Below are 288,358 nucleotides of genomic sequence, written 5' to 3'. Positions count from 1 at the left end.
TCAAAAATCATTATATTTTCAAAAAAAATCTTCTTTTATCAGAGTTTAACTTGAAATTATCTTAAAATATATATCAATGGCCATAGTCAGGATATATTGAGAGTTAATTTTATTTCAAACTCTATAAGGGCACCAAAATGTGTTTTATTCTTCATATGAACTTAAATACAAATTATTTTATAATACATTTTATGACCATAATCACGAATATATTGTATCTTCAATCTTATTTCAATTCACTTAAAGAATGAAATATGTTTTTTAAAAAGCCCAATTTTAAAATTCTTTTAATGCATTCATCATTTAGGATAGAACTGCATCATTATTTCAAATTTTCTTCAAAAACCATTTTTCTTCAAATATCTTCTTTATTTCCCAAATCAATTCCTATCTGTAAATTCTAATTCATCTTATTCAAACTTCAATCTCCCAAATTCAAGGTTCAATTTAAAACTTTGGAATTTTCAGATTCATTTCCAAGATTCAAAGTCCAAATTTTAAAATCAATTCAAATCGAATTTCAAAGTTCAGTTCAACTTTGAATTTCATCTCCTGATTTCGAAAATCAAGTTTTCTAGTCTTCACTTCAAATTCCCAAATTCTTTTTGAAATCTTCTGAGTTTTGATCTTTAAATCACCTTGAAATTAAGGATTAAAGTTCTAAAATTGGTTCTAAATTCAAGTCCATTTTTTTAGTTCAATCAGGATTTCTCAAATCCAACTCCATATTTTTCAAATCCCACTAGGATTTCTCAAATCCACTTCTAAAATCAAATTCAATTTGGATTCTCAAATCCAAATCCATCTTCAAGATCTATTCGGATTTCAAAAATCCAATTCCATATTGGATTCCATATTTCGAATCCAATTCCATCTTGGATTCCAGTTTTTCAAATCCAATTCCATCTTGGATTCTAGATTTCGGATCCAATTCCATCTTGGATTCCAGATTTCGGATCCAATTCCATCTAGGATTCTAGATTTCAAATCTGATTCCATCTAGGATTCAGATTTTCAAATCCAGTTCCATTTTCCAAGTCGATTTCCAATTTCAAACTCAATTTCTTTTTTAAATCTCATCTGGATTTCAAGATTCCAATTTCAAATTCTATTTTTCAAAACCACTTTCAAATGTATTTCTCTAAGTCTAAATTCAATTTCCAAATCAAAAATTCCTATTTCAAGTCCTAAATTCAAAACTCAAGACCAAAGATCCCTTTTCAAAACTGATTCTTGAAAATCGATCCAAATTCAAAGTTCATCTTGACTTTGAAATTTTATTCTTACTTCAAGAATTCTAATTTCAAATTTCAATTCTCCTTTTCTCTTCATCCAAGATTTATTTTCCAAACTCTGATTATTCCAAAACTTAGAAATTCAAGTCTCTTCTTCCAGATCCATTTTCAAGTTCTAAGTTAGATTCAAAATCTAAACTTTTTCAAACCAGTTTCAACCCTTTGAAGCATTTCTTCAAGTATCTTCAAATTATTTCAAAATCACTTGGAAAATCCCAAAACTTATAAATTATTCTTTTTCAAAGCATACATCTCTGCATTTGCAATTCCCAAGCATGATTCTTTGTGCATTTTTAGACTTAGAATAAATTTTGAGATAATATTTTGGCAAAGCAAAAGGCATAAGTTCGATTACTCCTGGTAAAGGCGCCAGGAACGGTCGAACCTCGTATCGACGAGCGAATCCCGTCTCTCCATCTTTTCATGCAAATTTTCAAAAATGGAGGTGAGTAATTTCAAAATATTTTCAAAATTAAGGTCAAGTGAGACCTTTGCAAAAGAGTTTCGCTCTCTTTCTTCTTTTCTTTTCTCTCTTCTTTTCTATCTTTTATTTTCCCTTCAAAAAGGGAATATAGGTTAGAAAGGCAAAGAGAAAGAAAAGAGGAAACCAGAGGAAAAAATTTGCAATGTTCATAGGGTGTTAATGGGTCGAGTTTAGTTCAAAACCAACTAGAACTAGACCCAAACCTGATTTAAGATGATGGTACCGGGTTCAGACCCGGGTCTAATTGATCCTGTCATAAGAGAATTCATACTTGGATCCTGTAAGGATTACATAAACTATCACTACAAGAAAATACATATTTACTGGCATGTCCTACATAGTGCATAAGGTTGTCATTAATAAGTATGGACAACTCATAGGGCGAGAGGCACAATACTTTAGCAACTTCATAGGAATCACCACACGAGATCCTTGCCAAACACCTTTACATTTTTTTAGTTGGCATTCATTACCACATTCTTACATAAAGGATGCTTGAGCTTCAATTTTGGCATGTATATTCCAAATATAGATATTTTGTAATTAATTTGATCTTTAGCATTTATTCCTTTAAAAATATATAAGATACATATATTGTTAATACAGAAAAGTATAAAATTTTCCAGATCATGAAAGGATGGGTACTGAAGGAATAAGATCAAGCTTGAAGAAACTTCAAGTTCGAGCTTAGGAGGATTTACAAACATTATAGTACTCTTGAGGAGTGCCTCGCTGCACGTCCACCTTACATCTCTGACCATCAGTGATAACATTTGATGCATCATTTTTCATTATATGTTAATTTTGTATACATTCATTATATTATATTCTAATAATGTATATATATATATATATATATAACTTACATAAAATTATAGGCACCAAGTACAAAGAACATAGTCAATCATGCCCAACAAAATTTTTGCACTACGGGTACAAAGAGTTTTGTATGATATCGAGAAGAGAATGTATGTATCATATTTTTTAATAATTGTCATTCATGTATAAAACTTTACACTTCTTAATCATATTTCATTTATTCGTAGGATGGTGATGATGGGGCAGAGCCTTTTCGAGCTTAGATATTTTGTATGACTTGTACCAGCAAAAAACCTAGAGTTATAAGTGAGAAAAAAGAACAAGAGATGGTAAGGCCTATTTGCTTTATTAGGGTTCATTGTTATTCATAAAAGAATTATATATGAAAATAAAAAATATATAATTCTTATTGAATTAATATGTCATGTTGCAAACGAAGATCAGAGACAAGATAACTCAATTGTTTCAGATGTTAGATGCATCAGTGGACGGCTGTGAACACCCCAAATTTTTCAAAATGTTGTAAATATTTCCCTTTTTGCCCCTGACCCCGTTTTTCGAGAAAATTGAGTCGATTTCAATATGAATTTCAGTTATTCTTCAGATCTTTATCTATCTGACTCGATTTTGGATCAATATCCATTGCCAAATTCCAAATTTGAGCCTCATTGTCCAATTTTCAAATTAAAATTATAAAAATACCAAAAATAGTTTTAAATGGCTCGGACAGCCCATTCAGCATCCGTTTGGATTCACCGCTCTATATTTCTCGGTTCGAGGTTCAAAACTCGAAAATTTTCTCAAATTCTGAATCCAAAAACCCGTTTTTTGAAGAATTTTTCAGAGAATAGCCTTGAATTCTCGAAAAACCTTTCTTTTGTAAATATTTTCAACTTTTACAAAAATATGTCAAAAATCCTTTATTTTCTCGAAAATTTTAGAGTTTTATTTCAAAAAATACAAAAAAACATATATATATACAGAAAATACGAAGGAAAACAACAAAAAAAATCCAAAAAAAAAAACGAAAATATGCAAAAAAATAAGTAGTTTAAAACTCTTTGAAGCTTGTTTTGCTAAAAACCCATTTTTTGAAAAGTGTTTTATGAAAAACCAGTTTTTTTAGGAACCCTCTTTTTGAAAAAGGGAAAAGGCTGCAACGGCTTCTCTCCTGTTCACAAGCATCGCCTCCCTCTTCCATTTCTCTCTCGCTCAATCCACCTTGTGATCAATGATCGCCTCATCTCGGCCATCGACGCTCAATCGTCTCCCCTGCCATCCAGAACCCTCCTCTTCCTCTTTAAAAGGGGAGCACGCATGGGCCTATGATCATCGGTCTTCACCATCGCACCTCCCATCCAGGATCCCTCTCTTCTCCAGTGCTCTCCCTCTACGAAAGAAGATCCCTCCTTCCTCCCTCTGGTGTTTCCCCTCTCTGCTGGAGAAGTCTCGCCTCTCTCCTTCAGGACCCCCATAGAAATACTTTATAGAGTGAAACAAGCCAATATTTCTCTCTTCCTGGTTGATCAAAGGAGCCTCTCGTCTATAACGTCCAAGCAGATCATCCGATCGGCCGAAGTCATCAGGTCCCTCTGCATAATTCCTGCAACACAAGGCAATCCGGTAGAGAACCTCTGTGATTTCCCTCTTCCTTTTTTTTCTTCTTTCTTTCTTCTTTTCTTTCTCTTTTTTTTTTCTATTTTTGTTTGTTTTCCCTTTTTTTGTAATTTCTTTGTTCTCTCGTTCTTGTGCCATTGAAGCATTCAGAGTAGAGTTTGCTTTGCCTATAGAAAAACAACTTACCTCAATGCAACAATAACAGAATCTACAGGTTCCGACATATTCTAGTCTTTGTAGAGTTGGGTTTTCTCCAATTTGCTTAGTATTTAGTACTTCCCTTTCATTGGGATTGCTTTCTATGAATTCTGATTCCTCGTTTATGTCATAATCCACGCGCTTGGGGTCATTACATTCTGAATTTTGTGATATTGTGATTTCTGCCATTTTGGTTGTCTGGTTAATGTAGTTTATTGATTCATTTTGCTCCATCGATTCTGTGCAAATTTGTCGCCTTGTGTATCGCAATACCAATCCGATTTTCTGTTTGCATTTTATCATCTGATTTTTTATTTCTGGTTTTCATTTTAATTGTATTTTGCATTTGATTTCCTCTCTTGACAACAGTTGATTGTATCCTGTTTTCCATTTTCTTCACTGTATTTTGTTCATTTTATGGCATGGTGCTTCATTATATTTGCTTCTCCATAGCATTTTCGATTGTCATGATCATTTTCATGGTTTATCTCTTGTTCCAGTACATCATCTTGATTTATCTACCACACGTGTTTCGATTTCCTCGAATCCATATTTCCCACATTTCTGAGTTATATTCTGTATCATGTATTTCTCGTTCATCATGTCAATTAGCATTAGATATCTCATATCATGAACTGAATCAATTCATCAAATTCAGTCATTCAGTAAGAATCGATTTGAATCATCGTTTGTCTCATTGGATGCATCATGAAATCAGATCTGAAGTCTTTTGTTCAAATTTGCAGAGAAATCTATTCCACATCCTACCTGAATCAGGATATATGATAAAATCTGAGTGAATTCACCTTATGAGATGCCCTGTTATACTTTGTTGTGGTTTACTAAATTCACCATGTGTTTTCATTATACAACGTGACATTGGGTCTGATATATTTTTTTTTTTTTAAGAATCATATTCACATGATCACCTTCACAATATCCACCTTATATCATTTTACCTGCATTTTGTTTATTCACGGTTTGATTCCACAGTATGTTTTATCTTCACTGATTCATTTGTTGTTTATTTAATTCACTAATTCGATTGATGTTTCACTGATTCATTTTCTATCAAATTAGTAAGAACCCACCATATATTCTGTTGAGCTATGAGCATCATGGCATATGACTCATGGGTGGCTACTGTGGCACATGATAAGGATCAACTCCGTTGAAAATATATAGACATGAGTTGTTGGAGGGCCATGCATAAATTTGTTCATAATGAATCAGAGGTAAGCTTAAATTTCTCTGAATTCCTTCAATATGTCTTAAAGCTTAGCAACAGATCCATATGTTAAATCATGCTCCCAAGTGAAATAGAAGATGAGGATTTACTCTGTGTGGATGAAAGACGTCATGAGCTTAGAGCCTTCCATCTAAATTCGCAGCGTGGATATAGAGTGACAAGCCAGGGTCTTCATGATACCATCAGGAGGCTTAATTGGCTTCATGACATTATGGTTACACTAAAATACAAGTCATCTTTTGCCCCCAGCACTGCAAAATGCATCGTTTTCTGTCCCTACAGGAAATCAGGTCAGGTTTGTGGAAGAGATGGGTGTTGATAAACATAGCATGCCGAATGCTCTATTTTGTCTTGATTCCAGTTACGTGGAGTTTGGGAAGTGACCGGTGACTCTCGACAAGGTAGAAATTTGGTGCTCAGCCATGATATCCTATTGCCACCGTTGGTTCATCTGAATGAGCTCACCAAATTTTTCTGTTCAAGGAACATTACCTAGGCCCTATTAAGCATCTACAGGGGCGAGCTTCAACCACAGTTTGATCACATAAAATTTGCACATTACTTATATATTGTTTGCATGCTGACCAGCATTTTGTGGTCCTTTCCCTGCACATTATGTTCATCCTGTATATCTGCATATGTGTTGCATATTAGTTAGTTGCATTTCATCTGCATATAATATACTAGTGTATTATAGGTTCAGCACTCCATTCTGCAAATATCCCATTGCACTTACCTGCACATCCCATTGTCCATTCTCTAACTTGATATGTTTACTGTATATCATATGAGCCCTCATTGTATATTTGTTCATACTTATACACTTATAGCATATCAACTGATGAGCTTTCAATATATTTGTCAACATGCTCATAACATAGTATGTTTATAACGTATCATCTGATATGCCATAACATATCAGCTGATATGTTTGCAAAATATCGTTTCTGCTGATAATTACATTAGGTGCACAGGTAGGGTCTGATTTTCATAATAGGATATCACAACAGTCACCTGCCACTTCAAGTCATTGTTGTAGCTACTATGTGCCTATAAAGTGCCACGCATTACGGTGGCTCTCTTTTGACACCTACAACATACACACACATTCACTCTTGCCACCTTAGGCACCCCATCCCACTATAACACCAATTTGCTGCTGCTATGTTCCAACATCCATCCTACCACTGCATCTTCACCTTCCCACACCATGTAGCTGCAATTCACTCACAATAACACAATACTCATCCCACTGTCTATGCATTCACCCTATTCTTTGCACAAATATTATATCTTCACGATAGAGGTGCATTAGTTACTTGGAGTAGGCAGAATCATGTGCATTTCATTGCCAATTTTCCCTCATATACTGTATTCTTGTGCTACTCTAGTTTTGCAGGAAAATGTTAGTTTCCTTTCTTAAGTTAGAGATTTCTCATCTTTTCAAGGTTGTAATAGCTAGATACTAATGAGAATCTTTATATTTACAGCTTTTAGATAGAATGAATGAGCATTATAAATATCATAAAATTCTTGTTTTCATGTCATTTTTTTCTCTTTCTTGGCAAAATGTCACAAATGGGAACACGAATCGCACGTGCACCATTCTAATAAAAGGTGATTAAATCCTAAGTTGATGATTTGCATCATTGGCCATAGTCAGGGTATGAACAAAACTTAGGATTTTCATCTTTTATGGAATAACTTTGGATCCACAGTGGATCCTTTTCAAAAATCATCATATTTTCAAAATATTTTTCTTCCTTTATCAGAGCTTAACTTAAAATTAACTCAAGATATATATCAATGGCCATAGTCAGGATATATTGAGAGTTAATTTCATTTTAAACTCTATAAAGACACCAAAAATGTATTTTATTCTTCACCTGAATTTAAATGTGATTATTATATACTACATTCAATGACCATAGTCAGGAATGTATTATATCCTCAATCTTATTTCAATTCATTTAAAGAATAAAATATAATTTTCAAATTCAATTTTAAATTCTTTTTCATTCATCATTTAGGATAGAATTGCATCATATTTTCAAAATTCTTTTTTTCAAAATCCAAGTGATCTTGAATATCTTTCTTTAATTTCTATTTCAATTCATCAATTCTATCTCATTTTCAAAAACCGATTTCGAAGTCTGATTTGACTTTGAAATTTCAAAATTCATTTTATATTCAAAACTCCAATCAAATTTCAAAGTTCAACTTAACTTTGAAATTCCAAGTTTATTTTCAGGATTCAATTTCAGATTCAATTCAACATCTCAATTTCAAAGTTCAATCTAAAACTCTGAAATTTCCAATTCATCTTCTGATTCCAAATTCAAACTTCAAATTCAAAGTCCAATTTTGACTTTGAAATTCATTTGTATATTCAAAATTCAATTTCTAACTCTAAGCAAATTTCAAAGTTCAAATCAACTTTGAAATTCCAACTCCATTTCCAGGATTCAAATTCAAATTCAAGATCAAAATTCAAAGTTCAATTTAAAAATTCGTGATTCATCTTCTGATTTCAAAAACTCAAGATTTAAAGCAAATTTTATCCTTTATTGAGTCTTGATCCTCAAATTCAAATCAAAGTTTTGAGATTGATTCTGAATCTCAAAATTCGATTTCTCCTAAGTTTTAAATTTAATCTGGGTTTTCAAAAATCAGATCCATCTGCAAGAGTTCCATTTAGACTTTCAAAATCCAATTCTAAATTTTGAATCCAACTCCATCTTATATCTCAGGCTTCGGATCCAGGTTCCATTTAAGATTCCGGATTTAGGATTCAATTCCACCTTGGATTTTAGATTTCAGGATCTAAATTCATTTAGGATTCTAGGTTTCAGATCAAATTTTATTCCAGATTTCAAATCTAATTCCATTTTCAATTCTCATTTCCATAGCTAATTTTAAATCTATTTCTCAAAATCTAAATCCAAATTCAAAATTCTTGTTTTAAGTCTTGAACTCAAAATTTCTTTTAATCAATTCTTGAAAACTGATCCAAATTCAAGGTCCATTCTGACTTTGAAAATTCATTCTTGTTTCAGAAATTTCAATCCTTTTTCTCTTCATCTGAAGATTTATCTTTCCAAAATTCTGATCATTTTGAGACTTAGAATTTCAAAGCCTCTTCTTCTAGATCCATTTCAAATCCTAAGTTAGATTCAAAAACTAACTTTTTCAAATCAAGTTCAAATCTTTTTTTTATCCCTTCATTCCATTATCACATTTTTTTTAGAATCACTTGAAATTTCCAAAAAGTGTTTTCTTAAAAAAAAAAAACATACATCCTTGCATTCACACAAGCATGATTCTTTGTGCGTTTTAGACTTAGGATAAATTCTTAGATGATATTTTAGCAAAGCAAAAAAGGCATAAATTCGATCTTTGGTTCGATTACCCCTGGTAAAGGTGCCAGGAACGGTCAAACCTCGTACCGACGAGCGAATCCCGTCTCTCCATTTTCCCGTAAATTTTTAAAACGGAGGCGAGTGATTTTTAAAAAAACATTTTCAAAATTTTGGTCAGATGAGACCTTGCAAAAGAGTTCCTCTCTCTTCTTCCTTTTCTCATTCTCTCTTATTTTCTATCTTTTATTCTCCTTCAAAAAGGGAATAGAGGCTAGAAAGGCAAAGGGAATGAAAAAGAAGAACGAGAGGAAAATATTTGCATGATCACAGGAGTTGGTGACCGTGATGGAACCCGTCTTCCTCCGGTCGAATTTGTGCCTTTTGCCTTGCGTTGATATTATCTAAGTCTTTATTCTACAAATGTCAGTTTCATTTCCATGCAGACCTTAGGAGCCTAGACTCTGTCCTAGCTGACATCATTGCATATATGATTTAAGTATGGTTTGGTAGGACCATATTGAGGAGATTATTCCATGTTCACATTAAACTTAGGTCTAAAATACAACTCTCCTCAATTCTAGGGATTGAATGCAAACAATGTATGCAAGTGTATGCTTCTTTTCATTTAAATTTTATCTCTTTAGGACTTGCATTAGAGCTTTCTGGTTTTGTTTGCATGTTGAACATGTTTTCAAAAAATCCTTACCTATATTGTCCCGATCTTCACATTGCTGGGATGTCTCACTGAACCATAGTTTGGGAGAGAGCCTAACAACTGGAATACTTATTTGGGTTAGCGCCCCCCTACCACGTACCTAAGGGCTATAGTCCGAGGTATATCGGTAGGTGCTCAAGGATGTTGGGAAGCCATTACCTTAGAACTGGAGAGATATTTCTATGCCACGTACTTCGAGCTTCGGCTTGAGTATATCGGCGTACCTTGATTGGAATCAGATGATCTGAGCCATAGAGTTACTTTAGGGAGTATTGTATGTGCATCCTTGTTTATGCAACTTTGGTTATGCGATGTTTCTCGAGTTTTCTTATATATATATATATATCAAACCTTTTCAAAACCCTGGGTGTATTATTCAAAAATTTTCCTTTACTTTGAAAAACCCCAGGTATATATTTTTCCTTTACCTACATTCTTTTCTCTTTTAGATCAAAATTTTCTTTAAAAAACCTGGAAAATTCCTTTAAAATTTTTTTTCAATTTTTCAAAAATTTCCAGGATCTGTATCTATTCTTCTCTTATTCAAGAGTCTATCCATAAGTCCTGCATTCTATCTAATTCTCATCATTCTTCTTTACTCCAGTATCATTTCGATGGCATCCAACTCCCTCGATGTTGTCTTTCCCAGAGATTATGCCTTCTATCAAATAAAGGATGGATCCTCGAATCATCAGGTTATCCAGACTCATTCCTTCTTCCCGCGGTGGTATTATTCTTGGTTCACCACCTTATCGCGTATGTTCTCAGACCACTTGGATGACTGTGGATTGGAAATGGCATCGGCAGTGGGCAAGCGAACCATCAACGACAGTCTGATTCAAGCTATGGGAGAACGGTGAAATCCATGAACCTGCACATTTTGGTTTCCATGAAGAGAGATGACTCTGCTGATAGATGAATTCAATGACATTATGGGATTGCCAGAACCAGCAGCTGGTCAGCCAGATGATCCAATCGAGCAACAATTCCTGATCAATGTCAAGGGGATAGACGTTCGAGAAGCATTAGTCAGAGCAACAAGGAGTAGATCTTGGCCTCTCACTGAGATCAATGGAAGTCAGTTCATCGACATGTTCAGACTCTATCGCAAGTATGGAACCTACGAGGAAGTTGACACCTTTTCTCGAGCAGCGAAAGAAAGAATCCAGCATGCCATAGTCCTATGCACAGTGGGATTGGCATTCTTCCAGGACAGTCAAAATTTCATCAATGTCAGAGTCGCTCAACTGTTTCGAAGATGGGAAAGCAAGCAGACCCATCAACTTTCAGTGTTCATGGTATCTTTAGCCTTTCTTTACCGAGGCTTAGCTCGTTTCGCCCTTGGAGAGGCCATTCTGGTGAAAGGATGCACGTATGCTTTGCAGTCTTGGTTCTTGTGGCATGTGCCATCGAAGGCCAATTCCTTCAGGTTCAGCAGTAAGAAGCCGAAGACAGCCATTCAATATCGAGCTTTGATCGAGAGTCTGCATCAGGAAGAGATCCTTTGGGATTACTTTGACAGGCAAGAATCAGTTTCTCGCTACACTTATGCTCATAGCAAGCGCTACAGATTGCTTGGTCCTTTCTTCTGTGTTGACTATCAGTCAGAAAGGTGTCTCAGACAGTTCTCGCAGTGGCAGGTTTGTGTCAACACTCGCTTCCCAGCGGGCCACATGCCAAAATTCGATCTGCAGTCGGATCAGTGGTCTGGGGCATACCATGTAACCAAATACACTTGGGACTCCTTCATTCTTTTGACTGTATTTCCTGGACTCAATGTATCTTTTGAATATCGAGAATGGTGGCAAACTGTTTGCCCACTTTCTCTTTGTCTTTGAATTTATCATCAATAAAGTTCAACTTTCGTTCTACTAAAAAACTTTTTAGGCCAAAATTTTATTCTTTTATTTTATGGCACAAATGGTCACGATTCTCATGACGACCTCATCCCTAGTGATGGGACATTCCTTCTATTCTTCTTCAAAAAATCTCTTATTATGATGGACGACCTCGCCTAAGTAACAAAGCGCATTTTCCGTTATCACAAAAATGGTAACGCAATTATCACAAGTTTTGTGGTGACTCGATCCTTGGTGATGGGATAACCTGTCCAATTGTCTATCAATTCCTTTGTTCTCATCTTTTCTCAAAAAGTTATGTTTCAAGAAAAAGCCTCTTCCTCGCTCTAACCATTCCTCTTATTCTACAGAAAGCATTGGCATTGTAAGAATGGTTCAAACAAGAGCTGGGAAAGAAACGGTCCCTCAGCACAGTGATAGTGAGAACGAAGAAATGGACTCCCCCAAATCAGTCAGAGGACAGGGTCAGAACAAGGGAGATGATATCGATCCCGCCATGTATGGACTATTCCAGAAAACGATGACAAGGATGATGTCAGAACAAGCTGAGGCCAGTCTGAAGAAGGTCATTCCTAAGAGCAAATTGAAGAAGAAGGTTGTGAAAAAGTAGGTTCAGATTGTCGAAAAAAAGGTCCAGCCTGACACTACTTCTGAGGAATCAAAATCAGCAAAGGAAGAGTCGAAACAAGAAGAGCAGTTTGTCTACAGTCAGAATCTTTTGTGGCAGTTTGTAAAGATCACCGCAGAGCCCGAATTTGTGAATAAACCTGCTCCAGTTGAGGATCTAATTCATGAGCAAAGAGAAATGACTCGAGCAATCAAGGACATCTAGGCCAAGAGCAAAGGCAAGCAGACCTATTTTGGCGAAGATTTCTACAGCAACCTAGACGGGGATGACAATCTGGAGAATCTCCCTCAAAAATTCTTCAAATTTGATGGAACAGGCAATCCAAAGGCTCATCTTGCCATGTTCTATGCAGAGTGCGACCGTTTCAGGAAAGACAACAAAGCTCTGTTTATTTGCTTTCCTCGCAGCCTAGAAGGTACAATGGCCACGTGATACGCGGACCACATCAACCCTATCAAACTACGAGAGTTTGATAAAGTGGTAAATCTTTTCATCGAGCGCTTCATGTTTAATGTTGAAGCCTCACCAACTCTCAATCATTTATACAATCTTAAACAAAATGAGAATGAAAGAGCTGGCGAATTCATCCACAGGTGGAGGAGCACCTGTAACAGAATGAAGGTTCCCATCCCAGAGGAACATGCACTGCAAATTATTCTGAATAACTTTGCCCAGCCTCTAAGGAATCTCATTTCCACATCTCTTGCAAAATCATTCATTAAGCTGATTGAGAGAGCTGAATGGCTCGAAACAGGATTGGACAACGGTCTGTATGAAGGTTACCCTTTCATCTGAGGTAACCCTAAGCAGAAGAAGAAAGCATGCGTTGCTTATACTACAGAATTTTCAGGCCACAACAGCAGTTCTGGCAGCAAGAAGAACAAGAAAAATCGCAACAAGAATTCAGGACACTCCAGGGTTGAAAGAACGAACTCTGCAGCCCAGAAAGGGAAATTCGTTAAGCCACAGCCCGTCCAGCAAGTACAGCAGCCTGAAGCAAGGCAGCTAGAGAAACTGAAGCATGATGGATGAAGTTATGATCAGGAATTCACTGCTTTGGAACAATCCTGGGAAGATATCCTCGAGTATATGTTATCAAAGGGGATGGTCAAACTCCCTAAGGTGGCAAATCTTCCAGTTGTTATGGAAAAATGGATGGATAAATTCTGCAAATTTCATCAGACTGTCGGACATGACACAGAGCATTGTTTTGTCCTCAAGAACATCATCCAGGACTGTATCGACAAGAATTTGTTGATCGAGGACGAGGACGAACAACAACCTGAGATTTTGTCCAAGCCTTTCTCCAAGCATTCAGCTTCAGTGATTTCAGAGCAGACAAACTTTCTTAAGAACGGCATTCAGCCATGCTCCAGCCAGGACATACAGGATCAACATCAGGTCCTAGTCCTACGTCAGGCACAGTCTTCCACCAAGAGGGTGGATATTACTTCACTTTTTAGCAACAAAAGGTCACTAAATAAACCAGCAAAGGTGACAGCAGAGGTTGCCAAGCGAACTCCCAGGATTCCAAAATGCTTCATCAAGACAGCTACAAAGAAAGGTGAGGCATTAGAATCGGTTCAAAAACCGATCACGGCATTGTCAAACATCTCTATCCTGGATCCGACCCATGCTTCACCAGAGCATCAACAAATGTTAGATGATCTACTAAGGAAGATCAAAGTCAAACCGAGCACAACTCCGCAGGACATGGCTCAGATCGTCAACCAAGGAATGACGAATGCACCAATTATATTTTTTGATGAAGATTTGTCAAAGCCTCATTCGTTCCACAATAATGCCCTCTATATAGTGGTGCGGACCAGGGGCATGATTGTCCCTCATGTGCTTATGGACGGAGGCAGCAACCTCAACATCTGTCTAGAAATGATAGTCAGGGCCTTGGGCCTGAAAGAAGAAGAATATACCCCAGATTCGATAACGATCTATGGTTTTGATAACCATAGGCAGACAACCAGGGGGAAGATCTTCCTTAAAATTGTCATCAACTATTCAGTGCATACCGTCTTATTTCACATGGTGAACATGCCACCCACATACAACCTTCTGTTGGGGCGTACCTGGATTCACAATGCCAACGTCATTCCTTCAACCCTTCACCAATGCATCAAATGGTCGAAGGGAGGCATGATTACCACCGTTCTGGGAGAAGATCCGAAAGAGAGACTCCCACAACCAATGATTCCCCATCCTACTTTCACTGCCGACATCTCGAGCATCCGGGAAGTTAATGAAATTAATCTTAGTGAAAGCCTGGATATGCTCAAACTGAAAGAAGTCCAGCCAACAGAGAATGTCACCGCAGTGGTACAGTGGCAGGGACCTCGTTTCTTTAAGCTGGGCGGGCGCCTTAATTGCACTTCTTTCAAGGATCATCCTCTTTTTCCTCAGTTCTCGAAAACCAAGAAGGGATTTGATTTACTGATGAAGCATGGCTACCAGCCCTTCAGAGGCCTTGGCAAGAACAAGGACGGCATGGTGGAGCCAATCGTCCCCGCTCGGCATGTTGATGGTGCAAGCTTGGGTTTCACCGGTCAGTCGTCAGGCAGAAGAACCACCTTCATAAAGGAGCAAAGTGAAGACAATGCCATTGTTTTCTGCTTTCTTTTCTCGTCATCTGTAGGGACAACTCAGTCTCAGTTTGTCTTGATCAAAATCTTTTGTAAATAATGAACTGATGTTCTCAAACTTTATTGAATCAATGAAATGTTGATCTTTCTTTGTATCTTGGCATATATCATTCTCTCTTTGTATTTTGTCTACATCAACATTCTATGTTTCTATACAAAAGGCTATTTTTGAATCTGTCACCTTTTTCTAAAAAAAAAACTTCTTTGCGCTTTCAGGATTGCCGGAATCATGGCTCCTAAATCTCTCAAAAGGCTCGTTATCAATTCCAATTTTTCTCAAAACAACTCCAACCCGGCTAGAATCTGCAAGGCAATGGCAGGGGCAGGAGTCAGTAAGATGGCAGAGCAGACTGAAGAATTGGCAGAATTTGACTCAGCGATTCAAGATTTGTCAAAATTTGTTAGTATTCAGAAACAGGATGAATCGTGGTCGTTGGTTCAAGATCCGACAGAGGATGTCAATATTGGTTCAGAAGATGACCCAAAAATCCTCAAAATTGGCTCCAGCTTAAGTTCAGATGAGAAGAAAATGCTCATCTATTTCCTCAAACAGCATCAAGAAGTCTTTGCTTGGACTTATGAAGATATGTCAGGTTTGGATCCAAAGTTGGTCGAGCATCGTCTCGTGTTGAAGACAGACTGCAAGCCAATCAAGCAAAAATTGAGGAAGATGGATCCCCGAGTAGCATCGCAAGTTAAAGAAGGACTTGAGAAGTTGTTAAAAGCAGGATTCATCCGGACCATTGATTATCCAGACTGGTTGGTGAACATCGTAACAATTCTCAAAAAGAATGGCAAAGTCCGAATTTGTATTGATTTCAGGGATCTCAACAAGGCCACCCCAAAGGATGATTATCCACTCCCCAACATCGATCTTTTGATCGATAGTATGGCGGGTCATGCCATGTTTTTCTTTATGGATAGATACTCAGGCTACAATCAGATCAAACTGGTTGCTCGTGACCACTCAAAAACTTTTTTTACCACGCCTTGGGGTACATTTTGCTACACAGTCATGCTGTTTGGGCTCAAGAATGCTAGGGCAACCTATCAGAGAGCAATGGCAGTTATTTTTCATGACCAGATGCATAAAAACATGGATGCCTATGTGGATGACATCCTGTTCAAATCCAAAGAAGGAGAGGATCATCTCGATGCTCTCGGCCAAATTTTTGAAAGACTTATCCTCTACAAATTGAGACTCAACCCACAAAAGTGTGTCTTCGGAGTAGAGTCAGGCAAACTGCTTGAATTTATGATCAGCAAGAAAGGCATAGAGGTGGATCCTGCCAAGGCAAAGGCAATCATTGACATGCCGCCTCCCACCAATCTAAGAGAACTGCGAAGCCTTCAAGGTCGCATTCAGTCGATTCGGCGCTTCATCTCCAATTTAGCCATGAGATGCAAGCCCTTCAATCATTTGTTGAGAAAAGAAGTGAAATTTGAGTGGGGACCAGAATGTCAGCTCTCATTCGAGCGCATCAAGCAGTATATTCTCAATCCACCAGTTCTGAAGCCACCAGAACTTGGAAAACCACTTCTCTTATACATTTCTGTCAACCAAAATGCTTGTGGCGGATTTCTTGCACAGTATGAGGAAGGCAGCCGGATAGAGCACGTCATCTATTACGTAAGCAAGACTTTTATCGACTATGAGAAAAGATACTCTCAGATGGAAAAGACATGTCTAGCCTTAGTGTGGATGTGTCAGAAGCTGAGACATTATCTGTTGGCCTCAGAAATCAAAATTCTGTCAAGGCTCAATCCTCTCAAGTACATCCTTTAGCAGCCTTTTCTTACTGGACGGATTGCAAAATGAAAAGTCCTCTTGATGCAGTACGACTTGGAGTATGTATCTCAGAAGTCAGTCAAAGGCCAGTCTATCGCAGATCAGTTGGCAGATTTTCCGTTGACAGAAGAGATCAAGGCGGAAGATGATTTTCCTGATGATCGCATCTATAGCATTCAAGAATCTCTAGTCTGGACCTTGTTCTTTGATGGAGCCAGAAATATGTTCGGTATAGGGATTGGGATCTTGTTGATCACTCCCGAAAAGGAGATGATCCCTTATTCCCTCAAGTTTAGCTTCCAATGTACTCATAACATGGTCGAGTACGAAGCTCTAATACAAGGCCTCAAGATTCTGCAAGACTTTAATGTCAAGAGAGTACATGCTTTCGGCGACTCATTGTTTGTTGTCAGTCAAGTTAATACTGAATGGCAAGTGAAAGATTCAAAATTGATTCCCTATCAGAAGATTGCTTTAGCCCTCATAGGCAACTTTGAAGAATTTCAGCTCAATCATGTCAAGAGGGAATACAACCATATAGCAGATGGTTTGGCCTGTCTGGGCTCTATTTTGTCGTTCAAAGTCAGTGAATCCTGTTGTTCCTTCGAGATTGGCAGACTTAATCAACCTGCCTTCATTCCAGCTAAGCAAATCAACCAAGCCGCTCAGAAAGAGAAGCCTTGGTATCAAGACATCAAAGACTTTATCGAAACCGGTGAATTTCCATCGAAAATGCCAAGAAAGGAGCAACGTGCGATCCAACGCATGTTGGCCTGTTATTTCATCATCGTCGATACTCTCTACTGTCGTGGGTTCAGTTCTGAGGACGCCAGATGCTTAGACAAAGATGAAGCCATGGAAGTTGTCCAAGAGGCACACGAGGGAATTTGTGGTGGTCACGTCGGCTACCAAACACTCGTCAAGCAAATCATTCAGGCAGGATATTACTGGAAAACCATGCAGCAGGATTGCCATCAATTTGTGAGAAAGTGCGTCAAATGTCAAATGCACACACCTTCCATTTATGCGCCAGCCACATATTTGCAATCCGTGATTTCTCATTGGCCTTTTTTGATGTGGGCCTTCGACGTGGTGGGTCCAATCACTCATTATGCATCTAATGGCCACAGATACTTCCTCGCAACTACAAAATACTTCACCAAATGGGTCGAGGTTGTAACTCTGTGAATAGTAGAAGGTCAACATGTGGTTTCTTTTATTCATAAGAACTTTCTTTGTCGTTTCGGCGTGTCGCACGATATTGTGTCAGACAACGGCAGTCATTTCAAGAATGAGAGGATGAAGACCTTCTGCTCGAAGTTCAGGATTCATCACCACTTCTCAACTCCTTATTATCCTCAAGGGAATGGCCAGACAGAGGCCACCAACAAGATTTTGATCCGCATTCTAGAAAGAACTGTGGAAACAGACCGTGATTGGCACGAGAAGATGCATGATGCACTTTGGGCGTACCAAACCACCATTCAGACTCCAACTAATGCTACACCCTCGGAGCTTGTTTACGAGACTGAGGTGGTACTACCTTTTCACGTTCAGAAGCCTGCACTCAGGTTTGCATCACTCATTGAACTCCCACTTGATCAGTATCAGCAGCAGAGATTGGTACAGCTCGACCTGCTAGACGAGAGAAGGCTCAAAGCGGCAGAACACGCTCAAGCTTATCACCAGAGGATAGCTAGGCACTATGCCAAATCCGTCATTGAGAGAAGATTTCGAGTTAATGATTTGGTACTCAGATCGACAGCTCATCTCAAACATCGGCCACGGGGCAAGTGGTCACCCAATTGGGAAGGCCCTTATATGGTTAAAGAAGCACTGCCTCGCAATTCATACTGTCTGATCAACGCAGATGGCGTGGAACTGCCAGATCCTATCAATGCTCTGCATCTGAAGAAGTTCTATGCTTAAAATATTCATTCTAGCCTTTGTACTCTTCAAAGAGCCTTTTTCAATAAAGCAATGATCTTCTATCAAATTCTCATATTCTTCTCCGTGATACTGGGGCATTTTATTTTGATCTATACTTGCTTTCCTTCATCATGTGCAGACAGGATTAGACAAACTCTTTTTCTAAAAATCTTATCAATTTTTTTAGTTAATCCTGTTATCTTTTTTAATTGCATTCATTTCATTTTCTAATTTAATCAAATTTTCATCAATTTATTTTATCAATTTTTGTCAAGTTTTATCAAATTTTCACCAATTTTATTAAATTTTATCAATCTTTTCTTGAACCCTTTCAGGTTAAGGGATAAACCTGATGCCTCTTTTCAATAAGGTATTCCTTTATTCGTTTTTCCCTTTCAGGTTAAGGGATAAACCTGAACCTCGTCCTGCGAGGTCCTTTTTTCTTTCAGGACAAGCGATAATCCTGAAATCTTCTATCATCGATTTTTCCTCAAATTTCTGTCGAATTCTACCAATCCTTCTCAAATTTTATTATCAATTCCATCAGCTTTATAGATTCTTTCCTTTAGTCAATTCCTTTTGTACTCTACCAATCTCTATCAATTTTTTATCAATCTTGTCAAATTTTATTCTTCTTTAGGATAAGGAATAATCCTGGAAACCATCATAAATAAAATTCAAATCTTAGGTCACCTTGGGTCAAGGATCTTGAATCACTTTCTCATCTTTGTCATAAACCTCGGAATCTATTCATGCCTTTTGTCAATCCTTCCAAAATCTGACTCCCGGGTTGAAGTTATTTCCTTTCCGTCTGAGTTCCGACTCAGGTTTTTGTTTTCTTTTTATTTTTCTTTTAAAAGGGCTGAGTTCTGACTCGGGTCTCATATATATTTCTATTTCCAAAGTTTCGAGTTTCGACTCGGGCTTCCTTTTGGATCCTATGTTCGCATTGAACCAATTGTTACGTCGAGAATTCGAGTTCTCAAACTCGATTTTCTGATTCATTCTTTTATTTTTGAAAAAATGGGTTCTGACTCGAGTTTTCCCTTTTGTATATATTCTTATTTCCGGAGTTTCGAGTTCTGACTCGAGCTTCCTTTTGGATCCTATATTCGCATTGGACCAATTGTTACGTCGAGAATTCGAGTTCTCAAACTCGATTTTCTTATTCATTCTTTTATTTTTGAAAAATCGGGTTCCGACTCGGGTTTTCCATTTTGTATATATTCTTATTTTCGGAGTTTTGAGTTCCAACTTGGGCTTCCTTTTGGATTCGATGTTCGCATTGGACTAATTGTTACGTCGAGAATTCGAGTTCTCAAACTCGATTTTCTCATTCATTCTTTTATTTTTTAAAAACCGGGTTTCAACTCGGGTTTTCCCTTTTGTATATATTCTTATTTCCGGAGTTTTAAGTTTCGACTCGGGCTTCCCTTTGGATCCTATGTTCGCATTGGACCAATTCTTACGTCGAGAATTCGAGTTCTCAAACTCAATTTTCTCATTCATTTTTTTATTTTGAAAAACCAGGATCTGACTCGGGTTTTCCTTTTTGTATATATTCTTATTTTCGGAGTTGCGAGTTCTGACTCGGGCTTCCTTTTGGATCTGATGTTCGCATTGGACCAATTGTTACGTCGAGAATTCAAGTTCTCAAACTCGATTTTCTCATTCATTCTTTTATTTTTGAAAAACCGGGTTCCGACTCGGGTTTTCCCTTTTGTATATATTCTTATTTCCGGAGTTTCGAGTTCCAACTCGGGCTTTCTTTTGGATCCGATGTTCGCATTGGACCAATTGTTACGTCGAGAATTCGAGTTCTCAAACTCGATTTTCTCATTCATTCTTTTATTTTTGAAAAACTGGGTTCCGACTCGGGTTTTCCCTTTTGTATATATTCTTATTTTCGAAGTTTCGAGTTCTGACTTGGGCTTCCTTTTGGATCCGATGTTCGCATTGGACCAATTGTTACATCGAGAATTTGAGTTCTCAAACTCGATTTTCTCATTCATTCTTTTATTTTTTTTGAAAAACTGGGTTCAAACTCGGGTTTTCCCCTTTTGTATATATTCTTATTTTCGGAGTTTTGAGTTCCTACTCGGGCTTCCTTTTGGATCCTATGTTCGCATTGGACCAATTCTTGCATTGAGAAATTAAGTTCTCAAACTCAATTTTTTCATTCATTCTTTTATTTTGAAAAACCAGGTTCTGACTCGTGTTTTCCCCTTATGTATATATTCTTATTTTCGAAGTTGCGAGTTCCGACTTAGACTTCCTATCGGATTCAATGCTCGTGTTGGAACCGATCGTTCCTTTGAAAATTTGAGTTTTCAAAAACTCGATTTTCTCTTTTATCTTTCATTTTAAAGATACAGGTTCCGACTTGGGTTTTTTCCGCTATCGTCCATTTCTGCAACTTCGAGTTTTGACTCATATTCGCCCCTTTCATGTTAAGGGACAAACCTAAACTTCTCCTTCAAGATAAGGGATAATCCTGAAACACTGGCAATCATTCATGCTTCAATTTCTAAATATCTTAGAAGTGCTGGTCTCTTCTTCAAAATTCAGTGCTCGTACTGGTGCATTTTTTAAAAACTCGGTGCTCGTACTAGTATATTTTTAAAATCCAATGCTCGTACTGGTGCTTTTCCAAAATCCAGTGCTCGTACTGGTATGTTTTCCAAAACCCAGTGCCCGTACTGGTGTGTCTTTCAAAATCCAGTGCTCATACTGGTATATGTTCAAAATCTAGTGCTTGTACTTGTGCATTTTCAAAATCCAGTGCTCGTACTGGTATGTTTTTCAAAACCTAGTGCTCATACTGGTGTGTCTTTCAAAATCCAGTGCTCGCACTGGTACATTTTCAAAATCCAATGTTTGCACTGGTGTGCATTTTTGAAAATCCAGTGTTTGTACTGGTGCATTTTCAAAACCCAGTACTCGTACTGGTGTGCACTTTCGAAAACCCAACGCTCGTACTGGTACATTTTTGAAATCCAGTGCTCGTACTGGTGTGTGTTTTTTTTTCAAAACCCAGTGCTCGTACTGGCACATCTAGCGCTTGTGCTAGTGTTTTGCTGATTGATCAGTTATCCCTCCAGGTTCAGTCTTTGTACTAACCAATCATCAACAATTCAGGCTCTAAAATCTCGATTTCAACCTTCAGGTTATCATTTTGTCAAAATCAATCTTTTTTCTCTTGCGAAGGACCCTCTTCTAGGGAGAGTTCGAGGGAGCTCGTTCCTTTCGCATGCAACCATCTTTCGTTCGCAAGAACCTTTTTTCCAGGGAGAGTTTGAAGGGACTCATTTTCTTTGTGAACTGTTTGCAAAACAATAACCAACTTTACACAAAGGATCCCTTTTTTTTGGAGAGCTTGGACGGAAGCCCATTTCCTTGTGTGGCCCCCGGTATTTTCTCATCTTTGGCCAACCCCTTCATAGAGGACCCTCTTCTAGGGAGAGTGTGATGGACTCATTCATCTGTGATACTTTCTCAAACTTTGTTTTCAGCCGCCTTTCCATAAGAGAAGAAGATGGGGAGTTTTGACAAAAACTTAATTTCTCTTCGAAAGTTCTGTTTTGCAAACACCTCTTGTTCAGGGAAGAGAGGAGTATTTCCAACTTCCCATTTAGGTAAGGGCTAAGTCTGAGTCTCTCTTTTGGGGAAAAAGAGAGGAGAATTTTGTCACTGACGTGTCGATTCGATATCAAGCAATTTCTTTCATTAGTGATTTCTAGAATACTTTGCCGATTTGCTATAAAAAACCATTGTTGATCTCAAAGCTTCATCGCATAAAGAATTACCTTAAACTAGCTTCAGTATTATTTTTAAAAGGACAAGACCTTTGCGGAAAAAGAGCAGAATTCAAGCTTTTTCTGTTGGTTAACCAAGAGGATGAAGAAAAATCTTTGATATGATCGGCAAAGGAAACATTCAATGATGTTGAAAAGCCATAAGCGAATTGATATTGACCATAGCTATGGCACATTCTTAAAGATCATTCTTTTGACAGTAAGACAGTGGAAATATCCTGGGCAGTAAAAAGAACCTACCCAATCCATATCTCCTCAGTCATTTGAGCTGCAATCAAATATCTGCAAAAGGGATCTCTCAATTGTCGTCAAGATGAAGACGAATATGCGAGATAGATCTCTGGGGCCAAAGAAGATTTGGATCATCTCCGAGATGAAGGAGTTTGTGACGGATCCTTCTAGGAAACGTTCAGATCACCGCCAAGATGAAGGCGACTACGAAGAACCTCTCGACAAACCCTAAAAGATACTTGATTTCTGCTATTATCTAGAGAGTTTTGACCAATGAGCCAATATCATCAGTATAATGCCTGAGAAAAAGAAGGATCGGAGCATCTCCAAGATGAAGAAGTTTGTGACGTATCCTTCCCCGAAAAAAAAAAGAAAGAGAGAAAAGTCAGGACATCTCCAAAATGATGGATGATGTAATAAGCTCCTCCCAAAAACCCAAAAAAGCACCATGACTCAAAAGAGTGCAAAAAGATCATCATGGGAAAAGCCTCAGGATATCAAACTGTCTGAAACTGCCAGGAATCATTTTTATCTATGTGAAATGCTTTTATCAATATTTTTTTACCCAATTGCTTTTATGAAGCTAAGAATGTTTCCTCTCTTTTCATATCTAGGAAATTGATGTCTTCCTTGAAGAAACTCAACAGCAACAAATTTGAATTTGATTCTTGATTCTACAGAGTTAACCCAATTGTAGTTAATACTCTAGGTAGAAAGAGGTTATATTTTCACACATATATGTACAATTCAATCACTCTGAATCAACTACAATTTTTGGCATCTTATTGACAATATTTTCTTGTTATCCCAACATGAAGTAAGAACTTGATGTTCGTTTAAGAACTTGATGTTTGTTTTGACGTATCCTGACGTCATCCCTCACTAGGACTGGAAAGTCCTTTCCTTCCATCTAATCTGAGCGCTCTCAGATCTGCACATTTCCCTGTGTTCCCCACTGTCTCGCCATAGACAATTCCCGCTCAGGATAAGGGTTAAACCTGAACTTTCTGCAAAAGCTCTGTTATTGTCAAAAGCTATTTCAGTCTCAGCAATGAGGCACCCCTTTATCAACCCCTTTTCAAGCTTTAAGGACCCCCCATTTTCATCCTTTTGCAAAACTCCTCTTGGACTTATTGTGTAAAGACTAGAGGTCCCATCACAGTTTCCTCACTCCTCGAAGATTCTGTATCCATTTAGGCTAAGGATTAAACCTGTTACCTCACTGTGAACAACTCAAATTTTTTAAAATTCTATAAATATTCCCTTTTTGCCCCTGGCCTCCAATTTATCAATAAATTGAGTCAATTTCAATCAAAATTCCAATTATTTCTCAGATTTTACCGGAATTAAATTCATTTTCCCTATCTGACTCGATCTCGGATCCGGATCCAGTGTTAAAATCCAAATCTGAGCCTCACTATCCGATTTTCATATTAAATTTTACAAAAATACCAAAAATAAATTCTAAAATGCTCAAATAGTTGATCCGGTGTTCATTTGGATTCAAGACTCTATATTCCTCGATTCGAGGTTAAGAACTTGAACATTTCCTCAAAACTCGGATCTAAACCCATTTTCTGAAGAAAATAAACCATGAATTCTCAGAAAACCTTTCTTTTGTAAATATTTGAAAAAATTAGTTTAAAAATCTCTTAGTTTTAGAATTATATATATATATATATAGAAATTACAAAGGAAAAGAATAAAATAATAAATAAAAAATTAAAAAATAGAAAAGGAAATTCAAAAAAAGATAGTTTGAAATCCTCTTTTTGAAAATATCCTTTTGCTAAAAATCCCTTTTAGAAAACTTTGTAAAGGAGCCCCTTTTGAAAATTTTGAAAATTTTGAAAACCTGAAGGGACCCATCTTGAAAATTTTCTAACGGTTTTGCTTTATAAAAACGACCATCGGGGCTCCTTCTCCAGCATCCATTTTCCACCCCCTCCCTTTCACACATCTTCTTCTTCTCCTTCTTCTTTCTTCTCTAGATTCCCATGGTTTCTTCTTCCGATCATCTGAAGGAGGCCGACCATCCTACAACGCCTAGGCTAAGGTGAGCAATAGTCCCCTTCCTTTTTCTTTTTCTTGTTCTGTTCTCTTATTTCATCTTGTTTTCTGGTTTTTTTTTCTTTTTTCTTTTTTCTTTTTTCTTTTTTCTTTTTTCTTTTTTCTTTTTTCTTTTTTCTTTTTTCTTCTTTTTTCTTTTTTCTTTTTTCTTTTTTCTTCTTTTTTCTTTTTTCTTTTTTCTTTTTTCTTTTTTCTTTTTTCTTTTTTCTTTTTTCTTTTTTCTTTTTTCTTTTTTCTTTTTTTTTCTTTCCTTTTATTCGAAGCACCCATGTAGGGTTGATTTACCAGTAGCAAGATCGGCCCACACATGTGCGATATAAATGGAACAATGGATTCCAACACTCATTTTTTGTTTTGCAACTTATTTTGTTATATTTTCTTGAGTTTATATAAGTGTATGTATCGATCTATACTATTTCAGATTCAATAATCCTTTTGTAGTTCATCGCATCATTTTCTTTATTTTCCATTTTCATGTCTTACATTTCAGTATGTCGTCCTACTTTCATTTCAGTTTTAGCATCATTCATCTTACATCAACCGTATGGATTTAGAGATGATCTCTCTGTAACATCTGATCTGATCCAGTATCAGATCAGGTTTACTCTGTTGTGATCTCTCATTTAATCCCATACTTAGCTTATAATTCTGTTAGATTTCCCCTGTACTCATATCTTGTTTCAGTTTCCCACTTTGATTGACCATTTACCTTTAATGTTTGCATCAGATTGTTTGTTTTGCATTTAATCTCCAATTTCAGCAACATTTGACTGCATTTCGATCCACTTGGTTAAACGAACTCTTAATGGCATTTTATTTCTTGACATTTAGTGGTTTGTGGCATCTAACGTTGCCTTCCAGTTTAATTTACCATTTCTGGTTGATTAGAATTACATGTTCTTTCTTTTGTTACTCTGTATCATCACTTTATGACTCCTGATCATTATTTTTTTTTATTAGATTACATTGTATAGTTTGTATCTCTTGTTCAGTATAGCATAGGCATCAACTTGTATGCCCATCTGGTGAGGTAAGAGTCTGCATTACCTTATTTAATAGGCCGGAATTGGAGCATTTCAGATTGTTGCTGCAATCTAACCTCAGATTTTGGTAAAATCTATTACAGTCTTGTGTTTATTACCCCTTTGGAATGTTACACTAGTCTTCATCATAGAGGCATCCGAATGCCATCATCGTTGTTTCACTTATACCTGCTTCGCCTGTCTCCCCATCTCTTGTCTCCGTAGCTCACAGCCCCTATGGCTTTTGGTTTAAAAACAATACTGAAGACAGCAACCAGTTCAGATGTTAGTGACCCCTTTTGCATTAGAGTATTTTCGAACCTCTTGTCCGCCAGGAGTACACCCTGCTTCACCCTCTCAGCAAGGTTTGTCCTTCATTTCTGGTTCTAGACCATACTCACCCCATGTCAGGTGGTAAACCACGGTCATCCTTAGCCAACAAGGCAGATCCCTCGTGGGCGTGTCTCTTGATGTTCTTCTCATTGAAGTCATGTGTGTCATATACCATCATTGCGTGACAAATCCAAGAGAAATTATCTCCTTGGCTGTCATAGTTCATAACTTAATTCCTTAATAAGATTCCAGAGAATCTGATCCATCAAAGTGCATATTGCGTAAGGTATTTTTAGTAAGATTGAAGACAAGTCGGTCCCCTGTCAGATGCAGTCATTATCTGTTTTGCAGGAGCCATTTGGACCATTTCTTATTTATTTATTTTTTTGTTGAGATTGGATCCTGCAGGAATGTGGCATGTATTAATTGGCCTATTGATTGATTCAAAATCTGATAGATTTTGGCTGAAGCACAAGAATCATTCAGCATCGTCAATGGTTTGCTAAAGCTATTGAAGATCATATTGAATCATACATGTGTTCGTCTTCATTAATGTTACTGCAAATACATTTTTTCTGTTCCGAAAACTGTATATGTTGCTTGTCTATCATTCTCAAAAACCGAAGAGAAGGAAATTTAGTTTGATTACTTGGCCTGAGTAGATCGCATCAGTCCATTGCCACCTGTGTGATTTGGTTCAGCAGGCTTAGAAGCTGCTGGACCTTTATTTTTACAAGAATGTGTGCGCCTGCGTTTGGGGAAGAACCGATGATCATAGTCACATTTGAGCATTGGTGATGTTTACTACAAATTCAAACCTCCTGTAGCCCATCCGTTGTCTGGGAAGTTCAATTTCCACCTTCTTCTGATATGTGGATTGCTATTTGATAATTTGTTCATGTGTTATGACAGTTGTCTTTGTATGATAAGGAAAATGGGTTGTATGTTATCACTATTCATAAAAAAAATAAAAAAAATTGACCTTAAGACGTGCCCTCAAGCAGGTCAGATTACCACATTTTTAAGCATGTCAAGATGTTTTGGTTGACTTCAGATAACCAGATGCTTGAATTATGGTTGCATCATGTAAGGCTTTCTCTCGTTTGAAGGTGTATCTATTTACTTTGTTGCTACTTTCAATACTTATTTCAAAAAGATTGTGTTTTAAATGCCCGTCTCATTTTCTTTTGTCTAGCCCCTTGACGAATTTTGAGGAATTTCAGCAACAATGCCTGCTGGTGCATCTCAACCCTCTTTACAACCTTTACTGTATTCATTTCTTGTGCTACCTACATAGTGTTTTCCACTATATATTGCCACTTCCATCAACACCCCATTCCCTACATCATCCACCTGCCAATTTCCACCTATTGCACAGCAACCCTCACATTGGTTGTGCCTATCCACCCATTCATTGTATCTATTATAGCATATTTTCTGCTGATCATGTTCATATATTCACTAGTTCACTTGGTTATGGCAACCCCTTTTGATATTCCATTCACAAAACTCCTCATCTACTCCTTGATGCATTCACATGTATTTTCCTGCATCATATCCTTATCAGATATGGTAACAGTAGCAGCATATCAGCTTCAATATCAACGGCTCATCCAGTCCTTTGGTAAGTCAATTTTAGCATGTATTACATCATCAGCATCAACTCCTTATTTCCTGTCACCCCTCATAAACCATGCCTTCTTCATAATCTCTAAATACACTCGTTGTAGCCACACTACAGACTCTTTATTACCTCACTTACAGCAGCCCACCACATGCATTATGCCCTCAGCATGATATCAGCTCCGGTCATTCACATTGTCTCCATAGTTCAGCCTAACATTCACCTGCTAAATACACTATTCCACCACCATATTGCCCACTTGATCATCAACCCCAACAGCACCCATTCCACCACACCTTCACTGCAGCCTCAGTACTGCCATCTACACCTCCTCTATCGCACAAGCTATCATCCATCTATGTTGCGCATATGTCATATGTGATATATATATATATATATATATATATATATATATATATATATATATATATATATATATATATATATATATATATGCATGTACATATACGTATGTATATATGTATATATCTTCTCATACCTTGGATCATAAATAACGTGGCATATGAGCATCTCACCATCTGCATTTTGAAATCAATGTGATATGTGCATTTCTCTTCTACTTTCGTACTAACCAAGTGTTTTGCAGGAGATATAGGGAAATTATTGTTTTCTTTCCTAGAATTAGAAACCCTTGTAATTTTCAAATTAATTTCTATGATGTAATAGTCAGATAATAAAGAGAATTTTACATTACTTGTGCTAGATTAGAATGTGAGCATATATATATCTTAGAAATTGTTTGTTTTCATATCATTTTTTTTTCTCTTCTCACAAATCCACAAATGGTGAAACACGAATGGCACGTACACCATTCTAATAAGAGGTGATTAAAATCCTAAGTTGATGATTTGCATCAATGGCCATAGTCAGAATGTGAACAAAACTTAAGATTTTTCATCTTTTATGGAATAACATTGGATCCACATTGGGTCCCTTTTCAAAAATTATCATATTTTTTAAATATTTTCTTCTTTTATTAAAGTTTAACTTAAAATTAATTCGAAATGCATATATCAATGGCCATAGTCAGGATATATCGAGAGTTAATTTCATTTTAAACTCTATAAAGGCACCAAAATATGTTTTATTCTTTACGTGAATTTAAATATAGATTATTATATAATACACTCAATGACCATAGTCAGGGATGTATTATATCTTAAATCTTATTTTAATTCACTTAAAGAATGAAATATGTTTTTTCAAATCCAATTTCAAAGTTCTTTAAATTCATCTATCATTTAGGATAGAATTGCATCATATTTTCAAAATTCAATTTTTCAAAATCCAAGTGATCTTGAATATCTTTCTTCAAATTCTATTTTTAATTCATCAATTCTATCTCATTTCAAGATTTAAAATTCAATTTCAAAGTCCAGTTTGACTTTGAAATTTCAAATCCATTTTTATATTCAAAATTTCATCTCCAATTCAAATCAAATTTTAAAGTTCAATTCAACTTCGAAATTCCAAATTCATTTTTTAGGATTTAATTTCAAATTTCATCTCAAAATTCAAATTCAAAGTTCAATTTAACTCTGAAATTTTGGATTCATCTTCTGATTTCAAAACTCAAGCTTTAAATCAGGTTCATCCTTCATTCTTCAGTTGAGTCTTGATTCTCAAATCAAAATCAAAGTTTTGAGATTGATTCTGAATCTCAAAATTCGATTTTTTCTAAGTTTAAAACCCACTTTTAAAATTCAAACCTGGGTTTTCAAAACCCAGATCCATCTCCAAAATTCCCATTTGGACTTTCAAAAATCCAATTCTAAAATTATAACCTAATTCCACTTTGGATCCATATTTCCAAATCCAATCTTCATTTTGGATCCCAGACTTCGAATCTAATTCCATTTAGGATCCTAGATTTCGGATTCAACTCCATTTTTGGATTCCAGACTTCGGATCCAATTCCATTTAGGATTCAGAATTCAACTTCATTTTGGATTCCAGATTTTGAGTCCAATTTTATTTAGGATTTCAGATCCCGGATTCAATTCAAATTTTAGATTCCAGACTTTGGATCCAATTCCATTTAGGATTCCAGATCCCGGATTCAATTCAATTTTGGATTCCAGACTTCAAAAACCAAATCCATCTTGGATCTTAGACTTCGAATCCAAATTCATTTAGGATCCCAGACTTCGGATTCAATTCCATTTAGGATTCCAGATTTCAGATCCAGTTCCACTCCCAATTCCATATTTCAAAACCAATCCTATTTTCGGATCCCATCTGGATTTCTTAAATCCAATTCTATTTTCAAAATTCCATTTGGATTTCTTAAATCTAAAATTCTATCTTGATTTCGAATTTTAAAATCTAAAATTCAATTCCATTTCAAATTTCATCTCTATTCAAAATTCAAATTCAAAGTCCATTTCTGACTTTGAAACTTCATTCCTTTTTCTTTTATCTCAGCTTCAAATCATTCTTTTCAAATTCAAGATTTATTTTCCCAACTCTGATTATTTTAAAACTTGGAACTTCAAATATCATTTCAGATCCATCTCTAGTTCTAAGTCAGAGTTAACTTTTAAAAACCATTTCTTCACTCCATTATCAAGTTTATCTCAGAAACACTTGGAAATTTCCAAATCATTTTCTCAAAAGAACATACATATTGGCATTCAAACAAGCATGATTCTTTGTGCATTTTAGAATTAGAATAAATTCTTAGATAATATTTAGACAAAGCAAAAAGGCATAAATTCGATCCTTGGTTCGATTACCTCTGGTAAAGGCGTCAGGAACAGTCAAACCTCGTACCAACGAGCGAATCCCGTCTCTCAATTTTCCCACAAATATTATCAAAACGGAGGCAAGTAATTTTTCAAAATATTTTTAAAATTAAGGTCAAGTGAGACCTTCGCAAAAGAATTTTTCTCTCTCTTCTTTTCTTTTCTCATTCTCTCTTCTTTTTCTGTCTTTTATTTTCCCCTTTAAAAAGGGAAAATAGAGGTTAGAAAAGAAAAGAAAAGGAAGAGAAGGAAACAAAAGCAAAAAAATTTTGCAATGATCACACTCGCTCCTCGAGGTATCACCCAAACCTTCTGCGAGAGGTCGTCTATTTTTAAAAGTTGATTTCAGTCTCAGCAATGAGGCGCCCAAGATCATCCCTTTTACAAGCTTTAGGGAACCCCATTTTCTCTTCTCGTAAACTCCTTTCGGATTTGTTCGTCTAGACTCCGAAGGTCCCATCACGGTTTCTTCGTTCAAGAATTTTGTATGGTCGCCCCTTTCAGGTTAAGGGTTAAGCCTGAACCTCGCCCCTCGAGGTATCTTCTTTTTTCAGGTTTGGGTAAAACCTGAGCCTCGTCCTGTTGAGGTTTCTCGTTTCAACGAAGTGTTTCCCCCCCAGTCCCATCGTGGTTTTCCCCACAAAGGAAATTCATAACTTTCATATCCATCTAGGAAAAGATTATACTCAAGCTTCACCTCACGAGGCATTTTCCTCAAAATGTCCCATCAAGGTCCGCTTATATTCATTTCCTCATTCAAGTTATCTTGAGGTATCTTCGTCCCATCCAGGTTAAGGGCCAAACCTGAGTCATTCCAAAAGTTTGATCTTGTCTCACCTATGAGACTTGATCAAAATTCTTATCTTTCATCATTTTGGGATCTTCACCCAAAGTCCCATCATGATTTTCTCACTTATGTTAACTAGTCATATCATTTTTCAAGGATTGTGTCTCCCCAAAACCATTCAGGATAAGGTTTTTAAGCCTAAGAAACCCTGTTTTTCCAAAAATAAATTCCTCTGCACCCAGTTCAGGTTTGCTAACGGGGGCATTTTTCAAAATTTGGAGTATTTTCTTTGCCACAAAGCTCGGCTTTCAACCAGCTTAGTAGCAAAGAGGGGCATTTGTGAAGACCCCAAATTTTTCAAAATATTGTAAATATTTCACTTTTTGCCGTTGACCCCATTTTTCAAGAAAATTAAGTCAATTTTAATATGAATTTCAGTTATTCTTCGGATCTTTATCCATCTAACTCGATTTTGGATCTGAATCCATTGCCAAATTCCAAATTTGAGCCTCATTGACCAATTTTCAAATTAAAATTACAAAAATACTAAAAATAGTTTTGAATGGCTCGGACAGCCCATTCGGCATCCGTTTGGATTCGCCGCTCTATATTTCTCGGTTCGAAGTTCAAAACTCGAAAATTTTCTCAAATTTTGAATCCAAAAGCCCGTTTTCTGAAGAATTTTTTAGAGAATAGCCTTGAATTCTCGAAAAAACTTTCTTTTGTAAATATTTTCAACTTTTACAAAAATATGTCAAAAATCCTTTGTTTTCTCGAAAATTTTAGAGTTTTATTTCAAAAAATACAAAATATATATATATATATATATATACAGAAAATGCGAAGGAAAACAATAAAAAAATCCAAAAAAAATAAAAAATATGCAAAAAAATAAGTAGTTTAAAACTCTTTGAAGCTTGTTTTGCTAAAAACCCATTTTTTGAAAACCGTTTTATGAAAAAACAGTTTTTTTAGGAACCCTCTTTTTGAAAAAGGGAAAAGGTTGCAACGTCTTCTCTCTCGTTCACAAGCATCGCCTCCCTCTTCCATTCCTCTCTCGCTCAATCCACCTTGTGATCAATGATCGCCTCATCTCGGCCATCGACGCTCAACCGTCTCCCCTGCCTTCCAGAACCCTCCTCTTCCTCTTTAAAAGGGGAGCACGCATGGGCCTATGATCATCGGTCTTCACCATCGCACCTCCCATCCAGGATCCCTCTCCCGTTCAGTGCTCTCCCTCTACAAAAGAAGATCCCTCCTTTCTCCCTCTGGTGTTTCCCCTCTCTGCTGGAGAAGTCTCGCCTCTCTCCTTCAGGACCCCCATAGAAATACTCTATAGAGTGAAACGAGCCAATATTTCTCTCTTCCTGGTTGATCGAAGGAGCCTCTCGTCTATAACGTCCAAGCAGATTGGCCGAAGTCATCAGGTTCCTTTGCATAATTCCTGCAATACAAGGAATTCTGGTAGAGACCCTCTGTCATTCTCCTCTGCGATTTCCCTCTTCCTTTTTCTTTCTTCTTTCTATCTTCTTTTCTTTCTCTTTTTTTTTGTTTTTGTTTGTTTTCTTTTTCTTTCTTTTTTTCTCTGTTCTCCCGTTCTTGTGCCATTGAAGCATCCAAAGTAGAGTTTGCTTTGCCTATAGCAAAACAACTTACCTCAATGCAACAATAACGGAATCTACAGGTTCCGACATATTCTTGTCTTTGTATAGTTGGGTTTTCTCCAATTTGCTTAGTATTTAGTACTTTCCTTTAATTGGGATTGCTTTCTATGAATTTTGATTCCTCATTTATGTCATAATCCATGCGCTTGGGGTCATTACATTATGAATTTCGTGATATTGTGATTTATGCCATTTTGGTCCTCTGGTTAATGTAGTTTATTGCTTCATTTTGCTACATCGATTCTGTGCAAATTTCTCGCCCTGTCTATCGCAATACCAATCCGATTTCCTGTTTGCATTTTATCATCTGATTTTTGATTTCTAGTTTTCATTTTAATTGTATTTTGCATTTGATTTCCTCTCTTGACAACAGTTGATTGTATCCTATTTTCCCTTTTTTCACTGTATTTTGTTCATTTTATGGCATGGTGCTTCATTATATTTGCTTCTCCACAGCATTTTTTATTGTCATGATCATTTTCATGGTTTATCTCTTGTTCCAGTACGTCATCTTGATTTATCTACCACACGTGTTTCGATTTCCTCGAATCCATATTTTCCACATTTCTGAGTTATATTCTGCATCATGTATTTCTCGTTCATCATGTCAATTAGCATTAGATATCTCATATCATGAACTGAATCGATTCATCAAATTCATTCATTCAGTAAGAATCGATTTGAATCATCGTCTGTCTCACTGGATGCATCATGAAATCAGATCTGAAGTCTTTTGTTCAAATTTGCAGAGAAATCTATTCCACATTCGACCTGAATCAGGATATATGATAAAATCTAAGTGAATTCACCTTATGAGATGCCCTGTTATACTTTGTTGTGGTTTACTAAATTCACCATGTGTTTTCATTATACAGCGTGACATTGGGTCTGATATTTTTTTTTTTTTAAGAATCATATTCACATGATCACCTTCACAATATCCACCTCATATCATTTTACCTGCATTTTGTTTATTCACGATTTGATTCCACAGTATTTTTTATCTCCACTGATTCATCTATTGTCTATTTAATTCACTGATTCGATGTTGTTTTCACTGATTTCACTGATTCATTTTCTATCAAATCAGTAAGAACCCACCATATATTCTGTTGAGCTATGAGCATCATGGCATATGACTCATGGGTGGCTACTGTGGCACATGATAAGGATCAACTCCGTTGAAAATATATAGACGTGAGTTGTTGGAGGGCCATGTATAAATTTGTTCATAATGAATCAGAGGTAAGCCTAAATTTCTCTGAATTCCTTCAATATGTCTTAAAGCTTAGCAGCAGATCCATATGTTAAATCATGCTCCCAAGTGAAATAGAAGATGAGGATTTGCTCTGTGTGGATGAAAGACATCATGAGCTTAGAGCCTTCCATCTAAATTCGCAGCGTGGATATAGAGTGACAAGCCAGGGTCTTTGTGATACCATCCAGGAGGCTTAATTGGCTTCATGACATTATGGTTACACTAAACTACAAGTCATCTTTTGCCCCAAGCACTGCAAAATGCATCGTTTTCTATCCCTATAGGAAATCAGGTCAGGTTTGTGGAAGAGATGGGTGTTGATAAACATAGCATGCCGAATGCTCTATTTTGTCTTGATTCCAGTTACGTGGAATTTGGGAAGTGACCGGTGACTCTCGACAAGGTAGAAATTTGGTGCTCAGCCATGATATCCTATTGCCACCGTTGGTTCATCTGAATGAGCTCACCAAATTTTTTTGTTCAAGGAACATTACCTGGGCCCTATTAAGCATCTTCAGGGGCGAGCTTCAACCACAGTTTGATCACATAAAATTTGCACATTACTTATATATTGTTTGTGTGCTGACCAGCATTTTGTGGTCCTTTCCCTGCACATTATGTTCATTCTGTATATCTGCATATGTGTTGCATATTAGTTAGTTGCATTTCATCTGCATATAATACTAGTGTATTATAGGTTCAGCACTCCATTCTGCAAATATCCCATTGCACTTACCTGCACATTCCATTGTCCATCCTCTAACCTAATATGTTCATTGTATATCATATGAGCCCTCATTGTATATTTGTTCATACTTATACACTTATAGCATATCAAGTGATGAGCTTTCAATATATCAGTCAACATGCCCATAACATAGTATGTTTATAACATATCATCTGATATGCCATAACATATCAGCTAATATGTTTGCAAAATATCGTTTCTGCTGATAATTACATTAGGTGCACAGGTAGGGTCCGATTTTCATAATAGGATATCACAATAGTCACCTGCCACTTCAAGTCATTGTTGTAGCTACTATGTGCCTATAAAGTGCCACGCATTACGGTGGCTCTCTTTTGACACCTGCAACATACACACACATTCACTTTTGCCACCTTAGGCACCCCATCTCACTATAACACCCATTTGTTGCTGCTATGTTCCAACATCCAGCCTACCACTGCATCTTCACCTTCCCATACCATGTAGCTGCAATTCACTCACAATAACACAATACTCATCCCACTGTGTATGCATTCACCCTATTCTTTGCACAAATATTATATCTTCATGATAGAGGTGCATTAGTTACTTGGAGTAGGCAAAATCATGTGCATTTCATTGCCAATTTCTCCTCATATATTGTATTCTTTTGGTAATCCAGTTTTGCAATAAAATGTTAGTTTCCTTTCTTAAGTTAGAGATTTCTCATCTTTTCAAGGTTGTAATAGCTAGATACTAATGAGAATCTTTATATTTCCAGCTTTTAGACAGAATGAATGAGCATTATAAATATCATGAAATTCTTGTTTTCGTGTCATTTTTTTTCTTTCTTGGCAAAATGTCACAAATGGGAACACGAATGGCACGTGCACCATTCTAATAAAAGGTGATTAAATCCTAAGTTGATGATTTGCATCAATGGCCATAGTCAGAGTGTGAACAAAACTTAGGATTTTCATCTTTTATGGAATAACATTGGATCCACACTGGATCCTTTTCAAAAATCATCATATTTTCAAAATATTTTCCTTTCTTTATCATAGCTTAACTTAAAATTAACTCAAGATATATATCAATGGTCATAGTCAGGATATATTGAGAGTTAATTTCATTTTTAACTCTATAAAGACACAAAAAATGTTTTTTATTCGTCACTTGAATTTGAATGTGATTATTATATAAAACATTCAATGACCATAGTCAGGAATGTATTATATCATCAATCTTATTTCAATTCATTTAAAGAATGAAATATGATTTTCAAATCCAATTTTAAATTCTTTTTCATTCATCATTTAGGATAGAATTGCATCATATTTTCAAAATTCTTTTTTTCCAAATCCAAGTGATCTTGAATATCTTTCTTCAATTTCTATTTCAATTCATCAATTCTATCTCATTTTCAAAAACTGATTTCAAAGTCCGATTTGACTTTGAAATTTCAAAATTCATTTTATATTCAAAACTCCAATCAAATTTCAAAGTTCAACTTAACTTTGAAATTCCAAGTTCATTTCCAAGATTCAATTTCAGATTCAATTCTACATCTTAATTTCAAAGTTCAATCTAAAACTCCGAAATTTCCAATTCATCTTCTGATTCCAAATTCAAACTTCAAATTCAAAGTCCAATTTTGACTTTGAAATTCATTTGTATATTCAAAATTCAATTTCTAACTCTAAGCAAATTTCAAAGTTCAAATCAACTTTGAAATTCCAAGTCCATTTCCAAGATTCAAATTCAAATTCAAGATCAAAATTCAAAGTTCAATTTAAAAATTCCTGATTCATCTTCTGATTTCAAAAACTCAAGCTTTAAATCAAGTTTTATCCTTTATTGAGTCTTGATTCTCAAATTCAAATCAAAGTTTTGAGATTGATTCTGAATCTCAAAATTTGATTTCTCCTAAGTTTTAAATTTAATCTGGGTTTTCAAAAACCAGATTCATCTGCAAGAGTTCCATTTGGACTTTCAAAATCCAATTCTAAATTTTGAATCCAACTCCATCTTGGATCTCAGACTTCAGATCCAGGTTCCATTTAGGATTCCGGATTTAGGATTCCAGATTTAGGATTCAATTCCACCTTGGATTCCAGATTTTAGGATCTAAATTCATTTAGGATTCCAGGTTTCAGATCAAATTCTATTCCAGATTTCAAATCTAATTCCATTTTCAATTCTCATTTCCACAGCTAATTTTAAATCTATTTCTTAAAATCTGAATCCAAATTCAAAATTCTTGTTTTAAGTCATGAACTCAAAATTTCTTTTAATCAATTCTTGAAAACTGATCCAAATTCAAGGTCTATTCTGACTTTGAAAATTCATTCTTGTTTCAGAAATTTCAATCCCCTTTCTCTTTATCTGAAGATTTATCTTTCTAAAATTCTGATCATTTTGAGACTTAGAATTTCAAAGTCGCTTCTTCTAGATCCATTTCAAATCCTAAGTTAGATTCAAAAACTAACTTTTTCAAATCAAGTTCAAATCTTTTTTTCATCCCTTCACTCCATTATCATATTTATTTTAGAATCACTTGGAATTTCCAAAAAGTGTTTTCTCAAAAAAAAAAGAGGCATACATCCTTGCATTCACACAAGCATGACTCTTTGTGCATTTTAGACATAGGATAAATTCTTAGATGATATTTTAGCAAAGCAAAAAGTCATAAATTCAATCCTTGGTTCAATTACCCTTGGTAAAGGCGCCAAGAACGGTCGAACCTCGTACCGACGAGCGAATCCCGTCTCTCCATTTTCCCGCAAATTTTCAAAAACGGAGGCGAGTGATTTTTAAAAAAACATTTTCAAAATTTTGGTCAGATGAAACCTTGCAAAAAAGTTTCTCTATTTTCTTCCTTTTCTCATTCTCTCTTATTTTCTATCTTTTATTCCCCTTCAAAAAGAGAATAGAGGCTAGAAAGGCGAAGGGAATGAAAAAGAAGAATAAGAAGAAAAATTTTACATGATCACAATAGCCCATCGCAAGAGGATCTCCTCATTCAGGTTTTAGTACTAGACAAATATGAACATATACAAACGTTTAACATGAGAGTGTCCGGTAAGGATGTATTCAGTATAGGTCTAAGCCAAGTAGAACTATTGTGTCAAAACATTGTGTATCGTGAGAAGATAAATGTAATCTAAGAGCGGCTCACCGGTTTTCAAACTGAACTCGTAAGGTTGAATGAGTTATTATTGAGAACGATGAACAATAATCAATCAATATCTTCACAAGCTCCTTAGATAAGCTAAAATAACTAAAGATTCTAATAATGTACATGAATTTATATATGGTTATATATATATATATATATATATATATATATATATATATATATATATATATATATATATATATATATGTGTGTGTGTGTGTGTGTGTGTGTGTGTGTATGTGTGTGTAAGACCCACAATTTTTTAGTATCTTTCTGAAGAAATTCATGAGGCATTTTCAAGTAAAAATAGCATCTGAATCCGAAATATGAATCGCATTGATTTATACAAGCCAAATATACTTAGGATATTCGTATCTTCGTGAATATATGCCCAAACACTCTAGAAGTTATGTACTTGAACAAAATTAAGAGATTTTCACGAGCCAACCTTCTTAGTTACATCAATATGAAGGGAATGGTGTACTCAGAATTTTTCAGAAAAAAATCATCGAAAACCCAAAATTTTTGTAGGACCCATAGAAATGTTGGTGCGACCCACAGAAATATTCCTCAGAAAATATCTGGTGGGACCCACAAAATATCCCATGGAAATATCTAGTGGGACCCACAGGATATTCCATGGAATATTCCATTTGAATAAGCTCAGTGAGTCATCCAGATAAGTATGACATGGAATTTTCAGAAAAGCCAAGCGCAAAAAGGAAATACTAAAACTTGGGGCTCAAGTTTCAGAATCTATAAATAGAGGAGCCCTGCCTTTTGAAATTATCGTCTAGCCCTCTCTCTCTCCTCCTTTTCCAAACCTCCCCTACCTACCCTAGCCCATTTGAGCCTGCCTGACCTAGTCTGAGCCTGCTTGATCTGGTTCTAGCCTGCCTGACCTGTTCCTAGCTCACCTGACCTGATCCAAACCCAGTTGACTTGACTTGAACCTAGTTGGGTTTGAAGTCAAAGTTAAGGTCCTTTTTGGTCTCATATTCTGGTTTGATTTTTCTGAACCTAGACCTAGTTTGACCTCTTGAAGGAAGGAACGAACTCTGTTTGAAGCAGTTGGAGTTGTTTCTTCCACAATTTGAAGTAAGTTTGCTTCGTTGATCCATCTCTCTCAAGTATTTACTTATTTGCATATAGCATATACTTTCTGAAGTAGCATCTAATCTTAGTTCTTGCTTGAGCCTTCTAGGACACTTCGGTGTTCATGCGCTCACCTCGTAACTATTGTTAGATATATATGTTTGAATACGCAGTATATGCATTCCTAAAAATGGCATCTCACCCTAGTTTCTGGTTGAGCCCTCTAAGACACTTCAGTGTTCACTCGCTCGCCTTATAACTATCGTTGGATACGGATCTTGGTGTATATCGTCTGGAAATGGGTTGTCGCATCTTATATCGCCAAGGCTGTGTAATTTACCATTCATCATCGCGTCATATGATGCCAAGGTTCCCTGCCTTCTGCAATTTCTGATTAATGCACTTCTGATTATGTATTTACTTACATCATAGCGTTGAATGACACCAAGGCTTCTGCTTTCTGCAAATATATATGTAGAATATTTCATTCGGTTACACACCCCGAACAATAAGTATATGCATTTCATTTACGCCACCGCCATATAAATCACAAGCTTCTACTTCTATTATATATATAGTGCGTAAATGAGCATTCAAATGGAAATCAACTCCAAATCGCCGATGAAATTTCATTATCACTCCTCAATCAAGATTTTGCTTAACGAATGAAGCTTCTATTGGAAAGGCTTCGCTTTTGCACAAAATTGTATTTTCGTAAAGATTGTCATTTGCGTATGGTCTGGCTATGGCCCAAGGTTCCAATCAACCTTGATGGATGCAAAGTATGCACAACGATGTGCATCTATCATCAAGTTAAGCGTGGCAATTTCCCCGCCAAAGAGGGATGATGCCGCTGAAATGGTTAAAAGAAATACACGCTTTCTCCATTAAAGAGAGGAAGTAATACTAGAATTTTTGAAGAAGCTAGAAATAGCTCAGAAAGAATATAGCAGGTTACTCCGTCATACAAAGAAGTTGCTACCCAGTTCATTGAACACTTTCTACAACGTAGAAAGGATCGTCGCACTCCTGCCGATGGAGTAGGGGAAGTGCTAACGAAATGGTTGGTAGAAAAGCTATCAGAACCGGTTAAATGGCACAACGATGCCCGTTGTTGGAACGATGCCAGAATGGCTCATCTCCCTGATACCTGTAAGGTCACCTTACTCATAAGAGCCATCGCGTCAGAGTAGTGGTTGCACCTTGACTAGGTTATGAGCTCGTTGCATAAAAATATACCGAGCAATCGATCTATTGTGATCGTGTCATATGCATGCTCATTGAGAGACTGATATACAACTAGACTCGTAAGGGCCTTAGAGCCAGAGTACGTTGTCCACTCGAAAGAGGTGAGATGCTCGTGATGGCCGCAGTGCCAAGAGCAGAGTCAAGCATGCATATGAACAAAATGAAAAGACCCCATCGTTGATGACCGTGTTAGGGGCATACTGAATGGGGTCGGGTACATACTCATCAACGGCCGCCCTATAGGCATGCATTAAGTAGCTTGTCAGACCGGCAGACCCCTTCAGAATTTCTCACCAAGGAAGATGGTGATGGTGCAGCCTTGAGTGACTTATATTACCCTCGAACCTGATAGAGTTCATGATGGACTCCGTCACTGAGAGGTATGGATGTCGTGGTTATCCTAAAATTCTAAGGATTGAACCCAACTACTGCAGTAGCAGAATACATTCGAATACCTAGTAGGGACTTCTTCTGGTATGATTATACTGTCCTACTAGGAGGATGGGGTCAACAAGCCTCTAGGGTATCTAAAAATACATAGAATAATCAACCCTCAGATCATCGCGTTGATGCTCAGATATACCTCCCTTAAGCCTAGGGGGAGGGGTTAATTATCGAAACAAAGTATTAGCTTAGGTTCAACGATGCTTGAATGTATGAGTGGATGGACATTGTTGAGTCAGTTCTGCATAACCTTTGTGAAGGTGTCATGATCGGTATACGACTGGACCGACCGGGCAAAACCCTGTGTTGTATCCACACGACTAAGCGAAGCTCGAGGAGCTGTCCTTAGATACGTGGAATATGGATGTATCATGTATGAAGAATTGAGCATGGTATTCAGCCCGAGAGAGGCTTGCGCTAAATCATGAAGACATGAGTGGATGTTCAACTCATAGCTCTGAGGGTGCTCTTGCGATATACGCTAAGTCATGGAGACTTGAGCATCATTATTTGCAAATTACGACCCTGAGTGGTCAACATATGTACTTGAGTTGAATGGATGCATGATTGCTTGCTTACCAAACCATCAGTGGTTCTGACCCCATTTATGGGGATTTCAAGTGTTAAACCTGTGTTGCGATATGCCGAGCAAGATGGCATCAAGTTTCAGGGTTTCTCTAGAGAGAGTTGTACTGCTTCCTTTTATTGAACCTATACTATTTTTTTCAAGCAGTGATGTTGTAATAAACATGTGGTTTTTTATAAAATGGAACACTTTGGTGGTCAATAAGTTGCTTGGCCACATACCTGTAATGTGCTTGGAGTTTTCTAAAACTGACGACTCATTATCATTTGATTCCGCTGCTAAAAGCTTTTCTAAGTTCCACTGCAAAGAAAAAAAAATCATGAAAATTTTAACTTAGCTTTGTTTTGGAAATCCGAGGATTTACAATATGTGTATAATGATTTTATATATATTTATTTGCAGGCCCCATATACAAGTGTGGTGCACCTTTGGTTCTAAGACTATATTCACTTCATATAATTCACTAACTTTCAAACTGTATGTATGTATTTTAAACAAAACCTTTTTTTTTTGTTATCTAGCATGGTTTATATGTATAAGTTTTTTCATAATGATTTGAATATATGCATAAACTTTCAAACTATCTCCTCTTTATACAAGAAATTTTTCTATAGTGACTTGAATATATGCATGATGGAGTTTTGGTGGGTTGAAGAAATAAATATATCTATAGTTGTATTTGTGTGTATGCTTTAAATGTGTTTCTTGTAGGGCTTCAAATGTGAATGTTGGAGTAATAGAGGTTAAATATGAATATTGGAGTTATAAAGGTTGGAGTTATGGAGGGTTAAATTAAGAAATATATATAGTTCTGGTGTATGTATGCTTTAAGTGTGTTTCGTGGCTTCAAATATAAATGTTAGAGTTATGGAGTTTAGAGTTATGAAGGGTTAAAAGAAAAAATATATATAGTTGTGTATATATGTATGATTTATATATTATATTTCTTATAGGATTTCAAATGTGAATGTTGTAGTTCTAAAGGTTCATTATGGAGATTGGAGTTATGGAGGGTTGAATGAAGAAATATATATAGTTCTGGAGTATGTATGCTTTAAATGTGTTTATTGGCTTTAAATATGAATGTTAGAGGTATGGAGTTTAGAGTTATGGAGGGTTAAAAGAAGAAATATATATAGTTGTGTATATATGTATGCTTTAAATGTTGTGTTTTTTATAGGATTTTAAATATGAATATTATAGTTATAAAGGTTCATTATGAAGATTGGAGTTATGAAGGGTTGAAGGAAGAAATAAGTAGTTGTGTATGTATATATGGTTTAAATGTTATGTTTCTTGCAATGCTTCAAATGTGAATGTTGAAGTTATGGAGGTTAGAGTTATGGAGGGTTCAAAGAAGAAATATATATACATGTGTATACGTTTTAAATGTTGTGTTTCTTGTAAGACTTCAAATATAAATAAGCATGTCCATTTCAAATAAATGAAATGAATGAATGCATGAACTAGTTTATTTTTAAATGAATGAATGAATAACTACACCTATAAGTATATTTATTTTATATTTAATGATAAAATGTATATATGAAGAGGTTTATTTTTTAATAAATGAATGAATATATATATATATATATATATATATGTGAGCATTCCCATTTTTTAATGAATGTACATATAAGCATGTTCATTTAGTAATGAGTGAACAAATGAATGAATGAATGATTTTAAGAATTGGTTCATATTTAATGAAAAAAATGAACATATGTAAGAGTAGTTTCATTTATGATTGAATGAAATGAATAAGCAGGTTCATTTTGAATGAATGAAATAAATGAATGTATGAACTGGTTCAGTTTTAAATGAATGAATAAATGAATATATGTATGAGTATATTCATTTTTTAAATTAGTGATTGAATGTATATATAAGCAGGTTTATTTTTAATTAAATGAATGAATGTATAAGCGGGTTCATTTTGAATGAATGAATGTATGAACTGATTCATTTTTAAATGAATGAATAAATGAATGTACGTATCAGTATATTCATTTTTCAATTAATGATTGAATGTATGTATGAGCAAGTTCATTTTTTAATAAATAAATAATTGGACGTATGAGCAAGTTTATTTTTATTGAATATATGTATAAGTCAAGCAGAACTCTTGCATCAAAACATTGTATATCATGAGAAGATAGATATATGCAAGAGTAATTCACTGTTTTTTAATCTAAGCTTGTAAGGATGAATGAACTATTATTGAGAATGGTAAACAATAATCAATCAAGTTCTTCACAAGCTTCTTAGGTAAGTTGATATAACTAAAGAATCTAATCATATACATGAATTTATATTTGGTTTATATATATATATATATATATATATATATATATATATATATATATATATATATATATATGTGTGTGTGTGTGTGTGTGTGTGTGTGTGTGTGTGTAATTATTTTATCTTTGTTTATTTACATGTCTCATATACAATTATCGTGTAACTCCAGTTCTAAGATTGTATCTACTTCATATGATTCATGAACTTTAAAACTATATGTATATATTATAAACAAATTTTTTTTTTTGTTATCTGGCGTTGTTTATATGTATGATTTTTTTTATATTGGTTTGAATATATGCATGAACTTTTAAGCGCTCTTCTTTATGTATGAATTTTTTTATATCGAGTTGAATATATTTATGATGGAGTTATAGAGAGTTGAAGGAAGAAATATATATAGTTATGTATGTATGTATGCTTTAAATTATTTCTTCCAGGGCTTCAAATGTGAATGTTGGAGTTATGGAGGTTAAATATGAATATTTGAGTTATGAAGGGTTGAAAGATGAAATATATATAGTTGTGTGTGTATGTATGATTTAAATATTGTGTTTCTCGTAGGACTTCATACGTGAATGTTAGAGTTATAGAGTCTAGAGTTATGAAGGGTAATATATATATATAGTTGTTTATATATATATATATATTGTTTAAATATTGTATTTCTTATAGGATTTCAAATGTGAATGTTGGAGTTATGCAAGTTCATTATAAAGATTGGAGTTATGGAGGGTTAAAGGAAGAAATAAGTAGTTGTGTGTGCGTGTATGATTTAAATGTTATGTTTCTTGCAGTGCTTCAAATGTGAATGTTGAAGTTATGAAGGCTAGAGTTATGGAGAATTGAAGAAATATATATATATATATATAGTTGTGTATATATGTATGTTTTAAATGTTGTATTTCTTGTAGAACTACAAATATGATTGAGCATGTTCATTTTAAATGAATAAATGCATGAACTAGTTTATTTTTAAATAAAAAAATGCATGTATAAGTATATTTATTTTTAATTAATGATAAAATATATGTATAAATAAGTCTTTTTTAATAAATAAATGAATATATATGAGCATGCTCATTTCTTAATAAATGTATATATAAATATATTCATTTGATGATGAGTGAATGAATAAATAATTATAAGAATTGATTCATATTTAATACAAAAATTGAATATTTCTATGAGTAGGTTCATTTATGATTAAATGAAATGAATGAGCAGGTTCATTTTGAATGAATAAAATAAATAAATATATGAACTGGTTCATTTTTAAATGAATGAATGAATATACGTATGGTTGTATTCATTTTTTTAATTAGTGATTGAATTTATGTATAGAGAGGTTTATTTTTTAAATAAATAAATGAATGTATGTATGAAGATGTTCATTTCTAATGAATAAAATGAATGAATGTATGAACTGGTTCATTTTTAAATGAATAAATGTATGTATGTATCAGTATATTTATTTTTTAATTAATGATTGAATGTATGTATGTATCAGTATATTTGTTTTTTAATTAATGATTAAATGTATGTACGAGCATGATCATTTTTTAATAAATGAATGAATGTACATTTGAGTAAATTCATTTTTATTGAATGTATGTATAGGCTAAGCAGAACTCTTGCATAAAAACATTTTGTATCATGAGAATATATATAATGCAAGAGAAATTCATTGGTTTCAATCTGAGCTCATAAGGATGAATGAGTTATTATTGAGAATGGTGAACAACAATCAATCAACTTTTTTACAAGCTCCTTTAGGCAAATTGATATAACTAAAGATTCTAATCATATATATATATATATATATTTGTGTATGTATGTGTGTAATTATTTCATCTGTGTTTATTTGCAAGCCTCATATACAAGTGTCATGCAACTCCTGTTCTAAGACTTATCCACTTCATATAATTCATTAACGTTTAAACTGTATGTATATATTTTAAGCAAAACTTACTTTCTTTGTTATTTAAAATTATTTATATGTATGAATTTTTTTGTATTGATTTAAATATATGCATGAACTTTCAAACTATCTCTTCTTTATGCATGAATTTTTCTATAGCGAGTTGAATATATGAATGACGAAGTTAAGGAGGGTTGAAGGAAGAAATATAAATAATTGTGTGTGTATGTATGCTTTAAATGTATTTAGTACAGTACTTCGAATGTGAATGTTGGAGTTATAGATGTTAAATATGAATATTGAAGTTATGAAGGGTTGAAAAAAGAAATATATATATATATATATATATATATATATATATATATATATATATATATAATTGTTTATATATGTATGCTTTAAATGTTGTGTTTCTTGCGGGGCTTGAAATGTAAATTTTAGAGTTATAGAGTTTAGAGTTATGGAGGGTTATATATATATATATATATATATATATATATAGTTGTGTATATATGTATACTTTAAGTATTGTGGTTAATTATAGGATTTCAAATGTGAATATTGCAGTTATGATGGTTTATTATGGAGATTGGAGTTATATAGGTTTGAAGAAAGAAATGTTTACTTATGTGTGTATGTATGCTTTAAATGTTATATTTTTTGCAATGCTTCAAATATGAATGTTGAAGTTATGGAGGGTTGAACAAAGAAATATATGTAGTTGTTTGTGCATGTATCTTTTAAATGTTGTGTTTCTTGTAGAACTTTAAATATGATTGAGCATGTTAATTTTAAATGCACGGACTAGTTTATTTTGAAATAAATGAATGCACATATAAGTATATTTATTTTTTAATTAATGATAATATATATATATATGAACATGTTTATTTTTTAATAAATAAATACATATATATATGAGTATGCTCAATTTTTTAATGAATGTATGTATAAACATGTTCATTTGGTAATAAGTTAATGAATGAATGAATGATTATAAAAATTAGTTCATATTTAATACAAAAAATGAATATATATATATATATATAGAGAGAGAGAGAGAGAGAGAGAGAGAGAGTAGGTTCATTTATGATTAAATAAAATGAATGAGCTGGTTCATTTTGAATGAATAAAATAAATTAATGTATGAACTGGCTTATTTTTAAACAAATGAATGAATATACGTGTGATTATATTCTTTTTTTAAGTAATTGAATGTATGTCTGAGCATACTTATTTTTTAAATAAATGAATTAATGTATGTATGAGCAGGTTCATTTTGAATAAATGAAATGAATGAATATATGAACTAATTGTTTTTTAAATAAATAAATAAATGAATATACATAGTTGTGTATGTGTATGTGTATGTGTATGTTTTAAATGCATTTCTTGTAGTGCTTCAAATGTGAATATTGGAGTTGTGAAGGTTAAATGTGAATATTAGAGTTATGGAGGGTTGAAAGAAGAAATATCTATAGTTGTGTATGTATGTATGTTTTAAATGTTGTGTTTCTTGCAGAGATTCAAATAAGAATGTTAGAATAATAAAATTTAGAGTTATAAAGTGTTAATATATATGTGTGTGTGTGTGTGTGTGTGTGTGTGTTTACTTTAAGTGTTGTGGTTCTTATAGGATTTCAAATGTTAATGTTTTAGTTAATGAAGGTTCATTATGAAGATTGGAGTTATGGAGCGTTAAAGGAAGAAATATCTAGTTGTATATGTATGTATCCTTTAAATATTATGTTTCTTGCATTGCTTCAATTATAAATGTTGAACTTATGAAGGTTGGAGTTATGGAGGATCGAAGGAAGAAATATATATAGTTGTATATGTGTATATGTTTTAAATGTTGTGTTTCTTGCAGAACTTTATGTTACGACAATGAAGCCATACATGATACTTCAAGTACAAGGTTTTGATGATGAGCAAGTGGAATCAACTGCATTTCAGCTAAGGCTATGAAGAAATTGAAGAATTCAGTGAAGAATCTTTGAAGACTAGTGTGCAAATGTTTAATTCATTAAAAGTCTTAGATTCTTGTAAGAGCCTTACTTAGAGTGCATATTTAGGTTGCATTTCACCTTAAAAGTCTTTAGAAAAACTTTTCTAAAAAGAACCCTCATGAAAATCTTTTTAGAAAACTTTTTTCTTAAATTTTCATGTTTATTAGTCGACCAATAGACTTACCAATCGACTAATCCTTTCGCGCCATATTTTCTAAAAAGTCATTTTTGTCAAATTAGTCGATCGAAGGTTTTATCAGTCGACTGGACAGAATGTCTGTTTTCTGGAAAATTAGCAGCAGTCGACTAATGGTTTTATCAGTCGACTGAACAGAACATGTGTTTTCTGAAAATTTAGCAGCAGTCGACTAATGCTTTTTATCAGTCGACCGAACAGAATGTTTGTTTTTCATAAGATTTTAGCAGCAGTCGACTAAAAGGTTTTTCAGTCTACTGATGATATTATCAGTCGACTAACTTTTCTCAAGTCGACTAAGTTTCAAAAGTTCAGATTTTCAAACGGCTCGATTAATAGATCTGTCGACCGACGATAACTGTCAGTCTACTAATAACTAACTATTAGTCGACTAACTGATGTTTCAGTCGACTAATTTTGTCGTTTTCCTGAAACTTCAAAAAGGCGTGTCTTTTCATTTTTCAAACGTTTTGATCGTTCGAAATGGACAGTTTTGATACCCTTTCATACCCTCAACGTATGGAAAACTTTAACTATAAATATGAGTGCATTGTACACTCAAAAACAACAAGAATTCAATCGATTTGAATCATTTACTTATTGCTTTTCACTCCTATTCATTCAAGTATTTGTTTTCTCACTCACGTGATATTTTCACATCAGTTTTTCACTTAAATCACTTTGAGAGATAGTGAATTCGTGAGTAAGAGTATTTCAACAACCTCAAAAGCCGATAGCATCTCATTTGCATTCAAAAGGAAGGCTCATAGGTTGTTTTGTAAGTTGTTACTTATTTTCTGTAAAAAGGACTCTGTGGTGTAAAAGAGTTGTTTGCTTTCAGTAGGGTTGTTACTGAAAGTGGGACCAGTTATGGTCTGTGTGATCTTGTAGTTTACAAGGTTGATAGTGAATATCTCAAGCGGGTTTTGCTTGGGGACTGGATGTAGGTCGGGTTAGACCGAACCAGGATAAAATCTTGTGTTCTTTGTGTGTTTGCTTTGAGATTTGCAAAATCATTAAATATTCCGCAGACAATTTTTTAAAAGCACTATTCACCCCCCCCTCTAGTGCTCGTTGCCTAGATCCTAGTGCATTTTCATTTGGTATCAGAGCACAGGTTTGCTATTACTTTGATTTGACCATCATCTAGCATGGCAACTACAACATCTCAGCACAAAGAAGGAAGCTCCTTTGTTCGTCCTCCTCTCTTCGACGGAACAAACTATGGATACTGGAAAATAAGAATGACAATATTCTTGCAATCCATGGATCTCGATATCTGGAGAGTTGTTTCAGAAAAGTACCAAACTCCATCAACTGATTTCAGCCGATGGACCAATGATGAAAAGAAGACTGCTTCACTGAATGCCAAAGCCATGAATGCATTATATTGTGGCGTTGACAAGGTAGAATTCAATCGCATCTCTCAATGCTCTACAGCAAATGAAATTTGGCATACTTTTCTAGTAACTCACGAAGGTAGGTCAAAGGTAAAGAAATCTAAAATTGCTTCTTTAGTTCATAAATTTGAATTGTTCAAAATGAAGCAAAATGAATCTATATCGGACATGGTAACTAGAATGACCGATATAACTAACACTTTGAAATCCCTTGAAAAAGAATATTCACAAGTGGATTTAGTCAGAAAGATTTTAAGGTGTTTAACTCCTGAATGGGAGAGAAAAACCACTGCTATTGAAGAAGCAAATGATCTCAATACTCTCACTCTTGAAGACTTAGTTGGTAACCTAATGGCATATGAGGTCCAACTTCAAGACAGACAAGAAGAAGTGCCTAAGAAGAAATCTCTTGCTTTTAAGGCTACTTCTGACTCAGAAAATTCAGAAGAAGATGAAGATGAAGATATTGCCCTCATCACAAGGCAATTCAGAAGATTCATCAAAAAGGAAAGATTTCAAAGAAAGGTAAAGAAAGCAGATTCTTCCATTCCCAATGAAGTAAAGTGCTTTAACTGCAAAAAGGCAGAACATATCAAGAAAGATTGTCCTCTTCTCAAAATCAAACCCAAGGACCAATTCAAGAAGAAAAAGGCATTTCAAGCATGTTGGGATGATAGTGAGTCTTCTTCCGATGAAGAATCAAATGAAGAAGTCGCCAACATGTGTTTTGTAGCACAAGAAGATTCGGTAAGTCAATTTGACTATGATGAGTTATTTGAAGCATTTAATGATTTATATGCTAAATTTAAGAGTCTTAGTTCTAAAAATAAAGAGTTAAAAACTGAAAATTTAACTCTTGACTCTCAAAATAAAGTGTTACTTCAAGAAATAGAAGATCTCAAGAAGGAAAATTCTTGCCAAGCACTTGAGATAAAAGAAATTGGAGTTAGAACCAATCTCTTACAAAAAGAAATATCTAGTCTTAAAGAAAAGTTAAATTATTTTCTTTCTATAGCGACCAAATTCACAAATGGTCAAGAGAATCTAGAAAAACTTCTTGGTTCTCAAAGATGCTCGGTTAATAAAACCGGATTGGGATATAGCTTCTTTGATACTCAAAATAGACCAAACTATGTGGTGAAAAATCAAAGACATTATTCTCAACCTTTTGTTCATAAAACTAAACTTTCTAGTTCTAATAGAAATGCATTTAGATATGATTATTCTAGACATGTTTATTCTAAATCCTTTTATAGAAAGAATATTTATTATCAAAGGAAACCAAAATCCAAATGGATATGGGTTCCTAAGACTAACTCTCATGGACCCGAAAATTGAAAGGGGTCAAATGCTCTGTTTTCTGATTTTGTTGTAGGTACACAACATAAGGAGCAAATGGATATTGGACAGCGGCTGTTTCAAACATATGACTGGAAGGCCGGAGTTATTTTCCACCCTCCAAAATAAGGATGAAGGAACTGTCACTTTTGGTGACAATAACAAGGGAAAAGTGATAGCTATGCAAGAAGAGTTTGAAATGAGCTTGATGGGCGAATTAAACTACTTCCTTGGACTTCAAATAAAGCAAACTAAAGAAGGAATCTTCATCAATCAGGCTAAGTATACAAAAGAACTTCTCAAGAGATTTGGGATGGACTCATCGAAATCAAAAAGGAATCCTATGAGTACAACTACTTCTCTTGATAAAGATGAAAATGGTAAAAGTGTAGATACTAAGCTCTACAGAGGTATGATCGGATCTCTATTATACTTAACTGCTAGTCGACCTGATATTATGTTTAGTGTTTGTATGTGTGCAAGATTTCAAGCTAATCCAAAGGAATCTCATTTAACTACAGTAAAACAAATTCTTCGTTATTTGAAAGATACTTCAGATTTCGGTTTGTTTTACCCAAAATCATCTTCCTTTGATTTAGTTTCATATAGTGATGCAGATTTTGCAGGAAGTAAATCTGATCGCAAGAGTACTAGTGGAACTTGTCATTTCTTAGGAAATTCCTTAGTCTCTTGGTTTAGTAAAAAGCAAAATTCAGTATCACTCTCAACAACTGAAGCAGAATATATAGCGGCTAGTTTAGCATGTTCACAAGTACTTTGGATGAAACAGGCCTTAAAAGATTTTGGTTTGAATTACTCCACAACAACTATTTATTGTGATAATACTAGTGCAATAAATCTTTCGAAAAATCCTATTCAGCACTCAAGAACTAAGCATATTGAAGTTAGACATCATTTTTTAAGAGATCATGTGTTAAAAGGAGATATTTCGTTAAATTTTATTTCTACTAAAGAACAACATGCCGATATCTTCAATAAACCTCTTAAAAATGAAGATTTTATGAGAATTAGGCGAGAACTAGGTATTTGCTCATTTTTTGATTTATAAAAATGCTGAGTTTTGAACAAAATCTCAAAATCGCACTATATTAGTCGACTGGTGTTTTAAATTTTGGAATGTATCGCACCATATTAGTCGACCGATATATTTCTAGTCGACTGATGATATTTTTAGAATGAGTCGCACATTCTTAGTCGACCAATAAAGATTTAGTCGACTAAAATTTTTTAAAATTTTTAAATGAAGGGACTCGATACCCCTTGGATTTTTAAAACACCCGTTCTTTTTAAAATAAGCATCATTTCACTTTGTTTTCGTATCTTTTCATTTTTCTTAAAAACAAAACCCTTAAAAACGAAAACCCCTTTTGGTCTCTTTCCTCTCTCTCTTCCGAAAAACCCTCGGAGTGTCGTTTGATCCCATTTTTGCTGGGATTTTCTTACCGTAACAAGGAGACGCCGGAGTCTTCTGGTTGTGATCTTGAAACGTCGGAATCCTCCTGCAGTAACTGGCGCATCTTCAAAACACGCCGGAACCCTCTTGTGTGACAGTGCATTGCCGGAATCCCCTTGTGGCCGACTTCTCACTCGCCGTCAGCCATTGTATCCTCCTCTGGTTCTATTTCACATCGCCGGACAGCGTTCTACTTCTGCCGGAAATCATTTGGAAGTCGTCATTGTTTTTGGTAACTCTATTTTTTTTAACCATGCCTCGTACGAAGTCTGCATCTGCAAAAGGTTTAGGTTCTCCTCCTCCTACACCTTCTTCAAGACATGGTTTTTCACTAAGATTACTTCGCAATCCTCTTCTCTATGATACTTTTGGATCAATTTCTGCACTACCTATTTTACCAGGCCGAAATGTTCTATTTCACTTGTTTTCTCGTTACAAAATAAGAGAATTATTTCCTGGTATTTCACATATTTTTGATGCTTGTGCAGATACCCTTCACTATCAGTTTCTTATTCACTTGTTTTACACGAATTTACAAATGGATCATGAAACTGGAGTTTTGTCGTCTCTTGTTCGTGATGTTGAAATCGAGTTTGATTCGAAATTACTTAGAAAAATTCTTGAAATTCCACCTTTAGACACTCTTTTCAACACTATTGAATTAAATGATGAAAGAGTTTTTGAACAAATTCTTCTTCCAGGAGCACCTCACTGCCCTCCTTTCAAAAATACTAATCTTCAAACTCGTGCACGCATTGCTGGACGAATCCTTGCCCACAATGTTCTACCCAAAACTGGTTCTTTTGATTATTATTCCACAGATCTATCTACGGCTCTTTATGTTTTATTTGGAAATATTTCTGTCAACTGGGCCAATGTGTATTTTACAAATTTGTGGAAGCAAAAACCATTTCTTCCTTATGGTTGTCTTTTAAATCGTATTTTTAGACATTTCAAAGTTCCTTTAACAAATGAAAAGTACATTGAGCAAAAAGAGTTCTTTGATCAAACAATTTTTAAAAGAATGAAAATTAAATATCTGCCTCCTTTAAATGTTGATCAAACTGAACCATCTGATCCTAATGAACCATCAATTTCTGAACCTTCACCTTATGCGACACCTTCATCTCATGCAAAAAGAAAGAAATTTTCGACAAGTCAAGACCATGATGAAGTTATGCAGAGACTGGAAACTTTAGAGCTGCATCAACATACTTTTCGTGAAGATGTGACTCAACAACTATCTTCGATTCAGAAAGAGATTACTTCAATCAAGGATTTGCTCAACTCACTTTTCTAATCTTTGTTGTCTGAACTTTCATACTTTATGGGTTGTAATATTTTAAACTTGTATCTCTATTTTGCTTATGCTATTTTTGCCCTTACTCTTTTTGATTCTGACAAAGGGGGAGAAAAAGATGATAGCAATTACATTGAAATTGCAGGAGATCTTGCATGAGAAATGCAAAATTAAGAGAAAAAGAAAGCTTTGAATGAATGTATTTCTAAATGCATGAAGAAATGATGAATGGAAATGCAAACCAATCAATATGTGATATATGTGCTTTAAATGTGCTAACTTTTAATGTTTTGCAGCATATTGATAGGGGGAGTAAAATCTCCATCTATGCATCTAAATGCTTCATCTTTGATTAAGTTTGTCATCATCAAAAAGGGGGAGATTGTTACGACAATGAAGCCATACATGATACTTCAAGTACAAGGTTTTGATGATGAGCAAGTGGAATCAACTGCATTTTAGCTAAGGCTATGAAGAAATTGAAGAATTCAGTGAAGAATCTTTGAAGACTAGTGTGAAAATGTTTAATTCATTAAAAGTCTTAGATTCTTGTAAGAGCCTTACTTAGAGTGCATATTTAGGTTGCATTTCACCTTAAAAGTCTTTAGAAAAACTTTTCTAAAAAGAACCCTCATGAAAATCTTTTTAGAAAACTCTTTTCTTAAATTTTCATGTTTATTAGTCGACCAATAGACTTACCAGTCGACTAATCCTTTCGAGCCATATTTTCTTAAAAGTCATTTTTGTCAAATTAGTCGACCGAAGGTTTTATCAGTCGATTGGACAGAATGTCTGTTTTCTGAAAAATTAGCAGCAGTCGACTAATGGTTAGATCAGTCGACTGAACAGAACATGTGTTTTCTGAAAATTTAGCAGTAGTCGACTAATGCTTTTTATCAGTCGACCGAACAGAATGTTTGTTTTTCATAAGATTTTAGCAGCAGTCGACTAAAAGGTTTTTCAGTCTACTGATGATATTATCAATCGACTAACTTTTTTCAAGTCGACTAAGTTTCAAAAGTTCAGATTTTCAAACGGCTCGATTAACAGATCAGTCGACCGACTATAAATGTCAATCTACTAATAACTAACTATTAGTCGACTAACTGATGTTTCAGTTGACTAATTTTGCCGTTTTCCTGAAACTTCAAAAAGGCGTGTCTTTTCATTTTTCAAATGTTTTGATCGTTCAAAATGGACAGTTTTGATACCCTTTCATACCCTCAACGTATGAAAAACTTTAACTATAAATATGAGTGCATTGTACACTCAAAAACAACAAGAATTCAATTGATTTGAATCATTTACTTATTGCTTTTCACTCCTATTCATTCAAGTATTTGTTTTCTCACTCACGTGATATTTTCACTTCAGTTTTTCACTCAAATCACTTTGAGAGATAGTGAATTCTTGAGTAAGAGTATTTCAACAACCTCAAAAGCCAATAGCATCTCATTTGCATTCAAAAGGAAGGCTCATAGGTTGTTTTGTAAGTTGTTACTTATTTTCTGTAAAAAGGACTCCTTGGTGTAAAGGAGTTGTTTGCTTTCAGTAGGGTTGTTACTGAAAGTGGGACCAATTATGGTTTGTGTGATCTTGTAGTTTACAAGGTTGATAGTGAATATCTCAAGCGGGTTTTGCTTGGGGACTGGATGTAGGTCGGGTTAGACCGAACCAGGATAAAATCTTGTGTTCTTTGTGTGTTTGCTTTGAGATTTGCAAAATCATTAAATATTCCGCAGACAATTTTTTAAAAGCACTACTCACCCCCCCTCTAGTGCTCGTTGCCTAGATCCTAGTGCACTTTCACTTTAAATATGAATGTGCATGTTTGTTTCAAATGAATGAAATGAATGAGTGCATGAACTGATTCCTTTTTAAATGAATGAATGCACATATAAGTATATTTATTTTTGAATTAATGATAAAATATATGTATGAACAGATTCAGTTTTTAATAAATGAATGAATGAATATATATATATATATATGAGCATACTCATTTTTTAATGAATATATGTATAAGTATATTCATTTGGTGATGAGTGAATGAATGAATAAATAAATGATTGTAGGAATTAGTTCATATTTAATGCAAAAAATGAATGTATGTATGAGTAGGTTCATTTATGATTGAATGAAATGAATGAGCAGGTTTATTTTGAATGAATGAAATAAATAAATGTATGAACTGGTTCATTTTTAAATGAATGAATATATGTATGAGTATATTCATTTTTTAAATTAGTGATTGAGTGTATGTATGAGCAGGTTTATTTTTTAAATAAATGAACGAATGTATATATAAGCAGGTTTATTTTGAATGAATGAATGCATAAACATATTCATTTTTAAATGAATGAATGTACGTATTAGTATATTCATTTTTGAATTAATGATTGAATCTATTATGAGCAGATTCATTTTTTAATAAATAAATGAATGTACATATAAACAACTTTATTTTTATAGAATATATGTATAAGTCAAGCAGAACTCTTGCATCAAAACATTGTGTATTGTGAGAATATAGATGTATGCAAGAGCAATTCATTGGTTTTCAATCTGAGCTCATAAGGATGAATGAACTATTATTCAGAATGGTGAACAATAATCAATCAAATTCGTCACAAGCTCCTTAGGTAAGTTAATATAACTAAAGATTTTAATCATGTACATGAATTTAAATTTGGTTATATATATATATATATATATATACATTGTGTATGTATGTGTGTAATTATTTCATCTATGTTTATTTACAAGCCTCATATACAAGTGTTGTGCTACTTCAGTTCTAAAACTATATTCACTTCATATAATTCATGAACATTCAAATTGTATGTATATGTAAAAAAAACTTTTTTTTTATCTGACATTGTTTATATGCATGATTTTTTTATATTGGTTTGAATATATGCATGGACTTTCAAACTATCTCCTCTTTATGAATGAATTTTTCTATAGCGAGTTTAATATATGCATGATGGAGTTATGGAGGGTTGAAAGAAAAAATATGTGTAGTTGTGTGTGTATGTATACTTTAAATGTGCTTCTTGCAGGGCTTCAAATTTGAATGTTGAAGTTGTAGAGGTTAAATATGAATATTTGAGTTATAGAGGGTTGAAAGTATAAATATATATAGTTGTGTGTGTATGTATGCTTTAAATGTTATGTTTATTGTAGGGCTTTAAATGTGAATGCTAAAATTATGTAGTTTAAAGTTATAGAGGGTTATATATATATATATATATATATATATATATATATATATATATATATATATTAAATATTGTGTTTTTATAGAAGTTCAAATATAATGTTTGAGTTATGAAGATTAAAGTTATGGAGGGTTAAAGGAAGAAATATATAGTTGTGTATATATGTATGCTTTAAATGTTATGTTTCTTACAGTGCTTCAAATGAGAATGTTAGAGTTGTGAAGGTTAGAGTTACTGAGGGTTGAAGGAAGAAATATATATAGTTGTATGTGAATATATGTTTTAAATATGTTTCTTATAGAACTTCAAATATGAATGAACATGTTCATTTTAAATGAATAAAATGAATGAATGCATGAACTTGTTCACTTTTTAATGAATGAATGAATGAATTTACATGAGTATATTCATTTTTGAACTAATGATTGAATGCATATATGAATAGATTCATTTTTGAATAAATGAATGAATGTATATTTGGGCATGCTCTTTATGTATGTTGATATTACTAAAGATTTTAATCATGTACATGAATTTATATTTAGTTATATATATATATATATATATATATGTGTGTGTATATGTATATATGGGTGTAATTATTATATCTATATTTATTCATAGGCCTCGTATACAAGCATGGTGCAATTACGATTCTAAAAGTGTATCCACTTCATGTAATTCATAAACTCTCAATCTGTATATATATATTTAAAACAAGACTTGTTTTTTGTTATCTCGCATTGTTTATATGTATGAATTTTTTCATATTTGTTTGAATATATGTGTAAACTTTCAAACCAACTTTTTTTTATGCATGAATGTTTCTATAGTGGGTTGAATATTTGCATGATAAAGTTATGGAGGGTATTGAGGCCAAAACATCCTTTGCAACAGAGCATTGGTTTTTTGCCCTATCTGCAGGACTGTTCCCACCCACGATTTTGTTAGTTTTAAATATCCAATACATATTAATCAAATATAATTGAGAAAAATTTAGGTGAAAGAAAATAGTATAAGAAGATCCTATAAAAAGGGTTTTGTAAAACAATTTTTTTGTAGGCCTGAAGAAATTCTCCAAACCGGGATAAATTTTTGTAGATGATAGGATCTGGTTTATATTTTTCTTGAATAGGGTTTAGTCTATAAATTTTTGTGATTTTTGTACAATGAATTTTTAGGTTCTGTTTCTTGGACTATTTTCATAAGGTATGAGGCATTATCAGTAAAATTGGGAGAGTGTAATTATGTTTCTCAAATTTTCATTGGGTTTTATAAAAACGGGTTAACAAGGACCCGAATTTACACATGAGAACATGTATGAATTCTTAAATGTATTTTACATTATGCAGCATGGTTATGAATGTTTATCTTGAAATTTAAACTGATATGCATGCAAACTGAATGTATTCTATGTTATTTTTTATTTATAACCATTCGTATGACATGCATGCTAATGAACATTAAATCTCATAAGGCATGATCAATGTAAAGTGAATTGTTACACATGTTGTTGCTTGTTTAAGCATAATCATGAATTGCATGTGGTTGTAGCCTTTATGTATGCATGTGAGCATATGACATAGTAATAATGATGTGTGATATAAGCATGTGTGTGTGGCTTTGTGTCAGTAAAGGTTCGGAAGAACCTATGAGTGCCTATGGTGCCTCAGAGATAGAAAAGATACCCATACACATAATCATATAATTGCCTCGTGGAGGCCGGGCTCACAGTGTTAACTGTGAGATCTGGATGGGTCAACAACAGACTTGTTTATGGAATTTTCATTGGGAGATAGGGCTAGTGATCCTGGGTGTATGTACTGTGTGCACATGTAATTTAATTTATGAGCCTAATAATTAAGTAACACCCATGATCCATTCAAAATAGGTCCTTTGGACTAGAGCCCAATTTAGAGAAAGTGAGGGTACATACATCCGAGTGACTGTTGTTTTTTTTTTTTGGAGAGCGACGGTGTCTCCTAGTCCCCTGTCTATGGTCGTAGGGGGCCTGGACTACCATGTGTCCTAGGTGGTAGGTCCAAAATCTTTGTAGTGTAAAAATTAATTTCGTGTAGGACTACTAGGAGTTCTCTCAGTTACGAACCACTCCAGTAAGACCTCGAGGTAATGTTGCAAGTTCTTTTAGTTCAATAAGGTTAATTAAATACATGACATAATATACCCCATATTGGATTAGATGAATCAAAGTTAGGAACTCGAGAGTATACCTTTAGGCATAAGGAAAAGTGGCACATAAGAAATTAGAATGAATTCATTTTAATATTTTAGTTTGTGCATAAATTGTTATATCATTGGCATGATACTTTGTAACATGTTTATCCTGTAATATGAATGCAAGCATGATTAGTTATGTAACTGTGATTTATGCTTAATTCTGATATTGTGATGTTATCTAAAAGAATGTCATTGTTTATTTTATGCGATTAGAATATTTGTGTTCATGTGTTTTGGTGATTACATACTGAGGCTGTAGACTTATGCCTTTACTTATAATATTTTAGTTAATGAGTAGGCCAATGAGTGATGATGGTAGGCTCGAGGTGGCTCCAAGAGAGTTAGTTTGTTACGGCTTCGAGGGGACTTAATATTTTTATATTGGTTTATTTGATTAAATCCTATTAACTCTAATAAAGTTTGAGACTAGTATTTGATTTATTAAATGCATGGTTTGATTTAATTATTCTAGTTTCATACGTGTGTGTTGTGTTTGTAACCCGCCCAAGGCTTGAACTGTCTTTAAAAAGAGTTTCTGTTGTGTTTTTTTGAAAAAGTAATAATTTAAAGATTTTGTTGTTTGGATACTTTAATTTTGAACTTGGTTCTACGGAGCTAATTAAATATCGATGCATGAGCAGGTTGACTCCCAGAGCTTAATTCAGTTAAGGCAAGGCCAATGATGAAATAATGGATTTAATAATTTCTTATATGTAATAGTTCAATCAAATTCTTTGATGGTGGTTATGTACTAGAACTGGTACTAGAAGGCTAAGACACACTCGTGCTCAGGTGGTTGGAATGAGTTCATTGATGAAACAGTTGCATTATTACCTTAAAAGAAAAAAAAATCCTAAATTCTTCAATTTCAAAAATTAGGACGTTACAGTCATGGTATCAGAGCTAAGTTAAAGAATTTATGACTCTTGGCTTGTCGAGCATTTAATAATCACTGTAAATTTGGTTTGATTTAAAAATTTTATTGTTTGATATATGTTGTTGAAACTGTGTAGTGTAATGTGAGAACCTAGAAACATGCTAGGTACCTCACATGACAAACCTAACTCTAGGTCTTGATACTTAAATAAACATTTATTTTTTTGAGAGGATAAGTATTAATAATTATGGGTAAATATTTTATCAGAGTGCACAGTGAAAGCACCAAGAACTATATTTCTTTAAGGGGGGTAGAATGTAACACCTGCGATTTTGATGTAGTTTAACTTTTAAATTCAAGTTAAATTTAGGTTAAAATCAGGTCAAATTTAGGCAAAACTCAAGTGTTTAAGTTAAACTAGGACTCTAGTTAGATTCGTTATGAACTGTAGATCTCGTAGGAGATCTGATTAAGTGATTTTAGATTTTGATTGGTTTAAAAAATACAATTTCTTGGTTTTCTTGAATTTCTTGATTTTCTTGATTTTCTTGATTTTGAATTATTATGAAATTAAGTCTCAAGTTATGAAGAACATTGCAAGCTTAATTGTAAAAATTAAAATATATAGATTAAACAATAAAGTAAATGATTTATATATGTTTAGATTATGAATATTGGATTTGGATCTAAATCTTAACTTTCGAATTTAGATTGAATATGAATTTGGACCTTAAATTAGATAGTGAATTTAACTAATACTATTTGGATTCAACCCAATTAAGTTGGATATAATCCATGACATTTGGATCTAATTAGAGAATAATTGGGTTAGACATAACTTAGATTTTTTGAATCCAATCTCATTGGATTGGACCTATAGTATTGGACGCTCTGAACAATGTCATTATTGTTTAAAAAAAAATGGGTGGATTGGTAACTCACATATATTTCTTATTTCAAGGACATCAAAATTGACTATCTACACACACAAATTAGTGTTGATTTGAACATTTTATCAGTGACCAAAGTTCATACTTAATTATAGGTCAAAAATTAATGTTTTTTTATATTGACTAAATTTGATTACTGATCCATATGCATATGATTAAATATAAGACCACAATGACGATCTACATTTTGAGGGATATTGAATCGACTATTTAAACATCAAATTCTGATAAGTATTTGGGTCTATAGGCCTCTTAGAAGGTTAATATATCACTAGAGCCCAAGCCAAGGTAAGAAGTTCTCACTTTTCTTTTATAGTTTAAGTAATTTTGAAATCTAATGAATTAAAACCTATAATTTATTTACTTGTTTTATTAATAAATAAAATTAATACATATTAACCTCTTATATTAGAGATGAGACTCTTGTCTAAGCCCATCTATAAATAGAAGCCCTTATGATGAGGATTTACAAAGTTAGTTTTCTCCCTCTCTTATTTTCAATAGAGTTCTCTAATCTCTCTTTCTCTTCCATCTTCTTCTTTCTTCTTCTTTTTTTCTTAGAGCTTTTTCAGCTGCCATTGACGCTCCTCTAAGGTTTGAAGATGGGAGACGAAGGACGATCTATGTTTGAGAACCTGATTAAGGTAGGTACATTAATCGTGTAGACATCAATTTTTCTAAACTCATTGAATATGCATAGGACGATTTTCAGATCTTAACCAATGATAGATCAGACCTTAAAACACATCTCTAAGGTTGATTTTCAATATAGAGAATATGTTTTTATAGATCTATGTTACCAAAGAACCAAAAAGAAAAGCGATTTTTAAAACAAGACGATTTACGAGCTTGTAAAAAAAATGATTTGGGAAAAGTTTTTTTAATATTTTTTATTAGATCTTACTATTTCAGCATGATTAATATGTTAATATTAGTTTATATTGATGAAATATAGGTTTTATATAATCTGAAAATTTGCTATATGCTTGAATTCATGTTCTTGTATGTAAAAGATTATTTTAATGAAGGTTTTGGCAAAAATATTTTTAGAGCTTTGTTATTTTTTATAAAGAAAGATGATCTGGTCATGTATGATGGATTATTTCATATTTAGCATGATTAAACAACATATTAATGTATAAAGAATCCATGTTTTCATTATGGGTTAAGGTTTATTATGGATCTTTCATAGATATAATCTTATTCGAGTTAGGTGTTGATAGTTTTACGATTCTTGGATGTTTCATGTTAGTTTTTTAGCAAGATAATCATAGATCTGAGTAAATAAATATTGTATGAAGATGTAAACATGGTTAGAGTATCAAAATCATGATATGTATGGATCTTTACCTTGAATCTTGTTCTTTTTTGATGAATTTTGCATGAGTTTGAATTTTGGTTTTCTGCCCTCATTTTTTATCGCAGTCTATTTTATAAAAAAATCAGTAACTCCTTGAATACAAAGTCAATAAATTAAAATAAAACTACTGGAGTGTTTTATACACACAAGGATTGAACTTAGACTCTTGAATTACTTAGTTTGGAGCAGTATTGAGGCCAAAACATCCTTTGCAACAGATTACTGGTTTTCTACCCTATTTGCAGAACTGTTTCCACCCAAGATTTTATTAGTATTAAATATCCAATACATATTGATTAAAATAAATTAAGAAAAAATTGATCGAAAGAAAATAGTTATAAGAAGATCCTGTAAAAAGGGTTTTGTAAAAAGATTTTTTTGTAGACCTAAAGAAATTCCTCAATCTGGGATAAATTTCTGCAGATGACAAGATCTGGTTTATATTTTTCCCAAATAGGGTTTAGTCTAGGATTTTTCATGATTTTTGTACAATAACTTTTTAGGTTCTATTTCCTAGACTATTTTTATAAGACATAAGGGCATTATAAGTAGAATTGACAAAGTGTAATTCAGTTCCTGAAATTTTTGGTACGTTTTACAAAAATGAGTTAATAGGGACCCGAATTTGCACATGAGGACATATATGAATTCTTAAATGTATTTTACATTATGCAGCATGATTATGAATGTTTATCTTAATGTATTCTAATATGCATGCAAACTAAATGTATTCTATGTTATTTTTTATTTATAATCATTCATATGACATGCATGTTAATGAACATTAAATCTCATAAGACATGATCAGTGTAAAGTAAATTGTTACACATGTTGTTGCTTATTTAAGAATGATCATGAATTGCATGTGGTTGCAGCTTTTATGTATGCATGTAAGCATATGACATGTTGATAATGATGTGTGATATAAGCATGTGTATGTGACTTGGTGTGAGCCAAAGTTCGGTGGAACCTATGGGTGCTTGTGGTGCACTAGAGACAGAAAATATATCTATACACATAATCATATAAATGCCTCATGGAGGTTGGGCTCACAGTATTAACTGTGAGATCTAGATGGGTCAAAAATAGACTTGCTTATAGAATCTCTGGTAGGAGATTGGGCTGGTGAGACCGGGTGTGTGTGCGGTGTGCACATGTAATTTAATTTATGAGCCTAATAATTAAATAACACCCATGACCCATTCAAAACAGGTCCTTTAGATTGTGGCTCACTTTGGAGAAAGTGGGGCTATACACAATCGGGTGACCATTGTTTTTGTTTTTTACAGTGACGACATCTCCTATTCCCCTATATTCGATCGTAGGGGGTCTGAACTACCATGTATCCTAGGTGGTAGGTATAAAATCTTTGCAGATTCAGAATCAATTCTTCATAGAACCACAAGGAATCCTTTTAGTTACAGACAGCTCTAGTGAGACCTCGAGGTTAAGTTGCAGGTTCTTTTAGTTCATTAAGGTTAATAAAATACATGACATAATATACCCTTCATTGGATTGGATAAATCAAAGTTAGGAACCTGAGAGTGTACCTTCAGACATGATGAAAAGTAGCACATAAAAAATTATAATTGAATTATTGTAATATTTCAGTTTGTGTATAAATTGTTATGTTGTTGGCATGATGCTTTGTAGCATGTTTATCCTGTAATATGAATGCAAGCATGATTAGTTATGTAACTATGATTTATGCTTAATTCTGATATTGTGATGTTATCTGAAAGAGTGTCAATGTTTATTTTATGTGATTGAAATATTTGTATTCACGTGTTTTGGTGATTACCTACTGAGGCTGTGAACTTATGCCTCTACTTATAATATTTCAAGTAATGAGTAGGCCGATGGGTGATGACGGTAGGCTCAGGGTGACACCAAGAGGGTCACAGTTCTTTACAACTTCGAGGAGACTTAATATTTTGATATTGGTTTATTTGATTAAGTCTCGTTAACTCTAATAAAGTTTAAAACTATTATTTGATTTATTAAATGAATGGTTTGATTTAATTATTCTAGTTTCATATGTGTGTGTTGTGTTTGTAACCCGTCCAAGTCTTGAACAGTCTTTAAAAAGAGTTTTTACTGTGTTTTTTAAAAAAATAATAATTTAAAGATTTTATCATTTAGATGCTTTAATTTTGAACTTGGTTCTACGGAGCTATTAAACACCGGTGCTTGCACATGCTGACTCCCTAGAGCTTAATTCGATTAAGGCAAGGCCAATGATAAAATACTAGATTTAATAATTTTTTATATATAATGGTTCAATCAGATTCTTTGATGGTGGTTTTGTATTGGACCTGGTACTAGGAGGCTAAGACACACTTGCGCTTGCATTTAGGCAAGCCATCTAGTACTTGGTACGGTTGAAATGAGTTTGTTGTTGAGACTGTTGCATTATTACATTAAAAGAAAAAAAATCCTAAATTTTTTTATTTCAAAAATTGGGGCATTACATTAAATGTAAATGTTGGAGTTATGGAGGGTTGAAGGAAGATATAAAATTGTGTGTGTGTGCATGTTTTACATGTGTTTCTTGCGACACTTCAAATATGAATGAGCATGTTCATGTCAAATGAATGAAACAAATAAACTGGTTCATTTTTAAATGAATGAATAATTAAATGAATGCATGTATGAGTATATTTATTTTTAAACTAATGATTGAATGTATGTATGAATATATTTATTTTTAAATAAATAAATGTATATATAAGCATGCCTATTTTTTAATAAATGTATGTATAAGCATGTTCCATTGGCAATGAGTGGATAAATGAATGAATGATTATAAGAATTGGTTCATATTTAATGCAAAACATGAATGTATGTATGAGCAAGTTCATTTATGAATGAATAAAATGAACGAGCAAATTCATTTCGAATGAATGTATGAACTGATTTATTTTTAAATGAATGAATGTACGTATCAATATATTTATTTTTGAATTAATAATTGAATGTATGTATGTGGTTTATTAATGAATGAATGTATAAGCAAGTTACATGAGAAAAAATAAATTAGCTAAAAGAAAAATATTTTTTGTGTTAAAAACACAAAAAAGAGGAGTTTTTTTACGTTAAAAAGCCACTAGAACATAGGAATTTTTTGATAATAATTTAGCATAAAAAATGCCTTAATTAGCAAAAGAAACACCTTTTCTGGTACTAAAAAAACACCAGAAAATAGGCTTTATTGGCACTAAAATAACACCAAAAAAGAGTTTTTCTCATGCTGAAAAACCTAGAAAAAGGGCTTTTTTTTACACTATTTTAGTGCCATAAAAGGAATTTTTTTCTATCGCTATTTTAGCTCAAGAAAAAGTCCTTTTTTAGTGCTGCACAAGTGCACTAGTAAATGCTTTACTGGCAACACCAACTATTGGCGTTACACTAGCGCTAGTAAAAGTCTTTACTGGCACTAATGACACCTTTATTAGTACTAATTTAGTGCTAGTAAAAGTTTGAATTCTTGTAGTGCAGACATGGACCATACCTAGTAAAATAATATTTTTTATAATTTTTACATTGAAAATTTTGTTTATCTTAATTGGAAGTTAGGTCACCCCGAGTCTAGTATGAAAGTACATAAGCCATACCCCGCTCCATATATTAAATGGACCCTTCAAGTAAGACTCGGGTTCTAATCGGGCCTTCTTATTTATCACCAAAACCCTGACCCTATAGGGTTTCGTATGGGTCAAGTTCACGTCAACCCAACCCATTGACACCCCTACCTAAGTCATTCTCATAAGTTGCACTAGAAATTTCACCACAAAGCAATGACAGTTGTTTCAAAAACTTTATGAATTTTTTTTTCGATAGGCAAGTTGGGTACCCTACCAGTGTATTGACAAAACTGATCTATGCATCTATACAATCAAAATCATATATAAGGCATAGCCAATCTGGGGACTTCTCACTGTGGCGGTTAACATCCCCTAAAATTGTCAGTGCTAAGGCTTTGGCAAGGGAGTTCTAAAACTTGGGGACTGTGTGCACCTTAACCTGATGCAAAATGTAATATCACGTATTTTTTCATGATTTTTAAATTAAAAAAATATATATATAATTTATATATATACTATTAAAATGATAAAATTGTGAGAAAACATGTTATTTTATAGGTGATGTTACCTGGGTCTGGGCATCGCCTATAGCCCACTGTCATGACCTAGTTGAGCCAATTATAGTTTAAGAAATTTTTTGTTTTTAACCATTAAATTTGAGCGAAATTCAGGTTAAATTTAAGCAAATTTCAGAGACAAAAAGCAGGTATGTACATCGTTAGATACGCCTCAGAATATTGATCATGTTGGCAGCCTGTTTTTTTGAATTTGGATTACAGTTGGCCTAAAAATCATATTTTTCAAAAATAGCTTGCCTCTATTTTTTATTTTTCTGGATTGGTTCGGACTGGATCTACGTCATTTGATCCAAGTTAATATGGATCTAGACCCAGTGTAGGATCCATATTGACTAGGATCTGGTCCAGGTAGGATCCATATGGATTTGGATCTTGGATCCAGATCTGGATCCGATCTCTATACATGGCCAATTTAAAACTTTAAAATCAACTTTAAATTAAAAGAGGATGATACCCCACCAGAGGAGGGCAACACCCTCTAGAATATTCTTTAGAATATTATATTAAATAAAATAATAAATAAAATAATTAAATAAATTAGATAATGTAGAGTTTTACATGAAGTAGAACTCTACTTAATTAACGCCTTATTTAGAGGGGATGTCACCCTCTAGATTAATCCAAATTAAAAAAAAAATAAAAAAGAATATAAAATATTAAAGAAATAATATAAAATGGCTTGGTCTCTCCCTCTCTCTAGAACTCGTGTTCTAGAGAGAGAGAATTAGAGAGAGTGAGATAGAGAAAATAGGAGAGAACCAAAATATTGTGAGGAGAGAGAGAGAAAAAGAAAGAGGAAAAAGAGAAGGAAGAAAGAAAGAAAAAGAAAAGAAAATTTTGGTTTTTCATATATCCATCGATTCTTTTTCGATCTTTTTCCACGCTATGATCATGGTACAGGTATCTCTCTAAGTTCTTATGGGAAAAAATAGGTATAAATCTGATTTATGTATACATATTAGAGGAAGAAAAAAATATGATTTTGTATATATATATATATATATATGTGCAGATTTATTCTTTTATAAAGGACAATTTTCATTATGTATCAAAATTTTGAGTTATACATGTCGATTTATTGAATTCGTGTATTTGAACATGCATATGCTATTTCTTGTTCAAATTTGATGAAGTTTCATCAAGAATAAGCATGTCAATTTTCTGTTTATTTGTATATGCATAGCAAAAATATACATGATGCATATAAATAGATTTTTAGTTATTTTTATTGTTTATGCCATTGATTATATTGTGAATATGTACATGTTCAGATTTATGGTCATGCAAAGAGGCACATGCATTTAGGTGTATGGGTTTTATTTGATTCGCATATAAATATATGCATAAAATTTTAGATTGTCGATTTTGGATATGCATGTAGCTAGATATACATGTTGACAATTTTTCTCTTTAATGGTCATACATGTTGAATATATATATATATATATATATTAGCCATATCGACCTTATTATGTGATTTTTAGCATGTTCTAAAAATACTTCTAGGATCAAATTTTTATATATGTGCAAATCTAATCAAACTTGTTGAGTTTTATTAGTCAGCAAATCTGATCAAACTTACCGAGTGTCATGTGTGTGCAAATCTGATCAGACTTGTTGAGCTTCATTAGTCGGCAAATCTGATCAGACTTGTCAAGTTGTGTAGGTGTGCAAATCTGATTAGACTTGCTAAATTTCATCCATGTGCAAATCTGATCAGATCTGCCAAGCTTTTATACAAGCAAATCTGATCTGGTTTGCTGAATTTTTGTTTGGGTGCAAATCTGATCAGACTTGTTGATTTTTATATATGTGCAAATCTGATCAAACTTGCCGATTTTTTTTTATGCAAATCTTATTAGGCTTGCAATGTTTCATCTGTATGCAAATTTGGTCAAACTTGCCTAGTTTTTTGTGTGTGCAAATTTGATCAGAATTTGCTTAATTTCATTAGTCAGCAAATTTGATCAGACTTGTCGAGTTGCACTTATGTGCAAATTTGATCAAAATTTATTGAGTTTTACTAGTCAGCAAATCTGATCAGACTTGCCGAGTTACATCTACGTACAAATCTGATAAAAAATTATTGAGTTTCATTAGTCAGCAAATCTGATCAGACTTGCTGAGTTGCACAAGTGTGTAAATATGATCAGACTTGCTGAGTTTCAGCACTCAGGAAATCTGATCAGACTTACGAGTTTCGCATGGGTGCAAATCTGATCAGCCTTGCCGATTTTTATGTGTGCAATCTTATCAGACTTGTCAATTTTTTTTTTGTGCAAAACTAATCAGACTTACTGTGCTTCATCTGTATGCAAATTTGATCAGACTTGCCTAGTTTCATGTGTATGCAAATCTAATTCAGATTTGCCGAGTTCCATAGGTATATAATCTAATTAGTTTCGCCAAGTTTAGGTGAACTATTATGGATAAGATCTGCTGAGTGTATGCATTAGGCAAATATAGTTTAGATTTACCAAATAGATGATTGTTTGAATTGTGAATTAAGATATGCCTCGTTGTTGGCTCGATAAGAAAATTCTACATAATTGAATTAGTACATGAATTTGATCATGTTTAACATTGATGTATGCATTTTTCTGAAATGATACATAACCATGATTTTGATTTGATTGATTTGCAGTTGTGTATATCATACGCATGAATCTGAAATTTGTTTGATATTTACATAAATATGATTATATGTATGTTAAGTTGTTTATACTAGAATTAATCATTTTAATATGTTTTATGAGCATCAATTGGCATGCGTATGTGTCTGGTTTCATATGCATTCATTTGTGTGTTTGAATGTGCATTGTGAGCACATTTTGAAATAATGAGTGTTGAATATTCACTGAAATTTTGCAAAGATGCATAAATCACTTTTGAGATGTGTGGGTGGTCAGATGTGAACCACTGCAGGTCGTGTAGGCCAGAGGCATGTGTTACTCTACTTATTGTTGATTTTATTTATGTATGACAAAATTTATTTCTAAAAATTTAATGGTATTTCAAAATGAATTGCACTGTTAAAATTGTACGGGTCAGAGCCCAAACTTGATTTTGCATGTTAATTTGCGAAAAAGCTCTTGTGTAAAGAACTTAAAATTATTTGAAAAGGTAAAAGAGACCAAACAATATAATTAATCTCTTCCTAATGTTCCTTCCACAATATGAGAATCTTAGATGGTGGTCTTAAGGGGGCGTGAGGATACTAAAACTTTGTGTGCAATTGTGCTCCTGAACCGAATATGATGGTTCACCTCCCAGCCACGGTTTTAAGAAGATTCAACCACTTTTTCTGAGGGTAGTGTTGTTGACTCAGTCGTAGTTATTGGCATACCAAGAAAGTTGCGTTAGTGGATGTTGATTTTCCTGATGTTTCAATATTATATATTGATTTCCAATATTCTGATGGATGGTGTTGATTCTTGATATCGGTCGAAAAACGAGTGTGAAACTCAGTAATAAATATAAATTGTGTGTTAAGTTACAACTGAAAACCTAACTTGAATTTCAAAAAATTATACCCGTTTTGAGTATCTGCAGGTTTAAAGAAAAGTGAAAATCAAAATTGTGTGCATTTAATAAGGATATGTATGCAAAAGCAACTCTGATAAATAACTTAATAAGTTATTTATGCATATGCATTGAAGCATGCATATTTACTGTTCAACATTAGTTCATGCATTATGCATATTTGACTTTGCATAATATTTGATTCTGCATGATATTTTGTTGAATGATAAGTTGATTATGGTAATTTGTTGTTTGTGATATTCTTCTAAAATTTATGTATGAATCTGTTTATGTTATTACACTACTATTTGAATTTTTAGAAGAATTTGTACAAAGAACTTTGGTTCTTATTCATCTTCTTAAAACTATTTTGCAGGCACAAATGCTCAGTGATGTCTTGACTAACTGGTTGAAACTACAAGTTGAATGACTGAATTATGCTTCATGAGAGAGTGACGATTTTGGTATCTTAGCCTATTTAACATTCTCATGAAATTAATAAAATTTGATTTATTCTTCATTTAATTCAATACGCAGTTTGGGTTTGTGGTTTGATATATTAAATTTGTGAAGCCCCAAATCCTTGGGTTAATTTTCGCAATTGTTTAAAGAAAAATTCCACGACTTTTATGAGGGTCAGTTGGAGTCGTTATACAAAAAAAGTAAGCACTTGGGATGGCTTGCTGTCAGTCTCTCCCTTCCACCTGTTCCAATAATGTTCTCCCAATGTCAGGTCTTAAGACCTCGAAAAATACCTTGCCATTACAGGGAATTCTGCTCAAGATTTCTTACCAGACGTAAAAACTTATTATGACAAACAAAAATGAATCAGCCCCTATTTTCAAAGGATTGAGCCATCACGTCACCTTTCTGATAGCTCAACAAGCCTTGGGCACCCAGACATGGATATAGATTTCACTGCCTAACACAAGGGAAATCTAACAAAGCAACATGAACAAGTAGCTTGTGTTTGTATTTCAGATCCAAGTAGGATCCATTTTTTACTTCAGTCATGTTAAGACACTATAGGTCAGTGAAAACAGATGGTAACAAGTGCCTGATTTTACGAGACAAAAATGCCAACGAGGTATTACGTAAGAACCATGTTTGCCCAAGCCAACAGCCAGCTGCACTTGGTAAGAGAGAGAGAGAGAGATTAATAATCAAGTGCCTTGAAAGTCTGAGGCTCCAACACTTAACGCGTTTATGGAAAAGTAGTACCACTCTGTCGTCCATGAAGCATGCTGAATTGACTTCACCATATCCACCCATAACAATAGCAAGATGCACCAAGTTGATATATATCTTTGGACTCCGACTGATACCATCAAACATAAAACTCTGTAACAAAATAGCCTAAGTCCTTGCTTAATGATTCCCATAAGGGCCATAAGATTTGAAGTGCAAATACCAGACACACCACATCAAACAATCAGATGCACGCAGTCTCATCAAAGATTCAAAGAACCCTGCAACAGATTCAGATCAAATGATGAACAGAACAACCGTATGATCATCATAATTATTATATATAGAATGTGAACTATCTTATCATCAAAACAAAGCTTAGAAACTGATTCCATGCAGAAAACAAAACAAACTGGCTGAAGTCTAAAAATAAAAGCAATCTACAAGCACCCCAACAATGCAGCCACTTGAACAATCCAAAGAACATTATCAAACACCAAGAAACTGCATTAAGACCTTCGTAGGATCTCACTGTAGCCACCAAAGGAGGAGCACTTCAATGAGTGATGCACCTTTCCAGTATCTCATGCACCTTCCCTTTTTCAACCTTGCAAACCTCTTCAATATGCAGGTGGAACAAGCTCTCTTGCCCACTATGCCAGTTAAGTTGCAGCTTCAATGAAATTCAGAAGATGAGAAAGTCACTTTCTGAGTAGATGCATCAATTTAAGAGCGTGACTTTCAGATATGTACCTGAAAACTGGATTCTCAGTAAGAGTTATGAGCAGGGCTTTCCTCATGAATATCCATCGATGAATCATTTGAGTTAAAAAAATGGGCCTCCCCGTTTTGAATGGTATGAAGTTGGCAGACCTGAATGGAATGATTTGCGCTACCAATGTCATGATTTTGTGATGAACCATGTAATCCATTAAAAACGCCAGGATGATCTGCATCAAAGGAGCCAGTCCTCCGTCCTCCATTTCCACCCTGTAATGCACTGTTTGAGAAGTACCCAGCCTGAGCTAATTGAAACGGCTGAAGGCTCCACCTTACCGGACTAGACAACGCATTTGAAAAAACAGAATTCTTTTGCTGGTCAGGATGACCATGTCGTGCGCCCTGAGCCAAAGTCTGCCCAATTGCACCAGGATACGCTAAGGAACCTGAATTCGAACAAATCATCTGAGGCTGAGAATCCTGGTGATAGATTTGAGATCCTGGGGATGTTGATGTTTCTTCTCCACCATAGTCTAGCTCGTTCTGCAACAAATGAAACAGTAACACTAAAGGCATATTGTGAAAGTATGCTTGAATATAGTTAGATTAACCCTTTTTCCCTACACACACAATTTGAAACCTTTAATTAGACATGTAGACATGGGGACTATTAACAATCAGCCCACCATGCAGGTCAGTAGCCTGATAGACTCAAAAATCTCACTTCCCTTGAACATGTAAGCTAAATTGAACTTTGAATATGGATGATGACACATTAATTTTAGTAGGTTTTAACTGACATTCACTTCTTGAACACTCAAACTGAATCATTGCTTTGATGATGAATAATGAACACTGAATCATAATTTGAATATGGCAACGATACAGTAATTTAATACGTTGCAACTTGGATTTTATTCCACATAGATATGGTGGAAATCATCACCAGATAAGGTGACTGCAATCCGAGAGTGCGTCCTCAGGTAACCAAGACCTTCAACATAGATAAACTGCATCGATGACATTAGGTTGATCCTAGCCACCTCCAGTTGTCTTTGCGTCACTTTATAGAATCATAATATGCAGTTGTATTCTCACTAATTTCTTTCAGAGCACGACTGGAAAAGGAAAGGGTGATGTCCAGCATGGATAAAATTTTGACCTCAATCTAATCACCAATCAATTAACAAGAATTGCATGAGGACCAAACCATCCTAATCAAATGATCGTGAAAAAGGACGGAAAAAGCAGGATATCCGTTAAAAAAAAATCCATTAGGTAACCAAGAATGCAATTTTTGATAGCACTGTAAACAAGATGGATATAGTCAGATCCAAGTGGATCTACATCCAAGATTATTAACATATATTCAGATCCGTATCAATTGAATCAGATCAAGTTCTGATTTGGATCCAAGTCAGCTATTCATGCCAGATCTGAAAAACAGGCTTTCCCAGGACTGTGGGCCTAGAATTCATGACCAAACTCATCTAAAACAGATCCATTCTCCAGAAACTAAGATCTAAATCACCCTTTACGTCAACCCAAGATACCCTGCAGCCTTTAGTTGGCTTATATCAATGTGTCCCACAATTTTTCGATAGTCTTTCTATTCTTTGAAATGCAGGTATTTCCAAAGATATTTCTGCCCTCTGCACCACCTTGTTATAACAAATATATGGTCTTTTGAGCCACATTTGCAAGTTCATAAGAATAATTAAGCTAAGCTCTTTGCTTGGGCATCTGTTTCAAGTGTGGGTTTCAAGCACAGCTTAATGGTCATTTTGTAGTTTTGCCATTATGCCAAAACATGAGGTACTGAGTCTACATACCTTATGTACATGGACAGCATGCAGACCCTTAGTCGCATTTCTGTATTGCAGGAGGTTCTTCCTTCCACAGGGTAGGGAAATCATTCTGATAAAAGTGGGCCAGTGTTTGAATCGGGGTAGCTGCCCTTGAGGAAGTTGCCCCCATGTATGTTTTGTGCATGTGGACCTGTGGAAATGCACTCTTTCCATGACATGCAAGTGCCTCCTTAAGAATGGGATACAGATGAAGAACAGGGTTTTTAAGAGCCCTGTTAGCTTGCATGCCATGATCAAAATTGTTAATGAACCATTGCTAATTTTGATTTGCAAAGCAACCAAATATGGAACTGATGAGAGCTTGATGATCATGATTTACAAGTAAAAACAACAAATAGATGAGGTGCAAGAAAAGAACTCCTTTGTAGTTCAGGAGAGCATCCAATAGGAATTCCAAACTGGATGAAGGTTAAGCCAACTGAACCAACAACTTTTGATTTGGTCATGAGAGAAAACCTCATCATAGAGTTAAGTTGTCAATGGTGCAAGGGAGGCAGTGGTCAAACTATAACTTTGTGCTTTGATTTCGTGCAATATCCTATAGAGATGGGATTTTTCATTTCTGGTCGGCGTGAACCCTGTGACCATATTAGCATGACCAAATAGAATGTCATTATTTTTGTTTTTACTAAAGAATGAAGAACGAGGATTCATTTCATCCTAATTATTTTTGTAAAATTCTAAGTATTAAAAGAGAGATTATCTCGAAGTGTGAATTAGGAATATATAAGCTTTCATCATAGCATGAACATAGACATATTCCATCTTCTAACATTGAAAAGTACATTTTACAAAAATAAAAAGAAGACATCTAGGATAGTTAGAAATTTAAGCTTAACTAGATATTCATGATTCCCATAACATCTATTAATTGACAGCCATGCTGTAAGGCCTTCAGATGATCAGACAAAACATTGGTTCAGACGATATATCACAAATTGAAGCATCCTTAGGATGTGCCATGGAGGACCCTAGTTCAAAGTCACCAGAGCTTAGAAAAAAGAAAACAGCAGCAGCAACAACAACAACACGTGGGCCAACCTCGTGAAATGCATTGAATGGAAAACTTTTATTCAAACTATTTATTACATGCCCATAACTTTCTCTATATGAATAAAAGCAGCCAACAATTTGGAAGGATAAATCTATACATAAACTATATGAAGGATGCATTGTTCTCAGTAAAATGCTCTGCATGCCTTGTGCTCAATAAAATGCTCTTCTATGAAAATGATACACACAAGAAAAAAAATCGTACGAAGGACATCAGAGGAGAAAATACTGCATTCATTGTGTCATTTAATCAAAAGCTAGGTGGATGACAAAATGTTCATGGTCATATCAGTGGAAAATACCCCTTCCCCATTTTTGTATATTGTATGCACATTCAAATACATTGTTCAATGAGCAAAAATAAGATCTATGGTTTTCCACTTCTTCAAATTGCATAGGCATATTTAGCAGTAATGCTCACAGCACATTCATGTGACAAATTTCAAACATTTTGCGGAGTATAAAAATGAGAAAAAACATAATTAGCCACATGAAGCAGCAAGAAAGAAGTGTAAAAGAAAACTAGCTGAATACCAGTTATCATAGAGAACTGCCAGACTCTCCAAATAAGACAACTAAATGATAAAGATCCACGAAGTAAACCAAGGTAATCACCTTATAAATCACTTTAAACAACACAACAGTTCAAGCAAAACTAGTCAATTATCATGTCTACTGATAACTTGAGCATGCTTGGAAAGAATAAAATTGAGCAGCAAATGCCTGAGCCTAATTTATAAAAAAAAAAAATCTACGCCACATGGATATGGATGCATGAATGGGGCACAACGCCGATAAGCTTGGTATGAAAAGTAAGACACAGGGAACAACAATATACACACACACACAAACACAGATGAAAGCGATAAATCATAAATATCATCTCAAGTGCAGCTCCTAAAGAATAATTCTAAATTATTACACTTAAAAACATCAAATAATAACACTAAGTTGAAATTGAAATGTAATGTAATTGATAATAAAAGAAAAAGAACACAAATAAGTAATGAAGACAATGAAAGGAAACAGATAAAGCTAATGAGACAATGTTGACTGTCCGACACTGGTTTGACTATGTCCATGACATGTCCTGGTTTGTCCGAGTGTCATATCATGTCGACATGTGATACACATGCTAAGCGAAGTGTCTGTGTGACATAATTAACAGAAAAATGTTAATGAAAAATTCATGAAAAAATAGCACCATAACACCTGTTATTCACAAGCTGATATTTTCCTTGAAGTGAAAAGGAGTCGTCATTCATGACTGGGTTTGGATCTCGGATCCAGACCCAACTCGAGTTTATTTAGTCACATGTTAATTAATTGCCTATTGTAATTTTGCTTGTTGTGTAATGGGTATTTTCGTACCCTAATATTTGTACCAGCCTATATATAATGACAAGCCAGATACCGCATACCCTAATTGGGGTTTGCTGCAGCCACCACGTTCTCTCTATTCTTTATTCGTTCTTGTGATTAAATGACTAAACCCATGATTTCTAACATGGTATCAGAGTAGAAGATCCAATCTTGAAGATCGTGTCCTTATAAGCCTCAAGCCGAGTTTCTCTGTCTCTTTCTAAGGTATCTCTCAGTCCGATTTCATTTATTCTCCATTTTATTCGCTTGTTCTTAAACCCAATCTTAAATCTATTCAAGTTAAAGTGTTTCCTTTCTTCTAAAATCCGAGTTTTGGATTTGTTCACGTCGACTTTTCTTTTCATCTATTTCTTTTCTCTGTTTTTCTGTTCTTCTTTTCTCATTGCTAAACACGATCTTCCCCAATAGCAGTTTCGATAATCACGCAAGATCACATTTGATCTTTGCGTGATTTCAAGAGTTGAAATCACGTCAATCTTGTTTTCTCATCGTTTTTAAATTAACGTAAGATCTGAACGTGAACTCAGATCTGTTTTTAATTGATTGATATTATCTTTGAATCTTTTTTCAGATCAGATTCACCCTTTGGAACTTCTATCTCTTTCCTTGCCATTTTGAAAACGAAAACACGTTATTTTCAATAACGTGCCTCTAATTGGTTAAGTTCATTTAGAGCAGATTTTACTGCATCGCCTGATTTTTTGCCCCAGATCTGCAGATTGTTATTAAAAAAAAAAGGGCAAATCGCTACGCGATTTAAGGTGTTTCTTCAGCAAATTGCTATGCGATTTACGGTGTTCTTCAGCAAATTGCTATGCGATTTACGGTGTTCTTCAGCAAATCGCTACGCAATTTGCGGTGTCCAACAAATCGCGTAGCTATTTGCGGTGTTCTTTAGCAAATCGCTATGCGATTTTGACTCTTTCTTCCTTTTAGTTTTCTCTTGTTTCTTGTTTTCGTCTTCAATCAACTATAGATTCATTTTCCTCTTCTCAATCCGGTCTTTCTTCCAACTTTCTTAGTCAGCTTGTATCTGAGAAACTGAACAATTCTAATTTTCTAACCTGGAAGAGACAAATCATCCCATTCATAAGAAGTCAGGATCTTTTTGGACATCTGGATGACTCTGTTCCTGTTCCTCCAAAGTTCGTATCACAAGAAGGAAAGAATGAAAAGGGTGACACTTCTATTACCTTTGTTAGAAATCCAGAATACATATCCTGGATGAAGCGAGATCAGGCTTTGGTTACCTACATCACTTTCACTCTGTCACGGGAGGTGCTTGTGGCAATCCCAGATGACTGCTCAGCCATGCACTTATGGCACCGACTTGTTCAGACCTATGTCACACGGACTTGGCTAGGGAGGCCGCACCCGAGTCGACACGCCCCGACACAAGTGCGGCTTCGGACTCGGCTTGGACTCGGTCAACGATTCGAGGCCAAGTCCGTCAACATTTTGGACTCGATCAACTTTGACCGAGTCCAAAAATGTCTATTTTTAGGACAAAAAAAATCAATTTTTATATATCTTTTTTTTTTTAAATATATAACCAGACTGTGCAATGCAGTTGCACAATCACAGACTGTGCAACTGCAACTGCACAGTCACTGCATTGCATAGTATGTGACTGTGCACAGTCACAGACTGCATTGCACAGACTGCATTGCACAGTCTATGCAATTGTTAACGTATAAAGTACATTTGAATGTCAAAACTGAACAGATCACAAAGATGTGAATGCTATAGTAAAGGGGTCATTTCAAAAATTGGACCAGTACAGATTATAGACCATTTCACAAGGTCATAGTTTCAAGTTTTTTTCCTTTAACCATGGCCCATAGATGTGTTTACCTTAATTTTAATTGTTTACTAGAATTATTGTTATATATATATATAGCCGAGTCCCCATGTCCAAAATTTTTGAAATTGTGCCGCACCAGTGTCGCACCCGCACCCATGTGACATAGGTTCAGACATATTCTCAAGTTTCTCAGGCCAGAGTTCTATTTTTAAAGAAAGAGTTTCAAATGCTGAAAAAGGATTCCATGACTATCATGGAGTACTTCAACAAAATGAAGACTATCACAGATCAGTTGGACATCGTGGGTTGTGCGGTTAGTGATAAAGATATGGTGCAACAAACTTTGAGTGGGCTGGGACCCGATTATCATATGATGGTTACTTCCTTATTGTGTTTACCAGACTTACCTGCTTTTGAAGATCTTCGTGCTAAACTCTTACAGTATGAGATGACTTTGAAGGGATTCTCTGAAGATACCCACACCCACATTGGAGCACAAGACGTTCTTGCCACAGGAGTTACTTATGGTCGAGAACGTGGCAGGTATGAATCTCAGGAAAGAGGCGGTCAAGAGAGAGAACATGGTATCAAAGCGCAGGTTAGTTTCAAGATACTGTGTTTTCATTGGCCTAAATCTTGTCTTGTGGAGCAGTAGGAAACAGAAGGTCATTGCCAGGTCCAGCACAAAAGCTGAATATAGATCAATGGCAGCTGGTACAGCCAAAGTAACATGGATTAGACACCTGTTGACAGAAGTAGGAGAATTCATATCTAGATATATTCTCTTATGTGACAATCAAAGTGCCATCAATATGTCGTTTAATCCTGTCTACTAAAGTCGTGCTAAGCATATTGAAATTGATCAACATTTTGTAAAACAAAAGGTCGAAGAAAGGAAATTGAACCCGAATTCGTTTGGATTGTTGATCAAGTTGTTGACTTGTTTACAAAAAAACTTATCAATGACCGATTTTGGATGTTAAAAGGCAAGTTGTTCATGGTTCAAAACCATATACAACTTGAGGGAGGATGAAAATGAGTCATCATTCATGACTGGGTTTGGATATCGGATTCAGACCCAACTCGAGTTTATTTAGTCACATGTTCATTAATGGCCTATTGTAATTTTGCTTGTTGTGTAATGGGTATTTTTGTACCCTAATATTTGTACCAGCCTATATATAATGATAATCCAGATACCGCAGACCCTAATTGGGGTTTTTTGCAGCCACCACATTCTCTCTCTCTATTCTTTATTCGTTCTTGTAATTGAATGATAGAACCCATGATTTCTAACATGAAGAACTCCAATCTTTGATCTCAAGGGAGTTTTCTCCTTTTATATTTGTCACACATGCCTGGATGAAATAATAAGAACAAAGCCTAATGAAAGAAAATATTGTGGGTGTCTTGAATTCTGGATCGCACTCCAATCCATGGCCCGATCCAAAAATACTTTGGAGATGGTACAATAGAAATTTTCATTCAAGTTTGTGATGGTAGCGGAGGGTATGAACTTGCCCTATCTTGTAATTTTCCCTTATATACCAGCTAGGGTTTTGTTCTCTTTTCATATATATAGCCAGCTCCTTTTGGAGTTGGGGTATGAGAAATACGGGCGTATTGGGCCTTGGGATTTCTTTGAGAGCTCTTTGCACTGAGTTTCATTCCTCCATCAATTTAGTGTTTTCTGCTCCTCATTCACCCATGGGCGTAGGCTTGAGCGACGAACCATGTAACTCTTACATCTTCTTTCTTATCTTATCTTGTGGTCTGTTTTGTTCTATTTTGTGGTTTTCATAACAGAGACGAGTTACAATTGATGGGTAGGCAACAAGTAGACCTTCCCCCCAGCCGTCAAAAGTGTTTAGCCCCAAGCACCCTGATAAAAAGCAGGCAACAACCCACATAATCTGCAACAAACCTGGAAAAGAAAGGCACCTCCACCAGATACCCATGAACACAAACATTTACATGATTAACATCTCTGTAGCCTGAAGTCTTGTTCCCTTAAAGGCCCATAAATCCATTAGTTCCTGAAACGTAATATAAGTATCTTCATGGATAAGAAATCTAAACACTCTGTTTACACTTCTAATATTGAGAATAGTTCTCAACACGACAGACTATAGGAAGGCCACCACTGTAATGATTGACAATAGTTGCAGCTAGAAAGCTCTTGTCCCTACAACAACCTTGAAACCCATCTCCTTAATCTCATCTGATTAAGACATCGTCATCTCCCTCCAAGATATGGGCATTTTAACAATTGATTCTTCTGATGAGCATGTCTGTAGCAAAACAAGTGAAACTACTATTGACAGTAGATGTATCTATTTTTTTAAATATGGGCAAGAGTTGCAGCTAGAAAACTCTTGTCCCTACAACAACCTTGAAACCCATCCCCTTAATCTCATCTGATTAAGACATCGTCATCTCCCTCCAAGATATGGGTATTTTAACAATTAATTCTTCTGATGAACATGTCTAGCAAAACAAGTGAAAATACCATTGACAGTAGATGTAACTGTAATGATTCAAGAGCCTCTAACCACGAACAAAGTGTCCACCAAGAGACAAAATGGACAAGCACAAATGTGGCGTCTAAGGGCACACTCACAAAACCCACAATGGGCAATCACAAGAGAGGCCCACAATATAAAAATAATATTTAATTAATAATCTCAAAGTATGCAAGAAGCATACTTGAACAAAGGGGTTAACCTTATTTATATACAAGAGAGGGAGAGAGGAATGAGAGAATAAAGAGAGAAGAGACAGACCTCTCTAGCCGTTGGACTAGGTCCAATGGCTAGTTTGACTAGCTGGTGGACCTAGTCCAATGGCTAGTTTGACTAGCCGGTGGACCTAGTCCAACGGCTAGAATGACTAGCCGTTAGACTAGCTTCTAATGGCTAGTCCTAGTCAACTAAGGTTGACTAAAATAAATAAAACAAATAAATAAATATGTATATTATATATTATATATTATATATATACTTATAAACTTATAATATAATACATATACACAATATATATATATATATGTACAATATTTACATATTTTAACAGTAGCACCATTTATCTATTCTTTGTAAATCAAGCAAATAAAAACTCCTATTTATAGTTTCAAGGACATTCTATATTACCTTTTACAACAATGTAAGATATTCACGCTTAACCAATATGCATACAAGACTTACATAACTAACGGAAAAAACACACGACATGAAGAAAAGAGCTAACAGTGCCATGTACGAATCCAACTAAGATGCCCAAGTCCAGGAACAAAATATTTCTCAATAAAAAAAAGCTACTGTCAATAATAACACCATGAATCGACAAAAGCTCATTCAATTGAAGAACTAAGGTAGGTGCAATATATACAATTAAGGAAAATATGGAAATGGACAACTAAGAACATAAACAAATAACATGCAGTGAGTTATAGACCTGCAAATAAGCAACAATATCTGCTCCAGTCACCCTTGACCCTTCTTCATGTTGCTTCAATATCCACTGGTATAGTTTCTCCTGATGGAAAAGTAACAAACATAAGCTTGAGATATGTGAAATCAAACATCTAATTAACAACAGCCACAACGTAACAAAGCCTTTCCATTGCAGAGATCAGCCAATAACCATCTATTTTTAACAGTTTTTAAGATTATTCGTTGAATTTCTTCATTATCGCTTCACTTGCATGCGAAGATGAAGATCCTTTTCTATGAAATGATGTTCTTTTCTACATTGGCACTCAGTGAAAAATAATCAGATTGATTCGAGCTTCCATTATGTGAACTTAAGTAATTTTGATTTCTCGGAAAGGCAGGCCTGCAAATCAAATTTGACTCTATACCAGATAATCCGGGCTATCTAATCTAACTTAACTAGTACTTGAAATCCAATACCCAGAAGTTTGACCCTTGAACAACTTGGTTTATGTTTATGGAGCCTATGCAACATACGATATTAACTATTGATTCCTTTAAATGCACACTTTGAACATATCAATCAAAATCAGAAAAATTAAGTATTCATCAGAGTGACCATTTCCCATCTCCATTGGTTCCACCATTAGGACAGAAATATATCAAAGAAATCAATCAACAATCTGGAACTCCAACCTATATGCCTTCAGATAAGCACAAAAATCAAGAATTTCAAATACCCACAATCCAGAAACGAGAAATACAACACAGAAAAGCAGCATAACAACAATAACATCCAAACGGACAAACGAAACAGCATATCATCTCTTCTATCAAAACTCTCAAGAAAATGCGAATTTTCTGCGAGGAACAATCCAAAAAAATAAAAAACACTCAACGTTGAAGCGCCCAAATGAATCGAAGAGAAACCCAACAGATTGAATTCCATGATAAAACCGAATCCGGATTCTCACCATCCCGTGCCGCTCGCCCGCCTGGAATGCGAGTTTCTGCTGGTTCTGCGCCTGCGTGTACAGCAGCGAGAGCGAGTTCGCCGCGCTGCAGAAGGTGGTGTACATGGTTCTGTCGACCTCGTCCAATCCGGTGACCTCCGATTTCCTCTTCTTCGCCATGTTTTCAGAGACCCCACAGAGCGAAAAGGGAGAGAGAAAGCAGAGAGATAAGGGGAAGAACGCTAGAATTGCTCAGGGGATTGTACCCAAAATTCCATCTTTTAATGGTCTCAGGAATCCATCTTCAATTGGTGGGGTGAGATTGAGAGCAACTGCAGGAGATGGAAGAAAGGGGAAGGGAAAAGTAGAGGGAAAGGAGAAAGAGAAACCCCCGCGTGATGGCTCAAGAAAAGGAGGAGAAAGCCCTCACTATATATACAAGAATACGGGGCGTTGCGTTGGGAGAAAAACCATTTGCTTCTCTCTCTCTCTCTCTCTCTCTCTCTCTCTCATGATGCATGGTAGTGTGACTATATGTGGATATGGTGAGGCCGGAATGGGTCGGACCCAGAAGACCAGGGTCCTGAACACGAAAATGTTAAGGATCCATATGACCAGAATCCAATTAAGGATAGGTTTATGAATGAACAAATATCGGTCTGAGCCACATTGAGGCTATTAGGGATGGAAATGGATCAGATACAATTGGATAACTGATCCAAATTCAACATGTAAATTCTAGATTCAGTCCATTAACGTAAAGACCCTGATATGCATTTAGATCAGATTCAGATTCAGATTCAGAATTGTTAAATCACATTATCTTCAGTTTCGGACCAGTGTTTCACGTCGAATCTAGTCTTGGATTTGTTTGATTGCTTTTTTTTGCTTGTAAGGCGCTTGTTTTCAAATGTTGTTTACTATCATCCAGTTTCAGATTCGCCAATAAAAAACAAAAAAAGAGATTCAGATTCATATATATCATTTGAATTTGGAATTTGAGTTGGATCTAGTAAGATCCAGCCCATACCCAAACCATTTCATCCCTAATCACTATGGTAGTTTGAAGTTTGAACCCCAAATCTAAGGATCGGTTTTGCATGAGATCCACACCAAAGTACCGTTTATGCAAATGAGGATCCTTGGGAGATGGGCATTGGAGACTTGGAGTGGATTCGTGGAAACCCCAATGCCTATGGTCCTATGGACGTTTGGGAGCCAAGAAATGGCAACATAGTGGAAATGGGAAGGGATTTGGTAGCTCCAAATCCATTTCATTTCCGGATTTGACCGCTCATCAATCATCATGAATAGGTAGTATTTGTTACCGAATCCAAAAATAGATTCTCCCCTCAGATCTTTAATTAACTGGCAATGTTTTTTTTCTTTTCCGGTGAACCTTGTTGAAGGATCTTGGTGGAGGCTTAAAGAATCCCAATAAACAATTTTCACATTTCAAAAAAACTTAGGTGGTGGAGGTAGGGATGCAAATACTCAGAACAGCTAACTACATGGCGATTTGGATCAAAATCCATCCAAAACAGACAAAAATATCAAAAACTCTATCCAAGATCCGACCCATTTGCATCGGCTACATAAAACTGTTTCACGGGCTGACCTAGTGACCTGTACCATGTTAGCATTCGCAATTACCGGGTTCTTGATTGGACTCATGGCCGACACAAAAACTCACCAACACTTGCTAATTTGATCTTGCTTTGTCAGCATGTCTCTGTTTGGTTCTTTCATTCGCTGTTCTCAAATTGTTTCTGTAGCAAAACAATATTCACATTTATCTAAAAATAAAGGCAAATTTGTTGGCTCTTGTGTTTCACTTAATTTTTGTTCGTCCATTATCTCTTGATCGCGAGCTAATAAGTATGCAATTCGTATTATTTGTTACTTGGATATTATGTTACATTACTAATTGAATTTCCACGATTTTATCATGAGAAATTGAATTGGTTGTGGAAATTGTTGATACGACCATGAGAAATTATGAACACGGGTAAAGGCAAATTCCCAAGCACGATTGTTGATGAGAAATTGAATTTATTTTGCTTATAAATTTTTTTCACGGACAATGACTGTATTGTAAGTAAAAAAATGATGTGTTTTTTTTAAATTTGCTTCAAGATTTTACAAATTTTCGATTATAAAAGAACCTTTTTACCTTTGGTACAAGTGAATTTCCTTGAGTTATATGAACTTACCTCCAAATATCTAAATATGTACGAATTTTTTTTAAAAGCTTTAGCGACGCTTTTGAAGCATCATTAAAGACTTTAGCAATTTAGTAGACGCTAAAGTTTTTTACCTTTAGCGATATTTTTGCAAATACTAATCATTAGACCATTATACATTCACAACCATGAGTTGCAAAGGTTTCCAAAATATGCAAGCCTCCTTTTAATAAAATCACCTAAAGAGTGCAGGTAGGAGGACATGGGCAAATGTGTGAGAAGAAATTTATATATTTAGAAAAAAATTGCATATTTGGGATATTTGGAAAGAAATTGTCCTATCCCAAGGAAATTGGCTTGTGCAAAAGGTAGTGGACATCAGGCATATTTCAAAAATTGTAAGGCATTTGGAGAAACACATACATTCATTTTCTGAAATTTTTTTACCATTCTCTCAAAGCAAAAAATTATTTATTCTCAAATTTTTTTCTTATCTAGAAAATCTGTAGAGTGAGATTTGCAAGTAGACGTCAAGTAGCGACTGCATTTCCAACCCTCCATCAAGTTTGATAATGAACGACAATGCATGTGGTGTTCATGGCCACCTCCACAGACAACGTCTCAGGCCGAGTCCTTGCCAGGAACCAAAGCTGGCTTCTTCTTGCCCAAAAATGCACCGGCATCCGGCAAAACATTCATATCCACATCAATATTCATCGTCCCAAGAATGTTTGAAATGAGCCAAGACTGGATATGGCATCTCTCGATACACACGTCTGTCACCACCCTTGTAAGATCTCGTGTTTTCAGATCTTAGTCGCTTCATGAAAACTTTGAAATTTGGCTAAGTCTGGTAAGAAAATCGTTTGAGGCTCCAGTTTTAGACCAAGGTCCTAGAGTTTGGGTTTGACCCAAGTCTCATCATCAGGGTCTAGACAAGCCAATCGATGTGTGGCAAAGAGTTTCAAATTCAACCTTTAAATTCAAGCGAAATTCAAGCGAAGTTTGGGTTATTTTCGGGCGAAATTCAGAAGTTGATATTCATGTAATATATCATTGGATGCGTCTCGAAATTATGAGCGCAATGGTATTTTACTTTTTCAAATCCGAGTTCTGGTTGGCCCAGAAATCACGTTTTTCTAAAATTTTAGCAGTTTGTTGAAACGGATCAGAAATTGGATCGGATTGAATCCAAGGTATAGGATCCAAATTTTTATGGATTTGGGTCCTAGTTAGGTCCTATAAAAATCTGAAGTTGATACAAGTCCTAATCCAAATTTTGTATGAGTATGAGTTTGGATCTTGGATCTTGGATCCAGATCCGATCTAAAATCCAAGCTTAACATTTTTATGACTTTAAATTCAGTTGGGAGCTTTAAATTGGGGTTATTAGCATAAAAAAAGTCTCCATGGTCAACATGACTAATTTTGGAAACTTTTGAATACCTATTAATAATTAAATTCAAAAAAATAAATTTATTAATTTAAAGATTTTTATTAATTTCGGAATTTGGGTTAAGAGGGTTTAGGGTTAACCCTCTTCCCTAATTAAAAGGGGTTTAGAGGTTTCCATACCTTTTTAGTAAGGTAGGTCAAAAAGTCAACAAAAATTTTATTAGTAAAGGAGTCCAAAAATCTGAAAACTCCCTAATGTGGGAGACCCAAATCTGGAAACTTACTAAAGAGTTTCCAGCTACTAATAGGAGAAGGAAGGGGGGGGGCAGCCCTTTCTCTTTCTTTTGGCTGGAGAAAAAAAAACAGGAAAAAGAGGGGAGAGAAGAAGAGAGAGAGAGAGAGAGGAGAAAGAAAGGAGGAGTGCACGAGGTAGAAGAAGAAGGTGGGAGGCATCGGAGCTCAGCCCAAATGCCCTCCACAGCCTCTATTCTCTTTTTTCCAAAAAGGTACAGGTACTCCTTCTTGAAACGAGTGAAAAATAAGGTAAAGATTGGATTTTCCATGCATCTTTTGATGGAAATCCATAGAGGAACAATGGACCCTCGATTTCCACCGTTATCCCTTTTCGCATATGCTGTATTTTTGTTGTTTCAGAAAATATATATATATATATATATGATATACTAGGGGGCAGTTTTGCAAAATCGGTGGTATGCTGTTGTTTTTTACAGCATACACAGGTCCAAACAGGACCTGTGTACATGCTTTTGGACCCAGCCGACAGGGTCGGCTGGGCTGGGTATTCTCTTTTCAAAAAAAAAAAGGTATATGAATATATAAAAATCAATTCATGTTGTTGTTTTTTACAGCCTACACAGGTCCAAACTGGACCTGTGTACATGCTGTTGGACCCAGCCGACAGGGTCGGCTGGGCTGGGTATCTTCTTTAAAAAAAAAATCAGTTTTTCGTAATCTGTTTTGCTGTCGTTTTTGACAGCCTACACAGGTCCAAACTAGACCTGTGTGTATGCTTTTGGACCCAGCCGACAGGGTCGGCTGGGCTGGGTGTTTTCCCCTTTACAAAAAAAAAAACACATAATATCATTTGCAGGCAGTTTTCCGTAAATGAATTTTTATGCTGTTGTTGTTGACAGCATACACAGGCCCACACTGGGCCTGTGTATATGCTGTTAAGTCCAACCAACATGGTCGGCTGGGCTGGGCAGGGTTGTAACAAAATATATATATATATATATATATATATATATATATATATATATATATATATATATATATATATATATATATGTATATATATATATATATATATATATATATATGCAAAATCTGTTTCATGTTGGGTTTCGGCTGTTGGTTGGCTGGCTGGCAGCCAGCCGAGTGGCACTCGGTTGACTGCCAGCTGCTGGCCGAGCCGACAGGCCCAGCCAAGTGATTGGCTGGGTGCGGTCCTAGTTTTGGCAGGACCAGGGCAGGCCCTGTCGACCCAGTCGATTGGGTGCTGACTTGGAGCCTTGGGCATTGAAAAACAAAAAAAATGTTATATATGTATTTTCTGCATAGGCGGGGGTTACTTGACAGCTTACACAGGCCCAACTGGACCTGTGAATGTGCTGTCAGACCCAGCCGACAGGGTCGGCTGGGCTGGGTTTAATCTTTTCACATACATATATATATAGGTCTGTATATATATATATATATATATATATATATATATATATATGTAAACATGGATGTTAGCATATGGCTTCCCTTTTGTGATACGTTTCCGGACAGCATACACAGTCCCTGTTTTGGGGCTGTGTATATGCTGTCACACACAGCCGATAGGGTCGGCTGGGCTGTGCTGTTAATTACAAAACTTCTCTTATGCTGGGAATCATGCCATGTTAGTAACATAGGTTGTTAGCATATGAAAACAGGGCCAGGTGATGTGATTGGTAAAGTTAAAATTCTAATCTTTTGATGCATGTTAAATCTTGAGCATGAATTATGTACCTACAGTTTTACTTCTCTTTACGTTAGGAGTTGAGGTGGTTTTCATGACTGTTGGAACATGCTTACACATTGATGAACTTGACGTGTGTTGTTGCATATACATAAATACATGAATGCTCTTTTGTTCATCTCAATACAATTCATGATTAGAACCATATGTGGTGATAATTGCATAAAGATGCATGCATGCGCATACCATGCATATGAACGGGAAAAAGGGTATAACATGGGTAGTTTAATTTGCATATGGGAATGTCATATTTCATGTTCATTATCAATGGATTAATTTGATACATATATGACTATACCTTGCAGGCATGTTAATACCACTGCATACATTACATATGATTGTGATTCTTGCATTAGTGCTCCGATGATCAAAATGAATCATCTAGGGTTTGGTAAACCCGAGCTGTTGGAATGTTTCCCTTACTCATTTCAATGCATTGCAAAGATCCTGCTTTATTAATATTTCAGCTTTATTGCATTGTTCTATATGTTTCCACAAGCCGGAGTCCTGTGATGGCTCTCGCGAGGTAGATGCGAGCTTTTATCTTTATTTTTGCATATGATGTTGCAAAACTTAAGAAAATTGATTTTTAATAAAAAGTAATAATAAAGCACAGTGTAATACACCTTCTGGGATCACCCATCTGGAGAATGGGGATCTTGAAAATCCGGTCTTTGGGAGACTGTGAGGATATAAAACTCTGTGTGCTTAACTTTGGTCCCCTGAACCCGATATTGAGGTTCTTTCTCCTGGCCACGGTTTTAGGGAGAGTCCGCCACCTTACCCGGGAGTGGTGTGTTTGACACACCTGTTGTTTTTGGTACCAAGGAAGTGGCACTTGTGGGCGTGGGGTGTCCCTTGTGTCTCCGACATTAGATGTGGAGGTCTAATGTTCTGAAGGTGATTCGGTCGAGGGCTAAGTTTGGAACCCAGTAATAAAATACAAATTGTGTGCTAAGCTACCCTGGGAACCTAACTTGACCTCGGGGTTTGTACCTATTTGGTGTATTCGCGGGCAACGGTAATTAAAAAGAGAAACTTAAAGTTGTATGCATTTAATAGGGCATGCATAAGGAAACAAAAGACTTAATGGAAGATAATAAAATGATTCATGCATTTTCCTGTTATGCATTAGAGCATGCATACTTTAATGATTCCTTAATCATTACATGATGGTAAGTGTTGAATGTTTATTTCGTGTTGCATGCTGAAGTCTTAGTACATGCTACTGCTTTACTGTCTTTGCATGTTTAGCATTTGCGATTGTTGCATGAATAGTTTCCCAAATGATATAAAACTGTCTTGTCTGTATTTTCCCTCAATTGTTGCATGATATCTCATCTTAACTCTTAGTCTCACTTGTTTCATTAAGAAGTAGCTGTGCTCAGGATTTCGATTCTGACACCCTACTTCACTGGTTTTTCGCAGGAACAGGTGATCAGTGAAGTCCACAGCTACTGCGAGGGCATGGAAGTCACAATGAGTTTTGACAGTCTTTTTTGTGGACAGAGTGGCTCTTTATTTTGGTTTTTCAGTCTAGTGTTCTTGTTATTTGCTTATTGTCATTAGGGCTTACGTTACTTTCTGTTGAGTCAAACACTTTATTTTGAGATTAGTTCTTAATTCATGAATAAAGGTATTGGTTTGATTATGGATGTTAATTGCAAGTCCTTTTGTGGTTTGTGGCTATCCAGTTGGAATTGAAACTGTGAGGACCCCGGGTTTCTGAGAAGTTTTCTGCACTGTTTAAAAAAAAAAAAATCCGCATTTTCAAAGGGGATGAGTTGGGGTCGTTACAGGTTTGGTATCAGAGCCACCACAATTACTTGCAATTTTATCGTCTTTGAGTGTTTAATTTTTATTATTGGTATGTGAGCCCTGTCCTAAAGCGTCAACAAGTTGTGACTCGTCCTCCAGAGCAGTCTTCTTCACTGGTATGGTTGTTTAATACTTTTACTTAAATTATATAAGTTTTATGTGATTATGGTAATTGTAGTTAAATGTTCTTTGGTGTAATTTCGGGAACGATTATAGTTCGTGCTCAACCCTAAGGAGGTAGTATCAATAGTAGTCTAATTTATAAAAGGATGTGCATTGTAGATGTCGCATTATACCCGTAGAGGTGCTTCGTCTTCTACTGCTGCTCCCACGAACTGGCAGGAGCAAAGAAATTTCATGATGGAGGTCATCCATACCTTGACGGAGACTATGACGGCTCAGGCGACGCAGACAGCGCAGGCGCTGCAGACAGCGCAGGCGTTGCAAGCGACCCATCACCTTCAGGCGGCACAGGCTGCACAGGCAGCTGCGCAGGCAGCGGCTCGTGACCCTCCGGTCAATATTGTTCCAAACGCAGGCGGCGTTTTTTTCGAGCGATTTCTGATGTTGGACCCGCCTTCCTTTTCAGGAAAGATAGACCCAGAGGCTGCTGAGAGCTGGGTCGAGGAGATTGAGAGGGTGTTTGACGTCTTACTTGTCCCAGAGGAGAGAAAGACACCCTTTGGCACGTACTGCTTGAAGGGCGATGCCAAGAACTGGTGGGACACCCTACGAAGGGTGAAATTTGCTGATTGGGATGAGATTCCTTGGGAGACGTTCTGGGAGGAGTTTCTGGACACCTACTTTCCCCCTTACGCCGAGGAGCAGATGCAACAAAAGTTGCTCGATTTGACTCAGGGAACCATGAGTCTCGTGGAGTACACTACCAGGTTTCGGAGCCTTGAGAAGTATAGCCCAAACCTCTTCAAGAATGAGAAGGCAAGGGCGGCTAGATTCGTGCGTGGACTGAAGGATGGGTTACGGACTCGGGTGCTCGGGGGTCGTCCTTCTACCCTAGCCGAGGCGATCGAGTCAGCCACCGTACTGACCGAGGGCTGGGAACGATCCAAAGGTGGTTTTCAGAAGAAGGGTGGCAACAGAGGGGGTTCTTCAGGCGGGACCAGGAAGAATCCTCCAACAGGAGGGGGGGTGCAGAACGGGAAGAAGCAGCGTACCCGTGACGGGCGACAGCAGGGCGCGCAACAGGGCCGACCTCAGCCGCGGAGACAACAGGGGAAGGCCCAACTGGCATGTCGCAGATGCGGCAAGAATCATCCATTAGGTTTTTGCCCATCGTTCAAGGGGGTTTGCTATCAGTGCCAGCAGCCAGAGCACATCGCCCCCTTCTGTCCGAACAAGCCTGCGGTTCCGAGTGGACAGCAGCAGCAACCGCAGCAGTAGAGGCCTCAACAGCAGCAGGGTCAGCGCAAGACCAATGGACGGGTCTATGCGGCGACAGCAACCTCCCAGGATGATCAGGCTGATCTGATCGAAGGTATATTCTTAGTTACCGAACACTTTGCATGTGTTATGTTTGATTCGGGTGCAACACACAGCTTTATTTCCTCTTCGTTTGCAAAGTTGCTTGATTTGGTTCCATCTAGCCTCGAAAAGGCTCTTGATGTGATGTCACCTATGAGTGCATCCTCTTCCTGCGGGAAGTATTTTCCATCCGTATGCGTGGTGATAGAAGGCCATGAGTTGTCCGCCGATTTGGTCATTTTGGATATGACATTTTATGATGTCATCTTGGGTATGGACTGGTTGTCCAAGCATAATGCGACCCTCCAGTGTCGGAGCAAGAAGGTAATCTTGGAGCACCCCAAATTGTCTGCATTGCTGTGTCATTCGACGAGACCGACCGATGGGGCGAGGATCGTGTCAGCTTTGAAGGTCTCCAAGTACCATAAGAAGGGTTGCATGGTATTCTTGGCTAGTGTTTCTACTCAAGACAGTCAGGCGACGCCCTTGGATCAGTTAGATGTTGTCCGCGAATTTCTAGATGTTTTTCCCGAAGATTTGCTGGGTTTGCCTCCGCATCGAGAAATTGAGTTCTCGATCGAGCTAGTGCCTGGTACGACACCAGTTTCTCGCACTCCGTATCACATGGCACCTGCTGAGTTAGGGGAATTGAAAAAGCAGTTGAAGGAGCTTCTTGACAAAGGATTTATTAGACCGAGTGTGTCCCCTTGGGGTGCCCCGGTCCTCTTTGTTAAGAAGAAGGATGGTTCAATGCGACTTTGTATTGAGTACCGCATGTTGAATCAAGTAACGGTGAAGGACAAGTACCCTTTGCGTAGGATCGATGATTTGTTTGATCAGTTGAGAAGGGCCAAGGTGTTCTCGAAAATCGATCTTCGTTCGGGATATCATCAGCTGAGGATTAAAACCGAAGATATTCCTAAGACAGCGTTCAGGTCCAGATATGGGCATTATGAATTTCTAGTGATGTCCTTTGGACTTACAAATGCCCCTGCGGCATTTATGAATCTGATGAACCGGGTTTTCAGGTTGTGGCTGGATTCTTTTGTCATCGTGTTCATAGATGACATCTTGATATATTCAGAGAGTGTGGAAGATCACCGAGAGCATTTGCGACTCGTGCTGCAGACACTGAGAGAACATCAACTTTACGCTAAATTCTCAAAGTGTGAGTTTTGGATCGATAGGGTGATGTTTCTTGGTCACGTGATATCCGAGAGAGGTGTAGAGGTGGATCCAGCCAAGGTGGAAGCCGTTTTGTCATGGGAACAACCGAAGACGGTGACAGACATTATAAGTTTCTTGGGATTAGCGGGTTATTATCGTCGATTCATTCAAGATTTCTCGCGTATAGCGGCTCCGATGACTCGGTTGTTGCAGAAGGGAATGAAGTTCGAGTGTTCCTCTCGCTGCGAAGACAGTTTTCAAGAGTTAAAGAAGAGGTTGACCACAACGTCGATTTTGACATTGCCTTCCGGTACGGGCGGTTTTGTGGTATACAGTGATGCGTCGGGGACTGGACTGGCTTGTGTTCTTATGCAGCATGGAAATGTCATAGCATACGCTTCCCGACAGCTAAATGTGCATGAGAAGAATTATCCCACACATGACTTGGAGTTAGCGGCAGTAGTTTATGCGTTGAAGATTTGGCACCACTACCTTTATGGGGAAACGTTTGAGGTCATGTCCGATCACAAGAGCCTCAAATATATCTTCACCCAGAGGGACTTGAATTTGAGGCAACGTAGGTGGTTGGAATTCCTAAAGGATTATGACTTCTCCATCGCTTACCATCCGGGTAAGGCGAATGTGGTGGCTGATGCACTTAGTAGAAAGGCGTCAGTCACAGCAGCTAGCTTGCTTGGACGCAGTTGGAATCTGGTCGAGGAGTTCGTACGATGGCAACCTGTTTCTGACGACTCCGAGCGCATCCTTTGTGCCGGGATGCAGGCACGACCAGAGATCATAGATCGAATCGAGGAACTCCAATCAGAAGATCCAGACTTTGAAAAGTTGTGCGAAAGTGCTCAGAAGCCAGAAGCGCAGTTTCGCCGTGAGGAGGGCGGAACCATTATGTTCGGGGACCGATGGTGGGTTCCAAAAGCGTTACGAGAAGAGTTGATGAGTGAAGCTCACAGGTCAAAATATTCTGTTCACCCTGGTTCCACCAAGATGTTCAAAGATCTTCAGAGGACGTACTGGTGGAATGGGATGAAACGGGACATCGCAGAGTTCGTATCTCGGTGTCTTACTTGCCAGAAAGTGAAGATTGAACACCAAAGACCAGGTGGTCTTTTGCAGCCTCTTGAGATTCTAGAATGGAAGTGGAATGATATCTCAATGGACTTCATCGTAGGGCTGCCTAAGACCCGACGACAACGAGATGCCATATGGGTGATTGTGGATCAGTTGACAAAGAGTGCTCATTTTCTTCCGATCAGGATTAGTCAAAGCTTGGAAAGTTTGGCCGATCTCTACGTAGAGGAGATTGTTAGGCTTCACGGAGTGCCTCGTTCGATAGTGTCAGATCGGGATCCGAGGTTCACATCTCGATTTTGGCGCCAGCTTCAGAAAGCCCTTGGCACTACCTTGAAGTTTAGTACTGCTTTCCATCCGCAGACAGATGGGCAGTCAGAACGAATGATTCAAACGCTCGAGGATATGTTAAGAGCGTGCGCTTTGGATTGGGCAGGTGATTGGGACAAACATGTGAAGCTTGCAGAGTTTTCTTATAACAATAGCTTTCATGCTAGTATTGGTATGGCTCCGTATGAAGCACTGTATGGCCGACCGTGTAGATCTCTGGTTTGTTGGGATGAGGTTGGAGTGAGAGCAATGGAGTCTCCAGAAATCATCCAGCACTATGCGGATCAGGTGTGTTTAATTCGGCAAAGGTTGATTGCAGCTCAGAGTAGGCAAAAGAGTTATGCCGATCAGCGGCGTAGAGAGCTCAGTTTTGAGGTAGGCGATCACGTGTTTGTTCGAATCTCGCCTACGAAAAGTATCTTCCGGTTTGGAAAGAAAGGAAAGTTGAGTCCTAGGTACGTCAGACCTTTCGAAGTCCTTGGACGTGTCGGAGAGACTGCATATCGGGTAGCACTTACTCAGTTTTCGCAGATTCACGATGTTTTTCATGTTTCGATGTTGAGAAAGTACGTACCTGACCCCTCACACGTAATCCATTATGAGGCGATCGAGGTACAACCTGACTTAACTACGGACGAGAAGCCGATAGAGATTGTAGGACGCCAGGAAAGGGTACTACGCAGTAGGACGATTCCGTTCGTAAAGGTGCATTGGCAGCATCATGGGCTAGATGAATGCACTTGTGAGCCTGAGGCAGATATGCGTCAACACTATCCTATTCTATTTGGTACGTTCTAATTTTGAGGACGAAATTCTTTTAAGGGGGTAGGGATGTAAGATCTCGTGTTTTCAGATCTTAGTCGCTTCATGAAAACTTTGAAATTTGGCTAAGTCTGGTAAGAAAATCGTTTCAGGCTCGAGTTTTAGACCAAGGTCTTAGAGTTTGGGTTTGACTCAAGTCTCATCATCAGGGTCTAGACAAGCCAATCGATGTGTGGCAAAGAGTTTCAAATTCAACCTTTAAATTCAAGCGAAGTTTGGGTTATTTTCGGGCGAAATTCAGAAGTTGATATTCATGTAATATATCATTGGATGCGTCTCGAAATTATGAGCGCAATGGTATTTTACTTTTTCAAATCCGAGTTTCGGTTGGCCCAGAAATCACGTTTTTCTAAAATTTTAGCAGTTTGTTGAAACAGATCCAAAATTGGATCGGATTGAATCCAAGGTATAGGATCCAAATTTTTATGGATTTGGGTCCTAGTTAGGTCCTATAAAAATCTGAAGTTGATACAAGTCCTAATCCAAATTTTGTATGAGTATGAGTTTGGATCTTGGATCTTGGATCTTGGATCTAGATCCGATCCAAAATCCAAGCTTAACATTTTTATGACTTTAAATTCAGTTGGGAGCTTTAAATTGGGGTTATTAGCATAAAAAAAGTCTCCATGGTCAACATGACTAATTTTGGAAACTTTTGAATACCTATTAATAATTAAATTCAAAAAAATAAATTTATTAATTTAAAGATTTTTATTAATTTCAGAATTTGGGTTAAGAGGGTTTAGGGTTAACCCTCTTCCCTAATTAAAAGGGGTTTAGAGGTTTCCATACCTTTTTAGTAAGGTAGGTCAAAAAGTCAACAAAAATTTTATTAGTAAAGGAGTCCAAAAAACTGGAAACTCCCTAATGTGGGAGACCCAAATCTGGAAACTCACTAAAGAGTTTCCAGCTACTAATAGGAGAAGGAAGGGGGGGGGGGCAGCCCTTTCTCTTTCTTTTGACTGGAGAAAAAAAAAACAGGAAAAAGAGGGGAGAGAAGAAGAAGAGAGAGAGAGAGAGAGAGGAGAAAGAAAGGAGGAGTGCAGGAGGTAGAAGAAGAAGGTGGGAGGCATCGGAGCTCAGCCCAAACGCCCTCCACAACCTCTATTCTCTTTTTTCCAAAAAGGTACGGGTACTCCTTCTTGAAACGAGTGAGAAATAGGGTAAAGATTAGATTTTCCATGCATCTTTTGATGGAAATCCATAGAGGAACAGTGGACCCTCGATTTCCACCGTTATCCCTTTTCGCATATGCTGTATTTTTGTTGTTTTAGAATATATATATATATATATATATATATATATATATATATATATATATATATATATATATATATATATATATATATATATATATATATATATATATATATATATGATCTACTAGGGGGCAGTTTTGCAAAATCGGTGGTATGCTATTGTTTTTTACAGCATACACAGGTCCAAACTGGACCTGTGTACATGCTTTTGGACCCAGCCGACAGGGTCGGCTGGGATGGGTATTCTCTTTAAAAAAAAAAAAAGGTATATGAATTAATAAAAATCAGTTCTTTGAAATCTGTAGTGCTGTTGTTTTTGACAGCCTACACAGGTCCAAACTGGACCTGTGTACATGCTATTGGACCCAGCCGACAGGGTCGGCTGGGCTGGGTATCTTCTTTAAAAAAAAAATCAGTTTTTCGTAATCTGTTTTGCTGTCGTTTTTGACAGCCTACATAGGTCCAAACTGGACCTGTGTGTATGCTTTTGGACCCAGCCGACAGGGTCGGCTGGGCTGGGTGTTTTCCCCTTTACAAAAAAAAAACACATAATATCATTTGTAGGCAGTTTTGCGTAAATGAATTTTTATGCTGTTGTTGTTGACAACATACACAGGCCCACACTGGGCATGTGTATATGCTGTTAAGCCCAGCCAACAGGGTCGGCTGGGCTGGGCAGGGTTGTAACAAATATATATATATATATATATATATATATATATATATATATATATATATATATATATATATATATATATATATATATATATATGCGAAATCTGTTTCATGTTGGGTTTTGGCTGTTGGTTGGCTGGCTCGCAGCCAGCCGTGTGGCACTCGACTGACTGCCAGCTGCTGGCCGAGCCGACAGGCCCAACCAAGTGATTGGCTGGGTGCGGTCCTAGTTTTGGCAGGACCAGGGCAGGCCCTGTCGACCCAGTCGATTGGGTGCTGACTTGGAGCCTTGGGCATTGAAAAACAAAAAAAATGTTATATATGTATTTTCTGCATAGGCGGGGTTACTTGACAGCTTACACAGGCCCAACTGAGCCTGTGAATGTGCTGTGAGACCCAGCCGACAGGGTCGGCTGGGCTGGGTTTAATCTTTTCACATACATATATATATATATATATATATATATATATATACATATATATGTATATATGTAAACAGGGATGTTAGCATATGGCTTCCCTTTTGTGATACATTTCCGGACAGCATACACAGTCCCTGTTTTGGGGCTGTGTATATGCTGTCACACCCAGCCGATAGGGTCGGCTGGGCTGTGCTGTTAATTACAAAACTTCTCTTATGCTGGGAATCATGCCATGTTAGTAACATAGGTTGTTAGCATATGAAAACAGGGCCTGGTGATGTGATTGGTAAAGTTAAAATTCTAATCTTTTGATGCTTGATAAATCTTGAGCATGAATTATGTACCTACAGTTTTACTTCTCTTTACGTTAGGAGTTGAGGTGGTTTTCATGACTGTTGGAACATGCTTACACATTGATGAACTTGACGTGTGTTGTTGCATATACATAAATACATGAATGCTCTTTTGTTCATCTCAATACAATTCATGGTTAGAACCATATGTGGTGATAATTGCATAAAGATGCATGCATGCGCTTACCATGCATATGAACGGGAAAAAGGGTATAACATGGGCAGTTTAATTTGCATATGGGAATGTCATATTTCATGTTAATTATCAATGGATTAATTTGGTACATATATGACTATACCTTGCAGGCATGTTAATACCACTGCATACATTACATATGATTGTGATTCTTGCATTAGTACTCCGATGATCAAAATGAATCATCGAGGGTTTGGTAAACCCGAGCTGTGGAAATGTTTCCCTTAATCATTTCAATGCATTGCAAAGATCCTGCTTTATTAATATTTCAGCTTTACTGCACTGTTCTATATGTTTCCACAGGCCGGAGTCCTGTGATGGCTCTCGCGAGGTAGATGCGAGCTTTTATCTTTATTTTTGCATATGATGTTGCAAAACTTAAGAAAATTGATTTTTAATAAAAAGTAATAATAAAGCACAGTGTAATACACCTTCTGGGATCACCCATCTGGAGAATGGGGATCTTGGAAATCCGGTCTTTGGGAGACTGTGAGGATATAAAACTCTGTGTGCTTAACTTTGGTCCCCTGAACCCGATATTGAGGTTCTTTCTCCTGGCCACGGTTTTAGGGAGAGTCCGCCACCTTACCCGGGAGTGGTGTGTTTGACACACCTGTTGTTTTTGGTACCAAGGAAGTGGCACTTGTGGGCGTGGGGTGTCCCTTGTGTCCCCAACCTTAGATGTGGAGGTCTAATGTTCTGAAGGTGATTCGGTCGAGGGCTAAGTTTGGAACCCAGTAATAAAATACAAATTGTGTGCTAAGCTACCCTGGGAACCTAACTTGACCTCGGGGTTTGTACCCGTTTGGTGTATCCGCGGGCAACGGTAATTAAAAAGAGAAACTTAAAGCTGTATGCATTTAATAGGGCATGAATAAGGAAACAAAAGACTTAATGGAAGATAATAAAATGATTCATGCATTGCACAAAAGACATGCATTTTCCTGTTATGCATTAGAGCATGCATACTTTAATGATTCCTTAATCATTACATGATGGTAAGTGTTGAATGTTTATTTCGTGTTGCATGCTGAAGTCTTAGTACATGCTACTGCTTTACTGTCTTTTCATGTTTAACATTTACGATTGTTGCATGAATAGTTTCCCAAATGATATAAAACTGTCTTGTATGTATTTTCCCTCAATTGTTGCATGATATCTCATCTTAACTCTTTATCTCACTTGTTTCATTAAGAAGTAGTTGTGCTCAGGATTTTGATTCTGACACCCTACTTCATTGGTTTTTCGCAGAAACAGGTGATCAGTGAAGTCGACAGCTACTGCGAGGGCGCGGAAGTCACAATGAGTTTTTACAGAATTCTTTGTGGACAGAGTGGCTCTTTATTTCGGTTTTTCAGTCTAGTGTTCTTGTTATTTGCTTATTGTCATTAGGGGTTACGTTACTTTCTGTTGAGTCAAACACTTTATTTTGAGATTAGTTCTTAATTCATGAATAAAGGTATTGGTTTGATTATGGATGTTAATTGCAAGTCCTTTTGTGGTTTGTGGCTATCCAGTTGGAATTGGAACTGTGAGGACCCCGGGTTTCTGGGAAGTTTTACGCACTGTTTTTAAAAAAAAAAATCTGCATTTTCAAAGGGGATGAGTTGGGGTGGTTACAACCGTCACGCAGATCGTCTCTGGCCTGCTCATGCCCGAAAATGCTCACCGGATGCCATGGGTGTTGTCTCCTCTAAATCTTTGATTTATAACCTTATGAAAACTCATCCGACACTAAGACCTGGTTGCGCTGGCTCAGCATACCTACAATTATCGTGTCCTCTGTGTAAAACTCTGAAGCTAGGACCCTGGCTACCAGGGCCTGTGTGGATCTGGCTCCAATATTCCTTCAAATTAAATTCCGCATCAATTCTCTCTTTAGAAAAATATTTTTATTAAGTAATCCTTTGCCATACTGGCAACATCATGAGGTTCACAAAACCTAGGATTCTTTTAGGGAGAGGGTGGTGTATGTTCGCCCCAGATGATTCACTGAATCCCACGTCTGTGTTCGGGGCTTTGAATGAGCACCACGTATACAAACACATGGGGCTCGTATTCTCGTGTATGTTGACATAACTTTGCATCAGACTCTGGTGCTGTTGCAAAGACTTAAGTACCCTTTCTTGCTATTCTTCTCATAAAGTGATGGTTTGAGAAAATGACAAAAATGTCCTTCATTCAAAAAAGAAAAAATAAACCGTTCAAAAAAAGGACAAACATGTCCTCCATCCAGAAAGTCGAGGATGATGTTGACTATTCAAAGTCTTCTTCTTCTTTCTCTGTTCAAAAAAAGGACAAACATGTCCTCCATCCAGAAAGTCGAGGATGATGTTGACTCTTCAAAGTCTTTTTCTTCTTTCTCGGTTCAAAAAAAGGACAAACATGTCCTTCATCAAGAAAGTTGAGGATGATGTTGACTCTTTAAAGTCTTCTTCTTCTTTCTCCGTAAAACACTGTAAAACCCTCTCTCTCTCTAGAGAAGAAATCAAGGGAGGCAAAGAGTTCTTCCTGGAGAAGGCCATGAACATCAACCCTCTCACTCGCTCTCCCTTCTCTCTTTACTTCTGTGCACATCCAACAGACGATCCTACATTGCTCCATCGCCATCTTCTTCTTCTTCCTTCTTCGTAAAACACTGTAAAACCCTCTCTCTAGAGAAGAAATCAAGGGAGGTAAAGAGTTTCCCCTGGAGAAGACCATGAACACCAACCCTCTCACTCTCTCTCCCTTCTCTCTCTACTTATGTGCCTGATTTAGAGTTTTTGCCCTTACAGGAGGGGGGTCTGGGGGCTCCCCTCCGGTGCGGATCCCGGCGCAGAATTTTTTTGGGCCATCCAACAATGATTTGTAGTATTATCAGGCTTTCCTACAACAATTTGTAGTATTTTCGAGTCTCCAACGAAACACATTAGTGATTTGCGGAAGACACTACAAATCGCTATAGCGATTTGCGGAAGACACTACAAATCGCAAATCGCTATAGCGATTTGTAGTGTCTTCCGTAAATCGCTATAGCGATTTGTAGTGTCTTCTGCAAATCGCTATAGCGATTTGTAGTGTCTTCCGCAAATCGCTATAGCGATTTGTAGTATCTTCTGCAAATCGCTATAACGATTTGTAGTGTCTTCCGCAAATCGCTATAGCGATTTGTAGTGTTATTCAGTAAGCAAATCGCTACCCGAATTAGGACCAACTTGTCTGGGCCATATCTCCCTAACCGGAGGTCATATTCCAAATCCGTAAATAGTGGTGTCTTCGTTATTGAGTCTAGTTTATTTCTTTAAATTTTCAGTGATTTCTATTGTCATTTCATTCCTCATTTTATCTAAACACCAGACCTCTATTATTTTGTGTTATTTGAGTTGCACAACACCATTCTCGCTTGACATCCACATCTTGATTCTGGCATGCTCCTTGTTGGATTTTTCATTGATTTCTTCCAACCTTGCTTGGAACAAAAAGATGTCTTTCTCACCACGATACCCTGTGCATTTTTTGACCACGACACCCGGGACCCGTGCCTGGGGGAGCCCCTGGACCCCTCTCCTGTAAGGGCAAAAATTCTAAATCAGGCTCCACAACGAATCAAGTTGAACGATGCTACCCACGCTGGAAGGAGCCCCCAAACCCTCCTCCTATAAGGGCAAAAACTCTAAATCAAGCTCCATAATGAATCAAGTTGAACGATGCTATCCACGCTGGGAGGAGCCCCCAAACCCTCCTCCTATAAGGGCAAAAACTCTGAATCAGACTCCACAACTCATCAAGTTGAATGATGCTACCCACGCTGGGAGGAGCCCTCAGACCCCCCTTTCTGTAAGGGTAAAAACTCTGAATCAGGCTCTACAACTCTTCAAGTTGAATGATGCTACCCACGTTGGGAGGAGCCCCCAGACCCCTCTTCTGTAAAGGCAAAAACTCTGAATCAGGCTCCACAACGAATCAAGTTGAATGATGCTACCCACGCTGGGAGGAGCCTCCAAACCCTCCTCCTGTAAGGGTAAAAACTCTGAATCAGGATCTACAACTAATTTAGTTGAATGATGCTACCCACGCTGGGAGGAACCCTCAAACCCTCCTCCTGTAAGGGTAAAATCTCTGAATCAGGCTCCACAACAGTCAATGTGCAGGTTAGCCGGTGCTTGATGGAGCAATGTAAGTTCTTCTATTGGATGTGCATAGAAGCAGAAAGAGAAAGGAGAGAGACATTGTGAGAGGGTTGATGTTCATGGCCTCCTCCAGGGGAGATTTCTTTCTCAGATAATCCTGCAGTGTAGAGACTGGGTCTTAAATAATCATCTTTGGGGCACTTAAGTCTTTACAACCACTCCTTTTCAAGAATCGTCATTTTTTTTGCACCAATGGAGGAGAGGGTACTTAAGTCTTTGCAATCGCATCAAACTCCAATGCTAATTAATGTTGACAAACATGGGGATACGAGACGCACATGCTTACATACGTGGTGCTCTTTGGGATCCCCGAACATGAGATGTAGCTAACTGCCCTGTTCGGGCAGGGGGAACATATAACCTGCTTTGTAAAAAGCGTAACAATTCTCTTGAATCCATTCACAGATTGACTTTTGCTTCCACAAGTTCTTTTGAATTTGGAGAAGATCTTGTCGATCACTCTTTAGTTGCTATTGTTTATCCAACATTCACCCTTGTTCAATAGCTAATTGAACATGAAATAGTTAAAGGGCTTCAAATTTTTGAAATTTTTATATTTAAATTCTCGGATTCTCTTAAGAATGCCATCCCACTTACTGCTTTGTTCCAGCGTTCTTTAAAAAATTGTATGACATCCCTAATGCTAATACCACATTTTTATTAAAATTGAGAGGAGGAAATCAATCTCAAACCAGTATTAGTACATACCAAAAATGCATTACGGTCCAAAATCAACTTTCACAGAACTTCTATATGAGAAGGGTACAAAGGCAACTGGGGCTTCGCTTGTCTGGTAGGAGAAACTAGTGCAAGTCACCATGTGTTGGGACATTGCAAGTTCAAATCCGAATGGTGTCGTTGTATAACTGGTAGGGGTTTGTCTTGAATTGGGACGTTTCAAGTTCGAATCACAATGGTATTGTTGCATAACTTGTATTGCCTATAAAAAAACAAAACAAAAATGAAAAAAATGATCGTACTGTACAAGAAAAATGACATGTTTCTAAAAATGCCCCACAATTTACCAAATCCACAGAATGGACAATCTCATAGGTTCTTAATTATTTTTTTATACTTGTACCCCTTGCAGGTGTGAATTTTTTATTTTTGCATGTCATAACGCTCTATAATACACCTATGAAACTCATCAACAAAATCGTATATGAGGTTGCAATATTCCAAAAAAGATTGTGACATTTCACACAATTTGTTAAACTCGTCAGGAGTTTCAAACAATCACCTACAAAAACCATAAAATTCATGGAAGTCTGATAATTATGAAATTGCAGAAGAGTATTGCATGAAGTATTGCAAAATTCCAGAATATTTTCAAAAGTCTATAGGAGCATAGTATAAAAGCAAAGATAGGGTTTCACATAAACTAGGTTTTTGTGGTCTCTAACCAATGAGAAATTATGGTTAGTGATTTTAAACCAACACTAGAGGGTGATGAATAGTGATTTTAAACTTTGTATTTAAAATTTGAAAGATTTTGAATTCTACAAAGCAATCACACACAAAAAACACAAAGATTTTATCCTGGTTCGGTCCTCCAGACCTACATCCAATCCTCAAGCAAAACTCGTTTGAGATTTTCACTATCAAACTTGTGTCACCACAAGATCAAGCAGACCAAAACTGGTCCAACTTTCAACAACAACCCTGCTGAAAGAAAACTTCTCCTTTAAACAAAAGAGACTCTGTTGTTGTATAGAAAAAAATTAAAATAAGCAACTTACAATCAGCCTATGAACATTTCTTATGAATGCGAAGGAAGTGAAATAGGTTTGCAGAGGCTTCTAAGGCTTCAAAAATATTCAACTCATAATTTCAATGATTCACAAAAGAAATTAAAGTGAAGAACTTGAATGAAAAGACTGAGTGAGAAAACGAATGCTTGAAAGAATAGGAGTGGAATACACAAAATTCGATATTTCAATTCATTTATTTTGAGTGTAGATCTCACTCTTATTTATAGCTGAAGAATTTCAGACGTTGGAGGTACGAAGGAGTGTCAAACTGACAATTTTGAAGAGTCAAAATGTTTGAAAAATGAAAGAATGCAACTTCTGAAAAGTTTGAAAAATGACTATATTAGTCAACTAAAAAAGTTATCAGTCGACTGAAATCAAATATTAGCAGACTGATTATTAAATCAGTCGACTACTGTGCCTACCCGAAAAGATTTAAATTTGGGATTTTAAAAATTAGTCGACTAAAGAAAAATTAGTCGACTGATGAAAATCATCAGTAGACTGAAAAAAGCTTTCAGTCGACTTCTGTTAAATTTTTCAAAAATTGAACATTCGAGTTGGTCGACTAAGAGTAGATTAGTCGACTGATTAGAAAATAGACATTTGGCTTTGAAAAAGGTACAAGAAAATCGGTTGATTGATAAGACTTTTGGTCGACCGATAAAACTAAAAATATAGGTAAAGGGATTTCTAAAATGATTTTTGCAAAGGATTCTTTTTAGGAAAGTTTTTCTAAGTATTTTAGGTGTAATGCAAGTGATATATACAATCAAAGTAAGGCTCTTACAAGAATTTAAAGAGATTTACACTTGCACGAAATCTTCAATCAATTCTTCAATGTAGAACTTGTAAACTTCTTCAATTCTTTTCTTCTTTCTTTATTGTCATAGCTGAAATCCAGTTGTTCTAGTTATTCATCATCAAAATATCATACTTGAATTATCGTGTACAACTTTCTTGTCTTAACAATCTCCCTTTTTTTTATGATGACAAACTAGTCACAAATAGAGCATTGATAAACAAATAGAATAACTTACTCCCCCTATCAATATGCTGTCAAAACATAAGAAGTTAGCATATCAAATAACATATATCACACATGCATATTGTTCTCCATATATCACACATTGCTCACATGCATATTGTTCTCCATATATCATATATTGTTCACATGCATATTGTTCTCCCCTTTTGTCATGATCAAAAGGAGTAGGTGGAGTCATAGTATCAAAAAGATACATGCAAATACAAGTTCAAAAATATTACAAACCAAAAATTTATCATAACAATCAAAGTTCCAGAAAAATGTTAGTCTTAAAAATTTTAAAGTAAAACAAAAATTTCAAAAAAAAAAATATTATAAGTCCAATAATGAGCAAATACCAAGTTCTCTTCTAATTCTCATAAAACTTCATTTTTAAGTGGTTTAGTAAAAATGTCGGCATGTTATGCATTTATGGGTTTAAAATTCAAAGAAATATCACCTTTTAAAACATGATCTCGTAAAAAAATAATGTCTCGCCTCAATATGCTTAGTTCGTGAGTGCTGAACAAGATTTTTTAAAACATTTATAGCACTAGTGTTATCATAATAAATAGTTGTGGAGTAATTCAAACCAAAATCTCTTAAGGTTTGCTTCATTCATAGTACTTGTGTACATGCTAAACTAGCAACTATATATTCTGCTTCAGTTGTTGAGAGTGATACCAAATTTTGTTTTTTACTAAACCAAGAGACTAAAGAATGTTCTAAGAAGTGACAAGTTTCACTAGTACTCTTGCGATCAGATTTGCTTGCAGCAAAATCTGCATCATTATATGAAACTAAATCGAAGGAAGATGACTTCGGGTAAAACAATCCAAAGTTTGAAGTATCTTTTATGTATCAAAGAATTTGTTTTACAACAATTAAGTGTGATTCCTTCAGATTAGCTTGAAATCTAGCACATATATATACACTAAACATTATATCAAGTCGACTAGCAGTTAAATATAATAGAGATCCGATCATACCTCTGTAGAACTTAGTATCTATAGTTTTACCATTTTCATCTTTGTCAAGAGAGGTAGTTGTGCTCATAGGATTTCTTCTTGATTTAGATGAGTCCATGTCAAATCTTTTAAGAAGTTCTTATGTATACTTGGGTTGGTTGATGAAGATTCCTTCTTCAGTTTGCTTTATTTAAAGTCCAAGGAAGTAGTTCAATTCACCTATCAAGCTCATTTCAAACTCTTCATGCATAGTTTTAGCAAAATCTTTATAAAGAGAATCATTAGTAGAACCAAATATTATATCATTAATATAAATTTACACAATAAAAATATCTGAATTTAGACTTTCAATAAATAGAGTGGAGTGTACCCGACCGATGAAAAAACTAGATAGTTCTAGAAAACTTTGTAGTCTTTCATACCATGCTCTTGGTGCTTGTTTGAGTCCGTACAAAACTCTTTTTAATTTGTAGACTCTTTCTGAATATTTCTTATCTTCAAAGCTTGGTAGTTGTTCTACATAAACTTCTTCATTGGTGTATCCATTCAAAAATGCACTCTTAACATCAATTTGGTATAACTTAAAATTCATGTAGCTAGCAAAAGCAAGCATTATTCAAAATGACTCCAATCGAGCCACGAGAGCAAAGGTTTCAACAAAATTCATGTCTTCCGCTTAGTTATAGCCGTGTTCTACTAGCCTTGTTTTGTTTTGAATGACTTCACCGTTCTCGTCCAGCTTGTTCCAGAAGACCCATCTCGTTCCAATTATCGGATGATCCTGTGGTCTATCAACTAGATCTCATACATCATTCTGAGTGAACTGGTTAAGTTCTTCAAACATGGTCAAAAACCAAAATTCATCATCACAAGCTTCATTGATATTCTTTGGTTCTAATTTTGATATGAAAGCAATATTTGTAATATATTCTTCTAACTGACTTCTAGTTTGGACACCACTCTTTATTTCTCCAATAATCTACTCATGTGGATGATTACAAAGTTCTTTCCAAACCGGTGGAAGATTCTAAGAAATGTTTTCTTGTGAAGTGCTTTCTATCTAAGGTTCTCCTTGAGGTATGACTTTTTCTCCTTCGCTTAGAGGTATAACTTGCTCACCATTCTCATTAAATACAATATGTAAAGACTCTTTAATGCAAGAAGTTCTTTTATTAAAAACACGGTAAACTTTGCTTCTATAAGAATATCCAAGAAATATTGCTTTGTCTGATTTTGAATCAAACTTGTCAAGATTATCTTTGGTATTTAACAAGAAGCATTTGCTACCAAAAGTTTTGAAATATGAGATCTTTAGACCAAAATTTTTGAAATATGAGATCTTTGGTATACGATCATAATACAATTCAAAACAGGTTTTATATAAAAATGGTCAAATAAAAACATGGTTTAAAACATAACATGTTGTATTTACTACTTAAGCCCAAAAGTATTTTGGTAAATTTTTATCTTGAAACATAGTTCTAGAACATTTTTTGCAATGTTCTATTCTTTCTTTCAACAACTCCATTTTGGAGAGCCGCTCTAGGAAAGCAAAGTTGTGAGATATTCCATGTAAATCACAGAACTTTAGAAAAAAATCATTTTCAAATTCTCCTCCATGATCACTACGAATAGTAATAATAGAGGTAGATTTTTCATTTGTAATTCTTCTACAAAGTTTAAAAAATTCAGAAAAAGCATCATTTTTATTTTTTAGAAAAATCATCCAAGTAAAACGAGAATAATCATCTACTATGACAAAAGCATATTTACTACCATTCAAACTTTGAATTCTTGACAGTCCAAAAAGATCTAAATGTAAAAGTTTGAGAGGACGCTTTATTGAAAATATATCTTTTGCTTTGAAAGAACTCTTGATTTGTTTACCCATTTGGCAAGCATCACATAAGTAATTCTTTTTATATGATATTCTAGGTAGGCCTCTAACAAGATTATTCTTGAATAACTTAGAAATTAATTTGAAGTTAACATGTTCAAGTCTCTTATGCCATAACCATTAAATTTTATTTGAAGTAATAAGACATTTTTCATTGAGGGTGGGTAACTCATCAAGATAAAGTTCATACACATTGTTCCTTCTCTTTCCTTTAAAGATGATCTTTTTAGACCAAGAATCAGAAATCAAACATAAATTATATTAAAAAAAAATAAGAAAACCTTTGTCACATAATTGACTTATAGATAATAAATTATGCATTAATCTATCTACTAAAAGAACATTTTCTATCAAAGGAAATTTTGGATTACCAATATTACCAATACCGATTACTTTTTTCTTGCTATTGTCACCAAAGGTGACGGTTACTCCATCCTTACTTTGAAGGGTAAAAAATAACTTCGGCCTTCTAGTCATATATTTGGAACAACCTCTGTCCAAGATCCACTTGCTCCTTATTTTGTGTACCTATAACAAAATTGGAAGATAAAACATTTTGCTCTTTTTTTTTTGTCCATGAGAGTTAGTCTTAAGAACCCAAATCCATTTGGATATTGATTTTCTTTAAAAATAATCACTCTTTCTATCATAAAATGTTTTAGCATTTTTAGAATTGTAGAAAGAAGTATGGTAAGATGAATAAACATGTCTAGGATTATATGCATTGGAAGTACCATGATGAGCTATGTTTCTACCATGATATGCATGACTACAAAACTGAGTTCTTTAAACCAATGATTTTGAGTTTTGACTTTGATGATTCTTTACCACATAGTTTGGTCTGTTTTGAGTATCAAGAAAACTATATCCCAATCCAGTTTTGTTAACCAAGCATTTTTTAGAACCAAGAAGTTTTTTTAGATTTTCTTGACCATTAGTGAACTTAGTCACTATAGATAGAAGATCATTTGATTTTTTTTTCAAACTAGATATCTCTTCTTGTAAAGCATTGGTTCTAATGCCAATTTCTTTTATCTTAGATACTTGAGAAAAGTTTTTCTTCTTGAGATCTTCCATCTCTTGAAGTAACACTTTGTTCTTAGTCAAATTTTTTGTTTTCAACTCTTTGTTTTTAGAACTTAGACTCTTAAATTTAGCATATAATTCATTAAAAGCTTCTAATAACTCATCATACTCAAATTGACTTACTGATTTTTCTTGTACAACAAAGCACATGTTGGTGACTTCTTCATTTGATTCTTCATCGAAAGAAGAGTCACTTTCATCCCAATTTGCTTGAAATGCCTTTTTCTTCTTAAATCAATCCTTAGGCTTGACTTTGAGAAGTGGACAATCTCTTTTGATATGTCCAGCCTTTTGTAGTTGAAACACTTAACTTCATCAAAATTTGATGATTTAGTTTTCTTCACCTTTCTTTGAAATCTCTTCTTTTTGATGAATCTTTTGAATTGCCTAGTGAAAAAGGCAATATCTTCATCCTCATCTGAATCTTCAAAATCTAAAGTGGCCTTGAATGCAAGAGATTTCTTCTTTGGTTCTTTTTCTTGTATATCTTGAAGTTGAACTTCATATGCCATCAAATTACCAACCAAGTCTTCAAGAGAAAGGGTATTCAAATCATTTGTTTCTTCTATTGTTGTAGTATTTTTCTCCTATTCTGGAGTTAAACACCTCAAGACTTTTCTAACCAAATCCATTTGTGAATAATCTTTTCTAAGGGATTTGAATGTATTTATAATGTCAGTCATTCTTGTTATTATTTCAGAAATTGACTTATTTTACTTCATTTTAAATAATTCAAATTTATAAACTAAAGAAGCAATTTTAGACTCCTTGACCTTTGACGTACCTTCATGAGTCACAAAAAGAGTATGCCAAATTTTATTTTCAGAGGAATATTGAGAGATTCGATTAAACTCTACCTTGTCAACGACACAATATAGAGCATTCATAGCCTTGGCATTGAGTGAAGCAGTTTTCTTTGCTTCATCAGTCCATACGCAGAAATCTATTAATGGTGCTTGATACTTTTCAGAAATGACCCTCTAAATTTCAAGATCGATAGATTTTAGGAATATTGTCATTTTTACTTTCTAGTATCCATAGTTTGTTTCATCAAAAAGAGGAGGATGGACTGAGGAACATCATTCTTTATGCTGAGAAAACAATATTGGTACCATGCTAGATGATGGTAAAATCAAAAGATAGCAAACCTTGCTTTGATACCAAATAAAAGTACTGTAGGATCGATGCAACCAACACTAGAGGGGAAGGGGGGGCGGGGGCTGAATAGTGCTTTTAAACTTCGTCTTTGGAATTTGAAAAATTTTGAATTCTGCAAAGCAATCACACATAAAGAACACAAAGATTTTATCCTAGTTCGGTCCTCCAGACCTATATCCAGTCCTCAAGCAAAACTTGCTTGAGATTTCCACTAGCAAACTTGTGTCACCACAAGATCAAACAGACCAAAACTGGTCCCATTTTCAACAACAACCCTGCTGAAAATAAACTTCTTCTTTAAACTAAGGAGACTCTATCCTTTTATAGAAAAAAATGAAATAAACAACTTATAATCACCCTATTGTGATTGTTGCAAAAAAAAATCTTTTTCCTCTTTCCCTTTTCCTTTCACCATTTTTCCCTTTTTGAAGGGAAAAAAAAGAAAGAAGAGAGAGAAGAGAAAGAAAGAAGGAAAGAAACTCTTTGCAAGGTCTCACTTGACCTTTATTTGAAAAAGATATTTTAAAAAATTAACTTGTCTCTGTTTTGAAAATTTTGCAGAAAAAATGGAGAGACGGGATTCGCTCGTCGGTACGTGGTTCGACCGTTCCTGGCGCCTTTACCAGGGGTAATTGAACCAAGGATTGAATCAATGCTTTTTGCTTTGCCTAAATTTGTCTAAGTGATTATTCTGAAATACTAAATGCAGATTGAATCATACTTATGCAATGAATTTTGAAGATGATAATTTGAAATATGATGCATGCTTTTGGAAATATTTCAGAAGTTTAGATATTCCAAGTGATTTTGAAATAAGTTTGAAAATATCCTTGAAGAAGTGATTCAGAAACTGAACTTGATTTGAAAGTTTTGAAATTTTAAATCCAAACTTGGATCTGAAATAAATTTGAGATCTGAAAAGGAAATTTGAAAGTTGAAAGCATAATTGAGATCAACGATTGAAATAGAATTTTGATTTTGAGAATTGCTGAAATTGAAATTTGAATTGAAAAGGAAGATTTGAAATCGAAAATGAAATCTGGAAAAGAATGAATTTGAAAAATAAGAGACTAAATTTTGAAGTTGAATTTTGAAAATTAAATTTATTTCTAGAATTATGAAGTTGAATCAGAATTTGAATTTGAGTCTTGAAATTGATTTTGAAATCAGAATTTGAACTTGGAAATGGAATTGGAAATTGAAATTTTGAATTGGTTTTGGAATTGAAGTTTAACTTTAAAATAGGAAATGAATTTGGAAATTGAAATTAGAGTTTGAAATTGAAATTAAAATAGAAATTTAAAGAATGAATTTAGAATTTAGAAATTAGAAATTAGAAATTAGAAATTTGGAATTTTGAAATAAAACTTTAAAATTGGATTTTGAAATTAAGATTTGAAATTGGACTTAGGATTTGAAATCAGAAAGGAATTTGAAAATTGAATTGAATTTTAAAATAGGAATTTTTAGTTGATTTCGAAATTTGACTTGGAATTTGAAATTGAAATTGAATAGAAATTGAGCCATGATTTTGAAATCAGAATTTTAAAAACGAAATTCAAGTTAAAATATAGAATTCAGAAATGTGGAATTCAGAAATAAGAATTGAAAATTGGATTTTTTGAAATAAGATAAAAAGACTGAGTGGTATTGAGAATAAAAGATGAATTTGAATTTGTAAATAAGAGTTGAAAATGATTTTGAATTTAGAAATGAAAACTGTATTTTTGAAAGTTTATTTCAAAAACCACTTGGAATTTTTAAGATGATTTGAAATAATTTGAGAAAGAATGCAATTCTATCCTAAATGATAAATGCTTGGAAATTTATTTAAAAATTGAAATTTAAAAGCAAATTGTATTCTTTAATAGAATTGAAATAAGATTAAATCATAATACATTCATGACTATGGTCACAAACATATTATAATATAATTTTTATTTAAATTCTAATAAAGAATAAAATAAATTTTTGTGCCTTTATAGGATTTCAAATAAAATTAACCTTTAATATATCCATGACTATAGCCACAAATATATCTCAAGTTAATTTATATCTTAAATTCTAATAGAAGAAGAAAAAATATTTAGAAAAATATGATGAAAATCAAATGTTATTCCATAAAAGATAAAAATCCTAAGTATTGTTCACATTTTGACTATGACCATAAATGTGAATCATTTACTTAGGGTTATTTACCTCTTATTAGAAAGGTGCACGTGTCATTTGTGTTCCACCATTGTGAAATTTTAAAATAAAAATAAAAATAAAATGAGATGTCACAGACAATTATGAGAACTATATGCTCATACATTCTATTTTAAACCGAAAAGTAGAAATTCTCATTAATATCAAATTATTACAGTCTTAAATTGAAATATCAAAATTCCTAATATAGGAAAGAAAATCAACATCTTCTAAGCTTCTCCTGTAAATATAAGTTAGCACAGAAATACAAACTATAAAGAGAAATTGAAAATGCTATATTAGCACTGAAATACATATGATCATGCGTATTCTAGCGAAGAAATGAATATGCAAAATGTTATGCTTATGCTTATGCTAAATGAGAAGTGCATATGGCATGTCCTATGCTGATGAGAAAATATATGTATAAATATATATACAATACCTTAGGCTAATGAAAATCTATATGAGAAGATATATGCAATGCCTTAGGCTAATGAAAAATACACATACATTTGCACAAGGCTACACATATACCTACTAATGAAATGCATATGAGAATGCAATGCACATATTTAATGAGAAAATGCATATGAATACGCATATGCAAGGCTAATGTTAATGGAGAAATGTAATATGAGATTGCCCAAGGGTATGGTTGGTGCTAAATGAAGAAGGGTATGAGATGTGACTTACAACAGTAATGAACTGCTGGGAGAAGCATGAAGTCACAACAGTTTATTGAACTGCCGTGAAAGGAAAGAAGTCACAGCAGTTTGCAAAACTGCTGTGAAAGCCCAAAAGCCATAGCATTTTGTCAAGCTGTTTCGAATGCCAAAGAGCCACAACAAGACATAGAAATGCTATGAATACATGCGAAGTTACAACCAAATAGGGAAGTGTTGTGAATGTACCTAGCATGATATGCTGTGATGTGTAGGTTTTAATCTAGCATGATATGTTGTGATGTGTAGGTGCAACAGTGTTGCAGGGAGTGAAGCATAGTGCAAGGAAAATGCAGGTGAAGGCTATCATCATGTAATAAACTAATGTGTTGAAATGATATGCAGGAAGTGGTGGTGGAGCCACAACAGTTTGATAGAGTGCAGTGAGGTGTTCTAAGAAGAATCCCATCAGGAGCTTGTAAAGATGATGATTGTTCTGCAACAACAACATGATAAACTACAACACATACGATCTCAAGCATTATCCTAGAAACATCAATTCCAAAAATTCCATCTTGCGGATGAAAGAAAATCTTTATCCAGCGAGGTAGTTGAGTAGTCATAGCAGATATATTGCAAAAATCACAAGTATCTTTCCTCAGCAAATTGTAGATCCCTTGAATCCCAACAAGGATGGTACAAATCCAATTCTTTCCAACATGTTTTCCGTAATGAATATCTTCCCTGCTTCATGTCGGATGGGTGAGAATAAACTACCATCATGTCAATGGCGTTCTGAAGTTGATCGCTCATAGAAAGGCCTCGAGGAAGGGATTTAACAAAACTGACTGCGAGTTGCAAAAGGCACAGGTGCTGTGTGGGAAAGTTCAACAGTGTGCAGGAGATGAAGCGTTGGACAGTAAAAGTGCAAGGAAAAGTGTTGTGCAAGTGATGAAGAGAGTGAAGATGTAGCAGGTAAGGGTGAAGTGCAAGCGTTGTGTGTGAATGCAACAGGTGTCCAAGTGTTGTGTGCAAGTGTTGCATGCAAGTGTTGCGTGCAAGTGACAATGTAAGTGTGCACTTGTGACAGTGAAGTGCAAATGGAAGAGTGAAGAGTGTAGAGTGATATACAGTGCTGATATGCAGTGAAGTGCTAAAGTTGATGTGCAATGATGATGCAGGGGACCTGGCTGGTGGTGAAGTGTAGTGCATAGATAACAGTGCACATGCAGGTGCAGTGTGCATGTAATATATGATATTGAAAGTATAAGGATGCTGCAGGAAAGGAAGTAATATGATGTGCAATGAATTGTAAATGTAGCAATATGCAGTGATGGAGCATGTGCTACCACTACAAGAAACCTGTGGATTAGCGATGACCTAAATCCATCGCTAATCCATCGCTAATCCGTCGCTAAACAGCTTAGCGACGGATTAGCGTCAGATTAGAGATGGATAGATTCAATCGTGAATTTTTCGATGCTAATTTGCGACGGAATATATCTGTCACCCATTCCGTCGCTAAGTAGCGACAGAATGTATCTGTCGCCAGTTCCGTCGCTAAGTTGCGACGGAATAACGAATGCCAACATCCGTCGCAAGGCCGTCGTTACTATACGACGACTTTGGTGTTGCGACGAATTTATAGTCGTCGCTAATATGTCGTTACATTCAACGCTAATAGTAATTAGTGATGGATATATCTGTCGCAAGTAAGGAAAAAAATTAAAAAAAAAATATTTGAAAATTAAATATCGAGGAAAAATTTCCCGTGATACAATTTATATTTCTTATACAATTTATATTTCCTGTGAATAAAAAACAAAGTACACATCAAAATACATATAAAAGGAAACTAAAACAATTAATCGATCCACTATAAAATTCGCAAGTTCTAATTATTTACAATTCAACATTTACATTTTTGAAACAAAAAGAAGGTAGAACAAATTCAACACATGAATCTAATCATCGCCAAGATTTTGTAAGTCTTCTTGTTCATTGTCTTAATTTGTCCCTTCAGCTCCACTACACTGATTATCGTCAGCAACCTACACGAGAAAAAAAAGGTCAGTACTGATAAACAAATTATACTCTATATGTGATTTTATCATGCTCATATGTGTTCTAAGGCAGTAAAAAATTTGTATATGTGATTCTATCATGCTCATATGTGTTCTAAGGCAGTAAAATAATTGTATATGTGATTCTATCATGCTCATATGTGTTCTTAAGGCAGTAAAAAAAACTTATATGTGATTCAATCATGCTCATAAGTGCTCTAAGGCAGTCAAAAAAATGTATATGTGATTCTACCATGCTCATATGTGTTCTAAGGCAGTAAAAAAACTTCATATGTGATTCAATCATGCTCATATGTGTTCTAAAGACAGTAAAAAAACTATTTTTGTGATTCTATCATACTCATATATATATGCTCTAAGGCAGTAAAAAAATTATATATGTGATTCTATCATGCTCATATGTATTCTAAGGCAGGCAAAAAACTGTATATGTGATTATATAATGCTCATATGTGTTCTAAGGCAGTTAAAAAACTTTATATGTGATTCAATCATGCTCATATGTGTTCTAAAGACAGTAAAAAAACTTTATATGTGATTCTACCATGCTCATATGTGATCTAAGGGAGTAAAAAAACTGTATATGTGATTCTACCATGCTCATATGTGTTCTAAGGCAGTAAAAAAAACTATATATGTGATTCTACCATGCTCATATGTGCTCTAAGGCAGTCAAAAAACTGTATATGTGATTCTATCATGCTCATATGTGTTCTAAGGCAGGCAAAAAATTGTATATGTGATTATATCATGCTCATATGTGTTCTAAGGCAGTCAAAAAAACTTTATATGTGATTCTATCATGCTCATATGTGCTTTAAAGCAGTAAAAAAACTTTATATGTGATTCTATTATGCTCATATGTGTTATAAAGCAAGCAAAAAACTGTATATGTGATTATATCATGCTCATATGTGTTCTAAGGCAATCAAAAAAACTGTATATGTGATTCTATCATGCTCATATGTGCTCTAAGGCAGTCAAAAAACTGTATATGTGATTCTATCATGCTCATATGTGCTCTAACGCAGGCAAAAAACTGTATATGTGATTATATCATGCTCATATGTGTTCTAAGGCAGTCAAAAAAACTTTATATGTGATTCTATCTTGCTCATATGTCCTCTAACGCAGTCAAAAAACTGTATATGTGATTATATCATGCTCATATGTGTTTTAAGGCAGGCAAAAAACTGTATATGTGATTATATCATGCTCATGTGTGTTCTAAGGCAGTCAGAAAAACTGTACGTGTGATTCAATCATGCTCATATGTGCTCTAAGGCAGTCAAAAAACCGTATATGTGATTCTATCATGCTCATATGTGTTTTAAGGCAGGCGAAAAACTGTATATGTGATTATATCATACTTATATGTGTTATAAGGCAATAAAAAAAACTGTATATTTGATTCTATCATGCTCATATGTGTTCTAAGGCAGACAAAAAACTGTATATATGATTATATCATGCTCATATGTGTTCTAAGGCAGTCAAAAAAACTTTTTATGTGATTCTATCATGCTCATATATGCTCTAAGACAGGCAAAAAACTGTATAAGTGGTTATATCATGCTCATATGTGTTGTAAGGCAATCAAAAAAACTGTATATGTGATTCTATCATGCTCATATGTGCTTTAAGGCAGTCAAAAAACTGTATATGTGATTCTATCATGCTCATATGTGCTCTAAGGCAGACAAAAAACTGTATATATGATTATATCATGCTCATATGTGTTCTAAGGCAATCAAAAAAACTGTATTTGTGATTCTATCATGCTCATATGTGCTCTAAGGCAGTCAAAAAACTGTATATGTGATTCTATCATGCTCATATGTGTTCTAAGGCTGGTAAAAAACTATATATGTGATTATATCATGCTCATATGTGTTCTAAGGCAGTCAAAAAAACTTTATATGTGATTCTATCATGCTCATATGTGTTCTAAGGCAGACAAAAAACTATATATATGATTATATCATGCTCATATGTGTTCTAAGGCAGTCAAAAAATTTTTATATTGGATTCTATCATGCTCATATGTGCTCTAAGACAGGCAAAAAACTGTATAAGTGATTATAGCATGCTCATATGTGTTCTAAGGCAATAAAAAAAACTGTATATGTGATTCTATCATGCTCATATGTGCTCTAAGTTAGTCAAAAAACTATATATGTGATTCTATCATGCTCATATGTGCTCTAAGGCAGACAAAAAAATGTATATGTGATTATATCATGCTCATATGTGTTCTAAGGCAATTAAAAAAACTATATATATGATTCTATCATGCTCATATGTGCTCTATGGCAGTCAAAAAATTGTATATGTGATTCTATCATGCTCATATGTGTTCGAAGGCTGGTAAAAAACTGTATATGTGATTATATCATGCTCATATGTTCTCTAAGGTAGTCAAAAAAACTGTATATGTGATTCTACCATGCTCATATGTGCTCTAAGGCAGTCAAAAAACTGTATATGTGATTCTATCATGCTCATATGTGGTCTAAGGCAGGCAAAAAACTGTGTATGTGATTCTATCATGCTCATATGTGTTCTAAGGCATTAAAAAACTGTATATGTGATTCTACCATGCTCATATATGTTCTAAGACAGTAAAAATATTATTATGAAATATTATATAAAAGGTTAGTATTGATAAACAAAATATACTGAAATAATATATATGCAATGCACCTAAATTAAGGCAATCAAAGTTATATGAAATCTAACGACATGCAATACATCACATGAAACTTTCATACCTGAGAGGCACCTACAAACGAAGCTCCCCTGTTCTGCAAAAAACTGTTGAACTCATCAAGGAGAACGTTGGCAATTGTTTCATGAAGTAGTCATGCATTGTGTCCTTAACGATCTGGCGTACATCATCCCAAGAATCAGTCGGATGCTTGGAGCTGATGTTGACAAGAGAAGTCTCTGAGCCGTGACTGGAGAAAGCAACGACTGGTGAGGTGTTCATATTACTCCCAAACCCGAACACATGACCCTTTTTGGGTTGACCTGCTACAGTCACCCATGCTGCAGGATCAAAAGGCGGATGCTGAGTGGAGTCATCGCCATATCGATCTACCATTTGTTACTCGTATGACTCCTACAAAATAATGTTTACAGTATGAATTAATAATTAAGAATTACAATGTTTTTGATGAGTTGTATATTACAATGATTATTAATACAATACATACATACCGTTGTCGTTCTCGCCTTCTCCAATACAAACTCTAACGTGGTCTTACATTTATGTGTTTGAACAAACACATCCTTGTATGGCACAATGCCTCCTTTTTCTATTTTCTGTGAAGTGAAATGATAAAAGATTTAGTTAACAGGTTTGCAACAATATTTATAAAATTGATTTGTTTATATATTGATGAGTTACCATTTTCTTCAAGTAGCCTTCCAAGGATGTGTTTGTGATTCTATCTTGCTCATATGTCCTCTAACGCAGTCAAAAAACTGTATATGTGATTATATCATGCTCATATGTGTTTTAAGGCAGGCAAAAAACTGTATATGTGATTATATCATGCTCATGTGTGTTCTAAGGCAGTCAGAAAAACTGTACGTGTGATTCAATCATGCTCATATGTGCTCTAAGGCAGTCAAAAAACCGTATATGTGATTCTATCATGCTCATATGTGTTTTAAGGCAGGCGAAAAACTGTATATGTGATTATATCATACTTATATGTGTTATAAGGCAATAAAAAAAACTGTATATTTGATTCTATCATGCTCATATGTGTTCTAAGGCAGACAAAAAACTGTATATATGATTATATCATGCTCATATGTGTTCTAAGGCAGTCAAAAAAACTTTTTATGTGATTCTATCATGCTCATATATGCTCTAAGACAGGCAAAAAACTGTATAAGTGGTTATATCATGCTCATATGTGTTGTAAGGCAATCAAAAAAACTGTATATGTGATTCTATCATGCTCATATGTGCTTTAAGGCAGTCAAAAAACTGTATATGTGATTCTATCATGCTCATATGTGCTCTAAGGCAGACAAAAAACTGTATATATGATTATATCATGCTCATATGTGTTCTAAGGCAATCAAAAAAACTGTATTTGTGATTCTATCATGCTCATATGTGCTCTAAGGCAGTCAAAAAACTGTATATGTGATTCTATCATGCTCATATGTGTTCTAAGGCTGGTAAAAAACTATATATGTGATTATATCATGCTCATATGTGTTCTAAGGCAGTCAAAAATGGCATTTTTGCTTAATTTTGTGCAGCCTTCACTGAGCGGTTTCGAAATGCATCCCCAACCCACTTGTCACACATTGCATCCCAAACATTTGACCTGATAGTAAGAGGTTCATAGCCCTTCCACTGTAGTGGATCATCTATCCCGCCAGATGCTTTTCTTGCTGCAGTCTTCATATTGTGCAGCACGTCTGCAAATCGATTGGCAGTCACTTTCTACCACACTTTTCTTGCATCATGTTCCTCCATCGTAGTCGTGAAGCGATTCAAAGCCTACAAATATTTTCAAAAAGTTAGTAGACATGACTATAATAAATAATTAAATATGAAATACATTAACTATGATAAATAACTGTATACCGTGAATGAAGACCACAATTTGTCTATCACCTCTTTTGGATACTCTTTCCATTGAGCGATTGGTCCTGGTAGATGTTGAAGTAGTGAATTTTTAATATTGCGTACTACTTCTTATGGATCGAACCTCATGTTGCACATAAATTGGTCTACAGTAAATATCAATATACAATATTTATAAGATATGCAATAAGTGAAAACAAAATACTTACGATCGATTATCGATTATCGATATACACTATTCAAATGAGTCTTCTTGTGCCAGACTGACCTGCATCATGTGTTGGCTCCTGACTTGTATGATCAACTGGTGTAGGTGGGTCATGTATAGGAGAAACATCATTTATAAAAAAATACGTTAGAAATTCTCAGAATGCGCATTTCAACTAATTAAACATCCAATTAGTTAAATGATATACCTATCAAAGGAGCCCATGAAGATGAAGGCTGAGACTGGCTACTACTGGATGAACGACCACTGTAAGCTCCACAAACCATATTCTAACAAATAAAAAATGTCATGCAATACATTCAAATTGTTTCAAATCATTAACATCAAGTATTTCAATATATTCAAATAATTCAAATCAAGTATTGCAATACATTCAAATCATTGAAATACCTACAAATTATTCAAATCATTGCAATACATTTCAATACATTCAAATAATTCAAATCAAGTATTGCAATACATTCAAATCATTCAAATCATTGGAATACCTACAAATCATTTAAATCATTGTAATACATTTCAATATATTCAAATAATTCAAATCAAGTATTGCAATACATTCAAATAATTCAAATCATTGGAATACCTGCAAATTATTCAAATCATTACAATACATTTCAATACATTCAAATAATCTAAATCAAGTATTGTAATACATTCAAATAATTCAAATCATTGGAATACCTGCAAATCATTCAAATCATTGCAATACATTTCAATACATTCAAATAATTCAAATCAAGTATTGCAATACATTCAAATCATTGGAATACCTACAAATCATTTAAATCATTGCAATACATTTCAATATATTCAAATAATTCAAATCAAGTATTGCAATACATTCAAATCATTGGAATACCTGCAAATCATTGCAATACATTCAAATCATTCACATCAAGTATTGCAATACATTCAAATCATTCACATCAAGTATTGCAATACATTCAAATCATTGTCACATATTTCTATACATTTAAATAATTCAAATCATTCACATAAAGTATTGTAATACATTCAAAACATTGGAATACATTCAAATAGAGGTTTGTATTACAAGATTTTGCTCACTAGCTCAAGAATTCTTTCTCATCACTTGTTTGACTTTCATATTCTTCTTCTTCATTGTTTGCCCATCCACTTGGTATATCATTTGGATCACATTCTTCTATGAATGTTTCATCAACCAATGGAGATATGACATGCATATCATGCTCAACATTGTGACCATAAGAAAAGTCATAGATATCATCTGATTGATAGTAATCACTCTCTTCAGTTAACTTGTCTTCCTGTAACTGATCATACTCAGGGTATAGTTTGGACTTCACCTTGCAAACTGCCCACCATTCATTTCTATCTGACTTTTTTGTACTCGAAAATGAAGTATAATAAACTTGTTGAGCTTACGAGGCTAATATGACTGGTTCATATGTTCTAAACCGTGATTTATGATTCACCTCCACAATGCCTGAGGCTTTGTCGACTTTTGTTGCAGTTGGATCAAACGAATGATACTTGAATAAAGTTACCCTATTATTTATGCTTAAGTAAGTCAACTTCATTATTTCCTTTATAACACCATAGTAATCATGTTCATTTTCACCGTAGCTGCTACCTTTGACACACACGTCACTATTCATTTTTGATTTGTTTATACCATAGTCTTTTGTATGGAATCGATAACCATTTACGATATACCCGTTGTAACATTATACAACTTTGGTCGGACTATTTTGTAAATCAAATATTCTTTGATCTTTAATATCACCATGGCAGACCTACAAACATAAGCAATGATTGTGATTACGACCAATTAAGTAACTTAGTGTTGTTTACAAGTACACAATTTATGTGAGCATCCTTACTAACTCTTTCAACCACTCCACAAACTTAGTTTCACGTTCTTTTTGTACTTCTGCATCAGTGAGATGTGAAACTTCTCTTTACAACTCCAGATTAAATCGTCTGCAAACCACAAATACTTATATTACCCAACCATGTATGCACGTATAGAACATAAAAGGATTTAGAATTGTGTTGCGTCTACATATACTTACTCGATGTATGGGTCGATCACTAAGCAATTAAAAATAATATAGATATGTGTTGCATCTTGCTCTCAATCTGTCAAGAGTCTTGATCGGCAACTACCAAATGCATGCCCAAGTGGTTGAAAGATCGATAGTTTGTCAGCTACAGTTACTTATTCTCCATCATCGACATGAGGCGAGCATATGTAACGTGTTGAAATGTGAGGTTCAAAGTACATATATGAGAAATTTGAAATCTCTTCTAAAGTGTACGCCTCACAAATAGAGCCTTATACTCTTTCTTTATTACGAACCTTTTTTTTGAGGTCAAACATGCATCTGTCAAAAATATACATTTCAAATTTAAAATATTTGTCATTGAAGAGACAAATATAAGAAAACATATACCTTTCAATTGGGTACATCCATCGATATTGCACAGGACCACCAACCCTTAGTTCATATGGCAAATATATGATCAAATGTTCCATAACATCGAAAAATGCTGGTAGAAAAATCTTTTCTAGCAGACAAACAGTAGTGATGACAGAGTCCTCGAGATTCTTTACATTAGATACTACGACTTTTGATGCGCACAATGTTCTATAAAATCCACTCAACTCAGACAATACCCCCCATATAGGTTTGTCTAACATATCATGAAATGCTAGGGGTATCAATCATTGCATAAAGATATGACAATCATGGCTCTTCAACCCATATAACTCTCCATTGTCAATCTTTACAGCCCGATCAATGTTAGAAACATATCCATCTGGAAATCTCAACTGTCTCAACCATTGACATACCTGCTTTATTTGATCAGGTCCAAGCACGTACCTTGCCTTTGGTTTCAGTACTTTGCCATTATACTCTTTCAGTTCCAATTCTGGTCTTTTACATATTACTTTTAAATCCATACGGGCCTTCGGATTATCCTTCATTTTCTCTTTAACATTCATTACTGTATTGAACACATTATCAAACACATTGTTCTCCACACGCATTACATCCAAATTATGTCGTATCAATAGGGTCAGCCAATATGGTAGTTCCCAAAAAATAGATTTCTTTGTCTAATTGTGATCCTTGCCAAATCCAAGGAAGGGCGTCGGACTACGGGCATCTGTTAATACATCTGGAAAGTATCACAATCTTCTTAAAATCTCTATGCCAGACAAGCTTGTGGGTGAACCTTCCATTTCAGTTGTGCCTGCTCGAAACATATTTCTTTGACATCAGAACGAATGGTCGTTAGGTAGAAATCAACGATGACACTCAAACCAGCAAGGCTTCCTTCTATGCATCAATCTAAAAGTTTTTGTATCCTCTATGCAGTACGGACATGCCAACCTCCCATGTGTGCTCCAACCAGATAACATACCATATGCAGAGAAGTCACTGATTGTCCATAGAACAATGACCTTCATATTGAAATTTTGTTTTTTATGGGCATCATACGCGGTAACACCGTCATCCCACAATACTTTTAGTTCATCAATCAATGACCTTAAATATACATAAAGATTTTGGCCAGGTGAGGTCGGACCAGGGATCAATAGAGACAAGAAAAGATTTGGACGCTTCATACACAAGCTTGGTGGAAGGTTGTATGGAGTTACAAATACTGGCCAACATGAGTATAGAGTTGATCTGCCCTCAAATGGATTAAATCCATCTATACATAGACCGGGTTTAACATTTCTCACTTCCATTGCGAAGTTGTGATGAGTACGATTAAAGTGCTTCCAAGCTTTCACGTCAACAGGATACGTGATCTTGTCTTCATCACGTCGAACTTTATTTGCATGCCATCTCATGTGTTTAGCTGTCCTTGAAGACATATACAATCGTTGCAATCTAGGAGTGATAGGAAAGTAGCAGAGCAACTTGTATGAAACTTCTATTGATCTCGTGCTACCATTGCCTCTTGTCTTTGGCTTGAACCAAGGATGCCCACATGACAGGCATGATATGTTGTTTTCCTGATCCTTGAAATACAACATGCAGTGATTTGGAGAAGCATCTATCTTTTTATACCCTATACCTAGAGCGTTGACCATAACCTTCGCACGATAGAAATTTTGTGGCAATTTCTCGTCTTTGGGCAACATACTCTTCACAATCATGCACAAACGGTCAAAACATGATTGACTCAAATTATACTCAGACTTCAAATTCATTAGTTGAAGAACTGCAGACAAGATAGTGTGACTCTAGCAACCGTTCCAAAGTGGCTCATCAACATCTCTAAGTAAATCATAAAATCTACTAGCTGCATCATTTGGTGATTCTTTATCTACTGCAGTTGTTATATCACTAGAACCCATAGCAGAACCTAGTTTTGTTCCTGCGACATCAAATATCAAATTCATATATGGATTATCATGCACTACATTTACCCGTGCATCAAAATTGTTTCTAAATTCTTCACCATGAAACGTCCATTTCTGATAATCACTCACTATAAGAAAAATGTTAAGTAGCGACAAAAATTTGCAACGGATTTTTTCCGTCGCAAATTAGCGACAGATTAGCTAGAGAAAACTTTCTTCATGAATCCATCGCTAAGTAGCGACGGATTAGTGATGAAAGTTTTCTCTAGCTAATCCGTCGCTAATTAGAAATGGATTAACGACAATAATTGTTTTGTCGCTAATTCTCAATACAAGAAAAACATTTTAGCGAGGAATTTAGCGAGAGAATTTTTCTGTCTCTAATCCGTCGCTAATTAGGGACGGATTAGCGACGAAAAAATTCCCTCGCTAAATCCCTCGCTAATTTTCGATTTAAACCGAGCGCAAATTTTTCCCTCTCTCCCCGTTCGAAATTTAAATCGATCGCGCTCGATTTAAACCGACTTCTTCGGAGGACGGTGATGTCGGAGAGCGCGTTGGAGAGTGGAGGACAGCGACGCCGGAGGACGGTCGGCGATCGCTGGAGGATGTCGGTGCCGGTTCACGGAGGACGACGACGCCGGTTCACGGAGGACGGCAACGCTGGTTCACGGAGGATGACGGCGACGCCGGTTCATGGAAGATGACGGTGCCAGTTCATGGAGGACGGCGACGCCGGAGAGCACCGATTCACGGAGGATGATTCACGGAGGACGGCGACGCCGGAGGACGGTCAACGATCGTTGAAGGACGTCGGCGCCGGTTCACGGAGGACAACGACGCTGGTTCACAGAAGATGACGACGCCAGTTCATGGAGGATAGCGCCGGAGAGCATCGATTCACGAAGAACGGTTCACGAAGGACGGCGACGCCGGTTCACGGAGGATGACGACGCCGATTCACGGAGGACGGCGATGCCGGAGAGCACCGGTTCACGGAGGACGATACAAGTTCGGCAACGAGGCAGAGCGATCATTCTGTGCAATGCCTGTCGGGTGAGGTATAAGTCCGGCTTATTGATGCCGAAATACCGCCCGACAAGGATCATTTTTTTTTATTTTTTTTTTGAAAATTTAGCAACGGATTAGCGACGGATAATGTGCGTCGCTAATCTATCGCAAATTAGCGACGGAATTAACGACAGATAAGTTTTTCCGCTAATTAGCGAGCAAAAATTCGCGATGGCCTCTATCCATCGCTAATCCGTCGCTAAACAGTTTAGCGACGGATTAACGATGGATATAAGCCGTCGCTAATCCACGATTTTCTTGTAGTGACTCACAAAACCCTTCATGTATAGGTGATGTCTAATGCCATGAGGTTCTACAAATTGATTGTTCTTACAAATCTTGCAGGGACACCTAATCCAACCTGTGGGATCCACTGTACTGACAATTGCTGTTGCAAATTCAATAAAACTTTCAACACCATCCATATATTCATGCGATAACTCATTGTCAACTATCCTACGGTACATCCATTCATGGTTTGCAGTCATTTTGTCGTATGATATTACGAATAGTATCCTAACCAGTTAAAAGAGAATCATCAAAATGTTATGCTGAAGAAAATATCAAATTTATCATGCAATATATGAAGCCATACAATCACAAGAATTATGATGCATGCATCGATAACTTAATATTTTCATGTGCAAATTATTCATAACACGATACATTCATTTGAAGCATGCTTTTATTATACAATTTCACATGCAAGTCATAATCAAATTGAAAGTAACTACATGCAAGCATGGATACAATCACATTAAACATTGCAATACATCAAAAATATTCATATAAAAAAAATGCCAAACATGTACCTGCAGCAAACACACTTCAATATCCCGCTAACTACTACCATGCCTAGCATGGAATCCATACTCCAAAAATAAGAACACTTCTATTCTCATACATTAAAAACATGCTCAGCATGTTCTCCAAACTCCAACAAAGCAGTCCTAAATATCAACAACTAAGTGAGTGTGTGAACAGTAAAGTGTTGCATCCAATAAATTAAATAACATGTGATGCGCTTGCATCACTTACTCACTATGGGTATTTACCTGATTTGCATTATTTTTGTCACTTACTTACCATGGGTGGCGGGGCACAAGCGGGATCCGTTGAGAAATCTGCAAGAGACACTGTTTTAAAATGAAGTCACCCTCTACCGAAAGAAAAAAATTTAGAATAAATATCGAAGTCGGATGGGATTCCGATAAGGCATAATGCCTCCCAGGCGTCGACCAATTCTCCATTCGGCCCAATAGGTTTTCGAGTTTGGTTGGCCAGTCAGTAGGCCAACGATGTACGACAGCGACACGAGGTCTTCGGAGGTAGTGATTGTCTCCCGGAGTGGCAGGCACTGGGTGATGCCATGGTTCAGGAACCCGGCGATCGTCGGGCGACCCTCGGCCCATCGCCCCCCCCTGCCGAAAAAAAATGAGGTAGGAGGGGCGACCCTTTGCCAAAAAAAAAAGAGGCAGGCCCCCCGCCCCCTGCCCGAAAAAAAAAGATGCAGGGGGGCGACCCCCTGCTCGAATAAAAAAATGAGGCAAGGAGGGCGACCCTCTGCAAGAAAAAAAAGAGGCAGGAGGTCCCCCCCCCTCCCCCTACCGAAAAAAAAGAGGCAGGGGGCGACCTGTAAAACTTGTGAAATTTATGAAATTCTAAATGAATAAAACTGAAGCATTTATGTGAAATAGTAAGATTTTATGCTATGCAATATAATTTTGATGACTTGGGGTTTCTAGAATGAAATCGGTAACAAAAACTCAAAAGTAGTACTTGGATCCGGACCATAACGAGGTCCGATAATCCGACCCGGTTTATGGGGACCAAAATGAGAAAAATCCAATAGTTCTGAGATAATAGCATGAGATCCGAAGCACATTTAAGATGAAAGAGTGCAAGTTTAGAACAAACGGGAGAAAAATCCATGTAAAAACGGGAGAAATCCATCAACAAGGAAAAACGTCCCAATATGACATAAAAAGAATTTTCTTGCAAAAGTAAACACCAAGTGATGGTGTGGTGTTGTGGTTAGACGCACAGTAGTGTGGAGCTGCAACCCAAGTTCAAAACTCACTATGTGCCCACGTGGATATGAACAACCTTACGTTTTTGCATTTAATCCGGAACAAAATTGAAAGAGTTAAATATAATTTAATACACACACTTTGCAACGAAAAGCAACATAGCATAAGTGGTGGGGTTCGTTGCCCCTTTGGTGGAAGACCCTGGTTCAAAACCCCCTATGCACAAAGTGTCTTTTTGCATAGAAAAGTGATGATTTTGTTTAAGTGAGAATATATATATATATATATATATATATATATATATATATATATATATATATATATATATATATATAGGAATGGTAAAAACGTGGGAGTAGGGTCAAGCCTACCATTTTGCCCACTTTTTCCCTTTTTGTTCCAAAAAGTAAGGGGGGATCCCATGTGACATGGAAGAGAGGTACCCATAAAGCAAATAGTGAGGGAAGTTAGAGAAAATCTTGCCAAAGAGAGGAGGGGGCATTTTTGGAAATAGACATCACCCACCAAAAATGTGTGATGAGGGTGAAAATTTGATGTTTTGAAAATTAATAACTTCCCCTAAGTAGGAGGAGTTAAATGAGGGATTTTATGGTGGGGAGTTACACTAGACGTCTCTCTTTCTCTCCCAACATTTTCTATTCCTTTTTCTCTTCAACCGTGAGTGTGGACCTCACTTGCTGGACGAGTGGACTTTCGTTTCCATGGTGGTGTGTCGCTCCAACATGAAGAAACAAGAACCACCATTGTCACCGACAAGAAGCTTCGAAGAGGTAAGGAGTATTTGATTTATACGTGTGTTTGGTGTCTTGCTGCACAAACATGTGCAGTGCTTGCGATTTGAGGCTAGACATCGCTACAAATGGGTAGTGGTCATTGTCATGAGTCACGGTTGGGTGTGAGTCCAACTTCTCGGTTCACCTGGATGGTGAGCTATATAGGTGTAATCGATTGTCTTGGTTGGACAACTGCAAAGACTGTGTGGTGCAAGCAAACGATTTGGCACATCAATAATATATATGTATATAGATATGAGCCTTGCCATCATGATGACGATGCAGTGGGACAACAATCCAGAACTCAATGGTTTGGATGACCTGCTCGTCCAACTACCCCAGCCATGCTAGGACATTTGGTCATATGCATACCAGCACCTTGAGAAGGTGGGAATGGGTTTTCGTTTAACATATTGTTAAAGTTTCAATCTGAATGTAAATCTGAAACTATAAAATAGAAAAATGTGTAGGTTACCTCCATTAATGATTGTTGAACCTAGATCAGAACTTAGGTCTGAACCTGCACAATAGAAAACAAAAAGGAAATATTGAAGCTTTGCTACCTAGATGCATGCTAGGGATCTTGACTCTGTGCGTTAATGGATGTGCATATGATTAATGACTAGTAGCATGTATGGATGATTTCTACAGCTGAAGAGAAATAGGTACTTGAAATCTTGTTTGAAATGTAGCCATAATCCCAAACATGATTTAATTCCCTATGGTAATGCTACTTTCATACATATATAATTCATGGCGCCAACTGACTGTTTCTAATGCTATCTGGTAACTAACTCATGGCTGGACTATATGTTAGCCCATACATGGATGTCACTATGATACACAGGCTGCTAAAAAAGGGGCTAAATATCAAAACACGGATGGGCCTACACACACTATTATCACGTCTTCTAATTAAAAAAAAAAATTGACCAATGGAATGCTAGGTCTGTATGCATTTCATGCTTCGTTCTTTTCTTTTCTTTCTTTCTTTGTAAGTACACAACAGAATATTTAATTTTTCATAGACAAGAAATATGCAGATCTATAATATACTATATATATATATTTATTTTCAATTGAATAAATGATATTGAAGAAAAATATAAGGTTTCAAAAAAGAAAAAAAGGAAATGGTATTGTGTGACTCATCGGTCTGTAGGGTGAAACAGATGATGAACATAGACCTCAACCTAGTACAATATTGTTTGCCTTAGGTTCTACATCACACACAAGAACCCTGCTAAAGCATCTTTAGGTGGGTTTGTAAACGGTGAGGTCGCATACCTTGAATAACCAATAATAGCATTTTGAAAAGAAAAATTTCGTAATAGTATATGTATATATTATTGAAGAAAGGATTTGAAATCAAGAGGGCTCTGCCGAGCCAATTCACTGCTAAATAAACATGTACTGGGTCAGGGCGGACTGGATTGCCAACTAGTTCTAACCCAGTTTGGTGGGTTCGGCGTTTGGGTATAATGCCCGAGGTCATGAACTGTCACTTGGGCAGCCACATTGTTCCCCGAGTGTCGGTACATCACGGGTGCCAGTGGCACTGTGGCTCGGTTTTTCGGGTTAGTCAGGCCGGTTTGCATCCAATTGGGCAGAGCCAGGACCTTTCTCGCAGAGTAGCGCATGTTGTCTCTGCTGGTACGTCGAACCTACTTGAGCCAGGGTCGTACTAGTCCGACTGGGTTGTGGGGTAGTGTTGCACTAGTTACAAGTTGACACGGTCGGTTCTGCAATCGCTGTTACTGTGTGGTTATTGCGAGTATGTCGTAGGTCATTAATTGGAAGGGGAGGCGACAAGAAGGTCGCATACCCTGAGTCACATTACCCATGGTGGCAACCACAAAGCCACGACAAGTCAAAGGCTCATCGCACCCGAGTGCATGCTATAAATTCCACTAGATTGTGGCTAGAGTGGTTATATATATATAGCAAACCATGCCACTGGGATGGCTTAGTTCATGGGTACAAACGAGTATGCCATAGCTCATAAACAAATACGTAATTGTGGACTTTGAGTCGAGCCATGTTTCGAGAAATGCTATGTTGATGGTGCTTATGGCACCCAAAACTTAAAATGCATACAATGTATGTGAACCCGAGTCAGGTTGAGGATTTTGGAAATCCCTGTGGTGCGATGGCTTGCACAAGAGAATAAAATAAAATAAAATAAAAAAAAATGTATGCATAATCATAAGGTTGGCAAGGTTCTGGGTATACCCGGAAGAGGGTATATGTTACCAGACCCCTCGTAGTGCAATAGTTCGCACGTGATTATAAAGAAGAGGTTAAATGAAATGAAATAAATAAATAATAATAAAACCTTCGAGATTCTGGGTATACCTGAAAGACGGTGTATGTTACCAGATTCTCTAGGCTCTGGGTATACCTGAAAGACGGTATATGTTACTGGACCCATGGTCTACCTCGGAGAGGGTAGGTGGTACAAACTTCGTGGACGTTCTTGTTTTTGTGAGAGCTAGGCATCTCATTGGGTTCCCAGTCCACAAAGTTAGGGGACCAGGACTACCAATGTATCCTAGGTGGTAGATCCAAGTTTTCTGCAGAAGTGTCAAAGGGTGCTTCCTAATACTTGTTCTAGCCATTGAGGAGTTCTCTCTCAGTCATGGACCGTCCTGTTGAGAAACTCTATTTTGATGTCACATAATATGATACACTGTCTCATTTGATTTTATATGATATGATAATATGTCCTCTTGAAAAATGTTATATTATGACTGAATATGTTTTGCCACGAATCTAACGAGTATTTGATGCAAGGATATCTCACCCAATAAGAATGGAGACTTCTTGTTCAAGTACAAATATGGTGCAATCATACTCCTTGAAGAAAAACTTGATGAGCCATGCACTCCTAAAGTTCAAATGAAGAGATCGGCTACCTCAAGATGAAGACTTCTTTCTTCTTTTGAGTCATATGTAACAGAACCTTCAGGAACTTGCATATTGCATATTACATACTCATTCATAAACACTATATCATAAAAGTATACGATAGTTTCAAAAAGCTCCTTTTTTAAAACCAATAATTGTACCTTCTTACAATCTTTTATGAAAAAGACATTTTGTCATGTAATAATTGTACCTTACACTATATACAAGACAACATGAAAAAGAAATGTAGAAAAAAGATAAAAACATAAAATCGGCTACAAAAGAAAAACAAATATAATATGTTTTTGAAAAGACTTTAGTTACCTTCTTTTAAGAAATGTTTTTTAATATAAGAAGAAGACAAAAACATAAATCGACTACACAAAAGAAGAACAAATAAAATATGTTTTTGAAAGGACTCTAGTTACCTTTTTTTTTTATAACCATAGAATGTCGACTCACTTGAAGTCATCATTCTCTTTACAAAGCATTAAATACCTCCTGTAACAAATCCTTGTTAATATCCTTCTCAAAGAATGTCGACCTTCTTTTGGTCCTCATTCTCTCTGGAGACTTTGAAAAACACAACATAAAGAAAACACTTGACATGACTATGTACAAATAAATATCTCAAAGCACTCATAGTACTTACACTCATTTAAAGCAAAGAAGTACTAATGTACCTCAAATCATTAATTAGAATAAAGACAAAACTACAACCCAACGTTCAATGTACTATTGTAAGAAATAGACTTTTTACATAAAATATGTATTACCTAAAATATTACAATGACTAGTGTACCCTCTATTTCACTTTTATGGAAAAAGGCATTCTCGAACTTCTCTAAAAGATATTTTTGAAATGACATAACATTTCACATTTCAAAAAGTTACAATTCCAAAATGTAACGACTACTTTTTAAAAGCTATATAAACACACTCAAATAAACTATTCAAACAATGGAATGGAATAGACGTGTGAGCTTACAACGAGAAAAATTCCTATTCGATATTTGAAAAAAGAGCCTTGAAAAAGAAAGAGAAAAAGAAAAGAAAGAAAAGAAAGAAAAGAGAAAAAATCAAGTCCAGCTCTTTGACAAAGAGTATCCTCTGAGTGACAAACAGAACATTCTGAGAATCCTTCATTCGTGCATTCATATCATTCAGAAGGTTCTATAGGAAGTATTGTAACTCTGTTATTCACTGTATTCCTTCTTTGTTGAAAGAAGTAGACCTCTGTGAAAGAGGGTGTTGCCCTTCTCTATTGAGAGAAGAAGACCTCTGTGAAAGAGGGTGTTGTCCTTCTCTGTTGAGAGAAGAAGACCTCTGTGGAAGAGGGTGTGCCCCTTCTCTGTTGAGAGAAGAAGACCTCTAAGGAAGAGGGTGTTGTACTATTTATCCGGTGACTCAGATGTTATAGTGGAAAGCTCAAGTGGTTTGCTTGGGGACTGGATGTAGGTCTGGATACTGACCGAACCATTATAAATTCTGTGTTTTATGTGTTGTGCCTTATTGCATGATTATATTATTTTATCGATCTTTATCGTATTTCACTATTCACCCCCCCTCTAGTGGAATTTCATTTGGTATCAGAGCAGGTTTGCTGGTTTCGACGTAACAAGTCTTCCAGCACAAATGGCATCTACTTCCTATGCTCGTGATATTGAAGGTCAACACGCATCTCGTCCACCTTTCTTCAATGGCTCCAACTATGGATACTGGAAGTGCAGAATGGCTATATTTCTCAAATCGATAGATTTTGCTGTATGGAAAATTGTTGAGCATCCATACACATCTCCATCCGCAGACTATAGCTTATGGTCTGATGAAGAAAAGAAAATGGCAAACCTAAATGCAAAGACTATGAATGCCTTATATTGTGCCATTGATCAAAACGAATTCAATAGAATATCTATATGTGAATCTGCATATGATATTTGACATTCTTTGAAAGTTATTCATGAAGGAACCAACAAAGTGAAAGAAGCCAAAATTTCATCTCTTGTTAGAAAATATGAGTTTTTTAAAATGAACAAAGATGAACCCATCACAGAGATGTTTACCAGATTCACCAACATCACCAACGATCTGAAATCTCTGGGTGTAACATATTCCCAGACTGAAAAGGTGAAGAAAATCTTGAGATCTCTCACAACTGATTGGGAGAAAAAGACTACTGCTATTGAAGAAGCTCAAGATTTATCTAAGCTTACTTTGGACGACTTAATAGGCAATCTTATGGCTTATGAAGTCCACATGAAAGAAAGAAGGGAAGAAGAGCAACCAGTAAAGAAAACTCTAGCTTTCCCAGTCCTATCTGAGAATGAAGACTCAGATAAAGAATCAGAAATCGCGCTACTTACCAGAAAATTCCAGCGCTTCATGAGAAGGAACCGGCTTCCAAACAGGCACAAGGAAAGAAAAGATCCTAAAGAAGATCCCATGTGCTTTCAGTGTAATAAGCCAGGCCACTTAAGACGTGACTGTCCCCTTCTCAAAAGAAAGTCCAAGACTGAGGAACCAAAGAAGAGGTTCTTCAAGAAAAAGGCTCTGCATGCTCAATGGGATGATTCAGAACCATCCACTAGTGAAGAGTCAAGTGATGATGAAGCCGAAACTGCAAATATGTGCTTCATGGCAAACGAAAGTTCGGTAAGTGAAATCTCTGATTTTTCCTTTGAAGAACTTCTAGATGCTTTTCAAGAACTATTTGAAGAATCTAGAAAATTGAGTTTCAAAAATAAAGATTTAAAATCTGAAAATCTAAAGCTTTCCCAAGAAAATGAAAAACTCAGCAGTAAAAATTTTGAGTTGAAAAAGGAAAATCTTATGCTTATGTCTGAAATTTCTTCTACTAGCTCCAAAACTAAAAATCTGCAAGTAGAAATTTCAGAGCTAAAAAGTAAAACTGAAAACCTCATGAAAACGGTTTTCAAGTTTACTAAAGGTAAAGAGAACTTGGATAAACTCTTATCCTCTCAGAAAGTCTCTTTTTACAAGAATGGTATTGGCTACTCTCATTTCAAAAAGCCATCTTGTATGAATAAAAAGACCACGTTTGTGAAAAGTTCATCTGAATCTAATAAGGAGTATTATAATGATAATCTTTTTAACTCCTCTAAAGATTTAGACAAACCCAAATCCAAATGGATATGGGTTCCAAAGTCTAACAAAAAAGGACCCGATTGGGTACCAAAAAGGAGATTTACTTAATGTTTTGCAGGCTCCAAAGAAGAAGAACAGATGGATACTAGATAGTGGATGTTCAAAGCACATGACAGGACATCCAGACCTTTTTGCTGTTCTTCATCATAAAGAAGGAGGAACTGTCACCTTTGGAGATAACAACAAAGGTTTGATAATTGGTATTGGTAATATTGGTAACATAGATAAACCTCTTATCAAATACGTTCTCCTTGTTAAAGGCTTAAAACATAACCTACTAAGTATCAGTCAAATGTGTGATACAAGTTATAATGTTAGCTTTAATCATGATGCATGCCTCATAGCAGACACCAATGAAAACATCATCTTAAAAGGTATAAGAAAGAATAATATATATGAACTATACCTAGAAAACATCACAGAACATTGTCTTATAGATAATAATGACTCTCAACATTTATGGCACTTGAGAATGGGTCATGTAAATTCTAAGTACATGTCTAAATTAGCTAAAAATAAGTTAGTACGTGGGTTACCCAAAATTTCTTTTAAAAAGGATTTCTTTTGTGATGCATGTCAATTAGGAAAATTATCAAAATCATCTTTCAAATCAAAAAATATCATTTCAAGTAAAAGACCTTTAGAGCTTCTCCACCTGGATCTTTTTGGTCCCTCTAGAGTAGCTAGTCATAATCACAATAAATACGTTTTTGTTATTGTAGATGACTACTCAAGATTTACTTGGGTAATATTTTTGAAAAACAAAAGTGACACGTTTTGTCAATTTGAAATCTTATGTAAAAAATTACAAAACGAAAAATCTTGTTCTATTGTTAAAATCCGTAGTGACCATGGAGGAGAATTTGAAAATGAACTTTTTGAAAATTTTTGTAACTTGCATGGTATTTCTCATAACTTTGCCTTTCCTAGAGCTGCACCTCAAAATGGTGTAGTAGAAAGAAAGAATAGAACCCTTCAGGAATCTGCCAGGACTATGCTCCAACACAATAATCTTGCTAAATCATTTTGGGCAAAAGCTGTTAATACTGCATGCTACATAACAAATAGAGTTCTCATTAGACCCTTATTAAATAAAACTCCCTATGAACTATTCTATGACAGAACTCCAAGAATAGACTATTTCAAAGTCTTTGGATGTAAATGCTTTATCCTAAACACAAAAGATAGCCTGGATAAGTTTGATGCTAAATCTGTTGAAGGCATATTCGAGTCATAGTAAAGCATACAGAGTTTTCAATAAGAGTCATAATACTATTGAAGAATCTATGCATGTTAGTTTTTGTGAATCTATTGATCAATCTGTTCATAAACAAACTAATGATGATGTTGTTGAAAGTACAGATTTATTTTTAGATAACACAGCTAAGTCTAATGAAGATGATCATCAAAGAACCTTTGTCGATATCAAAGATCATCCTCAAAAGCAGATTTTGGGAGAACTAACAGAGGGGGTTCAAACTAGAGCTCAGCTAGAACGGATTGCAAACATGACATTCATTTCTCAACTTGAACCAAAGAAGATTGATGAAGCCATCATTGATGAGTTCTGGATGCTAGCCATGACTGAGGAACTGAATCAATTCCAAAGAAATGATGTTTGGGATCTTGTACCTAGACCAAAGGATCATCCAATCATTGGGACAAGATGGATCTTCAGAAACAAGCTAGACGAAACAGGTAATGTTATAAGAAACAAGGCCAGACTAGTAGCTCAAGGATACAACCAGGAGGAAGGTATTGATTTTGATGAAACATTTGCTCCTGTTGCTAGACTTGAATCTATTAGAATGTTTTTAGCATATGCAAGCTATATGGATTTCAAATGATATCAAATGGATGTTAAAAGTGCTTTCTTAAATGGTTTTATAAATGAAGAAGTTTATGTAAAACAACCTCCAGGATTTGAAAATGAACAATACCCAGATCATGTTTTTAAACTCAAACGTGCTTTATATGGTTTAAAACAAGCACCTCGTGCTTGGTATGATAGACTTAAAACCTTTCTATTAAAAACTGGTTTTTCTGTTGGCAAAGAAGATTCTACATTATTTGTTAAAGTAGTGAATAATCATACCCTAATTGTTCAAATATATGTCGACGACATCATCTTTGGATCTTCTAACAACACTCTTTGTGAAGAATTTTCTAATTCCATACAGAAAGAATTTGAAATGAGCATGATGGGAGAACTCACCTACTTTCTTGGACTGCATATTAAGCAAACCAATGATGGAGTTTTCATAAATCAATCTAAGTATGCTCGTGAACTTCTGAAGAGGTTCAACATGAACTCAACTGCTTCAAAATCTACTCCTATGAGCACTACTACTGTTTTGGACAAAGATGAAGATGGTAAGTCTGTTGATACAAAGGTATACCGAGGTATGATAGGATCACTTCTTTATTTAACTGATAGCCGTCCAGATATTATGTTCAGTGTTTGCTTGTGTGCTAGATTTCAGTCAAATCCAAAAGAATCACATCTTAAAGCTGTAAAAAGAATAATGAGATATTTAAAAGACACAGTTGATTTTGGATTATTCTATTCAAAATCCTCTACATTTGATCTAATCTCATACAGCGATGCTGACTTTGTTGGAAGTAAATCTGACAGAAAAAGCACAAGTGGAACATGTCATATGCTAGGGCACTCACTAGTATCATGGTTCAGTAAGAAACAAAACTGTGTATCCTTATCAACTACTGAAGCCGAATACATTGCTGCTAGCCTAGCCTGTACACAAGTCATCTGGATGAAACAAACTTTGAAAGATTTTGGTTTAAAATTCGAAAATACAACTATTTTATGTGATAACACAAGTGCTATAAACCTTTCCAAAAGTCCTGTTTTACATTCTCGAACTAAACACATTCAAATTAGACATCACTTTCTAAGAGAACAAGTCTTAAATAATATAATTAAACTAGAATTTATACCCACAGATAAACAACTAGCAGACATCTTTACTAAACCTTTAAAAAATAAAGATTTTATAAGAATAAGAAGAGAACTAGGTATATGTAAATTGAATGATATATAAAACTAAAATATTGAGTTCACTCGAGTTCATAATATTTACTAAATTCATCTTAATAAGGATAATAAAAGAACTTTAAAAATTTAATAATCGTGTCTTCCTTTTACAATTTTTATTTTTACAAAAGAATCATTTCTAAGGGTCTCGAATACCACAAATTGCCTTAAAAGTTGAAACTTCATGTCAAAGTACATTTTACCTCTTGTCACAACATCTTTCACATCACTTTCATAATTATTGTTTCTCATAACTTGACTTTCTCTTTACTATATAGTTACTTTAGTTACTTTTCTCTCTCTCACACATACGATTTGAATCTCCATTCATAACTTTGACTTCTTTACTATTTTCCTAAAGAAACTATGAACTCCTTCAATCGAATTCTTCCAAAAACCTTGTTCCTCAAACCAAAAATTCTATAAATAACAACACATTCTTTATGTCTTTCATTTTGTCACCTTTCAAGTACACATTAATAATCACACTTTGTCCTATCCTCCTCCACGCATACCCATGAATACTACCTTCTTTAAATATAAGTAATTATGACACTCTTTCATATCACTCATCTCATAACATCCTTTCATCACCTTTTGTCCTCTTGTGAAAACCCCTCATACGAATAACAATCTTCTACACTTCAACCCATGCATTATATTTTAATAACACACACTTGTTTCTTGTTTTAGTAGGCCATCATTTCTCACTTTCTCTCTCTCTTCACGAGTTTCTCTTTGTTTCTCTCAAAACAACTTTATGTCTAATCGAAATATCTTCTTTTTTTTCATCATCATCACTCCTCTCTCTCACGATAGGCTAGCCGATCTTCAACAGAATAGTATATTCCTCATATTCAAATGATATATCTCTTTCTTTGTCCTATCAATATACTTCTCTAAAACTTGGGTCAAAAATTTGATTATTTATCCATCAATCTTTTTGTTGCTACATTTCACGTAAATTTTTACTATATCATCTACTATATCATAGCCTATGTACAATCAATTATCGTCTTTAGCAATCATGACCTTTTTCATATTGTATATCTTAAATCAAGATTCATTAACAACTTGTCCTCAAGAAAAACTTCATCTTATGTCACTCACACATCTCTATTTGTCTTATTCCAAACACATTCTTCACGAATACTCTCCATAAAGTAGAAACATCTTATAAAAGGATATTTGTTTTTATTAAGCCATTATTTCACCTCATCTCTCGAAAATTTTTAAAAACCATAGAAAAATTCACTCTTTTGACTTTATCACACATCAAGTCACTCCATACATGACACAAACTCACAATTCGATAAAAATCTCACATGATAATTCTTTCCTATATAAAAGAATAATTCAAAACCATGTCCTCCTTGACTTCTTCTCAAATATAATACACTATCCTCCAAACTTGATTTGATTTGTCATTCACAAGCCTCTTAACTTACTTCTCACGGATTCCCTTATTTGACTAAATTCTAAAAATCACTCACTTCCAATGTCATTCAAAACCTATCAAAATTATTTTCATTCTTCTATTTAATGGATTGGTTCATCCCATACCAATTCCACTCGTATCTATCAATTCTCCTACAAACTATTACCCACTTCAAACTCGCTCTCCTTAGTCCTTTTTTTCTTACAAACTCTTGCAATGGCCTCTTCCTCCTCCAACAATGTGATTACCGCAGCAGATCTAAGGTATCCAGACTTGTTTCACAATTACAACTTACTATGCTCTCGCCCCATTCATGAAGGTAAATTGGTAGACACCTATCTCCCTGAACTCAAACCTCTACTAGGATCTTCATCCCCAGCTGCCTATTATCCCGAACTAGTTCGACTGTTTTATACCAACTTCTCTACTGGTCATGAACAAACCACAATCACCAGCAAAGTCCGAGGAAAGCTGATGATTTTCGATGCTTCCGACCTAGGGAGAATTCTAAACCTACCTTCCACCGGTACCGACCTTAACACCATAGTACCAATCGAACGATCGGTACTTCGAAAAATACTTCTCTGCACCAACTGCTACCAACTTTCGTGGCACATGAGGAATCTCCAACCTCATGCTCAACTACTTGCCCAGATTCTTCTCCACAACATCTATCCCAAGTTTCCCCGCCAGGGATTAGTTCCTCGAAAAATCTCTCTTCTTATCTACGCAATATTTTCTTCTCTTCCGATAAACTGGTCATCCATTCTTTTCGACCTTTTTATTCGGTATCAAAAATTTGAGCCTCTTCTTTTTGGGTGTTTCATAACTCCCATTCTCAAATACTTCAAAGTACCCCTTCACAACGAAGTCATCCTCCGTCCCTCTCAAGTCCTCGATGGTACCACCTTCAATCTAAGGTCCCTGCACATGCCCGGCTCTGATGAAGCAGATCCAACATCCTCCTTCAATTACTTTTCTGCTATGATGGATATCGAGCACTCTCAGGATCGTATCCTTCGTAATCAAGCCCTGTTGCAGCAGACTCGCAAGCGGAATTGTGCCGACCGAACACATTCACCTCCTCCACCTTCGAGATAAACTCATTTTTTTGATCTGTAATAACTTTTAATTACTTTTAGACTGTAATATTTGGTCTGTAATAACTCTCTTACTCTGATCCCTTCCTTTTTGTCCATGACAAAGGGGGAGAAAACTTGTCTCCATTATTGGAGAAATACTCTCTTTAAAACATTTTTCAAATTTTTTATCATATTATTATTTCTATGCATAATGTCTTTTTGACAGGGGGAGCATATTTTGTCATCATCAAAAAGGGGAAGAATGTTGAGAAACTCTGTTTTGATGTCACATAATATGATACACTGTCTCATTTGATTTTATATGATATGAGAATATGTCCTCTTGAAAAATGTTATATTATGACTGAATATGTTTTGCCATGAATCTAACGAGTATTTGATGCAAGGATATCTCACCCAATAAGGATGGAGACTTCCTGTTCAAGTACAAATATGGTACAATCATACTCCTTAAAGAAAAACTTGATGAGCCATGCACTCCTAAAGTTCAAATGAAGAGATCAGCTACCTCAAGATGAAGACTTCTTTCTTCTTTAGAGTCATATGTAACAGAACCTTCAGGAACTTGCATATTGCATATTACATACTCATTCATAAACACTATATCATAAAAGTATACGATAGTTTCAAAAAGCTCCTTTTTGAAAACCAATAATTGTACCTTCTTACAATCTTTTATGAAAAAAACATTTTGTCATGTAATAATTGTACCTTACACTATATACAAGACAACATGAAAAAGAAATGTAGGAAAAAGACAAAAACATAAAATCGGCTACAAAAGAAAAACAAATATAATATGTTTTTGAAAAGACTTTAGTTACCTTCTTTTAAGAAATGTTTTTTAATATAAGAAGAAGACAAAAACATAAATCGACTACACAAAAGAAAAACAAATAAAATATGTTTTTGAAAGGACTCTAGTTACCTTTTTTTTTTATAACCATAGAATGTCGACTCACTTGAAGTCATCATTCTCTTTACAAAGCATTAAATACCTCCTGTAACAAATCCTTGTTAATATCCTTCTCAAAGAATGTCGACCTTCTTTTGGTCCTCATTCTCTCTGGAGACTTTGAAAAACACAACATAAAGAAAACACTTGACATGACTATGTACAAATAAATATCTCAAAGCACTCATAGTACTTACACTCATTTAAAGCAAAGAAGTACAAATGTACCTCAAATCATTAATTAGAATAAAGACAAAACTACAACCCAATGCTCAATGTACTATTGTAAGAAATAGACTTTTTACATAAAATATGTATTACCTAAAATATTACAACGACTAGTGTACCCTCTATTTCACTTTTATGGAAAAAGGCATTCTCGAACTTCTCTAAAAGATATTTTTGAAATGACATAACATTTCACATTTCAAAAAGTTACAATTCCAAAATGTAGCGACTACTTTTTAAAAGCTATATAAACACACTCAAATAAACTATTCAAACAATGGAATGGAATAGACGTGTGAGCTTACAACGAGAAAAATTCCTATTCGATATTTGAAAAGAGAGCCTTGAAAAAGAAAGAGAAAAAGTCAAGTCCAGCTCTTTGACAAAGAGTATCCTTTGAGTGACCAACAGAACATTATGAGAATCCTTCATTCGTGCATTCATATCATTCTGAAGGTTCTATAGGAAGTATTGTAACTCTGTTATTCACTGTATTCCTTCTTTGTTGAAAGAAGTAGACCTCTGTGAAAGAGGGTGTTTCCCTTCTCTGTTGAGAGAAGAAGACCTCTGTGAAAGAGGGTGTTGTCCTTCTCTGTTGAGAGAAGAAGACCTCTGTGGAAGAGGGTGTGCCCTCTTCTCTGTTGAGAGAAGAAGACCTCTGAGGAAGAGGGTGTTGTACTATTTATCCGGTGACTCGGATGTTATAGTGGAAAGCTCAAGTGGTTTGCTTGGGGACTGGATGTAGGTCTGGATACTGACCGAACCAGTATAAATTCTGTGTTTTATGTGTTGTGCCTTATTGCCTGATTATTTTATTTTATCGATCTTTATCGTATTTCACTATTCACCCCCCCTCTAGTGGAATTTCATGTCCCCTTTGGGTATCCGTACGGCTAGTCATACGGGTAATTAAATAACAGACTCCCGTATGGTCTCGGTCCGATACGAGGTCTATGCCTGTGCGTACCCATAGGGTAAGAGTAAAATAAGCATTAAATAATTTAAGTAGATTGAAAAACTCATTTCTAAAGAATTATGGACTGTTGATATGACATTTATAGAACTTGTGGAACTACAACTTATGCTAATGTGAATAAATGTACTTTTAATTCAGTTATCATGAATTAGAAAGCATAAGCATTTTCTTATAATGATGTAAATTTCCATGCTAGTTATATCTGCAGATGTTGCACATATTTGTACACAGAACACTGAGCACCACATATGAATATAATGCTTCTTACGCAGACATGGGAGTCTGATCCTTCTGCTTTAATTGTTTTTAGGTAGCAACTAAATCGGAGCATCAGGGTGTCGTTATGGAAATAACCCAGAGATCTCATTTATTTCAGTATTTTATGTTTGAACTCTGATTAGCAGATTTATATTTCTATTATAAGATGTAATTAATGACATTAATGCTTTAATTAATGAATGGTATGCTTTTGGTACTTCTCTGTTTTACCTTGTAATGCGCCCAACTCTTGTTTTTACACTTTCGCTATTAAAAAAAAATTTACTCCAAAATTTTTACTATAAAAAGTTGGGGCGTTACACGAACCCTTTCCAGAAAAGCATGAAGGCGACCCCCCTTGTCGAAAATAAAAAAAGAGGCAGAGGGGCGACCCCCTGCCGAAAAAAAATGAGGCAGGCGTCACCCCCTACCGGAAAAAAAGAACGAGGCAGGGGGGGCGACCCCCTGCCGAAAAAAAAAATGAAACAGGGGGTCGTCCCCTTGCCCAAAAAAAAAAGAGGCAAGGGAGCGACCCCCTGCCGAAAGAAAAAGAGGCAGGGGGTCGCCCCCCCTGCCGAAAAAAAAAAAGACAGAGGGGTGACCCCCTGCCGAAAAAGCACGGGGGTGACCCCCCTGCCATAAATAAAAAACAAGGTAGGGGGGTGACCCCCTGCCAAAAATAAAAAATGAGACAGGCACCCCCCCTGTCGGAAAAAAAGAACGAGGCAGGGAGGGAGCCCCTGCTGAAAAAAAAATGAGGCAGGGGGTCGCCCCCTACCGAAAAAAAAAAGAGGAAGGGGGGCGACCCCCTGCCGAAAAAGCAAGGGGGCTACCTCCCCTGCCGGAAATAAAAAATGAGGCAGAGGGGCGTCCCCCTGTCGAAAAAAAATGAGGCAGGTGCCCTCCCTACCGAAAAAAAAGAACAAGGCAGGAAGGGTGACCCCCTGTCAGAAAAAAAAATGACCCACTTACCTGGGAGACGTCGGGCGAGGGGCGACGGAACGGGGGGCGATGGGCCAGGGGAGGGACGAGCGGCGGACCGGGGAGCGACGGGCGACAGGCAGCGTGCATCGGGCCTAGGAGTGCATCGGGCGGGAGAGAGCGGCGGCCGGAGGAATGCATCGGGAAGGAGAGGGCAGCCGGGGGAATGCGTTGGGCAGGAGAGATGAAACCGGAAAGAGAAAGAAGGGTTCTAATTAGGGATTTACGGGAAACTTAGCGACGGATTTGGCGATCGCCAACTTTCGTCGCAACGCCATCGCAAATGTACATGACCAATTAGCGACAAAATATTTCTGTCGCTAACGTCGTTGCTAAGTAGCGACGAAAAAACTTTCGTCGCCAAATTCGTCGCTAAATGCCTTGGGTATTATGACAAAAACCCGACGTCGCTAAGCCATCGCTAAGTAGCGATGGATTTGGCGACGAAAGTTTTTTCGTCGCTATTTTCATAAATATTACGAATTTTAGCGACGAATTTGTTTCTCTCATTAATCTATCACAAAGTTGCAATGAAAAAAATCCGTCGCTAATGGCCATTTTTCTTGTAGTGTACTGTGAAAGATAAAGTAAATGTTACTGGTAAAGGCTACTGTTACACTCAAGAAATGCTTAATCTAAAGGATAATGCTACACACGGTAAATGCAAATACTAAGTATTAAGTATGCTAATGTTAAGACTAACTATGTTAAGTATGTTATAGGGAAGTGGAGCATGTTGTGAGGCATAGTGAAGGGATGTGCACAGGCAGTGTACAGGAAGTGAAGGTGTAGTGAGTGCCCAACAAACTAATTTTAACAGCAGTCGCAGGTTCCTAAACTTCAACTGGCTACTAGAATTGCTGCAAAAGGGAAGTTCACAAATGAATAGATGTTTCAGGTGGTTGCCACCAGTGCTATAATGATCCAGCTTCCATATGGTCTATTATTGGCAATGAGGTGGGTCCAGTGGATAGTTTTTCCTGCCTTTGGTCCATATGTTTTGGTTGCTCACTTTCCAGCCGACTAGATGGGATTTTATCTGTTGAATGTGTTCCACATGAGGAAGATCCATCACCAGGCTGACTATGTAGAGACACTGTTGGCTGCTGGCTTTATAGGGTAACATGCTGGAGCATTGGGATGAATAAAATCTACTGTGCGAGGAGCCATGGGCAAGATCCCTTGAGAGATGAGTGTTGGGTAACTCAACTAACCGAATAGGAGGTCAATCTTGGTCTAAAAAGCCAGACAACAAGGACTTTTCTGTGGAAGCATACCCATAGCTGAACTTTTGGTTTTAGGCTGGAATCACCACTACTAACAGCAACATCCTCCAATTGTCGCCCACTAGAAGAGATTGCAGAATTGAAAAATCCCATCATACCTTTGATTTATTAAATCACTCTAGTGGACCGAGATTTGTTAAAGCATTAACTACTTATGTGAGCACAATTAAGCATATCAATAATAAAAGAAACTGAAAGATCAGGGTCGATCTCCAGGTTCTAACCATTGCCAAATTTGAGCAGGAAAATTACAAAATCCAAACAAGGGATTCAGAAAAGAAAATGAAGAAGAGGGAACAGATTGGTGCACAAAAATGGGTGATGGCTCGAGTAATGAACATAGTTTGGTGATGAGAGACATGCGGTCTCCTATGATGATGGATGTCAAACTGAACACTGTGCGCAATTTATAGGTGTATGAACAAAATGGAGGCTAACATATGAGATACAGTAAAGGGGAAATGCACCCGACTCTTAGGCGATGAACAACATATGCGATGGAATAAAATGGAACAAGTGTGAACTAAAGATGGAAACTAGATCAGAGAACAAAAATTACTAGATGAGGCATAATGCTACATAGGTGCAGAGAAAATATGATGCAAATGGAATAGAAAATAAATTGAATGAGCTGATGAGGAAAGTAATATGCGATCTAATGGAATGATGCAAGAACAGAGAAAAAAAATTGGAGCGAATGATGTGATGCAAAACTAGGCGCAATGCAAATTTCAAAAGTTATTATGCATGAAATGTTGTTGATGCTCAAATCAAACGCTGAAACACATGAAAGGTTCAATTTTATTGAAGAATACGATGTAAATTTGACATAAAGCATGTGATGACACAAAAAGAGTTTTTATGCTGATCAAGTAAATGATACTAGTTAATCGAAATACATGATCGGCTCAAACATAGAAGGTGCATATGCTATATGGAGTCTGTGTGAAGGTACACACACGAATGATAAACGATGATGCCATGAACAATATGGATGCAGATTGGAAATCTGGGTGAACACAGGAAATCAAGACACAATAGATAATCAAGATCAACAGATAATCAAAACAAAATAGGAGATCGAAAATCAAAGGATAATCAAAATGCAAACAGAAAATCAAAAACCAAAAGAGAAATCAAAATTCAAGCCGATTATCAAAATGGAACAAGAAATCAGATGCAAACAGGAAATTGAAATAAGAAAAGGAAATAAAAAATAAAATAAGATATGGATTGGAATTGCGGAGAAGAGAAAACAAATGTTGGAATGTAATCATTTCAATGATATTGCAGCATGTAGGTCGATGCTGCTATATGCAGATCGATCTTACAAATTATGCTTCATGATGAACAATAAAGAACAAAAGGAAGAAAGACAAAATAAAAAACAAAGAAGTGTTGTAAATGAAAATTTTACAGAAAAGCAAAGAGGGAAGGGGAATGGTTACTTACCATGGCCACTTGCTGCGGATTGACGCCCCTTCACCCAGTAAGAAGGAATAACAGAGGAAAAGAAGAAGAGGGGAAGAGAGAAAGGAAGGAGGAAGAAGAAGAGAGGTGCGAGGAGTGAAGGCCAATGAGAAGAATGGATGGAGAGGTGCGAGACGGATGAGAAATCGATAGACCCTGCGGCTGTTTTTATAATAGGAAGCCATTAGAAAATTTTCAGAATTGGTACTTTAGGTTTTTGAAAATTTTCAAAACGATGGTTCTTTTTACAAGTTTTTTTAGAAAAGGGGAAAAGGCTATTTTCTGATTTTTTTTTTCTTTTATATTTTAGAAGGAGACACCTAAGAAAAATATGAGGAAAACATGAGGATTTTAACAGATGAGATCCAGTTGAGGTTTTTGAAAGATTGTATAAAATATTTGCTTTTAAAATTTGCGGATTTTACAAAAATGAGATTTTATGAAAATACATGGTTTAATTTCATAAAGTGGGTTTCAAAATGGCTTGGATCTGAGATTTTGAGAACAATACCGAGTTTGGATCTCGAATGATGTGATTGGACCTGGATAAAATATCTGAGCCAATACAGAGAATTGATTTTTGATTTTTTGAAAAAAGATCTGGGCTCTGAACTGGATTCAGATATCGGATCTGAGTCCGAGATTGGGTCAGATATCGAAATTGAATTTGGATTTCGGATCTTTAACCAAGAACTAAATCTAAGAATTGACTAAAAATTGACCCAATTGCTCAGAAGTTGGGGGGTCAGGGGCAAAAAGGGATTTTTTAAAATTTTGTAAAATTTGAGGTGTTTACAGATGCCCCTCTTTGCTGCTAAGCCGGTTGAAAGCCGAGCTTAGTGGAAAAGAAAAACACACCAATTTTGAAAAATAAAATGCCCCAATCAAGAAATCTGAACTGGGTGTGGAAGAATTGCTTTGTAAAAATGATCCTCAGTTTTAGTACCTTATCTTGAGTGGCTTTGATAATGACAAAATCCTCGAAAATGAAATAATTGGATAAAAGGAAAAGAGGAAATCGTGATGGAACTTTTGGATGAAGATCCCAAAAATGTGAAAAAGGGAGATTTTGAAAAAGTCTCATGACTGAGACAAAATAAGCCTTTTGGAAGGATTCAAGTTTAACCCTTGACCTAGATGTGACAAAAAATATCTCAAAATGAATTTCAGGTTTAACCCTTATCTGAATGAGGGATGAAATACATGAATTCATTGATGGGACATTTTTGAAAAATACCTCGTGAGACAAGGTCCAGGTACAATCCTTACTTGAATGGATATAAAAAATATGGATTCCTCGTCAGGATGGGGAAAAGCATGATGTACCTCATCAGAATGAGGCAACTCTTTTTTGAAGATGTAAACCATGCTAGGTCGCATTAAGATAGATATTGAGCATTTATTTCATTTTTGAATAGCCAGAAAATTTTGCCAATAAAATAAAATTTGTAGTTGATTCAAATGCTTGAAAATGTGCACATATGTGCAAAAGATATTCCCTCTTTACCTAGAGTATTTCCTTCAAATGAGGTTGACTCCCCAGATTTCAGAGTTAAATTCAAATTTTAACGCTGAAGATTTTCTTCAAGGAAGCTATCCATTCCCTTGACATGAAAAGAAAAGAAATACTCTCAGTTTCATAAAAGCAAGTAGTGAAAAGATATTGATAAAAGAATTTTGCATGAGAAAAGATGATTTTTTGCAATTTTGGCAACTTGATATCTGAGATATACTTTTTGCGCTTTTTTAGACATAGAATTGAATTTTGTTAGGGTTTGGTGGGAACTTCATTGCATCATCCTTCAACTTGGAGATGTTCTGATTTTTCCTAGAAGAACACTTCACACACTCCATCTTGGAGATTATCAAGGTCTTCCTTGTCCCCATAAATCAGAATTGACAATGATGTCTCTTTTGATTGAACTCTTTTGATAGTATGAATCAAATATGTTTTAGGGTTGGTCGGAAGGTTCATCGCATCGACCTTCATCTTGGCGATGATCTGAACTTTCCCTAGAAGGATACGTCACACACTCCTTCAACTTGAAGATGATCCAAACCTTCTTTATCCCAGGGATCTAACTCGCATATCGGTATTCAACTTGACGATAATTGAGAGATCCCTTTTACGAATAATCAATTATACTCGCTTTATTGGGAAATTGAGTGGATTTTCTTTTTTATTGCTCAGGATATTTTCACTGCTTTCTTGCCAGAAGAATCATCTTTTAAAATACACCATAGCTATGATCAATATCATTTCCCTTCTAGATTTTCAACATCATTGAATATTTTCTTCGCTCATCATACCAAGGATATTTCTCTTATTCTTTTGGTTGATCAACAGGAAAAAGGTTTAAATTTTGCTCTTTTTCGCAGCAAGATTCACCTTTTAGGAAAGAATACTAGAGATAATCTAAGGTGATTCTTTTGTGCAGTAGCATATTGAAATCCACCATGTTTTTAGCAAATTTGGCAAAGTGTTCGAGAATCCTTTATGAAACAATTACTCAATATCAACTTTAATGGGACCTTGGGTTGAAAATTTTGATTTTGGAAATCCCGACTAGTAAAACTGGATTTTGAAAGACTGACCAGCGAGAGCTGAAATTTTTTATTTACTGACCAGCGATTGATAAAACCTTTTGATTTGATGACCAGTGAAAACTGAGATCTTTTGATTTAACGACCAGTGAGAAACTGGGATCTTTTGACATGAATGACCAGCGAGAGCTAGAACCTTTGATTTAATGACTAGTGAAACTCGGACCTTTGATTTAACGACCAACAAAAGTTGGAACCTTTAATTTAATGACCAGTGAAAACTGGGACCTTTGATTTAACGACCAGTGAAAACTGGGACCTTTGATTCAACGACCAGTGAAAGATGAAACCTTTGATTTAACGACCAGTGAAAATTGGAACCTTTGATTTACCGACCAGTGAAAACTGGAACCTTTTGATTTACCGACCAGTGAAAACTGAAAGCATTGATTTAACGACCAGTGAAAGCTGGAACCTTTAATTTACTGACCAGTGAAAATTGGGACCTTTGAGTTGACGACCAGTGAAAACTGGAACCTTTGATTTAACGACAAGCGAAAGTTGAAAACATTGATTTAACGACCAGTGAAAACTGGAACCTTTGATTTAACTACCAACAAAAGATGGAACCTTTGATTTAATGACCAACGCAAGCTAGGACCTTTGATTTACTGACCAGTGAAAACTGGGACCTTTGATTTAATGACCAGTGAAAACTGGAACCTTTGATTTAATGACCAACGCAAGCTAGGACCTTTGATTTACTGACCAGTGAAAACTGGGACCTTTGATTTAATGACCAGTGAAAACTGGAACCTTTGATTTAACGACAAACGAAAGCTGGGACCTTTGATTTACTGATCAATGAAAACTGGGACCTTTGATTTAATGACCAGCGAGAGCTGGGACCTTTGACTTACCGACCAGTGAAAGCTGGAACCTTTGATTTACCGACCAGTGAAAACTGAGACCTTTGATTTAACGACTAGCTAAAGCTGGAACCTTTGATTTAACGACCAGTGAAAACTGAAACCTTTGATTTAACGATCAACAAAAGCTGAAACCTTTGATTTACTGACCAGTGAAAACTGAAACCTTTGATTTAACGACCAGTGAAAACTGGGACTTTTGATTTAACGACCAACGAAAGATGAAACCTTTGATTTACCGACCAGTGAAAACTGGAACCTTTGATTTACCCACCAACGAAAGCTGGAACTTTTGATTTAATGACCAGTGAAAACTGGGACCTTTGATTTAACGACCAACAAAAGAGCTAGGACTTTTGATTTAACGACCAGTCAAAACTAGGACCTTTGATTTACTGACCAGCAAGAGTTGGGACCTTTGATTTACTGACCAGCGAGAGCTGGGACCTTTGATTTAACGACCAACAAAACAGCTGAGTCCTTTGATTTAACGACCAATGAAAACTGGGACCTTTGATTTACTAACCAGTGGAAACTGGAACCTTTGATTTAATGACCAGCGAGAGCTGGGACTTTTGATTTAACGACCAGTGAAAACTAGGACCCTTGATTTAACGACCAACAAGAGCTAGGACCTTTGATTTACTAACCAGTGAGAGCTAAGACCTTTGATTTAACGACCAACAAGAGTTGGGACCTTTGATATACTGACCAGCGAGAGCTGGGACCTTTGATTTAATGACGAGTGAAAGCTGGAACCTTTGATTTACCGACCAGTGAAAACTGGGACCTTTGATTTAATGACCAGTGAAAATTTGGACCTTTGATTTAATGACCAGTGAAAACTGGGACCTTTGAAATACTATAGACCATCATAATTAAATGTATATGGTCCACTTTCGGGATTATCCCCTTATCTTGAATGGGTATGGAAGAAGATGATTTAAGAGATAACAAAAATTGATGATAGAAAAACCTACAGGATGTAATGAATGAAAATAATGTTTCAGGATTTCCCCTTACCTTGAATGGGGAATGAATAAAAACTAAGGAGAATTGATAAAAATGGATAAAAATTGATGAAAGATTGATGAAAATTCTAAATTTCAATAGACCATCATAGTTGACTGTATGTGGTCTACTTTTAGAATTATCCCCTTATCCTGAATGGGGAATGAATAAAAATTGAAGAGAATTGATGAAAAAGGATAACAATTGATGAAAGATTGATAGAATTTAATAAAAATTAAGGAAAATTGATGAAAATGGATAAAAATTGATGAAAGATTGATAAAAATTGATGAAGATTGATAAAATTTTTGAATTCAATAGACCATCATAGTTAACTGTATGTGGTCTGCTTTCAAGATTATCTCCTTATCCTGAATGAGAAGCTCAGGTTTATCCCTTAACCTGAAAGGGAAGCTCAGGTTTATCCCTTAACCAGAAGGGAAAGGAGGAAATACCTCGAAGGACGAGGTTCAGGTTTATCCCTTAACCTAAAAGGGAAGAAGGAAATACCTCGAAGGATGAGGTTCAGGTTTATCCCTTAACCTGAAAGAGAATACCTCAAAGAACGAGGTTCAGGTTTATCCCTTAACCTGAGAGGGAAGAAGGAAATACCTCAAAGGACGAGGTTCAAGTTTATCCCTTAACCTGAGAGGGAAGAAGGAAAAACATCGAAAGACGAGGTTTAGGTTTATCCCTTAACCTGAGAGGGAAGAAGAAAATACCTTGAAGGACGAGGTTTAGGTTTATCCCTTAACCTCAGAGGGAATAAGGAAATACCTTGAAGAATGAGGTTCCCTTAACCTAAAAGGGAAGAAGGAAATACCTTGAAGGATGAGGTTCAGGTTTATCCCTTAACCTGAAAGGGAAGCTTAGGTTTATCCCTTAACCTGAAGGGGAAGCTCAGGTTTATCCCTTAACCTGTAGGGGAAATGAAATAAAAATTTAGAAGAATTGATGAAAAAGGGGTAGCAAATGATGAAAGATTGATAGAAATTGATAAAAAATTAGGAAAATTGATGAAAATGGATAAAAATTGATGAAGATTTTGAATTCAATAGACCATCATAGTTAACTGTATGTGGCCTTCTTTCAGGATTATCCCCTTATCCTGAATGAGGAAAGGATTGATAAGAATTTATTGAAAATTGATGAGAAATTGTTGATGAAAGATTTTGTTTGATTCTGCCTGCATACAAGGTTTTTAAAAAAACAAATTTTTATAAAATAATAAAAAAATGCCCCAGTATAACAGGGAAGAAAGAATAATATAAGATCATTGTTATTGAAGAAGACGCTTTGAAGAAATATAACAATAATAGAAGTAATATAGAATTGGTAATGAGCTTCCTTGTGAACTTGGGAGAATATCTGAAAAGGAAGGCAAGAAGAAATTTTCAAGGAAAATTATTCATCACAAAAGATATATTGCATGAGAGTTCAGAGAATAACATTATAAAGAAAGTGATACCCAAATATAAGGGAAATTGATGATTTCATTGATGTCTTGGAGAAAGGATGACAAATTTAAGGAAAAATAATAGGGGACTACATTGTTCTTATGAAACAGCAAAAAACAAAAACGACAGAAACGAGAGAGCATTGGCATTTGTCATTTTCATGAATGATTAGGGAAAGGTTCGGTCAGAACGACCGACTGATCTTCTTCTTCCACAAAGAGATTTTTGTCAACGCAGTCTTGAACGATATTTTTGAAGATGAAGCAGTGATCGGTGTCATGTCCCACTGCTTGACGGAATTTGCAGAACTGATTCATGAACCTTCCCATGATGGTGGGAGGATCTGTGGCTTTTAGGAGCTTTACCAATCCCTTGGTCAGCATGAATTCAAAGACTTCTTCGAGCGGTTGTTTCAGAGGAGTGAACTTGCGGTCGTTACCCCAACCATTGTGCTTTGGCTTCTTTCAAGTGCTTGCTTTCTGCTGGGAGCAGGATTGAAGAGGCTTGGCCAGGACAACTGGTTGGTCTCCCTTTTTTTTTCCCCTTAGAATATTCTTATCAATGCAGTCCTAAACGATCTTCTTAAGGACGAAACAATGTTTTGTGTCATATCCTACTGCTTAGTGAAACCTACAAAACTGCTTTTCAAATCTACCCATAATTGTTGGGGGATCAACGACTTTTGGTAGACGGATCATATCCTTTGCATGCATATATTCTAGAATACTTTCGAGTGTCTGGTCTAGAGGGGTGAACTTTCGACCAATGCTCCAGTCTTTGTGCTTTGGTTTTCCCTGAATGTTCTTTTTTTGTTGAGGATTGGACTGGAGAGGTTGGTCATTCTGCTTGAAGGTGCTTTCTTTTTTTGCCTTCATTGCTGCTTCTGCTAAGCTTAGATCCTCCCATGTTGTTGCTGTCGTTGTTACCCTTGATGTTCACAGAGAATGTGACCGGTGCCGTCTTCTTGGCTGGCACCTCACTTGACTCGGGTAGCTCCAATAGCATCTTTGCCATTATTTTCTAAAACATCTTGTACATAACTGGATCAATATCATCTTCTCTTGTTTGGTCCTGCCTCTTGACTGGTCTCAGGGAACTCATCTCTTTGACGCTGCTTGGTGTTGTTCTCTTTCCTGACCTTGTTTGAACCATTTTTATAGTGCCAGAGGTCTATACGGAATAAGGAATGATTTAGACTGAAGAAATGATGAATGCGATATTTAAGAATTAGGTTGACAATTTGAAAAAGATATCCCATTACCAGGGATTGGGTCATCATAAAATTTGCGATAATTGAGTTGTTACTATGTGAGAGAGAAGAAACAACTAGAATATGAAGGAAAATGCTATTTTGAAAAGGATATCTCTTGACGAAAGAGATTTTATGTGAGAAGACAAAAAATTTGAATAGAATCGGAAGATATACTAGAAGATATGAAGAAGAAAATTTTTGAAAATAGATGGCAAGATTTAAAATTTGAAAAATAGCAGGCAGGATGGAAGAAATTAAGATAAAAAAAGGAAAATACACCTGGAATTTGAGGAATATAGGGAAATCTTGAAAAATCTACAGGGTTTAAAAATAAAGAAAAAGAAATATGTACCTAGATTTTGAGAAATATAGGAAAATATTAAAAAATATCCAGGGTTTAAGAAAATTATTCTGAAGAAGAGAAGGAGAAATATACACCTGGATTTTGAGAAATAGAGGGAAATCTTGAAAAATATCCTAGGTTTTAAGAAAATCTATTATGGAGAAATAGAGAAAGGGAAATACATTCATGGATTTTGAGAAATAGAGAAATTTTTGAAATAGACATCTAGGGTTTTGAAAAGGTGAAGTAAATGAGGATTTACAAGATAATATCCACAAAAGAAGCAAAGCTATACAAGCAATGATGCACAAAACAACACTCCCTAGAAGCTGACTCTAAATGCAATATTTGAAAAGTCTTGTAGGACCTTAATCCTAACTTTAAGGTTTTAATCATTTGATTTCAATCAAGATACGTTGATATACTCAAGCCAAAGCTCGAAGTATGTGGCGTAAGAATAATTCTCTGGTTCTAGAGTAATGGTTTTCCCAACATTCTTGAGCACCTGACAATATACTTTGGACTATGGCCCTTAGTACGTGGTAGGGGGTGTTAACCCAAATAAATGTTCCAGTTGTGGGGATCTTTCCCGAACTATGGTTCAATGAGACAACCCAGCAACGTGAAGACCATGACAATATAGGTGGGGATGTTTTTAAAAATATGCTCAACATGCAAGAAATCAGATGGCTCTAATGCAAAGTCCTAAAGAGATAGAATTTTGAAAATCATAAGAAGCATACACTTGTATACATTGTTTCCATTCAATCCCTAGATTGAGGAGTATTGTATTTCAGATCTAAGTTTAAGTGAGCATGAATAAATCTCCTCAATATGGTCCTACCAAACCATACTTAATCCTATATGCATTATGTCAGCTAGGACAAAGTCTAGGCTCCTAAGGTTTATATGAAAATGAAGCTGACATTTGTTGAATAATGACTTAGACAATTTTAAGCAAGGAAAAGGCATTTAATTTGATCAGACGAAGACGGGTCTCATCACGATCGCCACTTATGTGATCATTGCAAAAAAAAATTCCTTTTCCTCTTTCCCTTTCCCTTTCAACATTTTTCTCTTTTTGAAGGGAAAAAAAAAGAAAGAAGAGAGAGAAGATAAAGAAAGAAGGAAGAAAACTCTTTACAAGGTCTCACTTGACCTTTCTTTAAAAAAGATATTTTAAAAAATTAACTCGCCTCTGTTTTGAAAATTTTGCAGAAAAAATAGAGAGACGGGATTTGCTCGTCGGTACAAGGTTCAACTGTTCTTGGGGCCTTTACTAGGGGTAATTGAACCAAGGATTGAATCAATGTCTAAGTGATCATTCTGAAATCCTAAATGCAGATTGAATCATACTTGTGCAATAAATTTTGAAGATGATAATTTGAAATATGATGCATGCTTTTGGAAATATTTCAGACATTTAGATATTCCAAGTGATTTTGAAATAAGTTTGAAAATATCCTTGAAGAAGTGATTCAGAAACTGAACTTGATTTAGAAGTTTTGAAATTTTAAATCCAAACTTGGATCTGAAATAAATTTGAGATATGAAAAAGAAATTTGAAAGTTGAAAGCATAACTGAGATCAACGATTGAAATAGAATTTTGATTTTGAGAGTTATGAAATTGAAATTTAAATTGAAAAGGAAGATTTGAAATCGAAAATGGAATTTGGAAAAGAATGAAATTGGAAAATAAGAGACTAAATTTTGAAGTTGGATTTTGAAAATTAAGTTTATTTCTAGAATTATGAACTTGAATCAGAATTTGAATTTGAGTCTTGGAATTGATTTTGAAATCAGAATTTGAACTTGGAAATGGAATTGGAAATTGGAATTTTGAATTGGTTTTCGAATTGAAGTTTAACTTTGAAATAGGAAATGAATTTGGAAATTGAAATTAGAGTTTGAAATTGAAATTAAAATAGGAATTTAAAGAATGAATTTAGAAATTGGAAATTTGGAATTTTGAAATAAAACTTTAAAATTAGATTTTGAAATTAGGATTTAAAATTGGACTTTGGATTTGAAATCAGAAAGGAATTTGAAAATTGAATTGAATTTTGAAATAGGAATTTTGAGTTGATTTCAAAATTTGACTTGGAATTTAAAATTAAAATTGAATAGAAATTGAGCCTTGATTTTGAAATCAAAATTTTAAAAATGAAATTCAAGTTAAAATATAGAATTCAGAAATATGGAATTTAGAAATAAGAATTAAAAATTAAAAATTAAAATTTTTGAAATAAGATAAAAAGACTGAGTGGTATTGAGAATAAAAGAAGAATTTGAATTCGTAAATAAGAGTTGAAAAATGTTTTTGAATTTAGAAATGAAAACTGTATTTTTGAAAGTTTATTTCAAAAACCACTTGGAATTTTAAAGATGATTTGAAATAATTTGAGAAACAATACAATTCTATCCTAAATGATGAATGCTTTGAAATTTATTTAAAGATTAGAATTTAAAAGCAAGTTTTATTCCTTAATAAAATTGAAATAAGATTAAATCATAATACATTCGTGACTATGGTCATAAACACATTATAATATAATCTGTATTTAAATTCTAATAAAGAATAAAATACATTTTTGTGCCTTTATAGGATTTAAAATAAAATTAACTTTTAATATATCCATGACTATGGCCATAAATATATCTCAAGTTAATTTATATCTTAAATTCTGATAGAGGAAGAAAAGAATATTTAGAAAAATATGATGAAAATCAAATGTTATTCCATAAAAGATAAAAATCCTAAGTATTGTTCACATTTTGACTATAGCCATAAATGTGAATCATTTACTTAGGGTTATTTACCTCTTATTAGAAAGGTGCACGTGCCATTCGTGTTTCACCATTGTGAAATTTTGAAATAAAATAAAAATAAAAATAAAAATAAAATGAGATGTCACAGGCAATTATGAGAACTATATGCTCATTCATTCTATTCTAAACTGAAAAGTAGAAATTCTCATTAATATCAAATTATTACAGTCTTAAATTGAAATTGAAATATCAAAATTCCTAATCTAGGAAAGGAAATCAGCATCTTCTAAGCTTCTCTTGCAAATATAATTTAACACATAAATATAAACTATAAAGAGAAATTGAAAATGCTATATTAGCACTGAAATGCATATGATCATGCCAATTCTAGCGAAGAAATGAATATGCAAAATGCTATGCTTATGCTAAATAAGAAGTGCATATGGCATGCCCTATGCTGATGAGAAAATATATGTATGAATATGTATGCAATACCTTAGGCTAATGAAAATCTATATGAGAAGATATATGCAATACCTTAGGCTAATGAAAAACACACATACATTTGCGCAAGGCTACGCATATACCTAATGATGGAATGCATATGAGAATGCAATGCACATATTTAATGAGAAAATGCATATGAATATGCATATGCATATGCAAGGCTAATGTTAATGGGGAAATGTAATATGAGATTCCCCAAGGGTATGGTTAGTGCTAAATGAATAAGATTATGAGATGTGACTTACAATAGTTCAATGAACTGCTGGTAGAAGGATGAAGTCATAGTAGTTCATTGAACTGCCGTGAAAGGAAAGAAGTCAAAGTTTGCAAAATTGCTGTGAATACTAAAGAGCCACAGCAGTTTGCAAAACTGCTGTGAAAGCCCAAAAGCCATAGCATTTTGCCAAGCTGCTGTGAATGCCAAAGAGCCACAGCAAGACATAGAAATGCTATGAATACATGCGAAGTTACAACCAAATATGGAAGTGATGTGAATGTACCTAAGCTACAGTGAAGCCATAACATGCAGGTTTTAATCTAGCATGATATACTGTGATGTGCAGGTGCATCAGTGTTGCAGGGAGTGAAGCATAGTGCAAGAAACATGCAAGTGAGTGCTATCATCATGTACTAAACTAATGTGTTGAAATGATATGCAGGAAGTGGTGGTGGAGCCACAACAGTTTGATAGATTTCAGTGAGGTGTTCTAAGAAGAATCCCATCAGGAGCTTGTGAAGATGATGATTGTTCTGCAGCAACAACATGATAAACTACAACACATACGATCTCAAGCATTATCCTAGAAACAACATTTCCAAAAATTCCATCTAGCGGATGAAAGAAAATCTTTATCCAACGAGGTAGTTGAGCAGTCATAGCAGATATATTGCAAAAATTGCAACTATCTTTCCTCAGCTAATTGCAGATCCATTGAATCCCAACAAGGATGGTATAAATCTAATTCCTTCCAACATGTTTTTCGTAATGAATATCTTCCCTGCTTCATGCTGGATGGGTAAGAATAAACAACCATCATGTCAATGGCGTTCTGAAGTTGATCACTCATAGAAAGGCCTCAAGGAAGGGCTTCAACAAAACTGACTGTGAGTTGCAAAGGGCACAAGTGATGTGTGGGAAAGTTCAACAGTGTGTAGGAGATGAAGTGCTGGACAGTAAAAGTGCAAGAGAAAGTGCCATGAAAGTGATGAAGAGAGTGAACATGTAGCAGGTAAGGGTGAAGTGCAAGTGCTGTTTGCGAATGCAACATGTGTCCAAGTGCTGTGTGCAAGTGTCACAGGTGTGCAAGTACAACAGGTGACAATGTAAGTGTGCACCTATGACAGTGAAGTGCAAATGGAAGAGTGCAGAGTGCAGAGTGATATGCAGTGTTGATATGCAGTGAAATGCCGAAGTTGATGTGCAATGATGATGCACAGGGGTTGGCTGGTGGTGAAGTGTAGTGCATAGATAACAGTGCACATGCAGGTGCAGTGTGCATGTAATATATGATATTGAAAGTATGAGGATGCTGCAGGAAAGGAAGTAATATGCTGTGAAATAAAGTGTAAATGTAGCAATATATAGTGATGGTGCATGTGCTACTGCTAAAGATAAAGCAAATGTTACTGCTAAAGGCTACTGTTATAGTCAACAAATGCTTAATCTAAAGGCTAATGCTACACACGGTAAATGCAAATACTAAGTATTAAGTATGCTAATGTTAATACTAACTATGTTAAGTATGTTGTAGGGAAGTAGAGGATGTTGTGAGGCATAGTGAAGGGATGTGCACAGGCAGTGTACAGGAAGTGAAGGTGTAGTAAGTGCCCAACAGACTAATTTTAACAGCAGCCACAGGTTTCTGAACTTCAACTGGCTGCTGGAATTGCTGCAAAAGGGAAGTTCACAGCTAAATAGACGTTTCAGGTGGTTGCCACCACTGCTATAATGATCCAACTTCTATATGGTCTATTATTGGCAATGAGGTGGGTCCAGTGGATAGGTTTTCCTGCCTTAGGTCTATATGTTTTGGTTGCTCACTTTCCAGCCGACTAGATGGGATTTTATTTGTTGAATGTGTTCCATGTGAGGAAGATCCATCACCAGGCTGACTATGTAGAGACACTGTTGACTGCTAGCTTTATAGGGTAACATGCTGGAGCATTGGGATGAATAAAAGCTACTGTGCGAGGAGCCATGGGAAAGATCCCTTGAGAGATGAGTGTTGGATAACTCAACTAACCAAATAGGAGGTCAATCTTGGTCTAAAAAGCTAGACAACAAGGACTTTTCTGTGGAAGCATACCCATAGTTGAACTTTTGGTTTTGGGCTGGAATCACCACTACTAACAGCAACATCCTCCAATTGTTGCTCACCAGAAGAGATTGCATAATTGAAATATCCCATCATACCTTTGATTTATCAAATCACTCTAGTGGATTGAGATTTGTTAAAGCATTAACTACTTATGTGAGCATAATTAAGCATATCAATAATAAAAGAAACTGAAAGATCAGGGTCGATCTCCAGGTTCTAACCATTGCCAAATTCGAGCAGGAAAATTGCAGAATCCGAACAAGGGATTTAGAAAAGAAAATGGGGAAGACGGAACAGATTGGTGCACAAAAATGGGTGATGGCTCGAGTAATGAACACAATTTAGTGATGAGAGACATACGGTCTCCTACGATGATGTGGATGTCAAATTAAACACTGTGCACAATGTACAGGTGTATGAACAAAATGGAGGCTAACATATGAGATACAGTAAAGGGAAAATGCACCCAACTCTTAGGCAATGAACATCATATGCGATGGAATAAAATGGAACAAGAGTGAAATAAAGATGAAAACTAGATCAAAGAACAAAAATTACTGGATGAGGCATAATGCTACATAGGTGCAGAGAAAATATGATGCAAATGGAATAGAAAATAAATGGAATAAGCCGATGAGGAAAGTAATATGCGATCTAATGGAATGATACAAGAACAAAGAAAAGAAATTGGAGGGAATGATGTGATGCAAAACTGGACGCAATGCAAATTTCAAAAGTTATTATGCATGAAATGTAGTTGATGCTCAAATCAAATGTTGAAACACATGAGAGGTTCGATTTTATTAAAGACTGCAATGTAAATTTGACATAAAGCATGTGATGACATAAAAAGAGATTTTATGCTGATCAAGTAGATGATACTAGTTAGTCGAAATACATGATCGGCTCAAACATAGGGGGTGCAGATGCTATATGGATTCTGTGTGAAGGTACACACATGAATGATAAACGAAGATGCCATGAACAATATGGATGCAGATTGGAAATCTGGGTGAACACAGAAAATCAAGACACAACAAATAATTGAGATCAATAGATAATCAAAACAAAACAGGAGATCGAAAATCAAAGGATAATCAAAATGCAAACAAAAAATCGAAAACCAAAAGAGAAATCAAAATGCAAGCCGATTATCAAAATGGAACAAGAAATCAGATGCAAACAAGAAATTGAAATAAGAAAAGGAAATAAAAAATAAAACAAGATATGGATTGGAATTGCGAAGAAGAGAAAACAAATGTTGGTATGTAATCATTTCGATGATGTTGTAGCATGTAGGTCGATGCTGCTATATGCAGATCGATCCTACAAATTATGCTTCATGATGAACAATAAAGAACAATACAAAGAAAGACAAAAACAAAAACAAAGAAGTGTTGTAAATGAAAATTATACAAAAAAGAAAAGAGGGAAGGGGAATGGTTACTTACCGTGGCCACTTGCAGCAGATTCACATCCCTTCACCTGGTAAGAAGGAATAACAGAGGAAAAGAAGAAGAGGGGAAGGGAGAAAGGAAGAAGGAAGAAGAAGAGAGGTGCGAGGAGTGAAGGCCAACGAAAAGAATGGATGGAGAGGTGCGAGACGGATGAGAAATCGATCAACCCTACGGCTGTTTTTATAATAGGAAGCCGTTAGAGAATTTTCAGAATTGGTCCTTTAGGTTTTTGAAAATTTTCAAAATGATGGTTCTTTTTACAAGTTTTTTCAAAAAAGGGGATAAGGCTATTTTCTGAAATTCTTTTTCTTTTATATTTTTGAAGGAGAAACCTAAGAAAAATATGAGGGAAGCATGAGGATTTTAACAGATGGGATCCATATGAGGTTTTTGAAAGATTTTATAAAATAGTTGCTTTTAAAATTTGCGGATTTTACAAAAATGAGGTTTTGTGAAAATACATGGTTTAATTTCATAAATTGGGTTTCAAAATGGGTCTGGATTCGAGATTTTGAGAACAATACCGAGTTTGAATCTTGAATGATGAGATTGGATCTGGATAAAATATCTGAGCCAATATAGAGAATTGATTTTTGATTTTTTGAAAATAGAAGATCCGGGCTCTGAACTGGATTCAGATATCAGATCTGGGTCCGAGATTTGGTCATATATGGAAATTGAATTTGAATTTTGGATCTTCAACCAGGAACTGAATCCAAGAATTGACTAAAAATTAACCTAATTGCTTAAAAGTTAGGGGCCAGGGGGAAAAAGGCAAATTTTTGAAATTTTGAAAAATTTGAGGTGTTTACACCTATGAGCCTTTCTAATAAATGCAAAGAAAGTGAAATAGGTTTGCAGAGGCTTTTAAGGCTTCAGAAATACTCAACTCACGATTTCACTAACTCACAAAAGAAATTGGAGTGAAGAACTTGAGTGAAAAGACTTAGTGAGTGAGAAAATGAATGCTTGAAAGAATAGGAGTGGAATACACAAAATTCAATATTTCAATTCATTTATTTTGAGTGTAGATCTCACTCTTATTTATAGCTGAAGAATTTCAGACATTGGTGGTACGAAGGAGTGTCAAAATGATAGTTTTGAAGAGTCAAAATGTTTGAAAAATGAAAGAATGCAACTTCTGAAAAGTTAAAAAAAATGACTATTAGTCGACTAAAAAAATTATTAGTCGACTGAAATCAAATATTAGCAGACTGATTATTAATTAAATCAATTGACTACTGTGTGTAGCCGAAAAGATTTAAATTCGGGATTTTGAAAATTAGTCGACTAAAGAAAAATTAGTCGACTGATGAAAATCATCAATAGACTGAAAAAAGCTTTTAGTCGACTTCTGTTAAATTTTTTAGAAATCAGACATTCGGGTCAGTTGACTAGAAGTAGATTAGTCAACTGATCAAAAAATAGACATTTGGCTTTAAAAAAGGCATGAGAAAATCGATCGACTGATAAGACTATTGGTCGACTGATAAAACTAAAAATAAAGGTAAAGGGCTTTCTAAAATGATTTTTGCAAAGGGTTATTTTTAGGAAAGTTTTCCTAAGTATTTTTAGGTGTAATACAAGTGAGATATGCAATCAAAGTAAGGCTCTTACAAGAATCTAAAGAGATTTACACTTGCACAAAATCTTCAATCAATTCTTCAATGTAGAACTTGTAAACTTTTTCAATTCTTTTCTTCTTTCTTTATTGCCATAGCTGAAGTCTAGTTATTCCAGTTGTTCATAATCAAAATATTATACTTGAATTATCGTGTACAACTTCCTTGTCTTAACAGGGCTAAGCATTGGCAGTGAGAAGATCGATAATGCTTTATCGATGTAAAATCATTGACGACAAGTTATTTCAATAAGGGCATCTTATGGTGTGGGGTGGCATTGGAAATGAAATCCACAACCTATTCTCGTTATAGAGAACGAAAAATGATGATGATGTATCTTCTCATCAATACAGAGTCAATGTATCTCATAGTCAGCGTTCGATCACATGGTATGGGTGAGATATGCAACATTCTTAAGGACTCTGTTTTAATGAATTATAAGTTTTTTTGGTAAGCACATCTTATAGTACATAGAATCGATAGGGGGCATCCACTATAACAAACTGTGATAGTTGGATAGATGTATTTTTTTCTCATTAACACAAAATTAATGTATCTCACAGTCAACCCTCGATCAACACAAAGTCAATGTATTCCTCTGTTTTCTCCCCATCAAAGAGGTAATGACAAACAACATTCTCGTAAAAGAATGGAATGAATACAATGAATGCAATGTCTGAGCGACTTCATTTGTAAAAGAATGGAATAAATATAATGTATGAGCGACTTCACTTTTTGAAAAAATATAATGAATACAATGTATAAGAATCTTCATTTTATAAAAGAATTGAATGAATGCAATGTATGAAAATCTTCATTTTATAAAAGAATGGAATGAATGCAATATATGGGCGACTTCATTTTATAAAAGAATGATGCTTCATTTCTCAACCTCTTTTTTGCATTTGGATGCTCTATTTTCGCAAACCCCAAATTTCGGCCCCCTTCAACGATTTTTCTGATAAATTTTCTGCGAATGGTGGAGGCGAATAAGAAATTTTATAAAATTTTGCATGTACCTTGTAAAATTTCCTTCTAATTTAAAAAGAATGAACTAAAATTTGCATATACCTTGTGAAAGTCTTTCCTAATGTAAAAAGTCACCAATTGCAAAATTTGCATATAAGTTTACATAAATAACACATATCAAATAAAAAATAAGATCAAACAACTCCATTTCCTATTATATACATAATTCATTATCATAAATAAATCAATCACTTATTATAAACAAGAACCAAGCAACTTCATTCTCTGATATATACATAATTCATTCTTCTTAAAAAACAAGAACCAAATAACTTTATTTCTAGTTATATACACAATTTATTCATAAAAAAATGCATATACATGATAAGACTCTTCATCAACTTTCATTGTCGAAAGCACAATGGTCACCTTCATCAGTTTTCATTCACAAGCATAAGTGCATCATTTGTCTTAGACTCTTTATTAGCTTTCATTGCTGTAAGCTCAATCCTCATTTTTTGGTTCGCCTAATCCCAAGTATTGCATATATAAAAAGACATACATGTAACATTCATATACCAAGTAAACAAACATATACAAAATGAGTTAACAAACATGTACAAAAGTAATTACTAGTTTAAATCTACTATTTGTATCAGTCTTAATAAACGTTATCAATCCAGGGTTAGCAGTCATCAAATGATGACAATAATCAGAAAGCATTCTTAAAGACTCCTCAAATGAACCATATAGTATCATCCTAGTTAATTCATGCCAACTCTATGCTTGTTTGTAAGAAACTTCCATACTTACATCATGACTGAGGTCGTTAATGATTTCTCTTGGAGTCATCTTCAGATTATCGTGCAAGAGTTCATAAATAACATATGAAATCCACTTCAAAGGCACTTTTTCCTCAACAAGGTTTTTCATTGATCCACCACATGTATGATCACTTTGATACCTCTTTACTTAAAAAAATCTTGCATCGTGCATCTTTGTATAGTGGATCTTCTAGAGACAATCTATCATAATTTGTGGATTCTTTTTCATACATACGAGAGTAACTCTGTTACTGCAACTCTTCACAAATTTTGTTTTAAGGTTTTTCCTAACCATATGATCACTCAAAAACTCGCAACACTACTCAAGATCAATAAACCTTTTGCCATAAGCAATTTTGCAATCATTTGACTCTATTGATAGGTACTGAAATTGTTTGCATTTATTAAGTTTTTCATTGTGTAACTCATCATAAGCTGAGAAGCCTCTTCATCAATTATTTTTAATTGCGCTTTATTGAATGAGAATTCGTTTATTGAGAACCAAGGGTTTGACTTTTCAAATGTCATTAGCGCATCATTCTCACACACCAGTACTTGTTCCAAATCATCACTAATTTGGTCTTCCCTTATCGTTTTTGAGTTCAACTAAGCCGATATAGCATACTTAGAATCATCGCTATCATCTAATTCTATATTTTGCCTGTCATCACTGATAGCACAAAATAATTGAGAAATTTAGCAAAGTAAAACAAAACTCATCATAATTATGGCCCTTTTCGATTTAAAAAATACAACATTCTTGCATTACTAAATTTCAAGATTAAAAAAAAAAATAACACCAATTTAAGCTTAAATTAAAAAGAGCGTCAACCTTTACCTAGATTTGTTATCTGCAATGGAAGGTTGGCATGCAACATCCAATGATGAAAATCACCAGCACTGATTTGTTCAAGTGGTTTCACATCATTTGCAATGATCCTTTTATCATTAACTGTTGAGAACAGTAGGATGCTCACTAGAGGAGTGAGCTCAATCGCTGGTGGTTGAGATAGATACACATTATTCATAATTCATCATTTCATTCTTGCATATCACTTCCAAGCACATATTGTATATCACTTCAAACTGTCACTTGATGTTTAACTATGCATCGTCCAACTTCTTGTTTAACTTCATAAACATTATCAATTCATGTGGCTTTACTAGCAACTATGTAAATGTTGTCCCTATATAACATTGACTGTACATCATCGTTGTCCAAGAGATGTATCCATATATTTTCACTATTTAATTTTGGAGTGCAATTATATCGGAGGACCATTGACTCTTTCATATATCCAATTTTATGAAATATTAATACTATAAATTATGTTTTTAGAAGCTATTATAGATCTCCAAAAGGGTTGCTCAGTGATACAGTAATTTAAAAATACCATTTCAGCAACCATCATAACTGCCTACACTAACCACATAATGCATCACTTGGTTAACAACTTTGAAAACCAACAACCCATAATAAACCACTATACCCCCATTATCAACCCTTATTCAATGTTTGTGTAATAATGCATAAAATGCATTATATAATTAACATAATATCCATGTCATTATCTATATTTTTAGAGTTAAAACTCATGTTGATGTGGAGTCTGGTCATAGGAAGCTACGTTTCAAATTTTGTTCAATTTGGAGTTAAATTGGCGAAGTTATGAGCGTTTTCATAAAATAGAGCGAATTTCGACGAGATCCAGATCCAGACCCATATTAGAAAAACATTTTTGGGATGTTGGATCACATTAAACCAACCCAAGATCCATCCATGTTTGCAAAAAGGGGCACCCAATAATTTTTGAAAAATTCTAAGTGTTTTTTAAAATACTCTTTCATAAGAGCCTTTTTGAATTTTGTAAAAAATCCATAAAGGGGGGGGGGGGGGGTCCCATTTTGATCTTTTCTCCAAGAATTTTGAGAACCTCCATTACCTGCACAGCACCTCCATCCCCTACCTTTCACCTCCGTTTCATCGCACCATGGAGTTTTTCGGGTATTGCACCGTCAAGGAGTTTTTCAGGCGTCACCATCTTCTTCCTCGCCATTTTTTTTTGTAGTTTTTTTATTTAATTTTGTGACAAGTTTGTTCTAAATTCTGAATTTTGTGTGCAGCCATTACAGCATCCATTGAAGGAGTTGATATTTGCACCGAAGAGATTTCCAGGTGCTTTCTGCCTGAGGAGATTTTCGGGCCTTCATGCGAGCCAAGGAGTTTTCCAGGTTAGCGCTTCTCTCCCATCTACCATTCTTCAAACTTCCGTCACTACTCCGCCATTATGCTGTCAGAGGTTGAAGACACTACTAGAGGTTAGAATAGGCCATGAGAGGCCTCAACTCGTGGATCGAGCTTGGATCAACCGGTAAGATCCATTGCTTCTTTGTTTTATTTTTTTTGTGTGGTATTTTGTGCAAATCAGCTAGCTTTTGCTAGCCGTTTTTTATTATATAAAACCACTGTTGCATTCTGATTTTTTTACAGCATTTAGGTAGTTAAAAATCTCCTTGTGCATGCCATAAGATCCAATCTAGTCTTAGGTAGAGTCATTGTCTTAGTTATTTTGATTTTTTTTTGTTGATTTTTGAAAACCGGCTAGACTATGTCTAGCCGTTTTTTTATGTTTTTACAAATTTTTTGTATTCTATTTTTTTTTAGTAGATTACAGTAGGTCAAAGTGTGTTTTTAATTCCCTAAGGTCGATTCTAATTAGTGTTTTAATGTAATTACGATTAGTTTTCACTTTATTGCATTTTATTTAGTTAAAATATAGTTTTTTTGTTGTCTTGTGTCAAATCATTTTTTTTTAATTTGTTAGAGGTTGTGTCTTCTCCAAGAAGACGTTAGACATTGTTTGACCAGAAAGGTCCTAGGCTTCTTTTGGTAAGTGTAGGGTATTTAGGAAGTTTAATTCTTTAGTCTAGATTCATTGAATTGAATTTTAGTCAATAGTTGGTTTAAATAGAATTTTTTTTATTAATATTTTTTATTGGTAGCCTTTTACAAATTTTTTTTATGCTCCAATGCTGCCCCATATTAATTCATACAGATAGTATATAGCTCAGTTAATGTAGTTAGTATGGTATACTTTATAATTTTTAGAATTTTGAATGTTGAGAGAAGGGCATTTTTGAAACTTTTATGGAAGAGGCAATTTTGGTCATTTATGTGGGTTTCCAAATTTTTTGAAGTAAAAAAAAAGGAAAAGTGTTGAAGACATCAACCTTGGAGGATATTCTGAATATCTCATTAAGTACGGTGATTCAAAAATTGAATCACCTACTTAATGGTTGATTGGTATTTCCCTAAAAAGCAAAAGGATATTCACTCTCAAATTAAATTTTTTAGCCATAATGTGTGAGCCTAATTGGGCTGATGTTTTGGCCCTCTTAAGGTAAGTGGATATCTTGAGTAAGAGTGTCAGTGGGCCCACTTAATGTCCAGCTAGTTTTTATGCATTAATGTCTTTAATTTGGCATTTAGCATTTAACATTTACATATTAGGTTTCATTACATATTTTATTCTTCACTAGTTTTTAAAACCTTCTCATCGGATTTTCATAATCTTCCATTTTAGCCAAAATTCTAGAGTTCTAACCGGATCAGGACTCTTTTTCCAGAGTTTCAGTTGGATTAGGACTCTATCTTTCATCGCTATTTTGCCTATTTTTAACCAAATCTTTCAAAGAGAAGTCAAAAACTCAGAGTTTTAGTTGAATCAGGACTCTGCTCGAAGAGTCCCAGTTGGATCAGGACTCTGATCCTGATTTCAATTTTGAGAGAATCCTTCTAAAATCTCTTCATTTATCTTTCCAAATTTCAAAATTGTTGCATTTTTATCACAAAATTTTAAAATTCTGGGATTTTATCTTAGAGTCCTGATCGAACCAGGACTCTATCCCGAGTTCCTTTTCTCACTTCATTCTCATTGGTTTTCAAAATCTCTTTTAAAATCTCTTCATTTGCTTTTTAGGAAACCTACAATTCTTAGAGTTCTAGTCGAATTAGGACTCTTTCTCAGAGTCCTAGTCAGATTAGGACTCTGAACCGAACTTCAATTTTATCTTATTCTCACCTGTTTTCAAAATCCCTTCATTTGTTTTATCAGAAAATCCAAAATTCTGAGAGTCCTAGTCCAATTAGGACTCTGTCTTCAGAGTCCCAGTTGGATCAGAACTCTGTTTGACTTCAATACTTGTTATTTTCACTATTTTTATAAGTTCTTTTATCTATTTTTTAGAAAATACCAAAAAGATCTAGAGTTTCAGTCCGATCAGGACTCTATCCCAGAGTCCTAATCCAGTTAGGAGTCTATTCTGAAGTTTGTTTTTACTTTCATTATCATTCTTTTCCATATGTTTTTCAGAAATTAGGTCATTTTGTAGAGTCCCGGTTGATTCAGGACTCTTACTCTGACTGTATTTTCTAACTTATTTTACCAGTCTTGATGAAATCTTTCAAAAAACTTCTTTATTTGACTTTCAAAATTCTAAAATCTCAGAGTTCTAATTGGTTCAGGCCACTGATCCAGAGTTTTAGTTTGCTTAGAACTCTGTTCTTCAAACCTTTGAATTTCATCTGTTGATTTTAACCCCTTTTCAAAGTCATTTTCAGTCTTTAGTTTAATTTTTTTTAAACCCTTATGCGGGGCCCACTCAGTTGGCACCACATCTGGAAGAGTTCTAATTTAGTCAGAACTGTATTTGGTTTAAAAACATTCAATTTCAATTTCATTTTTTAACCTTATTTTGAAAACCTTTGTTTTTCGAGTTTTAAAATCATTTTTGAAAATTCAAGTGGGGCCCACTCTGGGTGGCGCCACATTTGATAAGGTCAGGGTTAGACTAGGATTGGTCAATGTCCTAGTTAGATTAGGGGTTTAAAAGGGTCAAAATCCATTTTTGAAAATCCATCTTAACTTTAGCCTTTAACTATTAGTTTTTAAAAGTTTTTAATTGAAGTTTTAAAAACCAATGTGGGCCCACACTAGGTGGCACCACATTTGGATCTTTTAGAGTTTTAATAAGACTCTTATTAGGTAGTTAGGGCTAGGGGTAGGATAGTAATCATCTATAGAAATCCCCCCCCCCATTTGACTCATCCCTTGAGACTCCTAAAAAAATTAGAATTCTTTTTAATTAGGGTTTTAAAATGTCCATTTAAAGAGAGCACAAGGGGGGTCAACCCCTATTCTTCCCTTTGGTGAATCTTGGAGCTTCTCTCTCCTCTCCAGCACTTCCTCCTTCCTCCATTGCAGCTACATCCCCAAGGTGAGACTTCCATGAAATTTTTATGCACTTGTTAATGTTTTTCAATGCTTTAAACATGGATTTCACCATGGGTGCCCTTTGTTCATGGATTTCAACCATGATTCTCAATCAAGAACATCAAATCTGATCCAAAAAAATGATCTAACCTTATTCAAGGCTGTTTTTCAAGATTCTAATCCATTAGAATTGTTTATACTACTGTTTTTCATGTTCTTAACCAACGAAACATGAGATTTACCTGTTAAATGGGTTAAATTCATGCTTTCAAAGGTAAAAATAATTTCAACCATGGATTCTCTGTGTTTTTTTTTGTCATATTAATGTTTATTGCATATATTCTAGCATTAAATTAAGTTTTGTTTTGCTGTTTAGGTATTTTTTATTATTTTTCATTATTAAATCATATTTTTTTTGTGTTTCTTAGATTTCCATGTGTTCTGATTCTAGAAATATAGAAATCATGTTATTCCATGTTTAAATATTTGTTAAAAATTTCTAAAAATTTTATATGTGGTCCAAGGATATGTCATTGAGTCTTTGTAAAAAAATCAAAGGTTTTGGAATTTGGGAACCTTGTCATAAAAATAAAAGATCGAATCGTGATTTCCAATCATTAAAATCGTTATTGAACTTCATAGGTAACTTGCAATTGCGTTGTTTCTCTCATCCAAAGTTCAATTTGTTATCCGTAAAGTGTAACAGTCTCATGTTAATGCCTAGTATTTACTGTAATTTTCCTGTAAGTCCTTATCACAACTTGCTATTTGTCTTTTGACAGATAGTCGAACCCATGCTTTAAAACTCGTTATGATTTATTAAAACCCTAATTCAAATCGTGGTGAACATAGATCCTTAACCGTAGATCTAATCAATAATCTGTAAAAAGAGAAATTGTCTATTTATTTGTCTGCTATTTACTGCTAAAATCTCAAATTTTTTTGATATGTTTTTATAGTTTTCCCTGTATTTCCAATTGGAAGTATCTGTTTTGATATATCTCAAGTTCGTTAAATTTAAATCCAGATTGCCAGAACGATATCTCCCTCACCAGAGATGAATTTTCCAATATGTAAAAAGGAAAATCTCAGTTTTCTGTCTATTATGTCTCTATAAAATTTTAAGGATTTCCATAGTGAATTGAACCCTGATTAGGGTATGACACCATGACAGACACATGCCCGCGGGTAAAAATAGCATATTTTAAGGTTTTTATGCAATTTTCAAATTAGACTAATGTCAAAAATAGGTTTTCATGATTTCAGTTTAATTTTAGGGTTATAAAAAGTTCTTGATTTTTACTGATTTTAGAATCATTTGATTCTTGGATGAGTTAAATTGCAAAACAGGGTACCTATAGGATCCCGAAACACTGCCAAAATCATGATTTTCATGATATTTTTGATTTTTTGTGTATAAGTTCAGGTTTTTAGGGTTTGTGTATGTTTTAAATCATATTATGGTATTTCATACCCAATTTTATGTTTATTTGATTTTATTTACACCCTAAATCCAAAGTTTTTACCAAAATATTTTCTGAAAACCCTGATTTAAAGGCCATAGTCTTGCTATCATAGGCATTTTGGTTATTTGACCTCAATTTCAAAATTCCAAACTTTGATTTTCATATTTTCAATCATATCATATCATTTTGTGTTTGATTTATTCTCATTTGAATTTCAAAGTTTGTATTTTATAAAATATCTTTCTGAAAACCTTGATTTCAAGGCCATAGTCTTGTTTTCAGGGGTATTTTTATCATTTTTCACAAAATTCTAAATTTCAAAGTTATTTATTTTTATTATTTCATATTTCATTATGCTTATCTCAGGGAATCATAGAAAAAGGCTTATGTCTAGATAAATTCAATAATTTCTAGATATTGCTAGATAAATCTAGAAAATCTGACATATCTTTAGTAACAAGCTTTTCTAGTTTTGCAGAAACATTCAAGAAGAAGACTTTTCTTTATTTTCCTTTATTCAATTCAATGTAATATCAGATGTAATAATTTGGAATAAGATTTACATTTTCTGCTTAGAATAGGACTGCATTGCATATAGTTTGATTCTGCAAATTTCAATATCTGATGAATGTATGATTCATGCATATTCTTTATAAATTCACCATGGTCTACACAAATGGCACATGCACAAGCTCTTAGGGAGTTGACAAACATGGTGAAATTCGTATTCATGGCCATAGTCAGAATACGAATAAGACCCAAATTTGTGATCTTTGTATTAGCCACATTCAGCCTACACTCTTAGGCTAACTTCAAAATGCACTGCATTTCTCAAAAATATAAAAATATTTTCTCAATTCCTTAGAAATTATCTTTCAAATCCATATTCATTCATTTCAACCAATTTGCAAATCCCAATTCTAGTTCAGAGAAATCGATTTTCTCAAAATTTTTTAAGTCTTACTCAGAAATCAATTTTCTCAAAGCGTTGAGCTTCCAAATGGTATTTCAAGTATTTCTCAACTTTAAATCACTATTTTTTAAGTCATAACATCTTCAGTTTCAAAGTCTGACTTCAGAGAAATCAAGTTTTTCTCAAAATTATTTGAAATTTCTCAGAAATCGATTTTCACAAAACACTTGTATTTCTTCAAAAATCGTTTTTCTTTTCTTCAGAAATGTTCTCCAACAAAGCTCATGATTTTCAAAGTATCACCTTTTTCAAGATTCTTTCTAAGTACTTCAAATCTTTAAGGCAAACATCATGTTTTCAAACCTGCATTTTCAGAAAATTCATAACACATGCCTGATTCTTTGTGCATTTAGGAATAGAACATCGGTTTAGACAAGTTGAGCAAAGCTAAGCACACTTTTGATTATTGGTTCAATTACCCTTGGTAAAGGCGCCAGGAACGGTTGAACCTCATACCGATAGGTGAGTCCCATTCTACGAAATTTTCTCGCATTTTAAAAGCAGAGGCGAGTTATTTTCAAAATCTTTTTCAAAGGTCAGTTTGACTTACAAAAGTAAAATTTTGTAATGATAATAGGTTTGGCGACTGAGATGGGACCTGTCTTCGCCTGATCAATTATATGCTTGACTTAGTTCAAATTGTCAAAATTGTGTTCCATGGAATGTCAACTTTTACTTTATGATATCATGTAAACCTAGGAGCCTAAACTTGAACCCAACCGACATGGATTGCATATAGACTAGGCATGGTTTGGTCGAACCATATTGAGGAGAATTATTCATGCTCACATAGAATTAGGTCTGAAATACAACACTCCTCATTCTAGGATTTGTATAAAAACAATGTTTGCTTCTTCAAATTTTCAAAAATCTATCTCTCTAGGTCTTAGAGCCCTCTATTTGCTTGCATGTGCTCATTTTTCAAAAAACCACCCCACCTATCTCTACTCGGTCTTCACATTGCTGGGCTTTCTTCCAGAACCATAGTTTGGGACAAAGCCTCACAACTAGACCACTTATTTGGGCTAACGCCCCCCTGCCATATACCAATGGTCATAGTCCAAAGTATATCGGCAAGCGCTCAAGGATGTTGGAAAACATGAACCTAGAACCAGAGAAATTGATCTTATGCCATGTACATCGGGCTTCGGCTCGGGTATATTAGCATAGCATGATTGCACACAACAGATCTGAATCTAGAGTCAGGGTTAGTGTCCTAAAGCTCTTTCAAAATTGATGCATTTAGAGTCAGCTTTTAAGGAATGATGTGTGTGCATACTTGTTTGTACATGATGTGATTGAATGTATTGTACTCATTTTCTTTTTATTTTTCCATATTTCCTCAATTTTTCAAAAATATTGGATGATTTTTCAAAGTATCACATTTTCCAATTTATAAAACCCTTCTTTGTATTTTCTCAAAGCCCTGGATGATTTTTTCAAATTCTCCAATATTTTCTTCAAAACTCCAAGTGATTTTCTATCCTTTTTTCCTTCTGGACCTCAAATTCCCTGCTTCATTTTTATCCTGCCTGTATTTTTTTCAAAATCCTTGTACTTTCCCAAGTACTTGGAGATGTTTCAATCCTTCTTTGCCTCAGGGGTCATGTTGATGATATTGGCTTATTGGATTGGAGATCTTTGGGTGATAGCAGAAATTAAATATCTTTTAGGGATTGTCGGGAGGTTCATCGCATCTACCTTCATCTCGACAGTGCTTTGGACTTTCCCTGGAAGGATCCATCACAAACTTCGTCATCTTGAAGATGTTTCAAATCTTCTTTGGCCCCAGGGGTCTACTCGCTTGATTCGCCTTCATCTTGGCGATAATTGAGAGATCTCTTTTGCGAATATTTAATTGCAGCTTAGATGATTTTGAGGAGACAGGGCTTGGGTAAATGATCTCTTTTTCTAGCGCTCAGGATATTTCCACTGCCTCGTCTTTACAAGAATATTCTTTTTAAAGATGTGCCATTGACTGTGATCAATATCAATCACCTATGGCCTGGCATTAACACTGAATCTTCTTTGCTGGCCATATCGAGGATTTATCCTTCATCCTTTTGGTTGGCCAATAGAAAGAATATGAATTTTGAATCTCTTTTTGCAAAAGCTTCACTCTTTTGGAAGTAATGCTGGAGGTAAACTGAGGTAAAGATTTATGCAATACAATTTTGAAATCAACAGGTAATTGATTGACAGATTGACAACATTTTCTTGAAATCCTTGGTGAAAGAGGGCATTTGAGGTCCGACTCAACACATCCGTGACAAAACTTATCCTTTCTTTTCCAAAGGATGCGACTAACAATATTAGTTCAATTAAGAACGACCATTGCATGAAATAATATCAGTTGAATTAAGAACGATCATCGGTTCACTGAAAACTATATTAGCTCAATGAAGGATGACTATCAGTTCATTTGGGGGAACAATATCAGTTCGATTAAGAACGACTATTAGTTCACTTGGAACACTATCAGTTCAATGAAAAACGACTATCAGTTCGCTTGAAACACTATTAGTTCAATGAAGAACAACTATCAGTTCGCTTGGAACACTATCAGTTCAATGAAGAACAACTATCAGTTCGCTTGGAACACTATCAGTTCAATAAAGAACGACTATCAGTTCGCTTGGAACACTATCAGTTCAATGAAGAACGACTATCAGTTCGCTCAGAACACTATCAGTTCAATGAAGAACAACTATTAGTTCGCTTGGAACACTATCAGTTCGAGGAAGAATGATTGTCAGTTCAATGAAGAACGACTATCAGTTCAATGAAGAACGACTATCAGTTCGCTTGAAACACTATTAGTTCAATGAAGAACGACTATCAGTTCGCTTGGAACACTATCAGTTCAATGAAGAACGACTATCAGTTCGCTCGGAACACTATCAGTTCAATGAAGAACAACTATCAGTTCACTTAAAAAACTATCAGTTCACTTAAAAATCTATCAGTTCAAGGAAGAACGACTATCAGTTCGCTTGGAATACTATCAGTTCAATGAAGAACGATTATCAGTTCGCTTGAAAGACTATCAGTTTAATGAAGAACAACTATGAGTTCGCTTGGAACACTATCAGTTCGATGAAGAACAACTATCAGTTTGCTTGGAAAACTATCAGTTCGATGAAGAACAACTATCAGTTCACTTGGAACATTATCAGTTCGATAAAGAATGACTATCAGTGCACTCAGAACACTATCAGTTCGATGAAAAACGACTACCAGTTCGCTGAGAATATTATCAGTTCAATGAAGAAAAACTATCAGTTCGCTTGGAACACTATCAGTTCGATGAAGAACAACTATCAATTCGCTTGGAACACTATTAGTTCGATAAAGAACGACTATTAGTTCACTCAGAATACTATCAATTCGATGAAGAACAACTATCAGTTCGCTCGGAACATTATCAGTTCAATGAAGAACAACTATCAGTTCGATGAAGAACAACTATCAGTTCACTTGGAACACTATCAGTTCGATGAAGAACGGGAACCATTATAGAGAGTTGGATTGCTTCTATGAATGGTTTCAGAATCATCCCCTTATCCTGATCGGGGAATGGAAATTGGATGACCTGGCGGTCGAAATTGAGAATTTTGGTAATTTGAAAATTGGAAATTGGATGACCCGAAGGTCGAAATCGAAGAATTGGATGACCCGAGGGTCAAAGTTGAAGAATTACGGAAAATGATTCAGGTTTATCCCTTAACCTGAAGGGGAATTTTGATGCAAATGAATGTGATTAAATGCAAATTGATGCAAATGAAGGCAAAATTAATGCAAATGGGTGCATATATATGCAAAATGAGAGATTGGTTTATCCTGGCTGCATACAGGATGTTTTGGGGTAAAGATAAATTTTCGAAAAAAATGCCCCAGTGTGACTAGGGAGGAAAATTTTGAATAAAAGAAGGATAATTGATGAATAAGGCGACAAGCTTCTTGACTGATAGATGTCCTCAAGATCATTTCTCACAAGAGAGACATTGTGAAAAGGCAGAAGAAGCAAATAAGATGGCGCCAAGCTATTGAAAAATTCGATGACTTTATTGATGCTTTAAAATCAAGGAAAAAGAATGGGATTACATTATTCTTTTGAAAAAGCAAGATAAGAAATGGGAAAGTGTCGACATTGTCATCTTCTGGAATGATTGTGAAAAAATATTAGTCAGGATGACTAGTCCTCCTTTTCGTCTTCAACGAGGAGCTTCTTGTCAATGCAGTCTTGAGCAATGTTCTTAAGAATGAAGCAATTTTCTGTATCGTGTCCTACTGCTTGATGAAACTTGCAAAACTGTTCTTTGAATCTGCCCATAATTGCTGGAGGATCGGTGGCTTTAGGCAACCAGACAATGTCTTTCGCAAGCATATACTCGAGGATACTCTCGAGTGCTTGATCCATTGGAGTGAATTCTCGATCAGTTCTCCAGTCCTTGTGCTTTGATTTTTCCTGATCTTTCTTTTGATGCTGAGGGCTGGATTGGAGAGGTTTATCACTGTTGATGTCCTTCCCTTTTTGCCTTTTGATTCTCTCCTAACTGTTGCCATGATCATTCTTGTTGCCTTTGCTATTATTGAAAGATATGGCCGCAAAAGTGAAGTGAGCCTTCTTTTTGGCATCTAGACTGTTTTTTGCAATGGTAAGACCTTCATAGACTCCATTCTCCACTCCCATTTTGAGCCATTCAGCTTGTTCAACGAGTTCAATGAAAGACTTTGAGGGTGAGGTAGAGATTAATCCTCTCAGAGGTTGCGAAAAGTTATTGAGGATCAGCGATAGAGCATGCCTTTCTGATATAGGATCCCTCATTTTGTTGCAGGTCTCTCTCCATCTGCGAATGAAGTCCCTTGCTTTTTCATTATCTCCCTGCTTCAGATTACAGAGGTGATTTAATATTGGTAGCACTTCTGTCACGGGCCTATTTCCTTCAATGGGCCAGCGCGGCACGACGGTCCTTCCTTACCACCGCAAGCCTACTCGTCAACTCGCTTGCCGGTCGCGGAAGCTTATAATCAGAGTGCAAGAGAGCAAGAGAGAATAGAGGGAGAGAAATTGCAATCACAATGAGGGTGAACAAAAGAAAGCTCAACGCATTTACGTCATTCACAATTTTGCCCGCAGGCTATTACAGTTCAAGTATACGGGCTGCCCCTTTGGGGTATTGATTCACCTGAACCGGGCAGCTTACATCAGACTCAACAAAAGCAAAACAGACTCTAAGCGCAACTATACACTGTAAGTCGCAATGGAACATGCCCCCCCCCTTCAAATCATGCGCCGTCCTCGGCGCCATCTGTTTCGTGGTAAGCCCTGACTTCAGCCGGGTAGCGGCTGTTCATTCGAAATGCAGGCTCCTACGTTGGTTCCGCTGTTTCCTCCCACTGCACCAAGTATTTCTTCGCTTGTCCCAAGTAGTTGACCTTGTGACGAAGGATCTGACTGAGGTGCTTCTCGGCCTGTGTGCTGCCGGGGCCCTCTGCATGATGGGAGCGCGTTGTGGCACACTGCATTTCGGGTCTCCATCATCTGAATGGAACTGCTTGAGGTTGCACACGTGGAACACCGAGTGCACCTTGAAGTCTAGGGGCAACTCCAGCTTGTATGCCAGCTTGCCCACCTTCTTCGTGATGGTGAAGGGTCCCTCATACTTTCTGAGTAGTCCGCAGTGCCGCCCGCGGAAGATGCCTGTGCGATCAGGATATAACTTCACCAACACTTGGTCCCCAACTTGAAACCCTGTGGGCCGACGGTGCCTGTCCGCCCATTTCTTCATTCTCTTTGCCGCTTTGTGTAAGAATGCCTTCGCCAACTCATTTTGCTCGTGCCAGTCGCGAACAAACTGATAGGCGAATGATGGCCTTCCCTTTTCTTGTGTGGCAAGAGTGTGCGGGGTCAGTGGATGTTGCCCCGTGGCTATCTCGAACGGACTATGGCCTGAAGACTCGCTCTTCTGCAGATTATAACAAAACTGTGCCACATCAAGGAGTTTCACCCAATTTTTCTGATTGGCACTAACAAAATGCCTCAGGTACTGCTCCAGTATCCCGTTGATACGCTCTGTCTGCCCATCTGTCTGCGGATGGAAGCTAGTTGAAAACAGCAACTCAGAGCCAAGTAGCCGAAATACTTCACGCCATAACTTGCCCATGAAGCGAGCATCACGATCACTCACAATGCTCTTTGGTATGCCCCAGTGCTTCACCACATGCTTTACGAACAACTCTGCAGTCTTCTCTGCAGGGCACTCCTTGGAAGTTGGGATGAAGGTGGCATACTTTGAGAAACAATCCACCACAACCAAAATAGAACTGAGACCCTCTACCTTCGGCAGACTAACAATAAAGTCCATAGAGATGCTATCCCAAGGACGTTCTGGAATTGGTAGAGGCTCAAGGAGACCGGCAACCTTCTGGTTTGTCCCCTTATCTTGCTGGCAGATGAGGCATGTCCGCACATACCCCTCAACGTCGTCTCTCATCTGCGGCCAATAGTAGCCGCACTCAAGGAGTGCTAAGGTCCGCTCCTAACCAGGATGGCCGACCCATAGTGTATCATGGCACTCCTTGAGTAGCTCTCGGCGAAGGCTTCCCCACCGTGGTACAAAGATGCATCCCCCTTTTGTTACGAGGAGGCCATCCTATAGCCAAAATCGCTGAGTCTTCCCTGCCTGCGCGAGAGAAACAAGGTGTTGTGCGGTCGGATCCTGCTGCGTACCCTCGCGAATGTGGCTCAGCAATGCGCCCTCCAAATGCACTTCAGAAGGCTCTGCGCGCGCAGCAGCCAATTCAGCCCTACGGCTCAGAGCATCTGCCACAACATTGGTCTTTCCAACCTTGTACTCTAAGGCAAAGTCGAACTCAGCCAAAAACATCTGCCATCGAGCTTGCTTGGGCGTTAACTTCTTTTGCATCTGAAAATAGCTCGTGGCCACATTGTCCGTCTTGACGACGAACTCGGCACCCAAAAGGTAGTGCCGCCAGGTCCTGAGGCAATACACAATGGTGGTCATCTCACGTTCGTGCACTGTGTAACGCCTCTCTGCATCCTTCAGCTTGCGACTCTCATATGCGATCAGATGACCATCTTGCACAATAACTCCGCCAATGGCAAAGTCTGAGGCATCAGTGTGGACTTCAAAGGGTCTCGAATGATCAGGCAGTCGCAGCACTGGCTCCCTCACTAAGGCTTTCTTCAAGCCATCGAAGCCATCTTGGCACGCTCTTGTCTAGAGCCATACCCGATTCTTCTTTAACAGATCTGTGAGGGGAGCAGCAATGAGGGAATATCCTTCGATGAAACGCCGATAATAGTTTGCCAAACGGAGGAATGACCGCAATTCTGACACTTTGCTTGGCGGAACCCATTCCTGGATGACCCTTATCTTCTGCCTATCCATATGCAGCACACCACGCCCCATAACGTGGCCAAGGAAGCTGATCTCCTCCTGCCCGAAGAGACACTTTTCTCGTTTGACACAGAGGTCATTCTCCTTCAGCACCTGAAACACTGTTCCCAAGTGCTCGGCATGTTCCTCCATGTTGTTGCTGTAGATCACGATATCATCCAGGTAGACTACCACAAACTTGTCTAAGTAAGGGTAGAAGATCTGGTTCATTAAAGTCGTGAACGTGGCTGGAGCATTTGTCAACCCGAATGGCATTACTAGAAATTCGTAAGCACCATAGCGGGTGACACAAGTTGTTTTCGGCTCATCACCTTCGGCAATCCTCACTTGCCAGTAACCCGATCGCAGATCTAGCTTGGAAAAGATACGGGCACTGCCTAGCTGATCGAACAAGTCCGCTATCAATGGCAATGGGTACTTGTTCTTCACCGTGATCTTATTCAAGGCACGATAATCCACACATAACTGTTTAGAGCCATCATGTTTCATCTGGAAAAGGACCGGGGCACCAAATGAGGCTTTCGATGGACGAACAATGCCTGCGTCCAACATCTCGTCTAACTGCCTGGGTGTTCCTTCAGCTTAGCTGGCCCCATACGGTATGGAACCATTGCAGGAGGCTTCGCTCCCGGGGTCAACTCAATCTTGTGGTCGACCTCGCATCTTGGCGGAAGACGCTTTGGCAATTCCGGGGGCATCACCCCCCGAAACTCCTCCAATAGTGGGGCTAGGGTCGGTAGCACTGCTGCTTCCACCTTCCCTTCCTCTGCGCGCACTGCCACTAAGAATGTCTGCTCCCCATGCTTGACACCCTTCTTTAGTTGCATTGCCAACAACATTGAAGACTTGCCTTTCTGCGTAAGGCACTGCACTGTGTGGGACAGGTCTGACTCCATGATCATCAGCGTGTTGAATTTTGGCAACATCATAACATTCTGGCTTCGCAGAAACTCCATACCCAAAATCATCTTGAAATCGTCCAGGGGAACCACAGAGAAGTTGGCTTTACCAACCCAACTTCCCACTTGAATAGCCACATCCCTTGCTTCACCAAGGATGGGCTTGGCCTCAGAGTTTACCATTTTAATGGTCCTCTGCTTTGGCCCATGCTTGAAGCCCAACCGCTCTGCCTCTTCCCGCGAGACAAAGTTGTGTGTGGCCCCGGAGTCTATCATTGCTGAAGTAGACTTTCCATTCATAATAACTTCAGCGTACATGAGTTCCTTACTGACCTGCATGTTTTTAGCTGCACAACTTCTGGCTGCATTGATCGATCGCATGGCGCCCATCCTCGGTTGCATGGTCTCAGTGTCACTGCATTCAGTATCGCTACATTCTTCCTGTGTAGCATTGGCTTGCCCGTCGTCCTTTACAAGGCTCTTTGGGCATTGCCGAGCGATATGTCTATCACCACAGAACCAACATGTCACAACCACACCCTTGTTGCTGTTGTTATGCTTTGTGTAGTTCTGTTTCTTTTCGGATTGATGGCGTGTCGATGCCTCACCTTTATCGTTGCGCTGCTCATCCTTCTTGCCTCCGTGGTCAGGCTTCTTCCCAACTTTGGTTGATGGGGTGAAAGGCTTGCGCTGAGTGTCAACTAAGCACTCAGCCGCCACATATGCATCTTCCAAAATACGGGGGTTGCTCCTTTCCACTTCAGACTGTGCCCATGGTTGAAGTCCCACAATGAACCAGTTGAGCATGTCGTCTTTTGGCATGTTAGGTATCTCCAGCATAAGCTTCTGGAACGTTCTGACATAGTCTTGCAACGAACCAGTATGTTTGAGCTCATGAACCATTCGGTAAGCCTGTCTCTGCGCATTTCTTGGCATGAAGTAGTTACGCAACTCTACTTTGAAGTCATCAAAGGTGTCTATCACACATTGACCCCTCTCCATGTCATTGCGCTTCCGCCTCCACCAAGCGATAGCATCACCATCAAGTAAGGCCACTGCAGCCTTGATCCTCATATCTTCGAGGGTCACATTCTGGATATCCAAGTAGTCTTCTACTTGGAACAAGAAGTTCTCAATGGCCTTGCTGTCACGAGAACCATTGAATTTTGCGGGTCTAGGTACATCAATCCTTGATGGTCTCTCACCATTTCCGCCATTTAGGGTCACCGTCCGCTGCAACGTACGGTTCCTCAACTCAAGATCGGTCACTGTAGTCGTCAATGAAGTGACCTGCCCCATTAGTAAGTTCACCTGCTCTTGCAGGCTCGCCACCACATCATTCAATCCATTGAATGATTCACATGCGCGTGAAATCGCTTCATCATGCGAAGTCACATCTTCCACCAGCTTGTTAACAGTTGCTGCCAACTCTTCTTGGCCGCGAGGTGAACCCATCTCCTCAGCTTCGGCAACTGCCTTGCCTTTGGTGTTGCACAAGTGTTGATAAGGCGCCACGATCTCTTGCTCACAAATCGCAGCCTGTCGGCGTGTCTGTCAACACCGACTCCGGAGTCCCTTCCCCAGCACAAGAACGGGCTCTGGTACCACTTGTCACGGGCCTATTTCCTTCAATGGGCCAGCGCAGCGCGACGGTCCTTCCTTACCGCCACAAGCCTACTCGTCAGCTCGCTTGCCGGTCGCAGAAGCTTGTAATCAGAGTGCAAGAGAGCAAGAGAGAATAGAGGGAGAGAAATTGCAATCACAAGATGCAATCACAACGAGGGTGAACAAAAGAAAGCTCAACGCATTTACTTCATTCACAATTTTGCCCGCAGGCTATTACAGTTCAAGTATACGGGCTGCCCCTTCAGGGTATTGATTCACCTGAACCGGGCAACTTACATCAGACTCAACAAAAGCAAAACAGACTCTAAGTGCAACTGTACACTGTAAGTCACAAGGGAACAACCTCAGTATTGAACAAAAATCGCTTGATGAATAGGTTGGCCACCTTATCGAATTCTCGCAGCTTGATTTGATTGATATGCTCGAAGTACCACTTGGCGGCAGTGCCTTCTAGGCTACGAGGAAAACAAAGAAATAGGGCTCTATTGTCTCTCTTGAATTTGGAGCATTCGGCGAAGAACATGGCAAGGTGGGCTTTGGGATCACCAGAACCATCAAATTTGATGAACTTGCGAGGTAAATTCTCCAGATTTTCATCCCCTTCTAAACCATCATAAAAACCCTCACCGGTAAAGACTTTCTTGCCCTTGTCGCGGGCTTGCAGATCTTTAACAACTCTGGCCATTTCTCTGAACTGTGTCTACAAGGGATCTTCTGCGACTTGACTTTTTGGTTTGCGAGTTGCTTCATGAATGATCTCGCATTCTTCCTCGGTATCATCTGCTGACTCTTCTTTGTCTGAAGTATCTTGAACATTCTTCTCAGAGGACTTGATTACTTTCTTGGCCACACAATCTCTAATTCTCTGACTGAATGGATTTTTGTCTTAGCTGGTGTCAGCCTGCTCACTCATCATCCTCTTCATCATTTTCTGAAACATTGCGAACATCTGAGGGTCAATACCGTCATCTTCTGGCTGCTCTTGGTCTTTGTCTGACCTTGGCGAATTCATCTCTCCTTCTAATGTTGATGAGTAGCTGCGATGATGTTTTCCTTCCGAACCTTGTCTGAACCATCAAATGCTGTGAAGGCTTTCTTGTGTTCTCTTTCTTTCTCTTTCTCTACAGGATCAGATTTTGAGGAAATTTTTTGGATTTTTGGAAGAAAATATTGAAGAAAATATGGTAGACCATTGGAAGATTATCCCATTACTAGGGATGGAGTCGTCGCTGAAATCACGACAATTGTGTTGTTATTCTTTGTAAGAGAAATAAACAACAGAAAATGTGCCTTGTTACCTAGGTGAGGTCGTCAACCACGAGGAAAATACCATTTTTTTGAAGGAAAGAGATATCTCTTGGAAAAATAATCCGCAAACGGATTTAGAATAAGGCAAAAGGGAAGGTGGATAAACAGTTTCCACTGCAATAATCAAGGTATGTACGAGGGAAATTAGGTGAAGAATTTCACAAATAGACAAACGGATTGAGAATCCAAGAGAACCATGAGAGAAAAACATATGATTTTAGAAAATTGCAGGCAGGATAAAAATGAAGCGGGAAATTCGAGATCCAATAGAACAGAAGAATGAAAAATCACCTGGAGTTTTGAAAGAAATTGAATATTTGAGAAAATCCTCCAGGGTTTGAGAAAATAAAGGAAAAGATGAGAAATATGGATATTTGGAAAAATACTTTTGGGAAAATGTGAGAGGAATAAAGGTAACATACAAACAATCACATCCTGCACAAACATTTATGCGCATACAACACTCCCTAAAAGGCCGACTCTAGATGCATTATTTTGAAAACAGCTGTAGGACCTTAATCCTAACTCTAGGCTCAGATCATCTTTGTCAAATCCAGTTATGCCGATATACCCGAACCAAAATTCGAGGTATGTGGCATATAATTTCAACTTCGGTTCTAAGGTAAGGTTTTCCGACATCCTTGAGCGCCTACCGATATACTTCAGACTGTGGCCCGCGGTACGTGGTAGGGGGGTGTTAACCCAAATAAGTGGCCCAGTTGTGAGGCTCTGTCCCGAACTAGGGTTCTGGAAGAGAGCCCATCAACGTGAAGACCGGGTAATGATAGGTAAGAGAGGTTTGAAAAAATGATCACATGCAAGAAATAGAGGGCTCTAAAACCTAAAGAGATAGACTTTTGAAAATCTTTGAAGAAGCATACATTGTTTGCATTCAGATCCTAAATTGAGGAGGGTTGTATTTAGACCTAAGTCTATGTGAGCATGAAAATATCTTCTCAATCTGGTCCTACCAAACCATGCCTAGTCTATATGCAATCAATGTCAGCTAGGTCAGAATCTAGGCTCCTAGGTTTGCATGATATCAGAAAGTAAAGAGCCGACATTTTGTGAACACAGTTTTAATGATTGAACTAAGTCAAGCACGCTTTGATCAGACAAGGACAGGTCTCATCTCGGTCGCCAAACCTGTTATCGTCGCAAAATTTTTTCCGTTTTCCCTTCCCTTGCGAGAGAGAGAGAAAAAATGCTTTCGTGAGTCAAACTTGATCGGATTTTGAAAATTGTTTTGAAATACTCGCATGCGTTTTGAAAATAGCGGGAAAATCCATGGGATGGGGCTCGACCTGTCGGTACGAGGTTCAACCGTTCCTGCTGCCTTTAACAGGGGTAATCGAACCAAGGACCAAGAATATGCTTGACTTAGCTAAATCCTCGAAATTGTATTCTATCCTAAATGCAAAGAGAATTCAGGCATGTGCTATGAGATTTTGTAAAATGCAAATTGGAAAACATGATGCATGCTTGAAAAATGCTTTGGAGTTGAAAATATTTTTTTAGGGCAAATGATGGAAATCGATTTCTCAGGAAAACTCAGATAAAAGGATTTGAAAATCATAAGAAAGTTTCTGAGGATGTGAGAAAATCCTGGGAAAACGGAGAGAATTCTTGAGAAAAGATAAACATTGAAAGAGAAAATGTTTGCCAGGAAAACTTCAGCTCTGAAAATTTTCTTTGGAAAATGATTGAAGATTCATAGGAAAACTTTTGGAGAAGGAAAGTCGAATATTAAGAATTTGAAATTCAGAAAATTTTAGCCTTGAGAAATTGGAAATCGATCTTGATTGTTGAGAAAGGTGAGAGACTCCCTTTTGAAAATCTTGAGAAAATAACCTTTTCCATGGAAAACTGTGGAAAAACTTGACTTGGGAAAACCGACTTTGAAAAATTCTCAGAGTTTCTTGAGAAATCGATTTTCTTGAGGAAATCATGGGAAAAGCAGATGATGGCATGATGCAGATGATTTGAATATATGAATGCACTTTTTAAAAGATATCTGAAAAGATTTTCTAAGAAATTTGTTGGAAAAATGTGTATTAAACCAAAGTAAATTCTTCACATATTCTGACTGTGGCCATGAATATGTTCAGAGTTTAATTGAGTTAATTCACAATATTTTGCAAAATTGGAAATATGATGTGCATTTTGAAGATAGTCTAAGAGTGTAGGCTCAATGTGACTAGTAGAAAGATGATGAATCTGGGTCTCGTCCATATTCCGACTAGGGTCGTAAATATGGACTCCATCGAGTTCATCAACTCCCTAAGAGTTGGTGCGCGTGCCATTCATGTACATCCATAGTGCTTTTGAAATAAGATGTATGAATCATAGAATCAGGATATTGCAGGAATTTAAACTATATGATATGCATCCTAGTCTAAGCACAAAATTAAATCTCTTATTCCAAAATTTACATTATTACATCACTAAATAAATGAAATAAAAGAAATTGCAGACTTCAGCTCCTTTCCTTGAATGTCCCTGCCAGACTTGAAAAGGGGTTAGTTCAAATATGTGGGTTTTTCCAAGATTTTCCAATAATATTATGAAATTATTAGACTTAGTTGGATATAAACCCTATTCTCCTGCTTTCTTGATATTTGAAATAATGTAAATGCAAGAAATTCAGTAAGAAATAGTTTGAAATTCGAAATTGTGGTCAAAATGACCAAAATACCCCTGATATTGAAGTTACATCTTTAAAATCAGGGTTTTTTTAAAGGAAATTTTGGTAAAATCAAGATTTTGAAATTTGAATTGGACCAAATGCTGATGAAATGCAAGATTAGACATGATGACATGCTGTTAAATACCTTAGGACTGTAAAATCAAAATTTGACATTTTGCAATTCATCCAAAATAATGGATTTTGCTTGTTTTTAGCTTGGATCCGGGTCCCGCGGGGCCCTGTTTTTGATGATATGGCTAAACCGAGCCTCAAATGAATTACAAAGGCTGTCAAATTCGGTATGGAGCATCTACCTATTCTGATAAACAGCCTGGAATGTTAAAACTCACGAAATGACATGGTTTAGATACTAAAATTTAAAGAAAATCCTAAAAAGGGCGGATTTCGCCTGCAGACCCGAACCAAATGTAACACTTAATGCAGTAATACAAGAATTCCACCATATAAACATCATATATTTTGTAGACTGCTAAATGACATGAAAATAAGCAATTTTGTCTTTTACATCCCTGGGATTTGAACTACGGTGAGTTCGGTAACGAGAATTTGGTTCTGACGGAGGCAAAATCAACCTGATCCGATGTAAAATTGCATAAAAAATAGCATCCGACCATAGAAATTTCTGATATTTAAATGAGGAACTAAGACACACACAGGAAAAACTTTCATTTTTATGATTTTGGCATTTGATCAACAAGAACAGAGATACAAATACGACTTTTCATGCCTAAATCAACAGAGCAGATAAATATCACAAAACAGGAGACTGACAAGAAAAATCCAAAACTGATAGTAATACTATTCTAAAAATCATAAAATTTCAGATGCAAACAGATGACATCTCGAAAATGACATTCACTTTTTACAGATTTGGATTTGGAGCAATACCCAAAGACAACCCATCGACTTAAGTCGATCCAAAGTCTTAGAGGCCCAAATCAGGCTCTGACATGTGTCCCGAAATCTTGGATTTTTGTCAGATGTCAAAAAATTAAAAAAAAAAAAAAAAAACATATTAAATACTAGACATCATTCTGAGTTCAGAATATTTTTCAGATTGAAAATCAGACCTCATATGAGAGATGTCTCGATTTTACAATTCAGAGATAAATTTTCAAAACGTATCCCAGGTAACAAAACCCGACCTACCATTTTGAACTTTTACCATAGTAAACAAATTCAAATCTTTTCGAATTTCTGGAATATTGTTGGGGACACTTAAGGGTGGATACTAGGATTTTCTCAGCATTTTTAACGAAAAATAAATGCATAAAATGACATGTGTATTGACTGACAAAAACAGAGAGTTACCTAAATGAAGCTGAATGTATGAAATATTAAATAAATTCATGGAACATGCTATTTTAATGAAATAAAACGTAAATCTAACTTATTTTAATGCATGAACATGATGAAATACAGAAATTTAATCAAGAAAGCATGAAAGACATCCTTTGATATGTGTCATTTTATCAGAATAGCTCGATCCATCACTCGGATGAGCTCTTTCTTCAAAATGACAATACAAATCGAGCAATGATATTATAATATCAAAATCAATAGGAATATAATTGCACCTTGTGTTTTCCTGCATCTTTGGAACTCCCAAAATGAACGACTACCTTGATAATGGGCTCCAGAGGGGCGTGAATCCAGGGGAAACCAAGAAAGGAAAAATGGAATTTTGAAGTTCAATTCTCAAACCAGGGCTCTCTTTGAGCTGGGCGTGGGCTAGGGTATTTATAGAAGTTTTGGAGATTTTCAAAATTCAAACATAGTGAATCTGGACCTTCCATGTGGCGCCATCTCAGAGCATGCCATTTTGATTTTTGAGAAAATAAAAATGAGAATTTTGTGGGTGAGACACCTCAGCAGGGGAGTTTAAAATTTTCAAAATTGTAGCTTGATTTTCTCTGCAGGAGTCTCCCAAATGGCGCCACCTCAGAAAGTGCTATCTGGGGTTTGAAATTCAAAGTTTACTTTTTGCAGGGAGCCCTCATGTGGCGCCACCTCATGGTGGGCTACTTTTATTTTAAATAAAAAAAAAATGAAAATTGAAGCCATATGGGGTTCTGGAATGGCGCCACCTCAAAAGGGAGTTTTAGGTTTGAATCTAGAAGCAGTAGGAGCAGACCATGTGGTGTCACCTCTGAGGAGTTCAAATATTCAAATTTCTGCTTTTTCTAGAGGGAGCAGAGGCTGACACGTGCTGGAGGGAAGAGAAGGAGGGACAAGTACACATGGTGCCATCTCAAACCAGCTAGAAAAGGTAAAGCTCAGGATTTTTGCCACCTCTGGAAGGATTTAAATGTTTGAATTCTAGCTTTTCTGAAGAGAGCAAGAAATGACATGTGGCATTTGCTTTTTCTGAGAAGAGCAGAGAATGACATGTGTCATTTGCTTTTTCTGAGAAGAGCAGAGAATGACATATGTCATTTGCTTTTTCTAAGAAGAGCAGAGAATGACATGTGTCATTTGCTTTTTTTGAGAAGAGCAGAGAATGACATGTGTCATTTGCTTTTCTGAGAAGAGCAGAGAAGGACACGTGTCATTTGCTTTTCTCAGAAGAGCAGAGAATGACATGTGTCACTTGCTTTTTCTGAGAAAAGCAGAGAATGACATGTGTCTGCTGCAGAAGAGAATACCTCAGATGGCACCACCTCAGAAGCACACAACTCTACTTTTTCTGGACAGGGCAGCACATGACACTTGGCGTCTCATGGTGACTTGGGCATGACACATGACACAGGGCGAAGGTGGTGGACATGTGGCGCCCTCTTGAAGAGGCCCCACACTGACACTTGGCAAAAAAATGGAAAGAGAGAGAAAATGACATGTGGCGCCACCTCTAGGTGAACCCCACGTTGACACATGGCAGGGAAATGGGAGGAGAGAGAAAAAGACAAGTGGCGCCAGTTCAGGGACAAGGCTCCTATATTTTAGGGTTTTTCAAATACAGGGTTTTTCAAAAGAAAAGCCCATGACACCACCTCAAGGTGGGTCCCACATTGCTTCTTTTATTGAAATACGGACAAGACCACAAAACCTCTTTTTGGAATTGTTATAAAACCTGGGCTAATAGGCAAAACAGAAATTTTGAAAAGATTTGGCCCCTGTGAGGTGATTTTGTAAAAGGAAGATATTTGAGATTGTAGACAAAAGGGTAAAATCTGAGATAAGGTGGCTGAAATCCATATTGAAAACTATCCAGATCGTTTTCCTGAGAAAATATTTTGAAATCTAGAGTCCTGGGGGTAAAATGGGAAGAATTGACAATTTTGAAGACCCAGGGTTTTGAAATCGATTTTGAAAATGGTTGAAATTCGAATCTGGATTGAAAATTTTGAAATCAATAGTTCTGGACCTCGAAATGACATGCTGTGCAGTGCAGTGATATGAAATGTTCATGCAATGCTATGCAATGACATGTCTTCTGAAATATAATCTTGAATCAGGATTTGGAGATTCCCGTCTCCTGTCAGGAGTAAAATTTTGAACATCTGAGCTAAAATAGAGAAATTTTGAGAGTTCCAGATGCAATTTGGACTTTTGCAAGTTCCGAGCTCAGAAAATGACCATTTTGCCCTTCGAAGATTTCAGAGGCTGGATGATGATGCTTGGTGGAAATGTCGGAGAGGTGAATGAAAATTTGGGGTGTTTACAGATGCCCCTCTTTGCTACTAAGCCGGCTTGTGGCCGAGCTTAGTGGCAAAGAAAACACACCAAATTTGGGCTGTATAAAATGCCCCAATTAGAAGGATCTGACTGGGTATGAGGAATTAGCTTGGTGAAGATGGTAGATATGAAATGGAGAATGAAAAGGAAAGATTCACTCTATGAGAGTGAAATTCAGTTTTTTGCCCTTACCTGGATGGGACAGAAAATGCTTTGTATGGAACGAGGCTCAGGTTTGACCCTTAACCTGATTGGGGAATGAAATATCTCATGAAATGAGACTCAGGTTTATACCCTTAACCTGATCAGGTGGAAAATAAAATACCTCTTTGGATGAGGCTCAGGTTTGTACCCTTATCCTGATTGGGCGGAAAATGAAATACCTCTTTAAATGAGGCTCATGTTTATGCCCTTATCCTGATCGGGCGGAAAATGAAATAGTATGATGGACCCTTCAGATTTTGCACAATAAATCTGACAGGGGTTTTGCAAAAGGAAAAAAAATGGGGTCCCTAAAGCTTGAAAAGGGGTTGATCTTGGGCGTCTCATTGCTGAGACTAAAATCAGCTTTTGAATTGGCCTTTTGCAAGAAAATGATTGGTGGTTCGACCTCGAACCGAAATGGGACTGTCTATGGTGGGACAGTGGGGACACCGGGAAGTGTGCCAATCTGAGAGCTCACACTCTCAAAGAAGGGAAGGAATCAAGTCCTTAAGAGGGATTTAAAATTGGTGTTAGGATGCATCAAAGACGAACATCAAGCTCTCACTTCACGTCAGGATAGCTAGAAAATATTGCCAAAATGTTGAGAATTCTGTTGTTTGATTCAAAATATTTGAAAATGATGCATATTGTAGCAAAAACATTCCTTCTTTCTACCTGAAGTATTACCTCCAAACGAGCTTCACTTCGTAGAATCAAGGTTGGGAATCCAAATTGCTTGCGATTGACCTTCAAAGAAGCTATCAATTTTCTTGATATGAACAGGAAAGAGAATTTGATATTATGAAAGCAATTGTTGAAAGAGTATTGATAATAGAATTTCACAAATTTAATGAGGATTCTGGATAAATTTGGCAACTTGATATCCTGGGAGCTTCTCTCATGATAATCTTTCTGCACTCTTTTGGCTCTTTTGGGTTTCAGTTACATTCTCCTTCATTTTGGAGATGTTCTGACTTTTTCTCTCTTTCTTTTTCCTCTCTTGCTCTTTTTGGAAGAGTATGTCACAAACTCCTTCAACTTGGAGATGTTTCGATCCTTCTTTCCCTCAGGGGTCATGTTGATGATATTGGCTCATTGGCTTGGAGATCTTTGAGTGATAGCTGAAATTAAATATCTTTTAGGGATTGTCGGAAGGTTCATCGCATTTGCCTTCATCTCGACAGTGCTTTGGACTTTCCCTGGAAGGATCCGTCACAAACTCCGTCATCTTGGAGATGTTTCAAATCTTCTTTGGCCCCAGGGGTCTACTCACTTAATTTGCCTTCATCTTGGCGACAATTGAGAGATCCCTTTTGCGGATATTTAATTACAACTTAGGTGATTTTGAGTAGTCAGGGCTTGGGTAAATGCTCTTTTTTTCTAGCGCTCAGGATATTTCCACTGCCTCATCTTTACAAGAATATTCTTTAAAGATGTGCCATTGACTGTGATCAATATCAATCACATATGGCCTTGCATTAACACTGAATCTTCTTTGCTGGCCATATCGAGGATTTATCCTTCATCCTTTTGGTTGGCCAATAGAAAGAATTTGAATTTTGAATCTCGTTTTGCAAAAGCTTCACTCTTTTGGAAGTAATGCTGAAGGTAAACTGAGGTAAAGATTTATGCAATACAATTTTGAAATCAACAGGTAATTGATTGACAGATTGACAAAATTTTCTTGAAATCCTTGGTGAAAGAGGGCATTTGAGGTCCGACTCAACACATCTGTGACAAAAATTATCCTTTCTTTTCCAATGGATGCGACTAACAATATTAGTTCAATTAAGAATGACCATTGCTGGGAATAATATCAGTTCAATTAAGAACGATCATCGGTTCGCTGAAAACTATATCAGTTCAATGAAGAACGACTATCAATTCATTTGGGGGAACAATATCAGTTCGATTAAGAACGACTATCAGTTCACTTGGAACACTATCAGTTCAATGAAGAACGACTATCAGTTCGCTTGGAACACTATCAGTTCAACGAAGAACAACTATCTGTTCGCTTGGAACACTATCAGTTCAATGAAGAACAACTATCAGTTCATTGAAGAACGACTATCAGTCCGCTTGGAACACTATCAGTTCAATAAAGAACGACTATCAGTTCGCTCGGAACACTATCAGTTCAATGAAGAACAACTATCAGTTCACTTGGAACACTATCAGTTTGAGGAAGAACGACTGTCAGTTCAATGAAGAATGACTATCAGTTCAATGAAGAACGACTATCAGTTCGCTTGGAACACTATCAGTTCAATGAAGAACGACTATCAGTTCGCTTGGAACACTATCAGTTCAATGAAGAACGACTATCAGTTTGCTCGGAACACTATCAGTTCAATGAAGAACAACTATCAGTTCGCTTGGAACACTATCAGTTCGAGGAAGAACGACTATCAGTTCGCTTGGAACACTATCAGTTCAATGAAGAACGACTATCAGTTCGCTTGGAACACTATCAGTTCAATGTAGAACAACTATCAGTTCGCTTGGAACACTATCAGTTCGATGAAGAACAACTATCAGTTCGCTTGAAACACTATCAGTTCGCTTGGAACATTATCAGTTCGATAAAGAACGACTATCAGTTCACTCAGAACACTATCAGTTCGATGAAAAACGACTATCAATTCACTCAACACATTATCAGTTCGCTTAGAACACTATCAGTTTGATGAAGAACAACTATCAGTTCGCTTGAAACACTATCAGTTCGATAAAGAATGACTATCAGTTCACTCAGAACACTATCAGTTCGATGAAGAACGACTATCAGTTCGCTCAGAACATTATCAGTTCAATGAAGAACAACTATCAGTTCGCTTGGAACACTATCAGTTCGATGAAGAACGGGGACCATTATAGAGAGTTTGATTGCTTCTATGAATGTTTTCAGAATCATCCCCTTATCGTGAACGGGGAATGGAAATTGGATGACCTAGCAGTCGAAATTGAGAATTTTGGTAATTTGAAAATTGGATGACCCGAAGGTCGAAATCGAAGAATTGGATGACCCGAGGGTCGAAATTGAAGAATTATGGAAAATGATTCAGGTTTATCCCTTAACCTGAAGGGGAATTTTGATGCAAATGAATGTGATTAAATGCAAATTGATGAAAATGAAGGCAAAATTAATGCAAATGGGTGCATATATATGCAAAATGAGAGATTGGTTTATCCTGCCTGCATACAGGATGTTTTGGGGTAAAGATAAATTTTCGAAAAAAATGCCCCAGTATGACTAGGGAGGAAAATTTTGAATAAAAGAAGGATAATTGATGAATAAGGCGACAAACTTCTTGACTGATAGATGTCCTCAAGATCATTCCTCACAAGAGAGACATTGTGAAAAGGCAGAAGAAGCAAATAAGATGGCGCCAAGCTATTGAAAAATTCGATGACTTTATTGATGCTTTAAAATCAAGGAAAGAGAATGGGATTACATTATTCTTTTGAAAAAGCAAGATAAGAAATGGGAAAGTGTCGACATCGTCATCTTCTGGAATGATTGTGAAAAAATCTTAGTCAGGATGACTAGTCCTCCTTTTCGTCTTCAACGAGGAGCTTCTTGTCAATGCAGTCTTGAACAATGTTCTTAAGGACGAAGCAGTTTTCTGTATCGTGTCCTCCTGTATGATGAAACTTGCAAAATTGTTCTTTGAATCTGTCCATAATTGGTGGAGGATCGGTGGCTTTATGCAACCGGACAATGTCTTTCGTAAGCATATACTCGAGGATACTCTCGAGTGTCTGATCCAGAGGAGTGAATTCTCGATCAGTTCTCCAGTCCTTGTGCTTTGATTTTTCCTGATCTTTCTTTTGATGCTGAGGGCTGGATTAAAGAGGTTTATCACTGTTGATGTTCTTCCCTTTTTGCCTTTTAATTCTCTCCAAATTGTTGCCATGATCATTCTTGTTGCCTTTGCTATTATTGAAAGATTTGGCCGCAAAAGTGAAGTGAGCCTTCTTTTTGGCATCTTGACTGTTTCTTGCAATGGTAAGGCCTTCATAGACTCCATTCTCCACTCCCATTTTGAGCTATTCAGCTCGTTCAATGAGTTCAACGAAAGACTTGAAGGGTGAGGTGGAGATTAATCCTCTCAGAGCTTGCAAAAAGTTATTGAGGATCAGCGATAGAGCATGCCTTTCTGATATAGGATCCCTCATTTTGTTGCAGGTCTCTCTCCATCTGCGAATGAAGTCCCTTGCTTTTTCATTATCTCCCTGCTTCAGATTACAAAGGTGATTTAATGTTGGTAGCGCTTCAGTATTGAACAAAAATCGCTCGATGAATAGGTTGACCACCTTATCGAATTCTTGCAGCTCGATTGGATTGATATAGTCGGAGTACCACTTGGTGGCAGTGCCTTCTAGAACCATCGAATTTGATGAACTAGCGGGGTAAATTCTCCAGATTTTCATCCCCTTCTAAACCATCATAAAAATCCTCACTGGTAAAGACTTTCTTGCCATTGTCGCGGGCTTGCAGATCTTTAACAACTCTGTCCATTTCTCTGAACTGTGTCTGCAGGGGATCTTCTGCGACTTGACTTTTTGGTTTGCGAGTTGCTTTATGAATGATCTCGCATTCTTCCTCGGTATCATCTGCTGACTCTCCTTCGTCTGAAGTATCTTGAACATTCTTCTCAGAGGACTTGATTGCTTTCTTGGCCACACGATCTCTAATTCTCTGACTGAATGGATTTTTGTCTGAGCTGGTGCCAGCCTGCTCACTCATCATCCTCTTTATCATTTTCTGAAACATCGCGTACATCTGAGGGTCAATACCATCATCTTCTGGCTGCTCTTGGTTTTTGTCTGACCTTGGCGAATTCATCTCTCCTTCTAATGTTGATGAGTAGCTGATATGCTGCGATGATGTTTTCCTTCCGGACCTTGTCTGAACCATCAAATGTTGTGAAGGCTTTCTTGTGTTCTCTTTCTTTCTCTTTCTCTGCAGAATTCTGCGGGGCAAAGACAGGATCAAATTTTGAAGATTTTTTTTGGATTTTGGAAGAAAATATTGAAGAAAATATGGTAGACCATTGGAAGATTATCCCATTACTAGGGATGGAGTCGCCGCTGAAATCCAACAATTGTGGTGTTATTCTTTGTAAGAGAAATAAACAACGTAAAATGTGCCTTGTTACCTAGGCGAGGTCGCCAACCACGAGGAAAATACCATTTTTTTGAAGGAAAGAGATATCTCTTGGAAAAATAATCCGCAAACGGATTTAGAATAAGGCAAAGAGAAGGTGGATAAACAATTTCCACTGCAATAATCAAGGTATGTACAAGGGAAATTAGGTGAAGAATTTCACAAATAGACAAAAGGATTGAGAATCCAAGAGAACCATGAGAGAAAAACATATGATTTTAGAAAATTACAGGCAGGATAAAAATGAGGCGGGAAATTCAAGATCTAGTAGAACAGAAGAATGAAAAATCACCTGGAGTTTTGAAAGAATTGGATATTTGAGAAAATCCTCCAGGGTTTGAGAAAATAAAGGAAAAGATGAGAAATATAGATATTTGGAAAAATACTTTTGGGAAAATGTGAGAGGAATAAAGGTAACATACAAAAAATCACATCCTGCACAAACATTTATGCGCATACAACACTCCTTAAAAGGCCGACTCTAGATGCATCATTTTGAAAACAGTTGTAGGACCTTAATCCTAACTCTAGGCTCAGATCATCTTTGTCCAATCCAGTTATGCCGATATACCCGGACTGAAATTCGAGGTATGTGGCATATAATTTCAACTCTGGTTCTAAGGTAAGGTTTTTCGACATCCTTGAGCACCTACCGATATACTTCGGACTGTGGCCCGTGGTACGTCGTAGGGGGGCGTTAACCCAAATAAGTGGCCCCGTTGTGAGGCTCTGTCCCGAACTAGGGTTCTGGAAGAGAGCCCAGCAACGTGAAGACCGGGTAATGATAGGTAGGAGAGGTTTGAAAAAATGATCACATGCAAGAAATAGAGGGCTGTAAAACCTAAAGAGATAGACTTTTGAAAATCTTTGAAGAAGCATACATTGTTTGCATTCAAATCCTAAATTGAGGAGTGTTGTATTTAGACCTAAGTCTATGTGAGCATGAAAATATCTCCTCAATCTGGTCCTACCAAACCATGCCTAGTCTATATGCAATCAATGTCAGCTAGGTCAGAATCTAGGCTCCTAGGTTTGCATGATATCAGAAAGTAAAGAACTGACATTTTGTGAACACAGTTTTAATGATTGAACTAAATTCACTTAATCTCAATTTCAATAGCTCTCTAATTAGTCAAACTACAATCAATTATCTGCAAAAAAGATCTCTCAATCATTGTCAAGTTTAAGACGGGTGGATGAGTCAGACCCCTGGGGCCAAAGAAGACTCAGATCATCTCCAAGCTGAAGGAATATGTGACGTATCCCTCCAGGAAAAGTTTAAATCATCACCAAGTTGAAAGTTGATGTGATGAACCTCCCGACAATCCCTAAAAGATATTTTGATCACTGTTATCATTTTCAATCCAATGAGACAACTCTATCAATATAATTTCTGGGACCAAAGAAGACCCAGATCATCTCCGAGTTGAAGAAGCATGCGATGTGTCCTTCCAAGAAAAAACCAGAGCATCGTCTGGGGAGTCCCCCGCCAAATCTTCGATCGAGTCACCTCCACAACTTGAGTTGAAACCCTTACCAGATTCACTCAAGTATGCATACCTCGAAGATGATAAGACTCTGCCTGTAATCATCTCATCCCTGCTCACTGAGGAGCAAGAGCAGAGATTATTGACTATTTTACGAGAGCACAAGGCAGCGATCGGCTGGGGAGTTGCTGATCTGAAGGGGATTGATCCTTCATTCTGCATGCATAGAATCCATTGCGATGAGGAGGTCAAGCCAGTGAGAGATATGCAGAGAAGGCTAAATCCCAATATGAAGGAAGTGGTGAAGAATGAGGTGGTGAAGTGGTTGGATGCCGGGATTATCTACCCTATTTTTGATAGCCAGTGGGTCAGTCTGATTCAGGTTGTGCCGAAGAAGTCAGGACTCACTGTTGTGGAGAACGAGAAGGGTGAAAGAATTCCGATGAGGACCACTACAGGATGACGAGTCTGCATTGATTATAGGAAGCTGAACGTGAAAACTAGGAAAGATCATTTCCCATTGCCGTTCATTGATCAGGGACAGAGCTACTATTGCTTTCTAGACGGGTATTCAGGATACAATCAGGTAGTTGTCCATCCTGACGACCAGAAGAAGACGACATTTACATGTCCTTATGGCACCTTTGCGTTCAGACATATGTCGTTCGGGCTCTGCAATGCCCTAGCCACTTTTCAGAGGTGCATGCTTGCTATTTTCTCGGACATGATAGATGATGTGATGGAGGTTTTCATGGACAATTTTTCAGTGTATGGCTCTTCATTTGAAGATTGCCTTCAAAAACTTACTCGAGTATTGAGTAGGTGTGCGGAGACAAATTTTGTCTTGAGTTGGGAAAAGAGCCACTTTATGGTCCAGGAGGGGATTGTGCTTGGACACATTGTGTCAAAGCGAGGCATTGAGGTTGACAGAGCGAAGGTGGAATCCATTTCGCGTTTGACTCCACCCACATCAGTGAGGCAGATTAGGTCATTTTTAGGGCATGCGGGATTTTATAGGCGGTTTATAAAAGATTTCAAGAAAATCTCTCGACCGCTTTGCACTTTATTAGAGAAGGACCAGCCCTTTGTTTTTAGCGAGGATTGTGTGAAGGCCTCTGAGATTCTCAAAGAGGCCTTGATTACTGCGCCCATTCTAAGACCTCCGGATTGGAATCTCCCATTTGAGATTATGTGTGATGCTTCTGACTATGCTATGGGGGCTATATTAGGACAACACATTGATAGGAAGCCCTATGTGATTTACTACGCAAGTAGAACTCTGTCTAATGCTCAGATGAATTATACTACGATAGAGAAGGAGCTACTTGCTGTAGTGTTCGCATTGGACAAGTTTAGGTCTTATTTGCTCGGGTTGAAGGTGGTTGTCTATTCTGACCATGCTGCATTGAAATATCTGTTGAATAAGAAAGACACCAAACCGAGACTGATTCATTGGGTTCTGCTACTACAGGAGTTTGATCTCGAGATTCGTGATAAGAAGGGAGGCGAGAATGTAGTAGTAGACCATCTTTCTAGACTGATTGTGGAGACCATGCAGGATCAGAGGCCGATCAGTGATTCTTTTCCCGATGAGCAGATCATGTCAGTCAGGACATCGTAGTTACCCTGGTTTGCGGATATTGTGGACTATCTGGTTTCGAGACAGATACCTGAGCATTGGAACAAGAATGAGCGCGAGAGACTCCTATCTCAAGTGATGCACTATTATTGGGATGAACCAGAATTGTTCAGATATTATGCAGACCAGATCATTAAGAGATGTGTTTCGAAGGAGGAGTACGAGTCCATTCTTAGTTTTTCCTATTCATTAGCCTATGGAGGGCATTTTAGCAGTAGGAATACGGCTGCAAAGGTTTTGCAGTCCGGATTTTATTGGCCCACACTCCACAGGGATGCACATGAGTTTTGTAGGCATTGCATTAGATGTCAGTAGATTGGGAACATGTCCAAGAGGGACATGATGCCCTTGCTTCCGATTTTGATTGTCGAGATTTTTGATGTTTGGGGTATTGATTTCATGGGACCATTTCCGCCTTCATTTGGAAATTTGTACATTCTTGTGGTGGTTGATTATGTGTCCAAATGGGTCAAGGTTGTGGCAACCAAGACCAATGATCATAGAGTGGTGCTTAAGTTCATTAAGCACAACATTTTCAGTCGTTTTGGTGTGCCACGTGCGATGATTAGCGATGGTGGCAAACATTTTAGGAATGTACAAATAGCTTCTCTGCTGAGAAGATATTCTGTCAATCATAAATTTACCACGCCGTATCATCCGCAGACTAGTGGGCAGGTAGAGGTGTCAAATAGGGAGATTAAGCATATTTTAGAGAAGACAGTTCGCCCGGACCACAAGGATTGGTCCCAGTGCTTAGATGATGTACTTTGGGCATATAGAACTGCATTTAAGACTCCCATTGGCATGTCCCCGTATCGTCTTGTATTCGGGAAAGCATGCCATCTTCCTGTCGAGCTGGAGCATAGAGCGTATTGGGCCATTAAGAAGCTGAATTTTGACCTCGCCCAGGCTGGCAAAGCGAGAGCACTGCAGCTCTCAAAATTAGAGGAACTCAGGAATGATGCTTATGAGAATCCCAAATTATACAAAGCTCGCACTAAAGCATTTCATGATAAGCACTGATGATGCATGAAATGCACATCATGTTAATAAGTTTTTCATGCATTTTGTAACAAGTTTAAGGTTTTGAACCCATGTTTAGATGTATTTTGATAGTAAGGGGTTATGGTTCGAATTTCAGAAAAATCGGAGTTAAAATGAGAGAGTTATGGCTATTTCAGTGTTTGGGCACGAATTTCGAGGTGGATCGGATCCATATCCGACCCAATTAGGTTATTTGGACTTTGGATCAACCCTTAGAAAGCCCAAAACCCAACCCACACACCTATCCATATCCATTTCAAAAAGTTTTGCAGAAACCCCCCCAGAAAGTGGCGCCTAGCAAAATAGTTTTTTTTAACCCTGTTTCTGAATTTTCAAAAAAGTATAAATAGATTTTTTAGAGGAACCCTAGGCGTCTTTGGCTTGAATTGACGCCTCCTGCAGTGCCTCTAGCTCTAGCACCTCCTTCCCCTCCATTCTCCCATGTTTTGGCCATTGAAGACCGGTGTATGCTTGGTTTCCAAGCATATTTCGATCTCTCTTGTGATTTCTATCCATTTCTTCCTTTTTCCTTGCTGTGTTTTCACCATTTTTCTGTGTTTTTGCAGGTGTAGCAGAGGTGGAGACCATTAACCTTGTGTGGGAGTGCAAAACACACCAACAAGGTGAGCCGGCCCTACCTCCATCCGGTTTTCTACACCCTCCGATGGAGAATCGGCGCATACTCCATCTTCGGTGGATCTCCAACGAGTAGCAGCTGCAAAAGTGTTGTTTTTGGTGAAGTTCCAGCATTCTCGAACTGTTTGGGACGTCAAGATCAAGTCATAGTCCGCTCTTCTTCATCCCCCCGGTCGTCGGATCACCCAAGAGGTAGGTCTTCTTCTTCCTTCTCTTCTAGCTAAAACCGAATTGAGTGTTGATTTTATTTTCTTATTTTTTTGAGTGTTTCTTGTTTTTCTTTTTGTTTTCAACCTTAGAATAGATTTCGTGCATAGGCCAGCACGTTAGCTTAGGTTTATTTGCTTGATTGATTCATTTGAATCTTGTTTTTTTAGATTTTTCACCAAAATCATTAAAATCGGCTAGATCTTCATCTAGCCGATTCTTCAAATCTGTCATAGATGTTCTTGGTTCTGTTCTACTGAAAATCCAATATAAAAAGTGTTCATTTTTATTCATCTTAGTCGTTTGGTTGTGTGTTGTGGTTTTTGTTTAATTTGAAAAGAAAAATACAAAAATCGGCTAGACTATTTCTAGCCGATTCTTGGGTTTACAAAAAATTATTCTTGTTTTATTTTCTTTTCTGTAGTGTTGCTGTGTGTTGTGTGTGAGTTTTGTTTATTTCAGTACCTTTTATTTTTCGTTTTAGGAAAATGAATTTATTATGTGTCGCATGAAGGATTTTTGATAAAATCGTGAATGAATGTTTGAAATCATGCAAGTGTAGGTGATTCTCTCGTGTTATTCGTGTGATTTTCTGTTTGTGTATTAGTTAACATTCTCCTAGAGTTAGGTGTGTCAAATTCATTGTTTTTAAAGTGTCTTAACTCTTGTTTTCTTGGTGTTTTCAAGTTTTAGGAGTTTCTTTTTATTAAAAGAGAAAAAATACCAAAATCGAGTTTCTCTTCTTTGTGCATGTTTGATTGATATGTTCAGCATCATAGTTAGATAATGTGTTTTTGTTTAGTGTAATTAGATTCATTAGTGTCTTGTGTAAGTTAGATGTGTCATAGGCATCATTTCCTTTGATTAGTTTGCACTTTATTGTATTTAAGTTAAAATTTTAATATTTTTTTTTTCTTCTTCTTCCCCAAGGAGGGGCGGCAGCCATTAGAGCTCAATTCGAGCTCTAGGCTGCGTGTGGCAGCCATTAAGCTCCACGGCTGTTTTTGGTAATTATTAATTGCAATTAGGTAAGTTTAATTAGGTTGTCTAGATTCAATGTATTAGGGTTTTATTGCCTTAGCCATTTTTAGGGGTCATTTAAGTAAGTTTTGGAATTAGGGTAGCATTTATTTCTAGAAAATCGTGTTTTTCAATTAGGTCTTTTCATTACCTAGGTAGGTTTTAAATTCTTTAGTTTATAAAGTTTTAAATTAGGGTTGGCGAGTTTTAGGAAGGAGGGCAATTAATGCATTGAAGTTTGGAAATTTTTTGGAAAGAGTTAAGTTTTAAAAATTGCGTGGGGTATTTAAAGAAGGAATTAAGTCTTGATTGCCTATTAATAGGGAGTTACGAATTGAGCTTTGAAAAGGGATTTTGAAAATCAATTAGATTTCCAAAGTGGGTGTGTATGGTTTCAAGAAAGAATTAATTGCACTTAATTTCTTGTTTGGAAAGCCAAAATCGTGTATCTATATAGGTTGAACGGTTTGGCTTCTAAAAAAGGAATTAATAACAATTAAAGACTTTCACTTACCTTGGGTTTGGAAATTGCATTGATCCAAGTTTCCAAATTGGATTTAAAAGCTAATTAAGGTTGTAACTCCCCATTAGAAGGATGATTTTTGGAATTCTCAATTTCCAAAATTATCTTTGAATCTTTATTGTGTGCCTATCCTTCTAACCGTCCCTAGTGAGTTAGCATAACTTAGAATTAAATAACATAGTTAATGATGGTAACCTTAGGTTAGTAAGTAGGTTAATAGTTAGATAAGTTCTAATTAGGGTTATAAATATTAGGCGTGTAAGGGTAGAGAGTAATTAGTGTTATTAATTAATTAGGTTTTAATTTTTAGATTTTTATTATAGTCTAGTCAAAACCGAGCCTAACCCTAGTCAAGTCATAGACCAAGACCTAACCCTAGTCAAGTCTTAGTCCAACCAAGGTGAGTCAAGACCGAGTCTAGGTCGAGTCAACCTTAGTCCAAGTCAAACCTAACCTAAGCTTCGGTCAACCGAGTCTAACTAACCTAGCCTAACCTAATCTAGTCAATTAGATTGACTTGGTTAGGTGAGTCGTGCACCTAACCATACTCGAGCTCACCCAAGGCAAACCCTAGTTAAACCTAGTTGAGTCAACCAAACCTAGATTGAATCCAACCTAGTCCGAGTCAAACCTAATCCCAACTTAAGTCAATCGAGCCTACCTAACCCAAATCGAGCTCACCCAAGTCAACCCGAACCTAGTCAAGTCCAAACCGAGTCTAGTTGAGTCAACCGAGTAAACCTAACCCTAACCCTATCCTAAACTCGCAACCTTTGGTCTTTAGTGGATTCATTTCATTTAGTTTTAAGCCATATTAACTGTAGAATAATTAGTTTAGTTATTTACTTCATTGATCTAGTTAGATTGTAGAAACGTTTGTTCAAGTTGTAATTGATTCGTGTGATTCATTCTTGTAGTTCAATTATTCCAATAGTAGTTAGTTGGTAATAGCTGCATATTTTAATTTATGTAACTAGGTTTGAATCCCTTTGATTATTATAGTTGCATTTGCATCGTTAGTTAACGTAGATTTAGTCATAATTTGCTTATCGTATTTTGTTTGTCATGCATATAGCATAAGCATAATAATCATCTGCATATACACTGTCATTCAGTGTCATTTAGATTGCATTAGGTTTAATCTGCATTTTTTTAGAGTTTAAATAGATTTATAAAGTGAATAGTGTACTCAAAGAAAAACCCGATTTTTGCCCTGTCGCACAAGCATTATTTTATGTGCAAAAATTTCGAGTTTTCCAAAAATTCTTTTTCTGTTCACTTTATTGACGTGTTATCTGAGTGCAGACCAAATTTCAACTCTTTCGGAGTTGATTTGGTCTGATTTTTTAGCGTTTTGCGAAAACCGCTTTTTCTGGTTTTTAAATGACAGGACTTTCGATATCCTGAATTTTCCCAGTTTTGAAACGCTTATATCTGGAGTTCCAAATATCGTTTTTTCATTCTATAAAAACTGTCAGATTGTTTAATTTGTCAGTTACAGAACAGAACAAGTTTTTGGGAAAATCGGACCTTGTTTGTCCTGTCAAACAGTGGTTTTCCGACAACCTGTCAGAAATCTATTTTACACTAGTTAGGGGCAATTTCATAATTTTCTTAGTTTCGGCATTTTAGGAATGTTTTCAGTATTTTCAGCATTGTAGAAGCTGAATCTGCATCATATAGCATTGTTAGAATTAATTTAGTTGATTTTTGGATTAGTTTCATATTTTAATTAATTGCTTTAGTGTAATTAGGAATTATTTTGCTAATTGCTTGAAAATTAGGTTTAGTTGCATTTTTAACTTGCATTATTAGAATAAATTGCTAACTCTGCATTTTCCTTTGTTTTTAGGTTGAAAAGCATAATCATTCTCCAGGGTTATTGTCCAAGTGCGAAGAGTGAATAATTGGTGAAAAGATGGAAATACCCTTGGCGTGGATCAGAAGACTTAGTTGCTTTTCTATTTTCATTTTAGTGATTAATTGTAGTTGTATTAGCCTTGTAAGTGTAGATTGATATTTGCAATTAATAAATTAAATTTTACAGAAATATCTTGATTAATTCCTGTTCCCTGAGGATTCGACCCGTACTTACCACTTTGTGGAAAGTCGGTTTTTATACTTTTGGTTGACGATTTTCCAAAGTGTTATTGAAAATAATTGTTTTAAAAAGATCATTTCAAAATATCAACCAAATTTTGGCGCCGTTGCCGGGGAACGACAAATTAATTACTTTATTTCTTAGAGTTTGATTTATTAATTTGTTTTAGTTAGTTAATTAATTGTTTTATTTTTATTTAGTAGGATTAGTAAGTGAATATAGGATTAACATAGTTAGTAAATATAGGATTCACGTACTGTTCTTTCTAGGATTCACTTAATTTTTCATTCTGCAAGGAGCGATTAGACAGGTGGGTTTTAGAAAAACTTAGTTTATGATTTCCTATATTTATTTGTTTTAGTATTTTAGAATAGTTACTTTGTTATTTATTTATTTAATTATAGAATTCTGACATAGATAGTTAGTATATCTGTTTCTTAGTTGTTGTTATTTGTTTTATTTACGTTTTAGTACCTGTGTTAGTTTAGTTTTAGATTTAGGTCGTTTGCTTACATCTGGTCTTAGTACCAGTGTATGCAGGGGCGACGAGGTCTAGGAACACCATTACATCCATTTGTTGACAACCCAGAGAGAATTTTACATTCCCATCGAAGTTCGACAACAATGGCTGACATGGATCCTCCACCTCCACCCCCAGTTCATCCACGTCCTCTGCGGGAATACTTTATTCCCACAGATTATGTTCAGGCATCATGCATTCGGAGACCCGAGGTAGGAGCGCCGCATTATGAGATTAAGGCCAACATTATTCAGATGCTCCCATCTTTTTATGGCCTTAGTCACGAGGATCCCTACCGCCATTTAGATGAATTCCTCGAAATTCATCTAAATTGGCGCCGTTGCCGGGGAACGACAAATTAATTACTTTATTTCTTAGAGTTTGATTTATTAATTTGTTTTAGTTAGTTAATTAATTGTTTTATTTTTATTTAGTAGGATTAGTAAGTGAATATAGGATTAACATAGTTAGTAAATATAGGATTCACGTACTGTTCTTTCTAGGATTCACTTAATTTTTCATTCTGCAAGGAGCGATTAGACAGGTGGGTTTTAGAAAAACTTAGTTTGTGATTTCCTATATTTATTTGTTTTAGTATTTTAGAATAGTTACTTTGTTATTTATTTATTTAATTATAGAATTCTGACATAGATAGTTAGTATATCTGTTTCTTAGTTGTTGTTATTTGTTTTATTTACGTTTTAGTACCTGTGTTAGTTTAGTTTTAGATTTAGGTCGTTTGCTTACATCTGGTCTTAGTACCAGTGTATGCAGGGGCGAAGAGGTCTAGGAACACCATTACATCCATTTGTTGACAACCCAGAGAGAATTTTACATTCCCATCGAAGTTCGACAACAATGGCTGACATGGATCCTCCACCTCCACCCCCAGTTCATCCACGTCCTCTGCGGGAATACTTTATTCCCACAGATTATGTTCAGGCATCATGCATTCGGAGACCCGAGGTAGGAGCGCCGCATTATGAGATTAAGGCCAACATTATTCAGATGCTCCCATCTTTTTATGGCCTTAGTCACGAGGATCCCTACCGCCATTTAGATGAATTCCTCGAAATCTGTTCTACGGTAAAGATACAGAATTTCGATGATGATGCCTTGAGGTTGACTCTATTCCCTTTTTCATTCAAGGACAAAGCCAAGTATTGGCTAAAGTCCTTAGATTCTGTAGAAATAGAGTCTTGGGAGAAGTTACAACAGGAGTTTCTTTAGAAATACTTTCCCATTGGTCGTACAAACCAGTATCGTCGAGCCATCACTAGCTTTGCGGAGCTAGATGGTGAGCACTTTCATGAGACCTGGGAGAGAATGAAGGATCTCCTCAGGAAATGTCCCCATCATCAGGTGCCAAAATTGCAACTGGTGCAGAGCTTCTACGATGGATTGTCTGACAAGAATCGTCAGATGATTGACTCTTCATGTGGAGGGACATTCATGCTGAAGAGCGAGGACGAAGCATAGAGGTTATTTGATACATTGGCCGAGAATTCCCTCCACCATGCTTCGAGCTCTCATTCTGATAGAGCCACACCCAACATTCATAAGAAAGCTGGTGTTCTTGAGATTGGTCCATCTACTGCACTACAGTGCAAGGTAGACATGATTGCTCAGAAGCTGGACCAGCTTCTCTCTGGACCGGACACTACACATCAGGTGTGTACTCTTTGTGCCAGTCCGGCACACGATATCACTGAGTGCCCGTCGGCAGCTCAATATCCTGAATTTGTTCAAGAACAAGTTCAGGCAGCTCAGGGTTACGTCAGACCGCCGAATAACCCATTCTCATCGACATATAATCTGGGTTGGCGTAACCATCCCAATTTTTCATGGAAGAATCCACAGTCTTCCATGCAGATGCCTACATCCTCTCAGCCAGCTCGGCAGCCATCTTTTACTCAGCCATTCTAGAGGCCGAGCTATTCTCAGTTTTCTTCTTTAGTCCCTCCCCCGATTCAGCAGGAGTCTGCTCCGCAGACATCTTTCAAGGAGAGACTTCTCCAGGCATTCCAAGAGGTGAAAACCTCTAATCAGAACACCTTCGAGAAGTGTAGCCAGATTTTGAGCTCACATACGCAGTCCATTGCGAAGTTAGAGTCGCAAATGGGACAGTTAGCTGAGGCTATTAGTAGGAGACCCGAGGGTACATTGCCGAGTCAGGCTGTCATGAACCCGAAGGGCAAGGACCAGATGACTGGAGGCCTGTTTCATACTGAGACACAGCAGCAAGCCAAATCTGTTATGGCCTTGAGTATCACGTCGAGAGCAGAGAGTAGAGAGAGGATAGAGGAGCCAGAGACCATTGTTTCACCTACGTCGGCTCAGCCATCATTATCATCCCCATCCCCATCATCATCTTCAGTGCAGAAGAAGGATAGGAGTGAGCCTTCTCACAAAGAGGAGGAGCCAGCAGAGTATATTCCCCCGCCAACCTATCCCAAAGCATTAGAGTCTCCCGGGTTTAGAGGGAAGCAGGGTGCGAAGATCCAGTACATGATTGACATCTTCAAGCATGTGCAGATCAACTTACCTCTGCTTGATGCGATTCAGCAGGTGCCGACATATGCCAAATTCCTAAAGGAACTATGTACACAGAAGCGGAAATCTAGAGAGAGAGTTCCTAACAGGGTCCATCTTACTGAGCAGGTGAGTACAGTACTTCAGCATCAGACACCACTAAAGCTCAAGGACCCTGGAGCCCCGATTATTGCCTGTACCATAGGGAACATCCGGATAGAACGCACGTTGCTCGATCTTGGAGCAAGCGTGAACATTCTGCCTGGATATTTCTTTGATTCTTTCGGGTTAGGAGAGATGAGATCGACTCCTCTTACATTGCAGCTGGCAAATCGTTCTGTCAAGGTACCGAGAGATGTCTTGGAGGACGTGCTAGTTAAGGTGGATGACTTTTATTTCCCAGTCGATTTCATTATTCTTGATATGGAAGGCGTAGACAGCCAGCACCAGACTCTGATCATTTTAGGTAGACCATTCTTGGCGACTGCCAATGCGTGCATCAACTGTAAGACTGGAGCCATGGATCTCTCATTCGGCAATAGGAAGGTAAAGCTGAATATTTTCAATGCTGCGATGAGACCAGCAGGGGACATGGACTGCTTTCATGTAGATATTGCGCAGGAGTTATTGGAGGAGCAGCCCGATTTGTATATTACTGAGGATTCTTTAGATTTGTACCATATAGAGAAGAATAGTGGTGTAGATGTTTCTAGAGTGTCGTCAGAGAGACCACCTTGGGGAGCCATCATTGAGACTCTCCCACCACTTGCGGAGACCGCCAAATCCTCGATCGAGTCACCTCCGAAACTCGAGTTGAAACCCTTACCGGATTCATTCAAGTATGCTTACCTCGGAGATGATGAGACTCTGCCTGTGATCATCTCGTCCCTGCTCACTGAGGAGCAGGAGCAGAGATTGCTGACTATTCTTCGAGAGCACAAGGCAGCGATTGGCTGGGGAGTTGCTGATTTGAAAGGGATTGATCATTCATTCTGCATGCATAGAATTCATTGTGATGAGGAAGTCAAGCCAGTTAGGGATATGCAGAGAAGGCTAAATCCCAACATGAAGGAAGTGGTGAAGAACGAGGTGGTGAAGTGGTTAGATGCCAGAATCATTTACCCTATTTCTGATAGCCAGTGGGTCAGTCCGATTCAGGTTGTGCCGAAGAAGTCAGGACTCACTGTGGTCGAGAACGAGAAGGGTGAGAGAATTTCGATGAGAACCACCACAGGATGGCGAGTCTGTATCGATTAGCGGAAGTTGAATGTGGCAACTAGGAAAGATCATTTTCCATTGCCATTCATTGATCAGATCTTAGAGAGACTCACAGGACAGAGCTACTATTGCTTTTTAGATGGATACTCAGGTTACAATCAGGTAGCTGTCCATCCTGACGACCAGGAGAAGACTACGTTTACATGTCCTTATGGCACCTTCGCGTTTAGACGTATGCCGTTTGGGCTCTGTAATGCCCCAGCCACTTTTTAGAGGTGCATGCTTGCTATCTTTTCGGACATGATTGATGATGTGATGGAAGTTTTCATGGACGACTTTTCAGTTTATGGCTCTTCTTTTGAAGATTGTCTCCAAAAACTTACTCGAGTACTGAGTAGGTGTGCGGAGACAAATCTTGTCCTGAGTTGGGAAAAGAGCCATTTTATGGTCCAGGAGGGGATTGTGCTTGGACACATTGTGTCCAAGCGTGACATTGAGGTTGACAGAGCGAAGGTGAAATCCATTTCTCGTTTGACTCCACCCACCTCTTTGAGGCAAATTCGGTCATTCTTAGGGCATGCGGGATTTTATAAGCGGTTCATAAAAGATTTCAGTAAAATCTCTCGACCGCTATGTACTTTACTGGAGAAAGATCAGCCCTTTGTGTTTAGCGAGGATTGTATGAAGGCCTTTGAGATTCTCAAAGAGGCCTTGATTACTGCACCCATTTTGATACCTCCGGATTGGACTCTCCCATTTGAGATTATGTGTGATGCATCTGATTATGCTATGGGGGCTATTTTAGGACAACTCATTGATAGGAAGCCCTATGTGATCTACTATGCGAGTAGAACTCTGTCTGATGCTCAGATGAATTATACTACGACAGAGAAGGAGCTACTTGCGGTAGTTTTCACATTAGACAAATTTAGGTCCTATTTACTCGGTTCAAAGGTGGTTGTCTATTCTGACCATGCTGCATTGAAATATTTGTTGAATAAGAAAGACACCAAACCGAGATTGATTCGTTGGGTTCTTCTACTATAAGAGTTTGATCTCGAGATTCGAGATAAGAAGGGAAGCGAAAATGTAGTAGCAGACCATCTTTCCAGACTGATCGTGGAGACCACGTAGGATCAGAGGCCGATCAGTGATTCTTTCCCCGACAAGCAGATCATGACAGTTAGGACATCGCAGTTACCCTGGTTTGCAGATATTGTGAACTATCTGGTTTTGAGGCAGATACCTGAGAATTGGAACAAGAATGAGCGTGAGAGATTCCTATCTCAGGTGAGACACTATTATTGGGATGAACCAGAGTTGTTCAAATACTGTGCAGATCAGATCATTAGGAGATGTGTTCCGGAAAAGGAGTACAAGTCCATTCTTAGTTTTTCCCATTCGTTAGCCTGTGGAGGGCATTTTAGCAGTAGGAAGACGGCTGCAAAGATTTTGCAGTCTGGATTTTATTGGCCCACACTCCACAGGGATGCTCATGAGTTCTGTAGGTGTTGTATTCAATGTCAGCAGATTGGGAACATGTCCAAGAGGGACATGATGCCCTTGCTTCCGATTTTGATAGTCGAGATTTTTGATGTTTGGGGCATTGATTTCATGGGACCACTTCCGCCTTCATTCGGAAATTTATATATTCTTGTGGCGGTGGATTATGTGTCCAAGTGGGTCGAGGCTGTGGCAACCAAGACCAATGATCATAGAGTAGTGCTTAAGTTCATTAAGCACAACATTTTCAGTCGTTTTGGTGTGCCACGTGCGATGATTAGCGATGGTGGCAAACATTTTAGGAATGTACAGATAGCTTCTCTGCTGAGAAGATATTCTGTCAATCATAGATTCACCACTCCATATCATCTGCAGACTAGTGGACAGGTTGAAGTATTCAATAGGGAGATTAAGAAAATTTTAGAAAAGACAGTTCGCTCGGACCGCAAGGATTGGTCCCAACGCTTAGATGATGCACTTTGGGCATATAGAACTGCATTCAAGACTCCCATTGGCATGTCCCTGTATCACCTTGTATTCGAGAAAGCATGCCATCTTCTTGTCGAGCTAGAGCATAGAGCATATTGGGCTATCAAGAAATTGAATTTTGATCTCACCCAAGCTGGCAAAGAGAGAGCACTCCAGCTGTCAGAATTAGAGGAACTCAGGAATGATGCGTATGAGAATGCCAAATTATACAAAGCTCGCACGAAAGCATTTCATGATAAGCATATTGTCAGGAAAGTGTTTGAGCCAGATCAGAAAGTGTGGCTATACAATTCTCGTTTTTATTTATTCCTAGGGAAGTTGAGATCGAGATGGACAGGTCCTTACATTGTGAAAAAAGTATTTCCTCATGGAGCAGTGACATTATTCGATCCTATGACCCAAGGTACATTCAAGGTGAATGGGCAAAGATTGAAGCCCTTTATTTCAGATTCCTGGCAGGATGGTGAGTGTGAGATAGTGCATCTCACGAAGGCATGAGGATTCAACCAGAGGGATGTATCATATGTACACTAGTTTTTTTTTTTTTCATTTCAGTATTTTTCTTTATTCAGTATTTTATTTCATATGTGCTAACATTTGTTTTGATGTATGCAGGATGAATCTAACACTTAGTATATCAAGTTACCAGGTACAAAAAAGAGCTTTCAAAGAATTCAAAGATCAGATGAAATTCAACTTCAGAAGCTCAGAGCAGATCAGGTTGTATCTATCCTTTCTCCCATATTCTTATTGTCTTTTAGTGTGCATGTGCATCGTATTGTTATATATTTTGTATGCCACTAGGGACAGTGTCATTCAAGCATGGGGGTGGTGGTTTAGATGCATGCACACAAAAATTCCAAATTTTTTTATGACTAGTAATTAAAGTAGGCATATGAGAACAAGTTGTAGCATATATGATTGTTTTTGGCATAATCTAACAGTTTAGAAATTTTTAAGCCCCATGTAAATTTTTTTTCTGAACTAATTCAAATAGAGTAGTTATTTATGAGAAAATTCAAAGAAAAGATAGTATTTGATTGTTAGAAAATTTTGAATCACTTTAGTATAAGTATGCACAATGTGTTTTGTGAAAGAAATAAGCAATGGAAAGATGTTTTTGAAAAATGAGTTTAAAAAGAATAGAGCTACGTTTAGTTGTTGATGTCTTCGTGAATCCTAGTAGTAGAACTCAGACACGAGATGAAGTGTTTGAGTCTCTTAACGAAAAGGATAATGAAGAAAATCATCCTCTTATCTAGTTGATATCTGTGGCCTTTGTAGTTCGAGTAAGTAGAATATGAAGGGTGTTTTACACCTGGTGCCCCAAAGCCAGCTGGTTTGGGAGTCACCGGTTCGAAAGCTTGTTACATGGACTGCATAGAAAGCCTAAGAGATAGAGACATTGCACATGACGAGAGGAAGACTATACGTAAACTATTAGAATAGAAGGTCTAGTGACTCGAGCAATTAAGTCTGAGGGATACTCTGTATCTAGTGCCCTAAGGTCGGCCGACTTGGGAGTCACTGACCCAAAGCTCGTTACACGGGTCACAAAAAATGACTATTCGAAATAGTGCTCATATGAGAAGAATGCTCAAGAGAACAAAAGTTGAAAAAAGGAGTGAAAATGAAAGAAAAAGAATGTGCTGAATGAGAAAATTTTCATTGCTTAGGCATATATGTGTATTACTGTGCAGAAAATATACAAGTGAAAATAAATGAGTAGAACATGAGAATACTTGACTTTCTGAAAAAAATCATAAACTAGCTACAATATTAGAAAAGTGAAGGAAAAAGAATTTTTACTGTGGTGGCATGAGATTTTTAAACTTGTTTTGAGAATGTCAATTACATGAAATATTTGTTCCAACTGCATTCTTAAGAGCCTATTATTTTTGAAAAATCATCCTCGCAGTTCATTGATGTTTGTGGGTAGCATCTCTGCAAACCCTCACGAGACCTTACTCGTCCACTAGTGTAAGCTAAGGGTTTAAAGGGCTGGTTGCATACGCTAAATGCAACCGTGATTCCTACGAAAGTGAGTTAGTGTTGTTTCATTCATATTTAGCATTTCTTGTCTCTGTTGCATAGCATAATTAGGGTTTGTTAAGGGACTAACAAACATTCAAGCATGGGGGTATTTGATGATGCATGAAATGCACATCATGTTAATAAGTTTTTCATGCATTTTGTAACAAGTTTAAGGTTTTAAACCCATGTTTAGATGTATTTTGATAGTAACAGGTTATGGTTCGAATTTCAGAAAAATCGGAGTTAAAATGAGAGAGTTATGACTATTTCAGTGTTTGGGCACGAATTTCGAGGTGGATCGGATCCATATCCGACCCAATTAGGTTATTTGGACTTTGGATCAACCCTTAGAAAGCCCAAAACCCAACCCACACGCCTATCCATATCAATTTCAAAAAGTTTTGCAGAAAACCCCCCAGAAAGTGGCGCCTAGCAAAATAGTTTTTTTTAACCCTGTTTCTGAATTTTCAAAAAAGTATAAATAGATTTTTTAGAGGAACCCTAGGCATCTTTGGCTTGAATTGACGCCTCCTGCAGTGCCTCTAGCTCCAACACCTCCTTCCCCTCCATTCTCCCACGTTTTGGCCATTGAAGACCGGTGTATGCTTGGTTTCCAAGCATATTTCGATCTCTCTTGTGATTTCTATCCATTTCTTCCTTTTTCCTTGCTGTGTTTTCACCATTTTTCTGTGTTTTTGCAGGTGTAGAAGAGGTAGAGACCATTAACCTTGTGTGGGAGTGTGAAACACACCAACAAGGTGAGCCGACCCTACCTCCATCCAGTTTTCTACACCCTCCGATCGAGAATCGGCGCATACTCCATCTTCGGTGGATCTCCAACGTGTAGCAGCTGCAAAAGTGTTGTTTTTGGTGAAGTTTCAGCATTCTCAAACCGTTTGGGACGTCAAGATCAAGTCACAGTCCGCTCTTTTTCATCCCTTCGGTCGTCGGATCACCCAAGAGGTAGGTCTTCTTCTTCCTTCTCTTCTTGCTAAAACCGAATTGAGTGTTGATTTTATTTTCTTATTTTTCTGAGTGTTTCTTGTTTTTCTTTTTGTTTTCAACCTTAGAATAGATTTCGTGCATAGGCCAGCACGTTCGCTTAGGTTTATTTGCTTGATTGATTCATTTGAATCTTGTTTTTTTAGATTTTTCACCCAAATCATTAAAATCGGCTAGATCTTCATCTAGCCGATTCTTCAAATCTGTCATAGATGTTCTTGGTTCTGTTCTACTGAAAATCCAATATAAAAAGTGTTCATTTTTATTCATCTTAGTCGTTTGGTTGTGTGTTGTGGTTTTTGTTTAATTTGAAAAGAAAAATACAAAAATCGGCTAGACTATTTCTAGCCGATTCTTGGGTTTACAAAAAATTATTCTTGTTTTATTTTCTTTTCTGTAGTGTTGCTGTGTGTTGTGTGTGAGTTTTGTTTATTTCAGTACCTTTTATTTTTCGTTTTAGGAAAATGAATTTATTATGTGTCGCATGAAGGATTTTTGATAAAATCGTGAATGAATGCTTGAAATCATGCAAGTGTAGGTGATTCTCTCGTGTTATTCGTGTGATTTTCTGTTTGTGTATTAGTTAACATTCTCCTAGAGTTAGGTGTGTCAAATTCATCATTTTTAAAGTGTCTTAACTCTTGTTTTCTTGGTGTTTTCAAGTTTTAAGAGTTTCTTTTTATTAAAAGAGAAAAAATACCAAAATCGAGTTTCTCTTCTTTGTGCATGTTTGATTGATATGTTCAGCATCATAGTTAGATAATGTGTTTTTGTTTAGTGTAATTAGATTCATTAGTGTCTTGTGTAAGTTAGATGTGTCATAGGCATCATTTCCTTTGATTAGTTTGCACTTTATTTTATTTAAGTTAAAATTTTAATATTTTTTTTTCTTCTTCTTCCCCAAGGAGGGGCGGCAGCCATTAGAGCTCAATTCGAGCTCTAGGCTGCGTGTGGCAGCCATTAAGCTCCCCTTGAGCTCCACGGCTGTTTTTGGTAATTATTAATTGCAATTAGGTAGGTTTAATTAGGTTGTCTAGATTCAATGTATTAGGGTTTTATTGCCTTAGCCATTTTTAGGGGTCATTTAAGTAAGTTTTGGAATTAGGGTAGCATTTATTTCTAGAAAATCATGTTTTTCAATTAGGTCTTTTCATTACCTAGGTAGGTTTTAAATTCTTTAGTTTATAAAGTTTTAAATTAGGGTTGGCGAGTTTTAGGAAGGAGGGAAATTAATGCATTGAAGTTTGGAAATTTTTTTGGAAAGAGTTAAGTTTTAAAAATCGCGTGGGGTATTTAAAGAAGGAATTAAGTCTTGATTGCCTATTAATAGGGAGTTACGAATTGAGCTTTGAAAAGGGATTTTGAAAATCAATTAGATTTCCAAAGTGGGTGTGTATGGTTTCAAGAAAGAATTAATTGCACTTAATTTCTTGTTTGGAAAGCCAAAATCGTGTATCTATATAGGTTGAACGGTTTGGCTTCTAAAAAAGGAATTAATAACAATTAAAGACTTTCACTTACCTTGGGTTTGGAAATTGCATTGATCCAAGTTTCCAAATTGGATTTAAAAGCTAATTAAGGTTGTAACTCCCCATTAGAAGGGCGATTTTTGGAATTCTCAATTTCCAAAATTATCTTTGAATCTTTATTGTGTGCCTATCCTTCTAACCGTCCCTAGTGAGTTAGCATAACTTAGAATTAAATAACATAGTTAATGATGTTAACCTTAGGTTAGTAAAGAAAAAGGATTTTCTTTACTAACCTAAAGGAGTTTCAAAGTCAAATGGGACTGTGATCATCGCAAAATTTTCCTCTCGTAATATTCTCTCTTTTCCTTCTCTTTCCCTTTCTATCCCCTTATTTTCCTCCCTTTTGAAGGGAGAAAGATAAAAGGCAGAAAGAAAGAGAGAAGAGAAGAGAAGAGAAAAGAAGAAGAGGAGTTCTTTTGCGGGTCTCACTTGACCTTAATTTAAAAATATTTGAAATAATTTGCCTGCGTTTTTGAAATATTTGCGGGAAAACTGGGAGACGGGATCCGCTCGTCGATACGAGGTTCGACCGTTCCTGGCGCCTTTACCAGGGGTAATCGAACCAATGGTCGAATTTATGCCTTTTTGCTTTGCTAGGAAATTATCTAAGAATTTATTCTAAGCCTAAATGCACAGAGAATCATGCTTGTGTAAATGCAAAGATGTATGCTCTTTTTGAAAATGTTTTAAAGAATTCCCAAGTATTTCTGAGATGAATCTGATAAGGTGAAGAAATGATTTCTAACTTAGAACTTAAGATTTAAAGTTCTAAGTTTTTAGAATAATCAAGAGCTTGGGAAAATAAATCTGGAATTTGGAAATTGATTTTGAAGTTTTGAGATAAAAAGGGAAGGAAATTTTCAAAGTCATAAATGGATTTTAAATTTAGAAGTTTGAACTTGGATGAATATTTGGAATGAAATTAAATTCCAATTTTGAAGTTTTGAATTTTAGAAGGAAATGTGGGAAATCTAAAGGAATTGAGAAATGGGATTTGCAAAAGTTGGAATTTCAAGATGAAATCTGAATCCAAAATCTGGATTCTAAATAGAGTCCAAAGTTGAATTTTGGATTTAGGATCCGAAATGGGAATTTGATTTGAAATCTGGAAATGGAATTGGTTCTAATGAGTTGGAATCAAGGTGGAATTTGAATTTTGAATTTTGAATGGAATTGGATTCAAGGTTTAGAATCCAAGAAGGTGTTTAGATCTAAAATCTGAGATCCAAGATAGGGTTGGAAGATGGAGTTGGATCTGAAGTCTAAGATCCAAAGTAGAATTGGATTCTGGATCCTAAGAATTGGAGTTTTGATCTGAGATTCAAGGTGGAATTGGACTTTGGATCTAAGATCCAAAGTGAAATTGGAATATGGACCCTAAAGAGGAATTGGATCTGAAGTCTAAGATCCAAAGTAGAATGGGGATCTAGATCCTAGAATGGATTTTGAATCTGTAATCTGAGATCCAATGTAGAATGGGGATCTGGATCCTAAGTGGAATTTTGGATCTGTAATCTGAGATCCAAAAGGTGGATTTGAACTCTGGATCCTAAGATAGAGTTTGGATCTGAATCTGAGATCCAAAGGGGAATGAGGATCTGAATCCTAAATAGAATTTGGATATGCAATCTGAGATCCAAATGGGGAATTGAGTTTATACTTGGAAATCTGGATCCAAGTTGAGACTAGGATTTAACTTTGGATTCGGATTATGAAGAGCCCAAATAGGACCTTTAAAGATGGATCTGGGTTTTAGAAACCCAAGTTTAAACTTGAGATTCAAATCCAAACCTTGATTGAAGATAAGGGGGTGAACTTGATTTTGAAATCAGAAGATAATTTCAAAGTTAAATTTGAACTTTGAAATTGGATTTCGAATTGAGTTGGAAATTTGAAGTTTGAATATAAAGGAGTTTCAAAGTCAAATGGGACTTTGAAATCGAAATTTTAAATCTTAAAATGGGATAGAATTGGATTTGAATAAGATCTGATGAAGAAGAAGAAAACACTTGGGATTTTGGAAAAAGAAGTTTTGAAAATATGATGCAATTCTACCCTATATGATGAATGAATTTGAATAAGTTGAAATTGGATTTGAAAATCATATTTCATTCTTTAAATGAATTTAAATAAGACTAATGATATAATACACCCCTGACTATGGTCATTGAGTGTATTATATAATAGTCATATCTAAATTCAAATGAAGGATAAAATATCTTTTGGTGCTTTTATAGAATTTAAAATGAAATTAACCCTCAATATACCCTGACTATGGCCATTGGTATATATTTTGAGTTAATCCTAAGTTAAATTCTGATAAAAGAAAGAAAATATTTTGAGAAAATATGATGAATTTTGAAAGTGGATCCAGTGTTATTTTGTAAAAGATAAAAATTCTAAGTTTTGTTTACACCCCGACTATAGCCGTTGATGCAAATCGTCAACTTAGAATTAACTTACCTCTTACGAAATGGTGCACGTGCCATTCGTGTTCCCATTGTGAGAATTTTGAGAAATAAAGAAAAAAATGCATGAAAACGAACAATTCATGATATTTTACAATGCTCATTCATTCTACCTAAAGCAAGAAATATAAATTTTCATTCCAATCTAGCTATTACAACATATAAAATCAAATTTATAGCCCTAAATGATATCTTTTTCCACAGATTTCCTGCAAAACGACAAATTAGTATGAAAAATGGGAGAAAAGAAAGAAAGAAAAAAAAATGGCATATACCATGTGGGTATCTTTACAAAATGTTCAAATGAATGATGAAACGGACAGAGGGAATAATATATATGTTTATACATGCATGTATATATATATAAATATATATATGTATCTATATATATATGGATATACATGGCATGAGAAGGAGATGATTTAATGGGTTGCAGGACTTGCTGCTGTAGTAGAATCAGATGGGTGAGATGAAGGTTTATTGGAACTAACAGGTGTCCTGTGATAAGGGAAGGTCCTGCTGCTACCTAGGTGGCAGCGAGGTCCGACGAGGGCAATGGTATGCTTGGTGGAAATGAAGTTGCTGAAGCAGCTGAAGTATTACTTTCAGTAATGAGGTTTGACACAATGCATCCATAAGCATTGGTATCTACAGATGATATAGGTGCTGGAGTTGTGATACACAACCCATTGATGGGCATCACTCTGCTACAGAGGATGCAACAGGTAGTTTTAAGGGATATGGTACTGACCATTGGCAACAGTAAAATACTGTTTTGAGATGCTTACAGTAGGCAATATGAAAGGGAAGGGTGAAATGTAAGGTGGTGAAGAAAACTGGTTATAGGGAAATGAAAAAGTAACAATGTGACAGCAAGCAATGGTGCAGGGAAGGTTGCTGGTGCTGAACAGAGACGGTGCAAAAGTGCTCAAACGATGTATGTAGATGAGAAATGTTTTAGCAGAAAATGACAGATACTGGGGATATGTTGGCTACAACAGGGATCCACGCAGTGACAGGTGGCTGTGTTGTAGAGGTAGCCAGGGGTGTTTTTGGCAACAGCGAGGTGCTGTTGTGACATTTACAGCAGATGACATGAAAGGAAGGAGGAGGATGGACATAACACCAGTGACATGATGTACTGACGCGGCTGCAACATCTAATGTTGGAATGATATGATATGCTGTAGGGTGGCGACATCAAATGAAGGCATTAACGTGTGATGTCACAAAACTGTAGCATTTCTTTTAACTACTAAATCAGTAAACATGAATGACCTAAATGTAGCTTTCCTTCAAATGATGCATCCATCTATCTCTGTCCATCTTTCGTATTTATGCTTTCTGCAACATTTGGTAAAAGGCCATTGGGCAAGAGGCTGTTTGGTTGAACCCAACCTTCATTGTCACCCATACAACTTCCTGTAATTATCTCATGCTGTTGACTTGTCCCTCTCTCTAATGAGAGAACATTGTCAAAGTTCCCCCTGAGAGCTATGAAAGATATAAACCAAGTAGAAAAGAAAAATGACTCAACCATAAGATCTTCCTCTTGTAAGAGGCTCTGTCCAGAACTTCAGGTAATGTTCAACAACTATTGAGCCCATCCATCACATTACTCATTACAACCATCATTAACATATAGCGTGCAGGAATCCATCAGAATGAACACTATAAGAATGCACAAATTTCAGACCAAAACCATGAATCCAAATCAGTCACAACAGCTTGGCAGTTAAAAAAAAAAATGTGGATCGTGCCAGCCGCAGACAGAGGAAATTGATGATGCTGACACGATGTGATCAAACCTTGGTTTTCGCATACTCAGAATTCGAAGCATATGTTTTGCACATTGAACAGAAAATTAACATAAAACTCGATCTTCTTGCTGCAATATCAATATTCAGAATAAAGTAACAGTGGACATGTTTCAGCATATACCCTTCAAGGCACATGTTTGAATATGTTCAGCAAAATGAAACCTTCTCAAATCTGTGAAAAGCTCTTTCTCCACCAACAGAGGCCCCTTCAAGAAATATTAATGTCGCCTCAAGCCAAAAAGAAAGAAGCCTAACAAGCTTTTGACATAAAAGCCACTAGCACCCAACAAAATGTATTGATAAGATTAGCATGGACAGGTTCATGATATACATACATTTTCCAGGAAAAGCAAAGAAGAAAAAAAACTTATAAAGTTTACCCAAAGTTTGATGTTCAGCCGGTGGTGCTGATCTCAAGGACGAGGACTATATTACTATTAAGGATCTCTGGAACCTCCACGATCTTAAATTACATGGGCAGTATGAGAAATGAGATGAACCGTCATAATGTGGCTATGAAGGAACCAACAGTTGATATTTACAAGAATATAAATAATCAACTTTGGGATATGATGCTGTGATAGACTGGTCATGTGCTGAGATGGTATGTAGGATCGACAGGGGATGATGAATATTTTCGGAGCTCTTAGGATTTCACTGAAGATCTTCAGCAAAAACTCACGCATGATAATGATGTCAATGGCCACCCAATGTTGGGCCTAGAGTTTCAACATGCTGAGCATATTGAAGATGAGCTTAATGACCATTTTAGAAGGTTTCAATCATATCAGATAACGCTGGAAGCAAATACAAATGAAGCTGAAGTGTAGATAACAATAGTGATAATAAAATGAAAAAAAAAAGGAATTAAACTAGAGTCATATGTGAAGCTATTGAAAACAAACTTGGAATCCTCTGCGATTCTGATTAGCATATAGATGTACATAGAGGACCATCATTGTATTGGTCATTGGTGCTGGCAGCTTTTGAAAGTATAAGAAGTAACAAGGGCTATGTTTTATGAGGACCAAGCCAGCAAAACATCGAAACACAATCAGATTCAAACAGATTGTGAATGCTCCTATAACTAACAATCAACATGAATGAGAACCTAATGATAGAATCGTATCTAAATGGGAAGAAATATAACAAATAAGACTAATAAATAAAGCTAAAAGAAAAGAAAAGCTAAAATGATGGAAATATAACTGTAGCCGATAAATCGAAAATTAATTCTGAGCAGGATTGTCAAAGAAACTTACCATAAACCAGGGATGCCAGAAGATATGTTGGAACATGATGTTCCCTTATTATAGCACAAGGAGGCGTTCGGGTTGCTACAGGCAACCGAACATCCTCCGTGGTGCATTGATAGGAGCCAAAAAAAAAACAGAAAGAACAAAAAGGGATCTAGGGAAAATTAGAGGAAAAAGGGGCTTACCGTGAATTGATGGAGGACCTGGTTTTGCAGAAGATCGAAACTAGTCCTCTGATGTTCTCGGCACCTTGTTTTGGAAGGATGACCCGGGATTTCTTTGATCTCTTGCAGAGGAAATGCTCTCGGAGAGGGATTGTTCCACAGTGCTCCGTTGAAGAAGAATCCCAGGAAGGAAAGAGAATGAAGCAGTAATGGAAAAATTGATGTCTCTTGATGATGGGATGGAAGTATGCTGCTAATGGATGAAATTTTTGATGGGTTGCAAAAAAAAGAAATGAATCTGAAGGAAGGGAAAGTCGATCTCCAGGAAGATAAATTCATGCCTAAAAACAGGAGCTCGCCTCTTCTTAAAGGGGGAATGGAAAATTCGAGAAGAGGCAGATCAGTTGAGAATTGAGGGTGGAGATGAAGGGGTTTGTTTGAGGATCAATGGTGGGAGAGCCATTCTGCGATGGAGGCTTCCAGAAGACAGATACGCGGGAGAAGGGCGAGCTTGCAACCGTTTTGCCATTTTCCCTTTTTCAAGAGGAAGGTCCATTAAAAGGAAACTTTTTTATAAAATAGTTCAAAAACTGAGGTTTTCAGCAAAAATCCTTTTTTTTTTTTTAAAACCTTGAGGATTATTTGTCTTCCTTGTAGTTTTTATCATTTTTTTGGTTCTTTATGTTATTTTTCTATATTTTTTTGTATTTTTAGAATAAAATCCTAAAGCTTTACGAGAAATCAAAGGTTTAAAACTAATTTTTTGTGTTTTTGCAAAAATATTTACAAAAAGGAATTTTTCTGAGAATTTAAAAACTATTTTGAGAAAATTTCCTCAGAAATGGGTTTTTGATCCGGATTTTGAGGAAATATGGATTTAAAGTACTGGATTCGGATCCGGAGTTGATTTTGAATATATCAATATGAATTTTAATTCAGAGAATCTGAAGAAATGACTTGATTTTCTCCGAAAACGGGGTTAGGGGCAAAAGGGTCATTTTTATAAAACTTTGAAAAATTTGGGGTGTTCACAGATGCCCCTTTTTGCTACTAAGCCGGTTGAAAGCCGAGCTTAGTGGCAAAGACAACACTCCAAATTTTGAAAAATGCCCCAGTCAGCAGGTCTGAACTGGGTGTGGAAGAATTATTTTGAAAGTATGATTTTTCAGGCTTTGAAACCATATCCTGAATGGTTTTGGGGAGACGAAATCCTCGAAGATGATATGATTGAGTAGAAAATGAGGAAATCGTGATGGGACTTTAGATAAAAATTCTGAAACGGTGGGAAATGAAAATTTTGATCAGGTCTCATCGGTGAGACAAGATACTTTTTTTTTAGAATGATTCAGGTTTAGCCCTTAGCCTGGATGGGACGAAGATATATCAAAAAAATGAATTTGGAAATGAGAAAAGGAATACATGAGTACCTTGATGAGACATTTTAGAAAAGGCCTTGTGAAATGAAGTTTGAGTATGATCCTTTCTTGGAGGAATATATGAAGCATGGGTTCCTTGATGGGAAGAACCATGGTGGGACTTGGAAGAAAACATCTCGTCATAAACGAGGAATCTCATTGGAATGTGACTTAGGTTTAACCCAAACCTGCAAGGAAGATACCTCGCGAAGCGAGGTTCCAGGTTAACTCTTAATCTGGGTAGGAAATTGTAAACACCCCAAATTTTCACCCTCATCCAGTGTTTGTCCATTTCATATGTAATTGCATATCACTGCATACATTTTTGCATATCATTTCAGCGCATTGCATAGCATTGCATGTCATTACATGTCATTACATCTCATTTTTGAAATCCAACACTCCTGTTTTCAAAACATTCAATCCAGATTTGAGTTTTAAAGCTTTCTTTCAAAATCAATTTCAAAACCTGGGTTTTTACTCAACATTCTGTCATTTTCCAACCCCAGGACTTTATATTTCGAAATATTTTTTTAGAAAACAATCTAGATTCATTTCAAACTCAATTTCAATTGATTTCAATTCTCAAATCAGACCCATTTAGGTGGTGTCGCTTCTGGATTCCTTTACTTGTCAAAAATCTCCCAAAATTCTAGAGTCCTAGTTGGATCAAGACTCTTTTTCCAGAGTCCTAGTCGGATCAAAACTCTACTTTTCACTACCTTTTTACCTGTTTTTGAAGAAAACCTTTCAAAATCTTCTGTTTTGGCCAAAATTTCAGAGTCCTAGTTGGATCAGAACTCTTCTTCAAGAGTCCAGTCGGATCAGGACTCTTCTTCAGAGTTTCAATTGGATTGGGACTCTAATCTTTTACAACTATTTTTATCCATTTTCAATCAAATCTTTCAAAATCTTTCAAAATGAGTCAGAAACTCAGAGTTTCAGTTAAAACAGGACTCTGTTCAGAGAGTCCTAGTTGGATCAGGACTCTGATCCTGATTTCAATTTTGAGATAAATCTTTCATAAATCTTTCAATCTATCAAAACTATTACACTTTTATCAAAGAATTTCAAAATTTTGAGATTTTATCTCAGAGTCCTGATCAAATCAGGACTCTACCCTAGAGTCTTGATCGAATCAGGACTCTTTCCAAAATTGATTTTCTCACTTCATTTTCACTGGTTTTCAAAAGCTTTGCTTAAAATTCATCATTTGCCTACCAGAAAAACCAAAATTCTTAGAGTTCTGATTGAATCAGGACTCTTTCTCAGAGTCCTAATCAGATCAGGACTCTGAACCAAAACTTCAATTTCATCATGTTTTTAACTGTTTTTCAAAATTCTCTCATTTGTTTTCTAAGAAAATCCAAAAATCTGAGAGTCCTAGTTCAATTAGGACTCTGTTCCCAGAGTCTCAGTTGAATCAAAACTCTCTTTTATTTCAATATTCGTTATTGTTTTCACTGTTTTGACAAGTTCTTTCATTTGTTTTTCAGAAAAATACCAAAAAAATCTAGAGTTTCAGTCTGATCAGGACTCTGTCCCAGAGTCCTAGTTCAGTCAGGAGTCTGTTTTGAAGTCTGTTGTCATTTCCATTTTTTATTTATTTCCATTTATTTTCAAAATTTAGGTCATTTTGTAGAGTCCAGTTAATCCAGGACTCTAATTTAGAGTTCTGATCGAGTTAGGAGTCTAACCCTGACTGTATTTTCTGACTTGTTTCACCATTTTCGATGAAATCTTTTCAAAAATTTCTTTATTTGGCTTTTAAAAACCAAAATCACAGAGTCCTAAAAATCCAGGAATCTAGCCCAGAGTCCAGTTCGCTTGAGACTCTATTTTCAAAACTTTGAATTTCAACTGTTGATTTTAACCCTTTTTTTTAAAGCCATTTTTAGTATTTATTTCAAGTTTTTCAAAACTTCGATGTGAGGCCCACCCCGTTGGTGCCGTATCTAGAGGAGTTCTGACTCAGTTGGAACTCTATGCCATTTCAAAACTTTTAATTTCAAGACTACTTTTGAATCTCTTTTGAAAATTCTCTCAATTTCAAGCTTTAAAATTGTTTTTGAAAATTCAAGTGGGGCCCACTCAAGGTGGCACCACATTTGTAAAAGTCAAGGTTAGACTAGGTCCTACTTAGATTAGATGTCTAGGTGAGTCAAAATTTAATTTTAAAAACCCCTATATTCACTCTAGTTTCTAACTTTGATTTTAAAGTTTTTTAAAAAAAAATAGGTTTTTGAAAAACCCAAATGGCGCCACATTTGGGGTTTTTAGGTCAGTTAGAGGTCTAATTAGTAGTCTTAGGTTAGTTAGGAGCTTAATTAGAAAGGTCAAGAGTCAAAATCAATTTTAAAAATCTATTTTATTTAACTTTTAAACCATTGGTTTTTAAAGGTTTTAAATTCAGGTTTTAAAAACCAAATGTCGGTCCATACTAGGTGGTGTCACATTTGGACTTTTTAGGGTTTAATTAAGTATTAATTAGAGTTTAATTAGAGTTCATTTAGGGTTAGGAAACCACAAAAAATCGTTGCCCTTAGTGGATTTATTAGAAAGAGTCCTGAAAAAATGAAAAACCTCTTAATTAACACTAATTAAGTGACTTTTTGAAAAACTATAAAAAGGGACCTAAGGGGGGTCAAAAAGGAACTCTTTTCTCTCCCAAATTTTCGTGGGTTCTCTCTCCTCTCCAGCATCTCTACCTTCCTCCATTGCAGCTTCAAGCACCAAGGTAATATTTTTAATATTTTTTTAGTTTTATTCAATATTTTTTCATGTTTTAAATCAATTTTAGCCATTGGTGCCATCCCCTTCATGGATTAAACCATGGATTCAAGTCCAAGAACCTCAAGAGAGGTTCAAGAAAGTGATCTAACTCTGTTTCATAGTGTTTACAGGGATTCTAATCCATTAGAATCGATTTTAGCATTATATTTTGCATTATTAACCAATAAAACATGTGATTTACCCTTTTAATGGGTTCAATCTATGTTTTAAAGGTAATATAAAATTCCAGCCATTGATTCCCTGCTTCTATTTTATTTTCATGGTTTATTCATGTTTGTTTTACGTTCTATAGCATAGAAATAATTTTTATTTACTGTATTATGGTTTATTTTATTGTTTTCATTAGTTAATGCATATTTTCTCAAGTTTCTTAGATTTCTGTGTGTTTTTTAGTTTAGAACAGAAAAGAGCATGCTGTTTCGGATTGAAATATGTGCTGTTAATTTCTGATTTTTTTATATGTGATGCATGCATATGTTATTGATCTATTGTAAAAACATCCGAGTTTTTAGATTTTGGGAACCCTGTCAGAAAAATCAGACATCAAATCGGGTTTTTAAAACTTTAAAATCATTGTTAAAATCAAGAGGGTAACTTGCTGTGGTGATATTTTTCTCTTCCTATATCCGATTTTAGATCTGTAAAGTGCCATGGATTCACATTGATTAGATCTATCTGCTGTGAAATTTTCAGAATTTTTTATTACTGTTTAGTAGTTTTCCTCAGTGAGAGACTCTGATTTTTAATTTAAAACTCGTTAGGGTTTTCCAAAACCCTAATCAGACTTGTGTTTTTTATAAATCCCAAACTACAGATCCGATTCATGATCTGTAAAAAGTGAGTATTGTTATTTTTATGTTAAATATTCACTGTTAAAATATAAGATATTTTTAATGAGTACTGCTATTTATCCCGGAATTTTCAATTGAAAGTATCAGTTAGGACCAAAGTTAAAATCAATATATTCAAGTCCGAATTGTCGGATGAGGATCTCCCTGGTTTTAAAGGATTTTTCAGATCTGTAAAAAGAAAAAGTTCTGTTTTTTGTCTATTTAGTTTCTGTAAAATTTCATAGATTTTCATGGAGGTTTGACCCCTGGTTCGGGTCTTGGACTGAGACTGGTTGGTGAACTAGGTCAAAAATAGCATATTTTTAGGGTTTAATGCAATTTTCTGATTAATTTAATTCCAAAAAAATATTTTTGTAATTCTAATCTGATATTAGGGTTATAACAAGTGCAGGTACCAATTTTGAGGATTTTTAGAATCCGTTTGATGCTTGAATGGCTTGAATTGCAAAACAGGGCACCCGAAGAATTCCAAAACATTGCAAAAATCACAAAATTTGTGATATTCTTGGATTTTTGTGCATAAGCATATATTTTTAGGGTTTAATCATATTAGGATGCTTTAGGTTTAATTTTATGCTCATTTGATTTCATTTAGTGCATAAAACCTAAGTTTTTACCAAAATCTTTTTCAAAAAACCCTGATTTCAAGGCCATAGTCTTGCTATCAGGGGCAATTTGGTCATTTGACCTCAATTTCGAAATCCCTAACATTAGTTTTCATGTGTTTAAGTATGTCATATCATATTTTAGCCTAGTTTATTTGCATTTGAATTTCAAAACTTGCATTTTACCAAATATCTTTCTGAAAACCCTAATTTCAAGGCCATAGTCTTGTTATTAGGGGTATTTTGGTCATTTTGACCCCAATTTCGAAATTTCATATTTTATCTTTATTATTTCTTCATATTTTATCATTTTTATTTAAGGTAATCATGGCAAAAAGGCTTATATCTAGCAAAATCCAACAATTTCCTAATATTGCTAGATAAATCTAGAAAAGCCAACATATCATCACTAACAAAGTTTTCTAGTTTTGCAGGTACATTGAAGACTTTATTTTTCATGTATTTAATTTTCAATAGTGATGTAAACTAAATTAAACTTTGGAATAAGAATTTACATTTCCTGCTTAGCTTAGGCATCATTGCATATAATTTACTTTTTTAAATAATGTTAATGTGTGATGGATGATGATTCATGCATATTCAAACTCACTATGGTCTACACGAATGGCACATACACTAGCTTTTATGAAGTTTATAAACTTGGTGGAATTCGTATTTATGGCCATAGTCAGAATATGAAGGATATCTAGATTTATGATCTTCACATTAGCCACATTCAGCCTACACTCTTAGGCTAATTTCAAAATGCACTGCATTTCTCAAAAATACAAAGAGTTTTTCCCAATTTCTCAAAATCATATTCATTCATTTCATGAATTTTCCAATTCCAATTCCAATTCAAATTCCAAGTCAAAGAAGTTCATTTTCTCAAAATTTTCTAAGTCTATTTCAAAAATCGATTTTCTCAAAATGTTGATTTGCCAATGATATCTCAAGTATTTCCCAAGTTCCAAATTAGATTTTCTAAGTTATATTTTCAATTTCAAAGTTTGAATTCAAAGAAATCAAGTTTTTCAAAGTTATTTCACATTTCTCGAAATCGACTTTCACAAAACCTCTAGATTCTTCAGAAATCGATTTTTACTTTTCTCAAAAGAACATTTCAAATCCCAATTCACGATTTTCCATGTGATATCTATTCTAAGTGTTTCAGTTATTCAAAGCAAACATCATGTTTTCAAATGTGCATTTTCAGAAAATTCATAGCACATGCCTGATTCTTTGTGCATTTAGAAATTAGAATATGATTTAGACAAGTTGAATAGAGCAGAGCAGTAGATTGATCCTTGGTTCGATTACCCCTGTTAAAGGTGGCAGGAACGGTCGAACCTCGTACCGACAGGCGAGTCTCATTCTACAGAATTTTTCCGCATTTTAAAACGGAGGCGAGTTATTTTCAAAAACTATTTCAAAGGTCAGTTTGACTCGCAAAAAAGCAAAAATTTTGCGATGATAACAGAAATCTACCATACGGGTTTCTCAAAAATGGAGAAAGCACGATGGGACCTTCGGAGTTTGGATGAACAAATCCGAGAGGGGTTTTTGCGAAAGGAGGAAATATAGGGTCCCTAAAGCTTTGAAAAGGGGAAGAAATAAGGCGTCTCATTGCTGAGACTGAAATAGCTTTTGAAATTAAAGAATCTTTCACAAAGGGTTCATGTTTGACCCTTATCCTGAGTGGGTCATCCATACAGAATTCGTTAATGAGAAAACCGTGATGGGACAGGAGGAGATACTTCTTTTGAGGCAACTCTTTTTGGGAAATACAAACAACGCTAGGTTGCATCAAAATGAATATTGAATGTTTATTTAATTCTTGGAATAGCTAGAAAGTTTTGCCAATAAGATAAAATCGTAGCTGATTCAAATGTTTGAAAATGTGCATGTATGTGCAAAGATATTTTCCTCTTTTACCTAGAGTATTTCCTCCAATGAGGTTAACTCCTCAGTTCTAAGAGTCAGATTCAAAATTTTAGTGTTGATGATCTTCTTCAAGGAAGTTATCCATTTCTCTGATATGAGAATAGAAGAAATATTCTTAATTTCATAAAAGCAAGTAATGAAAAGATATTGATAAAAGAATTTTGCATGAGAAAAGATGACTTCTGGCAACTTTGGCAGTTTGATATCCAGGTGTTTTCCCACGATGATCTTTTTGCACTCTTTTGGAGTCATTGGGCTTTCTCAGTTTTTCACATCATCCTTCATTTGGATGTCCTGACTTTTTCTCTTTTTCAGGGAAGGGTACGTCACAAACTCCTTCATCTTGGAGATGTTCTGATCCTTCTTTTATCTCAGAGATTTTATGAATGACATTGGCTCAAAAGGTCTTTAGATGATAATAGAAATCAAATATCTTTTAGGGTTTGTCGGTAGGTTCATCACACTCGCCTTCATCTCGACGGTGATCTGAACTTTCCCTGGAAGGATCCGTCACAAACTCCGTCATCTTGGAGATGTTTCAAATCTTCTTTGGCCCCGGGGGTCTACTCGCTTAATTCGCCTTCATCTTGACGACAATTGAGAGATCCCTTTTGCGGAAATTTGATTGCAACTTTTTAAACGAAAAAATGAAAAGATATGGGTTGAGTGGATTCTTTTTATAGCTCAAGATATATCCACTGCCTGATTGCCAGAAAGTCATTTTAAAACCTGCGCCATAGCCACGATCAACATCAATTTGCTTCTGGCTTTTCAACATCATTGAAGATTTCTTTCATTGATCATATCGAGGACATTTCTTACATCCGTTTGTTTGATCAACAGGAAAAGATTTGAATTTTACCTTTTTTTCGCAAAAAGTTTCACCTTTTTGGAAGGAAATATTAGGGGTAATCTGAGGAAATTCTTTTTGTGTAGTCAGATTTTTAGAATCATCAAGTGTTTTTAGCAAATTGGCAAAGTTTTCATGAATTCCTTGTGAAATAATCATTCAATATAGATTTTGATGAGACCTTGAGCTGTAATTTAAAGAAATGGTGTAAAAAAATCAGACTTTAGAAAACTGGACTTGATGAAATACATGAGGTTCTGGAAATCCCGACCAGTTTATGAGAAACTGGATTTTTTGATAATCCTGACCAGTGAAAACACTGGATTTCAAATCCCGACCAGTTATGAAAACTGGATTTCGAATCCCGACCAGTTATGACAACTGGATTTCAAATCCCGACCAGTTATGAAAACTGGATTTCAAATCCCGACCAGTGAAAAATACTGGATTTCAAATCCCGACCAGTTATGAAAACTGGATTTCAAATCCCGACCAGTTATGAAAACTGGATTTCAAATCCCGACCAGTGAAAAATACTGGATTTCAAATCCCGACCAGTGAAAAATACTGGATTTCAAATCCCGACCAGTTATAAAAACTGGATTTCAAATCCCGACCAGTGAAAAATACTGGATTTCAAATCCCGACCAGTGAAAAATACTGGATTTCAAATCCCGACCAGTGAAAAATACTGGATTTCAAATCCCGACCAGTTATGAAAACTGGATTTTCAAATCCCGACCAGTTATGACAACTAGATTTCAAATCCCGACCAGTTATGACAACTGGATTTCAAATCCCGATCAGTTATGAAAACTGGATTTCAAATCTCGACCAGTTATAAAAACTGGATTTGAAGATCCCGACCAGTTATAAAAACTGGATTTGAAATCCCGATGATGTCTTCTTTTAAATCATTGTAATTTTGAAAAGATTTTTATATGAAAAACATGTGAAAACCAGACATCAAATAATAAAAACCGGTTCTCACTAGTGGATGAGACCGGGTCGAACTCAGGGAACGAGAATATATCGTATTCAAGTACACAAATATAAACTAATCTTTATTGCCGAATTATTAAAATGTAAAATGTTAAAGAAGAGTAAAACAACTAACTATTACAACAAATGAATACCCTTCGCAGAGGGCGTAAAGTACAATATTTAGAAACCCAATTAAAATTCTAAGTCTAAACTGAAAAATAAAAATCTTCTATCTTCGTACTTCGTGTCACGTAGTCTCTTCTGCTCCAATCTCATGCAATCCTGCACAAGTCAAACGAAACACAAGCAGTACCAGAGGAAGAAGAAATAGAATGTACTAAAATATACTACTAATCGCTAAGAATACGAAAGAAATCATTAAAGAAATCTAAATGACAATTTTAAATGCAAATGATATATATTTTTTTATTTTTATTGAGTCTAGCTAACTACTTGCAACTATTTTTAATATCAAAGAATCAATCAATCAACTAAGTAGCCTAATATCAAAATACTAAGTAATCTAAGTACTAAGTAATATCTAAAAAAAAAAATCAGCTTAATCCTTATCATCAGATAATTCGATATCTCAAACTGAATCCAGATATCCGATTAAGTCGGTCCAGCATCATATCATTCTTGCCGGAAAAACAAATAGCAAAGTGATAATTCTGATAGACTGAAATTTTATTCAAAGTTCAACTATTTGATAAAATCAGAAATCAAAGTCAATCAGCTTTGGAAAACAGTAGTCAGATTCAAAAATCGGTAATTTCCCCCTTTATATGATATTCAGACATCCGATCAAATTTTAAAACAGAACATTTACTGTTATTTCCAACAGAAGTAATGTTTACCGGAAGATGTAGTGAACAGTAGCCACCAGAAAAATGTAATTATTTCTGATTCTCAATCGTGAATGAGGAATATCAATATCATTGAATCAGTTTATTTTCACTCAGAAAAATCATTCACCAAAAGAAAAATGCATCGACCAGCAATGGACACAGCATCATATACGTTTACTTTCAGATGATAAAATTTGAAATCCACCGGAATGAATCTGCCGGATAGATATTACGGCAGATCAAGATTTATTTTATCGTGGAATTTCCGGTATCTTGCAGATGATCCAGATGATCTGGATCCAAATAATCTCAGATGAACCAAAAACAGAACAATTAATTGATCCAGATCCAGATGATCTGGATCATCTATACTTGCGATGCTGTATGAAATCCGGCGATAGATTCAGATCAGAGTAAACCCAACGCATGGTTCCGTTGCTATGACGATGCACATTTTTTCTGTTTTTTTTTTTCTTTTTACGTTTTCTCTTTTTTTTAGTTTTAGTTTTTCACAGGAAATCAATATCAATTGAATATAAAGAAACAAATGAAGAAAATCTGAAGATGAAAGAAGAATAAGAATGAAGATCAGAGGAAGAAAAAGAAGAAGAAGAAGAAGAAGAAGAAGAAGAGGAAGAAGAAGAGGAGTTGCAAAGCACTCACCGTGAACCTGAGGGGTTAGAGGAGAATGGCCGGCCTCCTCCCGTACGCCGCCGCCGTTGCTGGAAGTCTCTCCACCGGAAAACAGGGAAGAAGATAGAGAAAGGGAGAAGGGGAAGAAAGGATCAGGAGAAGTGGAGAGGAAGGAGAAGAAGAGAGGGCTGTAGCTCAGGAAGGGGGAGACGATCAAAATGTTTGCCCCTTTTCGGTTTTTAAAAGCCATTCAAACCGGTTCACCGGTTTGAAACAGTTTTATTTTGAAAAGCAAACCGGTTAAACCGGTTTGTGTTTATTTTTGCAATTTTCAAAAATCAAAAACTATATACCAGTTTATTATAAAATTTTCAAAGATTTAAAAACAAAACTTATTTATGAAGAACTAAAAAACTATTCTAAAAATTTTTTCTTTTCTAAAAAAAACAAACACTTAAAATGAAAAAATATTTTTCTCTATTATTTTTTTTATTTCATTTTTAATTGCAAACTAAAACTAAACTACTATGAATATAACAAAAACTAAAATATGCATAAAAATGTAAAATAAAACTATTTTTCATGCATTTTCTATTTTTAAATCATTTTAGCACATTTATTCAAAAACTAACATAAAATTGGGTTTTTGAAACATTATTTTATAAAATCATGCATATTTAAATGTTGATAAACCCTGAATTATATGCATGATCAAATACCCCCATGCTTATGTTTTGCTAGTCCTCGAGCAAACTAGAAAAATGCAAGAAATCAAACTATCACCTAACTCACTTTCGTAGGAATCACGGTTGCATTTAGCTCATGCAACAAGCCCTTTCAACCCCTGGGTTACCCCAGTGGACGAGTAAGGTCTCGTGAGGGTTTGCAGTGATGCTACCCACAAACATCTCTGTCATGTATGCATAATATTACACATCCTCACAATCAGTAGGTAATCAAAGACTTTATTTTCACAAATATTTCCTGTTATTTCAAAATCGAAATATAATTAGAGTCTTTTATATACCACCACAGAAAAAGAATTTCTTTCACTTTTCTAAATATCACAATTATTTATGTTTTATTCTTAGAAAATCCAATAAAAACATATTATTATTTACTTATCCTCACTCATATGTTTTCTGCACAGGTTTTCTCAATCACACTTCTAAGCACTGAACTTTTCTTTCTTTTTAAGCTCTTTTCTCTTTTTTTTTTTTTCTTTTCACGCTTTTTCTTTTTGCGCACTTATTTTTCTCTTATAGCTTGCGTGTGGTCTGCTTTTATGCCTTGTGCAATGTTAATATCTTCTATACTTTTTCAATACATACCAAAAGATATCAACTAAGACATAAAAGTGACTTCCTTCATTCACCTTTATAACGTGAGAATCAAACATTTCAACTTGTATCTGTTCTCAGTTACTTAGGATCATGATGTTTTCCACTCTCCTTTTCAAAAATGGAATTAAAAGTTTCAACTTACATCTAAGTTCCATCTACTAAGGATTGTGGAATTATCCAAACAACCTAACGCATGCTTTTTCTCACTTTTTGAGCTCATTTTTACGCTTTTGTTCATTTACTTAGTTTTTCAAAAATAAAACTGTGCATATTCATATTTATGATTCAAAATAAACTCTAACATGTATTTATCATCATTTCTTTGAAATCCGAATAAATAACCATAATTTTTAGATCTATGTCAGAAAATTTTTTCGTGGGGCTTAAAAATCCTCTTAAAACATTAGATTTGAAATAACATTCATATAAGTTCAAACTCTTTCTTTAAAAATCTACTTTTTATGAGAGATGTGTAAACATGTGCAAGAACGTAAACAGAAATATCAAGGTGTGCATTCTACACCCTCTTCCATGCTTGAATGACATTGTCCCAGTGGCACTCCCCCATGCTTGAATGAAACTAAGTGAATGCACATGAGAGAAATAAATGAGGGAAAGAATACAATAACCTGACATGAATTAAAAATGCACGTTCTATGAATGTAATGAGTGTAATGTATATATGACAAAACATGAAACTCATAGAAAAGATAGAAAACGAAAAATAAAACCAAATGAAATCTACAAATCCTAACAAATGTAAAACTGTACAGAATATGGGTTGCCTCCCATAAAGCGCTAAGTTTCACGTACCCAGCCAGACGGATCCCTGGAAAAATCCTTCATCGTCCATGAGATCAATGGACATGAAGTCAGACTCAATCGGGCTCTCTATGAAAAATAGTGTCATCAGTGACACTGCGCACTATGTTCCCGTCCTGTCTACCTCTAAATGGCTCAAAGTGCTTGATCCAACTCAACTCACCTATCTGATTTTCACTTAATTCTAGGTGATTCTCATCTAATGATTCCTTATCCTCCTCATTAGGTGAATTACTCAATAACCAAGCATATTCTACTTCTACGAGGTCTTGAATGACATCAACCTCGAAAGAAGCCTCCTCAACAGCAGGCCCCATAGCAGCACGAAAAATGTTTAGCCGTATCTTCCTATTTCCAAATGACACATCCATCGCACCAGTGCGGCAATTAATGCACGCATTGGCGGTAGCTAGGAAGGGGCGACCGAGAATAATAGGAGTCTGCTGTGGGCTATCAACTCCCTCCATATCTAATATCACGAAGTCGACAGGGAAATAACAATCCTCCACCTTGACTAAAACATCTTCAAGTATCCCTCTTGGGATCTTGATAGATCTATCTGCGAGCTGAAGAGTCATAGGTGTAGGTTTCATCTCTTTCAATCCAAATTGGTCATAAAAGAAACCCGGCAAGATGTTAACACTTGCCCCAAGGTCGAGCAATGCACGCCCAACAGTGATGTTTCCTATGACACATGAGATGATAGGAGTCCCTGGGTCCTTGAGCTTAGGTGGGGTTTGATGTTGCAATACTGCGCTCACCTGCCCGGTTAAATAAATCTTTTTCTGCACATGGGACATCGACTTCCTTTTCTGCGTACAAAGTTCTTTGAGGAACTTTGCATATGCAGGGACCTGTTGAATAGCATCTAGTAAGGGGCGGTTTATCTGAACGTGCTTGAATATCTCAAGCATCTCTTGCATGTTCACTCCAGACTTACTTAATGCTCTTGGCCTTTCTAACGCCTCAGGAAAGGGGGCTTTGGGAATGTAGGATGGTGAAGGCTCAGATGAAAGAACCTTCTCGCTTTCCTGAGGTAAAATATTAGGGACAGACTGCTTCTCGCTTATTTTCTCTCTTTCTTCTGCAGCCTCCCTCGCTTGGTACTGCTTCCCACTCCTAAGGGTTACTACTTGAGCTTGCTCTTTATGTGCATCAGTCATATGCAAGCTACGCATGGGTTCCTTTCCCTTAGGGTTGACAATAGGCTGGCTAGGCAACGTCCCCTCACTTCGCCTGTTAAGTGCTTCGGCAAGCTGCCCCATTTGAGTCTCTAATTTTGCAATAGACTGGGTATGTGAGCTCAAAGCTTGTAAAATCTTATCCTCAAAAGATTGACTATGTAAAGGCTCATGAGACTGGGGTTGAGTGTAAACAGGTTGGACTGGGGGATAACTGGATCTTTGAAATCCGGGCGCATAACTGCCTTGACTTGGTTGACTCTGGGAAGGGTTGGGTGGGTGGATCTGTGAGTTGCGCCATGAGAAATTGGGATGATTTCGCCAGCCCGGGTTATAAGTGTTGGAAAATGGATTAGGTACGAGCCTAGCGAAGTTTTGAGCCATCTGAGCTTGCTCTTGGACAAACTCAGGATATTGTGGCGCAACTGGGCACTCGAAGACATGGTGTGCAGGACTCGCACACAACGTGCACACCTGCATGGCAGGGGAGGGACACAACAAGAACTGATCTAATTTCTGGGACAGTTGGTCTACCTTGTTGCTCAACTCAAGGTTCATCCCTAACTCGAAAATACCTGCCTTCTTAATGTTATCCTGTACAGGTGCAGCCCTATCAAACCGTGAGGCTGTCGCATGGTGCATCGAATTCTCGCTCAATGTCTCAAAAAGAGACCATGCTTCATCCTCACTTTTGAGCATAAATGTGCCCCCACACGCGGCATCCACCATTTGACGGTTCTTTTCAGTAAGACCGTCATAGAAATATTGCACCAGTTGCCAGCGAGGCACCTGGTGGTGGGGACACTTGCGGAGAAGATCTTTTAATCTCTCCCATGACTCATGAAACTGTTCTCCTTTAATTTGGGAAAAACTGGTTATCGCTTTATGAAACTGGTTCGTTTTACCAATTGGGAAATATTTCTTTAAAAATTCTCTTTGCATATGTTCCCAAGTGGTAATTCGAACAGTATCTAATGATTTTAACCAACTCTTCGCTTTGTCCTTCAGAGAGAAGGGGAACAGGGTCAACCTCATCGCATCATCTCCAAAGTTGTTGATTCGCACTGTCGAGCAAATCTCTAAAAATTCATCGAGATGACGATATGGGTCTTCATTGCTAAGGCCATAAAACGAGGGTAACATTTGGATCACACTGGTCTTTATCTCAAAATGGTTTGCTCCTACATCAGGTCTTGTGATGCAGGAGGCGGGAGTGTAAGTGTTGGGCATGAAATACTCCCTCAGAGGACGAGTAATCTGCTGATTCTCAGCCATGGTTGCAGATCTCTGGGCTCTCCTAATAAGGGACTCGGGGTCCTCAATCGGCTCTACCAGCTCAGGGTCAAGTGAGCGTCGCCCTTGCATACACCTCGTAGTAGACCGGTGCAGCACACGTCCTAACTTTGCGTTTTCTACCTAACTAACGCACTAAGCGGCCAAACCACGCAAACCACAAAGCGAGTAAACTAAATACAACAAAAACTAAACAAACACCACGCAGTTACACATAACAGAGATTATGCAAAGAAATATAAAATCTATGTGTACGGTACCAATCGTACACAGTCACCTCTAAGGGGATCCTAATAGGTGGGCTGTGCAGAAAAGTAAGCTCGTCTCTAAGATATGCACATACGTGGTTCTAAACCTAAATGCAACACAAACACTAGGCAATAAAGTGAATACTAATATTACGCCGATCCCCGGCAACGGCGCCAAAAATTTGATGTCTTCTTTTAAATCATTGTAATTTTGAAAAGATTTTTATATGAAAAACATGTGAAAACCAGACATCAAATAATAAAAACCGGTTCTCACTAGTGGATGAGACCGGGTCGAACTCAGGGAACGGGAATATATCGTATTCAAGTACACAAATCTAAACTAATCTTTATTGCCGAATTATTAAAATGTAAAATGTTAAAGAAGAGTAAAACAACTAACTATTACAACAAATGAATACCCTTCGCAGAGGGCGTAAAGTGCAATATTTACAAACCCAATTAAAATTCTAAGTCTAAACTGAAAAGTAAAAATCTTCTATCTTCGTACTTCGTGTCACGTAGTCTCTTCTGCTTCAATCTCGTGCAATCCTGCACAAGTCAAACGAAACACAAGCAATACCAGAGGAAGAAGAAATAGAATGTACTAAAATATACTACTAATCGCTAAGAATACGAAAGAAATCATTAAAGAAATCTAAATGACAATTTTAAATGCAAATGATATATATTTTTTTATTTTTATTGAGTCTAGCTAACTACTTGCAACTATTTTTAATATCAAAGAATCAATCAATCAACTAAGTAGCCTAATATCAAAATACTAAGTAATCTAAGTACTAAGTAATATCTAAAAAAAAAAAATCAGCTTAATCCTTATCATCAGATAATTCGATATCTCAAACTGAATCCAGATATCCAATTAAGTCGGTCCAACATCATATCATTCTTGCCGGAAAAACAAATAGCAAATTTTATTCAAAGTTCAACTATTTGATAAAATCAAAAATCAAAGTCAATCAGCTTTGGAAAACAGTAGTCAGATTCAAAAATCGGTAATTTCCCCCTTCATATGATATTCAGACATCCGATCAAATTTTAAAACAGAACATTTACTGTTATTTCCAACAGAAGTAATGTTTACCGGAAGATGTAGTGAACAGTAGCCACCAGAAAAATGTAATTATTTCTGATTCTCAATCGTGAATGAGGAATATCAATATCATTGAATCAGTTTATTTTCACTCAGAAAAATCATTCACCAAAAGAAAAATGCATCGACCAGCAATGGACACAGCATCATATACGTTTACTTTCAGATGATAAAATTTGAAATCCACTGGAATGAATCTGCCGTATAGATATTATGGCAGATCAAGATTTATTTTATCGTGGAATTTCCGGTATCTTGCAGATGATCTGGATCCAGATAATCTCAGATGAACCAAAAACAGAACAATTAATTGATCCAGATCCAGATGATCTGGATCATCTATACTTGCGATGCTGTATGAAATCCGGCGATAGATTCAGATCAGAGTATACCCAACGCATGGTTCCGTTGCTATGACGATGCACATTTTTTCTGTTTTTTTTTTTCTTTTTATGTGTTCTCTTTTTTTTAGTTTTAGTTTTTCACAGGAAATCAATATCAATTGAATATAAAGAAACAAATGAAGAAAATCTGAAGATGAAAGAAGAATAAGAATGAAGATCAGAGGAAGAAAAAGAAGAAGAAGAAGAAGAAGAGGAAGAAGAAGAGGAGTTGCAGAGCACTCACCGTGAACCTGAGGGGTTAGAGGAGAATGGCCGGCCTCCTCCCGTACGCCGCCGTCGTTGCTGGAAGTCTCTCCACCGGAAAACAGGGAAGAAGATAGAAAGAGGGAGAAGGGGAAGAAAGGATCAGGAGAAGTGGAGAGGAAGGAGAAGAAGAGAGGGCTGTAGCTCAGGAAGGGGGAGACGATCAAAATGTTTGCCCCTTTTCGGTTTTTAAAAGCCATTCAAACCGGTTCACCAGTTTGAAACAGTTTTATTTTGAAAAGCAAACCGGTTAAACCGGTTTGTGTTTATTTTTGCAATTTTCAAAAATCAAAAACTATATACCAGTTTATTATAAAATTTTCAAAGATTTAAAAACAAAACTTATTTATGAAGAACTAAAAAACTATTCTAAAAATTTTTTCTTTTCTAAAAAAAACAAACACTTAAAATGAAAAAATATTTTTCTCTATTATTTTTTTTTATTTCATTTTTAATTGCAAACTAAAACTAAACTACTATGAATATAACAAAAACTAAAATATGCATAAAAATGTAAAATAAAACTATTTTTCATGCATTTTCTATTTTTAAATCATTTTAGCACATTTACTCGAAAACTAACATAAAATTGGGTTTTTGAAACATTATTTTATAAAATCATGCATATTTAAATGTTAATAAACCCTGAATTATATGCATGATCACCCGACCAGTGAAAAATACTGGATTTCAAATCCCGACCATTTATGAAAACTGGATTTGAAAATCCCGACCAGTTATAAAAACTGGATTTGAAAATCCCGACCAGTTATAAAAACTGGATTTTGAAAATCCCGACCAGTTATAAAAAACTGGATTTTGAAAATCTCGACCAGTTATGAAAATTGGATTTGAAAATCTTGACCAGTTATAAAAACTGGATTTTGAAAATCCTGACCAGTGAAAACACTGGATTTGAAAATCTTGACCAGTTATAAAAACTGTATTTGAAAATCCCGACCAGTTATAAAAAACTGGATTTGAAAATCCTGACCAGTTATAAAAAACTGGATTTAAAAATCTCGACCAGTTATAAAAACCCGACCAGTGAAAACACTGGATTTGAAAATCCCGACCAGTTATAAAAATTGGATTTGAAAATCCCGACCAGTTATAAAAAACTGGATTTGAAAATGGAGGATTTAATCTGATGGTTTGAAGAGTGATTGAACTTGAGAAATTATATCCCGAGGGTTGATGAGATTCTGAAGATATTGTAACCAAAGGTTGGGGAACAGATAGAATTTGAGAGGTTGAAGATCTTAAAGGTTTGAAAATGATAAGATTGAGAAGTCGCGCCCTAAGGGTTTGTTCTTGTGGAATACATGACCAGCTGGAGTTGGATCTTTTGGAATACAGAACCAACGAGATGCTGGATCCTTTGGAAATACATGACCAGTGAGATGCTGGATCTTTTGGAAATACATGACCAGTGAGATACTAGATCTTTTGAAAATACATGACCAGCGAGATGCTGGATCCTTTTTAAATACATGACCAGCGAGATGCTTGATCCTTTGGAAAGAAATGACCAACGAGTGTTGGATCTTTTGGAAATACGTGACCAGCAAGATGTTGGATCTTTTGAAAATACATGAAGTTTGGGAGATATAAGTCAGAACTTGAATTTAGAAGAAGAAAAAGTCTTCGGTCAGAAGACGAACTTTAGAAGGTTACTGGTGTGCGAACCGGATTTTCCAAATGAGCTTAATACATGATTGAAAAGTTTAAGGAATAACCAGTGCGAGAACTGGGTTTTAAAGATGAGCTATATTTTAAAAATGAGTTTTTAGAAGATAATTCAGGATTTATCTCCTTATCCTGAACGGGGGAAAATAATAAAAAGAATACCTCATTGAAAGGAGGCATCAGGTTTATCCCTTAACCTGAAAGGGTACATTTTTAAAGATAAAGGTGGATGAAATTTGTTAAAACTTGACAGAGATGAGCAATAGCTTGAAGAAAATTTGTTCCAACTAATAAGTGAATTAGATGAAATGAAAATAAAGATCACAAGATCAATTGAGAATTAACACAATTTGAGGAAAAGAGCTTTTGTCTAATCCTGCCTGCATATGATGAAAGAAGATGATTATAGAATATAAAAAAAATGCCCCAGTATCATGGAGAAGAATGTAAGAATCATTGTTTTTATTGAAATGGCTCTTTGAATAGTACAAAAGTTTTAGAATAAAAATTCTAAGTATAAAATTTCTTCAAATGCAGAGCATTAATGGGATCTGACATTTCCACTCCATCTGCATTGATTAGACGATATGAATTGCGAGGAAGTGCTTCCTTAACCACATAAGGGCCTTCCCAATTGGGTGACCACTTGCCCCATGGTCGATGCTTGAAATGAGCTGTCGATCTGAGCACCAAATCGTTAACTCAAAATTTTCTCTCAATGACAGACTTGGCATAATGTCGAGCTATCCTCTGCCGATAAGCTTGAGCGTGCTCTGCTGCCTTGAGCCTCTTTTCATCCAGTAAATCTAGCTGCACCAATCTCTGCTGCTGATACTGATCAAGTGACAATTCTATAAGGGAAGCAAATTTGAGAGCGGGCTTTTGGACATGGAGAGACAATACTACTTCAGTTCCGTAAACAAGTTCTGAAGGAGTGGCATTAGTCGGGGTCCGAATGGTGGTCCAATATGCCCAAAGTGCGTCATGAATTTTCTCATGCCAATCTCGACTTGTCTTCACAGTCCTTTCCAAAATACGAATCAAGATCTTATTGGTAGCCTCTGCTTGGCCGTTCCCTTGAGGATAATAGGGAGCTGAGAAATGATGGGAAATTCTGAATTTAGAACAGAAGGTTTTCATTCTCTCATTTTTGAAATGGGTTCCATTGTTTGAAACAATGTCATGTGGTATGCCGAAACGACAAAGAATGTTCTTGTGAATAAAAGAAACCACATGGCGGCCTTCTACTGTGCGTAGAGTAACAGCTTCAACCCATTTTGCAAAATACTCTGTCGTAGCCAGGAAGTATTTGTAGCCGTTGGAAGCAGAAGGAGTAATCGGGCCGACGACGTCAAAAGCCCACATAGAAAATGGCCAAGGAGAAACAACTGATTGTAGATATGCGGTCGGAGCATGAATGTAGAGCGCGTGCAATTGGCACTTGACGCATTTCTTCACAAATTTATGATAGTTCTGTTGCATGGTATTCCAATAGTACCCTGCTCGAACGATTTGCTTAACGAGAGTTTGATAGCCGACATGGCCACCATAAATCCCTTCATGTGCCTCTTGGATAACTTCCATAGCTTCTTCTTTGTCTAAGCACCTTGAATACTCAGAACTGAACCCACGGCGGTAGAGGACATTGGCAAGAATGAAATATCGGGTAGACATACGCTGAATTGCACGTTGCTCCCTTTTTGGCATCTCTGGTGCAAATTCACCAGACTCAATAAAATTTTTGATATTTTGATACGAGGGTTTCTCCTTCTAATCGACCTGATTTACTTGCATGATTGAAGCGAAAGCAGGTAGCTCAAGTCTGCCAACTTCAAAAGAACGACATGATTCACTGCTTTTGAAGGATAAAATGGATCCCAAGCTAGCCAAGCCATCGGCTATCTGATTGTGCTCTCTCTTGATATGGCTGAGCTGAAATTCTTCGAAACCGTCCACAAGAGCGAGGACGATCTTCTGATACAGGATCAATTTGGAATCTTTCACTTGCCATTCAGTGTTAACTTGACTGACAACAAGTAGGGAATCGCCAAAAGCATGCACTCTCTTGACATTGAAACTTTGCAGAATTTTGAGGCCTTGTATTAGAGCTTCATACTCGGCCATATTATGAGTGCCTTGGAAACCAAGCTTGAGAGAATAAGGGATCATTTCTTTTTCTGTAGTGATAAAAAAGATTTCAATCCCGATGCCAGACATATTTTTAGAGCCGTCGAAAAACATATTCCAAACTGGGGGCTGTTGGATATTACAGATGTGCTCATCAGGAAAATCATCCTCTGCTTTAATTTCTTCAGTCAGGGGGAAATCCGCCAACTGATCTGCGATCGCTTGTCCTTTTATCGACTTTTGAGAAACATACTCTAAGTCATATTGCATAAGAAGGACTTGCCACTTCGCAATTCGTCCAGTGAGAAAGGGTTGTTCTAAGATGTATCTGAGTGGATTAAGTTTTGACAGAAATTTGATTTCAGAAGCCAGTAAGTAATGTCTTAACTTCTGGCACATCCAAACCAGGGCTAGACAAGTTTTCTCTATCTGAGAATACTTCTTTTCATAATCAATGAAAGTTTTGCGCACGTAGTAGATGACGTGCTCTATCAGGCTGCCTTTTTCATACTGCGCGAGAAATCCACCACAGGCATTCTGATTGACAGAAATATATAGTAGGAGAGGTTTTCCCAGTTTAGGAGGCTTCAAAACTGGTGGATTAAAAAGATACTGCTTGATGCGCTCAAATGAGAGCTGGCATTCTGATCCCCATTCAAATTTAACTCCTTTTCTTAGCAAATGGTTGAAAGGCTCGCATCTCATAGCCAAATTAGAGATGAATCTGCGAATAGACTGAATACGCCCTTGAAGGCTTCGCAGTTCCCTGAGATTAGTTGGAGGCGGCATGTCAATAATGGCTTTTGCCTTGGCCGGATCCACCTCGATCCCTTTCTTGCTAATAATGAAGCTGAGTAATTTGCCGGACTCCACTCCAAAAACACATTTCTGAGGGTTAAGTCTCAATTTGTAAAGAATAAGTCTTTCAAAAACTTGACTAAGAGCATCGAGATGATCCTCTTCTTCTTTAGATTTAACCAGAATGTCATCCACGTACGCATCCATATTCTTATGCATTTGATCATGAAAAATGACGGCCATTGCCCTCTGATAAGTTGCCCCGACATTTTTGAGCCCAAATGGCATGACTGTATAGTAGAAGGTTCCCCATGGGGTAGTAAATGAAGTCTTGGAATGATCACGAACGGCCAACTTGATCTGATTATAGCCTGAATAACCATCCATGAAGGAAAACATGGCATGACCTGCTGTGCTATCGATCAACAGGTCAATGTTGGGAAGCGGATAATCATCTTTTGGGGTGGCCTTATTGAGGTCCCTGAAATCAATGCAAATTCGAACTTTTCCGTTCTTTTTAGGGACTGCCACGATATTTGCTAACCAGTCTGGGTAATCAATGGCCCAGATGAAGCCTGCTTTTAATAAATCTTCAAGTCCTTCCTTGACTTGTTGCTCAATTCGAGGGTCTAATTTCCTCAATTTCTACTTGATTGGTCTGGCTTCTGGTTTCAACTTGAGTCGATGCTCAACCAGCTTGATATCCAATCCTGGCATATCTTCATAAGTCCAGGCAAATACTTCCAGATGCTTTTTGAGGAATTGGATGAGTCTTGCTTTTTCAACTTCGCTTAGACTCGACCCGATTTTGAGAATTTTCGGATCGTCTTCCGACCCAATGTTAATATCCTCAGTTGGATCTTGAACCAAAGATGATGGTTCATCCTGCTTCTGAATGTGGCCAAATTCTGGCAATTCCTGAATGGTGGAATCAAATTCGGCTGGCTCTTCAGTCTGCTCTGCTGCCTGACTGACCTCTGCTCTGCCTTTCATCTTAGAAAATCTTGCCAATTTTAGATATTTGGGATTGATAACGAATCTTGTCATTGATTCAGGAGTTAATAGTCCTGAAAATGCCGAAAAGAGGTTTTTAGGGGAAAGTACAAGCCAAAACAATTTTTTTGTATAAAGCAAAGAGTAATGTCATAGACAAAGCATAAGAAGGAATGATAGATGCTCGAAGAGAAAATTTGATCTTTCATTGATTGAGGTAAAGTATTTACAAGACTCTGACAAAAGATGGGACTGTATTGTCCCTACAAGATTTAAAAAAGAGAAGAAAAGAAAGCAGGAAAACTAAGGCATCATCTCTTCATTGGCTTCCTCTGATAAAAACTGTCTTGTTGCTGGAATCCGGGCCAGTGAACCCCAACCCTTAACTGTCCGCATGCCGAACTGGAATGATGGGCTCTATCATACCGTCTTCATCTTTCCCCATGCCTCGGAATGGCTGATATCCATGTTTTATCAGCAGATCAAATCCCTTTTTTGCTTTGGAAAACTGAGGGAATAAAGGGTGATCTTTGAAGGAGGTGTAGTCAATGCGGCCTCCTAGCTTGAAGAAACAAGGTCTCTGCCATTGGACCGTAGCTACCACACTCTCTTCTTCCATGATATCTTTCAGCTTTAACATCTCTAGACTGTCACTGAGATTGATTTCCTCTGCCTCCCGGATGCTAGGAATATCTGTTGTAAATGTCGGACGAGGAATCATAGGCTGCGACAGCCTTTCTTCAGGGTCTTCGCCCAAAATGGTAGTGATCATTCCACCTTTGGACCACTTGATGCACTGGTGGAGGGTTGATGGAACGGCATTGGCATTGTGGATCCATGTTCGTCCCAACAACAGATTGTAAGTTGGCGGCACATTGACGACATGGAATAGCACCGTGTGTACTGAGTAGTTGATGAAGATTTCCAAGAAGATCTTGCCCTTGGCAGTCTGCCCGTGATTATCAAAGCCGTAGATGGTGATGGGATCAGGCACATATTCTTCCTCTTTCAATCCCAATGCTTTCGCTGTCATTTCTGGGCAAATATTCAAACTGCTGCCCCCATCAACAAGCATGTGCGGGACAGTCCTGCCCCGGGTCCTTACCACAATGTACAGTGCATTATTGTGAAATGAATGAGGTTTAGGCAAGTCCTCATCAGAGAAAGTAATAGGCGCGTTTGTCATTGCTTGATTTACAATCTGCGCCATATCTTCGGGCGTGGTGCCCGACTTCACCTTGATCTTCCTTAATAGATCATCTAGTTTCTCCTTGTGCTGGGGAGAGTCGTGAGTCAACTCAAAAATGGAGATGTTGGAGAGCGCTGTAATAGGCTTCTGAAGGTTTTTGGCCCGCTCTTCTGCTGCTTCTGAGGTTTCTGCTTCCTCTGTGCAGGCTTCCCTTTTCACAAATCTCTTTGGAAAAACTTGGGTTTTTCCACTCTTAACTGACATGTTTCTAATGTTTAAAAATGAGAGGATATCCCCTCTCTGAAATGCAGGTTGATTCTGATGTAGAACTATCACCTGATGCTGCAAACTTATCTCCTTGTTGGAACAAGGACGTATGTGACTTTGTGGAAGAAAAGAATCTTCTGAAATAGTTGATGTTGAGTGTTTCGGAAATAGGGCGGACAAGATGTCCATTTTGCCCTCTTCTTCATCCTCGATGAGGATGCTTTTATCGATGCAATCCTGGATCAGATGCTTCAGGACGAAGCAATATTCAGTGTCATGGCCCATTGCCCTGTGGAACTTGCAATACTGTTCCTTAAATCTACCCATGAGCACTCGTGGATCTGCCACTTTGGGTAGTTTTACCATCCCGTGAAACAACAAGTATTCCAAAAATTTCTCCAGTGGCTGGTCGAGGGGAGTGAACTTCCGATCCCTGCTCCAGTTTATATGTTTGGGCTTTTCTTGAAGGTCCCCCTTTTGTTGAGGACCGGCCGGAAGAGGCTTGTCACTGCTTTTGAAGAATTTGCCCTTTCTGCCTCTATTCTGCTCAGGCTTCGTACCACTGCCGCTGCCCTGCTTGCTGCTACTACCCTGATCATGCCCTGGAACCTCGGCGGAGTAAGTGAAATGTGCCTTCTTCTTTGGGTCCGGGATGTTTTTGGCCAAAGCAACCCCCTCATACATCCCGTTTTCCACCCCCATCTCGAGCCATTCCGCTCGCTCTGTCAGCTCAATAAAGGATTTGGAGGGATATGGGAAAAGAAGACTTTTTAGGGGTTGGGAGAAGTTATTGAGGATGACTTGGAGGGCATGTTTCTCAGAAATAGGGTTTCTCATTTTGTTGCAAAGGCTTTTCCATTTGTGAATGAAATCCCTAGCCTTTTCATTGGGTTCCTGCTTCAGGTTGCACAGGTGGTTTAGGGTGGGCAGAGCTTCCGTGTTGAACAGGAAGTGTTCAACAAACATGTTGACGACTTTGTCAAAATCTCTCAACTCGATGGGATTGACATGCTCAGCGTACCATTTGGCGGCTATCCCCTCCAGACTGCGGGGAAAACAGAGAAATAAAGCACGATTGTCTTCACTGAATCGGGCGCATTCTGCAAAAAACATGGCAAGGTGGGCCTTGGGATCTCTGGATCCATCAAACTTAATGAACTTTCTGGGGAGGTTTTCCAGATTGATGTCTCCCTCTAAACCGAGGTAGAAGTCCTGCCTGGTGTATGACCTTTTTTCTTTATCCCGGACTTGCAGGTCTTTGACCATTTTTGTCAGTGCCTGAATCGAGTCCTCTGCAGGGGCCCCATATTTGGGCTTGTTCACTGACACTGGCTCTTCTACCGGCCTCTTGGACTGCCGCAGATGTTTCGGGATGTAGATCAGCTGCTCTTTTTTGGAGTTCTCTTCTGCTGATTCTGAATCCTCCGAAGTACTGTCACGCTGTACTTTCTGTTTGCTGATTTTGACTGGCTTCTTCATAGGTTTTTTCTTGGCTTTGCCTTTAGGAGATGACTTCTTGGGAGCAGCCTTAGCCTGCTCGGCCATCATTTTGGTCATCATCTTTTGAAAAATCCGGTACATGGCCGGATCAACGTCGCTCTCATCCCCTGAGGCTTGCCTTTTGGAATGTCTAGGGGAATTCATCTCTTCTGGCTCGCTGTCACTGTGCTATTGAGAAACCCTCTTATCAGCCCTTGTCTGAACCATTTTCAGATGCCAAAGCTTTCCTGTAGAATATGAGAATGGTTAGAGTATGGAGAAGCTTTTGAAAATCATAATTTCTTTGAGAAAAAGCAAGAAATGAGGGGATTTGGTAGACAATTTCAAGAGATTATCCCATTACCCGGGATTGGGTCATCACACGATTTGTGATAATTGTGTTACCATTTGATGATAACAGAGAAGTATGCCTTGTTACCTAGGCGAGGTTGTCAACCATGATAAAATATATTGAAGAAACGCGGAGGGAATATCCCTTTTACCCAGGATTAGGTCGTCACCCAAAATTTGTGACTTTTATTTGCGCTATAAACAAAAAATACAGAAAACAACATTTTGGCCAAAAAGTAAATTTTTATTGATATTTTTAACTTTCAAAGACAAAGAGAGTGTGGGCAGACAGTTTGCCACCACTCTTGATATTCAGATGATACATTTGGCCCAGGAAATATAGACAGAGAAATAAAGGAATCCTAGGTATATTTGGCGACATGATGTGCCCCAGACCACTGATCCGACTGCAGGTTGAATTCTGGCACGTTGCTTGTCGGGAAACGGGTGTTGACACGAACCTGCCGCTGTGAAAACTGCCTTAGACATCGTTCCGGCTGATAATCAACACAAAAAAAAGGGCCCATCAACTTGTAACGCTTGTCACGGGCATAAGTGTATCGAGGAACAGTCTCTCTTCTGTCAAAGAAATCCCAGGTAATCTCCTCCTGATGCAGCTTCTCGATCAGAGCTCGGCATTGGATGACTGTCTTTGGCTGCTTACTGTTGAACCTGAAAGAACTGGCCTTGGAGGGAACGTGTCGCAGGAACCACGACTGCAGGGCGTAAGTGCATTCTTCTACCAAAATGGTCTACCCAATAGTAAATCGAGCCAAACCTCTATAAAGAAAGGCTAATGCGGCCATGGAGACTGAAAGTTTACGGGTCTGCTTGCTTCCCCATCTTCGAAAGAGTTGGGCGACTCTGATATCTATGAAATTCTGACCATCTTGAAAAAAAGCTAAACCCACTGTGCACAGGATCATGGCATGCTGAATTCTGTCTTTCGCTGCTCGAGACAGAGTGTCAACCTCTATGTAGGCCCCGTACTTCTGGTATAGTTCGAATAGGTCGATGAACTGATTTCCACCAATCTTAGTGAGAGGCCAGGATCTGCTCCCCGTTGCTCTTGCTAAGGCTTCTCGAACATCCACCCCTTTGATGTTGATCAAAAACTGCTGCTCGACAGGATCATCTGGCTGACTAGCTGGTTCGGGCAATCCCATAATATCATTAAACTCATCCATCGGTAGAGTCATTTCCCCCCAAGGAAACCAGAATGTGCATGTACGTGGATTCCACCATTCTGCCATAGCCTGAATCAGGGCTCCATTGATGGTTCGCTTGCCTATTGCTGATGCCATCTCCAACCCACAGTCATCCAAGTGGTCTGAAAACATACGTGAGAAGGTGGCGAACCAAGAATAATACCACCGAGGGAAGAAAGGACGAGACTGGATAACCCGCAGATCTGGGAGTCCATCCTGATTCTGATAGAAGACATGATCTCGGGGAAAGACAGTATCGAGGGAATTTGACGCCATTGAAATGATACTGGGGAAAAAAGAAGAAAAAAATAGGGAGAATTAGATAAAATGCAGGACTTATGGATAGACTCTTTAAAGAACCAAATCCTGGAATATTTCGAAAAGGTTGAGGAAATTTTAAAGAAATTTTTCAGGGTTTTTGAAGAAAATTTGATCTAAAAGAGAAAAAGAAATGTAGGTAGATAGAAATATACACCTAGGGTTTTTGAAAATAAGGGTAAGTTTTGAATAATACACCCAGGGTTTAAAAAAAAAAAGGGTTTGATACGTATATAATAAGAGAATTATCATACAACTAAAGTTGCACAAACAAGGATGCGCATTCAGCACTCCCTAAAGGCTGACTCGAAATGCAATAGTTGAAATGGCTTGTAAGACCTTAATCCTAACTCTAGGGTTCAAATTATCTGATTCCAATCAAGATACGCCGATATACCCAAGCCGAAGCTCGAAGTATGTGGCATAGAAATATTTCTCCGGTTCTAAGGTAGTGGCTTCCCAACATCCTTGAGCACCTACCGATATACCTCGGACTATGGCCCTTAGGTACGTGGTAGGGGGGCGCGAACCCAAATAAGTGGTCCAGTTGTGAGGCTCTCTCCCGAACTATGGTTCAGTGAGACAGCCCAGCAATGTGAAGACCGAGACAATATTAGGTAAGGGGGTTTTCAAAATATGTGCAACATGTAAGAAATCAGATGGCTCTAATGTAAGTCCTAAAGAGATAGATTTAAATAAAGAGAAGCATACACTTGCATACATTGTTTTGCATTCAATCCCTAAAATTGAGGAGAGTTGTATTTCAGACCTAAGTCTAATGTGAGCATGGAATAATCTCCTCAATATGGTCCTATCAAACCATACTTAAATCCAATATGCAATGATGTCAGCTTTAGGGTAGAGTCTAGGCTCCTAAGGTTTGCATGGAAATGAAGCTGACATTTATAGAATAAAGACTTAGATAATATCAAAGCAAAAGAAAAAGGCATAATTCGACCGGACGAAGACGAGTCCCATCACGGTCGCCAAAACTGTGATCATCGCAAAATTTTCCTCTCATAATATTCTCTCTTTTCCTTCTCTTTCCCTTTCTATCCCCTTATTTTCCTCCCTTTTGAAGGGAGAAAGATAAAAGGCAGAAAGAAAGAGAGAAGAGAAGAGAAGAGAAAAGAAGAAAAGTTCTTTTGCGGGTCTCACTTGACCTTAATTTGAAAATATTTGAAATAACTCACCTCCGTTTTTGAAATATTTGCGGGAAAACCGGGAGACGGGATCCGCTCGTCGGTACGAGGTTTGACCGTTCCTGGCGCCTTTACCAGGGGTAATCGAACCAAGGGTCGAATTTATGCCTTTTTGCTTTGCTAGGAAATTATCTAAGAATTTATTCTAAGCCTAAATGCATAGAGAATCATGCTTGTGTAAATGCAAAGATGTATGCTCTTTTTGAAAATGTTTTAAAGAATTCCCAAGTATTTCTGAGATGAATCTGATAAAGTGAAGAAATGATTTCTAACTTAGAACTTAAGATTTAAAGTTCTAAGTTTTTAGAATAATCAAGAGCTTGGGAAAATAAATCTGGAATTTGGAAATTGATTTTGAAGTTTTGAGATAAAAAGGGAAGGAAATTTTCAAAGTCATAAATGGATTTTAAATTTAGAAGTTTGAACTTGGATGAATATTTGGAATGAAATTGAATTCCAATTTTGAAGTTTTGAATTTTAGAAGCAAATGTGGGAAATCTAAAGGAATTGAAAAATGGGATTTGCAAAAGTTGGAATTTCAAGATGAAATCTGAATCCAAAATCTGGATTCTAAATAGAGTCCAAAGTTGAATTTTGGATTTAGGATCCGAAATGGGAATTTGATTTGAAATATGGAAATGGAATTGGTTCTAATGAAATGGAATCAAGGTGAAATTTGGATTTGGAATTTTGAATGGAATTGGATTCAAGGTTTGGAATCCAAGAAGGTGTTTAGATCTAAAATCTGAGATCCAAGATAGGGTTGGAAGATGGAGTTGGATCTGAAGTCTGAGATCCAAAGTAGAATTGGATTCTGGATCCTAAGAATTGGAGTTTTGATCTGAGATTCAAGGTGGAATTGGACTTTGGATCTAAGATCCAAAGTGAAATTGGAATATGGACCCTAAAGAGGAATTGGATCTGAAGTCTAAGATCCAAAGTAGAATGGGGATCTAGATCCTAGAATGGATTTTGAATCTGTAATCTGAGATCCAATGTAGAATGGGGATCTGGATCCTAAGTGGAATTTTGGATCTGTAATCTGAGATCCAAAAGGTGGATTTGAACCTTGGATCCTAAGATAGAGTTTGGATCTGAATCTGAGATCCAAAAGGGAATGAGGATCTGAATCCTAAATAGAATTTGGATCTGCAATCTGAGATCCAAACGGGGAATGGAGTTTATACTTGGAAATCTGGATCCAAGTTGAGACTAGGATTTAACTTTGGATTCGGATTATGAAGAGCCCAAATAGGACCTTTAAAGATGGATCTGGGTTTTAGAAACCCAAGTTTAAACTTGAGATTCAAATCCAAACCTTGATTGAAGATAAGGGGGTGAACTTGATTTTGAAATCAAAAGATAATTTCAAAGTTAAATTTGAACTTTGAAATTGGATTTTGAATTGAGTTGGAAATTTGAAGTTTGAATATAAAGGAGTTTCAAAGTCAAATGGGACTTTGAAATCGAAATTTTAAATCTTAAAATGAGATAGAATTGGATTTGAATAAGATTTGATGAAGAAGAAGGAAACACTTGGGATTTTGGAAAGAGAAGTTTTGAAAATATGATACAATTCTACCCTATATGATGAATGAATTTGAATAAGTTGAAATTGGATTTGAAAATCATATTTCATTCTTTAAATGAATTTAAATAAGACTAATGATATAATACACCCCTGACTATGGTCATTGAGTGTATTATATAATAGTCATATCTAAATTCAAATGAAGGATAAAATATCTTTTGGTGCTTTTATAGAATTTAATATGAAATTAACCCTCAATATACCCTGACTATGGCCATTGGTATATATTTTGAGTTAATCCTAAGTTAAATTCTGATAAAAGAAAGAAAATATTTTGAGAAAATATGATGAATTTTGAAAGTGGATCTAGTGTTATTTTGTAAAAGATGAAAATTCTAAGTTTTGTTTACACCCCGACTATGGCCGTTGATGCAAATCGTCAACTTAGAATTAACTTACCTCTTACGAAATGGTGCACGTGCCATTCGTGTTCCCATTGTGAGAATTTTGAGAAATAAAGAAAAAAATGCATGAAAACAAACAATTCATGATATTTTACAATGCTCATTCATTCTACCTAAAGCAAGAAATATAAATTTTCATTCCAATCTAGCTATTACAACATATAAAATCAAATTTACAACCCTAAATGATAGCTTTTCCCACAGATTTCCTGCAAAACGACTGAGTTAGTATGAAAAATGGGAGAAAAGAAAGAAAGAAAAAAAAAATGGCATATACCATGTGGGTATCTTTACAAAATGTTCAAATGAATGATGAAACAGACAGAGGGAATAATATATATGTTTATACATGCATGTATATATATATATATATATATATAGATATATATATGTATCTATATATATATGGATATACATGGCATGAGAAGGAGATGATTTAATGGGTTGCAGGACTTGCTGCTGTAGTAGAATCAGATGGGTGAGATGAAGGTTTGTTGGAACTAACAGGGGTCTGTTCTCGTCGCGAATTTTTTTTTCGTCTGCCCTTCCTTGCGGAAGAGAAAAAGGAAAATGCTTTCGCGCTTCAAACTTGACCGGATTTTGGAAATTGTTTTGAAATACTCGCCTCCGTTTTGAAAATTGCGGGAAAATCCATGGGATGGGGCTCGACCTGTCGGTACGAGGTTTGACCGTTCCTGCCGCCTTTAACAAGGGTAATCGAACCAAGGACCAAAATCGTGCTTGACTTAGTTAAATCATCAAAGTTATGTTCTATCCTAAATGCACAGAGAATTCAGGCATGTGCTATGAGATTTTGGAAGATGCAGCTTGGGAAAACATGATGTATGCTTGGAAGATATTTGGAGTTGGAAAGAATCTCTCAGGAAAAGGGTCAATTTCTCAAGAAACTCAGATAAAAAGGGTTTTTGAAAACATGAGCAAGCTTATAAAGATGTGAGGAAATCAGGAATAGTTGAAAATCCTGGGAAAATGGAAGTGATTCTTGAGGAAAAGGTGAACCTTTGAAAAGGGAAATACTTCTGAGGAAAACTTGGACTTTGAGAGTTTTCTTAGGAAAATAATGGAAAATTTATAGGAAAACTCATTGGGGAAAGAAATTCAAAACTTGGGGAATCGAAGTCCTGGGAATTTTACCTTTTGAAATACTTGGAAATCGATTTTGGATCTTGGAGAAAGATTGGAAAACTCTTTTGAATCTCTTAAGAAAATATCATTTTCCAGGGAAAACTGTGGAGAAACTTGTCTTTGGAAAACCGATTTTGAAAAATCCTTAGAGTTTCTTGAGAAATCGATTTCTTGAGAATGAAGTTTTCTTGAGCAAATCTTGAGAAAATCAATGATTTCATGATGCAAATGAGATGAGTAAATGAATGCCCTTTGAAAAGATTTCCGAGGAATGGGTTGGAAAATGTGCATTAAGTCCAAATAAATCCTTCACATATTCTGACTGTGGCCATGAATATATTCAGAACTTAGTTGATTTGATGCACATGATTTTGAAAACTTTGGAAATATGATGTGCATTTTAAGATAGCCTAAGAGTGTAGGCTCAATGTGACTAGTAGAAAGATGATGGATCTGGGTCTCGTCCATATTCCGACTAGGGCCGTAAATATGGATCCCACCGAGTCCATCAACTCCCTAAGAGTTGGTGCATGTGCCATTCGTGAACATCCATAGTGCTTTTGAAATAAAATGCATGAATCATAGAAACAGGATATTGCATAAATTCAAACTATATGATATGCATCCTAGTCTAAGCAGGAAATTAAATCTCTTATTCCAAAATTTACATTATTACATCACTAAATAAATGAAATAAATGGAAATTTCAGACTTCAGCTCCTTCTTTTGATTGTTCCTGCTAAACTTGAAATTGGGTTAGCTCAAATATGTGGGTTTTTCCAAGATTTTCCAATAATATTATGAAATTATTGGATTTAATTGGATATAAACCCTATTCTAATGCTTCCTTGATATTTTGAAATGATGAAAATGCTAGAAATTTAGTAGAAAACAGTTTAAAATTCGGAATTGGTTGTCAAAATGACCAAAATACCCCTAAAATTAAAGTTACACCTTTAAAATCAGGGTTTTTTGAAGGAAAACTTGGTAAAACTGAGATTTCGAAATTCAAATTGAATCAAATGATGATGAAACGCAGTAAGAGACATGATGACATACTGCTAAACACATTAAGGCTGTAAAATCAGAATTTGATATTTTGCAATTCATCAAAAATAACGATTTTCGCTTGTTTTTCACTTGGATCCGGGTCCTGCGGGACCCTGTTTTGGTATTATGGCTAATCCGAATCTCAAATGGATTCCAAATTGCACCAAATTCGGTATGAAGCATCTACTTACTCTGATAAACAACCTAGAATGCTAAAAATCACGAAATGGTATGATTTAAATGCTAAAATTCAAAGAAAGTCCTAAAATGGTGGATTTTGCCTATGGATCCGAACCAAATGCAATGCTTAATATAATAATGCAAGATTTACACCATGAAAACTTTTGATATTTTGCAGACTGTTAAAGGACCCGAAATGGAACATTTTTGGTTTTTACAGCTTCAGGATTTGAGCCATGGTGAGTTCAATAACAGAGATTTAGTTCTGACATAGGTAAAAATCACCCTAATCTGATGTAAAATGCTAAAACAATATAAAACAGCCATGGAAATTTATGAAATTAATCAGAGCTACTCAAAACACCTACATGGACAACTTTCATGTTCATGACTTTGGCATTTGATCAGCAGAAACATTGATAAAAATATAACTTTTTAATCCTAAATTGACAGAACAGACCAATATGACCAAACAGGGGACTGACAAGAAAAATCCGAAGCAGGTATCAACACTATTCTAAAAATCACAGGCTTTCAGATGCAAATAGAGGACATCTTGGACATAGCTTACACTTTTTACAGTTTTGGATTTGGAGCAACACACAAAGAGAAACCATAGTCCTAAGTCAATACAAGATCTCAGAGGCCCAAATTAGGCTCTGACACGTGTCCCGAACTCTCGGAATTTTGTCAGACATTAAACAAAATTCAAAAAATCTGAAAAAATCATATTAAAAACTAAAATTCTCCCGAGTTCATAACATCTTTCGGATCGAAAATAAGATCTCCCATGAGGAATATCTCGATTTTACAAGTCGGAAAATGATTTTTAAAACGCATCCTGGGTAACAAAACCCGACTTTCCATTTTGAATGTTTACCACAGTAAACAAATTCAAATGCCTCCAAATTTTTGGAACAATTTTTGGGACACCTACGGGCGCATTCCGTGATTTTTTTGGGATTGTTAATAAAAACTAAATGCATGAAATGACGTGTGGACTGACTGACAAAAACAGAGACCTACTGAAAATGAGCAGAATTGAAATAAATGCTAAACTAATCCTAATTAATTCATGAAATGTGCTAAATGAATGAAATAAAATGCAAATTAAACCTATCTAACTACATGAATGTTAAAAATCATCAAGGAAGCATAATTGAATATTTGTATGTATGGTGTTTTATGAGAATAACTCAATCCATCTCTCGGATGAGCTCTTTCTTCAAACGACTCCCGAATCGAATTATGGCATCAAATCAAGGGGAAAAGAAGTGCACCTTGCTTCGTTACGCAGCGTAGAAGCTCTTGAAAGGAGCGGCTATCACGAGCTTCCTTCGTCCTTCGCTCCGGGCTTCGGATGGTTCACCAAAATCGATCTATGCTTGAATCAAATTGGCCACTGCACGAACTTTACTCCACCTTCTCTAATGAGCCAAAGGGGGCGCGATTTCCAAAGTTCAAAATCAGATTTTTAGAAAGGCTAGGTCGAATTTTCTAGTTCACCAAAATGGTCTCCCTTATGCTGGGCGTGGAGCCTTGTTTTTATAGATTTTCTAAAATTTTTTGAATTTCAAACAGGCTCAATCTGAGCCCTCCATGTGGCGCCATCTCAGGGGTGCTATTTTGATTTTTGAGAAAATAAAAAAATGAGATTTTTGTGAGTGAGACACCTCAGCAGGATTTGAAATTTTTCAAAATTTTGTTTTGCTTGATTTTCTCTGCAGGAAGCTCCCAGATGGCGCCACCTCAGAGGTTGCTCTCTTGGAATTTGAAATTCAAACTCACCTTTTGTAGGGAGTCCTCAGGTGGCGCCACCTCATGGTGGGCTACTTTTATTAAAAATAAAATAAAAATGGAGCCAAGTGGGGTCCTGGAATGGCGCCACCTCAAAAGGTGTTCTGAGGTGTAAAGTTGGAACAGTAGGGGCATGCCATGTGGCGCCACCTCTTGGGGAGTTCAAATGTTTGAAATTTTGCTTTTTCTGCAGGAAAGGAGATCTGGACATGTGGCAGTCCTGGGTGGTTCCATACCTGACAAGTGTCAGTCTGCTAGAGGGGGTTCTTCAGATGGAGCCACCTCAGAGGAGAATTTGAATTTCAAATGGAGGTTGGCCCTGGAGGAATGGAGGGTGGACATGTGGCGCCACCTCAGGGAGGCTCCTACAATGCCATGTGGCAAGAGGGAGGAAAAGGAGGGAAAGGGACACGTGGCACCATCTCACACAAAATAGAAAAGGTGAAGTTCAGGATTTGCGCCACCTAGCCTGGAGTTTGAATATTTGAATTCTAGCTTTCTCTGAAGGAGGCAGAAGGTGACATGTGTCACTTGCTTTTTCTAAAGAAAGCAGAGAGAGACATGTGTCCCTTGCTTTTTCTGAGAAGAGCAGAGGGTGACCTGTGTCACTTGATTTTTCGGAGGAAAGCAGGGAGTGACATGTGTCTTCTACTTTTTCTAAAGAAAGCTGGAGATTGACACATGTCGCTTGCTTTTCCTGAGGAAAGGAGAGAGTGACATGTGTCACTTGCAGGAGACATAATTCAAATGGTGCCACCTCAGAGGAGACAAGCCTACTTTTCTGGAGGAAGCTAGGAGTGACACGTGTCTCCTACTTTTCTGAGAAAGGTAGTAAGAGACATGTGTCAGGCTACTTTTTCTAAAGGAGGGAGAGGTTGACACGTGTCCTCTGCAGGAGACACACTTCAAGTGGCGCCACCTCAGAGGAGACAAGTTCCACTTTTTCTGGACAGGACAACCTATGACACTTGGCATCTCCTGGTGATCTTTGGAATGACACATGGCGCAGGATGGATAGGGTGACACATGGCAGATAAATGGGATGACATGTGGCGGCTTCTTAAGGTAGTCCCACACTGACACTTGGCATGGAAATGGGAGGAGAGAGAAAAGACAAGTGGCACCAATCCAGGGGACAAGGCTCCTATATTTTTGGGTTTTTCAAAATTCAAAATTTTCAAAATAAAAGCACGTGTGACACCACCTCAGTGTGGGTCCCACATTGCTTCTTTATTGAAATAAGGATAAAACAACAACTTCTTTTTGGAATTTTTATAAAATTTGGACTAATTGGTAAAACAGGAATTTTTGGAAAGAGTTGGCCCTTGTAGGGCAATTTTGTAAAAGGAGGATATTTGAAATTGTAGAAAGGGGCAAAATCTGAGGTGAAGTGGCTGAAATCCATATTGAAAACTATCCAGATCGTTTTCCTGAGAAAATATTTTGAAATTCAGAGTCCTGTGGGTAAAATGGGAAGAATTGATAATTTTGAAGACCCAGGGTTTTGAAATCAATTTTGAAAAGAGTTAAAATTCTAATCTGGATTGAAAATTTTGAAATCAAGAGTTCTGGACCTCGAAATGACATGCTGTGCAGTGCAGTGATTTAAAATGCTCATGCAATGATATGCAATGTCATGTCTTATAAAATGCAATCTTGAACCAAGACTCTGGAGATGTCTGTCTCCTGTCAGGACTAAATTTTTGAATATCTGAGTTAAAATTAGAGAAATTTTGAGAGTTTCAGATGAATTTGGACTTTTGCAAAGTCCGGGCTCAGAAAATGACCATTTTGCCCTCCAACGATTTCAGAGGCTGGATGTTGATGCTTGGTGGAAATGTTGGGGGAGGTGAGTGAAAATTTGGGGTGTTTACAGGGTCCTGTGATAAGGGAAGGTCCTGCTGCTAACTAGGTGGCAGCGAGGTCCGGCGAGGGCAATGGTATGCTTGGTGGAAATGAAGTTGCTGAAGCAGCTGAAGTATTACTTTCAGTAATGAGGTTTGACACAGCGCATCCATAAGCATTGGTATCTACATATGATATAGGTGTTGGAGTTGTGATACACAACCCATTGATGGGCATCACTCTGCTACAGAGGATGCAGCAGGTAGTTTTAAGGGATATGGTACCGACCATTGGCAACAGTAAAATACTGTTTTGAGATGCTTACAGTAGGCAATATGAAAGGGAAGGGTGAAATGTAAGGTGGTGAAGAAAACTGGTTATAGGGAAATGAAGAAGTAACAATGTGACAGCAAGCAATGGTGCAGGGAAGGCTGCTGGTGCTGAATAGAGACTGTGCAAAAGTGCTCAAACGATGTATGTAGATGAGAATGTTTTAGCAGAAAATGATAGATACTGGGGATATGTTGGCTACAACAGGGATCCACGCAGTGACAGGTGGCTGTGTTGTAGAGGTAGCCAGGGGTGTTTTTGGCAACAACGAGGTGTTGTTGTGACATTTACAGCAGATGACATGAAAGGAGGGAGGAGGATGGACATAACACCAGTGGCATGATGTACTGACGCAGCTGCAGCATCTAATGTTGGAATGATATGATTTGCTGTAGGGTGGCGACATTAAATGAAGGCATTAACGTGTGATGTCACAAAACTGTAGCATTTCTTTTAACTACTAAATCAGTAAACATGAATGACCTAAATGTAGCTTTCCTTCAAATGATGCATCCATCTATCTCTGTCCATCTTTCGTATTCATGCTTTCTGTAACATTTGGTAAAAGGCCATTGGGCAAGAGGTTGTTTGGTTGAATCCAGCCTTCATTGTCACCCATACAACTTCCTGTAATTATCTCATGCTGTTGACTTGTCCCTCTCTCTAATGAGAGAACACTATCAAAATTCCCCCTGAGAGCTATGAAAGATATAAACCAAGTAGAAAAGAAAAATGACTCAACCATAAGATCTTCCTCTTGTAAGAGGCTCTGTCCAGAACTTCAGGTAATGTTCAACAACTATTGAGCCCATCCATCACATTACTCATTACAACCATCATTAACATATAGCGTGCAGGAATCCATCAGAATGAACACTATAAGAATGCACAAATTCCAAACCAAAACCATGAATCCAAATCAGTCACAACAGCTTGGCAGTTAAAAAAAAAAAATGTGGATCGTGCCAGCCGTAGACAGAGGAAATTGATGATGCTGACACGATGTGATCAAACCTTGGTTTTCGCATACTCAGAATTCGAAGCATATGTTTTGCACATTCAACAGAAAATTAACATAAAACTCGATCTTCTTGCTGCAATATCAATATTCAGAATAAAGTAACAATGGACATGTTTCAGCATATACCCTTCAAGGCACATGTTTGAATATGTTCAGCAAAATGAAACCTTCTCAAATCTGTGAAAAGCTCTTTCGCCACCAACAGAGGCCCCTTCAAGAAATATTAATGTCGCCTCAAGCCAAAAAGAAAGAAGCCTAACAAGCTTTTGACATAAAAGCCACTAGCACCCAACAAAATGTATTGATAAGATTAGCATGGACAGGTTCATGATATACATACATTTTCCAGGAAAAGAAAAGAAGAAAAAAAACTTATAAAGTTTACCCAAAGTTTGATGTTCAGCCGGTGGTGCTGATCTCAAGGACGAGGACTATATTACTATTAAGGATCTCTGGAACCTCCACGATCTTAAATTACATGGGCAGTATGAGAAATGAGATGAACCGTCATAATGTGGCTATGAAGGAACCAACAGTTGATATTTACAAGAATATAAATGATCAACTTTGGGATATGATGCTGTGATAGACTGGTCATGTGCTGAGATGGTATGTAGGATCGACAGGGGATGATGAATATTTTCGGAGCTCTTAGGATTTCGCTGAAGATCTTCAGCAAAAACTCACGCATGATAATGATGTCAATGGCCACCCAATGTTGGGCCTAGAGTTTCAACATGCTGAGCATATTGAAGATGAGCTTAATGACCATTTTAGAAGGTTTCAATCATATCAGATAACGCTGGAAGCAAATACCAATGAAGCTGAAGTGTAGATAACAATAGTGATAATAAAATGAAAATAAAAATAAAAAAAAGGAATTAAACTAGAGTCATATGTGAAGCTATTGAAAACAAACTTGGAATCCTCTGCGATTCTGATTAGCATATAGATGTACATAGAGGACCATCATTGTATTGGTCATTGGTGCTGGCAGCTTTTGAAAGTATAAGAAGTAACAGGGGCTATGTTTTATGAGGACCAAGCCAGCAAAACATTGAAACACAATCAGATTCAAACAGATTGTGAATGCTCCTGTAACTAACAATCAACATGAATGAGAACCTAATGATAGAATCGTATCTAAATGGGAAGAAATATAACAAACAAGACTAATAAATAAAGATAAAAGAAAAGAAAAGCTAAAATGATGGAAATATAACTGTAGTCGATAGATCGAAAATTAATTCTGAGCAGGATTGTCAAAGAAACTTACCATAAACGAGGGATGCCAGAAGATATGTTGGAACATGATGTTCCCTTATTATAGCACAAGGAGGCATTCGGGTTGCTACAGGCAACCGAACATCCTCCGTGGTGCATTGATAGGGGCAAAAAAAAAACAGAAAGAACAAAAAGGGATCTAGGGAAAATTAGAGGAAAAAGGGGCTTACCGTGAATTGATGGAGGACCTGGTTTTGCAGAAGATCAAAACTAGTCCTCTGATGTTCTCGGCACCTTGTTTTGGAAGGATGACCCGGGATTTCTTTGATCTCTTGCAGAGGAAATGCTCTCGGAGAGGGATTGTTCCACAGTGCTCCGCTGAAGAAGAATCCCAAGAAGGAAAGAGAATGAATCGGTAATGGAAAAATTGATGTCTCTTGATGATGGGATGGAAGTATGCTGCTAATGGATGAAATTTTCGATGGGTTGCAAAAAAAAGAAATGGATCTGAAGGAAGGGAAAGTCGATCTCCAGGAAGATAAATTCATGCCTAAAGACAGGAGCTCGCCTCTTCTTAAAGGGGGAATGGAAAATTCGAGAAGAGGCAGATCAGTTGAGAATTGAGGGTGGAGATGAAGGGGTTTGTTTGAGGATCAATGGTGGGAGAGCCATTCTGCGATGGAGGCTTCGAGAAGACAGATACGCGGGAGAAGGGCGAGCTTGCAACCGTTTTGCTATTTTCCCTTTTTCAAGAGGGAGGTCCATTAAAAGGAAACTTTTTTATAAAATAGTTCAAAAACTGAGGTTTTCAGCAAAAATCCTTTTTTTTTTTAAAACCTTGAGGATTATTTGTCTTCCTTGTAGTTTTTCTCATTTTTTTGGTTCTTTATGTTATTTTTCTATATTTTTTTTTTGGTATTTTTAGAATAAAATCCTAAAGCTTTACGAGAAATCAAAGGTTTAAAACTAATTTTTTGTGTTTTTGCAAAAATATTTACAAAAAGGAATTTTTCTGAGAATTTAAAAACTATTTTGAGAAAATTTCCTCAGAAATGGGTTTTTGATCCGGATTTTGAGGAAATATGGATTTAAAGTACAGGATTCGGATCCGGAGTTGATTTTGAATATATCAATATGAATTTTAATTCAGAGAATCTGAAGAAATAACTTGATTTTCTCCGAAAACGGGGTTAGGGGCAAAATGGTCATTTTTACAAAACTTTGAAAAATTTGGGGTGTTCACACATAACTTAGAATTAAATAACATAGTTAATGATGTTAACCTTAGGTTAGTAAGTAGGTTAATAGTTAGATAAGTTCTAATTAGGGTTATAAATATTAGGCGTGTAAGGGTAGAGAGTAATTAGTGTTATTAATTAATTAGGTTTTAATTTTTAGATTTTTATTATAGTCTAGTCAAAACCGAGCCTAACCCTAGTCAAGTCATAGACCAAGACCTAACCCTAGTCAAGTCTTAGTCCAACCCAAGGTGAGTCAAGACCGAGTCTAGGTCGAGTCAACCTTAGTCCAAGTCAAACCTAACCTAAGCTTCGGTCAACCGAGTCTAACTAACCTAGCCTAACCTAATCTAGTCAATTAGATTGACTTGGTTAGGTGAGTCGTGCACCTAACCATACTCGAGCTCACCCAAGGCAAACCCTAGTTAAACCTTGTTGAGTCAACCAAACCTAGATCGAATCCAACCTAGTCCGAGTCAAACCTAATCCCAACTTAAGTCAATAGAGCATACCTAACCCAAATCGAGCTCATCCAAGTCAACCCGAACCTAGTCAAGTCCAAACCGAGTCTAGTTGAGTCAACCGAGTAAACCTAACCCTAACCCTATCCTAAACTCTCAACCTTTGGTCTTTAGTGGATTCATTTCATTTAGTTTTAATCCATATTAACTGTAGAATAATTAGTTTAGTTATTTACTTCATTGATCTAGTTAGATTGTAGAAACGTTTGTTCAAGTTGTAATTGATTCGTGTGATTCATTCTTGTAGTTCAATTATTCCAATAGTAGTTAGTTGGTAATAGCTGCATATTTTAATTTATGTAACTAGGTTTGTATCGCTTTGATTATTATAGTTGCATTTGCATCGTTAGTTAACGTAGATTTAGTCATAATTTGCTTATCGTATTTCGTTTGTCATGCATATAGCATAAGCGTAATAATCATCTGCATATACACTATCATTCAGTGTCATTTAGATTGCATTAGGTTTGATCTGCATTTTTTTAGAGTTTAAATAGATTTATAAAGTGAATAGTGTACTCAAAGAAAAACCCGATTTTCGCCCTGTCGCACAAGCATTATTTTATGTGCAAAAATTTTGATTTTTCCAAAAATTCTTTTTCTGTTCACTTTATTGACGTGTTATCTGACTGCAGACCAAATTTCAACTCTTTCGGAGTTGATTTGGTCTGATTTTTAAGCGTTTGGCGAAAACCGCTTTTTCTGGTTTTTAAATTACAGGACTTTCGATATCCTGAATTTTCCCAGTTTTGAAACGCTTATATCTGAAGTTCCAGATATCGTTTTTTCATTCTGTAAAAACTGTCAGATTTTTTAATTTGTCAGTTACAGAACAAAATAAGTTTTGGAAAAAACGGACCTCGTTTGCCCTGTCAAACAGTGGTTTTCCGACAACCTATCAGAAATCTATTTTACACTAGTTAGGGGCAATTTCATAATTTTCTTAGTTTCGGCATTTTAGGACTGTTTTCAGTATTTTCAGCATTGTAGAAGCTGCATCTGCATAATATAGCATTGTTAGAATTAATTTAGTTTATTTTTGGATTAGTTTCATATTTTAATTAATTGCTTTAGTGTAATTAGGAATTATTTTGCTAATTGCTTGAAAATTAGGTTTAGTTGCATTTTTAACTTGCATTATTAGAAAAAATTTCTAACTCTGCATTTTCCTTTGTTTTTAGGTTGAAAAGCATAATCATTATCCAGGGTTATTGTCCAAGTGCGAAGAGTGAATAATTGGTGAAAAGACAGGAATACCCTTGGCATGGATCAGAAGACTTAGTTGCTTTTCTATTTTCATTTTAGTGATTAATTGTAGTTGTATTAGCCTTGTAAGTGTAGATTGATATTTGCAATTAATAAATTAAATTTTACAGAAATATCTTGATTAATTCCTGTTCCCTGAGGATTCGACCCGTACTTACCACTTTGTGGAAAGTCGGTTTTTATACTTTTGGTTGACGATTTTCCAAAGTGTTATTGAAAATAATTATTTTAAAAAGATCATTTCAAAATATCAACCAAGCACATTGTCAGAAAAGTGTTTGAGCCAGAGCAGAAAGTGTGGCTATACAATTCTCGTTTGCATTTATTTCTAGGGAAATTGAGATCGAGATGGACAGGACCGTACATCGTGAAAGAAGTGTTTCCACATAGAGCAGTTACATTATTCGATCCTATGACCCAAGGTACATTCAAGGTGAATGGGCAAAGACTGAAGCCCTTTATTTCAGATTCCTTGCAGGATGGTGAGTGTGAGATAGTGCATCTCACAAAGGCATGAGGATTCGACAAGAGGGATGTATCATATGTACACTAGTTTGTTTTTCATTTCAGTATTTTTCTTTATTCAGTATTTTATTTCATATGTGCTGACATTTGTTTTGATGTATGCAAGATGAATCTAACACTTAGTGTATCAGTTACCAGGTACAGGGAAGAGATTTCAAAGAATTCATTGATCAGATGAAAAAGTCAAAAGACAATTAAATTTCAGAAGCTCGAGCAGATCAGTCTATATCTATCTTTTCTCCCATATTCATTTTATTGTCTTTTAGTGTGCATTTGCATTACATTTTTATATATTTTGTATGCCACTAGGGACAGTGTCATTCAAGCATGGGGGGTGGTTTAGATGCACACTAATTTTTTTTTTGATGTCTAGTAGCTAAAGTAGGCATTTGAGAACAAGTTTGGAGCATATATGATTGTTTTTGGCATAATCTAACAAGTTAGAAATTTTTAATCCCCATGAATTTTTTTTTTCTGAACTGATTCAAATAGAGTAGTTATTTATGAGAAAATTCAAAGAAAAGATAGTATTTGATTGTTAGAAAATTTTGAATCACTTTAGTATAAGTATGCACAGTATGTTTTGTGAAAGAAATAAGCAATGGAAAGATGTTTTTAAAAAAATGAGTTTGAAAGATTAGAGCTACGTTTAGTTGTTGATGTCTTCGTGAATCCTAGTAGTGGAACTCAGACATGACATGAAGTGTTTGTGTCTCTCTACGAAACGGACAACGAAGGAGATCATTCTCTTGTCTAGTCGATATTTGTGGCCTTTGTAGTTCAAGCAAGTAGAATCTGAAGGGTGTTTTACACCTGGTGCCCCAATGCCAGTTGGTTTGGGAGCCACCGAATCGAAAGCTTGTTACATGGACTACATAGAAAGCCTAAGAGATAGAGACATTGCACATGACGAGAGGAAGACTATACGGAAACTATTAGAATAGAAGGTCTAGTGACTCGAGCAATTAAGTCCGAGGGATACTTTGTATCTAGTGCCCTAAGGTCGGCCGACCTGGGAGTCACTGACCTAAAGCTCGCTACACAGGTCACAAAAACTGGATATTCGAAATAGTGCTCATGTGAGAAGAATGCTCAAGAGAGAAAAAATTGAAAAAGGGTGAAAAATTGAAAATCCAAAGAAAGAAAAAGAATGTGCTGAATGAGAAAATTTTTCATTGCTTAGGAATATGTGTGCATTACTGTGCAGAAAATATACAAGTGAGGAAAAATGAGTAAAACAGCATAGTACTTGACTTTCTGAGAAAAATCATAAAATAGCTACAATGTTAGAAAAGTAAAGGAAAAAGAATTTTTACTGTGGTGGCATGAGATTTCTGAATTTGTTTTTGAAAAATGTCAATTACATAAAATATTTGTTCCAACTATTTACTTAACTGCCTAATATTTTTGAAAAATCATTCTTGCAGTTCATTGATGATTGTGGGTAGCATCTCTGCAAACTCTCACGAGACCTTACTCGTCCACTGGTGTAAGCCAGGGGTTTAAAGGGCTTGTTGCATATGCTAAATGCAACCGTGATTCCTATGAAAGTGAGTTAGTTTTTATGCATTCATGTTTAGCATTTCTTGTCTCTATTGCATAGCATAGTTAGGGTTTGTTAAGGGACTAACAAACATTCAAGCATGGGGGTATTTGATGATGCATGAAATGCACATCATGTTAACAAGTTTTTCATGTATTTTGTAATGAGTTTAAGGTTTTAAACCCATGTTTATATGCATTTTGATAGTAAGGGGTTGTGGTTCGAATATTAGAGAAATCAGAGTTAAAACGAGAGAGTTATGGCTATTTCAGTGTTCGGGCACAGATTTCAAGGTAGATCGAATCCATATCTGACCCAATTAAGCTATTTGGACCTTGGATCAACCTTTAGAAAGCCCAAAATCCAACCCACACACATATCCATATCCATTTCAAAAAGTTTTGCAGAAAACCCCTCAGAAAGTGGCGCCTAGTGAAAAAATTTATTATAACCTTGTTTTTGAAATTCCAAAAAGTATAAATATACTTTTTAGAAGAACCCTAGGCGTCTTTGGCATTGAGATTGGCTCCCCCTACAGTGAATCTAGCTCCAGCCCCTTCCAACTTCTCATTCCATCCCATTTGTGCATTGAAGATTGGGTTTTTGCTTGCAATCAAGCAAAATTCTATCTCACTTGTCATTTCTATCCATTTCTTCTTCTTCCTTGCTGCGTTTTCTCACCATTTTCTGTATTTTTTCAGATGTAGCAGAGGTGGAGACCATTAATCTTGCTTGGAAGTGCGCAACACCCCAACAAGATGAGCCGGCCCTACCTCCATCCGGTTTTCTGAGCCCTCCGATCGCGAATCGGCCCCCGTTTCATCTTCGGCGGATCTCCAACGTGTTGCAGCTGTAGGGCTACTGTTCGTGGTGATATTCCAGCATTCTCGAACCATTCGGGATGTCAAACCAAGGCCATTGTCCGCTCTCTTCTTCCCCACGATCGTCGGATTGCCCTTGAGGTAGGTCTTCTTCTCTCTTTTCTTCTAGTTAAAGCCCAAAATCGTGTGTGCTGTTTTTCTTTTATTATTTTCTGTTTGTTTGTTTTATTTTTATTGTTTTAGCCCTAGTATAGAGCTCGTGCACAGACCAGCACGGTAGATCTAGGTTTTGTTTCATTGTTTTTGTTGTCGAGTCTTGATTTTCCACTATTTTTCCTAAAAACGTGAAAAACGGCTAGAACCTCTTCTAGCCGATTTTTCCATTCTGTCCAGCGTGTTTTTTTTATGTTCTTTTTACAGAAAAATCAATTTCAAAAGTCTCATTGGGAGTTAGTGAGTCGTTGTGTTGATTGTTTGTTATTTCAAAAAGAAAAAAAAAATATCGGCTAGATTAAGTCTAGCCGATCTTTGGATTTTAACAAGTATATGATCTGTCGTTATTTCCTGTGCGTTGACTGCATGATCTGAGTTTATTCAATTGTTTCCAGTGTCTTTCATCGGCATTTTTGGTGATATTGCTTTCTTAGGTGTCATGTGGTTTGATTTTTGAATTAGAGTTACGTTCTAGTATATGCGTGTGATTTGTAAATGTTTTTTGCTGTTTGTTGGGTGTTTGCATAATCACAAAAATTTATGTTGGTTAATTTCGTTGTCTTAGGATATTTATCAATTGTGTTTTGACGTTTTGGTGTTTTGGAGTTTTACTTATATTGAAAAATAAAAAATCGAGTGTATTCTTTTGGTTTATAGCCTTATTCAGCCGGCTGTAGGGTCGTCCATAGATTGTAAGTTAGGAAATTAACTTTATTCCATTCCGTAATATTGTGTTAAAGTAGATATTGCTTTTGACATAGAATTAGTAGATTTGATTTGATATGCTTGGTGTATTAGGCTAGGTACTTTGATAATTTGCTGTTTTATATTGTTTTGATTTCCAGCATAATAGATAGATTGTTTGTGTTGTCGTTAGTTGAATTAGTTAGTATAATTCTGTGTTAAAGTAGTTTTATCATTTTCATTATCGTTTTAGCTTAGTTGTTCTATTTGGATTTTAGGATTTTCGGTAGTCTTCTTCCCCAAGGAGGGGCGGCAGCCATTAGAGCTTCAATTGAGCTCTAGGCTGTTTTTGGTAGAAATTAATTGCAATTAGGTAAGTCCATTATGATGTCTAGGTTCAATGCTTTAGGTTTAATGTCTTAGACATTTTTGAAGTTTATTTAGGTGAGTCTTGAATTAGTTGTAACCCATTTATGTTTCTTGTAGAAAGTCGTGTTTTCCATTTAGGTCCTTTCATTACCCTAGGTAGATATGAATGTGTTTAGAATAAAATAACTTTAATTAGGGTTGATGAGTTCTGAGAAGGAGGGGAAGCAAGTAATTAAACTTTTGAAACATTTTTGGAAAGATTGGACTCTTCAAAAATCATGTGGAGCATTTAAAGAAAGGATTAAATTTTGATTGCCTATTAGAAGGGAGTTACTCGTTTATCTTGGGAAAGATATTTTAAAAATTAATTAGATTACCAAAGTGGGTGTCTACAGTTTCAAGAAAGAGGCATTGCTATTTAATTTTTTTGGAAAGCTAAAATCGTGTGGCTCTCTAGGCTGGACGGTTCTACTTCTCAAAAAGGGATTAATTGCAATTAAAAATATTCATCTACCTTGGGTTGGGCAATTTCATTGTTCCAAGTTTCCAAATTGGACTTTAAAGCTAATTAAAGATTGTAACTCCCCACTAGTGGGATGATTTTTGGATTTCTCAACTTTCCAAAATTATCTTTGAGCATTTATTCTTCCCTATTCCTCTAACCGTCCACAAGGATTTAGCATAAATTAGATTTTAATTATTTTAGTTAATTATGTTAACAGTAGTTAGTAATTAGGTTTTTAGTTAGATAAGTATTAATTAGAATTTAAATTATTTAAATTAGGCATGTAAGGTTTATTTAGTCAATATTACTAATTGCTTTTGTAGTTTTAATACTGCAGAATTTAATTCCTTTGGGTTTTTACTTTAGTTATAGTCTAAGTCTAGTCGAACCTAGTTGACCTAGTTAGCATAAGTCAAGACCTAATCCAAGTCGAGTCAACCTAATCGAACCTACCCTAGTCAACCTAGTTGACTTAGTTTGGTGAGTCGGGTACCTAACCCTAGTCAAGTCCTAAATCAAGTTAGGTCAAGTCAACCGAGTCAATTTAGTCGAACCTAGTCCTAGTCAACATAACCTAGTCAATCTAGTTAACCCAGTTAGGTGTGTCGAGTCCCTATCCAAGTCGAGCCCACCTAGTGAACCCAGTCAATCTAGACAAGTGTGGCGTGAGCCTAGTCCTATCTTAAACCCACCACTCTTTGGTATTTAGTGATTTAGTTACATTTATTTTTAAGTTATATTAACCTCAGTATAAGTAGTGTAGGTTTTCATTTAATCGATCTAGTAGAGTTTAGCATTGCTTGTTTAAGGTGTGTTTGATAATTATTTTTTTATGTTAGTAATTCAATTAGTCAAATTGCATTTAGTTTGTATTAATTGCAGTTACTCATTCATATAGTTAAGTGCATTTTTAAGTACATTAGTTGCAATTGCATTATTAGTTCATTCAGTTTTTAGTCATAAAGTGCATATCATATTTCATTTACATTTCATTTAGCATCATTGCATTTAACATCAGCATATAATCTGTCATTTAGTGTCATTTAGGTTGCCTTAGGTTTAATTTGCAATTTTTTAGTGTTTAAATAGATTTATAAAGTGAATAGTGCATTAAAAAAAAACCCAATTTTTGCCCTGTCGCACTGTCATCATTTCATGTGAAAAAATTCCGAGTTTTCAAAATATTATTCTTCTATTCACTTTATTGGTGTGTTAACTGTCTGCAGACCAAATTTCAGCTTGATCCGAGTTGGTTTGGTCTGATTTTTAAGCATTTTGTGAAAACCGCTTTTTCGGATTTGAAAATTTCGGGACCTGCGATATCCTGATTTTTCCCAGTTTTGAAACGCTTATATATGGAGTTCCAGATATCATTTTTTCATTCTGTAAAAACTTTCAGATTTTATAATCTGTTAGTTATAGAACAGAACAAATTTCGGGAAAATCCAACCTCGTTTGCTTTGTCAAACAGTGGTTTTCCAAAGAGCTGTCAGAAGTCTATTTTACACTAGTTAGGGGCATATTTGTAATTTCATTCTTTTTAACATTTTCGTACTGTTTTCAGTATTTTCTTCATATTAGGTGCTGCATCTGCATCATACAACATTGTTAGACTTAGGTTAGTTGATTTTTGAATTAGTTTAATATTTTATTTAATTGTTTTATCATAATTAGGATTTGTCTTATTAAATTCTTGAAAATTAGATTTAGTTTCATCTATAGCTCACGTTATTAGAATAAGTTACTAACTCTTCATTTTCCTTTGTTTTTAGGTTGAAAAGCATAATCATTTTTCAGGGTTTCTTGTCCAAGTACAAAGAGTGGATAATAGACGAAAAGAGAGAAATACCCTTGGCGTGCACAGAAGACTGAAGAGCTTTTCCATTTTATTTTAGTGTTAATCTGTAGTTGTTATTAACATTGTGATTGTAGACTGATACTTGTGATCAATAAATTAAATTTTTGAGAAATATTTGAGTAATTCCTGTTCCCTGTGGATTCAACCCATACTTACCACTTTGTGGAAAGTCGGTTATTTAATTTTGGTTGACGATTTTCCAAAGCTTTTATTGAAAATTATTGTTTTAAAAATACCACTTCCAAAAGATCAACCATATATGTTGAGCAAAGATATGATTAAACTCCCGAGAGTTGCTGATCCTCCAGTCTCCCTGGGAAAATGGAAGGACAAGTTCTGCAAATTCCACCGAGCAGTGGGGCACGACACTGAGCACTGCTTCGTCCTAAAGAACATCATCCAGGATTGCATTGATAAAAATCTTCTGATAGAGGACGAAGAAGAAGAGCAGCCGGCAGTTCTAACCAAGCCTTTCCCAGACCACTCCAAATGATGCTGAAGTTTCTCTGTTTTTCTCCTTTTCTTAGTAGTCATCTTATAGGGGCAACTCAGCCCCAGTCTCCTGTGATCTCTTTTTATCACTTGTAAATATCCAAGTTTTGTTTTCAGTCATTGCTTATCAATGAAATGACAATTTTCTTCCTATTTTTTGTTTAATTCTTATTTCTTTCGCCATATTAGGGCACCTTTTATTGTTAAAATTGCATTTACGCTCCAAAATATTCTTTTGCCATTAGATTCTTATTCTTTTGCGGGACAATCCTGACATCATTTATGAGAGAAATGATATTTCCTATTAGGATCTTTCAAAAATCATGAAATTTTTTCATGTTTTAGTCCAACCTTTTTCAAAGGTCAACCCTCGTGTCGATCATCTTTTCCAAAAAAAAATTAAAAATAAATATAGGTTTTCAAACCATTATATTCAAAGATCAACCCTTGTGTTGATCATATTTTCCAAAGTTGGTTTTCGAACCATCACATTCAAAGATCAACCCTTGTGTTGATCATATTTTCTAAAAATTGATTTCGAATCATTGCAGTCAAAGATCAACCCTTGTGTTGATCATATTTTCTAAAAATTGGTTTCGAACCATTGCATTCAAAGATCAACCCTTGTGCTGATCCTATTTTCCAAAAATTGACTTTGAATCATTGCATTCAAAAATCAACCCTCATGTTGATCATATTTTCTAAAAAATTGGTTTTCAAATTGTTGCTTCAAAAATTAACCCTCATGACGATCTCTCGTGAATGATCCCCTTTCAAAGATCAGCTCTCGCGGTTAATCTTTCTTTCTAAAAATGTTTGTTTTCCTATTCTCGTCTCATTTCAAAGATCCTATATGCAGGCATGATCAAACAAAAACTCTTTTTCTCAATTTTTATCAATTTTTCGTTTATCAATCTTTATCAGTTTTATTCATCTTTATCAATTTTGTTAATCTTATTGATTTTTCATCCATTTTTATTAATTCTTCTTGTCATTCTTATTTTTAATTACCCTTTCAAGTTAAGGGATAAACCTGATGCCTCTTTCCCATGAGGTATTCCTTTTTTCTTCTGAATTTCCCACTTAGGTTAAGGGACAAACCTGAATTTCCCACTCAGGTTAAGGGACAAACCTGAATTTTCCGCTTAGGTTAAGGGATAAACTTGAACCTCGTCCCGCGAGGTCCTTCTTCCTTCAGGATCAGGGATAATCCTAAAGTCCTTCATCATCTTCCAAGTATCTTCAACTTTTCTACCAAATTTTACCATCTTTGTCAATCCTTGTCAATTCTTTATTTCCGATTCTTTATCAATTTTATTGATTCTTTATCATTTGTTATCAATTCTTTTAATTCTTTATCAAACTTTTATTAAATTTTGTAGAATTTGTCAATTTTATTCTTTTACCCTTTCAGGTTAAAGGATAAACCTGGATCATCTTCCATAAATTCTTTAATTTTCATTAATACTTAATTTTTTATCTTTTCCTTTTAAAGATTCGGGTTCCGACTCGGGTCTTCCTTTTATCTTTTCTTTTGAAGTTTCGAGTTCCGACTCGAGCTTCCCTTTGGTTCTAATCCTCGCATTAGACCAATCGTTTTCCTTAAAAATTCGAGTTCCAAAAACTCAGGTTTCCTTTTTTTTAAGATTCGGGTTCCGACTCGGGTCTTCCTTTTATCTTTTCTTTTGAAGTTTCGAGTTCCGACTCGAGCTTTCCTTTGGTTCTAATCCTCGCATTAGACCAATCGTTTTCCTTAAAAATTCGAGTTCCAAAAACTCGGGTTTTCTTTTATCTTTTCTTTTAAGATTCGGGTTCCAACTCGGGTCTTCCTTTTATCTTTTCATTTGAAGTTCGGAGTTCCGACTCAGACTTCCTTTTGGATCCAATGCTCGTGTTGGAACCAATGGTTGCGTCAAAAATTCGAGTTTTCAAACTCAATTTTCTCTTTGTATCCTTTATCCTTAAAATCCGGGTTCCAACTCGGGTTTTCCCCTTTATATATTCCATCTTCCTTTTAAATATCCGAGTTTTAACTTGGATTCCTATCTCCTTCATCAAATTCCAATGTTTTCATTGGTCCTTCCAAATTCCGATTCCATGAATTGGTCCTTCAAAATTCCAATTGCTCCTTCATCAAATTCCAATGTTTTCATTGGTCCTTCCAAATTCCGATGCCATGAATTGGTCCTTCCAAATTCCAATTGGTCCTTCAAAAAAATTCCAATGTTTACATGGTCCTTCCAAATTCCAATTTCATAAATTGGTCTTTCAAAATTCTAGTTTTACACTGGTCCTTCAAAATTCCAATTGGTCTTTCATCGAATTCCAATGTTTTCATTGGTCCTTCCAAATTCCAATTCTATGAATTGGTTCTTCAAAATCCCAATTGGTCCTTCAAAATTCCAATGTTTACATTGGTCCTTCCAAATTCCAACTTTCACAAATTGGTCCTTCAAAATTTCAGTTTTACACTGGTCCTTCGAAAATTCCAGTTTTACACTGGTCCTTCGAAAATTCCAATGTTTACATTGGTCTTTCCAAATTCCAATTTCATAAATTGGTCCTTCAAAATTCCAGTTTTACACTGGTCCTTCAAAATTCCAATGTTTACATTGGTCCTTCTAAATTCCAATTTTTCGAATTGGTCCTTCAAAATTCCAGTTTTACACTGGTTCTTCAAAATTCCAATGTTTACATTGGTCCTTCCAAATTCCAATTTCATAAATTGGTCCTTCAAAATTCTAGTTTTACACTGGTCCTTCAAAATTCCAATGTTTACATTGGTCCTTCCAAATTCTAATTTTTCAAATTGGTCCTTTAAAATTCCAGTTTTAACTGGTCCTTCAAGATTCCAATGTTTACATTGGTCCTTCCAAATTCCAATTTCTCACAAATTGGTCCTTCAAATTCCAAAGTGTAGACTAGTCCTTCAAAATTCCAATGTGTACATTGGGCCTTCAAAATTCCAATTTTCTCAAATTGGTCCTTCAAAATTCCAGTTTTACAGTGGTCCTTCAAAATTCCAATGTTTACATTGGTCCTTCAAAATTGATTCTTCAAAATTCTAAATTTTTCTCAAATTTATCCTCCAGAATCCCAGTTTAACACCGGTCCTTTACCAAAATCTTTTTACCAAAAAAAAAAAAAATCTTTTACCAAGACCCTTTTCGAAATTCCAGTTTTACACTGGTCCTTTAGCAAATTCTTCTACCAAATTCTTTTACCAAGGTCCTTTACTAAAATTCTTTACTTAACCTTATTTTTCAAGTTGGTCCTGCCAAATCTAGTTTTACTGATCAAGTTTTCAAAGTCTAAAACCTTACATTATTTCTCCAAAATGTCAGCCCGAGGTCCTATCAAAATCTATATTGAGTGATTATTTCACCAAGGATTCTCGAAAACTTTGCCAGTCTGCTAAAAATATGTGTTGATTCCAATATTTTATTGCACAAAAGAATCACCTCAGATTACCCCTAGTATTCTTTCCAAAAGGGTGAAGCTTCTTTGCGAAAAAGAGTAAAATTCAAATCTTCTCTCTGTTGATCAACCAAGAGGATGTAGGAAATATCCTTTGTATGATTAGCGAAAGAAATATTCAATGATGTTGAAAAAACGGAAGCGAATCAATATTGATCATAGCTATGGCGCATGTTTTAAGTTCATTTTTCTAGCAATCAGGCAATGAAAATATCCTAAGCGATAAAAAGAATTCAATCAATCCATATCTCCTCATTCATCTAAGCTACAATCAAATATCCGCAAAGGGGATCTCTCAATTGTCGTCAAGATGAAGATGAATATGCGAGTTCGACCCCCAGGGCCAAAGAAGATTCGAATCATCTTCGAGATGAAGGAGTTTGTGAAGGATCCTTTCAAGGAACGTTCAGATCACCGCCAAGATGAAGGCGACTGCGCTGAGCCTCCCCACAAACCCTAAAAGATATTTGATCGCTGCTATCATCAAGATTTTTAACCAATGAGCCAATATAATCCCTGAGAAAAAGAAGGATCGGAGCATCTCCAAAATGAAGGATGATGTAATGAACTTCCCCCGAAAACCCAAGAAAGCTCAATGTCTCAAAAAGAATGCCAGAAAGATCAGTCTCAGGATATCAAACTGCCAAAATTGCCAGGAATCACTTTTTCTCGTGCAAAATCCTTTCATCAATGTCTTTTCACTGCTTGCTTTTATGAAATTAAGAGTATTTCTTCTCTATTCATGTCAAAGAAATGGATAACTTCCTTGAAGAAACTCAACAACTTTAAAATTTGAATCTGACTCTGGAATCCAGGAAGTTAACCTCATTTTGGAGGAAATACTCTAGGTAAAAAGAGAAAATATCTTTCGCACATACATGCACACTTTCAAGCATTTGAATCAATTGCAATTTCATCTTATTGATGAAATTTTCTAGTTATCCAAAAATAAAACAAATGCTAAATATCTATTTTGATTCAACCTAGCATTGTTTGTATTTTTCAAAGAGAATTGCTTCATTCTGGTGAGGTATTTCTCCCAGTCCCATCATGGTCTTTCTTATCAAAGAGTCCATGCTTTGTATATCCATCCAAATAAAGATTATACCTAAACCTCGTCTCACGAGGTATTTTTCAAAAATATCCCATCATGGTCTTTCAAATATCTTTGTCCCATCCAGGTTAAGGGCTAAGCCTGTGTCTTTTAAAAAAATTCTTATTTTTGTCTCAACTATGAGACTTCTTTAAAATCTCTCCTTTTACCATTTCGGGATATTCATCCCAAAGTCCCATCACGATTTCCTCATTTCTTTCTTCCATCCAAATTATTTTCATTCTCGAGGATTTCGTTTTCTTCCCAAAAAAAAAAGAAACCTTTCAGGGTAAGGTGCAAAACCTGAAAAATAATGTTTTACAAAGCCAATTCTTCCACACCCAGTTCAGACCTTCTGACTGGGGCATTTTTTTTGAAAATTTGGTGTGTCTTATTTGCCGCTAAGCTCGGCTTACAACCGGCTTAGCAGCAAAGAGGGGCATCTGTGAACACCCCAAATTTTCCCAAAAATCCAAAATTCCCCTTTTGCTCCTGACTCACCTTCTCCGAATAATCGGGACAATTTTTAACAAAAATTTCATTCATTTCTTAGATTCGCTGGGATCCAAACTCACTTTTCTTAACCCATTTTCTGAAGAAATTTTCCAAAAAAATAAACTCAAATTCTGAGTAAAGCCTTCTTTGGTAAATATTTGTGAAATTTTATAAATGGTCTAGAAATCCCATAAGTTTTTAGAGTTTTGTTTTAAAAAAAAATACAAAAATAGAAAATTTCAAAGAAAAAGAGCAAAAAATCAAAATCTCAAGAAAAGAACAAAAAATATAGGAAAATAAAAAAGAAAATACAAAAAGTTCTTAAAAACCACCTTTTTGAAAAATCATTCTTTTGATAAAATCCATTTTTTTTTTAAAAGGCTTGTTTTGGAAAAATCAATAAAATTGAAGGGGGTGTTAAAAAAGAGAAAAAAAGAAAACCCTAAAGTCATGCTGCCTCTCTCGAAACCCTCCCTTTCTTTCTCTCTCTCTCTCCCCCTCTCGGCTTCCCTTCACAAGCCATCCACTGAAGCCCTCTCCATCGCACCCTCTTGCTTCCCAAGATGATCGACCATTCGATCATCTTCCTTCTTCTTTAGCACTCGATCACTAACTGACGCTCTCTTTCGATTCTTCCCTTTATGCTTATAAAAAGAGGCATCCATCGCCTCCTTCAGCATCCAGCTTCACCCCTCCACCTTCGACGTATCAAATCTCCTCTATCCTTTCCCTCTGATCCCCTTTCTCTTAAATTTTTCCTTCTGGCACCTCCTCTTCAAGCAATTGAACTTTGATTCCTCTCCACTGTAAAGCAAGCCAATCCATCGAATGGGGAGGTGCGAGAAAGAGATACCTTCTCCTCTCAAGGCGATCCGGTTCAGGTATAATTTTCTCTTTTGATTGCTTATCCCTCCTCTCTTTCATCCCTATCTCATTTCAGGATCTCTGGATTTTTTTTTCCTTTTGATCTATCACCCATTCCATGGGATTTCATCGTGGTCGTAACATCTCTGTGATATTCTTTGTTTCTTTTTTTTTATGGTTTTCGTTTTCTTTTCTTTTTAGCGGTCCTCGGCTGTAGTGTAAACATATGCTCCTGCTTCTGGATCTTTGTGGCAAATACGCGTTTATGTTTTGCCATAACATAAACGCAAGCTTGTAGCCTCCTAATTTCACTATAACACACATTTGCGCTCTGCCATAGTGTAAACGAGTGTTTCCACTCCCCTGCTCCTGTATTTAAACACTCTTTTAGTTTAAATTTTCAGTTCCCCCTTTGATTTTATTTTCTTCATCTGGAACACTCCTTTTTTTCAATTTTTGCATAGCTTATTGCTTTGTTTTCTATTCGTTAAATGCATGATTCGCAAGGTCGATCTGCATATAGCAGAATCGACCCGCATGTTGTAAAATCACAGGGATGAACATGGTCCTACATCTTCTTTTTTTTCCTTTTTTTTAGCCTCACTAGTTGTCTTTGTGTCATTCAATTCATCTTTTATGTGTTTGCTCTGTGGTTCAATACCACATAATATTGTTCCTACTTGATTTCTTGGTAGCTATGAATATATTCTATGTATGACAGGTACCACATAACATCTTATTGGTTGGTGATCGGTTCTTTTTTTAAGCTTTCCATTTACTGTTATCTAATTTTGATTACAATAGTTGGTTTTGATTTCATCTTTGTTTTAATATCATAAGATGTGTCCAATTGTAATTTTTGGCTTCATTTCCTGTTTCCAGTTGAATTTCCCATGGCTGTCTTCCTTTGATTTTCAGTTTTATTTGAATTCATTTGTCCTGCATTTATCCCATCCTTGACGATGGTTTCCTGGAAATCCTGTGCTCCGCATGATACATTGTCACTAGAAAATCTCTTGGTGCCTGACCTCTGCACTTCAATTGGTTTTTGCGGGGTGCCATATCTCCTCAATAGAGTTAGAACAGGAAACTACCCCAGTCCCTTTTTCATTACAGACAACCAACATGAGCCCTGGTTGAATAGCATAGAGATGCTCACGGTCACCCTACTGTAATATCTCAACCATCATAACCCCTGCACATTAATGGTGATTATCTGTTTCCACTTTTCTGTTTATCCCCCATTATATCCAACTCTGTGAATCCTACGAAGTCAAGTGCGGATGGTGAGCATATATCTATGAGCTCAGATCTATATGCGATGGTGATTCTTTGATAAGCTGATCTGCTTGGATTGCCCTGCTGAAACAAAATCCAGTGGCTGAGATTAGTTGGTGATATGGACCCCAATACGAAATACCAATCAGCAGTATGGACCCAAATGGCATGTCAGTGCTTGATGCATGTTCGATTCATGATAAAGCCCATTCATGATTGTTGTTATTTTACTAGTTCAAATAAGAAGCTTATGTTGGTAAGAGCTGTGAATTGCCTCGATTCTTGCTAAGAGCTCACCTACATAACAAATGCAACAAAAGATGAGATGCCAAAACTAGTTCCTCGAAAGATGTGTATGCAACAGAGTGAAGTTTGTACCATATTCTTGCTCTTCGTTTTCATCAGAAGTCCACAATGATTTGGGGTGTGTTGACCTTCCTAGGCTAGCTCGTGATAAATCTGAAAGAAAGTCAAGTCCAATACCCATGAAAGTACTCATTCAAAGAGTAAAGGCAGAAGTAAGAAAATTAAACCCTTGTGGGACACTTGAACCTCCTGACAATGGTTTACTTATCCCAGAACTTGCACCCATTGCTCATCAAATTTACAAAGCAAAAACCAACCTTCTTAATGGCTTGTCAAAGATAGTGAATGCTGGTTTTGTTCAGAAGTTCATGTTGGCCGTGTTGGCCCAAACAGTGGTCTTAGGAGTGACATGCATGTCTGGATCAAGGGTAAAGTGGAAGATGTTGTGGGTTTTTTTTTCCTGGTGTTTTCATCTTGATGACAGGACGAAGAAGCCAAGAATTGTGCACGATGAAAGATTCAGAGTCAAGAGGCTGCCTGCTATTATAGAGTTCTGCATTCAAGCAGGACTAGACTTGCCAAATTTCCCAACTAGAAGAAGAACTGGGCCTGTCCATTCCATTGAAGATGAATTGAGCATCAAGACCTTGGAGTCCTGGTTGATAATGAGAAATGAAGCAGTGGAAATTATGAGGAAATATGTTGTTAAGACATGTGGGTATTGTCCAGAGGTGTGAGTCTGGTCCTGTGGGACACAAGGGGAGGATGTGCAAGGCTACAAAAGCGTCAATTTCGCACCGGTCTGCATGTATGGCAAGAAGTAACAATGGAAGATGTGTTAGGAATGAACTAAGTGTAGCTTGTGCCAAACCCCAATAGTCCTGCTCTGCTAAATGAGTTCAAGAGGTACTATGGCAAAGCCCCAGTAACTGTTGAACTATGTATCCAGGGTGGTGCTCCGATTTCTGATGAACATAGGAGCGTGATGAAGTTGAATAACATCTCTCCTGACCGAGCTAAAGAGGACCTTGTTGCCTAATAGAACCCATTTGATGAAATTGAAGCTGATAACCCCGCCATCTTCTCACAGATACGCTCATCTGTGCACCCAGATCACCATTATCATGTAGTATCTTTGCATGTTTATAACTCATCTGTAGCATTCCAGGTACACATTGTTTTCTTTTATATATTGTGGATTGGATTCATTCTAGAGTCTGAATCAGTTTAACCTATTTTTTTAGTTTCCTTACCTGAGTTTTGCTTTATTTCTACCTTTAGAAGTCATTTTCTTTATCAAGCCGGTGAATATTAAATGTTGTATAATGAAGATTGTCATTTTTATAGAATTCTTCTTATTTTTTTTTACTTCTGCATTCTCAGCTTCAATCGTCATTTACGTGACATGTATATTCTGCATGATAAACTCACTTCATTCACGCAATGGCTTGCTCAGCACCACTCACTCACACCTCAACCTATTATTATATTCCACTCACAGCCACCAATTACCCTTCATTGCACTATCATTCAACAACCTTCAGTAGTATGCCACATTCATTGTGTTGGTACATCATAGCACCTGTCAGCATATCCATTAATTCAGGGCATCCAATGTATGCCCTCATTAATCAGAATATCATGTAGGTACCTACCCTTTACACCATTAGCCTCTACAAAACACCTCTATCTGTTGTGATTTTCACAGCAGTACTTATAGAAATAACGTCCATAGCAACCTTGCTATGTCCATGTGTCCATGGCATCAACAAACATCTCTCCTATCCGCTGTTACATAGTAGCCCTCTCATTACCTTTCATTATATTATATGTAACCCCACCTCATTATACCCATGACCCCATCACCCCCTGTGTCACCAATACAGTAATACCAGCCATTACAGTCCTGTCAAATATCATGATTGCTGTTGTTCAATCCTATAACAGCATCCCCTTGTGAACGATGAATGCAGCCTCATCTCAGCATTAACAGGTTCCAGAGTTAAGCATTTTGCAGATTCCCTACATTCCTCTTTCTGAGGCCTGAATCTGGTATTTTACCCCATTATTTAGTATATTGCTTGCATTTTCCTTTGATTTCTTTGTTTAGTTACTGTAATATATCAAGTACGTCATGGTATTTATGTTACAATTGTTTAAGTATCAAATGATTAATTGGAGTTTTCATTGCAAGTTTTCTTTCACACGGTTAATTGCCTCTACAGACTATGGTAATGGATGTTAATTTTTTTCGTAGAAGATCAGACAGTAAGATGAGTTAAATTCACTTTTGCTGTTCATATCGGCTACTCATGTAAGGTGTAAGTACACTAGTCTAATTACATTAATGTGCATTTTAGATATCTACTTTGGATTTAGCATTAGCTTGAGTATTTACTTGGGTTAATCAATCTTTCCTTTGATTCAAATGTTCATTTCTTTCAGCATGATTTTATTTATTTTTTTCCAAATAGACCATTTGACTGTTTATTTCCTGGATTGATTTATATTGTTTGTAATAATTTAATAAAACAGAAGGTAATAGTTTCTGTTGTTCGATGATCATGTGTCAGACTCTCTAGCATGAACAAGTTGGTTCATATGTTATCACTTTTAAGCCTGTCCAAGTAACAGATATCCCCAAAATCTCCCTTGTGACACCTTGTGACATATTCTCTGAGTTGTTCACAGCACTGACTGTCCTCTTTCCAACCTTGAGCAACAAAATCTCCTCATCTTATATACAAGGATCGATGTCATCAATATATATAATGCCCAAATAGATAGATGACCAAAGGCTTCCACCACAACCATCATTTAGTTTGAATACAGTGGGTTTTGGGTTACAAATCAGACACCATCACTGTAGGCTCATCAATCATCATCTAGTCAATGAACTGCATTTAGTGTTTGCAACAACATCAATAGCAAGTGCTATTGTCTCAGCATCTTCAGGCGCAAGCTCAAATTTGTACTACCTCATCATCCACCTCATATCATGCACCCTGTCCTCACAGCCTCTGTTGGCCCACTTAATCACACAACCATTCACACTTGTTATACAACCTATTCCATTGCAAATGCTCCAGGAGCCTCACACTTTTCAACTAGAGCTGAATCCAAGAATCTCAGCTTCTCTTCAACTAAAACTAAACTTAAATCTCATAATGATTTTCCTAGTCCAGCTACTGACTCAAGGTGTGCCATAACCTCCATTGATGTAGCATAAGACTCCTCTACAAATCCTGGACTGTGTTTGGGTGTGTTTCAACAATTTCTTAGTAAATAATGATGGCACTGCTTTTGGGGTGTATTGATCTGTCAGTTGTAAATGAAGAACTGCCTCATCACATTGTTTTGACTTTATTTAGGGAATGCGATCAAGGGAATTTGCAGCTGATTGCTAACATTTGCAGTATAGAAACTATGCCTGCTTCAGTTCAAGATGTTCTAGAATTCTTTTTCTTTTTTAGGAAAGGTTTGGTCTCAACAACCCTCGTTGTTACCACCAACAACATTGCATTTCCAACCCTCCCCTCTGAGTAGCAGCATGCAGTTAAAATTTCTTTTCCTTAGCAGTTCACAAGTGGACGCTACAGTACATTCATTGCATATAGACTTGCCACAAACCGTGAGTTCTCACAAGTAGTTCACAAAAATCCGCTAGGATCTTCCATTTTCATAATAGCTCACCACAAGCAGCTATGGCTGTCACATCTCAGGAAGGTTCACCTTGGACCATCCTGGCTCTTGCTCTCATCCATTACACATATCCTCTCGCGTATGAGCTTCTGTTTGCTTATGGCATTGCTTATATATATATATATATACTTTCTCATAATATGCCATATAGCATGATGTAGCATCTTAAGCTAACATTAATTTCTTCTATTTCCTTTTATCTTGGCTTGGTGCTAATTCTTCTTTCTTGCGGGAATTCCTAGAAATGTTAATGTCTTTCTTAGATTAGGATTTCAAATTCAGTTCGAGTAGCTAGATGTAGTGAAAATATTTACATTTTCAGTATTAGAATAGAATGAATGAGCATTATAAATATCACAAATTGCTTGTTTTCATGTCACTTTACTTTTTATTTCAAAATCTCACAAATGGTGAAACACGAATGGCACGTGCACCATTTTATAAAAGGTGATTAATCCTAAGTTGATGATTTACATCAATGGCCATAGTCAGGATGCAAACAAAACTTAGGATTTTTATCTTTTATAGAATAACACTGGATCTACACTGGATCCTTTTCAAAATTCATCATATTTTCTTTAAATATTTTCCTCTTTTATCAGAGTTTAGTCTAAAATTAATTCAATACATATATCAATGGCCATAGTCAGGATATATTGAGAATTATTTTCATTTTAAACTCTATAAAAGCACCGAAATATGTTTAATTCTTCACTTGAATTTAAATATGATTGTTATATAATATATCCAATGACCATAGTCAGGGATATATTATATCATTAATCTTATCTACATTCATTTAAAGAATGGAATATGATTTTCAAAATCCAATTTCAAATTCTTCAAAATTCATTCATCATTTAGGATAGAATTGCATCATATTTTCAAAACTCCCTTTTTAAAATTCCAAGTGATCTCAAATATCTTTCTTCTATCTCTATCTCAATTCATTCTTCTATCTTATTTCAAAGATTTAGATTTCAATTTCAAGAGTCCAATTTGACTTTGAGATCTCAAAATTCAATTTCATATTCAAAATTCCATTTCCAAATTTCATTTTCAAAGTTTAATTCAACTTTGAAACCTCTGATTCATCTTCTGATTTCAAATTCAAATCCAAGTTTATCTTTCCCACCTTCAAAATTCAAAATCAAGGCTTGAGTTTGATTCTGAATCTCAAAACTTAACCCTTCTTAAACTTTGTATTTAAAAAACTGGGTTTTCAAAACCCAGATCCATCTTCAGAAGTCCCATTTGGACTCTCAGAATCCAAATCTAAGGTTAGATCCTAAATCTCAACTTGGATCAAGATTTTCAAGTACAAATCTCCACTTTTTGGATCCCAGGTCCAAATCCATTTTAGGATCCAGACCCCAATTCTACTTTGGATCTCAGACTTCAAATCCAAATCTATTTTAGGATCCAGAACCCAATTCTACTTTGGATCTCAGACTTCAGATCCAAATCCATTTTTAGGATCCAGAACCCAATTCTACTCTGGATCTCAGACTTCAAGATCCAAATTCATTTTAGGATCCAGAACCCAATTCTACTTTGGACCTCAGACTTCAGATCCAATTCCATTTAGGATATAGAATCCAATTCCATTTCATCCTAAATTTCAAATCCAATTCCCATTATCGGATTCTAAATCCAGAATTCAATTTTGATCTCAAAATCCAGACTTTGGATTCAAATTCCATCTTGAATTCCAAATCAATCCCATTTCTCAAATCTATTTTTTCCCACATTTCATTTTGATTTCAAACTTCAAAATCAGAATTCAATTCCATTTCAAACATTAATCCAAGTTTAAAAATCCTAAATTCAAAGTCCATTTATGACTTTGAAATTTCCTTTCTTCTTCCTTTTATCTCAACTTCAAAATCATTCCTTTCAAAGTCAAGATTTATTTTCCCAAAACTCTGATTACTGCTGAAACTTGGAACTTTAAAAATCTTAAAGTTCTAAGTTAGAAGCCATTTCTTCACTCTATTATCAGATTCATCTCAGAAACACTTGGGAATTTTCCAAAATCATTTTTGAAAGAGCATACATCCTTGCATTTGCACAAGCATGATTCTTTGTGCATTTAGACTTAGAATAAATTCTTAGATAATTTCTTAGCAAAGCAAAAGGCATGAATTCGACCCTTGGTTCGATTATCCCTGGTAAAGGCGCCAGGAACGGTCGAACCTCGTACCGACGAGCGGATCCCGTCTCCCAGTTTTCTCGTAAATATTTCAAAAGTGGAGGCGAGTAATCTTTAAAATCTTTTTCAAAATCAAGGTCAAGTGAGACCTTCGCAAAAGGGTTCCTCTCTCTCTTCTTTCTTTTCTCTTCTCTTCTCTCTTCTTTTTGGACTTTTATTTTCTCCCTTCAAAAAGGAGGAAATAGAGGCTGAAAAGGAAAAGAGAAGGAAGAGAGAGGAAAAATTTTGCGATGATCACAGTGCGCTAACTCTTACCTGGTTGTACTTCTTTGCGACTAAAAATACTTCAGTGATGGGCGATGTTCTAAATCACGTAAGTATGACATACAAAGTGGCAAGCGCACTGTTCATGAAGAACCAAGTCCCGAAACTTATAAATCAAATTCAAAATACATATGACTAGTAAATCCTCGAATTTGGGACCCAAACGAGGAAAAAAACTCGTTATTTCATGTAAATTATTGGAAAGCGTGTATAAATCGAGTATGGTCCTGACGATGGCGATATTCGCAAGAGATGATACTTTCAAGATGTGATTTGCGAATGTAATTGAAATTTGAAAATTTGAAAATTTGAAACTAGATTTTTAAGTGGGTTTTGACTCCCTCTAAGGTCTGAATCCCCATATTGTATTCGAATCTGATTACTGGATCCGCTTGATCCATTTGGATCGACTCTTCATCCTTTTATCGTATCCATTTCAATAATTATAACCTTTATTAAATTTGAAAATTGTCAGAATTTTTCGGGTTTTACATCCTTTCCCCCTAAAAAGAATTTCGTCCGCAAAATTCGTTACACGTTAGACATAAACAGATCAGGGTATCTCTCTTTCATGGCTTCTTTGGGCTCCCAGGTACATTCTTCGAGCCCATGGTGTTGCCAGCGAACCTTAATTAATGTGATAGTCTTATTTCTCATTACTTTTTCATGACAATCTATGATTTCCATGGGTCGCTCCTCTACCGTCAACTCCTCCTATACTTGCAGATCCTCGGATTGTAGCACGTGGGAGGGATCTGGTACATACTTTCGCAGCATTGATATGTGGAATACATTGTGAATATTTGTGAATTGAGGAGGTAATTCCATTCGGTATGCCGTTTCGCCGATCCTCTCTAATATGCTGAATGACTCTACATATCGAGGACTGAGCTTTCCTTTCTTGCCAAACATAAAAATAATCTTGGTTGACGATACTTTCACAAACACTAGGTCTTCTGGTTGGCTTTTTATAAATGCTCTTTTTAAAAGATAATTCTTCAATAAAATCTTTGGAAAATTGTCAACCAAAAGTAAATAACCGACTTTCCACTAAGTGGTAAGTACGGGTCGAATCCACAGGGAATGAGAATTACTCAAATATTTCTAAGAAATTCAATTTATTAATCAATAAACACTAGTCACAAATACAATGTTAATACAATGACAAATTAACACTACAACTAATTAGAAAAGCCCTTCAGTCTTCTGTTGCACGTCAAGGGTATTTCTGTCTTTTCGCCTCTTCTCAAAGTTTTGCACCTGGACAAGAATCCCTGAAATTTTCTTATGCTTTTCAACCTAATAACACAGGAAAATACTAAGTTAGTAAATAATTCTAATACATCAAAATAGCAATGAAATTAACCAAACAAACCCTAATGACAATAAAATAATCAAGTAAAATAGTAAACTAATTCTAAAATTACTTATTCTAAGTCTAACAATGCTGGATGATGCAGATGCAACACTTAAAATGCAGAAACTGATGAAAACAAACCGAAAATGACTAAATGAAGGAAATTACAAATCTACCCCTAAATAGTGCAAAATAGACTTCTGACAACTCTTCGGAAAATGACTGTTTGGCAAGGCAAACGAGGTTCCATTTTCCCAAAATTTGTTCTATTCTGTAACTAACAAATTCAAGAATCTGACAATTTTTACAGAATTAAAAAATGATATCTGGAACAACAGATATAAGCGTTTCAAAACTGGGAAAAATCTGGATATCACAGGTCCCGAAATTTTAAAATCCGAAAAAGCGATTTTCACAAAACGCTTAAAATCAGACCAAATCAACTCGGATTGAGCTGAAATTTGGTCTGCAGACAGTTAACACGTCATTAAAGTGAATAGAAAATTAATTTTTGGAAAACTCAAAAATTGTGCACATGAAATAACGATTGTGCGACAGGGCAAAAATTGGGTTTCGGGTTCAATGCACTATTCACTTTGGAATTCTATTTTAAACACTTAGAATGCAATCTAACACCAATGCAGACCTAAATGTTACTGAATAACAGTTTATATGCCAATGATGAATGCCATTATGCTAAATGCATGGAAGAATAAACACAATATGCAAATCACGACTATAGCTATGTTACTTAAGATATCAAATGCAACTAGTTTAATCAAAGATGCAACTCTAATTATATGAATTAGAAGTTGTAGTTAATACAACTAAACACAACTTAACTAAAGGAACTACTCAAATCAACACAATGAACAAGTACACCGTAAATAAACTTACTTCTAAAATCTAACTAGATCGGACAAATGAATAACTAAACTAACTTACACTCTATCTAATATTAATTAAAATTAAATGAAATGAACAACTACAGACCAATGGGGTGCGGGTTTAAGGTTAGACTTAGACTAGGTTCAACTAGTTTGACTAGGTTGACTCAGTTGACTCGACTTGGCTTAGACTAGGTACACGACTAACCTAATTGGGTCAACTAAGTTGACTAGATTAGGTTAACTACCTTAGTAATCTAATAATGTAAATCTAATTAATTAACCACCGAAAATGGGAATGACTACTTAACTAAATTAACTACATGCCTAAATAGAAGTTGACTAAACACTAATGACTACTTACCTAAAAACTCAATGCCTAATTTAAAATTTAAATTAATACTCCCTAAAAAGAGTCAATCTAATTCTAATCTATATTAATAGAGAAGGTTAAAAAGGAGGGTCATAAATATCAAATAACAAATTTGGAAACTTGATTTGGCAAAAATCGTCCAGCCTAGAGAGCCACACGGTTTTGGCTTTCCAAAAAAAAATTAACTAACAATTACTTCTTTCTTAAAACATGTTCCCCTCTTTAATGACATTTAAAACCAATTTGGGAAGTTGAAAAAGGTAAATCCATCCAGCACGAAGGAATTAATACGTTTTCCATTATTATTTAAAAGCAATAAATGATTTTTGAAAATCTTTCCCTAAAACGATTTTGGGAATTGCATTTGAAAATCACATTTATTTCCAAAATTGAAAGAGGATATGTTTCTATCCTTGCTGGACAAGAGGAGTTATACTTTTTCAATTGGGAATCCATGAAATTGAATAACCCTTCCAAATTCCCAAATTCGTTTTCAATAAAGATTACCTACTTGCCCTCCTTCTGGAAAAACGTCACACCTAATTAAAACTATGCTAATTCTAAGTAAATTAATGTCTACCTAGGGTAATGAAAGGGTAGTAATTGAATAAAAAAAATGACTTTGTAGAATAAAACTAAATGAGTTACACCTAATTCAAGACTTACCTAAATAGACTCCAAAAAAAAACCTCTAAGGCATTAAAACCTAATTCAACGAATCTAGACACACTAATGACTTTCTAAATGCATAAGACTCCTACCAAAAATAGCCTAGAGCTCTAATGGAGCTCTAATGGCTGACGCCCCTCCTTGGGGAAGATGAATCTAAAACATAAAAATCAGAATATAACGATTAAACTACCATTATCATGAAAAATATAAACCTAAATCAACGCAACTATACTAACTATTTAATCTAACCAAAACATGAGCAATCTATCTAGCATGATGGAATTCAAAACACTACATAAAACGATTACAACAAACTAACTAAACTCCTAACTCAAAACACAAACGAATTAGAAACAACACTACTCACAGTATTGCATAATGAACATATAAATTAAAAAAATATCAAACAGCACATTATATTAATGAAATAACTAAAAACTATATGGAAATCCTACAGCCGGCTGGACAACACTACAATTACGAAAACAATAATACTCAAATTTTTTATTTTTTTAATAGCAATCAAACACCAAAACACAAAAACGCCAAGACAATATTTCACAAGATCCTAAAATGATGAACTTACCCAAAACAGACTTTACGAAACTGTGAAATTATCAAAACAAAGGCAGACTCACACCTAACAACTGAAATCACATGCACTCACCTAACTTCAAACTTTCATTCAACAATTTTGTCAAAAACATTCACACGACATACCTAGAACCAAATCAATCTAAACCTTCAACGAAATCAAATGGAACACAAACTGAACAAGGTTTGCTAACCACATTCTATTGCAAAAACAATCAAAGGCGCCACGTATAAAACGACCCAAGATCGGCTAGAATGATTCTAGCCGATTTTTGGTTTTTAAATAAAAATGCCCTTTGATCTAACTCCAACGACTAAACTAAATCAAGATTAAATTTTTTAAATGGTTTTTCTGTAGAAATAACACAACTAACCACAATGGACAGAAAATAAAATCGGCTAGAAGGGGATCTAGTCGATATTCACGTTTTGAGTGAAAACAATGGAAAATCAAGACTCGAACACAAAAACAATGAAACCAAACCTAGATCTACTGTGTTGGTCTGTGCACGAGTTCTATAGTAAGGTTGAAACACTAAAAACACAGCAAACACACAGAAAATAACACAATAAAATGATCACACACGATTTGGGTTTTAACTAGAAGAAAAGAGAGAAGAAGACCTACCTCCAGGGCGATCCGACGATTGTGGGAGAGAAGAGAGCGGACAATGGCATTAGCTTGACATCCCAGACTGTTCGAGAATGCTGGAATATCACCACGAGCAGGATTTCTACAGCTGCAACACGTTGGAGATCCACCGAAGATGGAACGGGTGCCAATTCGCGATCGAAGGGCTTAGAAAACTGGATGGAGGTAGGGCCGGCTCATCTTGTTGGGGTGTTTCGCACTTCCACACAAGATAAATGGTCTCCATCTCTGCTACACCTGCAAAAACACCGCAACCAATGATTAAACACAACAAGGAGAATAAAGAAATGAATAGAAATGACAAGGGAGATAGAATAATGCTTGATTTCCAAGCAAAAACCGATCTTCAATGGAAAATGAGGTGGGATGAGGGGTTGGAAAGGGATGGAGTTAGATTCACAATGGGGGGCATCAATTTCAATGCCAAAGACGTCTAGGGCTCAGCTAAAAAGTATATTTATACTTTTGGTATTTTGCAAAAACAATGTCATAATAAAAATTTTTACCCTGCGCCACTTTCTGGAGGGTTTCTGCAAAATGTTTTCTAAATGGGTATGGATATGCGTGTGGGTTGGATTTGGGCTTTCTAAAAGTTGATTCAAGGTCCAAAACAGCCTAGTTGGGTCAGATATGGATCTGATCCACCTCGAAATCCGTGCCTGAACACTAAAATAGCCATAACTATATCATTTTAACTCCGATTTCTCTGGAATTCTAACCACAACCCCTTACTATTAAAATGCATCTAAACATGGGTTTTAAACCTTAATATCACCATAAAATGCATGAATAACTGATTAACATGATATGCATTTCATGCATCATCAAATACCCCTATGCTTGAATGTTTGTTAGTCCCTTAACAAACAACTAACTATGTTATGCTACAGAAACAAGAAATGCTAGACATGAATGCATAAAAACTAACTCTCTTTCGTAGGAATCACGGTTGCATTTAGCGTATGCAACAAGCCTTTTAAACCCCTGGGTTACCCGAGTGGACGAGTAAGGTCTCGTGAGGGTTTGCAGAGATGCTACCCACAAACATCAATGAAATGCATGAATGAATTTTTCAAACATAGTAAGCAGTTAAGAAAATAGTTGGAACAAATATTTCATGTAATGGGCATTCTCAAAACAAATTCATAAATCTCATGCCA

At 36.3% G+C, this 288,358-nt stretch overlaps 1 protein-coding gene and 1 pseudogene across 2 annotated transcripts; one reads left to right on the top strand and one right to left on the bottom strand.

The window, feature by feature from the left end:
• Positions 1-71,206: 71,206 nt before the first annotated feature.
• LOC149828583 (uncharacterized) lies at positions 71,207-82,502 on the bottom strand. Of its 2 annotated transcripts, XM_090016898.1 has the most exons (5): positions 82,118-82,495; positions 81,166-81,246; positions 71,941-72,147; positions 71,638-71,874; positions 71,207-71,557 (listed from the first exon to the last, which is right to left on the bottom strand). In XM_090016898.1, the coding sequence occupies exons 1-4, from the start codon at positions 82,274-82,276 to the stop codon at positions 71,653-71,655; spliced, it is 669 nt and encodes a 222-aa protein (XP_089873024.1). In that variant the 5' UTR covers positions 82,277-82,495; the 3' UTR covers positions 71,207-71,557; positions 71,638-71,652. The 2 variants fall into 2 exon arrangements, with proteins under 2 accessions (XP_089873024.1, XP_089873023.1); XM_090016897.1 differs by having other exon boundaries at positions 71,638-72,147; positions 82,118-82,502.
• A 7,406-nt stretch (positions 82,503-89,908) lies between these two features.
• Positions 89,909-277,524, top strand: LOC149828582 (APO protein 3, mitochondrial pseudogene; annotated as a pseudogene).
• The last annotated feature ends 10,834 nt before the right edge of the window (positions 277,525-288,358 follow it).

Source organism: Nuphar pumila, chromosome 9, assembly GCF_984573655.1.
Source record: "Nuphar pumila chromosome 9, dmNupPumi1.hap1.1, whole genome shotgun sequence".
NCBI lineage: Eukaryota > Viridiplantae > Streptophyta > Magnoliopsida > Nymphaeales > Nymphaeaceae > Nuphar > Nuphar pumila.
The sequence above is the reverse complement of the archived record's forward strand: the minus strand, read 5'-3'. Positions and strand labels throughout refer to the sequence as shown.

Bases quoted from the DNA above. Each gene is read 5' to 3' on its own strand.
- LOC149828583 (XM_090016897.1), bottom strand. From the start codon at position 82,276: ATGGCGAAGAAGAGGAAATCGGAGGTCACCGGATTGGACGAGGTCGAC. The intron at 81,247-82,117 runs GTGAGAATCCGG...CTTTTCCATCAG, and splicing joins CGGGCGAGCGGCACGGGATG to GAGAAACTATACCAGTGGAT. The intron at 72,148-81,165 runs GTCTATAACTCA...CATTTGTTGCAG, and splicing joins ATATTGTTGCTTATTTGCAG to AACGAGCTAGACTATGGTGG.